Source organism: Musca autumnalis, unplaced genomic scaffold (genome assembly GCF_047663935.1).
Source record: "Musca autumnalis isolate F117 unplaced genomic scaffold, ASM4766393v1 scaffold_2, whole genome shotgun sequence".
Taxonomy (NCBI): Eukaryota; Metazoa; Arthropoda; class Insecta; order Diptera; family Muscidae; genus Musca; species Musca autumnalis.
The window spans coordinates 222,151,307-222,410,718 of NW_027411755.1; the positions used below are offsets into that span (position 1 = coordinate 222,151,307).

General features: G+C 35.5%; 1 protein-coding gene across 1 annotated transcript; it reads left to right on the plus strand.

The window, feature by feature from the left end:
• Positions 1 to 87,812: 87,812 nt before the first annotated feature.
• dpr3 (defective proboscis extension response 3) lies at positions 87,813 to 243,512 on the plus strand. The gene is made up of 8 exons (XM_073966326.1): positions 87,813 to 88,674; positions 121,833 to 123,386; positions 204,966 to 205,786; positions 208,003 to 208,080; positions 230,638 to 230,770; positions 231,257 to 231,659; positions 241,125 to 241,222; positions 243,242 to 243,512. Exons 2-8 carry the CDS (start codon positions 122,180 to 122,182, stop codon positions 243,295 to 243,297), a joined length of 2,796 nt encoding a protein of 931 aa, XP_073822427.1. The 5' UTR covers positions 87,813 to 88,674; positions 121,833 to 122,179; the 3' UTR covers positions 243,298 to 243,512.
• The last annotated feature ends 15,900 nt before the right edge of the window (positions 243,513 to 259,412 follow it).

Here is a 259,412-nt window from a genome sequence, read left to right on the forward strand (position 1 = left end):
TACTTCCCGATGTTCGGTACTTTGAGGATTTTACTTAAAATGTTTAACCGATCGTAGGTCCATGTTTTGGTATAGCCCCAAAACAAACCTCCCGATTTTATGTACCTTAGCTTTCTTGTTTGGACGAACTTTCTGTAATTTGAAATTTAAAAGCCAACAAAAATTGTTCATTTAAGTTCATATTTTCGTATAGCCCACATACCTCCGAACTAGCTGTTAATGACATTTGAAGTTCCCACGTTATCTACCGATTTTCGGTATTTGAGGATTCTAGCTACAATTTTTAACCGAATTAGGAGTTATTTGACATTAAAGGCTCCCATCAAAAACTGTCAACATAAGTCCATGTTTTATTATAACCCCTATATAACGGTACCTCCCAATTTCTAGCCCACCAAAAATTGTCAACATACATAGTTAGATATAAGCACCATAAAAAAGGGCCTACCAAATGAAACATTTTATGTACATTATCTGACATTTTCACGTACTCACTTAAAGTTGGGGATAGGAATGAAAACTAATTATTCCATTTTAGTTCAGAATATTTTATGGTGGAGGGTATGAAAAGTTCGGCCCGGCCGAACTTAACGCTTTTTTACTTGTGGTTTTTCATTTCTCCATTGAAATGAAAGTGGTTCGTTCAACATCAATGACCGTGAATTGAAGTGGAAACAATGATGATGCTGATGATGATGTGCCTACGTATGTATGTATATCGGCAGTAGTGGAAATTAAACTGAAAATGTGTTATGGACACATGTATACATTGTACATTGGGGAAAATAGTATTGTACGTGATTTACATTTTTTAATTTTTCAATTTACAATTCTATATGAAAATGTTTTTTGCTTGAAATCTCCATTATATGAAAATGATGCAAGCATGACACAGAATACATTTTTTTTAAATATTTTACAAAAATTAAAAAACAAACATAATTGCAGTAGAAAAGTGTTAAATGTTATAATTTCTTTCAGAAAAAAAATCTAAAAAAATATATCGCCACTTCAAGCCACTGTGTGTGACGAAGTAATCATGCGTTAAAAGAAAGCATTGCCATTGGCGGCATTCCGTACACACACGCACACAGCTTTCCAGATTAACCATCACCATAATGCCAATCAATTGCTGATGCTGATGAAGGTAATGTTCATGGTAATGTTACTGTAAACATTCCTTGTCATTAATGACTGACACAATGGTCGTCTATGGCCACTGACAGAACACTTCTAATCACTTAAAATGCTGGCCTTTTGCTTAAAAAATTAAATAGTCGGAATACATACTTCATTCAGTTGAACACTTGTTATGTTAAGTCGATTTTTTATTAATTAGCAATGGAAGGCAAAGTGATATACAGTGGCGTCCTTAGGGACATAAAAAAATCAAATGTAACTTTAATTGAAAACACTTTTTCCAAAAATTGTTAGTAGTGAATCTTACAAGCTAAATCTACAGGGGAGTTCATATTTTAACAGCAACACAATGTTTTTACTACTGGAAAAGACGCGAACATTTATTATCAGAACTGATTTCTTTTTCTACAGTATTCTCAAGCTTAATTTATTCACATTCACATGCGCTCAAAACAATTGTTGAAGCACTATTCCCTCTCTGATTGAGACATCTTCAAAGTAGTAGGAGACACCTTGTGTAGTGCGGGAATCAAATGAAGTCATTGGGTTTCAAGTCAGGGCTGTACGGCGGACGACCTATTAATTCCAAGTTTTGTCTTGTCAAAAAAGCGTTGATTTGAATCGATGTGTGAGAGCTAGCCGTGTCATGGTGCAAAATGATTCTTCTTTTCATGTTCGTTTTCGAATTCCTTCGAAGACTTTAGCCAAAAAAATTGTTGTGTACTACTCAGAATTGACCGTCCTATGTTGCTCAAGCCGTACAGTCGCCACACGGTCAGTTTTGCCGAAGAAACAGGCTACCATTTGCTTCAAGTACTTCTAACATGGATTTGTCTTATCTGCAATGGCCCTAGTGGGGGACCATTCAAAATAGACATTAAAATAGCAAAAATTCCCACAAAGCTGAATTTTGGTGGAGAGCTAGGGTTTGCCATTAGAAGCAATGTGCCAAAAATCCACATCACTCATATGTGTGCAAAAATAGTTATTCGGGATTAAAGGTCAAGATTTATGGATTTTTTAGAATTTCAGATGTTTTCTTAAAAAAAGGTAGGGCTAATCATAAAGTTACTAGAGCAAATATTGTAGACAGAAGAATTCTCTACAAGTTTCGTCTTTATATTTTTTTCTAGAATGAACCATTCTTGATATATTCCGGTTCTAATAACACATTATGTTTAAGCACTTATAAGGGAAATACGCACATATTCATGTGAAACGGCTAAAATAACCGAAGTAACCGAGTCTGTCCCCGCCCAAAAAATATATGTTTCTTGAAGAGAGAAATTATATCTGCCTAATAAAAAATTCCAACAAAATCGGAGAGTGTTTAGTAAAGTTATTCATGTTATTTTATGTTAGAGTCATTTTATGCAAAAATAGCCCATTTAACCCACATGTGTAATCGAAAGCCCAACGGGAACGACCCTAACAAAACTCTCCGATTTTTTTGAATTTTTGTCAGCAGATTACACTGTGCAACATTTTTAAGGCAATCTGGTGCAAATAATTTGAACTGAGGACTTTTTTTAAAGTACAGACCCAAACGACAAAAACCCCTAATTGGCTTTTGTTGTGTCAGATCCAGCTTCGATTTTATTGTCCCATCTATACATGGTTAAAAATTTACTTTTTAAGGCAATACGGGGCTATATCTCTGAAACCAATGCGAATCTTCTTCTGACCTTTGAAGCAAATTTGTAGGTAGGGGCAAGAATAACATTTTAGGAGAAAAACGAAATGAAAAACCGAACTACTTGTTACACTGTGCAACAAAATGGAGCTCAAAGTCTGGGGGGTGGAAAATTCCTATTGGAGATGAAAGCCCTTGGTGAGTATATACAGAACCCCGAAGGACAGATTCGCCGTGAGTCGAACTTTCGCGATATGGCGTGATGAAGTTTTTGCTAAAGACCCTGTAAGCCATCAGGAATTAGCGTTATATCTTTGTTCACTGTTGCTTTAGCTTATTTTTGAGATGACATGTATTCAGTTAAATCGAATGAGGATTTTTTTCGTAGAGCACTTCGACCTCCAAACTCGCTTCCTTCAATGTCCTTTTCGTCCTTTATTTTAAGAGCAGCTATAAAAGTACCACAAGATGACGTTTTTCAGCTTCGAAATGTTCTGCAAAGTGTCGGCCAGAAAATTTTAGGTACGGCTCTCATTGACAACAAATCGATTTTGTCGAGTTTTCGTGGTCGTTTTGTGCATTTACCCTGTTTTTGTTCAGAAAAAGAATATATATATATATATTCTTTTTCTGAACAAACTACCAGTAATTTGACGTTTGATTCTCAGTGGCCACAAATCATCACCACTAAACACTGTCAACATAGGTCCACGTTTTGTTACAGCACCCATATAACGGTACATCCCGATTTTCGGTATTTTGAGGATTTTAGCTATATTTTATGACCGCACTACCTGTAATTTGACGTTTGAAGTTCCCAGTGGTCATAAAGCTTCTCTACTAAAAAGTGTCAACATAGGTCCATGTTTTGGTATCGCCCCCCATATAACGGCACCTCCCGAATTTCGATATTTTGAGGATTTAAGTAACAATTTTTAACCAAAGTATTTGTAATTCGATATTTGGTCATACAATATCTCCACTAAAAACTGTCAACTACGGACCCTGTGTTGGTATAGCCCCCATATAACGGTACCCACCGTTTTTTTTTTTTTTGTTCAGGAGATAAGTTCAAACAGTTCAAGTTACTGTATCAACGCAACACATGGTGGTACGTCAAAAGAAACTGAGAACGTTTATGCTAAAAAATGTTAAACTTTCCAATGGAAGTGTAAAATGAGATCATAGACGGCATTGGCTACTCCAACGGCAAATACCATCAACATACCCAAGCGAAAGTGGACAAAAGAAACTCCTGCGTCCACGTTTACCACAACAACGATATCTGATTGTTCCGAAAAAACAAGAAGTAGCTTGGAGTTATCTGGAGAAGTTGAGTATGCACTTTGAGGGCAAACGCCTCGAGAGCCTCGAATTGATGGTAGTCAAGAATGAATCTATAGAAATTAGGTTGGATGCTCTCAAATTGAAAGATGTGAAAGCTTAACCAATCGTTGATCAATTGTGATGATTGTTGCAGAAAAGTCACCTCACACCCAAGTCCAGCATTATGTGCTGGATTGCGTTCTTCGCACTGTCACGGAAGATGAGGTACTTATGGTCAATCGAAATCAGCCTTCATCAATAGTAAAACTAATATTATGGCCAATGGCCCACTAAAATGGCGGTATTTAGTCTTCGTTTGGTGTATTACACTTTGCACTAGAAATTTTCCGGTATAGGCACACGTCTTCATATTGCCGAAAACTGTACGCCCGATTTTTGGAATTTTGGAAGTTATAGCGACATAATTCAACCAGAATAACTGAAATTTGGAATTTAGTTTTCGTTGGAGTTAAACAAATTTCCCACAGAAATTTCTCGGTACAGGTCCCCGTTGTACAGTCTTATTTTTATTTTGAACATTTTATCCACGTTATTTAACCAGAATAATTGAAATTTGGTATTTATTCTTCGCTAATGGTATAAAACAGTTTTACGGGTACAAAACATCCTTTATGAAAAAATCAGACAGTAGAGGTCCACTTTTTGGTGTACAACCCATAGCACCTATTAAAGATGTTTATCACATTTTTCTACCGAATTTGTTGTTAATTGGAAATTTGTTTTCCCAGAATATAGAAATCTGACACGCAAAATAACTATCCATGTATATCCAGGTTTGTGTCTAGCCGGTATTGCCCAATTTTTGTGTATTTCGAGGTTTTTGTTTTTTTATACCCTCTACCATAGTATGGAGGGTATATTAAGTTTGTCATTTTGTTTGTAACACATCGAACTAATAATTTGCGACCCTATAAAGTATATATATTCTTGATCAGGATAAAATTCTAAGACGATCTAGCCATGTCCGTCTGTTGTAATCACTCTAGCGTCCGCAATAATTGAGATAGAGTGCTGAAATTTTGCACGCGAGGGTATTTTTCCCATAGGCAGGTCAAGTTCGAAGATGGGCTATATCGGTCCACTCTTTGGTATAGCCCCCATGTAACGGTACCTCCGGATTTGAGGTATTTTGACGTTCTTCGCCACATTTGCAGACCGAATTAGCTATAATTTGGCACTTAGGGTTCCTAGTGATCAACAAACTTATATCCTAAAGGATATGGGCATAGGTCCATGTTTTTGTATAGTCCCCATATAACGGTACCTCCCGATTTTCGGTATTTTGAGAATTTTAGCCACAATTTTTAACCGAACTATATGTGGTCATGAAACATCTCCACGAAACATCGTCAACATAGGTCCATGTTTTGGTATATCCCCCATATATCGGTATCTCCCAATTTTCGGTATTTTGAGAATTATAGCTACCGTTTTTAACCGAAATAGCTGTAATTTGACAGTTGAAGTTCTCAGTGGTCATAAAACATCTCCAACGAAACATCGTCAACATATGTCTATGTTTTGGTATAGCCCCATATAACGGTATCTCCCGTTTTTCGGTATTTTGAGAATTTTAGCTGCAATTTTTAACCGAACTAGCTGTAATGATCGGTATTTTAAAATTTTAACTACAATTTTGTCTATTCAAAAAATAATCGTCAATATAGGTCCATGTTTTGGTATATCCCCCCATATATCCCCCCCATGTTTTGGTATAGTCGATTTTTTGAAAAGCTTGAATAGCTTGGGTTTTTGGCGTTATCAGCGTGAACTTACAGGCAACACACAATACTATAACAAAATGCAAAAAACACACACAAAAATATTCGAAAAAACCAGAGTTCTACGTCAATTTTTGCAATCATTTCTTGTGGAGTTTAAACGACCAGTGGCTTTATCTGGGTTAATCCGCCAAGAATGAATGCACAAAATTGAACGGCCCCGCAGAAAATATAACCTTGTTTAATTTTCTATTTAATAATTTCGTCTTCTTTTAACGAATTTTCGTTTTCATTTGAAGAAGTAACTTTATTCAGACAAAAAGAAAATCAATCAGCAAATCTGTTTTCAATCTTGAGATTTGTTTCTAATTTCGTATTCGCCTAAAGAGATTCATTTCAAATGAACTTTGTAAACAATATTATACTTTTTGTTTTTAATACTTCTTTCATGTTGTTTTTCGATTCAATTTTTCGACTTCTTCACCAGCAACTCGTTGTTGTTATTCTCGGCATGACACGTTCCCTTTGCGATTAAGTTTGTACTTATACTCGTAAATAGAATGGAAAAGGAATGTATAAACCTATTAGACACATATGTTCCTATATCATTGTCCGTGACGAGTATTGAATTGTATGGAATACGAGTTCTCAAATAATTGCCATACTCGTGCTTAGAACTGATGTTAGGGATTCTTATTAAGAGAAAGTAGAATAATTGATTTTATTATTTATTCTTTCTTTTTTTGGAAAACATTTCGCCTTAATAGGCAAAAAGTTGTATCTATTTGTTTATTGAAGATAAGTTCAATTAAACTTTTTTCTTAAGAAAAACAAACAAGCTCCTGCTCACGTATCGTTTTCAGGATATGTCTTTATAGAACAATATGCAACATAGAAAAACAATTAGACTTGATGGCAAGTGCTGTAGATTACATATCCGGAAATTGTAATAACATATAAAGAAAAAGAAAAAAAAAACATTTAAATGTTGGGAAGACTTGAAAATTAAATGTCACTGAAGTGTTAACCGTAATGACATAATGCGATAATAGGATGTGTTACTCACTGCACGTAATGATTTTCTTTATACAACTTTACTTCTTATGCTGATTTGGGATTGTCATGTCCATCTTAATTTATTACATCATTTTTTACGGAAGACAGAATTTGCAAAAACTTCAAAATTTTAATAATAAAAAGTATTAAGGAAATACATCAAAACCTATAATGACTTCATTGAAGAGGGTAAAATACCCTTTTTCCCATTTTTTTGGAGTACCTTATTTTCCACAACAGCAATAGGTATAATATTCCTGCTAAACAATTATAATTACAAAGTAAAACATTTACTTATACGTTAAAAGCATACAAATATTTATACTTATGTAAAACTTATTTCCGGATACCTTTCATCAATTTGATTGACATTTTAAAAAATATGTATTTAATTATTTGTATAACCCATATACATACACGGTTTAGTTCAGAGTAATAAAATCTTGTTTAGCAAATATTATCAAAATATGTATCACCTGCGTGATAACGTAGACCTTTTTACAGTGTTTTATTTAACTTTCTTTGGTGTCCGTTTAGTTCAAATTTAGTAACTCATTTTAACACAGATGCAGTTGAACAATCGAACTGAAATTTTGCACACTTTTCAGATTTGGATGACAATACATGAATATGAAACCAAAACCAATATGGGTCCAAGTTTTCCTATAGCCCATATATAGCGGTGCTTACTGATTAAACGTATTTTGGAAGGGGTTCCGTTAAAGTGGATATGGCATGTTGAGAGAGGGAAGTTCGGAGGAGGTAGTTCGGAGGTTCGAAGGAGGCTTTTCGGAAGTTCGGAGGAGGTTGTTCGAAAGTTCGGAGAATTTTGTTCGGAATAGTAAAATCTATTTACTAAAAAAATTAAAAATTAATCAATAATTGAAAAAAAAAAACAAGTAAAAAAGCGTTAAGTTCGGCCAGACTGAAACCTTCAAAATACCGAAAATTGGGAGGTACCGTTATAACGGAATCTCTCAATTTTTGTTATTTTGACATTTGACATTTAAGGTTCACTGCACTCAATAAACTTCTCCACCAAAAATTGTCATTATAGGTTCATGTTTTGGTATAGCCCTCATATAAGGCTACTTTCTGATTTTCGGTACTTAGAGGATTTTAGCTATAGTTTTCAACCGAACCAGCTTTATTTTGGAATTTCAGGTTCTAGCGGTAACAAACTTTCTACACTATAAATTGTCAATATAGGCGCATGTTTTTGTATAGCCACATATAAATGTACCTACCGATTGGGGAATTTTAGCTACAATTTTTAACCGAAGTAGCTGTAATTCGCCATATGCGAATCCGCGAATCCTGGCGATCACTTCATTTATCACTAAAAATTTTCTATATATGTAGGTCAGGGACGTAGCCAGGATTTAATTTCGGGGGGGCCCACCTGACCAAAATTTTGAAAGTTCATGTTAGCGAAAATGTCATATTTAGCAAAGATGCAAACCTTATTTTAGACTTATTCTACTGATGAAATAATTTTCAATACTATTTTTTAGTTCATATGGCGCAAGACTTCTTGGCCAATTTTATCTTTTAGAATTTTTTTGACAATATGTCACAGTTAATAATATATGGTCAAAACAATGAATATATTAATAATGCCATATATTTTTCGGTGGATCATTTATCAAATAATTCACAACTACAGTGAATGTTATGAAAGTCAGTGATATCACTTCGGTAAGGCCAAAAGAAAGCGAATACAATGGAAAACTTTAGAAATATCATAACATTTAATTTTCAAATATCTTAACATTACAATTTTCAAAAATATGTAAAATTCCTATGTACATATCGCAAAGAATTTCTGAAGGCCGAGAACTAATGCTGAGCAATAGTTAGTCTATCCATCAAGAAATTCTAGCACCTAATCGCGGTTATATAAATGACAAATGCTCTCGCCAAATCGAGCATCTGTCAATAGACTTATTTTGACGTCCAATCGTCGGACTTCACTTATAGAAATTCTGGTTTCCTATCCTGGATATTCTCATAAATTGATCAGGAACAAGGGAAACTCTGGTATCCAGTCTTAAATTCTTTTAAAATGAAATTATGTCGCTCAATCCAAGGTCTATACATGTATACATGTATACATTCTTTTAGCAAAAATCCATAAACACATTTTTTCCCAATCTACTTTTTTTATACCCTCCACCATAGTATGGAGGGTATATTAAGTTTGTTTTTCCGTTTGTAACGCATTGAAATACTTATTTGCGACCCTATAAAGTATATATATTCTTGATCAGGGTAAAATTCTAAGTCGATCTGAGCACGTCCGTCCGTCAGTCTGTGGTAATCACTCTAGCATCCACAAAAATGGAGATAGGACGCTGAAATTTTGGGAAAATGCGTCTTTTGTTTGCAGGCAGGTCAAGTTCGATGATGGGCTATATCGGTCCACGTTTTGGTATAGCCCCCATATAACGGTACCCCCCGATTTGCGGTATTTTGACGTTTTTAGCTACATTTTTAAACCGATTTAGCTATAATTTGACATTTAGGGTTCTTAAGTATCAATAAACTTATATAACAAAAGTTGTGGACATAGGTCCACGTTTTGGTATAGCCCCCATATAACGGTACCTCCCGATATACGGTATTTTGACGTTTTTAGCTACATTATCAGACCGATGTAGCTGTAATTTGACAGTTAGGGTTCTTAAATGTCAATAAACTTATATAACAAAAGTTGTGGACATAGGTCCACGTTTTGGTATAGCCCCCATATAACGGTACCCCCCGATTTACGGTATTTTGACGGTTTTAGCTACATTTTCAGACCGATTTAGCTATAATTTGACATTTGAGGTTCTTAAGTGTTGATAAACTTATATATTAGAAGTTGTGGACTTAGGTCCACGTTTTGGTATAGCCCCCATATAACGGTACCCCCCGATTTGCGGTATTTTGACGTTTTTATCTACATTTTTAGACCGATTTAGCTATAATTTGACATTTAGGGTTCTTAAGTATCAATATACATATATAACAAAAGTTGTGGACATAGATCCACGTTTTAGTATAGCCCCCATATAACGGTACACCCCGATTTGCGGTAATATGACGTTTTTAGCTACATTTTCAGACCGATGTAGCTATAATTTGACACTTAGGGTTCTTAAATGTCAATAAACTTATTTAGCTATAATTTGACATTTAGGGTTCTTAAGTATCAATATACATATATAACAAAAGTTGTGGACATAGGTCCACGTTTTGGTATAGCCCCCATATAACGGTACCCCCCGATATACGGTATTTTGACGTTTTTAGCTACATTATCAGACCGATGTAGCTATAATTTGACATTTAGGGTTCTTAAGCGTTAATAAACTTATATATTAGAAGTTGTGGACGTAGGTCCACGTTTTGGTATAGCCCCCATATAACGGTACCCCCCGATTTACGGTATTTTGACGGTTTTAGCTAAATTTTCAGACCGACTTAGCTATATTTTGACATTTAGGGTTCTTAAGTGTCAATAAACTTATTTAACAAAACTTGTGGACATAGGTCCACGGTTTGGTATAGCCCCCATATAACGGTACCCCCCGTTTTACGGTATTTTGACGTTTTTAGCGACATTTTCAGACCGATGTAGCTATAATTTGACATTTAGGGCTCCTAAGTGTCAATAAATTTATATCACGAAAGTTGTGGACATAGGTCCACGTTTTGGTTTAGCCCCCATATAACGGTACCCCCCGATTTACGATATTTTGACGGTTTTAGCTACATTTTCAGACCGATTTAGCTATAGTTTGACATTTAGGGTTTTAAGTATAAATAAACTTATATAACAAAAGTTGTGGACATAGGTCCACGTTTTGGTTTAGCCCCCATATAACGGTACCCCCCGATTTACGGTATTTTGACGGTTTTAGCTACATTTTCAGACCGATTTAGCTATAGTTTGACATTTAGGGTTTTAAGTATCAATAAACTTATATAACAAAAGTTGTGGACATAGGTCCACGTTTTGGTATAGCCCCCATATAACGGTACACCCCGATATACGGTATTTTGACATTTTTAGCTACATTATCAGACCGATGTAGCTATAATTTGACATTTAGGGTTCTTAAGCGTTAATAAACTTATATATTAGAAGTTGTGGACATAGATCCACGTTTTGGTATAGCCCCCATATAACGGTACACCCCGATTTGCGGTAATATGACGTTTTTTAGCTACATTTTCAGACCGATGTAGCTATAATTTGACACTTAGGGTTCTTAAATGTCAATAAACTTATATAACAAAAGTTGTGGACATAGGTCCACGTTTTGGTATAGCCCCCATATAACGGTACCCCCCGATTTACGGTATTTTGACGGTTTTAGCTACATTTTCAGACCGACTTAGCTATATTTTGACATTTAGGGTTCTTAAGTGTCAATAAACTTATTTAACAAAACTTGTGGACATAGGTCCACGGTTTGGTATAGCCCCCATATAACGGTACCCCCCGATTTACGGTATTTTGACGTTTTTAGCTACATTTTCAGACCGATGTAGCTATAATTTGACATTTAGGGCTCCTAAGTGTCAATAAATTTATATAACGAAAGTTGTGGACACAGGTCCACGTTTTGGTTTAGCCCCCATATAACGGTACCCCCCGATTTACGGTATTTTTACGGTTTTAGCTACATTTTCAGACCGATTTAGCTATAGTTTGACATTTAGGGTTTTAAGTATAAATAAACTTATATAAAAAAAGTTGTGGACATAGGTCCACGTTTTGGTATAGCCCCCATATAACGGTACCCCCCGATTTACGGTATTTTGACGTTTTTAGTTACATTTTCAGACCGATGAAGCTATAACTTGACATTTGAAGTTCTTAAATGTCAATAAACTTATGTGACAAAACTTGTGGACATAGGTCCACGTTTTGGTATAGCCCCCACATAACGGTACCCCCCGATTTACGGTATTTTGACGTTTTTAGCTACATTTTCAGACCGATATAGCTATAATTTGACATTTAGGGTTCTTAAGTGTAACTAAACTTATATAACAAAAGTTGGGGACCTAGGTCCACGTTTTGGTATAGCCCCCATATAACAGTACCTCCGATTTACGGTATTTTGACGTTTTTAGCTACATTTTCAGACCGATTTAGCTATCAATTGACATTTAGGGTTCTTAAATGTCAATAAACTTATATAACTAGTGGACATAGGTCCATGTTTTGGAATAGCCCCCATATAACGTTACCGCCCGATTTCAGGTATTTTGAGAATTTTACCAACAAGTTTTAACCGAATTATCTGTAATTTGAACATTTGACATTTGAAATTCTTAGTGGTCACCACACCTCTCCACCAAAAATTGTCAAGAAAGCCCCCATATAACGGTACCTTCCGATTTTCAGTAATTTGATGATTTTACCTACAATATACAACCGAACTAGCAGTAATTTGACATTTGAAGTTCTTAGTGGTCACAACACCTCTCCATCAAAAATTGTCAAAATAGGTCCATGTTCGGATATAGCTCCCATGTAACGGTACCTCCCAATTTTCAGTAATTTGGCAATTTTAGCTACAATTTTTAACCGAACTAACTGTAGTTTGACATTTGAAGGTTGTAGTGGTCACCACACATCTGCATCAACAATTTTCAACATAGCCCCAATATAACGATACTTCCCGATTTCGGTACTTTGAGGATTTTACTTAAAATGTTTAACCGAACGTAGGTCCATGTTTTTGTATAGCTCCAAAACAAACCTCCCGATTTTCCGTACCTTAGCTTTATATTTTGGGCGAACTTTCGGTAATTTGAAATTTAAAAGTCAGCAAAAATTCTGCAACAAAAATTGTTCATTTAAGTTCATATTTTCGTATAGCCCAGATACCTCCGAACTAGCTGTTAATGACATTTGAAGTTCCCACGTTATGTACCGATTTTCGATATTTCGATTCTAGCTAAATTTTTTAACCGAATTAGGAGTTATTTGACATTAAAGGCTCCCATCAAAAACTGTCAACATAGGTCCATGTTTTATTATAACCCCTATATAACAGTACCTCCCAATTTCTAGCCCACCAAAAATTGTCAACAGTTAGATATAGGCACCATAAAAAAGGGCCTCCCGAATGAAGCATTTTATGTACATTATCTGACATTTTAACGTACTCACTTAAAGTTGGGGAATATGAATATTTTATGGTGGAGGGTATGAAAAGTTCGGCCCGGCCGAACTTAATGCTTTTTTACTTGTTATACTCTCAGCCTTTAGCCATAATGTGCCTCATCGAAATAATGGCTTTAGGGCCAAAGTGTGTTTGGAAGAAATCTGTTTCAGAAAACTTGGAGTCGACTTAGCTATGTCCGTTCGTCTGGATAGCTGCCTGGGAATCACGATAATTCTCAAACAGATCGCCAGATTCGGTCAATAATTTGGCCTTTGTGATATTTTGATCTATTTACTCTTTCGGCAAACTTCCGCAGGATATTTCAAAAATTTTCAGTGAAGTGCAGTTTAAGACCTCTCTGGATAAGCGGTGTAAGCTTAAGACCTCAATGGTCATGGCTTGACTACCCTTATGCTAATAATTAGTTATAAGTAAATATAAAATAAATTAATAAATAAAAAACTCTCTGGAAACGCTTTGCTTTTGTGCAACAAGTGTTCTCGGGGCTCCTATTACTACCGTACAAGTTTTTCAGAGGCAAGTCTATACTTCCAGCGAAAATGACCGAAAAGCTGTAAAGAACACCTAAGGCAATCATGTGTAGTGGCTAGTGAACACGACAACTTTCGAACCGGATACTGCGTTAGTCCAAACTTTGTTTATCGCAATATTTCAGCGAGCCTTATATATACAAAATTCGAAGATGGTGCTTTTCGGTCTACTTCTTCTGATATTTCCCCCAACCCCCCCCCCCCCAAATTTCAAGAGTTTTAGCTTAAGTGGTATGCGCGAGTTTTCTTGAACGGAGCAACAGAATTGGTCCAAACATTGGATTTAGTAATATTTTTTCCAAACTTAGTTTTTGCTCGTAAATGGGCCATACTGGCGTACCTCCCTCACAAACCTTCGAAATAGTTGTTTAAGTGCAGTTTAGAGCGGTATTAAGTTTTTCGTGGGCAAGTCCATATTTCCTGACTAAGAGTCAAAAGTTGAAAATTATACTGTGGCGAACTAACATGACTGGTGGGCGCTATATCTTTTAAAAGGAATGACTCCCAAAATAAGATCTACTCCAAAAATGAACTATGTCGGTCCGGTCCATTTCTCCATACCTCCTCCGAAACACTTGTGATCAATGATACAAATCCCTATTTTGTTTGCAAGTTCATACGCCCGAAATGGCTACAAATTTCTGAAAAGCTCCTAATGCATAGTTTTTGGGTTTAAGGATTTTGGCTGTGTAGCGGCTATTCGATCTGTCTATAGATGAAAGTTTCAATTCACACAGGCTCAGGGTATATTCCTGTCCGCAAAGTCGAGTGGTACTTTTTGAGATTTTGACGAAGAAGAACCTGTTTCCGGTCAGTTTTTAGATTTCGTTTGTCGTCACAAGGCCCTTTACCGAAGCAGGAAAAATTAACATTTCTAGAAATGTGCATCCATTGAAAGTACTTCCCAAAATACAATTGCTGTGGGTTTCTATGACGTTTTCTTCTGGTTTTATTCAAAGAGTAAATCGGTCTAAAATGGTCTAGAATTGAAATCGGTTCAGATTTGGATATAGTGCCTATATATATTTTCGGCCGATTTCATGTATTTTATGCATTAAACACGCTATGTATGTCCAATTTCAATGAAATTTGGAATGTGTGACGGAACTGGGTCTAGAAATAAATTTTTCAAATTATATTGAAATCGGTTCAGATTTGGATATAGCTCCCATATATATTTTCCTCCGATTTCGTGTATTTGATGCACCAAACACGCTTTATATACCCGATTTTAATGAAAGTTGCAAAGAGTGACGAAAATTGGCCTACAAATAAATTTGCCAAAATATATTTTACCAGGGTCAGCTAATAAAATATAAACATTGACCTCAAGCTTAATAATCTTGATTTTATTAATATTCGAAAGGTCGAACAAAACATAAAAATTCGACAGAAAAATCCTTTTGTCCAATAGACATTTACGACACTGCGGTGGAACAGAAATTATATCATATTGCAAATTTCAAACATAATAAAGATCTTGTAATTGTTATGAATTTCAAAATAGTTCATTATAAAAACGTGTTAGAGAAAATATACAAACAATTAAAACCACAAATATTAAGAAACAGTTTTACATTTTATTGTTGAATTGCTCTTATAAAAACTTCAAAAACAAAATGTCGCAAAAAATTTGTTCTGGATGTTGCCAAGCCAAGGTATTGGACCTACAAGCAAACGTTCAATAAATACAAATAAACGTATTGTTCTGAACTCAGTAACACCGTCAGCCTAAAATTCCGATTAAACGCTTAAACAACACCTTAAAACTTAACAAGAACTATGCATAAAATTGCTCAAAAAGCCTAACTTGTTCATTACTTTTATATTTTCAAATATGTTGAACAATAAGTATACCAATGTAGTTAAATAATTCTATGTAATGCTTCCAACTACTTTACATATTTCTTGAACAATTTAAAACAGTTTAAAATTTTACTCAAAAATTAAAAAATGTGTAACATAAGCTAATATTCTATGGGAACTAAAATCGTGATGTAGGTCCATGTTTTGCTATAGGCCCCATATAACGGTACCTACCCATTAAAAAAAAACTCTCCATCAAAAATTTACAACATAGGTCCACACATCGATATGACCACCATATAAGTTACCGCCCGATTGAAGACATTTTTATGCCCTCCATGATAAAAAAATTTGTCATTCCGTTTGTAACACATCAAAATATTCGGCGGAGACCCTATTAGGTATATATATATACATTCTTGGTCAGCGTAAAATTCTAAGTCGATATAACCACGACCGTCTGTTGAAATCAAGATACAGTTCCCAATTTTTAAGATAGTTAGGCATTTTTAAGGTTATGGCCTCAATATCCCACTCAAATGCCTGAAATATGGTATTTAGTCTTCACTGAGGTATAAAATTTTCCACCTAAAATTGGTTGGTATAGGTCCACGCCTTCATATAGCTCCATAGAACAACACCTGCGTACTATCGTATTTTGTCTACGTTGAGGGTACAAAACTTTCCACCTGAATGTTTTTGGTATAGATACACGCCTTCATATAGCCTTCTAGTACCTCCCCATATTCGGCATTTTGGAGCTTTTAGCCTCCTTAACACACCGAAGTAGCTTAAATTTGGTATTTATTCTTCGTTGTGGATATAAAACATTCCACCCGCAATTTCTCGGTATAGGTCTACGCCTTCATATATTTGGTATTTAGTCTTCGTTGGGGTTATACAACTTTCCATCAGAAATTTGTCGGTAGGTTCTCATCTTCATATAGCCCCAACAGAACGGCTCCCCCCGATTTTCGGTATGTATTGTGATCTCAATATCCCACCGAAATGGCTGAAATTAGGTGCGAAGTCTTCGTTGTGGGTATATAAGTTTCTAAATTAAATGACTGACATATGGTATTTAGTCTTCGTTGCGGGTATAAAACTTTCCACCTTTATGTTGCTGGTATTGCTGTACGTCTTCATATAGCCCTCGTAGGACTCCCCTCCAAATTGTTCGTATTTAAATGATTTTGGATCCAATATCCAACCGAAAGTTTTAAATTTGGTATTTAGTCTTCGTTGGGGTATAAAACTTTCCATCAGAAATTTGTCGGTATAGGACCACGTCTTTATATAGCCCCCATAGAACGACACCCTCCGATTTTCGGTGTTTTGACAGTTTTAAACAAAATATTCAAACGGAATAACTGACATTTGGTATTTTGTCTTCGCTAAGGGTACAATACATCTATACTGGTACAAAAAATTCCTTGCAAAAAATCAGACGGTAGAGATTTACGTTTTTGTATAGCCACCATATAAACGCAGCCACCATTTAGGGATTTTTGAAAATTTAAGTCACATTTTTGTACCGAAATGGTCGCTAATTGGATTTTTGTGTTCCCAGAAGATAGAAGAAGAAGATTAAAACTTATTCCCATATATATACAGCTGTTTGTCTAGCTAGTATTGACCAACTTTATATATGTATGTACAACAGAGATTGCTGTAATTTAATATTGTGTGTTGCCGGGAGATGAAAAAACAATACGGAAAATTCTTAATATTAATCCATGTCTTGGAAAGAATTACAATGACGCCCCCAACACAAGCACTTTGAAGGGAGTATTATCAGTTCGGATGTACTACTCCTGCAATAAGAGAAAAAGCTTAGTACTTTTATAAACGAAAGGAAACTAATTATTTATTCACTTCAGTACAGTTCGTGGTGGAGGGTATTACAAATTCGGCCCGGTCGAATTTAACGCCGTTCTTACTTGTAATATACATCTTCGTACTTATTTAAGGCAGTTGGGGTATCCGCTTAGACTTGAGGACAGAAAAAAACTTATTATTTCACTTTAGATTAGAATATTTTATGGTGGGCCGAACTTAACTATTTTAACTTTTAATTTGTTGTCATTGACTACTTCAATCGGTCAAAAGTGCAAGGAACATGTGCTCACTATAAATGCTAGGTTCATGACGTTTTTGCAAACTTATTTTTGTCATATTTTGATTAGCTTGTATTTAAGATTATATAACATCTTAGATATAAAGTGAAATTTTTATATATGTACATATCTAACATTAAAAAAAATAATCAAACATGCAAGAAAGAAAGAATCTCTGTTTTGAATTTGAATTGTCCTTTTTGCAGCAAGAGATCTATACATAATTTGATTACACTCTCACATCAACACAGGTTGCTTCGGACAATGTTGATTGGTGATTAATCTTTTCTTCCAGTGGCTCTTGAAGCATTATAGAATATTTGGGTAGTCATTCAGAGCTACGGATAGTTCTTCAATGTCTTATATCGTCAATATTACGTATATGTGGAATGTTAGGTTTTTCGCTTTTTTACTCAACATTTAAAATCATCGTTTTGTATTTTTTTAAACACACAATTAATTAAATTCAATAACCACAATTTATTGCTTAAATTTGTGTAAATTTTTATTACAATCACCATATAAAACCTTCATTAAAATTCATTTACTCTAACTCAAAACCACAAAACATTTTCCCCCATTTCAGACATGTGTTTTAAAATTGAAGTAAGTAGTGCTGGTCTGAGCAACAATAACATCTGCATAAAGTGATTTACATATTTATACAGATATCTTATATTCATATGCACATTAAATATTACTCGTTTTTTGACAAAAGTCAGAAAGAGGTGGACAGAAGTCACCATATGAGGTGTTCCATTTATTTCCGGTCTAAGTGAATCCTTTTTTCAGTTAGTACTAATATAAGTAACCTACATAGTCAGCTCGTAATTAAATATTTGTTTTACAGGCCCAATTTATAAATGACCTAATCTTACTATGTTCCTCGAATGGTATATATAATATTAAAACAAGTCAATGAGCGTTATGTTCGGCAGGGCCGAACTTTTTATACCCCATACCATTAAACATTTTTAACTAAAATGTAATAATTATTGTCGTTTCCTGTACACAATTTTATTTGCAAACAAATTTCGTCCACGGGTAGCCCAAATGCTTATATTACTTAATCTAATCTAACAAATGTGTTCAATCAGGTGGTACCTTTATATGGGGACTATATAAAAGTGTGGACCTATGTTTACAATGGTAGGAAAGTTTTATGAATGCAGAAAACTTCAAATGTCAAATTTCGTGTAGTTCGGTCCACCCAAAATTAGGAGGAACCGTTATATGGGGGCTATACCAAAACATGGACCTATGTCGACGATTTTTGCTGGAGAACTGAGAACCTTAAATGGAGATACCGTTTTATGGGGCTGTATCAAAACATGTTGACAATTTTTGTGGAGGACATAAAATAATAAATTATAGGTAGATCGGTCGAAAAGTGTAGCTAAAAATCCGCAAAATACCAAAAATCGGAAGGTACCGTTATATTCGGTATTTTGAAGGTTGTTACCTTAATACCCCACCGAAATTGCTGAAATTTGGTACTTTGTCTTCTTTGTGGGTGAAAAACTGTCCACTACAAATTCGTCGGTATGCGTATACGTTTTCATATAGAACGGTACCTCCCATAGAACGGTACCTTCCGATTTTCGGTATTTTGAATGTTGTTGCCTCAATATTCCACCCAAATGTCTGAAATTTCGTACTTAGTCTTCCTTGGGGGTATAAAACTGTCCACATGAAATTTGTCGGTATAGGTCCACGTTTTCATCTATCTCCCATAGAACGGTACATCCCGATTTTCGGTATTTTGAAGGTTTGGCCGCAAAATCATACCGAAATTACTGAAATTTGGCATCTAGTTTTCATTGGGGGTATACAACTTTCCACCTGAAATTTGTCGGTATAGGTCCAGCCTTCATATGTATAGCCCTCATAGAACAGTACCTCCAGATTTTCGGTATTTTGAAGGTTGTTGCCTCAATACCGCACCGAAATGGCTGAAATTATCAGTTAAGACTTTCATTTCCAGCAAGGTATAGGAGGAAGAACTTATTACAAAGTTTCATCAATGAAAGGAAACTAATTGTTCCTTTACTTCAACACAGTTCGTGGTGAAGGGTATAAAAATTCGGTCTGACCGAACTAAACGCCGCACTTAAGCGTTTTTGTTTAAATAGTGGGTTAGTTAGTCGGTTTACATAGATTTATAGGATGTTCTTGGTTGGAAATCGATTATGATATCCAAATGTGTAAGTACGTGGTATAGATACAAAAAATTGCATACGAGCCCTAACCACTATTAATTCGTACACAGAGCCTATTTCAACAATGTGTTATTAGGGCGACCCAAAAATAAAAGGAAAATGTTTTTATTTTGGAGCTCCTACCCCCTAAACTTGTTTCCATTTGATCCAAAAACCTTATATATGAAATTTTGCGGGGATCGGTTACCGTAAACCCGTATTAACCGATCGATCTTTGTTCCTGCAGTAATTTGTATGGTGCCAAAATTGCATTTTCACGAAAATTCTCTAAAGGCCGTAATTATGGTCCAATAGATGAAAAAACTTTACCGAAATTTTGTGTGGGAGGAGGATTGGACCGATTGAGTCCATATAAGAACCTTATCTAAGCCTGATGGAAATTTCACGATGTGCAAAGTATGGATAAATCGGTTACTTCTTCAAGAGTTATCGTGCTCACAAATATTCCGAACATTTTCGAACTTTTGTGGGGGAGGTACCGGAAGGAGTGGACCGATATAGCCCATCTTCGAACTTAAACTTAGTTTGGGCAAAATATTACGAAAGACAAATTTTGGATCGAATCGGTTGATGCATTCGAGAGTTATCGTGCGCTCTAGCCAGAGAGACGGACGGACATTACTAAATCAACTCCAAATTGTCTGAAACGGATTTCGTCCAAACATACTTGTGATCTAAAACCATTATTTCGATGAGGCACATTTTGCCCGTATGAAAGTGTATATCACGAATATTGTCAATTATTTCATATTCCATTTCAGAAAAAAGTGATAAATTTTTTTCGCGCTACATCAACGATTTTTGATATGTAGGTTAAGAAAAAAATTCCCAGTACAAATCTGGTCGCGAGCCAATTTTTGGTTGTTGCGGACAAAAGTTATGCCGCTTTTGTTTCGCTTTTTAAGAAAGAAAATATTAGAAAAACTCTAATTATTTTAATGAGCACAATTGTTACAAAAAAGTTCACTCGAAGTGACTTCAGCGAGTAAATTGCAAAATACCTGCAAAATGTTACACAGAATTCGCGGAATGTACATAAAATTGATAAATTATTGAATATAAGTCAAATTTTGCAAAATTAAGGCCAATTTAATTGTCATAAAATTACATAAAAATTTGCTGTGGATCAAAACTTCACGGCGAATCATATGAGACTACAATCATACAGATTGGTGTTATAGATTCGATGTTACAGCCAAAATAAGCACATATTTTGGTCAAAAAAATAATTTTTTGCCTGAAAAATTTTTTTTTACATGCATTATGTAGTAGAAAATATTGTAAAAATCTGTAGGAATACTTCCTTCATTTTGCTTAAATCTCCCAATAAATAGACGGATTTTGCTATATTGACATTCATATTAAAGCTTTCCCATTAGGGAAGGTAATTGTGTTGATGAGGATATATCTCAAAGCTTCTGAAATGGAAATAGAGGTCAAATAACCCATTTTAATTTATATGCATTTTAAAATACGTGCAAATCGCGTAATTATGAAAATCATTTTGTCCGCATGTGATTTTCATTTACAGCAAGACCATATCTATTAAGTTGTATATATATTTCGAAATAGAATTTGGACTCTAAGATGTAGCATCGGCTGCATCTTAGCATTAAAAAATCTGTAAAATATCGCACATTTCACACACACATTTCTTTAGATTAGATTAGATTAGATAACACGGAGATGGAAGTCTGGGGCACGGAAAATTCCTCTTGGGGAAAAAATACCTTGGTGAGTATATTATGAACCCCGAAGGACAGATCCGCCGTGAGTCGAACTTCCGCGTTATGGCGTGATAAAATTTTTGTTAGAGACCCTGTGGGCCATCAGGAATTTGCGTTATATCTTTCTTCACTGTTGCTTAAGTGCTCTACAAAAACAACAAACAAAGATATAATGCTAATTCATGATGGCTTACAGGGTCTCTTGCAAAAACTTCATCACGCCATAAAGCGGAAGTTCGACTCACGGCGCATCTGTCCTTCGGGGTTTTTCTGTCACCAAGTGCTTTCATCTCAAAAGGAATTATCTCTGCCCCAACATTTGTGTTCACAGTGTAATTTAAGCAATAGTGGGAGGCAGTAGGATTCTATCCATTGTTGTAATGTTGTTCCACCTTAAATTGTGAAAGGACCCTAATTATTCCATTTTATTTAAGACTATTTTATGGTGGAGGGTAAAAAAGTTCGGCCCGGCCGAACTTAAAGACTTCTTACTTGTTCGAAATATAATTTGGACTCTAAGATGTAGCATCGGCTGCATCTTAGCATTAAAAAATCTGTAAAATATCGCAAATTTGCACAAAGTGCGTAAAATTTTTGTCCGCATCCGATTTCAGTGTCCACCATGAAAATCTACATCGATATATATCTATTTGAAGGCGATCAATCAAGAACCGTGGATGTAGCATCCCACACTATTTTTTGGGATAAAATGAATGTAGCTTCCTTATCAGTGAAGTTTTCAAATGTCTGTTTCCTCTAAAACGAAGATGCTTCACTAGTTTTTTCGTTACAGTGGAAACGATCCGCAAAAAAAGCGATAAACTACGCGATATTTTCAAAAACAATTTTAGGTGATTTTTCTACTTTGGAATTTCTTGTAACTCGCGTTTTAGTAGATCGATTTTCACGAGGAATGATTTATTGGATCCGGAACGTAAAAAACTAAAATGTGCAATGGTGTATGAGGTATTCTAGAGACAATTGCAAATATTAGACCCAAAAAATATGATTTTTAAAAAAATGTTCGCACCAAATTTCCGCATTTGGATGCAGATTTCTATGTAACTTTGCAGACTACATTCACAATATACGTATCAAATAACTCAAAATCGCAAGAACTACAATCATATATATGATTTTTTGAAAAACCTGTGTGCGGGATGAAATTAGAAGAAAATTTCAAAAAAACACTGTAAATTTGGCTTCAAAATGTCAGCAGCATTTAATGGTAGAAGCTGTTCAGATTAGTAATACATTAGTAAGATAATCCTTATTTAGTTTGCTTCTACTTTTACTTTGACAGGAAAATCGAGAGAAGTGTGGTTTACTCACAAATCGAGAGAAAACAAAAAAAGACATGGTGGCTTCAACCCATTTTTACCCATTTTTTAACATAAATATAGCTACAGCTTCCACGCAAATTATCTTTTAAAGCCAATATTTTTTGCCACGCCCAAAAACATTTCATTTTATCCAAAAATATTTAATTTGTATAATATACAATCACAAGTCGCGTGTTCTAAAAGGGTAAACCTTGGCTTCAGCTATGTTAAATTTTCAAAAATATTGGTGATATACCCTCGTTAGCATAAATGCTGAGGGTATAAAAATTGTTCCCTTCCAGCCATGGATGAAAACATCTTTATACCCTACACCACTATGTGGGGAGGGTATTATAAGTTGGTTTTGGCCAAAAAGTTTGTAACGCATCGAAATAATGGTCGTAGACCCATACTTATATATATCAAAATGAATGTCTCGACGAGCTGAGTCGATCTGGCTATGTGTGTCCGTCCGTCAGTCCGTCCGTCCGTCTGTCCGTCTGTCCATCTAAACCTTGTAATCACGCTACAGGCCGCAATTTTGATCGGATCGTCACGAAATTTTGGATGTTGATGGGGGTCCCGGAGGGGAAGAAGCCTATTGATTTTCGTGATGGTCGGACAATATTTAGGGGTCGAAAAGGGCAAAAAACCTAGGTGGATAAAAAGACAACGTTTTTTTTCCAAAGCCAATATCTCAGCTTCTGTATGGGGTATACCAAAAGCAAAACCTGACTGTGAAAGCAGAAAATATCACCTTTCTAATGATGTAAAGAAGGTGCTCGTAGGTGATCAAACAACGAAGATATCACAATAGTAGCAAATGAAACCCCAATTTTCATTTTTGCGATTTTAATTATACTGACAAATATCACAGCTTTGGTTGAAAATTTTCAAAAAGCAAAGCCTGACTATGAAAGAAGAAGATCCCGTCTTTACAATGATGCAAACTAAGTCGGCGTAGGTAACCAAATAACGGAGATATCGCAATAGTCGGTAATACATCCCATTTTTCAATTTTTTTGGAAATCACGCTACAGGTCGCAATATTGATCGGATGGTCATGAAAATTTCAGGGTTAATGGGGGTCTCACAGATGAAGAAGCATATTGATTTTGGTGATGGTCGGATAATATTTAGGGGTCGGAATGGGCAAACACTTATTTGGAGAAAAGTCAACATTTTATTTCAAAGCCAATATCTCTGTTTCTTTAAAAGGTATAGCAAAAGCAAAACCTGGAAAGGAAAGGAGAAAATATCACCTTTGCAACGGTGTAAAGCATGTTGTCGTAGGTGGTCAAATAGCAAAGATATGGCAATAGCCGATAATGCATCCCATTTTCTGATTTTTTTGTAATCACGCTACAGGTCGCAATTTTGATCGGATGGTCACGAAATTTTGGGGGTTAATGGGGGTCCCAAAAAGAAAGAAGCTTATTGATTTTGATGATGGTCGGATAATATTCAGGGGTCGGAATGGGCAAACACTTATTTGGAGAAAGGTCAACGTTTTATTTCAAAGCCAATATCTCTGTTTCTTTAAGAGGTATATCAAAAGCAAAATCTGGCAAGGAAAGTAGAAAATATCATCTTTACAACGATGTAAATTAGGTTGTCGTAGCTGCTCAAACAACAGAGATATCGCAATAGTCGGTAATGTATCACATTTTCCGATTTGTTTGTAATCACGCTACAGGTCGCAATTTTAATCGGATCGTCACGAATTTTTTGGGAGTTGATGCGGGTCCCACATAGGAAGGAGCCTATTGATTTTGGTGATAGCCGGATAATATTTAGGGGTCGGAATGGGGAAAAACTCATTTGGAGAAAAATTCAAAGTTTTATTCTTTGTGAATATATTGGCTTCAAGTAGAGGTATTCCAACGACAAAGCCTGTCAATGGAAGAAGAAAATTTTACCTTTACATTGGTGTAAAGCAGGTTGGCGAAGGTGGTCAAACAAGGGAGATACCACAATAGTCGGTAATGCATTCAATTCTTGAATTTTTTTGCAATCAAGCTACAGGTCGTTATTTTGATCGGATGGTCACGAAATTTTGGTTGCTTATGGGGGTCCCAGAGAGAAAGTGGCATATTATTTTTGGTGGTAACGGGTTAAATTCCCTAAAAGAAATGTTTACCAGTGAAAAGCTTATGCACAGGGGTAGTGGTGTAGGGTATCACATGGTCGTCCCCGTCCCGACTGTAGCCTTTGCTCACTTGTTTTCTAATAGTTTCTTGTGGTATACATTCGGTGTGATGCAATTAGGAGTTACTCTCATCACCATTAATGTCCTTAACTTCTAAATTACCTAAGAATGTAGTACACATTTTTAGAAGGCAAATAAATACTAAAATGTCTCATATTTCCTGCAACTAAAAGCGTTAAGCCTTTTTATCTCTAGTAAAAGTTGCCATGAATAATGTTTTATATTTGACAAAAAAATATTTAAAAAACATATCATTAACTTTTATGGTCACACATAGAGAGCAATTTTCTGCATTACAACATAGACATTGTTTAATTATCACAGTGGTAGTTTAAATGTCAACTTAATTGACCCCTTTTGGGGAGTTTAAATTGGGAAACTCAAATCCTCTAAAAAAATAAACCATTCGCAGTAACCAGGGGAAAGTTGCTGAGAAGCTTAGTAAAAAGGAGGTCAGGTCACATTTGAGCATTAACATTAACTGCTACATGCCACGCATAAAAACCCACATGACCACATATGCAACTACATGTTCCGCAATATTTAATCCCTTTTGAACTTGTTGATGTTTTACGAAATACAAAAGTACTTTGTTCGTTTTGTTTTTCTGGGGTTTCGTTTATTTCCTTCATGACCGTCCTTGCCTTCTACTTGTAGGCTAAATTGCTGCAATGTCACTGTCATGCCACACAGAATAAACTCATTAAAAACAATACTGTAGTACGCTGCGCTATACTACCCAAACCCAACCAAACTCATCTTGCAATATGTACAAAAGTCGTAATTTACAAAGCAGCCACTGAATACTTGTACTTGGCTATGAATGGATAGACACTTACAAAGTCAACCGGAGAAGAGTCGAAATGTAAGATGCAGCTGTGCCAAGCATGTCCCAATGCCACAGAAATACAAACAAATAAACTACAAAGCAATGTACAACTATTTTTACATCTGCAACAAACTTTTGTCCGCAGAATACTAATGAAATGTAAATCATTGTTGACAAAAGTTTTCCCCCTTTTTGTTTGGCCTTGTTTTGCCTTTTTTTCTTGCAAAAGGTTAATGAACTTTAAATATATTTTGAAGAAAAAGTAACAAATCCTAATGTTCTGCCGAGCCGAACTTTTTATACCCTCACCATAATATTTTCTTAACAAAAATGGAATAACTAAATTCTTTCCTGTCCACAATTTTAGGCGGAAATTTTTTTTGACCACGGATGCCCCTAAATTTGACCAAAATTAGGCCAGACAAGTAAGAAATTACCCTCAGCCTATGACCAAAATAAGAAGCAAACACAATATAGTTCCATCGGAACTATATGAAGACGTGGAACTATACCGACAAATTTCACGTGAAAATTTTTGTACCACCAGCGAAAACTAAAACCAAATTTCAGCCATTTCAGTGGGATATGGTGGACACAACCATCAAAATACCGAAAATCGGGAGGTACCGTTCTATGGGGGCTATATGAAGACGTGGACCTATACCGAAAAATTTTAGGTGGAACGTTTTGTACCAAATTTTTAGCCATTTCCGTGGAATATTGTGGTCACAGCCTTCAAAATACAGACCATCTGGAGGTACTGTTCTATGGGAACTACATGAAGGCGTGGAACTATACCGTCAATTTTACGTGGAAAGTTTTGTACCACCAGCGGAGACTAAAACCAAATTTCAGCCATTTCGGTGGGATATTGTGGACACGACCATCAAAATACCGAAAATCGGGAGGTACCGTTCTACGGGGACTATACCGTTTGTCGGTATTTTGATTGTTTTAGCTACATTTTTTGATGCGACTACCCGTATATTGACATTTGAGGTTCCCTGCAGTCACGAAACTTTTTCACCACAAATTTTTAACATAGGTCCATGTTTTGGTGAAGCCCCCTTAGAACTCCCGATTTTTTGAACTTTGAATATTTTTACGTTATTAGACCATCGAAATACCTACAATTTGGTATATTTAATCTTTTTTGGAGGTATATATACATTAGGGCGGCACAAAAATGACAAATTTGTTTTTTTGAAACGTTAACCCGTGCTACTCGAGCGATCTTTGTTTTCATGGAAAAAACATAGGGGGTAGGTGTCGCAAAAAAAAAATCCTTTAAATGCTGTTTTAGTTATTTTTTTTAATAAATATATATAATTTATTTATCAATTGTATTAAACCCTTCTTTTCTCTTTTTCCTCTTATTATACAAAGTATGTTAAGTACAAAACAATTTCTGGAATTTCATATAAACATCGCTACTTGACATTGGTAGTTAGATGTATATTTATCAATGCACTTATAATGTTTTTTTTTTGTGGCTTTTTTGCCCCAAGATTTACTCAAAAAAGTTATCATGGCTTTGTTTTTTATGAAAATAACTTCTCTAATTGGATAAGTTAAAACCCTTAATTAAAATTACATATTGTTTAAGAGTTTTAATTTTCCACATCTTTTGTTTTATTCTTCGATTGCTTAATTAATGCGAATGGAAAGCACTTTTAATAAATTATTATTTTTTTCTTTATATTCATTGGCAAAAATCATTTCATTATGCATTGCAAATTTTACTTTTCACTAGAATTTGAAGTAGAATATGAATTCTTATTTGAATGCAAATTAATCCACTGGCTTAGTGACGTATGTAATTAACTCAACACACAATAACTTTTTTTTTTCAAAAAATGAGAAAAAATTATTTTCGAAAAATTTGGAAAGTATGGAAGCTCTTGTCATCTCTGATATCTTAAAATGATGACATGAATTTTTTTATTTTTGTCGTTGGGCGCATCCACTGTGCGTTCGGGTAAGATATAGGGTTCTAATTTAGTCTCCTCGCATTGTTGGCAGTAATATTGCCAAAGACAATAAATGTCTTAAACGCAAGGGTTTCAAGGAATCCTAACTCAGATATTTCCAAAAATTTACAAATATTGGAAACTTCCCCGACGCATTTGGTGTACTTCCCGACGTAAACTTTCAAAACGCCGATACACGTGTCTTCTATTTTTCGGTACTCTTTCATAATCTGCCCGATTTTATCTCTTATTATTTTTTTTTTGTGTTGTACAGTGTAATTGGACTGGACTCACGATCATGCAAATAGTTTCAAAATAAAACTACTTTTTATACCCTCCACCATAGTATGGAGGGTATATTAAGTTTGTCATTCCGTTTGTAACACATCGAACTAATCATTTGCGACCCTATAAAGTATATATATTCTTGATCAGCATAAAATTCTAAGACGATCTAGCCATATCCGTCTGTCCGTCCGTCTGTCCGTCTGTTGTAATCACTCTAGCGTCCGCAATAATTGAGACATAGTGCTGAAATTTTGCACCCGATGGTCTTTTTTTCATAGGCAGGTCAAGTTCGAAGATGGGCTATATCGGTCCACTCTTTGGTATAGCCCCCATATAACGGTACCTCCGGATTTGAGGTATTTTGACGTTCTTCGCCACATTTGCAGACCGAATTAGCTATAATTTGGCACTTAGGGTTCCTAGTGATCAACAAACTTATATCCATGTTTTGGTATAGTCCCCATATAACGGTACCTCCCGATTTTCGGTATTTTGAGAATTTTAGCCACAAATTTTAACCGAACTAGCTGTAATTTGCCATTTGAGGTGCTCAGTGGTTATGAAATATCTCCACCGAGCATCGTCAACATAGGTCCATGTTTTGGTATAGCCCCCATATAACGGTACCTCCCGATTTTCGGTATTTTGAGCATTCTAGTTAAATTTTTAACCGAACTATCTGCAATTTGACATTTGAGGTTCTCAGTGGTCATAAAACATCTTCACGAAACATCGTCAATATAGGTCCATGTTTTGGTATAGCCCCCATATATCGGTACCTCCCGATTTTCGGTATTTTGAGAATTTTAGCTACAAATTTTAACCAAACTAGCTGTAATTTGCCATTTGAGGTTCTTAGTGGTCATGAAATATCTCCACCAAGCATCGTCAACATAGGTCCATGTTTTGGTACCTCCCGATTTTCGGTATTTTGAGAATTTTAGCTACAATTTTTAACCGAAATACCTGTAATTTGCCGCTTGAGGTTCTCAGTGGTCATAAAACATCTCCAACGAAACATCGTCAACATAGGTCCATGTTTTGGTATAACCCCCATATAACGGTATCTACTGATTTTCGGTATTTTGAGAATTTTAGCTGCAATTTTTAACCGAACTAGCTGTAATGATCGGTATTTTGAGAATTTTAGCAATTTTGTCTATCAAAAATAATCGTCAATATAGGTCCATGTTTTGGTATACCCCCCATATAACTGTACCTCCCGATTTTCGGGAATTCTCAGTGGTCACGAAATTTCTTCACTAAAATTCGTCAACATGGGTCCATTTTTGAGGGTCTACATTGTTTTGATGAAACTACCTTCAATTTGACTCTTGAAGTTCCCTGCAGCTATAAAACTTTTCCGCCAAAAAATTAAAGATAGGTTGACTCTTTGATATAGCGCCGTAGGTGGTACCTTTCACCTAGCTGAACACATTTTTTTAGATTAGATTAGATAACACTGTGCAACAAAATGGAGGTGAAAGTCTGGGGCACGGAAAATTCCTCTAGGGAAAGAAAGGCCTTGGTGAGTATATTATGAACCCCGAAGTACAGATCCGCCGTGAGTCGAACTTTCGCGTTATGGCGTGATGAAATTTTTTTAGCGACCCTGTGGGCCATCAGGAATTAGCGTTATAGTGAGAGGCAGTAGGAGTCTAACCATTGTCGAAAAGTTGTTCCACCTAAAATTGTGAAAGGACCCTAATTATTCCATTTTAATTAAGACTATTTTATGGTGGAGGGTATAAAAAGTTCGGCCCGGCCGAAATTATCGACTTTTTATACCCTCCACCATAGTATGGAGGGTATATTAAGTTTGTCATTCCGTTTGTAACACATCGAACTAATCATTTGCGACCCTATAAAGTATATATGGCGAATAACAAAATTCCTTTACAATTCCATTTGAAAAAAATTAAAAATTTTTTTTACGAGCACATCTACGATTTTTGGTACAGATGTAAAGGAAAAAAATCCCGGTTTCAAATCTGCTCGCGTTCACGAAATTGGCCAATGCGCGCAAAAGTTATAGCGGTTTTTATTCTCATATAAAGAAAAAATATTTAAAAATATCTTTTTTGTTGTTATGAGAAAATGTATGCATAAATCGTTAACAGCATTCCATATCTATTCGTAGATGTTTAAATAGTTATTAAGTTTATTATTATTTTCGCGGAAAGTCAACAAATAATAAAAAAATTTTGAAGTAAATTATCCTGTCCCAGAAATCCTGTCCAAATTATCCTGTCCCAGAATCCGTAAAAACCCTCAAAAAATAAATTAAAGAATATATGCGGAATCTAGACAATGCGTAGAAAAATATGATACCAAATTTATAGAGATTGGGTACGTAAATTGCATATTATAGCAACAACAAAAGAGAAAAACCTATTGTTGGAAAATATTGTTGCAAATATTTTTTTGGTTTGATTCTAAAAATTAGAAAAAAATATTTGGGAGTTCTCCAACTATTTTGCTAAAATCCCATAGAATAATGAATGTATACAGTTAAAACTTCATCAAAACATATGGTTTACTATCGCGAGAGTTTAACTGATTACTGTGATAACTTATAAGGGTAGGAAATTAAGAGTAATATTGAAATAACAATCATTCACTTAATATTATAATTAAAAAGCCTTTTATTCGCGAATTAGTTAAAGTCGGTTGATGCGCATCTGTTTTTGGATACAGCGAATCATCTCTGTCAAAATTTATGCATATTTCGATGTTTCACTCAGGGGCCATTGTGTGCCACCAGTTGCATCATACACTGCAAAAAACCTTAAAGTTGGTAAAAGTCGCGCAATGTGCATACGATTTTGATGCGCATCCGGTTTCGTCAGCGCCTATCAAAAATACGTCCAAAAATACCAATTTTAATTAGATTCTTCAAGAACCGCGGATGTGCCTCCACATTCTATTTTTGGTGAAAAACCCATATTACACGCGAATCTCTGTAATTTATGACACGCGTTTTCGCAAATATTATAATCGCGTATAAAGGATTCCATTTACGTAAAAAAATTTCAAGAAAATTGCGGTTTCGTACGCGGATTTGTCGAAATAATTTTTTGCTGCTTTTCCTATTTTCAGGGTATCTATATCCGCGGTTTTAGTGGATGGATTAGATCGCGGAAGGTCTCATTAAATCCGTCGCGTAAAAAAACTAAATTCACACGGGGTACAAAGGAAATTGAATGGCACTTGTAAATTTTAAGCGCAAAAAATAGTTTTTTTAAAAAAAATCACGCATCAAATATTGGCTTTAGACTCCAATTACTAGGATGCTGTAAGGAGCACACTCATGAGATATGCATTAAACGACGTAGAATCACGAGTTTTATAATCCTAATGTGAGTTTTGAATATTATCTTGTTGCGCGTCCGAATTATTAAAACAATTCAAAAAACCCCGAAATTCCGGCTTCAAAATGTCAGCATCAATTTTAGGTGGATGCAGTGGATATATCGAAAAATGATACACTAGTATCATATTGCCCATGAAGTATTCTTTGAGTCTTTCTTTGGGCATATGTTTATAAAATGTAAGGTTAAGCCTAAAATCGGAAGGGAGCATAAAAAAACTTTTTGGCTTCAACCCATTTTTACCTATTTTTCTACATTGATGCCAACACAGCTTCCACGTAAAATAATTTTAATGGTCGACCTTATGGGATTCCTCCTAAAACACTTCAGTTTAAAGAATGTATATCATACTATATAGAATATGTTAACAGTTCGCGAATTCTGAAAGGGTGAAACTCGGATTCATCGATTGTAAAAAATTTTTGTTTTTCGCCATATATTCTTGATCAGGATAAAATTCTAAGACGATCTAACCATGTCCGTCTGTCCCTCTGTTGTAATCACTCTAGCGTCCGCAATAATTGAGATAGAGTGCTGAAATTTTGCACCCGGGGGTCTTTTTCCATAGGCAGGTCAAGTTCGAAGATTGGCTATATCGGTCCACTCTTTGGTATAGCCCCCATATAACGGTACCTCCGGATTTGAGGTATTTTGACGTTATTCGCCACATTTGCAGACCGAACTAGCTATAATTTGGCACTTAGGGTTCCTAGTGATCAACAAACTTATATCCCAAAGGATATGGGCATAGGTCCATGTTTTGGTATAGTCCCCATATAACGGTACCTCCCGATTTTCGGTATTTTATGAATTTTAGCTACAATTTTTAACCGAGTAAGCTGTAATTTGCCATTTGAGGCCATTATAAACCCCGAAGGACAGATGCGCCGTGAGTCGAACTTCCGCGTTATGGCGTGATGAAATTTTTGTTAGAGACCCTGTTGCTTAAGTGCTCTACAAAAACAACAAACAAAGATATAATGCTAATTCATGATGGCTTACAGGGTCTCTTGCAAAAACTTCATCACGCCATATCGCGGAAGTTCGACTCACGACGCATCTGTCCTTCGGGGTTTTTATCTCTGCCCCAACATTTGTGTTCACAGTGTAATTTAAGCAATATTGGGAGGCAGTAGGAGTCTATCCATTGTCGAAAAGTTGTTCCACCTAAAATTGTGAAAGGACCCTAATTATTCCATTTTAATTAACACTATTTTATGGTGGAGGGTATAAAAAGTTCGGCCCGGCCGAACTTAACGACTTTTTACTTGTTACTTGTTACATTTTACATTCATTTTTCAATCTATTTTGATGCAAATTGGTATATTGAGTTTTCAGGGGATAGAAAACTTATGTACAAAATATTTTCAATATATGTAGGTTCGCGTTTTGGAATAGCCGCCACATGCCGGGTTACCACATATTGGGTATTTTAAAGGTTAAATCTTAAGATGTTAGCGAATAAAAAACCTCCTCACACAAAAGCTGTCAATAATAGGTCCACTTCTGGGTGAAGCCCCACAACACTACACATCTATTAAGGGGTAAAATGTCAAAAATTTTTATTTTCATTTGTATCTATAATGTTTATTGGTCCATTCAGCGCGTCTGCACCATTAATTTTGTTAATAATGTCTTTCAGATGAAGTTCAGGTCTGCACTGTATTAAAATTCTTAACGTATTTTGGTATTTGCACCGCAGCATCTAAAAATGTTGCACTATATGTAAATCACCAATATTTATAGGTCAAAGCTATGAAAAATTGCGAGAGGTTTCTTAATTTAACAGAAATTATCATTGTTAGAATGGAAAATGCAACTGAATGAAATTCCCGAAGTCTTTTTAGAAAATCTTGAATATCTCCAAAGACCGCGCGATACCGCACCAGTTTTATAGCTTTGCGAACAGAGGAGAATCCAATCTTTCAGATTATATATATCTTAACACGTGAATGTACGGAACTAACTTTTGAAATGTCCACGAAAAGTAAAAAATTATAATTTTGGAAACTTCAAAAAATCACTTCTTTCCGACTAAAATTGCACGAAAACAATAAGGTGATAATTGTTTTGTAAAATATTAAGAAAAATAAATCATGGCATACTGACTTACCACTTGTCCGCGCCGCTCCATTTTTACAGTGTTTTATTTAACTTGCTTTGGTGTGTGTTTAGTTCAAATCTGGTAACTCATTTTTAACACGGTTGCAGTTGACCATTCGAACTAAAACTTTGCACACTTTTCAGATTTGGATGACAATACACGAATATGAAATCAAAACCAATATTGGTCCATTTTTACACTGTTTTACAGTGTTTTATCTAATTTGCTTTTCAAATCTGCTAACTAATTTTTCACACAGTTGCAGTTGACCAATCGAACTTTAAATTTGCACACATTTCAGATTTGGATGACAATACAGGAATATGAAATCAAAACCAATATTGTTTCATTCTTACAGTGTTTTTACGGTGTCTAACTTAACCCCCTGGTAACTGATTTTTAAAACGGTTGCAGTTGACCAATCGAAGTAAAAGTTTGCACACTTTTCAGATTTAGATGACAATACGTGAATATGAAACCAAAAGCAATATGGGTCCATTTTTTCCTATAGCCCCCATATAACCGTACCACCCGATTTCCGGTATTTTGCTTTTCAAATCTGGTAACTCATTTTTTACACAGTTGCAGTTGACCAATCGAACTAAAACTTTGCAAACTTTTCAGATTTGGATGACAATACATGAATATGAAATCAAAACCAACATTGGTCCATTTTTACAGTGTTGTACAGTGTTCAATTTTACATGCTTTTCAAATCTGGTAACTAATTTTAACACAGTTGTAATTGACCAAGCGAACTAAAACTTTGCACACTTTTCAGATATGGATGACAATACATGAATATGAAATCAAAACCAATATTGGTCCATTTTTACAATGTTTTACAGTTTTTTATCTAATTTGCTTTTCAAATCTGGTAAATCATTTTTTACACAGTTGTAGTTGACCAATCGAACTAAAACTTTGTACACTTTTCAGATTTGGATGACAATACATGAATATGAAACCAAAACCAATATGGGTCCACGGGTCGCTGGATGGATTAAGAAAGTAAGCGTGACTACAAGAACGCTATAAACACTGGCCTCAATAAGTGGGAATGCGCGATCACCGCACATTTTGGTATACAGTACAACCCCGATAATATTAAATGTCGCTTGACCGAAGTTCCAAAAAATCGATTGAGAAATCAGGCAAAACCTAATTTTAAAGATGGTTAAATAACTAGAACGTCTACAAAATTAGCATTGGCTACTAAAATGAACTGCCTACAATGCGGTGTATCTATAATCTATCTAGATCTATGTCAAGTTTTTTAAGACTAGGGTTTTGGGTTTTCCCGGTTTTTATCATTCACGGGAAACGAGAATCAAAAAAATCGCCATTCCAGGGAATCCGGGATTTCCCGGGAAATTTTAAAATACGAGAGTGGATCAATATTTCCGTGATTTTTTAATTGTTGCCGTCAAGGTTTCTTGGAGCTTTTTAGACATTATCTCAGGAAGTATGAATTGCCCCCGACAAAATTTGTATCGTAGTAAAGGGGGCCGTAAAGACAAATTGCTGAAAAAAAATTTCAAATCGATCCGAGAGGAAATCTAAAGCTTCACTTTTTCCGAATTTTGTGTGGAACCCGTTCTATGCCTGGATGTAATATTACCAAATGCAAAATTATGACCGATTCGGTTATCGTGCGCACCATTTTGGCGATAATATTTGACCTTGTGTGGGAAAGGTACCGGAAGTAGTGGACCATCGATATGGTCCATCTTCGAACTTAAACTAAGTTTGAAAAAAATCTCGAATGCCAATTTTTTGACCTGATCGGTGGCTTCGTTCGAAAGTTATCGTGCGCACCAGCCAGCCCTCAGCCAAAATGGGACTTTAAAATATAAAATATTTTTTCGCACTTAAATAAAACAGAATAAAAATCCGTCGTTATAGACCATGTTTTTGGTGCTGCTCTTACAACTTTTTCCCTGAAGACAATTTTGTAGATTAAAGTTATTTCCAAATATTTTGTAATTTATTGATTCTGTAAAATCTAAAAAAGTGACGGACGTAGTTTTTTCATTAATTCAATATTAGTTGCGATAATTATAAAAAGATATTTTCCGGGAAATATGATTTTGTTTCTCGGGAAAATCCCATAACCAAAAAACCGTTAATTCCCGGTGCGGGATTTCCCTACTCAAAACCCTATTTAAGACTGACATGATATTGTAAATTAAACTTCCGAATCGGCTGGACCGAATTTGATGAAATTTTGTGTGTAGGTTCATAAGGTGGAAGAATACCGAAAAATACGTTTTAAAAAATCTAGAAATCTCAGAGATTATTAGACATGTTAGTATTCAATACATCAGCAATGGTGGCCTCTGTCATTAATGGGTGATTTAGAAGCAGAATTCCGCGATTACGTCCAATTTTTAACAACTTTATTCATACTGCAAACACGCCATGAACGTTGACTTGGATTAACTCGATCAAGATCACGTTTTTTATACAGCAAAGTCTAGATAAATTTAACTAGCATTTTGAATTCATTTTTCATGAATCACTGATGTTTTCATGTTTAGGAGCTTCAAATAATAACGAATTCAGTGAATCAGCACTTTGTTAACAAGCAGTAAAAACGGCGTTAAGTTCGACAGCGCCAAACTTTTTTCCATTCGCCACAATTTATATTGAAACCAGATTTTAGCCATTTCGGTTGGATAATGTGGCTGAAACCTCCAAGGGCGACTAAATACCAAATATGGCCATATTGGTTGAACAATGCGGCTAAAACCTTGATACTGAAAATTGGGAGGTACCGTTCTATGTAGTCTATATAAAAACCTAAACATGTACCGAATAGTCTATGTGGGAATGTCTTCTACCCACAACGAAGACTAAATACCAAATTGTAGCCATGACTGTGGGAAACCTCCAAACTGTTCTATGGTAGCTATATCAGAACGTGGACTTATACCGACAAGTCTCTGCAGGTATGTTTACGACCCCCGACGGAGACCAACAACAACCATTTCGGTGGGAAAATTAGGCAAAACCTCTTTACTATAGAAAATCATGAGGTACCGTTCTATGGGAGCTTTATCAAAAAGTGAACCTGTAGCGACAACAACGAACACCAACAAACCAAATAATAGCCATTTCAGTTTAATAATTTGGCTAAAATCTGGAAAATACCCAACATCTGGTGCTTTATCAGAAACTGGACACAGAATGGGAATGCTTATACCCCAAGGAAGAATAAATCCCATTTAACGGCGAATACCGAAAATCGGGTGGTACGGTTCCATGGGGATTATAACAAAACGTGGACCGGTAAAACCCATTTCCAATACCAAACATCCTTGGAGAAATTCATTACAAAGTTCAATGTTAAATATTGCGGGCTGTATCTTGATTTCAGCTGAAGAACATCGCTATATTAATAAATTTTTATTCTGATCAAAAAAAAAAAAAATTGAAGTGTTACAAACGGAAACAAAAAGTTAGTTAGTTATACCCTTCATCTTATGGTGAAGGGTATAATTAAACAATTTTCTATTTTAAATCTGGAGATACAATTACATGAGAGTTTTGCTAAAAATTTTATTTTATCAAATTTCAAGAAGAATGCATAATTACGTCAAATCGGTTCGAAAATCGCAACATTTCATTCGTAATTCGATTATTCTATGTGTAATTCAAATTATTTCATTTGTAATTCAAATTATTCCATTTATAAAAAGGAAAGGAACAAATGGAATAATTCGGATTACAAATAAAATAGTTCGAATTACAAATAAAATAAGTCGAATTACAAATGGAATAATTCGAATTACAAATATAATAATTCAAATTACAAACAGATAAATTCGAATTACAAATGGAATAATTCGAATTACAGTTGAAATGTTTCGAACTACAATGCATTTCTCGAATTACAAATAAAATATTACGAATTAAAAATGGAATTCTCGAATTACAACTAAAACGATTCGAATTGAATCTTAAAAAGTGTAGATATATAAATATGTAGATGGGTTATAAATGTTTACACGGAAAAGTAAAAACGGGCCAGCAACGCGGGCCGGGTCAGCTAGTAAATAATATCATTTATTTATCAATTGTATTAAACCCCTGTTTTCTCTTCTCCTCTTTTTATACAAAGTATGGTAAGTACAAAACAATTTCTGGAATTTCATATAAACATCGCTACTTGACATTGGTAGTTAGTTGTATATTTATCAATGCACTTATAATGTTTTTTTTTTGTGGCTTTTTTGCCCCAAGATTTACTCAAAAAAGTTATCATGGCTTTGTTTTTTATGAAAATAACTTCTCTAACTGGATGAGTTAAAACCCTTTATTAAAATTACATACAAAATTACACTAAAATTTTTCCACATGTTTTTTTGTTTATTCTTCGATTGCTTAATTAATGCGAATGGAAAGCACTTTTAATAAATTATTATTTTTTTTCTTTATATTCAATGGCAAAAATCATTTCATTATGCATTGCAAATTTTACATTTCACTAGAATTTGAAGTAGAATATGAATTCTTATTTGAATGCAAATTAATCCAATGGCTTAGTGACGTATGTAGTATGTAATTAACTCAACACACAATAACTTTTTTTTTCAAAAAATGAAAAAAATTATTTTCGAAAAAGTTAGAAAGTTTAGAAGTGCTTGTCATCTTTAAAATCTTAAAATGATGAGATGAATTTTTTTTATTTTTGTCGTTGGGCGCATCCACTGTGCGTTCGGGTAAGATATAGGGTTCTAATTTAGTCTTCTTGCATTGTTGGCAGTAACATTGCCAAAGACAATAAATGCCTTAAACGCAAGGGTTCCATGGATTCCTAACTCGAATATTTCCAAAAATTTACAAATATTGGAAACTTCCCCGGCGCATTTGGTGTACTTCCCGACGTAAACTTTCAAAACGCCGATACACGTGTCTTCTATTTGTCGGTACTCTCTCATAATCTGCCCGATTTTATCTCTTATTATTTTTTGTGTTGTACAGTGTAATTAGTTTCAAAATAAAACTACTTTTTTCATGTAAGCTTAGTATAAGATGATGTGAACTGAGGTATGAGCGTTGAAAGGGAAATTTTTTTTTGTATAGCTCGACAAACGAATGATTTTACTGGGCTTACTAAGCACGTAAAAATTTTGTCTTTGAACGAGGTTTTTTCTTTAATTTTATGACCAAAAATTTTCCTTTTTTGTTTTAATAGCAGTTTTAACTTTGAGAGTCCAATGATTTTTTTTAAATTGATATTTTATACCCAGAGACTTTTGCCCAAGAGGGGTATATGCACTTTGAATGCCAAATATTTTTGTACGAAAAAAACTTTCTAATAATTTGGAGTCGATTTAGCCCTATCCGTCCCTTTGTCTGTCTGGCTGGTATGCTAGATATTTGTTCCAAACTTACGAAAATTCAAAATTTTGTACCAGTATTGTGCGAATGATAACTTTCGAAGAGATTAACGCAATTTGCCGAAACGTTGCATATTTCTTCCTAAGTCCATTGCTTTAAAGGTACTTACGAATTGTCCAATTTGGCACATCAAGTTCCCAAATATGTATATATCAACGTGCACCTACCGGTACCTATTCACAAAAGTTAAAACAAGTGAATCTTAAGAGCAGTTCAAGGGTCACTTTGAATTTTATACTGATTCTGTTGAGGGCGATACAAAGCTTTTCGTTAGTAAATGTCTCAAAAGATGGGTAAATTTCTTTAAACACCAATCCTCAACAATTCAACGCCTTTGCGGGTTAATAAAGTTTAAGACCATAACTGGAATCGAATATTAGAAGCGGTTAGTCGTTGTAACCACGACTATACCATTAAAATTTTGTTTATGATAGGGGATGCCGAGACCTACTTACTTATGGGCCGAAATGTCCTATTATTTATGCAAACTTTTTCAGAAACTTCTTGCTCTATTGTTTTCGTAGTTTTTGTAGTCTTTGTCTTTTTATATCCTACACCCCAATGTGAAAAGGGTATTATAAGTTCGTTTTTCGAAAAATTCATGTAACCCCGCGAAATATTCGTCGTAGACCCCCATATGGATTACCAAAATGCATATCTCGACGAGATAAAGCGTCTGTCCGTCGATTAAAAATTGTACGCACGCTATAGGCCGCAATTATGGACCAATCTTCACCAAATTTTGTATGGAGGTCGGGTTCAGACCACAATAGACCCCGATGATCGTGGAATATTTAGGGGATGAAATGGACAAAAAGCAAAATGTTTATCCAATTTTGTAGCGGCTCTGTTGTTGTTGTAGCAGGTAGGCTGCAACCGTATGTTTTTCCCTGTAGATGGAATGTAAAATCTCAATTAGATATGATTGTGTGCTGGTGTGTTATGTGTGGAGTGGGTGTGTATTGGGATATTGGTTGTGTGGGTGAGGGATATGAGTGTGTGGATTGATGTGTGTGGATTGATGTGTGTGGATTGATGTGTGTGGATTGATGTGTGTGGATTGATGTGTGTGGATTTATGTGGTTGTGTAGGTTGTGTGATGGATATTGTGTATGTTGGATGGAAGTGTTATAAAATATATCTATTGTTGAACAAGATCATGTCATGGGCTATTGTTATTGTTGATCTGGAGGAACTGTGCCACTTCCACCGGTCTCACCCAGAGGTCCACAGGGCGCAAATCTGTGGGCCTCGCTGGGCAAGAAAACAAGTGCGACGTATTATGCGGGCTTTGGCGACAATTAGGGCACTGGTCTAGTGTGCCTGGAATAATTCTCGCTCGATAGCAGTTTAGGAATGTACTCCAACCAGATCTGAGCTGGGCTAGTGCTGTTCTGACGGATCTGGGGAGCTGCTGCTCGCTGTCTGAGATTGCTGGAGGGTGTTGATTTAGGACAACGTTAGGGCTGTACCCGTTGACGGCTTCATTAACCGCCCTGGTATGCAGCTGTTTCAGGCCTTGCGTTATTGACAATCGGTTGACGTCCGATGGAATGACGTCTTGGATGTCCGGACGAAAGCGCCTGATGTCCTTCCGGATGTGTCGTGGAGGTGGATCCTGCACCACGATGTGGTGGTTGGGATGACTGGGCAGATGGCAGGCCAGGAGGAACTGTCTCGCCAACAACACGTTATGTTGTCTAACTGACAGAATCCTCGTCTCCTCATGTAAATGATCCACTTTCGACATCTGAACACATCCGGTAGCAATCCGCAATGCACTGTTCTGAACCACTTGCAAGTTTTGCCACTGGGTGTCGCTGAGAAAGGAAGTCCACACTGGGGCAGCATAACTCAAGATTGAGCGACTGATGGCCTTATATGTCGCTGTGAGTGTTTCCTTGTCCTTGCCCCAGGAAGTACCTGTGAGTGCCTTCAGTACTTTATTCTTTGCTTGGACTTTTCCTTTAATGTACGTGACATGTTTTGTGAATTTCAGGAGGTTATCAAACACAACACCTAGGATCTTCGGGTGTTGGACGGTCGGTATTGTTCTCTCTTCGACCTTGATGTCCAGCTCTCTCCTTAGTTCACGTGTGTCCGAGGTAAAAAGGGTAGCTGTTGATTTGGACGGCGATATAACAAGTTTCCTTTCCTGCATAAATGTGGCGATGGTGGCTATATAGTCATTTATTTTAGCACTTACTTCTTCAATATTGACGCCAGATGCCATTATGGTGCAGTCATCTGCGTAAGAAACCATTTTGACGCCATCGGGTGGTGCAGGAAGCTTCGCAAGGTATAAGTTGAACAGGAGTGGTGACAAGACTCCCCCTTGCGGTACGCCCATTTTCAGTTTGCGATACTTCGACTTCTTGCCTCGGAATTCCACATATGCCTGTCTGCCATTGAGATAATTACCAAGCCAGCGCTTGGTAATATTGGGCAATGTGGACTCCATTATGTCACCCATCAGAATCGAGTGATCAACCGTGTCAAATGCTTTTGACAGGTCTAGGGCGGCGATCACAGTCCGCGCTGGCGGTCGATTCTGGTTGAGGCCGTTCGCAATATGTGTTGTTATATCATTCAGGGCCGTCGTGGTGCTATGCGCTTTTCGAAACCCATGTTGGTGATTCGCCAGATGTAGGTGGGCGGAACAAGTTGGTAACAGTAGCGCTTCCAAAACCTTCGCTATAGGTGACAGAAGGGAGATTGGGCGGTAGGACTCTCCTGAGTTAGCCGGTTTTTCAGGTTTGGGAAGAGGAATAACTCTCGCCACTTTCCATATCTCTGGAATAATCAGCTGATTAATGGAGAGACTGAGAAGTTTTGAAAGATATTCCAATGCTACTGGACCAAGGTGTTTGAGCATCACCATGGAGATGCCGTCTGGACCATGAGCCTTAGAAGGTTTAGCCCTGGAAATAGTGGCTTCGACTTCACTGGGAGTGAAGGAGCAGGGACTTGTCTCGCGCTGGAGTTTCCTAAATTTCCTAAGGGTGGCTCTTCTGGTCCTGTTCTGCTGGATGGGATGAGCAACGAATTGCTGGCAGAACTTGTTTGCGCACTTCTTGGCATCTGCATACTGGATATCGTTGAACGAGATAGCGATGTTACCCTGATTGCTGTTAGAGCCGGAAAGACGTTTGATGGTAGACCATAACTTGTGAGAGCCAGCTTCACAGTTATTTAGGTGATTGATCCATTTATTACGACGGTGCTGGTTTACAAGAGTATTTATCTCTTCCGTCAGTGATGCAATCCTTTGGTCATCAGGACATGCTTGACGCAGATGGTCGCGTTCATCAGCAAGTCGTGCTGCAGCTGTCGGATAACCTGGTCTACATTGTGGAATTCTTCCAGCAGGGATATGGCGCTTAGCCGCCCGGAGAATACTATTCCTCAGCGTATTCTCACCCTTTCTGGCACATGAGGGGGGCGGTTGTTGACTAAGGTCTTCTTCAACAGCATTCGTGAAGCCATGCCAGTTGGCTTTGTTGTAATTCACGAATGTACGCATATCTGGCTCCATAAAGTCGCTTGACTTCTCCACAGTGATCACGATCGGGATGTGATCGGAATTTAAGGCCACATGTGTTTGCCAAGATGTAATGGCTATGAGCGACGAACTGACGATTGTAATGTCAGGGGAGCTTGTGCAGTTGGCCGTTATTCTGGTGGGGAAGTTCTCATTTATTGCTGCAAATTCCGAGTTGTCTATTTCATCGGCTATGTTGAGCCCGCGCTGGTCTTGGGCGAGCTGTGAGTACCAGGTCTCATGATGCGCGTTAAAATCACCAATTACCATCCTATTGTCCCCTACCAGAAGGTGTTGGATAGAGGGGTGGTAGCTGGCCCCGATGCTGTTTACGGGTGGGATATATACGTTGACAATCTCAAGTGTGGTGCCTCCGGATCGGATTGAAATTGCCATGGCCTCCAGGAATTGGTCATGAGGCGGGGACGGCAGGTGGGCTAGCTGATAATTAATATTTCTATTAATTATGAACGCCAAACCTCCACCGTGATTGCGTTGCCTGTCCTGACGTATAATGATGTAGTTCGCGTGAGAAGAGAGCCTGATAGCGGCTCTGTAGGTCGCAATAGTAGTCTGATCGGCGCGAAATTTTATGTAAGGTTTGGGTTTCCAACAGAAAAGTAGCTTGCAGTTTAACTCGATGATAAGATAATATTTAGCGGGTTAAATTGTCCAGAACTTTGGTATGAAAATTGGTAAAGTTGTCCGTGAAATTACTATATCTTTATTTTTGGAAACTATGTTAAACCAATTTAGAAGAGGAAAGGTTGACATTTTCATTGATGCTAACTATGTTGATGTACGTGTTCAGATAACAGAGTTGCAGCCTAATATATGCAGGTATCCCTCAGTTTTAATTGTGGGTAGTGTAAATTTAATCACGCTAGAGATCTCAGTTATAGTTCAATAGTGGCAAATGGTTGCACGACGTAACAGTTAAGCACGCCAAGTTCCAAGATGAGCTATATCGGCCCAAATTGCCCCCAAATAGCGGTACCTCTTGATTGTCGGTATTTAGAGGATTTTAGTTACAATTGCACGGTGACACAAAATGGAACTCAAAGTCTGGGGCGAACTGAATTTTTTCTTGATGAACTTTAAAATAATTAAGTTTCCCACAAGTCAGAAGTTTGCCCTACGATATAACAGTATTCACGGTGTGCCTTAACCAAATTTAAATGGATGGTGCTTACACCTGGGAAGTTTTTGCAGATTCTGAAACTACAACGCTCATAGATGAGAAATATCAAGAAACAAAAAAATCGCCGGAGGGATTTTCAAATAAATCGCGATTTAACTTCACATTTTTAGGGGTTCTTTAGGTTTTCACGATTTTGCTTGGAATCCGCGAGTCCTATATAATAGCCCTCATATAAGGGTACCCCGATTTCGAGTATTTACCCAAATTTTGGGTAAAAACTCTTTAACTGCCAAACCACTGGACGTAGGCTGACAAAACTTGGCATAAATCCTTCTTATGTCAAAAGAACTTCTGGTACTGAACATGGGGTCTCTGGGTCCATGTTTTGATATAGCCCCCATATAGCCGTACCTCCCGATTTAAGGTTTTTTTCATCTATTAGCCACATTTTACAACAAAATTGGCTGTAATTTGACACAGTGAGTCCTCAATGAGTATAAAATATCCTTGCAAGCATTTGTCAACGTAGGTCCACGCTTTCTTATGGCCCCCATATATGGGTACCCCGATTTCGAGTATTTACCCAAACATTGGGTAAAAACACCTTATCTGCCGAACCACTTGACGTTGGCTGACAAAATTTAGCTCAAAACTTTCTTATATCAATAGTATTAATCATATTGAAAATGGAGTCCCTGGGTCCATGTTTTGGTATAGCCCCCATATAGCCGTACCTCCCGATTTAAGGTTTTTTCATCTATTAGCCACATTTTACAACAAAATTGGCTGTAATTTGACACAGTGAGTCCTCAATGAGTATAAAATATCCTTGCAAGCATTTGTCAACGTAGGTCCACGCTTTCTTATAGCCCCCATATATGGGTACCCCGATTTCGAGTATTTACCCAAAAGTGGGTAAAAACTCTTTAACTGTCGAACCACTTGACGTTGGCTGACAAAATTTGGCTCAAAACTTTCTTATATCAATAGTAATAAAGGTATTGGAAATGGAATCCCTGGGTCCATGTTTTGATATAGCCCCCATATTGCCGTACCTCCCGATTTAAGGTATTTTTAACTATTAGCCACATTTTACAATCATACTGACTGTAATTTGGTACAGTGAGTTCCAAATATGTATAAAATATCCTTCCAAAAATTTTTCGACGTAGGTCCACGTTTTCTTGTAGCCCCAATATGGGTTTCTGAAATCGGGAGGTACGGCTATATCAAAAAGTGGACCCAGGGACTCCATTTTAAATACCTTTAATACTGTTAATATAAGAAAGTTTTGAGCCAAATTTTGTCAGCCAACGTCAAGTGGTTCGACAGTTAATGAGTTTTTACCCACTTTTGGGTTAATACTCGAAATCGCGGTACCCTTATATGGGGGCTACAGGAAAACGTGGACCTACGTTGACAAATATGTGCAAGGATATATTATACTCCTTGAGGACTCACTGTGCCAAATTACAGCCAATTTGGTTATAAAATGTGGCTAATAGATGAAAAAAAACCTTAAATCAGGAGGTACGGCTATATGGGGGCTATATCAAAACATGGACCCATGGACTCCATTTTCAATACCTTTATTACTATTGATATGAGAAAGTTTTGAGCCAAATTTTGTCAGCCAACGTCAAGTGGTTCGATAGTTAATGAGTTTTTACCCACTTTTGGGTTAATACTCGAAATCGGGGTACCCTTATATGGGGGCTACAGGAAAACGTGGACCTACGATGACAAATATGTGCAAGGATATATTATACTCCTTGAGGACTCACTGTGCCAAATTACAGCCAATGTGGTTGTAAAATGTGGCAAATAGATGAAAAAAACCTTAAATCGGGAGGTACGGCTATATGGGGGCTATATCAAAACATGGACCCAGAGACCCCATGTTCAGTTCCAGAAGTTCTTTTGACATAAGAAAGATTTATGCCAAGTTTTGTCAGCCTACGTCAAGTGGTTCGGCAGTTAAAGAGTTTTTACCCAAAATTTGGGTAAATACTCGAAATCGGGGTACCCTTATATGGGGGCTATTAGAAAACGTGGACCTATATTGACAAATTTTTGCAAGGATATTTTCTACACATTGAGAACTCACTGTGCCAAGCTACAGCCAATATTATTGTAAAATGTGGCTAATAGACAAAAAATACCTAAAATCGGGAGGTACGGTTATATGGGGGCTATATCAAAACATGGACCCAGAGACCCCATGTTCAGTACCAGAAGTTCTGTTGACATAAGAACGATGTAAGCCAAATTTTGTCAGCCTACGTCAAGTGGTTCGGCAGTTAATGAGTTTTTACCCAACACTTGGGTAAATACCCGGGTATTTACCCAAGTATTTACCCACTTGGTTAAAGTATTGTAAAACTATCCATTTTGAAACGAATTTACAACCTAAACCCAGGAATAGGGTGTAAAATGTTGTATTTGCCATTCAATATAGTAAATACCCAAATAAATACCCACAAATGGGTATTTACCCGGTATTTACCCACCGTGTGGGTATTTACCGGGTAAATACCCGGTAAATACCATCTCTATTCTTTAGGCCCATTTACATAGGACTCGCGGTTTCCGAGCAAAATCGTGAAAACCTAAAGAACCCCTAAAAATGTGAACTTAAATCGCGATTTATTTGAAAATCCCTCCGGCGATTTTTTTTTTGTTTCTTGATATTTCTCATCTATGAGCATTGTAGTTTCAGAATGTGCAAAAACTTCCCGGGTGTAAGCACATTCCATTTAAAATTAGTTAAGGCGCACCGTGTATTATCTTCATTGACTTTCATCGCCTAAAAGAATTTTTCACTCCCCAATTTTCGAACTTCATAATTACGCTTTGTGGTATTTTCCCTTAAAAACGATTTAAGAAATCGGTTTTTGAGATTTTAATTAATTTAATTAATCGAGCTTTATGACCTAAGGAGATTATATTGAGAAATTGGTACCTAGTCCTACACATACATCAACCGATATGCGACGATCGTTTCGTTAGCTGGTTAGGCTAACATCCTCAGGCATATTAGATGTTGTTGTTGCTAGACAATTTTCGTCATTTGGAGTCCGTATTTATACATCCAAGATTGAAAATTTGCATTTGTGAATTTCAAAGTGAAGCTTTTTTATTTCCAAAGACGACTCATTTGTCCCCCTTCTATTCCGGTTTTTGTTCTAGCATCGGAACCGACAACGTTGTAATCAGTGAATTAAACGGTACTTCCAGATTTTCGATAGTTTGAAGGATTTTAGCCGCAATTTTAACACGAACTAATTGTAATCTGATAATTGAAGTTCTTTGTGGTTAGGAAACTTCTGCATCGAAAATTGTCCAAATTGGCCCATGTTTTGGTATAGTCCCCATATAACGACACCTTCCGATTTTGGTTATTTTGTGGATGTTAGATACACTATTTGATCTCTTAGTTGGCATTTGAGGTTTCCAGTGACCACAAAACTTCTCCACCAAAAGTTGTCAACTTCGGTCCTTGTTTTGGTACGGCGGTTAAGGTTCCCGGTGGTCATAAAAATTGTCAACATCGGTTCGTGTAAATGTGCCGCCCGATTAAGGGCATTTTTAGATATATTCGTGACCAAATTTAGACAAAAAAAAAGTGGACAGGAAAAGAAAACCAATTATAACATTTTAGTTCAGTTTATTTCATGTCTCTGCCGAACTTAACAATTTTGTCTTGTTTATATATATGTTAATAACCCTTTTCTAGTAAAAAAGTGTTTTAAACAGTTTTAATCACATTGTTTCAAAAAATGTCGCGTGGTTCAGCCCATCCACGTACATCCCTTGGTCCCCGCTTGTAATTAACTTTAAGTAAAACAGCAGAAATATTCTCATTAAGCAATATGACTTACTAAGTTTTTACCCTAATCATACATATTTTTAGATTCACTTTGGCAGTTTTGTTGAGATGTATGTTTTACTTACTATTTGTTGTAGTCAAGCTTAATCTCATATTTGTTGTTTTCAAATTTAAAAAACAACAAGTTTAAAACATACATCTCAACAAAACTGCCAAAGTGAATCTAAAAATAGACACAGAGCACCGTGGACGATTGGTTGTTGTTATTTTTCGACAACTATCAAAATAGTTATGTGCATTATCTGCAATGTGGAGACACATGACAGTGGGAGTAGTTAATTTGGTTTACATATGCGGCTACGAGAGTTTTTAGGTGTTTTCGGTTGAATTCGCATTGAAACGAATTCATCAGTCACACCTATTCTTGAGCTCGAGTCGTCATAAAATTGGGGAAGGGTTCTTTGTTTCAATACAAAGAACTAAGAGAACTGATGAGTCCAAGTGGCGTTGGACGAAACTAGTATTCTCTGCCATCCCCAAAAGTAATCAATTTTAACTACACCCCACTTTAAACTTGTTGTTTCTTAAATTTGAAAACAACAAATATGAGATTAAGCTTGACTACAACAAATAGTAACTAATCATACATATTTATCTGCAAATTATTGGGGACATTGTTTTTATCTTTTTGGAAAGATGGTTTCACATTATCAACGAATTTAATTAATCTAACAAAAAAACTTAAGAAATTCTACAATTTACTAATAAGTATATAATGAAAATTATTTGCTCCGCAAAAATTGTAATCTTTGGTTCGGAGAATTTCATAAAATTCAACGAAATTTAATATGAAATTCCTTCAACAGAATTGCGGTTGTTAAAACTTGTCCGTAGGTGTCTAGTACAAATAAGTCGCATGTAATGAAATATTTCCTGTGTAGAAACTTGGTAGGTGCATTTAAGTTGGCATAGTGATAATTCTGATACTAATGATTTGTTTGTAAATTGCTAAGGAAATCGAATAGCATGTTCAAGGTTGAATTTTCATTTCATGTTTAAAAATTATATCGTAATTGAAATTGTAGAAGCGGGATATTAAACCACATTAAAACTGCGTACAGGAATGAAGTAAATGAAATGCTCTTAGAGATTTGTTTGCCTTGGATGTGTTCGTAAATGAAAGAGATTGGTATGTATTTAATATAACAATTTCTTATACTCAAGACAGATAATATGTGACGTATGAAATTATGACTTGACACATTCATCATACGCCCTCATATCCACAAATAAAACAAAGGCAGTTTAGAAATAACAACTAGAAAAATTTTAGGTTCGGCTGGGCCGAACTTTTTATACCCTCCACCAAGAAAAATTGTGAACTAAAATGATATGATTAGAAAATTTTCTGACGGCTTGACATTCTAATTACCGCCGAAAAAGTAGATTAAAATCTCAAAATAAATGAAATCGGGCAGTGCGGTTAAATATGGGCAATATCCAGTGCCCACAATTTCAGGTGGAGACGTTTTTTTTTTTTTTTTTGACCACTAGAAACCCATAATATTTTGGTTGGGAAACTTCATAATACTTGAAATCAAGAGGATGATACTTGAATACAAAAACGTGATCCTATGTCCACAATTATCGTTAAAGAAGTTTTTTGGCCACTGGGAACCCCAATTGCAGCCAACAAAAAAGTAGTTGATAACTTAACAAAACGGCGTTAAGTTCGGCCGGCCGTGTATGAAAAAGACTTAATACTAAATTTCAGCAATTTCGGTAAAACAATGTGAGGCACCATTCTATGGGGGCTATTTCAAAACGTGGATCTATACCGACAAATTTCTGACGGAAAGTTTTTAGGCTCAAAGAAGACTAAATACCAAATTTCCTATATTTCGGTAAAAGAATGTGGTTAAAACTTAAAAAATACCGAAAATCATGAAGTACGCGTCTATGGGGATATAATAAAACGTGTACCTTCACTGATAATACTCTTCTGGAATATTTTATAGCTCTTGGAAAGACGAAATAATGAATTTCAGCCATTTCGGTTGGATATTGACGTCACAACTAAAATCGGGAGGTACCGTTCTATGGGGGCTATATGGAAACGTGGACCTATACTGACGAATTTTAGTCAGAAATGGGGCAATATGAAAGCCTGCACCTGTACAGACTTATTTCAGGCGAACAGTTTTATATCACATTGAAGACTAAATACCAAATTTCACCCATTTTGGTGGAATATTGAAGACACAACCTTCAAAATACGAAAAATCGGGAGGTACCTTTCCATGGGGGCTATATGAAGGCATGGACTGATACCGACAAAGTTCTGGGGGAAAGTTTTATACCATCAACGTAGACTAAGTTCCAAATTTCAGCCATTTCGGTGTGATAATGAAGCTAAAACCTTCAAAATACCGAAAATAGGGAGGTACTGTTCTATGGGGCCTATATGAAGGTGTGGACCGATACCGACAAAATTCTGGGGGAAAGTTTTATACCCTCAAAGAAGACTACGTACCAATTTTAAGCCAACTAAATACCAAATTTCACCCATTTTGGTGGAATATTGAAGACACAACCTTCAAAATACGAAAAATCGGGAGGTACCTTTCCATGGGGGCTATATGAAGGCATGGACTGATACCGACAAAGTTCTGGGGGAAAGTTTTATACCATCAACCTAGACTAAGTTCCAAATTTCAGCCATTTCGGTGTGATAATGAAGCTAAAACCTTCAAAATACCGAAAATAGGGAGGTACTGTTCTATGGGGCCTATATGAAGGTGTGGACCGATACCGAAAAAATTCTGGGGGAAAGTTTTATACCCTCAAAGAAGACTACGTACCAATTTTAAGCCATTTTGGTAGTATAATGAAGCTAATACCTTGAAAATACCGAAAATCGGGAGGTACCGTTCTATGGGAGCTATATGAAGTTGTTGCCCGATACCGACAAAATTCTGGAGGAAAGTTTTATTCCCCTAAAGAAGACTGCGTAGCAAATTTCAGCCATTTTGGTAGGATAATGAAGCTAAAACCTTCAAAATACCGAAAATCGGGTAATACCGTTCTATGGGGGCTATATGAAGGTGTGGACCGATACCAACAAAATTCAGGAGGAAAGTTTTATACCCCTAAAGAAGACTACGTAGCAAATTTCAGCCATTTTGGTAGGATAATGAAGCTAAAACTTCAAAATACCGAAAATCGGGTGATACCGTTCTATGGGGGCTATATGAAGGTGTGGACCGATACCAACAAAATTCTGGAGGAAAATTTTATACCCCTAAAGAAGACTACGTACCAAATTTCAGCCATTTTGGTAGGATATTGGTAGGATAATGAAGCTAAAACCTTCAAAATACCGAAAATCGGGAGGTACCGTTCTATGGGGGCTATATGAAGGTGTGGACCGATACCGACAAAATTCTCTAGGAAAGTTGTATACCCCTAAAGAAAACTACGTACTAAATTTCAGCCATTTTGGTAGGATAATGAAGCTAAAACCTTAAAAATACCGAAAATCGGGATGTACCGTTCTATGGGGGCTATATCAAAACGTGGACCGATATATCCCATTTTCAATACCAACCATCCTGCAAGTAATAAAAACTTTTGTACCAAATTTTGACTCTCTATTTTTAAAATTGCGAGCTGTATCCTGATTTCAACAGACAGACGGACTGACGGACATGGTCAAATCGACATAGAATTTTATGCTGATCAATAATATATATACTTTATAGGGGCTCCGACGAATATTTCGATGTGTTACAAACGGAATGACAAATTTAATTATACCCTCCATATGGTGGAGGGTATAAAAAAGTTGAGCGGTATCTTTATGCGGGGCCACTCCAAAATGCGGACCTATGTCCAATGAAAACCAGGAAACTCCAATGCCAAATTCCACCTAATTCGGTCTCAAAAATGTAGCTAAAAACTGTAAAATACCTGAAATCGCGTGGTATTAATATACATATGGGGGTTGTCCTAAAACGTAGGTCTATGCTTACAATCTTCGTGAGAGAAATGTTTTAACAATAAGAATCCGAGGTCTGCAAATTTAGATAAAATCCTCAAAATATCCAAAATCAGTGACACTTCTATATAGTGGTTACACCACTGGAAACCTCAAATGTTAAATAACAGGTTGTTCAGTCAAAATAGCGACAATCGTGAAGTACTATCATATGGCGGATATACCAAAGTAAGGTAAGTAACAGGTAGACTAGCCAACATACCTATAATCTTGAAGTACCGTTGTACTGGGGCTGTACCAAAACATAGACCTAATGGCTAATTCGTTCGATGATAACTGAGGATGATACTTGAATACAAAAACCTGATCCTATGTCAAAAATTAGCACTAAAGAAGTATTTCTGGCCACTGGGAGCCCTAATTGCAGGCAATAAAGAAGTAGTTAATAAATTAAAAAAAAAATCTGGTCCAACATTTATACGGGGCCACTCCAAAATGCGGACCACAAGAAACACCAAGAAACCCCAATGCCAAATTCCACCTAATTCGGTCTAAAAATTTAGTTAAAAGCTTTAAAATACCTGAAATCGGGTTCTTTGGCTCCATGTCCACAATCTTTGCCAGAGAAGTGTTTTAACTAATAACAATCCGAGGTCTGCACATATACTGCTATATAGGGGTTATACCAAAACAAGGACCTATGTTGAACATTTTTCGTATAGTAGTTTTGTGACCACTGGGAACCTCAAATGTGAAATAACAGGTAGTTCAGTCAAAATAGCTACATTCGTGAAGCAATATAATATGGCGATTAAAACATCGACCAATATTGACAATTTTCGATTGAGATGTGACCACTGGGAAATAAAATACCAAACATCGGTGGAGAAGTTTCGTGGCTACAGTGAATATCAAATGTCAAATTACAGGTACCTAAAATCGAGAGCTAACGTAATATAGAAGCTTTACGAAAACATGAACCTATTTAGATATTTTTTGTGGATAAGTGTAACGAATGCAGGGAACCTCAAATGTCAAATTAAAGGCAGTTCCATTAAAAACTTTAGCCAAAACCCTCAAAATGTCGAAAACCGGGATATTTTTTGTGGAACCTCAAATGTCAAAATGTTTAGCCAAAACCCTCAAAATGACGAAACCCGGGAGGTACCCTTATATGGAGGCTGTGCCAAAACATGGACCTATGTTGACAATTTCTTGTTGAGGAGTTTTGCGAAAACAGGGAACTTCAGGAGAAAAATTACGAGAAATACGGTCAAAAATTTAGCTTAACAAGTAAAAAAGTATCAGTCGGCTTCGCCAACAGAGGTATACCCTCATCCTGTGTATATTAAAACAATTTTTTTGATTAGGATTAAAGATCAGAAGTTTTGCGGAGGAGATACTAAAAGGAATGGATCGACATTGACCATTATGGAAGTAGATCTCCAGCCACTTCATAAGGTACCATAGGGGATTTTTACACCCTTAGGGCAGTTTGCTCAAGAAGTATGGACTTGCCCCTAAAAAAACTTTTGCCGTCGTAATTGAGGCAGCGAATGCAAGTTGTTTCAACAAAAATCAAAGTGATTCGATGTCAGGTCTTAAAGTGAACTTATCCGACATTTTTTGTGGGAGGTACAGGATGGAGTGGACAAATATAGTCCATATTTTAACCTGATCTATATCTGGTAGATATATTAGGATGTGTAAAGTACGGACCAATTCGGCCGCTCCCTTCAAGAGTTACCGTACGAACAATTTATCCGAACATTTTTGAACTTTTGTGGGGGAGGTACTTGAAGCAATAGACCGACATGGCTTATCTTCGAACTTAAACTATGTTTGGACAAAATATTACTAAGGCCAAATTTTGGACTGAATCGCCAGATCCGTTGCAGTGTTATCTTGCTCTCTAACCACCTCACACGGTGTCATAGGTTTTTTTTGCACCTTTCATGCTATGTTCTCAGAAAGCATGGACTTACCCCTGATGAAACTTGTACCGTCATATGGGGGGCAGTGAATACAAGTTGCTAAAACAAAAATCAAAGCGATTCGAGAGATGGCCCTAAACTGAACTTTTCGGAAATTTCGTGTGTGAAACCTTATCTAAGTCTGATACACATTTCACGATGGGCGAAGTTTGGACCAAATCGGTTACTCTCTTCAAGAGTTATCGTTCGCACAAATTTTCCGAAGATTTTCGAACTTTTGTGTGGGAGGTACCGGAAGGAGTGGACCGATATAGCCCATCTTCGAACTTAAACTAAGTTTGGGCAAAATATTACGAAAGCCAAAACGAAGAATTGATGGGAAATCCTCGACGATCTGACTTAACGCCCAAGGACATAAGTCCGGGTGAGGGCGGACATAACGCCCAAGATAAAATTGAGTGTTATGTCCGCCATAAATCCGGACATAAGGCCAAAACCAATCGGATACAATGCCAAAAAATGCCACTTACAACGCGGACATAACGCCCAAAATATTATTTTATGTTTCTTTTCCATATTTTAATGATTGAAAATTAATATTTGTAACCCAGCGCAAGTTTCAATTGCTGTGTTCCAAAGCGTACAATAGTCTATTATTTTTGAAATTTTTGTCAAATTTAAACAGAAAAAGATTTAAAAATGTTTTAAATGGTAGACTTTTTCATGTTAAGACTCTTTCAATGGTTAAGTCGATTTTGAAAATGATTTGATTAATCCCTAAAATAGTAAACATCATTCAGTTTATTTTAAGATATTTGGATGCATAAAGAAATCTCCCTCAGGAATTTATTAACACATTTCCAAATAACGAACAATGACAAAACGGATGGTCTGTTCCAGAACTGCAAGAATCTACTAATTTTTACTATTTTTTCCTATAACATAAAGGAAAAAATGTTATCGTAGTAAAAAATAGTAGTTTCTTGCAGGTTCTGGAACAGAGCAGGAATGTTTGACATCGTGTTGAGTGATTTATTTCTTCTTGTGAATTAAAAATTGAGTCATAGATGAAGCCTAAAGATGTTGAAAGTGATCGAGAAAAAGTCGAAAACGGTATATATACCTTTTGCTCCAGTCACAGCCACTCCATTGGACCAATGCGTGTAATTGGTCCAATGGAGTGAATGTAACGTGGTATTTCGGTAAACCTTGTTTAAAGCAAGCCATATTCTTCAGTTAGCGTGGTGGAAAAGCTCTATACTTTCATAAACTAAAGGAAACAAATTGTTCCATTTTACTTCAATACATATGGTGGTGGAGGGTATAAAATTTCGACCCACCGAACTTAACGCCGTTCCTAGCTGTTCCGTCTTACTTTTGTTTTCCTTAAATATTTTACTTCCTACTTTTTACTGTTTCAATTCTTTAGATTCCTAATGAATATTCTAAACTGTCCTTACATTTTGTGTCCTATTGTTAATGTAAAGCTGTATCCTTCTTTAAATCAATTTTGTCAATGGCTGCAACACTGACATTATCGATGGGCGTTGATATCAACCGTCACCTCCTCCATACTTGCCATGTAATCATCAATTTCATTACTAGCAGTTATTTGAAAAGAAACGACAACAACACCAACACTGAAAAATGCCATCATTAACGACAGTTTGTTTTTATTTGAAATTTTCAATGACAAGACAAGCTGAATAAGAATGGCAATGTAGGAAACAAAAAAAATAAAATGAAAAGAATGACATCTTCAAATCACTTAATTCATCCTTGAAATCATTGAATATAATGAGAGAGGGCATCGATGTCAAGAACAGATTACAAAAGTAATAAAATAGTATTACCAGTTAAAGGTCAAAAATGACTTACTTAATATATTGTTTAAATCAAGGCCATATTAGTGGACAGTAAAAATTTAATAATGAATTCCTTTTCTAAGAAAATCTCATCTGGAAAATTAAAAATGCCCTTGGCAATATTAAGGATGTCTTATGTATAGACAAGATAATATTAAGTACTGCAGTCAATTTTTTTCTCTAATAAAATCGAGTTACTAAAACAAAAGGACGAACATTACAAGGTTAGTTTTTGTTTCTTTTGGAAACAATTATGGGATAAGTTATGTGACCTATGATCTTCCATCACCTTTGAAATACACAGATAGAATAAGCTTATTTTCCTCAACATATTTAATCACTCGTAAAGCTACTGAAAAGAGGAATTTAATGCAATAATTTAATTTGAAATGCAATGAAAACTGAAGATACACGGAACATGCAAATATCCCATTATTTATATCTAATAACCCAAGCGACCAACATCAGCTAAAGATTAAATTAAATGATACTCACAAACTTTATAGCGACTATATAACAACTCCCTTATTACCTCGTAAACACCTTTCACCACATAAACCTAGAGACTGTCGCACCTATAAACAAGAGTTTTTATTCATTCGAAACGATTTTCCACTGATAAGGCAATGACATTACAATTGCCAAAAGGTAGAAGTTGTTCATTTTTCTCTTTACGACTTCATAAGACACATCAACTTAAATGGGCTATGGTCAACTCTATTAAGGTTGACATTTCAATGGCGTTTCATTGTCTGTGACACAATTTTAATAACATGTGTCATATAGCAGCGACGTGACATGTCGGACTGTATTATTCGCAGCGGCAAGTCCTTCTCATTCATTTCCTGCAGATGAATGGACAATATGATTCAATTTTATAACTTTTATGATTTTATTATTGCCAAGGACAGATGTGTCCAATATAATAACTGAATTACTAGATAACTATATTAGGTGTGTGCCCTATATTGGAGAAATGCAACATTTTTGAAGAATACCATACATACATAGATTTTTTGGAGATATTATTTTCTAAAACTTACATTTTCTAAAGAATACTTTTTTTAAGCAACATCAATTCACAAAACGTGAATTTTTTAAGGAATATTTTTTCAAGCAGCATCATACCACAAAACGTGGATTTTTTAAAGAATATTTGTTCAAGCAGCATCAGACCACAAAACGTGGATTTTTTAAAGAATATTTTTTCAAGCAGCATCAGACCACAAAACGTGGATTTTTTAAAGAATATTTTTTCAAGCAGCATCAGACCACAAAACGTGGATTTTTTAAAGAATATTTTTTCAAGCAGCATCAGACCACAAAACGTGAATTTTTTTAAGAATATTTTTTTTCAAGCAGCATCAGACCACAAAACGTGGATTTTTTAAAGAATATTTTTTCAAGCAGCATCAGACCACAAAACGTGGATTTTTTAAAGAATATTTTTTCAAGCAGCATCAGACCACAAAACGTGAATTTTTTAAAGAATATTTTTTTTCAAGCAGCATCAGACCACAAAACGTGGATTTTTTAAAGAATATTTTTTCAAGCAGCATCAGACCACAAAACGTGGATTTTTTAAAGAATATTTTTTCATGCAGCATCAGACCACAAAATATGGATTTTTTAAAGAATATTTTTTCAAGCAGCATCAGACCACAAAACGTGGATTTTTAAGGTATATTTTTTCAAGCAGCATAAGACCACAAAACGTGGATTTTTTAAAGAATATTTTTTCAAGCAGCATCCGACCACAAAACGTGGATTTTTAAAAAATATTTTTTCAAGCAGCATAAGACCACAAAACGTGGTTTTTTAAAGAAATTATTTTCAAGCAGCATCAGACCACAAAACGTGGATTTTTTAAACAATATTTTTTCAAGCAGCATCAGACCACAAAACGTGGATTTTTTAAAGAATATTTTTTCAAGCAGCATCAGACCACAACACGTGGATTTTTTAAAGAATATTTTTTCAAGCAGCATCAGACCACAAAAAGTGGATTTTTTAAAGAATATTTTTTCAAGCAGCATCAGACCACAAAACGTGGATTTTTTAAAGAATATTTTTTCAAGCAGCATCAGACCACAAAAAGTGGATTTTTTAAATAATATTTTTTCATCAGACCACAAAACATGGATTTTTTAAATAATATTTTTTCAAGCAGCATCAGACCACAACACTTGGGTTTTTTAAAGAATATTTTTTCAAGCAGCATCAGACCACAAAACGTGGATTTTTTAAATAATATTTTTTCAAGCAGCATCAGACCACAAAACGTGGATTTTTCAAAGAATATTTTTTCAAGCAGCATCAAACCACTAAACTTGGATTTTTTAAAGAATATTTTTTCAAGCAGCATCAGACCACAAAACGTGGATTTTTCAAAGAATATTTTTTCAAGCAGCATCAAACCACAAAACTTGGATTTTTCAAAGAATATTTTTTCAAGCAGCATCGGACCACAAAACTTGGGTTTTTTAAAGAATATTTTTTCAAGCAGCATCAGACCACAAAACGTGGATTGTTTAAAGAATATTTTTTCAAGCAGCATCAGATCACAAAACGTGGATTTTTTAAAGAATATTTTTTCAAGCAGCATCAGACCACAAAACGTGGATTTTTTAAAGAATATTTTTTCAAGCAGCATCAGACCACAAAACGTGGATTTTTTAAAGAATATTTTTTCAAGCAGCATCAGACCACAAAACGTGGATTTTTTAAAGAATATTTTTTCAAGCAGCATCAGACCACAAAACGTGGATTTTTTAAATAATATTTTTTCAAGCAGCATCAGACCACAAAACGTGGATTTTTCAAAGAATATTTTTTCAAGCAGCATCAAACCACAAAACTTGGATTTTTTAAAGAATATTTTTTCAAGCAGCATCAGACCACAAAACGTGGATTTTTCAAAGAATATTTTTTCAAGCAGCATCAAACCACAAAACTTGGATTTTTCAAAGAATATTTTTTCAAGCAGCATCGGACCACAAAACTTGGGTTTTTTAAAGAATATTTTTTCAAGCAGCATCAGACCACAAAACGTGGATTGTTTAAAGAATATTTTTTCAAGCAGCATCAGATCACAAAACGTGGATTTTTTAAAGAATATTTTTTCAAGCAGCATCAGACCACAAAACGTGGATTTTTTAAAGAATATTTTTTCAAGCAGCGTCAGACCACAAAACGTGGATTTTTTAAAGAATATTTTTTCAAGCAGCATCAGACCACAAAACGTGGATTTTTTAAAGAATATTTTTTCAAGCAGCATCAGACCACAAAACGTGGATTTTTTAAAGAATATTTTTTCAAGCAGCATCAGACCACAAAACGTGGATTTTTCAAAGAATATTTTTTCAAGCAGCATCAAACCACAAAACTTGGATTTTTTAAAGAATATTTTTTCAAGCAGCATCAGACCACAAAACGTGGATTTTTCAAAGAATATTTTTTCAAGCAGCATCAAACCACAAAACTTGGATTTTTCAAAGAATATTTTTTCAAGCAGCATCGGACCACAAAACTTGGGTTTTTTAAAGAATATTTTTTCAAGCAGCATCAGACCACAAAACGTGGATTGTTTAAAGAATATTTTTTCAAGCAGCATCAGATCACAAAACGTGGATTTTTTAAAGAATATTTTTTCAAGCAGCATCAGACCACAAAACGTGGATTTTTTAAAGAATATTTTTTCAAGCAGCATCAGACCACAAAACGTGGATTTTTTAAAGAATATTTTTTCAAGCAGCATCAGAGCACAAAACGTGGATTTTTTAAAGAATATTTTTTCAAGCAGCATCAGACCACAAAACGTGGATTTTTTAAATAATATTTTTTCAAGCAGCATCAGACCACAAAACGTGGATTTTTCAAAGAATATTTTTTCAAGCAGCATCAAACCACAAAACTTGGATTTTTTAAAGAATATTTTTTCATCAGTCCACAAAACTTGGGTTTTTTAAAGAATATTTTTTCAAGCAGCATCAGACCACAAAACGTGGATTTTTTAAATAATATTTTTTCAAGCAGCATCAGACCACAAAACGTGGATTTTTCAAAGAATATTTTTTCAAGCAGCATCAAACCACTAAACTTGGATTTTTTAAAGAATATTTTTTCAAGCAGCATCAGACCACAAAACGTGGATTTTTCAAAGAATATTTTTTCAAGCAGCATCAAACCACAAAACTTGGATTTTTCAAAGAATATTTTTTCAAGCAGCATCGGACCACAAAACTTGGGTTTTTTAAAGAATATTTTTTCAAGCAGCATCAGACCACAAAACGTGGATTGTTTAAAGAATATTTTTTCAAGCAGCATCAGATCACAAAACGTGGATTTTTTAAAGAATATTTTTTCAAGCAGCATCAGACCACAAAACGTGGATTTTTTAAAGAATATTTTTTCAAGCAGCATCAGACCACAAAACGTGGATTTTTTAAAGAATATTTTTTCAAGCAGCATCAGACCACAAAACGTGGATTTTTTAAACAATATTTTTTCAAGCAGCATCAGAGCACAAAACGTGGATTTTTTAAACAATATTTTTTCAAGCAGCATCAGACAACAAAACGTGGATTTTTTAAAGAATATTTTTTCAAGCATCATCAGACCACAAAACGTGGATTTTTTAAAGAATATTTTTTCAAGCATCATCAGACCACAAAACGTGGATTTTTTAAAGAATATTTTTTCAAGCATCATCAGACCACAAAACGTGGATTTTTTAAAGAATATTTTTTCAAGCATCATCAGACCACAAAACGTGGATTTTTTAAAGAATATTTTTTCAAGCATCATCAGACCACAAAACGTGGATTTTTTAAAGAATATTTTTTCAAGCATCATCAGACCACAAAACGTGGATTTTTTAAAGAATATTTTTTCAAGCATCATCAGACCACAAAACGTGGATTTTTTAAAGAATATTTTTTCAAGCATCATCAGACCACAAAACGTGGATTTTTTAAAGAATATTTTTTCAAGCATCATCAGACCACAAAACGTGGATTTTTTAAAGAATATTTTTTCAAGCAGCATCAGACCACAAAACGTGGATTTTTGAAAGAATATTTTTTCAAGCATCATCAGACCACAAAACGTGGATTTTTTAAAGAATAATTTTTCAAGCATTATCAGACCACAAAACTTGGATTTTTTAAAGAATATTTTTTCAAGCATCATCAGACCACAAAACGTGGATTTTTTAAAGAATATTTTTTCAAGCATCATCAGACCACAAAACGTGGATTTTTTAAAGAATATTTTTTCAAGCATCATCAGACCACAAAACGTGGATTTTTTAAAGAATATTTTTTTCAAGCATCATCAGACCACAAAACGTGAATTTTTTAAAGAATATTTTTTCAAGCAGCATCAGACCACAAAACGTGGATTTTTTAAAGAATATTTTTTCAAGCATCATCAGACCACAAAACGTGGATTTTTTAAAGAATATTTTTTCAAGCATCATCAGACCACAAAACGTGGATTTTTTAAAGAATATTTTTTCAAGCATCATCAGACCACAAAACGTGGATTTTTTAAAGAATATTTTTTCAAGCATCATCAGACCACAAAACGTGGATTTTTTAAATAATATTTTTTCAAGCATCATCAGACCACAAAACGTGGATTTTTTAAAGAATAATTTTTCAAGCATTATCAGACCACAAAACTTGGATTTTTTAAAGAATATTTTTTCAAGCATCATCAGACCACAAAACGTGGATTTTTAAAGAATATTTTTTCAAGCATCATCAGACCACAAAACGTGGATTTTTTAAAGAATATTTTTTCAAGCATCATCAGACCACAAAACGTGGATTTTTTAAAGAATATTTTTTCAAGCATCATCAGACCACAAAACGTGGATTTTTTAAAGAATATTTTTTCAAGCATCATCAGACCACAAAACGTGGATTTTTAAAGAATATTTTTTCAAGCATCATCAGACCACAAAACGTGGATTTTTGAAAGAATATTTTTTCAAGCATCATCAGACCACAAAACGTGGATTTTTTAAAGAATATTTTTTCAAGCATCATCAGACCACAAAACGTGGATTTTTTAAAGAATATTTTTCCAAGCATCATCAGACCACAAAACGTGGATTTTTTAAAGAATATTTTTTCAAGCATCATCAGACCACAAAACGTGGATTTTTTAAAGAATATTTTTTCAAGCATCATCAGACCACAAAACGTGGATTTTTTAAAGAATATTTTTTCAAGCATCATCAGACCACAAAACGTGGATTTTTTAAACAATATTTTTTCAAGCATCATCAGACCACAAAACGTGGATTTTTTAAAGAATATTTTTTCAAGCATCATCAGACCACAAAACGTGGATTTTTTAAAGAATATTTTTTCAAGCATCATCAGACCACAAAACGTGGATTTTTTAAAGAATATTTTTTCAAGCATCATCAGACCACAAAACGTGGATTTTTTAAAGAATATTTTTTCAAGCATCATCAGACCACAAAACGTGGATTTTTTAAAGAATATTTTTTCAAGCAGCATCAGACCACAAAACGTGGATTTTTTAAAGAATATTTTTTCAAGCATCATCAGACCACAAAACGTGGATTTTTTAAAGAATATTTTTTCAAGCATCATCAGACCACAAAACGTGGATTTTTTAAAGAATATTTTTTCAAGCATCATCAGACCACAAAACGTGGATTTTTGAAAGAATATTTTTTCAAGCATCATCAGACCACAAAACGTGGATTTTTTAAAGAATATTTTTTCAAGCATCATCAGACCACAAAACGTGGATTTTTTAAAGAATATTTTTTCAAGCATCATCAGACCACAAAACGTGGATTTTTTAAAGAATATTTTTTCAAGCAGCATCAGACCACAAAACGTGGATTTTTTAAAGAAAATTTTTTCAAGCAGCATCAGACCACAAAACGTGGATTTTTGAAAGAATATTTTTTCAAGCATCATCAGACCACAAAACGTGGATTTTTAAAGAATATTTTTTCAAGCATCATCAGACCACAAAACGTGGATTTTTAAAGAATATTTTTTCAAGCATCATCAGACCACAAAACGTGGATTTTTTAAAGAATATTTTTTCAAGCATCATCAGACCACAAAACGTGGATTTTTTAAAGAATATTTTTTCAAGCATCATCAGACCACAAAACGTGGATTTTTTAAAGAATATTTTTTCAAGCATCATCAGACCACAAAACGTGGATTTTTTAAAGAATATTTTTTCAAGCATCATCAGACCACAAAACGTGGATTTTTTAAAGAATATTTTTTCAAGCATTATCGGACCACAAAACGTGGATTTTTTAAAAAATGTTTTGTCAAGCAGCATCAGACCACAAAACGTGCATTTTTTAAGGAATATTTTTTCAAGCATCATCAGACCACAAAACGTGGATTTTTTAAAGAATATTTTTTCAAGCAGCATCAGACCACAAAACGTGGATTTTTTAAAGAAAATTTTTTCAAGCAGCATCAGACCACAAAACGTGGATTTTTGAAAGAATATTTTTTCAAGCATCATCAGACCACAAAACGTGGATTTTTTAAAGAATATTTTTTCAAGCATCATCAGACCACAAAACGTGGATTTTTGAAAGAATATTTTTTCAAGCAGCATCAGACCACAAAACGTGGATTTTTTAAAGAAAATTTTTTCAAGCATCATCAGACCACAAAACGTGGATTTTTTAAAGAATATTTTTTCAAGCATCATCAGACCACAAAACGTGGATTTTTTAAAGAATATTTTTTCAAGCAACATCAGACCACAAAACGTGGATTTTTTAAAGAATATTTTTTCAAGCATCATCAGACCACAAAACGTGGATTTTTGAAAGAATATTTTTTCAAGCAGCATCAGACCACAAAACGTGGATTTTTTAAAGAAAATTTTTTCAAGCATCATCAGACCACAAAACGTGGATTTTTTAAAGAATATTTTTTCAAGCATCATCAGACCACAAAACGTGGATTTTTTAAAGAATATTTTTTCAAGCATCATCAGACCACAAAACGTGGATTTTTTAAAGAATATTTTTTCAAGCATCATCAGACCACAAAACGTGGATTTTTTAAAGAATATTTTTTCAAGCATTATCGGACCACAAAACGTGGATTTTTTAAAAAATGTTTTGTCAAGCAGCATCAGACCACAAAACGTGCATTTTTTAAGGAATATTTTTTCAAGCATCATCAGACCACAAAACGTGGATTTTTTAAAGAATATTTTTTCAAGCAGCATCAGACCACAAAACGTGGATTTTTTAAAGAAAATTTTTTCAAGCAGCATCAGACCACAAAACGTGGATTTTTGAAAGAATATTTTTTCAAGCATCATCAGACCACAAAACGTGGATTTTTTAAAGAATATTTTTTCAAGCATCATCAGACCACAAAACGTGGATTTTTGAAAGAATATTTTTTCAAGCAGCATCAGACCACAAAACGTGGATTTTTTAAAGAAAATTTTTTCAAGCATCATCAGACCACAAAACGTGGATTTTTTAAAGAATATTTTTTCAAGCATCATCAGACCACAAAACGTGGATTTTTTAAAGAATATTTTTTCAAGCATCATCAGACCACAAAACGTGGATTTTTTAAAGAATATTTTTTCAAGCATCATCAGACCACAAAACGTGGATTTTTGAAAGAATATTTTTTCAAGCAGCATCAGACCACAAAACGTGGATTTTTTAAAGAAAATTTTTTCAAGCATCATCAGACCACAAAACGTGGATTTTTTAAAGAATATTTTTTCAAGCATCATCAGACCACAAAACGTGGATTTTTTAAAGAATATTTTTTCAAGCATCATCAGACCACAAAACGTGGATTTTTTAAAGAATATTTTTTCAAGCATCATCAGACCACAAAACGTGGATTTTTAAAGAATATTTTTTCAAGCATTATCGGACCACAAAACGTGGATTTTTTAAAAAATGTTTTGTCAAGCAGCATCAGACCACAAAACGTGCATTTTTTAAGGAATATTTTTTCAAGCATCATCAGACCACAAAACGTGGATTTTTTAAAGAATATTTTTTCAAGCAGCATCAGACCACAAAACGTGGATTTTTTAAAGAAAATTTTTTCAAGCAGCATCAGACCACAAAACGTGGATTTTTGAAAGAATATTTTTTCAAGCATCATCAGACCACAAAACGTGGATTTTTTAAAGAATATTTTTTCAAGCATCATCAGACCACAAAACGTGGATTTTTGAAAGAATATTTTTTCAAGCAGCATCAGACCACAAAACGTGGATTTTTTAAAGAAAATTTTTTCAAGCATCATCAGACCACAAAACGTGGATTTTTTAAAGAATATTTTTTCAAGCATCATCAGACCACAAAACGTGGATTTTTTAAAGAATATTTTTTCAAGCAGCATCAGACCACAAAACGTGAATTTTTTAAAGAATATTTTTTCAAGCAGCATCAGACCACAAAACGTGGATTTTTTAAAGAATATTTTTTCAAGCATCATCAGACCACAAAACGTGGATTTTTAAAGAATATTTTTTCAAGCATCATCAGACCACAAAACGTGGATTTTTGAAAGAATATTTTTTCAAGCATCATCAGACCACAAAACGTGGATTTTTTAAAGAATATTTTTTCAAGCATCATCAGACCACAAAACGTGGATTTTTTAAAGAATATTTTTTCAAGCATCATCAGACCACAAAACGTGGATTTTTGAAAGATTATTTTTTCAAGCATCATCAGACCACAAAACGTGGATTTTTTAAAGAATATTTTTTCAAGCATTATCGGACCACAAAACGTGGATTTTTTAAAAAATGTTTTGTCAAGCAGCATCAGACCACAAAACGTGCATTTTTTAAGGAATATTTTTTCAAGCATCATCAGACCACAAAACGTGGATTTTTTAAAGAATATTTTTTCAAGCAGCATCAGACCACAAAACGTGGATTTTTTAAAGAAAATTTTTTCAAGCAGCATCAGACCACAAAACGTGGATTTTTTAAAGAATATTTTTTCAAGCATCATCAGACCACAAAACGTGGATTTTTTAAACAATATTTTTTCAAGCAGCATCAGAGCACAAAACGTGGATTTTTTAAACAATATTTTTTCAAGCAGCATCAGACAACAAAACGTGGATTTTTTAAAGAATATTTTTTCAAGCATCATCAGACCACAAAACGTGGATTTTTTAAAGAATATTTTTTCAAGCATCATCAGACCACAAAACGTGGATTTTTTAAAGAATATTTTTTCAAGCAGCATCAGACCACAAAACGTGGATTTTTTAAAGAATATTTTTTCAAGCATCATCAGACCACAAAACGTGGATTTTTTAAAGAATATTTTTTCAAGCATCATCAGACCACAAAACGTGGATTTTTTAAAGAATATTTTTTCAAGCATCATCAGACCACAAAACGTGGATTTTTTAAAGAATATTTTTTCAAGCATCATCAGACCACAAAACGTGGATTTTTTAAAGAATATTTTTTCAAGCATCATCAGACCACAAAACGTGGATTTTTTAAAGAATAATTTTTCAAGCATTATCAGACCACAAAACTTGGATTTTTTAAAGAATATTTTTTCAAGCATCATCAGACCACAAAACGTGGATTTTTTAAAGAATATTTTTTCAAGCATCATCAGACCACAAAACGTGGATTTTTTAAAGAATATTTTTTCAAGCATCATCAGACCACAAAACGTGGATTTTTTAAAGAATATTTTTTCAAGCATCATCAGACCACAAAACGTGGATTTTTTAAAGAATATTTTTTCAAGCATCATCAGACCACAAAACGTGGATTTTTAAAGAATATTTTTTCAAGCATCATCAGACCACAAAACGTGGATTTTTTAAAGAATATTTTTTCAAGCATCATCAGACCACAAAACGTGGATTTTTTAAAGAATATTTTTTCAAGCATCATCAGACCACAAAACGTGGATTTTTTAAAGAATATTTTTTCAAGCATCATCAGACCACAAAACGTGGATTTTTAAAGAATATTTTTTCAAGCATCATCAGACCACAAAACGTGGATTTTTGAAAGAATATTTTTTCAAGCATCATCAGACCACAAAACGTGGATTTTTTAAAGAATATTTTTTCAAGCATCATCAGACCACAAAACGTGGATTTTTTAAAGAATATTTTTCCAAGCATCATCAGACCACAAAACGTGGATTTTTTAAAGAATATTTTTTCAAGCATCATCAGACCACAAAACGTGGATTTTTTAAAGAATATTTTTTCAAGCATCATCAGACCACAAAACGTGGATTTTTTAAAGAATATTTTTTCAAGCATCATCAGACCACAAAACGTGGATTTTTTAAACAATATTTTTTCAAGCATCATCAGACCACAAAACGTGGATTTTTTAAAGAATATTTTTTCAAGCATCATCAGACCACAAAACGTGGATTTTTTAAAGAATATTTTTTCAAGCATCATCAGACCACAAAACGTGGATTTTTTAAAGAATATTTTTTCAAGCATCATCAGACCACAAAACGTGGATTTTTTAAAGAATATTTTTTCAAGCATCATCAGACCACAAAACGTGGATTTTTTAAAGAATATTTTTTCAAGCAGCATCAGACCACAAAACGTGGATTTTTTAAAGAATATTTTTTCAAGCATCATCAGACCACAAAACGTGGATTTTTTAAAGAATATTTTTTCAAGCATCATCAGACCACAAAACGTGGATTTTTTAAAGAATATTTTTTCAAGCATCATCAGACCACAAAACGTGGATTTTTGAAAGAATATTTTTTCAAGCATCATCAGACCACAAAACGTGGATTTTTTAAAGAATATTTTTTCAAGCATCATCAGACCACAAAACGTGGATTTTTTAAAGAATATTTTTTCAAGCATCATCAGACCACAAAACGTGGATTTTTTAAAGAATATTTTTTCAAGCAGCATCAGACCACAAAACGTGGATTTTTTAAAGAAAATTTTTTCAAGCAGCATCAGACCACAAAACGTGGATTTTTGAAAGAATATTTTTTCAAGCATCATCAGACCACAAAACGTGGATTTTTAAAGAATATTTTTTCAAGCATCATCAGACCACAAAACGTGGATTTTTTAAAGAATATTTTTTCAAGCATCATCAGACCACAAAACGTGGATTTTTTAAAGAATATTTTTTCAAGCATCATCAGACCACAAAACGTGGATTTTTTAAAGAATATTTTTTCAAGCATCATCAGACCACAAAACGTGGATTTTTTAAAGAATATTTTTTCAAGCATCATCAGACCACAAAACGTGGATTTTTTAAAGAATATTTTTTCAAGCATTATCGGACCACAAAACGTGGATTTTTTAAAAAATGTTTTGTCAAGCAGCATCAGACCACAAAACGTGCATTTTTTAAGGAATATTTTTTCAAGCATCATCAGACCACAAAACGTGGATTTTTTAAAGAATATTTTTTCAAGCAGCATCAGACCACAAAACGTGGATTTTTTAAAGAAAATTTTTTCAAGCAGCATCAGACCACAAAACGTGGATTTTTGAAAGAATATTTTTTCAAGCAGCATCAGACCACAAAACGTGGATTTTTTAAAGAAAATTTTTTCAAGCATCATCAGACCACAAAACGTGGATTTTTTAAAGAATATTTTTTCAAGCATCATCAGACCACAAAACGTGGATTTTTTAAAGAATATTTTTTCAAGCATCATCAGACCACAAAACGTGGATTTTTTAAAGAATATTTTTTCAAGCATCATCAGACCACAAAACGTGGATTTTTGAAAGAATATTTTTTCAAGCAGCATCAGACCACAAAACGTGGATTTTTTAAAGAAAATTTTTTCAAGCATCATCAGACCACAAAACGTGGATTTTTTAAAGAATATTTTTTCAAGCATCATCAGACCACAAAACGTGGATTTTTTAAAGAATATTTTTTCAAGCATCATCAGACCACAAAACGTGGATTTTTTAAAGAATATTTTTTCAAGCATCATCAGACCACAAAACGTGGATTTTTTAAAGAATATTTTTTCAAGCATTATCGGACCACAAAACGTGGATTTTTTAAAAAATGTTTTGTCAAGCAGCATCAGACCACAAAACGTGCATTTTTTAAGGAATATTTTTTCAAGCATCATCAGACCACAAAACGTGGATTTTTTAAAGAATATTTTTTCAAGCAGCATCAGACCACAAAACGTGGATTTTTTAAAGAAAATTTTTTCAAGCAGCATCAGACCACAAAACGTGGATTTTTGAAAGAATATTTTTTCAAGCATCATCAGACCACAAAACGTGGATTTTTTAAAGAATATTTTTTCAAGCATCATCAGACCACAAAACGTGGATTTTTGAAAGAATATTTTTTCAAGCAGCATCAGACCACAAAACGTGGATTTTTTAAAGAAAATTTTTTCAAGCATCATCAGACCACAAAACGTGGATTTTTTAAAGAATATTTTTTCAAGCATCATCAGACCACAAAACGTGGATTTTTTAAAGAATATTTTTTCAAGCATCATCAGACCACAAAACGTGGATTTTTTAAAGAATATTTTTTCAAGCATCATCAGACCACAAAACGTGGATTTTTGAAAGAATATTTTTTCATGCAGCATCAGACCACAAAACGTGGATTTTTTAAAGAAAATTTTTTCAAGCATCATCAGACCACAAAACGTGGATTTTTTAAAGAATATTTTTTCAAGCATCATCAGACCACAAAACGTGGATTTTTTAAAGAATATTTTTTCAAGCATCATCAGACCACAAAACGTGGATTTTTTAAAGAATATTTTTTCAAGCATCATCAGACCACAAAACGTGGATTTTTAAAGAATATTTTTTCAAGCATTATCGGACCACAAAACGTGGATTTTTTAAAAAATGTTTTGTCAAGCAGCATCAGACCACAAAACGTGCATTTTTTAAGGAATATTTTTTCAAGCATCATCAGACCACAAAACGTGGATTTTTTAAAGAATATTTTTTCAAGCAGCATCAGACCACAAAACGTGGATTTTTTAAAGAAAATTTTTTCAAGCAGCATCAGACCACAAAACGTGGATTTTTGAAAGAATATTTTTTCAAGCATCATCAGACCACAAAACGTGGATTTTTTAAAGAATATTTTTTCAAGCATCATCAGACCACAAAACGTGGATTTTTGAAAGAATATTTTTTCAAGCAGCATCAGACCACAAAACGTGGATTTTTTAAAGAATATTTTTTCAAGCATCATCAGACCACAAAACGTGGATTTTTGAAAGAATATTTTTTCAAGCAGCATCAGACCACAAAACGTGGATTTTTTAAAGAAAATTTTTTCAAGCATCATCAGACCACAAAACGTGGATTTTTTAAAGAATATTTTTTCAAGCATCATCAGACCACAAAACGTGGATTTTTTAAAGAATATTTTTTCAAGCATCATCAGACCACAAAACGTGGATTTTTTAAAGAATATTTTTTCAAGCATCATCAGACCACAAAACGTGGATTTTTAAAGAATATTTTTTCAAGCATTATCGGACCACAAAACGTGGATTTTTTAAAAAATGTTTTGTCAAGCAGCATCAGACCACAAAACGTGCATTTTTTAAGGAATATTTTTTCAAGCATCATCAGACCACAAAACGTGGATTTTTTAAAGAATATTTTTTCAAGCAGCATCAGACCACAAAACGTGGATTTTTTAAAGAAAATTTTTTCAAGCAGCATCAGACCACAAAACGTGGATTTTTGAAAGAATATTTTTTCAAGCATCATCAGACCACAAAACGTGGATTTTTTAAAGAATATTTTTTCAAGCATCATCAGACCACAAAACGTGGATTTTTGAAAGAATATTTTTTCAAGCAGCATCAGACCACAAAACGTGGATTTTTTAAAGAAAATTTTTTCAAGCATCATCAGACCACAAAACGTGGATTTTTTAAAGAATATTTTTTCAAGCATCATCAGACCACAAAACGTGGATTTTTTAAAGAATATTTTTTCAAGCAGCATCAGACCACAAAACGTGAATTTTTTAAAGAATATTTTTTCAAGCAGCATCAGACCACAAAACGTGGATTTTTTAAAGAATATTTTTTCAAGCATCATCAGACCACAAAACGTGGATTTTTAAAGAATATTTTTTCAAGCATCATCAGACCACAAAACGTGGATTTTTGAAAGAATATTTTTTCAAGCATCATCAGACCACAAAACGTGGATTTTTTAAAGAATATTTTTTCAAGCATCATCAGACCACAAAACGTGGATTTTTTAAAGAATATTTTTTCAAGCATCATCAGACCACAAAACGTGGATTTTTGAAAGATTATTTTTTCAAGCATCATCAGACCACAAAACGTGGATTTTTTAAAGAATATTTTTTCAAGCATTATCGGACCACAAAACGTGGATTTTTTAAAAAATGTTTTGTCAAGCAGCATCAGACCACAAAACGTGCATTTTTTAAGGAATATTTTTTCAAGCATCATCAGACCACAAAACGTGGATTTTTTAAAGAATATTTTTTCAAGCAGCATCAGACCACAAAACGTGGATTTTTTAAAGAAAATTTTTTCAAGCAGCATCAGACCACAAAACGTGGATTTTTTAAAGAATATTTTTTCAAGCATCATCAGACCACAAAACGTGGATTTTTTAAACAATATTTTTTCAAGCAGCATCAGAGCACAAAACGTGGATTTTTTAAACAATATTTTTTCAAGCAGCATCAGACAACAAAACGTGGATTTTTTAAAGAATATTTTTTCAAGCATCATCAGACCACAAAACGTGGATTTTTTAAAGAATATTTTTTCAAGCATCATCAGACCACAAAACGTGGATTTTTTAAAGAATATTTTTTCAAGCAGCATCAGACCACAAAACGTGGATTTTTTAAAGAATATTTTTTCAAGCATCATCAGACCACAAAACGTGGATTTTTTAAAGAATATTTTTTCAAGCATCATCAGACCACAAAACGTGGATTTTTTAAAGAATATTTTTTCAAGCATCATCAGACCACAAAACGTGGATTTTTTAAAGAATATTTTTTCAAGCATCATCAGACCACAAAACGTGGATTTTTTAAAGAATATTTTTTCAAGCATCATCAGACCACAAAACGTGGATTTTTTAAAGAATAATTTTTCAAGCATTATCAGACCACAAAACTTGGATTTTTTAAAGAATATTTTTTCAAGCATCATCAGACCACAAAACGTGGATTTTTTAAAGAATATTTTTTCAAGCATCATCAGACCACAAAACGTGGATTTTTTAAAGAATATTTTTTCAAGCATCATCAGACCACAAAACGTGGATTTTTTAAAGAATATTTTTTCAAGCATCATCAGACCACAAAACGTGGATTTTTTAAAGAATATTTTTTCAAGCATCATCAGACCACAAAACGTGGATTTTTAAAGAATATTTTTTCAAGCATCATCAGACCACAAAACGTGGATTTTTTAAAGAATATTTTTTCAAGCATCATCAGACCACAAAACGTGGATTTTTTAAAGAATATTTTTTCAAGCATCATCAGACCACAAAACGTGGATTTTTTAAAGAATATTTTTTCAAGCATCATCAGACCACAAAACGTGGATTTTTAAAGAATATTTTTTCAAGCATCATCAGACCACAAAACGTGGATTTTTGAAAGAATATTTTTTCAAGCATCATCAGACCACAAAACGTGGATTTTTTAAAGAATATTTTTTCAAGCATCATCAGACCACAAAACGTGGATTTTTTAAAGAATATTTTTCCAAGCATCATCAGACCACAAAACGTGGATTTTTTAAAGAATATTTTTTCAAGCATCATCAGACCACAAAACGTGGATTTTTTAAAGAATATTTTTTCAAGCATCATCAGACCACAAAACGTGGATTTTTTAAAGAATATTTTTTCAAGCATCATCAGACCACAAAACGTGGATTTTTTAAACAATATTTTTTCAAGCATCATCAGACCACAAAACGTGGATTTTTTAAAGAATATTTTTTCAAGCATCATCAGACCACAAAACGTGGATTTTTTAAAGAATATTTTTTCAAGCATCATCAGACCACAAAACGTGGATTTTTTAAAGAATATTTTTTCAAGCAGCATCAGACCACAAAACGTGGATTTTTTAAAGAATATTTTTTCAAGCATCATCAGACCACAAAACGTGGATTTTTTAAAGAATATTTTTTCAAGCATCATCAGACCACAAAACGTGGATTTTTTAAAGAATATTTTTTCAAGCATCATCAGACCACAAAACGTGGATTTTTGAAAGAATATTTTTTCAAGCATCATCAGACCACAAAACGTGGATTTTTTAAAGAATATTTTTTCAAGCATCATCAGACCACAAAACGTGGATTTTTTAAAGAATATTTTTTCAAGCATCATCAGACCACAAAACGTGGATTTTTTAAAGAATATTTTTTCAAGCAGCATCAGACCACAAAACGTGGATTTTTTAAAGAAAATTTTTTCAAGCAGCATCAGACCACAAAACGTGGATTTTTGAAAGAATATTTTTTCAAGCATCATCAGACCACAAAACGTGGATTTTTAAAGAATATTTTTTCAAGCATCATCAGACCACAAAACGTGGATTTTTAAAGAATATTTTTTCAAGCATCATCAGACCACAAAACGTGGATTTTTTAAAGAATATTTTTTCAAGCATCATCAGACCACAAAACGTGGATTTTTTAAAGAATATTTTTTCAAGCATCATCAGACCACAAAACGTGGATTTTTTAAAGAATATTTTTTCAAGCATCATCAGACCACAAAACGTGGATTTTTTAAAGAATATTTTTTCAAGCATTATCGGACCACAAAACGTGGATTTTTTAAAAAATGTTTTGTCAAGCAGCATCAGACCACAAAACGTGCATTTTTTAAGGAATATTTTTTCAAGCATCATCAGACCACAAAACGTGGATTTTTTAAAGAATATTTTTTCAAGCAGCATCAGACCACAAAACGTGGATTTTTTAAAGAAAATTTTTTCAAGCAGCATCAGACCACAAAACGTGGATTTTTGAAAGAATATTTTTTCAAGCAGCATCAGACCACAAAACGTGGATTTTTTAAAGAAAATTTTTTCAAGCATCATCAGACCACAAAACGTGGATTTTTTAAAGAATATTTTTTCAAGCATCATCAGACCACAAAACGTGGATTTTTTAAAGAATATTTTTTCAAGCATCATCAGACCACAAAACGTGGATTTTTTAAAGAATATTTTTTCAAGCATCATCAGACCACAAAACGTGGATTTTTGAAAGAATATTTTTTCAAGCAGCATCAGACCACAAAACGTGGATTTTTTAAAGAAAATTTTTTCAAGCATCATCAGACCACAAAACGTGGATTTTTTAAAGAATATTTTTTCAAGCATCATCAGACCACAAAACGTGGATTTTTTAAAGAATATTTTTTCAAGCATCATCAGACCACAAAACGTGGATTTTTTAAAGAATATTTTTTCAAGCATCATCAGACCACAAAACGTGGATTTTTTAAAGAATATTTTTTCAAGCATTATCGGACCACAAAACGTGGATTTTTTAAAAAATGTTTTGTCAAGCAGCATCAGACCACAAAACGTGCATTTTTTAAGGAATATTTTTTCAAGCATCATCAGACCACAAAACGTGGATTTTTTAAAGAATATTTTTTCAAGCAGCATCAGACCACAAAACGTGGATTTTTTAAAGAATATTTTTTCAAGCATCATCAGACCACAAAACGTGGATTTTTTAAAGAATATTTTTTCAAGCATCATCAGACCACAAAACGTGGATTTTTTAAAGAATATTTTTTCAAGCATCATCAGACCACAAAACGTGGATTTTTGAAAGAATATTTTTTCAAGCATCATCAGACCACAAAACGTGGATTTTTTAAAGAATATTTTTTCAAGCAGCATCAGACCACAAAACGTGGATTTTTTAAAGAATATTTTTTCAAGCATCATCAGACCACAAAACGTGGATTTTTTAAAGAATATTTTTTCAAGCATCATCAGACCACAAAACGTGGATTTTTTAAAGAATATTTTTTCAAGCATCATCAGACCACAAAACGTGGATTTTTGAAAGAATATTTTTTCAAGCATCATCAGACCACAAAACGTGGATTTTTTAAAGAATATTTTTTCAAGCATCATCAGACCACAAAACGTGGATTTTTTAAAGAATATTTTTTCAAGCATCATCAGACCACAAAACGTGGATTTTTTAAAGAATATTTTTTCAAGCAGCATTAGACCACAAAACGTGGATTTTTTAAAGAAAATTTTTTCAAGCAGCATCAGACCACAAAACGTGGATTTTTGAAAGAATATTTTTTCAAGCATCATCAGACCACAAAACGTGGATTTTTAAAGAATATTTTTTCAAGCATCATCAGACCACAAAACGTGGATTTTTAAAGAATATTTTTTCAAGCATCATCAGACCACAAAACGTGGATTTTTTAAAGAATATTTTTTCAAGCATCATCAGACCACAAAACGTGGATTTTTTAAAGAATATTTTTTCAAGCATCATCAGACCACAAAACGTGGATTTTTTAAAGAATATTTTTTCAAGCATCATCAGACCACAAAACGTGGATTTTTTAAAGAATATTTTTTCAAGCATTATCGGACCACAAAACGTGGATTTTTTAAAAAATGTTTTGTCAAGCAGCATCAGACCACAAAACGTGCATTTTTTAAGGAATATTTTTTCAAGCATCATCAGACCACAAAACGTGGATTTTTTAAAGAATATTTTTTCAAGCAGCATCAGACCACAAAACGTGGATTTTTTAAAGAAAATTTTTTCAAGCAGCATCAGACCACAAAACGTGGATTTTTGAAAGAATATTTTTTCAAGCAGCATCAGACCACAAAACGTGGATTTTTTAAAGAAAATTTTTTCAAGCATCATCAGACCACAAAACGTGGATTTTTTAAAGAATATTTTTTCAAGCATCATCAGACCACAAAACGTGGATTTTTTAAAGAATATTTTTTCAAGCATCATCAGACCACAAAACGTGGATTTTTTAAAGAATATTTTTTCAAGCATCATCAGACCACAAAACGTGGATTTTTGAAAGAATATTTTTTCAAGCAGCATCAGACCACAAAACGTGGATTTTTTAAAGAAAATTTTTTCAAGCATCATCAGACCACAAAACGTGGATTTTTTAAAGAATATTTTTTCAAGCATCATCAGACCACAAAACGTGGATTTTTTAAAGAATATTTTTTCAAGCATCATCAGACCACAAAACGTGGATTTTTTAAAGAATATTTTTTCAAGCATCATCAGACCACAAAACGTGGATTTTTTAAAGAATATTTTTTCAAGCATTATCGGACCACAAAACGTGGATTTTTTAAAAAATGTTTTGTCAAGCAGCATCAGACCACAAAACGTGCATTTTTTAAGGAATATTTTTTCAAGCATCATCAGACCACAAAACGTGGATTTTTTAAAGAATATTTTTTCAAGCAGCATCAGACCACAAAACGTGGATTTTTTAAAGAAAATTTTTTCAAGCAGCATCAGACCACAAAACGTGGATTTTTGAAAGAATATTTTTTCAAGCATCATCAGACCACAAAACGTGGATTTTTTAAAGAATATTTTTTCAAGCATCATCAGACCACAAAACGTGGATTTTTGAAAGAATATTTTTTCAAGCAGCATCAGACCACAAAACGTGGATTTTTTAAAGAAAATTTTTTCAAGCATCATCAGACCACAAAACGTGGATTTTTTAAAGAATATTTTTTCAAGCATCATCAGACCACAAAACGTGGATTTTTTAAAGAATATTTTTTCAAGCATCATCAGACCACAAAACGTGGATTTTTTAAAGAATATTTTTTCAAGCATCATCAGACCACAAAACGTGGATTTTTGAAAGAATATTTTTTCATGCAGCATCAGACCACAAAACGTGGATTTTTTAAAGAAAATTTTTTCAAGCATCATCAGACCACAAAACGTGGATTTTTTAAAGAATATTTTTTCAAGCATCATCAGACCACAAAACGTGGATTTTTTAAAGAATATTTTTTCAAGCATCATCAGACCACAAAACGTGGATTTTTTAAAGAATATTTTTTCAAGCATCATCAGACCACAAAACGTGGATTTTTAAAGAATATTTTTTCAAGCATTATCGGACCACAAAACGTGGATTTTTTAAAAAATGTTTTGTCAAGCAGCATCAGACCACAAAACGTGCATTTTTTAAGGAATATTTTTTCAAGCATCATCAGACCACAAAACGTGGATTTTTTAAAGAATATTTTTTCAAGCAGCATCAGACCACAAAACGTGGATTTTTTAAAGAAAATTTTTTCAAGCAGCATCAGACCACAAAACGTGGATTTTTGAAAGAATATTTTTTCAAGCATCATCAGACCACAAAACGTGGATTTTTTAAAGAATATTTTTTCAAGCATCATCAGACCACAAAACGTGGATTTTTGAAAGAATATTTTTTCAAGCAGCATCAGACCACAAAACGTGGATTTTTTAAAGAAAATTTTTTCAAGCATCATCAGACCACAAAACGTGGATTTTTTAAAGAATATTTTTTCAAGCATCATCAGACCACAAAACGTGGATTTTTTAAAGAATATTTTTTCAAGCAGCATCAGACCACAAAACGTGAATTTTTTAAAGAATATTTTTTCAAGCAGCATCAGACCACAAAACGTGGATTTTTTAAAGAATATTTTTTCAAGCATCATCAGACCACAAAACGTGGATTTTTAAAGAATATTTTTTCAAGCATCATCAGACCACAAAACGTGGATTTTTGAAAGAATATTTTTTCAAGCATCATCAGACCACAAAACGTGGATTTTTTAAAGAATATTTTTTCAAGCATCATCAGACCACAAAACGTGGATTTTTTAAAGAATATTTTTTCAAGCATCATCAGACCACAAAACGTGGATTTTTGAAAGATTATTTTTTCAAGCATCATCAGACCACAAAACGTGGATTTTTTAAAGAATATTTTTTCAAGCATTATCGGACCACAAAACGTGGATTTTTTAAAAAATGTTTTGTCAAGCAGCATCAGACCACAAAACGTGCATTTTTTAAGGAATATTTTTTCAAGCATCATCAGACCACAAAACGTGGATTTTTTAAAGAATATTTTTTCAAGCAGCATCAGACCACAAAACGTGGATTTTTTAAAGAAAATTTTTTCAAGCAGCATCAGACCACAAAACGTGGATTTTTTAAAGAATATTTTTTCAAGCATCATCAGACCACAAAACGTGGATTTTTTAAAGAATATTTTTTCAATCATCATCAGACCACAAAACGTGGATGTTTTAAAGAATATTTTTTGAAGCATCATCGGACCACAAAACGTGGATGTTTTAAAGAATATTTTTTCAAGCACCATCGGACCACAAAACGTGGATGTTTTAAAGAATATTTTTTCAAGCATCATCGGACCACAAAACGTGGATGTTTTAAAGAATATTTTTCAAGCATCATCGGACCACAAAACGTGGATGTTTTAAAGAATATTTTTCAAGCATCATCAGACCACAAAACGTGGATGTTTTAAAGAATATTTTTTCAAGCATCATCGGACCACAAAACGTGGATGTTTTAAAGAATATTTTTCAAGCATCATCGGACCACAAAACGTGGATGTTTTAAAGAATATTTATTCGCACACTTTTCCCTATGTATAATATGTACTAACTACAACGTCCCACCTACTGTGTTTTTTGTTTTTATTTCATGAAAACAATGTTTGGCTTTCAACGTACCCGAAACCTTTGAAAGTTTGTGTAGTCAATTAATTAAAATATTTGAGTTTGTTTAGCTTCATATTTGATGTAGCTACTGACATGTTAGTGGAAACCTTCATTGTTTTAGCAAAGAATTGATGGACTAATTTATTATTTTGATGAAATGCTCATATGGTCTCAATTGCTGATGACGATGGCTGACAATGTCATTCACCACAGTCCACCCACAAATTTTCTACACCTCCCACCGTTATGATATGCTCTTGTTTGACTAATAAAAATTGAATGAACATTCATGCATTCCTTCATTTGCCAAAGTCATTGCCCAAGTTGGCAGTGATTGAAATGTTGATTGTGTTTTTGTCACTTCTAATAATAAAACACACACACAGCAAAAAAATATGAATATGTCATATATGTTTGCATGTTGGAGATTGATTTGATATTAACAACAACAACATGAACAGCAATAAAACTAACATGGCATGAAATGAACAATAACGTACATATTTTCTTAAAGAGAAATTGTTGATTATTTGAAACAAAATATTTTTTCATTCATAGTTCTGTCATAAAAATATAGCAATTAATTTGTATGTTATGGATTAAAACGTTTAGTTAATCCTTAAAAGTCAATAAAATAAATTGTAAAATATCAAATGATGTTTGCACCAGGAATATGCCCTTGGCTTAGGCAGTAAAAGTATTAAACCACTGAGAAGACACAAAACTGCCTAGGCGTTTGGAGCAGTAGGAAAATATACACCAAAGTTGAGACCCTAATGACCATCGTAACCCATCCCGCTAAAAAGCAACACACTATGTTAAAACAAGTAAACACCATAAAAGAGTTTCCTTTCATAATTTTAGGTAGACAATTTTTACGAACACTGAAACCCCAAATGCCTAAATTATCTTATCTAACCTAAACCAGTAAAAAAAGGATCAAGGTCGGTCGGGGCAGACTATATGATACCCTACACCACTATGAGTATGTAAAATATTATTACGGAATTAGGGTTTGACTTAATCCCGTGTAGACGTTGTTTTATTCCCCAGTACGATTTGTACCAAATAAAACAGGGTTCGTTTTGGATTACGATTCTACAATGCTTTATTGACGTTATTCACTTCAGATATTCACACAAGACTTCACTTTAGTTGGTTTCCACTTTACTTCTTTACTTACACTTACGGTTTAAATATCGCATTTTGATTATAACTAACTCGACAGGCAACTGCACCCGCGTATTTATATCCGCTCGCCGATGCATAGACGTTTCTAGCATCCCTCATGTAGAATGTTCCACTATGTTCCAACGAGATCCGGATGCATATACACACATACCCGTATACAAACAGACAAATTTAATGTAAACAGTAGGGCAGCGGCAATAAACACGCGAGAGCAGGAGTGCATAATTATGACGTCAGAATCTAATGACGTAAAACAAATAAACAGATAAAGAGAGTGAGATTACAAAAACAATTTAGGCAAGTAGAAGTGTAAATGAGGACTGAGTGATAATTTCATAATTGGAATAATAGTTGTTGTTGCAGAAATAAATACGAGAGGGAGAACTGAAAACGTAAGCGATAGTGATTGGAATTCTATAGCGTAATTGTTGTTGTAAACTTGATTTAAATGAACTAAATGCTTACTAAAAATTTACGTTACAATTCAAATTTTTAAATTAACAGAAATTCACCTAAAGTACTTAAATCTATCAGTTATTTTCATAACAATATATTTGAATGTGTAAAATATATATATCCAAATCATTTGGCACATTTATGGCCAGTTTCTCTAAGACGATTCGAATTCAAATTCGTTCGAATTACTATCAAACTCCTGCTGTTGTAGAAAATGTTTGATTGTAAACAAAAATGAATCAAAACAAAAATGAAACTATTAATATAATAGATAATAGTTTGATTTATGCGAATCGTCTTAGTGAAACAGATCACCGAATTTGCACCTAGGGTGTTCGCAGTTTTTATAGGGAAGGTGCAATCTACTCATTGGCAGATGTATTTGGAAAGTACATGACCGATATTACGGCCATAAAGGAAAAACGATAAATTGGGAAAGGCGTCACAACACCTAAAGTAACGCACTCTATTATAGCTGCCATGACATAAAGCATGAGTTATGTTGCGGATATGTAGTTGGTCGGATATAAACATCTGGCCTCCAGCTTCACTTCGGTGAGTGAAAGACTTGTTGCATTACTGATAAAAGCAAAATTTTTCAACATCAGCTGTATGCTCATGCTCCAACCGAAGACAAGGACGCACAGACCAAAGATATATTTTACGAGCACTTAGAAAAAACATGTGGCAATGTTAATGCCAAAATTGGCCCAACAGTCGGGAATTCAGTCGCCATAGTGAAACATCTGACAATGAAATGAGGATAATAGACTTCGTTCGCAGCGGCAAAAAAATATGCAGATCTAGCGTGCAGAAAATAAAAGCCGATGTTTTACTGTATGTTTATCCATAATTATGATAAAAAAGCTTTATATTAACAATTTCACTTCATTCAGTGATATATTTGGTCGATTTGTATTTTTTTATGTATATTTTGGTATAACTCCCATAAGGCGCTACCTCCCGATTTATGTAATTTTGATGATGTTAGCCGCATTATCCAACTGAAAAGGCTGAAATTTGGCATTAAGTCTTCGTTGGTGGTATAAAATGTTCTAACAGAGAATGTCGGTACAGGTCCAATTTTTGATATATCCCCCATAGGAAGGTACCGCCCGATTTTACATGCATTATCCAACAGAAATGGCTGAAATTTTGGCATTTAGTCTTCGTTGGGGATACAAAAGATTCGGACAGAGAATTGTCGGTACAGGTCCAGTTTTTGATATATCCCCATAGGAGAGTACCGCCCGATTTTGCTAATTTGGAAGATTTTACCCGCATTATCCAACAGAAATGGCTGAAATTTGGCATTTAGTCTTACATATATATTTACATATATTCTAAGTATTTGGTTACAGATTATTAATCTTAAAAAATAAATTATATATACTTTATACATTGTATTCATTTTTTCTTAAATACTAATCACTATCAGAATCGAAGTTCTGATCTGAATTGGTTGTTAGCATCGGATCCTGCAGTAGTTTAAGGACTTCTTTAGATAGCGGCTCCCTATATCGATGGTTGATAGAAGTACTGTGAGACGAACTAGATATTTTGGGATCGGAAGAAAATAGCAACCTGTTGAAAAGATCTCTCATTGTTTTACACGACTTATTTTTATGGTGTACAGTTTTTATACCCTACACCACTATGTGGGGAGGGTATTATAACTTGGTTTTGGCCAAAAAGTTTGTAACGCATCGAAATAATGGTCGCAGACCCATACTTATATATACCAAAATGAATGTATCGACGAGCTGAGTCGATCTAGCTATGTGTGTCCGTCCGTCAGTCCGTCCGTCCGTCCGTCTGTCCGTCTGTCCATCTAAACCTTGTAATCACGCTACAGGTCGCAATTTTGATCGGATCGTCACGAAATTTTGCATGTTGATAGGGGTCCCGGAGTGGAAGAAGCCTATTGATTTTGGTGATGGTCGGATAGTATTTAGGGGTCGGAAAGGGCAAAAAACTTAGGTGGATAAAATGACAACGTTTTTGTCCAAAGCGAATATCTCAGCTTCTATATGGGGTATACCAAAAGCAAAACCTGACAATGAAAGTAGAAAATATCACCTTTCTAATTATGTAAAGCAGGTGCTCGTAGGTGATCAAACAACGAAGATATCACAATAGAAGCAAATAAAACCCCAATTTTCATTTTTGCGATTTTAATTATATTGACGAATATCACAGCTTTGGTTGAAAACTTTCCAAAAGCAAAGTCTGACTCTGAAAGTAGAAGATCCCCTCTTTACAATGATGCAAACTAGGTCGGCGTTGGTAACCAAATAACGGAGATATCGCAATAGTCGGTAATACATCCCATTTTTCTATTTTTTTTGGAAATCACGCTACAGGTCGCCATTTTGATCGGATCGTCACGAAAATTTGAGGGTTAATGGGGGTCTCAAGGTGAAGAAGACTATTGATTTTGGTGATGGTCGGATAATAATTAGGGGTCGGACTGGGCAAACACTTATTTGGAGAAAAGTCAACATTTTATTTTAAAGCCAATATCTCTGTTTCTTTAAGAGGTATATCAAAAGCAAAACCTGGCAAGGAAAGTAGAAAATATCACCTTTACAACGATGTAAAGTAGGTTGTCGTAGGTGGTCAAATAGCAGAGATATGGCTATAGTCGATAATGCATCCCATTTTCCTATTTTTTTGTAATCACGCTACAGGTCGCAATTTTGATCGGATCGTCACGAAATTTTGGGGGTTAATGGGGGTCCCAAAGAGAAAGAAGCCTGTTGATTTTGATGATGGTCGGATAATATTCAGGGGTCGGAATGGGCAAACACTTATTTGGAGAAAGGTCAACGTTTTATTTCAAAGCCAATATCTCTGTTTCTTTAAGAGGTATATCTAAAGCAAAACCTGGCAAGGAAAGTAGAAAATATCACCTTTACAAGGATGTAAAGCAGGTTGTTGTAGGTGGTCAAACAACAGAGATATCGCAATAGTAGATAATGCATCCCATTTTCCGATTTTTTTGTAATCACGCTACAGGTCGCAATTTTGATTGGATCGTCACGAATTTTTTGGGAGTTGATGTGGGTCCCACAGAGGAAGAAGCCTATTTAGTTTGGTGATGGTCGAATAATATTCAGGAGTCGGACTAAGCGAAAAGCTTATGTGGAGAAAAGTCAACGTGTTTTTTTATGCGAATATCTCCGCTTCTGGATGGAGTATTCCAAAAGGAATACCCGTCAATGGAAGAAGAAAAGATCTCGTTTATATTGATGCAAAGTATGTTGGCGTAAGTGAGGAAACCGAGATATTGCAAAATTCAGTAATATACCCAATATTTCCATTTTTTGTAATCACGCTACAAGTTGGAATTTTGACTGGATAGTGACGAAATTTTTGGGGGTAGATGGGGGCCCCACAGAGGAAGAAGCCTATTGATTTTGGTGATAGTCGAATAATATTTAGGGAGCGGAATGGGGAAAAACTCATTTGGAGACAAATTCAAAGTTTTATTCTTTGTGAATATATCGGCTTCTAGTAGGGGTATTCCAACGGCAAAGCCTGTCAATGGAAGAAGAAAATATTACCTTTACATTGGTGTAAAGCAGGTTGGCGAAGGTGGTCAAACAAGGGAGATACCACAATAGTCGGTAATGCATCCAATTCTTCCATTTTTTGCAATCAAGCTACAGGTCGTAATTTTGATCGGATGGTCACGAAATTTTGGTTGCTTATGGGGGTCCCAGAGAGAAAGAGGCATATTATTGCTGGTGGTAGTCGGATTATATTCCCTAAAAGAAATGTTTACCAGTGAAAAGTTTATGCACAGGGGTAGTGGTGTAGGGTATCACATGGTCGGCCCCGTCCCGACTATAGCCTTTGCTCACTTGTTTAGAATTGTTTTTTTATTTCAGCCAAACTTCAAAAAGATCTTTACGCAAAATTGACATTTTGTATTCACAATTCACTTTTTCAAGAACTCAAACAAATCCCGTTCGTTAACACTTATTGAATGAACAAGAATCTATGAATAGGTGAATAGGTGAATTAGCAAAAAACTTCTATACCTGTATCACATATTTTGTGAGAAAGAATATATGAATAAACCTCCATAAAATATGAATTTTTCCATTCATATGTAACTGGTGAATGAGTATGTACATCTATACCTGTATCTGATCCTCATAAAGGCTGCCGAAATTAGCATGAAACTTATGTTATTGAAACCCTTTCATGACTTTCCACATAAAACCTTCAATATTTTTCATAAAATTGTAGCTGGTATAATAAAATGCAATAAACTCCACCTCCTTATATACAGGCGTAGTTGCATTTTTTTAACAAGGGCAGCACGTTTAGGTTAAACCCTTGATGCAATATGACTTTCATGATACATATTCAAGAAAGAAAATTATCTGTTACCTAGCTAAAAGTTACCTTGATATAAAGGTTACATCAATTAACTTTTTAGAATGTTTTTATTTTGTTCCTGTGTCTTTTCCTGAGGTAATTTTTCCAGCCGATTTTGTGGCAATTTTATGTATTGAGTTATAAATTCATAGATGTCATTTCACAAGCAATACATTCATAAATATATATTGGGTGTACGAGTTCAAAATGTGTCTATTCTGCACTTTTTATTAATAAAAACTTGAATTTAACAGTTTGGTTAGAGACGTGTCACTACTATCGGTTTCCTACGTCTACCCATTTCATAGCGACCGAAGGACGACCTTTTTCAATTTCTATTTTCTTATCTGCTATGCTGTGATCAATTCCAAGTGATATCAGATATGTTATAAAAATATGTTTCCCAGTATCGTCATTTTATTTGAACTAAACCTTTAAAATTTACTTTTTTCGAAATTCGCATTTTTCAATAAAAATGACAAAAATTCAAAAATCGCAAAAAGTCACAGGAAATAATTGGAGATGTTATTTTTGACAAGATATGCAAGAAATATAAAAATATCTCGATCCGATTCGATCCGATTTTATACTTTACCCCTTTTTTAATTGCAGAAATGGAATAAAATGGACGTTACATATAATTAGCCAATAACATCTAAATTTATATAACTTATGGCTTATAAAACAGATTAATTTAATTAAATACCTTTACGATAAGTCAAAAAAACAAAAGATTCGACAGTAATATGTTCACAGACTGCATACGTCCATCAAAATTTTTCGACTAAAAAACATCATCGTGAACACTTTAAAAAATATCTATATTAAATGTACCGTTATTCCGTTCCTACTAATTAATTCTAATTATTATATACGCCGTTAAGTACAGTCAACCCTCTAGTTTAATACTGTACTAAAGTTTCATAGTTTCCTTTAAGTCCATTTTTTGATTTTCTGCACGCTACTCGTAGATCGGTATTTTTTCCCACTGTGCGACGCGCTGATTAGGTGTATACATCTGCTAGTTACCACCATGTGGCAGAAAAAACGCATACCCGGCGATGGAAACATAAACATACTGTGCCCGTCCACAGGAAAGAATATAAGACTTTATGCTCCAATTAGAGGGGTATAAGTATTCTCCTTATTCCGTATAAAATAGTGTCAGGGATATTGTGCGAACGACTAAAGCCTACGAGGGCTGCAGTCAAGACCACGTGTTGCCAGGCGCCATTTGAAATTTTGTTTGGAAAATTTTACGGTTTTTAGCCTAAAAGTACTCATGACAGTTTGTCATACGACCATGACTTGTCTTGTTTACAGTGACTTAAAAATCACTTTGCAAAAAATGGAATGTCTTCGTCCGATCATTTTTCAGAACTTTCGACGTGAAGTGTGCATCGGCAAGAGTGCATGTCCATAAAGGGCCATTCTAGCACTATAAAAAAATTGGCTTAATGAATTCAACGGAAGCTGAAACTTTCCAAAAACCAATGTCGTGAGTGTGCCTAAAATCGGCCAATGTGCCAGAAAAAAATTATGCCGTGCCTGAACGGATAGCGCAAGGTCCCCATGTTACATACCGCGAAATAGAGGCATCCTTTGCCATTCCTTCCACCAACATATACAACACCTGGTCGCAAAAGAGGATTTTTCCCGTTAGATCAAAAAAAATTGGACCATCGCTCAAAAAAGGCTTTTGTGGATTGGCGCAAAGAAATTGTGAATAAAAACGATCCCGACGTTTATAAGATCGTCAAAGACGACGAAACAAACAGGAATCGATCGTATGGGTCTTCGAAAGCAAGCCAAATCCAACGAGAGTTATTCATGTAAGAATCACTTCAAAGTAAATGGCTGCCCGGCTTGAGAAATGAAGGACGGTTAATTCTGAGTGAAACACTACAATTAGTTTGCTTAAACTCTCCCGAGAAATTCGAAAAGAACGTATGAGAGAAGACGAATCATTCTGCATCATGACAATGCGAGCTCCCATACATCGATTCCAAATAGCGCCTGTTTGACCGGACAAAACGAGGAATTGATGGGTCATGCCCGCACAGCCCTTCTTGATTAGCATTTTACAGGTCTTTAATACACAAAATAGAATCAGAGATAATTGTCATAAAAGCAAAAACTCCAAAATATAAAAAATTGTGATAGCTTAGCGCCTTTTGCAATAATTCTGATATTTTACCAGCTTATTTAGTTTCATTACTAAGCTTTCTCCTTGGAATATGTCCAATAGAAGCAGAAATATCTGACATTGAAATAAAATTTCATAAATTGGAAATTCGGATATTCCAGTGTCTCTTTCAACAAAAAAAAAAAAAAAAAAACATTTCACCAAGTTTGGTATTGCCATCCGGAACATTTTAAAGCTCAGAGGGTCTTCACTGTTGAAACGCATCCAACCAAAGATACACATCTCTACAATTCAAATAAAATATGGGAAAGTGAGATGTGCGCCAACCTATTTTGCATGATAATAAAAGTGATATTTTCCTCATTCATTGACGGGCTTTCCATTTGGAATACGACTGAGATATTCGCATAAGATCAAAACTCTGAATTGTACTGATTAACAGGAGATACTTTGGTTTACGTAAGAAGTTTAAAAACAAAGCCACGTCTCGTCAAACAAAAATAACTCTAATGTATGGTTCCGAAGCCTGGGTACTTGCGCCAGCAGATAAGGCAGTATTTGGTGTGTTTGATAGAAAATTTCTTCGAAACATCCAATCTGCGTTGACAGTGGATATCGACGTTGTATGACCCACGTTCTTTATCTGTCATACAACTACATCGAGATACAAAGTTTGGGTAGCTAGATTATGTCATAAGAATGAAACCGCTAAAAAGGCGTACAAATATGGGCCGCAATGCTGGAAGGCCAAGGCTTCGATGGTGAAACAAGTGGAAAAGAGATTGAAAAACGCTGTATTCCAAATTGAAGAAGTAAAGCAACAAATAGAGAGGGATGGAAACCTTTTCGGCTTATAGGACAAATTTTTTGAAGAGGACTAACTAACTAAATTTTTTGCATTATGCTGAAGGGTGTAACAATTTTATTTGTGTTCTCTCTTGGTTCTAAACATTTTAAAAAAATGTATATTTTATATCCTATTTGTGTTTTTGAAAAATATAAAAGAGCGTTGCGTCCTCATTTTGTTTCTCCAACAATGATTATTTTCAACAAATAAAATTACATATATTGATGTTGTTATATACGCCCAAGAAACCTAACAAATTCACCTACTAAACGTCTTTAAAAATCCATGTTTTTATCATTTAAAGTTCTTCAAACTCCTATAATAATATTCTGTGCGTTCAGGTTTGTTGTTAAATGTGGTCTTAGACTTTTCACTGTTCGTTCATAATTTCCTCACACAAAACATGTTTTGTGGACAAAATTCGGTCTAATATTACAACATTCGAAGGTTTGATACAACATGTTGGCTCCTGTTTCATTCGTAAAACCAACGAAATTCTCTCCTTCCCTCACTCCACAATGTTAAATATCCAAAGGGAAATTACGGCAAAATGTTAAGTAACAGCAGCTAACAGTTGTAAAACTGTTCATGTTGCCTTGCAACCATTTTGCTCCGAAAAACAAAAGCATCATCAGCAAATCACAGCAAGCTTAAAATGTGGTAGCAGAAAAGAAATTCAGTTTCGTGCAAACCCTCAAACATAACGGTATTCGTTTCTAAAGAGATGTCCTAATGAAAACGGGTCGGTCGCTCGGTAGGTCGAAACACAGCCAATGAAAAAAGGGACAAGGCTTGCTTAGGTAATTAAAGTGACATAGCAGTTGACGTATATATGTATGGGTGTGTGAATCTGCTTGCGAGTGTGTGAATTTTGTGCTTTTGTAAAAACAAGTGAATGAAGTTCTTGGCCGGAAATGAGGCAATAGAAAAGCAACAATAAGGAGTAGCAAAGTGAAATGAAGTTAAAGTATGTGAAATATAGAAGCAGTGATTGTTCGATATTAACCAATGTTTGAGGAAAAGTCTTAAAATTTGGATATAATAAATACAGTGGATGTGTGAAAAGGAATTTTTTGGTTGACCTCAGACATTGTTTTGGGGTTATTATGTAAATTGAAAAATTGCAAGTGAAACCTTAAATAAAATGCAAATATTACAAAATTAAAGGAAAAAACAGTGAAATGAAAAAATATACAATAATTATGATAACGACAAAATAAATAAAAATATAACAGTATAGCTTAAAAAATTTATGAATAAAAAATAAAAGGAATATTTATTACTTTTCATAACCACAATTCCTACAACAACAAAAATTGTCAGTTATGTGTATGTAAAACACAAAGATCTGTATATTCGTGCTATATAATAATGAAATTGGTGATTAAAGAAAATAAAAATAAAATATTATTGGAAATTTCTATAACACTTGGATAATTTATTTACAATTCAACAACTACCAGTGACAAATAACTTCATCTAAGGAATATACATAAACTTCAATTGGATATATCGAGCTTTGAATTTTATTAAATGTGTAAGTTTCAAGGGAAAGGGCATTGAATGTCCTTTTTATGATTTGCTTTAGTTGTCTATTTGATCAAAATAGAAAATTATATTGTCGTGTTAGCTTTTTATACTCTACACCACCAAACAAAACTCTAAGTTTGTTTTTCCGAAAATTCATGTAACACCGCGAAATTTTCGTCGTAGACCACCCATGTGTTATGCCAAAATTCATATCTCGACAAGATAAAGCGATTTTGAAATATGTGTCCGTCCATTAAAATTTGTAATGAAACTGCAGGGCGCACTTTTGGACCAGTCGTCACGAAAGTTTTTATGCAGCTCTTGAACTGAACAGAATAGACACGATAAATTTTGGGTGATTAAATATTTAGAGGGTAAAATGGGCCTAAAACTTTTTTTGTCCGATTTTGAAGTGGCTCTATAGGTCGCAGTAATAGTCTGATTGCCTTGAAATTGTAGGTAAGGTCTGTGTTTAGGACAAATAAAAATCTAACATAATGATCAGATAATATTTAGCAGGTTAAATGGACCAAAACTTTTGTGTGAAAATTTCTAAAATTTTTAATGTAATGACTTTATCTCTATTACTGGAAGACATGTTCCTCCCGCATAAGTTATATTTCAAAGATGAACTCTCGATATTTCTACTGCTACAAATTATGTCCATGTACGTGGTTAGATAACAGAGTTCCAGACTATTTTATACAGGAATCCCACAGTTTCAAATGTAGATTTTTAGCTTATGTCGCAGTCATAGTTCATTAGTGACAATTCTTTGCATGGATGAAAGACTTTGATCAAGAAGAATGTCATTCATCGTGGATAATAACAGGAAAGTATTTAGCGGGTGAAATTGACCATAATTTTTGTAGGAAAAATATTCAAATATAGATTTTGTTCCATATTTGTAATTCTGGAGCTTATATTCCGACAAATTATGAACATGAAACTTGAAAACTAACTCTTGACCTCTCTCTTGCTGAATTTTAGCAATATATCGATTCCTTTATCGTTATGGTTAGCTTGCAAATAACTACATTTACCTCATGCTAGAAAATGCCGCAATCATTATAGAAGAGTTTTTAATCCAAGATAGAGAAATTCCAAGTTTTTAAATTGATGCAAATTACGTGATGTACGTGGTCTGATGTTTGTGTACTTCCTTTGGTAAAAATCAATACAATACCTTAAAATATTATTTTTTATACCTCGGGAGTTTACACTTTGATACGACCAAATATGTGTCTAGTCGAAATAATGGTTTTGAACTCCAAGTATTTTTGGCGGAAATTCGTTTCAGAAAATTTGGAGTCGATTGTGTCCTGTCTCTTCGTCTGTCTGGCTGGTGCAATCAAATTTTGAAGTTCGTAATATTCTTCCCGAAACTAGTTTAAGTTCGAAAATGTCCCATATCGACCCACTCCTTCTTCCCACACAAAAGTTCATATATTTTCTGTAAAACGGTGCGAACTCTTCTCGACATACGTAGGGTTCGAAGATGGACTAAATTGGCCCACCACTTCGAGTACCTTTCGCACAAAATTCGGAGAAAATGAAGTTTAAGAGCTCCTCTCGGATTGTTTTGATTCTTTTCAACAGGTTGTCCTTGCTTCCTTCTTTATGGCAGTACAAGTTAAGGCCATGTTTTCTGAGAGAATGGCCTAAAAGCATCAAGAAACCTTGACGACACCAACTAAAATGACAAATCCGAAAAATATCTCTCGCAGGGAGTTTCTGATTTGTGAAAACTTTGCACATTATATTATTTCACCCTGTTGTGCATCAGGTTGGAATATTGACTATATCGGTCCCGACCAGCGGGTACCTCTCACACAAAATTTCGGAAAAGTGTAGTGTGAGGACTCGTCTCGGATCTATTAAAATTGTTTTTGCAGATGGTTGTTTTCACGGTCGCTATTACTCTGATACAATTTTTTCCGAAGTAAATTGATAGTTCCTGAAATAGCAGAAAGCTCCAAAATACCCTGCCGGTACATACATACTAAAAGCCAGATATGAAAAATAATTCTCTAACTTTTTAAAAAACTGCATTCAAGCTTAGTTTAACCAAGATAACAATTACTTCATGTTCGAAGAAAAAATATACCACCAAGTATTTGGAATGCCCATGGGCAACCCATTATCGCCGACAATAGCTGACATAGTATTAGATAGACTACTTGACGAAACGTTAGCTGAGCTAAAAACTAAGGACATCAATATCAAATACATAGCCAAATATGTAGATGATATTTTGGCAATTATAAAAAAGGACGAGGCGGATGAAATCTTGCAAACACTAAATAAATACCACAACAAAATTCAATTTACCATTGAAATGGAAAAAGATTATTCAATACCGTATTTAGATGCAAGAATAATACGAAATAAAGAGGACATAGAATTTGACTGGTACACGAATTTGTTGTCAATGAGAGCCGTACCTAAAATTTTCTGAGCGACATTTTTGCAGAACATTTCGACGCTGAAAAACGTCATCTTTTGGTGCTTTTATAGCGGCTCTTAAAATAAAGGAAGAAAAGGACATTGAAGGAAGCGAGATATAAGGTCGACGTGCTCTACGAAAATAATCCTCATTTGATTTGGCTGAAGAATTGTGATCTCAAAAATAAGCTAAAACAACAGCGGACAAATATATAACGCTAATATCTGAGCGTTTATAGGGTCTCCAGCAAAATATTCATCACGCCATATCTCAAAAGTTCGACTCACGGCGGATCTGTCCTTCTGGGTTCTGTATATACTCACCAAGAGCTTTCATCCCCAAAAGGAATTTTTCAACCCCCAAAATTTCGGTTCACAGTGTTATTTGACAATCAACAACTACGTCAAATAATAAACAACAACAACATAAACTTTGCCTTTAAACCAAGCTCAACTATACAAAACATTTTCACAAACACAAAAACACCTATTGACAAGCACCAACAAAATAACGTTGTTTATGAAATTCAGTGTAAAGGCAAAGACAATGAAAGCTGTGAAAAAATCTACATCGGGACAACAAAACGATCGTTAAGCCCAAGGATGGGTGAACACAAGGCAGACATAGCAAAACATAAAGAGACAACGGCGCTATCACAACATGCCCTTCACACTGGTCATTCACCAGATTTTGATAGCATAAAAATATTAGACAAAGAAAAAGTGGAGAAGAAAAGTCTAATGATTGAGAGCCTACGAATACAACAAAATATTGACAAAACGATGAATTTAAAGGAGGACACCGACAACATAAGCTTGTGCTATGGAGTTGCCATAACGTGAAACTGCCTGTGATATTAATTTTTAAGTCGTATAGTTTATTATATGTTCTACCATTAGTTCAATGTAAACTCTTCTTAAAAATAATATTGTAAGTTTACTTTGTTTGTGATTTGTGCAAAAAATTAATTGTTCTTTCTGATTTTAAATAGACGAATTCCCCAGAAGATGTCGCCAAAAAAGCGACGAAACGTCGGGAGCAATATGCAATAAAAAAAAATTAATAACATAAAAAATTGGCCAAAGAACAAAACAAAGTTTAAGGTAATTCAATATTAAGAGTTTCCTATGAATTAAAAGTTTGCTTACTAAAAATGTTTGGTACATGTCTGTAATTTGGTATAGCCCAACATTACAGCACCTACAGATTTCACGAACTTTGAAACAAACTTGTGATACAAAATCAATATACTCGTATTTTATATATGTGTATCGCTTCTTTGGTGTTTTTTTTCAGTGGCTGAGTGTACACTAGCGGTCATCTGAATAGGTTTGAATTTTTTTCTTTTTATATGTTAAGGTATCTTCTGATGTGTTCGTATTGCAGATACATACTATTTAGTTTTTGAGAGTCCTATACTATGCCAACATTCCCAAGAAAAAACTTGACGGTGTTGCCATATTTTCGGAAAATATGCCAATTATAATAAAAATGTACAAAAAAGTGCCCAATTTTTGCGATCATCAGAATAGGTTTGAATCAAAAAAATTGAAAAATTGTACTACCCAAGCAAATATTGCTCAGTTTTTTGGTTTAGTTTAGTAAAATGGAACATTCTGATAAATCCTACAACAAATTTGACCCGCTTTATTTGGAACGTGGGTTCAATTCTCAACATGGAAAAGTTACCAAGAACTTTCAGATAAAATCAAGAATTATTCAAACAAAACGTCTTATAAACTTGCTTTAAATGACTTTTTGATTTCGTTAGATATCTTCTGAGCTTCGAAAATTGTCTGAAAGCAAATACCAAGTGTAGCCATATTATTAGGATCGATAATTTAGAAAGGTCATTGAAAATAGTTGGTATTTGAGTTTAAGTTTCATTTTTTAACTAACCTTGCAGTACAAATTTATGCATTATCATGCTCACAAATCCACCATAGTTGACCACACGTATCATAAATGTTCGAAAATTGGTCTGGAACAATGTTTCTTCGACGACAATAAAGTAGAAAATTGTAATTCAAATTTAACTCAAAGGGGCATGATATCGCCGAGCTATATTTGTAATTGGACAAGGAAGAAGCTAAAATGTTGAATGATCGGATAATATTAGGTGGTCCCAAAAATTCGTACCAAATTTTTTTTTTTGATGGTTCATAGATTAAGAAAGAAATTGTCATTCCAGATCTGTTTTTGTAAATAACTTTGATCGTTGCGCGCAAATGATATGGCCGTTTTAATTTTAATAATTTGAAAAAAATCCAAAAAGTCGCGGCTTAATATTATAAGCTATCATATCCTATTACCGTTTAGAGAATTTGTCTCAATGGATTCGCAAAATACCGAATTTCTTAAAAAATTACGTATTTACAAAAGTATATTTTAAAATAATAGCTTTTATATTTACAAAAAATACATAAAAAAAAAATACTATAGCCTTTAGACACTGTGATGAAGAAAATGAGACCTAGGACGTGATGGTTAGATCTATAATAATATAATAATTGTTCCATAAACATACCAGGAGGTATCAATAAGTGCACCCCGATTCATATTAGCTCAATGATATGGAACCTACTGTTTTTCGCCGAATCCGAACGGTGTGTATAAGACACCACCTGTAAAGACATTTTACATGCCTGAAATACTCAGGAAATTTCGCCAACATTACTGAGGGGTATTTTGCCACCTTTGAAAAATGTTTCATCTTGCCTGGCCGGGAAATCGAACCCACGACATTCAGCGTGCAAGGCGGGTGTGCATACCACGGTGGCACCCATAATAATCATGACACTTGCAAAGGAAATATGAAGAAAAGTAAAAATCATATATTTATTATTTCATTTTTTAAGTTTTTTGCCCTTTTGTAAAAATTTCGCGCAATACTGACGTTTTTCTATTATCCAATATTTTTAAATCATTGTATTATAATCAGTTCAAATTGGGACTTAATTAAATAAAGTTATACTGAATATTTCAGTCTTAAAACGAATATTTATTATTTACTTATTTCATATTTATACTTATAACTAAATTACAAGTATAAAGGAAGTGAAGCCATGACTGCAGAGCTCTTAGGCTTAAAAAACGAATATAAACTGCGTAATAGTGGAAATGACATGACATGAGTGGGCATACGAGCCAAATAATCTACCAAATATTAAAGTGATAGTTTCTTTAGAATATGATTATTTACATACGAAAGATGATTTGCAACGCTTAAAACTGCCGCGGGCACAAAAAAAAAATAAAAATTAATACCCACTAAAGTTGGCACACTAACTGCTAAACCATTCTTGAAATCGCAAAATGAAGAATTTTTTTAAATGTTTAAGATAAATTCATAAATAGAACAATAAAACAAACGTTAATGAATGCAACGTATTACTTTTTGGTAAGAACAAAATAGTAATTATTCGAATCCCACTACTAAATAGGTTTTAAATTAGTCCTATTTAGTTTAATACAAAAAACCTAAAGTGCAAGGATTCTAAGGAATCTGATGTCGAATATTTCAAAACCTGTAGTAATGGGCGGAAATTGCCACGCCTATTTAGGTTACTTCCCGACGTAAACTTTCAAAACGCCGATACATGTATTTTCTTTTTTTCGTTCCTCTTTCATAATCTGGCCGAATTATCTTGTAATTTTTTTTTTGTGTTTACAGTGTTATTAAAATGGATAGTGTGCAGGATATCTTTCAACATTTTCGAAAATTTCTTTTAAACTTAGTTTAGCGTAATTTAATATTTCGTGTTTTCTCTGAATCAGAAGTTTGCCACTAAAATTGTTGGTAAATGTCAATGATTTCGTATAGCACCACATTACCATACCTACAATACGTTCGGTCACATGCTGAGGGTATATTTCCGTCAGCACAGTTGACTGATACTTTTATACTTGTTTTAGGAATCATTTATTTCGTATAATTTAAATCTTTGGACCCTCATATTAGGAAGCATGGACTCGCCACGAAAAACATAGCAGTTCCTTCTGAAAAAATTGGTTGCTCTGCTGGAGTCCTATTTAAGGCAATAATTTTAAAATTGAAAACGACGAGGCACATTTTTTATCGGCATATTTTTTATCGTACCAAGGTGTATATTTTTGAAAATTTAACAAAGTTGAAGCCAGTATTCAACCTTTTATAACTCGCAATTTATGATAAAATGTTTTTGGGCTTGGGAAAAAATATTGGACTTAGCAAATACGTAAAAATTGGTTGAAGCCACCATGTCCTCTCGATTTGTGATTCAACCACTTTTTCACGATTTTCCTGCCAAAGTAAAAGTAGAAGCAAACTAAATAAAGATCATCTCACCAATGTATAACCTTTAAAAATTTGATCTACATCTATCATTAATTGATGCCAACATTTTCAAACCAGATTTTAACCGTTTTTTTCTAGTCGCGATCCGCACACACTGTTATTTATAATTAATAGAATTGTAGTACTCGCGATACTGAGTTACACTTCACAGAAATCTGCATTCAAAAGCAGAAATTTTTTGTTAATCTTTTTTTCTAAAAATCATTTTTTTGGACCAAATTTTTAACATTTGTTATTCGTACTCTATTGTCAATTTTAGTTTTTTACGTTCCGAGTCTAAAAAAATCATTGCCATTGAAAATAAATCAACTAAAACGCGAGTTACGAGAAATTCCAATGTGGGAAAATCACCTAAAATTGTTTTTGAAAATATTGCGTATTTAATCGCGGTTTCTACGGGTTATTTCCATGGCAATGAAATAACTGGTACTGCATTTTCGTTTTAGCGAAAACAGAAATCTGAAAACTTCACTGCTAAGGGATATAGACAATAGAGTTTTTTACATTGTATACTCGGTAATCCGGACATCTCATATTTTTCGTACCTCGATAATCCGGACATCAATATTGTTTTCCTACCTTGAGCATTAGATTTTAATTTATTTTTGTTGTTAGTAATAGCAATTGGTGCATAAATAAGAAATATTAAGATTTTCAAAGTTTTCGGCCCATACTTCGTCTTTCTGGGTAGCCGCTGTTGACTCAGTTATACAGTCAATATGGAATTGACAATTGACTATAGTGCTGGGTAGCCTAGTTCGATGTTGGGTGTTCCTTTCCTCCAATTAGTGAGAAAGTCCCTTAGAACTGTGTAATGAGTTCCACTAATATATTTCCAAAAAATACCGAAATAAAAATATTACACAGTGGTCCCACTTGTATGGAAAGGAGTTCCAAATATAGTTATAATTTTAATTTTAAACATAGCTTTATAACAAGGTACAAAGATAGGAAAAATTTAGTGGATGTAGGTGCACATTTAGGTATAGCCCCCATACAAAGGTACCGCCCGATTTTTGGTATTTTAACAAATTTAGACATATTTTCCAAGCGCTTTAATTGTAATTTTGCGTTTTGAATTTAGAGTGAACATAGCAGCTTCATGCAAAAAATGCATGTAGTCATGTTCAATATAGGTCTACCTTTAGGTATAGCCCCATAAAAACGTATCTCCCGATTTTCGGAATTTGCACGATCTTACAGGCTTGTTATAAGGGAAATAACTAACCGGACGGCAGGTGGGGGGCAGCTGGATTTTGTTTTATCGTAAACTAGCGACTTTCCCCTGTATTTTAACAAAAATATGGAGTATCCCAAATACTCCCAGCATTAGTAAAAATCAACATAAATTTATAGTACTGGTATTAAAGAACTAAAAAAGTCATTTACAGAAAATGTATTTTTAACGAAGTTAGAAAACGATTTATGAATATGTTTTTTCTAAAAAAAATACCAATGCCATCAATTATAAGTTCCATTCTGGAAATTGTACTTTTACCTTTTTATACCCTACACCACACAGTGGTAAGGGGTATTATGTCTTTGTGCATTTGTATGTAACATTAAAAAAGGAAAAGAAATAGACCCACAGTTCCTTTTGGGGATATACATATAATCACTTTCTGAGTCGATTTATGCGTGTCCGTCCGTCTGTCTGTCTGTCTGTCCGTCTGTCCATGTATTTTTGTTCGCAACATACTGGTCGCATTTTTTGTCCGATTCATCTGAAAATTGGGGACTACAAATTTTTTAGCCATAGAAAGAACGCTATTGCTTTTGGTGAAAATCGGTTCAGATTTGGATATATCTCCCATATATATTTTCGCCCGATTTCAGGTATTTGCTGCACCAAACACGCTATATACGTCCAATTTTGATGAAACTTTGAATGTGTGACTAAATTTTGTCCACAAATAAGTGTGCAAAATTATATTGAAATCGGTCAGAATTTGGATATAGCTCCCTATATATTTTCGGCCGATTTCACGTATTTCCTGTAGCACACACGCTATATATGTCCGATTTCAATGAAATTTGGAATGTGTGACTGAATTCAGTCTAGAAATAAATGAGCCAAATTATATCGAAGTCGGTTCAGATTTGGATATAGCTCCCATATATGTATATGTTCGCCCGATTTCACGTATTTGCTGCACCAAACACGCTATATACGTCCGATTTTGATGAAATTTGGAATGTTTGACTGAATTCGGTCTAGAAATACGTGTGCCAAATTATATCGAAATCGGTTCAGATTTGGATATAGCACCCATATATATTTTGGGCCGATTTCGTGTATTTTCTGCTCCAAACACGATATATAAGTCCGATTTCAATGATATTTGGAATGTGTGACTGAATTCGGTCTGGAAATAAATGTGCCAAATTATATCAAAATCGGTTAAGATCTGGATATAGCTCCGATTTATATTTTACATATTCACAGTGGTGTGGGGTATCATATATTCGGCCCCGCCCGACTTTGATCCTTTCCTTACTGGTTAATTTTGAATAAGATCAGTCATAAGCTGCCAATGCTTTGCGGATGCATTTTACGTTTTTAAGCCACAACTTACAAATTTAAACTTTTTCGACTTAATTTGACATATTACCGCTGTAAATTGGCAAAATTGTACTGGATATTAAAAATATGAAATGTTTACAGAATATTTATTTCAATCGCAATCAAACTTGTTGCCATACATTTTTCGATTTTTGTCCAATGGCGAAACCACAGTGTATTGCCATAGGCAGGTAAAGTTCTCAAATGGGCTGTATCGGAAAGTGGACATTGGCCTAGGTTGTGATATAACCCCCAATACCACTACGATACCGACAGTTTTTTAGCTGACCGAATTACCTAAAACTAGGTATTTAAGGTTTTTAAGTGCTCACAAAAAATCTCCACATAAAGTTGTGAAAATAATTATTATTAATGTTTTAAATTAAGCACTATTCACTTGTCTTGTATTCTCCAATACGAACTACAAAAAGCCCCATACATTAAATAAATTTTCAATGAAAATATGTTTTCAGAACTGAATCTTCTCCGTGTATTAAATAATTTATATATGTATGAAAATCCCAAATAATCGAATGTTTCTCTCCGAAAGCCAAAAGTTATAAAATATGGCTACCATTGAAATGCAAACAATCACATGTCTTCGGATTTATTATGTATGTATATTCACAAATACATATAAATTTTTCAACAACCATTCCAGAAAAGATAAACTGAGACATCTTCACAAGCGAATGTATGTATTTTTCTTTGGTTGATTTCAAATAATAAATATTTCCATTTAGCGGTTAAACTTCTGCGGATTATTCCCAAGTGGCGCATAAAATGACAAAATATCGTTGGAGAAACCATTTATGTTTGTCAAAAAGCCAAATAAATGATTTCTTTATACATCCTTTTTCGCATTTGATTTTATTGTTCTATTTTTCTTTGGATTTCGAAAATCCATCACTTGTCTTATGTTAAGCTGTGTACACAGATAAATACATACGTATATAAGAAGTATTATGGCGAAACATATTTACACTTTTCTATTGAACCAGAAGTACCTCCTTTTGCCAATAAATCGAAAAGACAAATAAACAACATGACTTTTATTTATTCAATTCCTTAAGAACATTATGAAATGAACAACAATAAGAAAGTGTACATGGCAAATGTGGCATAACTTATATTTCTTGGAAGAGAATACTTTGATTTACTCTTGATCGACATAATCCCTAAAAATAACCTTGAAGCATTACTCTGGCATTTGTTTGAGTTGTCACTGAACAGCTTTGTTGCCTTACTTTTGTTCAAATTTAAGACATTTTTCGTACACAGGGCAATAAGTAGGGACATAATAGTGTGGTATTTTTTTTTAAAAAATGAGGAAATTACATGTTCCTCAGATTTGTTAAATTCTACTGTCCAAAAGCTTGAAAATAAAATTCAAAAAATATTTTTTTTCTTTAATTTGCCCTGATGCTATGACGTTTCTCCTACACAGTTCTACTATGTTAAAAACTGTAATAGCATTTTTTATTTCATATTGACATAAAATACGCATTGGATGCTAAGCCCACTTGGTGTTTGTCATTCACAAACATTCAAATTTGTATGTACAAATATACATATTTATGTATATATACATAGCTTTGCATAAATTTTTGTTTTATTCCTTAAATTTTTGCTAGGATTATCATACTCTACTTTCTTCATTTCGTTCTTACTTTCCCTCAATATTAGGTCACAAGGAAGTGTGTTGTTTTCTTCTTTCTGTACCATAAGAATGTGTATAAGAACAAATGTACGTATATATACTTGAAGATTTTTACTGGTTTCTGGAGCACTCGACATGCTTTCGATTTAATACTGAAGATTAAAGAAAGTTTTTTTACTACTGAAGCATTGTTGCAAAGTAGTAGTAAAATATAGTTTCATGTAATAGTTTACATTTGTCAACAGGGATGTTTCTACATTTGTAAAATATGAATATTATTTTCTTAAATGAAATAGAAAACATAATTCAATTAGAACTAATGCAATAAAGCGTTTAATGAAATCTCTGTGGTTTTCTTAGAAAACAGATTTTATTATCATGTGCCAAACTGTCCCACTCCAACCAGTTTTTATAATGCATACACGTAATTCACATTTCAAACTTCATTACTAATTTATTCAAGTGTGTTATATGCGGTTTTAATAATTACAAAACGTTACTAAATTATGCGGTTGTTATAAATAATAACATTATTTTTGAATTATATAAAGAAGATTAATAAGAAAACCACAATCTTGTTATTGTGTGGTAAACAATATGTTTTGCCACATGAGTGTTTATAATTATGCATAATAAACATTAAAAATAAAATATAAAAAAAATATAAAATGTAAAATATAAAATGTACAAGTAAGAAAGTATCAGTCAATTGTACTGACGGAGATATACCCTCAGCCACTGATAAAAAAAAAACAAGTAAAAAGTCGTTAAGTTCGGCCGGGCCGAACTTTTTATACCCTCCACTTTTCGACAATGGATAGACTCCTGCTGCCTCCCACTATTGCTTAAATTACACTGCGAACACAAATGTTGGGGCAGAGATAATTCCTTTTGAAGATGAAAGCCCTTGGTGTGTGTATATTAAAAACCCCGAAGGACAGATGCGCCGTGAGTCGAACTTCCGCATTATGGCGTGATGAAGTTTTTGCAAGAGCCATCAGGAATTAGCATTATATCTTTATTTGTTGTTTTTGTAGAACACTTAAGCAACAGTGAACAAAGATATAACGCTAATTCCTGATGGCCTAAAGGGTCTCTAACAAAAATTTCATCACGCCATAACGCGGAAGTTCGACTCACGGCGGATCTGTCCTTCGGGGTTCATAATATACTCACCAAGGCCTTTCTTCCCCAAGAGGAATTTTCCGTGCCCCAGACTTTCACCTCCATTTTGTTGCACAGTGTTATCTAATCTAATCTAAAAAAATGTGTTCAGCTAGGTGAAAGGTACCACCTACGGGGCTATATTAAAGAGTCAACCTATCTTTAAATTTTTTGGCGGAAAAGTTTTATAGCTGCAGGGAACTTCATGAGTCAAATTGAGGGTAGTTTCATCAAAACAATGTAGACCCTCAAAAATGGACCCATGTTGACGAATTTTAGTGAAAAAATTTAGTGACCACTGAAAATTCCCGAAAATCGGGAGGTACAGTTATATGGGGGGATATACCAAAACATGGACCTATATTGACGATTATTTTTGAATAGATAAAATTGTAGCTAAAGTTCTCAAAATACCGTTCATTACAGCTAGTTCGGTTAAAAATTGCAGCTAAATTCTCAAAATACCGAAAATAGGGATATACCGTTGTATGGGGCTATACCAAAACATGGACCTATGTTGACGATGTTTCGTTGGAGATGTTTCATGACCACTGAGAACTTCAAATGTCAAATTACAGCTATTTCGGTTAAAAAGTATAGCTAAAATTCTCAAAATACTGAAATTTGGGAGGCACCGTTATAAGGGGGCCATATCAAAACATGGACCTATGTTGACGATGTTTGGTGGAGATGTTTCATGACCACTGAGAACCTCAAATGCCAAATTACAGCTAGTTCGGTTAAAATTGTAAGTAAAATGCTCAAAATACCGAAAATCGGGAGGTACGGTTATAAGGGGACCATACCAAAACATGGACCTATGTTGACGATGTTTGGTGGAGATGTTTCATGACCACTGAGAACCTCAAATGGCAAATTACAGCTATTTCGGTTAAAAATTGTAGCTAAAATTCTCAAAATACCGAAAATCGGGAGGTACGGATATATGGGGGCTATATCAAAACATGGACCTATGTTGACGATGTTTCGTGACCACTGAGAACCTCAAATGTCAAATTGCAGATAGTTGGGTAAAAAATTGTGGCTAAAATTCTCAAAATACCGAAAATCGGGAGGTACCGTTATATGGGGACTATACCATATATAACTAATTCGGTCTGCAAATGTGGCGAAGAACGTCAAAATACCTCAAATCCGGAGGTGCCGTTATATGGGGGCTATACCAAAGAGTGGACCGATATAGCTCATCTTCGAACTTGACCTGCCTATGGCAAAACGACTCTCGGGTGCAAAATTTCAGCACTCTATCTAAGTTATTGCGGACGCTAGAGTGATTACAACAGACGGACAGACGGACGGACGGACAGACGGACATGGCTAGATCGTCTTAGAAGTTTTTCCTGATCAAGAATATATATATTTTATAGGGTCGCAAGTGATTAGTTCGATGTGTTACAAACGGAATGACAAACTTAATATACCCTCCATACTATGGTGGAGGGTGTAAAAAGCAAACCAAACACAATAATTATGCCGTATATAAAATATTTTAATTTTGTATCACGGGTGGGGATATAAGAAATCATTGACATATACCAAACATTTAGTAACCAAACTTCTTCATAAAGGACTCGAAATATTAAATTACGTTAAACTAAATTTGGAAGAAATGTTTGAAAAAGTTTTAGAATTATCTTGCACAATAGCCCGGCAGGGTTTTAGAGCTTTTTGGGCCCTTATCTCAGGAAGTATTGACTTACTCCGAAAAAACTTTTACCGTTTTAAATGAGCCCGCAAGAACAACATATTGAAAAAAGAATCAAAACGATGCGAGAGGAGCTCTTAAACTTCACTTTTTCCAAATTTTGTATGGGAGGTACCCGAAGCAGTGGACCGATATAGTCCATATTCCAACCTGATACATGACTTCATGAAATAATACGATGTGCAAAGTCTGCACCAATCAGAAACTCCCTGCGAGAATTATCTTGCGGATTTACCATTTTAGTTGGCGTTCTCAGGGTTTCTTGGAGCTTTTCGGCCAATATCTGAGGAAGTATGGACTTGCGCAAGAAAAAACTTATATCGTCGTCAAGGGAGGTGCTCTAAAACGTCACTTTACCCGAATTTTGTGTGGGAGGTACCCATAGAAGTGGACCAATATAATGCATGTTCGAACTCGATATATATATCTGAACCAAATATATATTTTACAGAAAATTTTTGAACTTTGTGGGGAGGGTACCCGTAGGAGTGCACCGATATGGTACATCTTCGAACTTAAACTAAGTTTGGAAAAAATTTGGTCCGAATCGGTTGATGCGTTCGAGAGTTATCGTGCGCACCAACCAACCAGGCAGACGGGCAGACAGACGTACGGACATGGCTAAATCGACTCCAAACTGTCTGAAACAAAAGTTATCGCCGTTTTTCTTCTGTTTTTAAGAACAAATTTTTATTAAACCGCTATTTATTTTAATGATCGCAATTGTCACTTAAAATTTATCGACGTCAGTGAGAAGATTGCATAATCTTTGTAAAATGTTACTCAGTATCAGGGTTTCGGAGTTGGAATCTACGAGTCGCAGTCGAGCAATTTTGCTGGAGTCAGAGTCAAAAACAAAATAACTCGACTCCGACTCCTGGCAATTTTTTCTACAATTAGAAATATAACATTAAATTCGAAACACCATTTTTTTCAAAAATCATTATTTATTTTAAAAAGGAGCTAGAAGAAAACATTTTAGGAAATGGTATACTATACAAATTTAAAGGACGAATCACAGGATATTTACTGTCCTTTGAAATCTATTCTTTTCATATCTAATTTGATTACAAAATTTATGTCCAGAATATTCAATTCAAATTCAAATCGATTGGCGAATCTTTTGTATAAAATTTTATTCTTCTAACTCAATGCCTTGCATGTCTTTTTCGTCCTTTATTTCTTGAAACGTAGTGTAAGTACTACAAGATTAGGTTTTTCAGGATCCAAATATTCACCAAAAATGTTGCTCAGAAGATTTTAGGTACGGTTATATTTGAAAACTAATCGATTTCTTCCTGTTTTCATTGTCCTTTGTGACATTTAATCCATAAAAGAAATGTTTTCGAGTGAAAAGATTATTCACATAGGTAGTGGTGTAGGGTATCACATAGTCGGCCCCGTACCGACTATAGCCTTTTCTGACTTGTTTTCTTATCGACATACATAACATTTTTCAACAAAAAATTCAGAAAGCCGATTAAGTTAGTAAGTCTTTCAGATGAAGGAAAGAAGTTATTTTTCGTGTGTTTCTTCGAAAAAGTCATGAAAATGGATTTTTATTTGGCATTTTTTTAGCCTGGGTGTCTTCGAAAAAAATCATGAAAAATGGTTTTTATTTGGCTTTTTTTGCTTCGGTGTCACCTCTTGAGGCTCTCGAAGAACTCTAAACTGTTGGCTTATATCCATTTTAAAACCTGGTCATGAATTGCTTATAATTTTTACTGCCTTTTTGATTTGTATTGCTCCTTCATTTTCACATATTTTCTGACGGATAAAAGTTCCGTCCAGAATATTCTCATTCGAAAAACTGATAAAACCGACAAATTTTACTTCATATTTATGTTCTGTAGTTGAGTATTGCATTCGAACGGATGCTATTTCTAAATACTATGTTAGGAAAAATCAACAGATTAGACTATATGGGCCCAAATATATGAAAAACTTAAAAATTTGTGCACATTTTATTAATTGTAGCGGTAAAGGAATTTACCCTCCGAGTCGACCCGGAGTCGGAGTTGTGAAAAAAATCGAGCCAAAAATACACCGACTCCGAAACCCTGCTCAGTATTCGCGGTATTTGCAAACAATTGACAAAATTTTAAATGTAATACGACTTTTTAAAAAAATATAGGTCCGTCAAAAATTACAAAAAAATACATTTTCAAATAAAAACTTTACGGGGAATCAAATGAGGCAAAAATTATATTGATATTGTTATAGACAAAATAAGCCCATATTTGGGTAACAAAAAATAAATTTTGGTTTGAAAAAAAAAAATAGTTTTCGCATGTATTCTAGAGTTGAAAATATTGGAAAAATCTATAGAAGTACTTCTTTTAGTTTTCTTCAAACTCCCAAGAAAATGAGCGAATTTTGCTTTATCTACATTTGCATAGAAGGCTTCCCATTAAGGAAAATTATCGGCTTGATGAGATAAATCATTAGGCTTCTTAAACGGAAATAGAGCTCAAACAAAACGCTGCTTTTGCTTTTTAAAAATATGTGTTAATCGCGTAATTATCAAATCATCTTGTCAGCATGTGATTTTCATGTACAGCAAGACCATATCTTTTAATTTGTACATATTTTTTTAAATATAATTGGGACGCTAAGATGTAGCATCGGCTGCATCTTAGCATTAAAAAACCTATAAAACATCGCTAGTTTGTGCGAAGTGCATACATTTTTGTCCCGCATGCGGTTTCAATGTCACCATGAAAATCCACATCGATATATAACTATTTCAAGGTGATCAATCAAGAACCGTGGATGTAGCATCATTCACTATTTTTTGGGATAAAATGAATGTAACTCCCTTATCAGTGAAGTTCTTAAATCTCTGTTTCAGCAAAAACGAAGATGTTGTACTAGTTTCTTCATTGCATTGGAAACGACCCGCAGAAAACGCGATCAAATGCGCCATATTTTAAAAAACAATTTTATGTGATTTCCCAACCTTGGAATTTCACGCGTTTTAGTAGATGGATTTTCAGGAGTAATGATTTATTAGATCCGCAAAGTAAAAATCTAAATTTGCAATCAAGTACGGCTAAATCGAATGACAATTATAAAAATTAGGCTAGAATAATATGATTTTTAGAAAATTCCCCCACAACAGTCCGAAAATGTTCAGAAATATTGTGTGAACGATAACTTTTAAAGGTAGTAACCAATTTGGTCCATACTTTACGCATCGTGAAATTTCTACCAGACATAGATGAGGTTCCAATATGGACACTCCTTCGGGCACCTCCCGCACAAAATTTCGGAAAAATTTAGTTTAGGACCTGCTCTCGAATCGCTTTGATTTTTGTTTTACCTACTAGTATTCTCTGTCTCCATTAAGACGTTACAAGTTTTTTCAGGCTCAAATCCACACTTCCTGAGAAAATAGCCCAAAAATAGTAAATGCTATATCTGTTGAAGGGAGCAACCGATTTGGTCAAAACTTTGAATCTATTTGGAGTTTATCATATGGGACATATGGGACGGTTTACTCCTTAGGGTACCTCTCCCACAATGGTCCTGTATAGAGCGATATTATGTTTTTCGTTGGCAAATCAATGCTTCCTGACATGGTGAACAACTGAAGTAGAGGAAAGTTTCAATTCATATAGCCCGTGGGTATATCTCCGTCGGCAACATCGACTGATACTTTTTTATACCCTCCACCATAGTATGGAGGGTATATTAAGTTTGTCATTCCGTTTGTAACACATCGAACTAATCATTTGCGACCCTATAAAGTATATATATTCTTGATCAGGATAAAATTCTAAGACGATCGCCATGTCCGTCGGTTATAATCACTCTAGCGTCCGCAATAATTGAGATAGAGGGCTGAAATTTTGCACCCGATGATCTTTTTTCATAGGCAAGTTAAGTTCGAAGATGGGCCATATCGGTCTACTCTTTGGTATAGCCCCCATATAACGGTACCTCCAGATTTGAGGTATTTTGACGTTCTTCGCAACATTTGCAGACCGAATTAGCTATAATTTGGCACTTAGGGTTCCTAGTGATCAACAAACTTATATCCCAAAAGAAAAGGGGCATAGGTCCATGTTTTGGTATAGTCCCCATATAACGTTACCTCCCGATTTTCGGTATTTTGAGAATTTTAGCCACAATTTTCAACCAAACTACCTGCAATTTGACATTTGAGGTTCTCAGTGGTCATGAAACATCTCCACCAAACATCGTCAATATAGGTCCATGTTTTGGTATGGCCCCCTTATAACCGTACCTCCCGATTTTCGGTATTTTGAGCATTTTAGTTACAATTTTTAACCGAACTAGCTGTAATTTGACATTTAAGGTTTTTAGCGGTCATGACACATCTCCACGAAACATCGTCAATATAGGTCCATGTTTTGGTATAGCCCCCATATATCATTACCTCCCAAATTTCGGCATTTTGAGCTACAATTTTTAACCGAACTAGCTGTAATTTGCCATTTGAGATTCTCAGTGGTCATAAAACATCTCCAACGATACATCGTCAACATATGTCCATGTTTTGGTATATCCCCCATATATCGGTACCTCCCGATTTTCGGTATTTTGAGAATTTTAACTAAAAGTTTTAACCAAACTAGCTGTAATTTGCTATTTGAGGTTCTCAGTGGTCATGAAATATCTCCACCAAACATCGTCAACATAGGTCCATGTTTTGGTATATCCCCCTTATAACGGTACCTCCCAATTTTCGGTATTTTGAGAATTTTAGCCACAATTTGTAACCGAACTATCTGCAATTTACATTTGAGGTTCTCAGTGGTCATGACACATCTCCACGAAACATCGTCAATATAGGTCCATGTTTTGGTATAGCCCCCATATATCGGTACCTCCCAAATTTCGGTATTTTGAGAATTTTAGCTAAAATTTTTAACCGAACTAGCTGTAATTTGACATTTAAGTTTCTCTGTGGACATAAAACATCTCCAACGAAACATCGTCAACATAGGTCCATGTTTTGGTATAGCCCCCATATAACGGTATCTCCCAATTTTCGGTATTTTCAGAATTTTAGCTGCAATTTTTAACCGAACTATCTGTAATGATCGGTATTTTGAGAATTTTAGCTACAATTTTGTCTATTCAAAAATAATCGTCAATATAGGTACATGTTTTGGTATATCCCCCCAAATAACTTTACCTCCCGATTTTCGGGAATTTTCTGTGGTCACGAAATTTCTTCACTAAAATTCGTCAACATGGGTCCATTTTTGAGGGTCTACATTGTTTTGATATAACAACCCTCAATTTGACTCTTGAAGTTTCCTGCAGCTATAAAACTTTTCTTTGATATAGCCCCGAAGGTGGTAACTTTCACCTAGCTGAACACATTTTTTAGATTAGATAACACTGTGCAACAAAATGGAGGTGAAAGTCTGGGGCACGAAAAATTCCTCTTGGGGAAGAAAGGCCTTGATGAGTATATTTTGAACCCCGAAGGACAGGTCCGCCGTGAGTCGAACTTCCGCGTTTTGGCGTGATGAAATTTTTGTTAGAGATCCTGTGGGCCATCAGGAATTAGCGTTATATATTTGTTCACTGTTGCTTAAGTGTTCTACAAAAACAACAAACAAAGATATAATGCTAATTAATGATGGCTTACAGGGTCTTTTGCAAAAACTTACTCACGCCATAACGCGGAAGTTCGACTCACGGTGGATCTGTCCTTCGGGGTTTTTAATATACTCACCATTGTCGAAAAGTTGTTACACGTAAAATTGTGAAAGGACCCTAATTATTCAATTTTAATTAAGACTTTTTTATGGTGGAGGGTATAAAAAGTTCTGCCCGGCCGAACTTAACGACTTTCTACTTGTTACTTGTTTTTTTTTAATCATAGTATATCGGGTGCCACCGTGGTGAAATTTTATGCACACCCGCCTTGCACGTTGAAGATCGTGGGTTCGACTCTTGAAGTTTCCTGCAGCTATAAAACTTTTCTTTGATATAGCCCCGAAGGTGGTAACTTTCACCTAGCTGAACACATTTTTTAGATTAGATAACACTGTGCAACAAAATGGAGGTGAAAGTCTGGGGCACGAAAAATTCCTCTTGGGGAAGAAAGGCCTTGATGAGTATATTTTGAACCCCGAAGGACAGGTCCGCCGTGAGTCGAACTTCCGCGTTTTGGCGTGATGAAATTTTTGTTAGAGATCCTGTGGGCCATCAGGAATTAGCGTTATATATTTGTTCACTGTTGCTTAAGTGTTCTACAAAAACAACAAACAAAGATATAATGCTAATTAATGATGGCTTACAGGGTCTTTTGCAAAAACTTACTCACGCCATAACGCGGAAGTTCGACTCACGGTGGATCTGTCCTTCGGGGTTTTTAATATACTCACCATTGTCGAAAAGTTGTTACACGTAAAATTGTGAAAGGACCCTAATTATTCAATTTTAATTAAGACTTTTTTATGGTGGAGGGTATAAAAAGTTCTGCCCGGCCGAACTTAACGACTTTCTACTTGTTACTTGTTTTTTTTTAATCATAGTATATCGGGTGCCACCGTGGTGAAATTTTATGCACACCCGCCTTGCACGTTGAAGATCGTGGGTTCGATTCAACCGGCCGAGCAACATCAAAATTTGTAAAACTTCTCTATAAAGTGGTGTCGTAAGACACGCCGTTCGGACTCGGCGCTAAACAGTAGATTCCATATCATTGATATGAAAGAAGTCTCCCTCGTCCGTTCTGGGATGTTCGTGGATTAATTATATTATATAGTATATAACAAAAAGTGTAATATTACCACATCCCATAACTATCTAAATCATTACTTGTCAAAACTTCTTTGTTTTATTTAAAAACAATTGTTTTGATTTTCTTTGTATTTTCTCATAAAATGCAAATTCAAAGAACAGATTAATGCTGTTATTGTTTCATGGTCAAATGTAAATGGGCAAAAGAAAGCGCTGCCTTTGACAGCGGAAACATTATTTGCATATTTTTAGTACATATTTTCGCGTTTGACAACAATAGCGGATTCCAAAAGGAAATGCTATTGTTTTATTTGACAATAGAGAGAAATTGAAAGTTGAAATAGTTCGGATATAAGTTGTTATTTGTGAAAAATGTAGGTCAAGGGCAATAAATATGTTTACTGGTTTTACACTGTTTTCTTTCCTAATAAACAAGTAAACAACACATATTTTATAAATTGACACATTTTGTTTTGGGTGACATTTATTGATTTACTCGTATAATATCAGTTCGTGGAAAGTGCCAATGTTGTGACTTAGATAAAACCTGTCACCACGTTTGCCGTTGGTATTTTATTTAACTCTCTCCATTATGGCTTGGTTAAACGCCATGTATGTTGATCACTTTGTAGGAAAATCTTTTGTTCATGATGCCTATGTTGTGAATACAAAACAAATAAATTATATGCACATTAATACTGTATTTAAAGGCTATTTAAATAATTTTTTGTTATGCACAAAATTCAGTTTTGAAAAATTGCAGTGAGCAAACCAAATCTTATTATATTAAAAGCACTTCTGGAAGAGAAGTGGAGATCGGAAAACATACCATTTATGTCAATAAAATTTTTGTTGAAATTTTAAAATCAATTATAATAAACATATACCTTTTTATTTAAATGCGTTTTGTTTAATTTCTATTATCCACAACATACAAATAAAATGTCTGATATAATTATAGAATTTTATTGTAACCAATGAATATTTAGCTTTAATTTTTATGTGTAGATAATCAAGCAATGTGTAGATAACCAAGCAAACATTTTTATAATAGTATAACTAAAACATTAAAAAAAAACGTTACAGTGAAGATCGCTGTGTGCCTTTGCTGTCTTTGCAAATTACTCCTCCTTTGAAAAAGTAAAAAAACTAGCAATCGGATTTGTGGACAGAGATATAACCTCGTGAATTGAAACGTTCATCTATTGACAATATCGGATCGAATACCGGCTACGTAACCAAAATCCTTTCCTCCAATAATTATTTATTAGGCAGTTTTCAGATTTTATGGCCTTTTTGGACGTATGAACTTGCCGAAAAAATACATATTTGGATTAGAACTCAAGACTATTGCGGAGGAGAACCTGAAGGAATGGATCGACATAGTCCATTTTGGAAGTGAGACTGAACATTTTCGAAATTTTGTGTGGGAGGTACCCGAAGGAGTGGCTCATCTTTAAATTTGAACTATTTTTAGATAACATATTAAGAAGGCCATGTTTTGTGCGGTTGATCCGTTCGTGCGCTTCAGCCAGCCAGCCATACAGACGGACGGACATTGATATATCGACTCTAAATTGTCTAAACCGGATTTCTTCCAAACATACTTGGGGTCTAAAACCGCAACTTAGATGAGAAACATTTTGCCGGTATGAAAGTGTATATGGTAAAAACGAAATTTCTTTTGCAATTCCATTTGAAAAGCGCAGAAGCGCACAATAGTTATAGCGGCTTTTATTCTCATATAAATTATTTAAAAATGTCTTATTTATTTTTATAAGAAAACTGGCTGACTCAGTCCGCGTTGCTGGTCCGTTGTTTGGATTCTCCGTGTAAACCTTAATAATCTATCTGTTTAACTATCTGGTATTGATCCCGCCACAATTAGGCATTAATCTAGAAACTTCATAATATAAATCGATGTTTTAACATAATCCTCATGTAATGGTATCTCCAAATTTAAGATAAATCGACATTTTAATTAACTTTGAAGAAGTCTCCCCTGTCCCTTATGGGATGTTTGTGGAACAATTATTATTATTATTAACTTTGGGACCCACATAGAATGGTTGGTAAACGACCAGGGTGTTATGTAGCCACTATAAAATGGTGCCTCCCGATTTTCGGTATTTTAGCCATATTATTCAACCAAAAACGCTAAAGTTTTAAAAGTTTAATGTTTTCAAAAAAGGGACGTGAGTTAATTTAAGAAAAGAAACAGGTTTGAAAACCTTAAGTTTGAGGATAGTGTTAATTTCTTTTATATGTACATTTTTTCCAGGTCATATACAACTTAACATATTGTAATATCTTAAGTTACTCTTAGGATAACTCCCACTTTTATTTATAATTTTTACTCAAATAATGATTCAGATATATCATAAAAAAATCTTCTGAAGAAGTCTCTCAAATATATGATATTTAATAGCTGTAGACGTGGTCGGTTCCTTCCCAACTATATGTACTTCTGTATATATTGATGACTACTACTGATTTCTGAGTTTCTTCAAAATTTCATTGAAATTGGACATACATATCAAAAACATGAAATCGACCGAAAATATATATGAGAGCCATATTCCGATATGAACCGATCTCGATATAATTTGGCACATTTTCTTTTAGACCAAATCCAGTCTCACATTTCAAATTTCATTGAAATTTTACATACATATATAGCGTGTTTTGTGCATAAAATAAAGGAAATCGTCCGAAAATATTTATGAAGGCTATATTCAAATCTTAACCGATTTCGATATCATTTGGCACATTTATTTCTGAAACAAATTCATTAACATATTCCAAATTTCAACGAAATTAGTCATATATAGCGTGTTTGGTGCATCAAATACCTCAAATCGGTCGAAAATATATATGGAATCTACATTCAAATCTGAACCGATTTCGATATAATTTGACACATTTATGTCTAGACCAAATTCCGTCACACAATTCAAATTTCATTGAAATTGGACATACATAGCGTGTTTGGTGCATGAAATAAAGAAGTCCGCCGAAAATATATGTAAATGGGAGCTATATCAAAATCTGAACCGATTTGAAAATCAGTTGGTAAATTTATTTCTACATCAAATTCCTTTACATATACCACATTTGGAGATTGTATCTGTAACAGTTTTAAAGATATTTGCATACAAAATCTAAATGTTTTGGAGGTACCTCCGGTTTTGATACTGTATCTCCAGATCAACGAGGAATTTAAAAAAATTAAATGGCCTATTTTCATTCCAGGCGATGTAGCAATATACCCTAAAAATTTCAGGAAGATCGGTTCAGCGGTTTTTGAGTCTGTAAGGCACAAACAAATTTCTTTTTTGTTTTGCCTTATTAAGGCGAAGGTCATTTTTAGAGTGATATTTGAATAAATTCTCTTTCGAGTTGAGCTATTTTGACCTAAGAGGTACATTGAAAAATTAGGAATCCACCGAAGCCCCACACATTCAACCACTATGCTACGTTTCACGGGTGGTTAGACCGATCATCAGGCATATTGAATGGTGTTTTTAGTGGGTGGACGAAGGCTAAGCTTGGAAACTAGCATTTATATCACAAATCATTCAAAATTTTTATATTCGAATTATTTATTTTATTTTAGTGTTAGTCATTTAATTCCAAACCTTTCCTATAGTCCGACTTGGCTGGTAACCCTATTTTTCAATGCTTTTTTACAAATACTAAGGCAGCTTTTTTCACCTTTATTTTATTTGTACTTCTGTATCAGAAGATTTTGATCATCACTATTTGTCAACCGAATCTTTGACAAGTTAATGGAGGCTTAGAACGCTAAGACGCCTGCAACCGTGTCACTTGGATGTTAGAGTCCCAGGTCACTTTTGAGTGATATTTGAATTAATTCTCTTTCGAGTTGAGGTACATTAATGATCGGTCTAACCACCCGTGAAACGTAGCACAGTGGTTGAATGTGTGAGGCTTCAGTTAATTCCTATTTTTTCAATGTACCTCTTAGGTCAAAACAGCTCAATTCGAAAGAGAATAAATTCAAATATCGCTCTAAAAATTGACCTTCTCCTTAAAAAGGCAAAACAAAAAATGATTTCAGCATGAGCCAGTCTGGGATTCGAACCTGGGACTCTTACAACCAAGTGACACGGTTGCAGGCGTCTTAGCATTTTAAGCCACCATCAACTTGTCAAAGATTCCGATGACAACCATTGATTATCAAAATCTTTTGATACAGAAGGACAAATAAAATAAAGGTGGAAAAAAGCTGCCTTAGTATTTGTAAGACTATAGGAAAGGTTTGGAACTATATAACTAACATTAAAATAAACAAATAATTCGAATATACAATTTTCGAATTATTTGCGGTATAAATGCTAGTTTCCAAGCTTAAACTTCGTCCACCCACTAAACTAACATTCTAATATGCCTGATGATCGGTCTAACCACCCGTGAAACGTAGCATAATGATTGAATGTGTGGGGATTCGGTGGATTCCTTATTTTCCAATGTACCTCTTAGGCCATAACAGCTCAACTCGAAAGAGAATTAATTCAAATATCACTCTAAAAATTGACATTCGCCTTAATAAGGCAAAACAAAAAAAGCAAATTTATAGAGATTGGGTATAAAAATTGCATATTATGGCAACAACAAAAAAGAAAAAAACATCTTGTTGGAATATATTTTTTGGTATGATAAGAAAAACTAGAAAAGAATTTGATAGTTCTTCAACTATTTCGGTAAAATTCTATACAATAATTAATGTATTCCATTTGATTGCTTGAGTTGGAGTATTCCCCCAATGGCTCAACTTCATTTATTACCCTCTATTACAGAGAGTAATGTTTTTCAAAACGAACTGACAGTGTTGCAAATTTTACTGATCGCTACCAATATCATGATTTCATCCCGTCGAAGGGAATTATCAATTGGCTTCTCATTTTTTGAAATGATGCCTTTTTAGCGAAAAGCCGAACTCTTTAAGTGTCTAGTATTCCCATATGAATGAGAATCACACTCACTTTTCCGGCTTTGCATGGTTAAAATCAGTTGATGCTTTTGGATACAGCGAATCAATCTCTTTCAATATCTATGCATATTTCGATGCTTCACTCAGCGACCATTGTGTGCCGTCAGTTGCATCGCACAATGCCAATGTGGGTAAAAGTCGTGCAATGTGCATACGATGTTGATGCGCATCTGATTTCAGTAGCATCTATCAAAAATGAGTCAATATACACCTATTTCAAATAGATTCTTCAAGAAACGCGGAAGGCACGTACCGCCAACGCAAGACAAATTTGGAAGAAGATTTCATCATATTGCCACTGATACCAATTATGTTAATGTACGTGGTAGGATAACAGAGTTATACGCTAATATATCCATAGAAATCCTATACTAGGGCAGCTTTAGTCAGCGGCCCACCATTTATAGTCTGGCAGCTGATTTTAATACTGAATAATCTTAAACCGATGAACTACTTTGGAAAATTATTCCAGAGGTGGGCACTGGCGGGCGTCATGTCTAAAACCTTAGGTTACAATTTAAGTATATGATTGGCATTACAAAATACACAAAAAAATATGCAGCTAACTAGGATTCCACAACATGCTAAAACACTATTTTTTAATGAAAATTAAGCTATTACCTCCTCCTTCAAAATCCACTATAATATTTTGCTAAACGTATTACTTTCGCGATATTTTGGATATGTTTACTTGCGCTTAAAATAAAGGTTGTTCATGTCATAGCTGTCAGAGATGCCAGATGTTGTACCAAAATTTTGACATTAATTTTTTTAGTTTTGGCCAATGGGTGGATCCACTGTGCGTTAGCATAAATGCTGAGGGTATACAAACTGTTTACATTCAAAATAAAGTGCACAAAAAATTATTAAGTAATAATTTTAAATCAACTGAAAAATTCAAATTATTTTTCACTTATATTGCTTAATTAGCACGACACGGAGATTAGTACGTGCTATTTCACAAAAACCTATTTAAATTTGTGGACAGGACCACTGTTTACAGCATCATATAATTTATTCTAGTCAATGACATTAAATGAAATGCCAAAAATGCAACGAACACAATTGAGTATTTAATTTATCAAATAATATTTTAATGTTATTTTCTGCATCAGTGATATCTATAGATATATGAATTTGTATGTTTGGGATTGAAGCAAAAAGGCAGATAATCAAATAAATTAGGTTATTCTAATAAAAACGAAAACTGGCCAGTGACAGAAAATCTCATAAACTCATAAAATCTCATAAAAATCCACTCATAACAAAACCTAAAAATATTAATAAATAATTGAATAAAGCCACAGAGATTGTATTGATTACAATTTTCTCTATCGTATTGATTTAATTAAATATATTGAATTAAATATAGAAATGTGGACTTTTTGTCAAAATACAATAGTAATTTGAAACTGTAAATATTTACATTGTTTTGATTGGCATTAAAGTATTGAAAATACTTATGGGTGTTGCGGCTTTAGATCGGTGGTGTAATGATTTTTTATTTGTATGTTTTAAACATAACTAAATAAGAATTATTATACTGAACTCGGGCAGAATTGGGGACATAACTTAAACGTGGGTCTATTATTAGTTTCATAAGAATTCCTATGCAACACACAACATGTCTATTTAAAACTAATTAAGTTGCAAAGTGCAGCTCAAACATTCCAAATATCTTATATCGGGTACTGTTATATGGGGCCATATAAATATATGAACCTACATTCACAATTTATGTATATGTGTAAATATTTGCCTTGAGTCTATCGCCCCAAGTGTCCTCAGTTGCTCAAAAGTCTTCATCTTTAAAATTTCAATAAATTATAACAAGGAAAATCCATTTCATTATAGCGTGCATACTTAGGTACATATATTTATGTATATTTACATATATACAATTACAATTCCATGGTTTAAAGCCTTTTTATGTTACCATGCCATTAACATAGAACAATGCACAAGAGATCGTCTACAATGTACACACATATGTTTTCCTCTCGTTCGTTAAATTTCAACATTACTACAACACAACTCAAGTCGGTATTTCCGCAACATTTTATTATTTTTACTGCAGTGGTCATAACAGCAACCGACAAACGAATTTTCTGGTTGTATTTACAATTCGACGACATACGTAAGTATGCATATTAGGGTATGACATTTCTACAACATCGTAGTCTTGTATCATACCAACCAACGGTTACAGAGATATGGCATCTTGAAAAAGTCATATTATTCGACTAAAAGAAAAGAAAAGAAAAGAAAAAAAGCAAAGAAAAATTGGAGTTGAAATACAAGTGCGTATGATTGTTATCAAGTAGAATAATTATTACAATAATCATACGCACTAGGGTTCCAAAAATTATCTATGCTTATTTAAAATGCCAGTTGTGAGTATTTCTGCGGAATAAAAAGCTGGATATACTGCTGTGGTTTGGATAGGAAAATATTTCTTGGAATTCGCAATATTTTCGTCTAGTTTGCAGTTTTGGCATGAGTGGAAGAAAAATAAACGGGCGTGAAAGTGGTTTGGAAAGAACAGTAGTGGTTCTTTATTTAGTTATTCAAATTTGGAGATTTGAATAAATCGCTTACCGAATTGACAACAATAGTGGTTGGTATTCTGGTAACAAGTGAGTTTATTATAAAGGAAATTACAAAGGCAATAAGAAATTGCAAAGAGATAAAGAGAGCGTACATTTAGTTAGAAAATTCAGGGAGAGATCATACAAGAGACAACTCTGAGCAGAATTAGGGATGTCGAATGCAAATATAGAAAAATAGAATTAAGGTTGCCAGTTGGGGAAATCCGGCGTGAACATTTATAAAAGAGTTCAGTAATGATGAGGGACTCACTGAGTGATAATCAACGCCCAGGCTTAATGGATAAAGGTAGAATCTTGAAATTATGGGTGAGGGTTACCCTTGGTCCGAAGGTGCCAGATAAGGCTTCGTTTCTGATACGAAAATTACTAAAAGGTACTAAATATGGTACAATTCGTATTTGGCGAACCGGTAGGGCTAGAATACTGAAATTTGGAGTGAGGGTCACTGATGAAGTGTAGGATAGATGTACCAAAGTTTGGATATTCGAAATATAAGTGTACGAAACGTACCAAAATGTACTAAATTTCTTACCAATTCATATTTTGTGAAAGGATGAAGCTAATAGGCTGAAATTTGGAATTAAAAAATCAAGGTTTAAAAGTATGGTTGATATAAGAAGGTGCTTTTGGAATAGTATACGCATGTGTACGAAATGTACAAAATGGTACTAAATTTGGTACAATTTGGATTAGGGTGAACGGATTGAGCTGGAATCCTGAAATTTGGAATTAAGATTGCTGTTGGAGTGTAGGAATGATATATGGAGGTAATTTTGGAAATTCCTATTTATGTGTACGAAAATTACTAAATTTTGTACATGTTGACTTTGGATAACGGATAACGATGGAATCTTGAAATTAAGATTACCGTTTTAATTTGGTATTAATGCAAGTGTAGGGTTGAGATATGTGGTTGTCGAAATACGTACCGTGAATATAAGAAAATTACTAAATGGTACTGAATTTGTTGTTGGGCGTAGGGACAGAGCTGGAATTTGTATTTTTTTGGAGTTAGGGTGAATATTGGTGTGTAACGTCGGTATATGGATGGGTTTTAAGAAATACCTACCATAAACTTACGAAAAGTACTAAAGCGGTATAAATGTTGTATCGGGTGTAGGGACAGAGCTGGACTTCTAAAATTTGTTCGTAGTGTCATTGTTGGAATGTGGTTTTAAGATATGGAGATGGTTTTGGAAATGCATACTATGAAAAGTTCTAAATGGTACAAAATTTGGTATAATTTGTTATTCGTGTAAAGGAGATAGCAGGTATTTTTGAAATTTTAGGAGGAAGTTTCGGAAATTCGTTCTTTTGTACTTACTTACTTAGCTGGCCCATTACAGAACATTTGTTCCATAGACCGAACTAAGAAAATATCTCCAATTCTCTCTGTTTAGTGCTTCTTCTTTTTATTTCCCAACTGATGTCATTTGTTGTCTTTACGACGGTGCCGAGGTATACGAAGTCTTTTACTACCTCAAAATTATAGGAACCAACTCCAACAGTTGGTCCGAGCTCAATTCATGCATTGCGCGTCGACACCATCAACCTGATCTTCTCGCCGTTTACCGCCAGACCCACTTTAGCAGATTCTCTTTGGACCTTCATAAAGGTATCGGTTACTTCTTTAATGATCGTCCCATGATGTCTATATCATCAGCATAAGCAAGTAGCATGTGGCTATTGGTGTAGATTGTGCCACTTCTTTTGACGTTTGCCTTTCGTATAACCTTTTCTAGCAGGATGTTGAAAAGGTCACACGAAAGGCTGTCTCCTTGCCTGAAACCTCTTTTGGTACAAAACTCTTCGGAGAGGTTCTTTTCTATTTTAACAAACATGGCTTGGGATACCTTTGAACGCAGCGGGCTGTCGAAGGCTGCCTTATAATCGACAAAAAGGTGGTTGGTGTCGACCTGCATCTTGGGTCTTCTCCAGGATTTGCCGCAGGGTGAATATCTGGTTGATGGTAAGCTTGCCAGGTCTAAAGCCGCATTGGTAAGGTCCAATTATTTCGTTGACCATGGGCTTTAGTCGTTCGCACAATATCCCTTACACTATCTTGTAGGCGATAGGGAGAAGACTTATGCCCCTGCAGTTGAAGCATAAAGTCTTATCTCCTTTCTTATGGACGGGCGTTCTTCAGATAGAGCGAACTAGCTGATGCATACACCTTATCAGCGTGTCTCCTCCGGTTTTAAACAGCTCGGCTGGTAGGTCATCGGCTCTTGGTGCCTTATTATTCTTCAGCCGGTTTATTGCTGACTTTACCTCATCTTGTCCGGGTGGTATACATTCAATACCATCTTCTGGGATAGGATTTGTGGTATCTTCGTGGGAAAAATGCTATTTCCATATCCTTAGCACACTATCTGTATCAGTTACCAAGTTATCTTGCTGGTCTCTACAGGAGGATGTGCCAGTGCCAAAGCCATTAGTTTGATGTTTCACTCTTTGGTAGAATTTCCGGACTTCATGCTGTCATGCTGTCTCCTGTACATCTCGATTTGTTCACATTCCCGCTTTTCCATCTCTCTCTTTTTCCTGCGGAAAAGACGTTTCTCCTCTCTCCTTTCTCCAGATACCTCTCTCGTGCTATACGCGTTGCTACTGATTGCAGTATTTTTCTCTTTGGTAGCAGCACGACACTCCTGGTCATACCACGGATTTCTTGGTGGAGGTCACTGGTATCCAAGTACTGATTTTACGGCTTTTGCATGGAGTGGGCAATGTTTTGCCATTGTCCTGATATGTTATCAAGACGAGGAGTGCTTTGATTAAGCAATTGGGCCAGTTGAGTGGAATATGCTGTGGCTATCTGTTGTGATTGCTTACCGATGCCCAACTTCCGTGTTGTGTTTGTTCGCAATTTGTTTGCTACGTTTAATCTGGTACATACCTTTGCTGCAACAAGGTAGTGGTCCGAGACGTGCATCCAACACGCTCGATGCATTTCTTCCATCTATCATAACGTGATCAATTTGATTTCTTGTTTTTCGATCTGGCGACAGCCAGGTACTCTTATGAACATCGAGATGCTTAAATCTGGTTCTGTTAACCATCATGTTTTTTGCAGCTGCAAAGTCTATCAGCCTCATACCATTGTCAGATGTTTCGCTGTGGAGACTGAATTTCCCGACTGTTGGGCCAAAGATATTCTCCTTTCCAATTTTGGCATTAAAATCGCCTAGTATAATTTTAATGTCATGGGCAGGACAATGGCCATATGTTTCTTCTAAGCGCTCATAAAATATATCTTTGGTCTATTCGTCCTTGTCTTCAGTGGGAGAATGAGCGCAAAAAAAGCTGATGTTGAAGAAATTAGCTTTTATTCGAATTGTAGCAAGTCTTTCATTGACGGGTGTGAAGCTGGAGACCAGGAGTTTTAACCTCCGACCAACTAAAAATCCACAACCAAACTCATGCTTTGTGTCAGGGCAGCTATAATACAGTGCGTCACCTTTAGGTGTTGTTGTGACGCCTTTCCCGTTCCATCGTATTTCCTGTATGGCAGTAATGTCGGCCTTGTACTTTTCAAGTACATCTGCCAATGCGTAAACTGCACCTTCTCATTAAAGAGTGCGCACATTCCGGGTGCAGATTCGCAGATCATGGTCCTTAAAACGTTTGCGGGGTCGTCAACTTTAGAGGGATTTGTTTTTCTTTTCTTTCGTTTTTCATAGTCAGGACCGTTCCTTGATATCTTTCATCCCCTACGTTCTTATGTATTTATATGAAAGGTACTATAATTGGGTTTGAGGGAACTGACAGAGCTGGAAATGAGAATCACCGTTGTTATAAATGGTTGATTTACGATGGTAATTTTTTTTAAGTTATACAAAGATTTACGAAATTTACTAAATTTGGTACCATTTTCTTATAGCAAGAACAATAATATAACGAGTTTTTTTTTTCAAATGAGTAAAAATTCTGGAATTTGTTATGAGGTTCCCTTATGGCTGAAATGGTATTGGAAATACCTTTTTTAATGCTACGAAAATTACCGAAATTGGTTTATTGCTTTACAAGAATGTTTTAATTTCCTAGGACATAAAGCCCTTAATCGAAACGGCTCAAAAATGTGACGTGCTGTTGTTGGGTAAGGGTGAGATATTTCTTTGAAAATCGAACTGAAGTGGTACGAACAGTACTTAAATAAAAATAAATATTTATCGAAATTGGTATTAGTACAACACAATTTTCAGTGTTCGCCATTTCCATATTAGATATTGTTAATTTGTTTTTTATATCTTTCCGCGTACGAAGTAGTGGGCACTTTGCTAGTATATTATAAATAAGAAAAAGTAAAAGAAGGTTTGAACTTAATAAAGTACCATGTCCACATGATACTTTATTAATAAAATTTTATTTCAAATAAATATTCAAATGTATGAAATAAAACAAACTTAATATTTTTATAAAAATTTCGTTGTGTCTGCCACGGTATGAAGACCCTGTCTACATTGGGGTATTTGGAGGGTTTAGCCTTATTTTTCAACCAAAATTACTTTGAATGTTTTGGCAATTTTTTAACCGAACAAAAATTCGACCAGGCTCCACAAACTACCATGTTTATTTCGAATTTTCCTAACACAAGATTTGGGTTCCTGGACTTTCATAAAATTGGGGAAGGGTTATTTGTTTCAATACAAAGAACTAAGAGAACTGATGAGTCCAAGTCGCGTAGGACGAAACTACTCTTCTCTGCCATCCCCTAAAGTAATCAATTTTAACTACATCCTTGTTGTTTTTAAATTTGAAAACAACAAATATGAGACTAAGATTGACTTACATACAAATAGTAAGTAAAACACACATCTCAACAAAACTGCCAACGTGAATCTAATAATTTAATTTAGATAAAATCCGATTAAAGATATATAATATTTCATATAATTTTTATTTCTTCTGTCAATTACAGGAAATATTTTATCAATATGTATTAAAGAATTCCAACATTCAATCTATGTGGAAAGACAATTAAATTAACAAACATAAAGGAAATTGGAGCTTAACAAAAAGAAAATAATTTTTATCAAATAAATGAAAATTGAAAAATTTTCTTAAAACAACACACATACAAAAGACATCGATAATTGAATTATGAAAGCAAACTCAATTTTAATGTGGATAACAAATGTAATTACACACAATGCATTTCAAATGAAATCTTCAAATATGCTCTTTGAGAGAAAATAAAAACAAAGAAAAATATTTTCCTTAGAAAAATAATTACCTCCAATACTCTGTCGAAAAATTCACAACAATATGAAATTATGTTTACGAATGTTGAAAAAACTTCAAAGCAGAGCAAGAAAACCAGTGATTGAATTAAATAAAGTTTTGCCATTACATAATAAGGGAAGGAAAACCTCAAGACGTAAGAAGAAACGTAGACGTTGTGAAAACAGAAATGGCTTAACAAATAACACAAACAGTAATGAGAGGTTGATGATGACGAGGATAACAACTACACCAAATGTGTCAACGCCAAGCACAAATAGCACAATGACGACAAACAGTGTAAATTCTATAAAATCTTTCAATTATACGGCTGTTTCATATTCTGCAGCAACTCCTACTGCTGCTTCAATAACACGATATTGTAAAATTAATGTAAATAAAAAGGAAAAGAAACAACATGTGGAACAAATTTTTGTAAATAATTTAAAGAGTAACGGTGGCAATAAGAAAAATCCCACGCCCTGCACGAACAACAAGAGTAGAAATTGTAACAGCACGACAAATATTAATAACAAATCTTCCATAAACAATAAGGGGGAATGCTGCCAAAACCATGGAAGCAACTGTACAATGGCAACAAGGTTTTCATTATTATCATCATCATCATCAAGCCTCCCACCAGCATCATCGTTGCCGCCCTTAAAAACATCAGCCCAAACACCAGAAGCAACAACTGTTGCCCAACCAGCAATGCCAGAGTTTGGTTTACCCACAGGAGAAACGACAACTTATATTAGCGGAAAAGGAAACTGCAAAACAGTTCAATTAAATTCGAAACAAAGCAAACAATGCCAGCAAGCTGCACCAGCTACTGTGTGCTGCTGCAGTCTAGCAACACCATGGGAGTGTAAAGATATATTAGCCTCCCATGAACAGCTAGGTACAGAACGAGAACCAGAACATGTAATACGCGGACTAATGAAAACAAAAACCGAGTTGATGCTGCCACCAACCACCTGCTCATATTCAAATGTTGTCTTCGGAGCCCCACCACCAGCTTCTACTTCTTCTAGTTCATGCACCACAAATAAGATTAATAGCGTTGATGGTGCAAAGCATAGCTTTAGTTTGCAACTATGGCCCTTTTCAATTTTTCGCCAAAGCCTGCAATACGCCTCTACAACGTCAACATCAACAGCAGTATCCTGTAATGCAGGCCCAACCCTAGGGAGTAAAATGTTTCGTGGAATACTTATGACATTGTTGGTTCTCAGCGTATGCCACAATAATGGTAAGTTTGTTGTTGTTGTTTTATATTTTAACATTTTCGTATATATAAAATAAAAGTAAACTAAATTGTTTACATAAATTGTTGGTATATTGTGACACTGGAAAGAATCCCCTTACTCACCCACAAAAAATGCGGACAACATTTTTAATCCAAATTATTATTTTGGTTTTATGTTAGAAATTAACCAAGGGGAATAAATCTTATTAATAAAACTGTAACAGAAGAACATAGAGGAAAAAATTCTATGCGAAACAAGGGCCGAACTTGTATACCCTCCACCATAAAATATGCTAAATTTAAACGGATAATAACCCAGCAAAACGTTCGATGCCAAAGATGCCATTCAATCATGGGTGCAAGTGAGCTGGCATATATGAGCGTGGACCCCAAAAGATGCTGTTCATTTGTCGAACCAAAGCATGTCATTTACACCAATGCTTTAGCATGTCATTTCCATCAATGCTTTGTCATGTCATTTTCACCAACCCTTTGCAATGACATTATCATTATCGAAAGTTTTAACAACGTTTGTTGTGATTTCGAGTCTCCGACAATATCAAGCCTATCGTAAATATTTAAACTTATATATTTAGCAAAAATTTTATAAATAAAACCACAAAATTCATCTTTATTGGATCGGTGGAATGGGTTCAAATCCTGATAAAAAGATCGGATCTTTCACGACTTCTTTTGCATGGGTTCAAAAGCTGATGAAACGATGGGACCTTTCACGACTTCCTTTGCATTGTTTCATATGATAATGAAATGCTCGGATCTTTCACGACTTCGTTTGAACCAATTCAAAACATGCCATGAAATCACGTCATCGCATGGAACCCCTTCCTTCAAATTTTGCTGGGAAGTTTCTTGTCCACAATTTCAGTCTTTTTTTGTATTTTTTGCTGTTTTATCAGCTAATTAATAAAAATAGAAAAAAGTTGCACAGTGGGCTTGGATGCAATCGCGATTTAATATTTAAAATCAATTTTTAACAATGACTGTACTCTTCGATTTTCTTGATTTTTTTTGTTGTATTAAACTACGATCAACTATCGATATCGAGTTGTTTCGAACCGAGTACTCGAATTTGGTATGATAACATTCGATATCGAGCAAAATTATCGATTTATCGGTAAAATATTTGCGAGACTTTACTCGTAGCTAAATTACCTACGAGACAAACAAAAGGAACAAGAAAAAAGAAGTGAAATGTGCAAATTGGTCGTTGCTTTCGTTTTATAGAACAAAAGATAAATTGGCAAATAAATGTGAAAGAAAAAAAATTAAATGAAAGGAATTATGTCATGTTCACACCGGCATTTGGATTACGTTGTTCGCTCACACAATTACGTACACGAACTAACCCGTTCATACTACACGATACATAATACATAGTAACAAAGTTAATTATACCCTACACCACTATGTGGGGAGGGTATTATAAGTTGGTTTTGGCCAAAAAGTTTGTAACGCATCGAAATAATGGTCGTAGACCCATACTTATATGTACCAAAATGAATGTCTCGACGAGCTGAGTCGATCTGGCTATGTGTGTCCGTCCGTCAGTCCGTCCGTCTGTCCATCTAAACCTTGTAATCACGCTACAGGTCGCAATTTTGATCGGATCGTCATTTTGGATGTTGATGGGGGTCCCGGAGGGGAAGAAGCCTTTTGGTGATGGTCGGATAATATTTAGAGGTCGGAATGGGCAAAAAACGTATGTGGATAAAAAGACAACGTTTTTTTCAAAGCGAATATCTCAGCTTCTATACGGGGTATACCAAAAGCAAAACCTGACAATAAAAGTAGAAAATATCACCTTTCTAATAATGTAAAGTAGGTTGTCGTAGATGATCAAACAACGAATATATCGCAATAGCCGCTAATAGAACCCAACTTTTTATTTTTGCGATTTTAATAATAATGACGAATATCACAGCTTCGGTTGGGGATCTTCCAAAAGCAAAGCCTGGCTATGAAAGTAGAATATCCCATCTTTACAATGATCTAAACTAGGTCGGCGCAGGTGACCAAATAACGGAGATATCGCAATAGTCGGTAATACATCCCATTTTTCCACTTTTTTGGAAATCACGCTACAGGTCGCAACTTTGATCGGATCGAAATTTTGGGGGCTAATGGGGATCCTACAGAGAAAGAAGCCTATTGATTTTGGTGATGGCCGGATAATATTTAGGGGTCGTAATGGGCAAAAAACTTATTTGGAGAAAAAGACAACGTTTTTTTCCTAAGCGAATATCTCTGCTTTAATATGGGGTATACCAAAAGCAGAACCTTGCCATGAAAGTAGAAAATATCGGCTTTCTAATGATGTAAAGTAGGCTCTTGTAGGTGATCAAACAACGAATATATTGCAATAGCCGCTAAGTACAGTTGTATTTTTGCGATTTTAATAATAACGACGATTATCACAGCTTTGGTTCGGGACCTTCCAAAAGCAAAGTCTGACAATGAAAGTAAAAAATCCCATCATTACAATGATGTAAAGCAGGTTGGCGTAGGTTTCCAAATAACGGAGATATCGCAATAGTCGGTAATACATCCCATTTTTCCACTTTTTGGAAATCACGCTACAGGTCGCAATATTATTTGGATCGTCACGAAATTTTGGGTGTTATTGGGGGTCCCACAGAGGAAAAAACCTTTTGATTTTTGATAATGGTCGGATATTAGTCAGGGGTCGGAATGTGAAAAAAAAAATATTTGGAAAAAAGACCAACGTTTTATTTCAAAGTTAATATATCGAAAGCAAAACCTGGCAAGGAAAGTAGAAAATATCACCTTTACAACGATGTGAAGTAGCTTGTCATAGGTTGTCAAACAACAGAGATATCGCAATAGTCGGTAATGCATCCCTTTTTCCATTTTTGTGCAATCACACTACGAAATTTTATTCGGATCCTCACGAAAGTTTGGGGGTTGACGGGGGTCTAACAGAGAAAGAAGCCTATTGATGGTTGGCATACATCCCACTTTTCCATTTTTTATTTGGGTTGTACTGTCGATGCACTTAAATGCGTTTTAAAAAAATTGACCTGTGTTAATGAAGACATTCAGAGCAAAGGCGCTAAGCTATCCCAATTTTAATATTTTGAATTTTATTAGTCAAAAGCTTATGAACAGGGGTAGTGGTGTAGGGTATCACATAGTCGGCCCCGACCCGACTATAGCCTTGGCTCACTTGTTTTTTATTATTGTTGTTAACTGTTTTAAATGGAAATTTAACACAAAAACAACGTAATATGATTTGAAATCAACAGGAAAAAGAATTATCTTTCCTCCAAATATGTATTCTGTATGAAGCTGCACAACTTTCATTCATGTTTTCTATGTTTTTCTTCCAATTGTTGGTATAAAATAACTCCTTGCAAGCACTCGATTGTTCCGGAGAAAAGTGGATATGTTGTGGGCATAGCTTTTGCTCCATTTGATTCACAACAGGCTTCACAATTTTTGACGTTGTACTCTGGCTCAAACCTAAGAGGAAATCATTGCATACGGTGTGCTGGAAACCGCCACTTCCCCTCTTTTGGGAGGGGAGCGTTGCTGCCAGCTGCAATGTTGGTGGGACAGATGATGAAATTGTTCCCTGAAATTGCGAACACGAAAAGACATAATTGAAAGCCTCCTTCGTCAGCCTGAATCTCTGTCGAAATCTGCAAATAAATATTTTTATACAATTTAAATGAATACATTTTTCGATTTCATGCTTCAAATTTGTTGTTACGGATTCGTTTTCTAATTAAATTAACATTTGTTTCATCTTCTTCATCAGAAGATGATATGTAATAAAAAAGCACTGAGTGTTCCATTTTATTATACCCTCAGCATTTATGCTAACGAGGGTATATACACTTTCATACTCGCAAAATGTGCCTCATCGAAATAATGGTTTTAGACTCCAAGTATGTTTGGACGAAATGTGTTTCAGACAATTTGGAGTCGATTGAGCAATGTCCGTCCGTCTGTCTGGCCTTAGTAATATTTTGTCCAAACATAGTTTAAGTTCGAAGATAAGCCATATCGGTCCACTGCTTTAGGTACCTCCCCCACAAAAGTTCAAAAATGTTCGGAAAAATTGTTGGTACGGTAACTCTTGAAGGGAGTGGCCGAATTGGTCCATACTTTACACATCCTAATATATCTACCAGGTATAGATCAGGTTCAAATATGGATTATTTTTGTCCACTCCATCGTGCCAACTCCATATTTGTCCACTCCATCCCACACAAAATTTCGGATAAGTTCACATAAAGACCTGATATCGAATCACTTTGATTTTTGTTGAAGCAACTTTCATTCGCTGCCTCAGTTACGATGGTAAATGTTTTTTTCAGGGGCAAGTCCATACTTCTTGAGCAAACAGCCCGAAGGGTGTAAAAACCCCATATGCAGATCCACTTCCATAATGGTCAATGTCGATCCATTCCTTTTAGTATCTCCTCCGCAAAACTTTTGATCTTTAATCCTAACCAACATTTATGTCGGTTCAAGCGCCCAAAATTTTTGAAACCACCTAAATACATAAGCTTTTAAGAAAAAAATTGTTTCAATATACACAGGCTGAGGGTATATCTCTGTCGGCAAAGCCGACTGATACTTTTTTACTTGTTTTTTCTTAAAATATCGCGCCAACCATCAATTGTTTTTTAATATTTCTATTTGACACAAACCACCGTACATTTATTAAGGTAGATGCATCAGCAATCAGTTATAACAATGTCAAAAAGATTTTGCAATAATAAATAATTTCGAACTTTTTTGTAGCACGACTTCATTCCGAAATTATTGTTCAATGTATTATTCAAACAATTCAACAGATATTCAATACTTTTCATTCATAATTTTGTTTTTTTTTTTTAATTTTCGTTTTAAGCTAAATATTTATTTTTGGGGTCTACCTTCATGAATGTTAATGATATCATATAGTCGATTACCGTTTATTTTTCGAATTTACCGATAACAATTTTTTTTTTCTCGACCGAGTCCCATCATACCAAAATTTTTCCGTGTCGACATTTTATTCGCGAGTAAATTCTCGATCGAATCGAATCTCATAATTAGGCCCCTGGTTGGTAGTGGGATTAGAATGAGTACTATTTTTATACCCTCAGCATTTATGCTAACGAAGGTATATACACATTCATACGGGCAAAATGTGTCTCATCGATATAATGGTTTTAGACCCCAAGTATGAAAATGTTCGGAAAATTTGTGCGCACGATAACTCTTGAAGGTATTAACCGATTTGATTCATACTTTGCACATCGTGAAATTTCTACCAGACTTAGATGAAGTTCCAATATGAACGCAATCGTCCACTCCTTCGGGTACTTCCCACGCAAAATTTCGGAAAAGTTCAGGTTAGGACCTGCTCCAATCGCTTTGATTTTTCTTGTATCAACTTGTTTTCACTGTCCCCCATGCGACGGTATATGTTTCATCAAAGACAAGTCCATATTTCCTGATAAAATAGCCTGAAAGGTACAAAAAAACCCTATGACACCGAGTGTTGTGGTTGGAGCGCAAGATAACTCTCGAAGGATTTGCCGATTGGGTCCAAGTTTATGTTCGAAGATAAGCCATATCGGTCCACTACTTCAGTCACCTCCCCACAAAAGTGAAAAAAAAATATTCGGAAAATTGTGCGCCCGATAACTCTTGCTGGGAGTGACCGATTTGGACCATACTTGACTCATCCTAATATATCTACCAGATATAGATCAGGTTCGAATATGGACTATATTTATCCCCTGCTTAGGGTAGAAGGTATTCTACACAAAATTTCGGATAAGTTCACTTTAAGACCTGTTCTGGAATCACTTTGCTTTCTGTTGAAACAACTTGCATTCGCTGCCTCAATTACGACGGTAAAAGTTTTTTCAGGGGCAAGTACATACTTCTTGAGAAAACAGCCCGAAAGTTGTAAAAACACCTATGGCACCATATGTAGTTGGAGAGCTCGAACCGAATACTGCGTTCGTCCACAATTTGGATATAGTAATATTTCTTCGAATATTAAATGAAATTCGAAGTTGGTGCTTATAGGTCCACTCCTTCCGGTTCCTCTCCCACAAAAGTTTGAAAATATTTGCAACCGATTTGGTCTAAAATTTCGATCTCGAAATAGTTTGTCCAAGCTTAGTTTATGTTTAAATTTGGACTCTATTGGACCAATCCTTGGGGTACCACCCATACAACTGTTCAACATATTTGTGTAGTTAAGAGTCTTTTAAGGATTCTTTGGACATTTTTACCGAAGGTTTTCCTAGTGGCCCGATATTATGCTTTTCGTAGGCTAGTATGGTACAAAAGCCCTATCTATCGACATCCCCCGCAAATGTTTGAGCTTTAATCCAATCCATATTTCTGTAGCTTCATACGCCCATACATTTTTTTGGAAAAAAGTATTTCAATCCACACAGACTGAGGGTATATCTCGGTCGGTTAAGCCGAATGATACTTTTTTACTTGTTCTTTCTAACGCTCATATTTCAGCCAAATTTTTTTCCGGACGATTGATATTTTCTATTCTACTTGTACTTTTAAACTTATAAATTCCAAAAAATCTCAAACTAAAAGAACAAACTTTTTTAAATATAACCATATCCTATATTCAGGTAATATATCTGCTGAAGAATGAATTCAATATCTTTATTATGTTTTTAAGTCTTGTATACGTACGGTACATACATAGATATGAAGAATGAAAAAGTCCAGAAATTGAATTGACTTTATTTACTAAATAAAAAACGTATTTATACGCAAAAGTCGAAATACATAATATAAGTTCACCTTTTTTATTAATATCGTTTATAACGGCTATCACTGTTAGCGTCCGAATTTGGTCGGTCCCTTGACAGACGTTTTAAGCGATTTCGACTGTATTTAAAATCAGATTTTAACAATGATTTCTTTCTCTTGATCAGGGGAAAATTCTGAGTCGATCTATGCATGTCCTTCCACTTGTGTGTGGACGCTAAAATTTTGGAAAGATGTGTCTTTTGTTTGCAGGCAGGTCAAATTCGATGATGGGCCACATAATTTCTCCACAAATAATCGTCAATATAGGTCCATGGTTTGGAATAGCCACCATATAACGGTACCCCCCGATTTTCGGTATATTGAGAATTTTAGCTACAACTTTTTAACCGAACTAGCTGTAATTTGGCATCAGTGGCCTAGAAACTACTCCGCCAAAAATCGTCAATACAGGTGCCAGCGTTGATATGGCCCCCCATAAAACGATACCTCCCCATTTTTGCCATTTTCAGAATTTTAGCTACAATTTTTAACCGAACTAGCTGTAACGTAGCAACCAGGGCTAAATGGCAACCTCCCGATTTTTCGTATTTTGAGGATTTTATCTACAATTTTTGACCGAACTATCTGTAATTCCACATTTGAAGTTCCCAGTCGTCACAAAACTTCTCCACCAAAACTTTGCATCATAGGTCCACACTATCGCTCCATATAAAGGTACCGACCGATTGAAGACATTTTTGTATGCATTTTTTAACTTATTTAGGCATGAGTGGTCACAAAATATCTCCGCCTAAAATTGTGGACAAGAAAAAAATTTTTTTTTCCGTTTTAGTTCAGAATATTTTATGGTTGAGGGTACAAAAAGTTTGTTAGGCCGAACTTCACGACTTTTTACTTGTTATTTACTAACACCAGAGTTGGGCAATCTCGTTCAATTGAACGATACGGATCACTATCTCGTTCAATGAACACCGGTAATTTCTTTGGCAAAACTGCGTATACATAATTTCACACTTTGTTTTTTTATGATGTTACTAATTCGTCCTTGAACGATTACAGTGATTCGGATCATTCAATTTAACCAGATTGCATAACTCTACTAAACACATGTCTTCTAACGTTCTTATGGTTAAACGTAATAAAGCATATAAATATAGACTCGTTTCGCCAACCAAAGAAAAATAGGCACTCGGGCATTTACTACTACCTGCACAATTGCTGATGTATCTCTTATTGAGCTGATTATCTACACAGAATCGACTGTCGTTTCTTGTTGTACAAAAATAAGGGAACTGATGCGGATAAATGACTGTCTTCGCCCAAAGTAATCAAATATTTTGCAGTTCTTTAAATATTTGAAGCAACTGAATATGGACTTTAGCTGGAATAAATATATAAAATGAATACTCCGCAGTAAAAGAATCCCTTTCAGAAATTTTCTTAATCCACTCTTTATGTCTCTAAAAATATATCTCCATAAAAATATTTTAGCTCTGATAGTTCTTAAAAATGTGAATTTTCGTATTTCCTTATCTGTTTTTTCTTAAACATTTCCTTGCCTAATGAAAAAAAAAACAACAAACGAATGGAAGCTTTAAATAACAAGAAGAGTAAAAAACACATTTTATGACCTTCTCCAAACTTTGAACATATATTTTCATTAGTAGTTGAAAAGTTCTGTTCAGTTGTACTTTTAGTTGTTTCTAGTTGTTACGGTTCAGGCCAATCGTATAGGAAGACAGCAGGAGAAGAGAATGACAAGGTCTAAACTAAATTTCATAAACTTTTGGCAAATAATTTTATTTTATACGCAAATACAAACTGAAAACTAAAACCTGCCTAAAACATTCTGTTCCATTTCCATATTAAATGCAATTTTCCTATTGTTTAATCTTTTTCGAAATAACTTTTTTCACAAGAAATATAAAATTTTAAATGACAATTCTCAAGGTTGATTATAACGAAAAGTATTTCACATACACAAGCATACACATACACATCCATACGTAAATAAATTAATTGTGAAACACTTTTCATGATTAAAATAGTTATACTGGGGATTTGCCATGTCATGATATGACAGGCAGTAAAAAGTAATCCAATTTCATGGAGAAATTTATGTGAATATCTTTGCATTAAACTCGACACAAAGGTTGAGAATTTCTTGCAAAAAGTTGTTGTTTGTTTTGTGGAGAATGTGGACATTTGAGCGTACATAGTAGCAACATTGCCTCAGAGGAATTGCTGAGTGTCCATTTGAAGATGGTCGGTTTTATAATTAAAATCAGTAATGCCGGAATGTGTTTACATTACAATACGGCACAGTAATGACACAATGATACGAAGGGCAGCATGGTTTAGCCTCTATAATGAGATCAAAAAATTTAGTGAATTCTTAACCATATCCTTGAAAAAGAATAACTTAGTAAAATTAAAATATTAAGAGGCACAAATACCTAGAACGAATTCGCTGGCCTCACGTAAATATTAATAGGGAAACTGTTGTAGGCAGTTATGAACTCTCGTGCGGATCAACAGATTTGGTCCAAACATTAGACAACGTAATATTTCGTACAAGCATAGGGCAAGTTCGAAAATAGGCCATATCGGAACACTGCTTCGGGTATCTCCCACATACATGTTCCACACTTTAAATTGATAAGCACAATATCACACGAAACATCGATATTTCCATGCCATGGAAATATCACTTCCAAACATAGAATAAGTCCAAATATGGATGTAATTGTTCCAGTCATGCGGGAGCCTTCCGTACAAAAATTTGATATTTTTTCAAAAGTGGTGTTTAAGGACATGTCACGTCGTCTTAATTTTGTATACCCTCCACCATAGTATGGAGGGTATATTAAGTTTGTTCATCCGTTTGTAACACATTGAAATAATCATTTGCGATTCCATAAAGTATATATATTCTTGATCAAAGTAAAACTCTGAGTCGATCTATGCATCTCCGTTCGTCCGTCTGTGGTAAGCTCTCTACCTCCACAATATAGAACGCTAACATTTTGGGAAATTGCGTCTTTTGTTCTGACATTTTGATGCATTTCAAACCGAATTAATCACATTTTTAAACGGTATTAGCTATAGTTTGACATTTAGGGTTCCTTGGGATTAAAAAAACTTATATTCAAAAAAAAAAAAAAAAAAATATGGGCATAGATCCATTTTTGGTATAGTCCCTATATAATGGTACCACCCGATTTTATAATGGTACCTCTCGATATTTAGATGTTTTGGCATAGGCCCCGTATAACAGTACCTCCTAATTTTCGGTATTTTGTGGATTGTAACTAACCGAACTAGCTGTAATTTGACATTTGAAGTTCTCTGTGGTCATAAAACATCTCCAACGAAACATCGTCAATATAGGACCATGTTTTGGTATAGCCCCCATATAACGGTATCTCCCGATTTTCGGTATTTTGAGAATTTTGGCTGCAATTTTTAACCGAACTAGCTGTAATGATCGGTAGTTTGAGAATTTTAGCTACAATTTTGTCTATTCAAATTAATCGTCAATACACATAGGTCCATGTTTTGGTATATCCCCCCATATAACTGTACCTCCCGATTTTCGGGAATTTTCAGTGGTCACGAAATTTCTTCACTAAAATTCGTCAACATGGGTCCATTTTTGAGGGTCTACATTGTTTTGATGAAACTACCCTCAATTTGACTCTGGAAGTTCCCTGCAGCTATAAAACTTTCTCGCCAAACAATTTAAAGATAGGTTGACTCTTTGATATAGCCCCGTAGGTGGTACCTTTCACCTTGCTGAACCCATTTTTTGGATAAGATTAGATAACACTGTGCAATAAAATTGAGGTGAAAGTCTGGAGCACGGAAAATTCCTCTTGGGGAAGAAAGGCCTTGGTGAGTATATTATAAACCCCCAAGGACAGATGCGAATTTCCGCGTTATGGCGTGATGAGATTTTTGTTAGAGACCCTGTGGGCCATCAGGAATTAGCGTTATATCGTTTTTCACTGTTGCTTAAGATGTACTGCTAATTCATGATGGCTTAGAGGGACTCTTGTAAAAACTTCATCACGCCATAACACGGAAGTTCGACTCACGGCGCATCTGTCCTTCGGGGTTTTTATCTCTGCCCCAACATTTGTGTTCACAGTGTAATTTAAGCAATTTTGGGAGGCAGTAGGAGTCTATCCATTGTCGAAAAGTTGTTTTAATTAAGAGGGTATTACTTGTTTGTATTAGATTATCATTTGGGGTATACATGGTGGACAATTTTTCCCACCTACAATTTTAAAAGATACATAATTATTTCTTTTTAATTAAGACTACTTTATATTGGAGGGTAAAAAAGTGCGGCCCTGCCTAACTTAAGAACTTTCTTTCTTAATTTTTTTCCTAATGTAATACGCAAAATCTCAAAACTAACTAAATAAAGCTTCTAATAAGTACGTTAACTTTCAAATTGAATACGAGCAACTGAAACAGTTGGACTATATTTTCAACATTTTCGGGCTATTGATTCCAACGAAAAAATGGTTTTCGTCGGCAGGTCCAGTTTTTCTGTCATAATGACCCAAAAGTTTGAAAAACCCTACGGTGCACACTGATTCAGGATCGTTTTTTCAAAATTCAAAATTCTGTACGAGAAGGGAGTAACCGATTTTGTCCATACTTTGCACACCGTAAAATTTCTACCAAACTTAGATGAAGTTCCAATATGGACTCAATCGGTCCACGTCTTCGGGTACCTACATACCACACAAAATTTCAGAAAATTCAGTTTAGGACCTGCTTTCGAATCGTTCTGATTTTAGTTGCAGCAACTTGTATTCACGGCCCCCCACATGGCTGTACAAGTTTCATCAGGGGCAAAACCACACTTCCTGAGAAAACAGCCTGAAAGGTTCAAAAAGCCCCATGACACCGTGTGAAGTGGTTGGAGCGCAAGATAACTCTCGAAAGAAGATTCCGATTCGGAAAAATTGTGCGCACGATACCTCTTGAAGGGAAGGACCGATTTGATCCAGATATATTTCAGGTTTGAATATTCACTATATTTGCCCATTCCATCGGGTCCCTTCCACACAAAATTTCGTATACGTTCACTTTAAGACCTGCTCTTGACTGACTTTGATTTCTGTTGAAGTAACTTGCAATCGCTGTCTCAATTACAACGGTAAAAGTTTTTTCAGTGACAAGTCCATACTTCTTTTGAAAACAGCCCGAAAGTTGTAAAAACCACTATGGCACCATATGTAGTAGCTGGAGAGCACAATAAGGGTTTGTTCGGAGATCCTTTGCAAATTTATACCGATGATGTACAGCCATATTCTGTTTTCCGTGGACAAGTCCATGCTTCCTGGCATACTGGTCCAACAGGTGTACGATAACCCACTGAAATGACTAGTGGGCGCGATATCTATCGAAAAGGTATGACTCTCAAAATAAGATCCACTTCCGTAATGCACTAAGTCGGTCCATTCCCTCCTCCGCAAAACTTTTGAAATTTAATCCTTATCCACATTTTTGTCGGCAAGTTCAAATATCCAAAAAGTGCAACAAAATTCTGAAAAGACCCTAAATACATTCTATCTGTCCGTAGATGAAAGTTCAGATAGGCTGAGGGTATATCTCTGTCGGCAAAGCCGACCGATACTTTTTACTTGTTTTCCTAGGTTTTGCCAATTTTGAGATATATAAGTTTAGGTTGGGAAATTGCAGTCATGACCTTGCTTTATAAGGAGACGATAGAGTCAGTAAATTGACAAAATTTGAACTTCTATGTCTCAAAAATTATGCCTTTATAATTAAGATTACTTTATGGTGAGGGGTATAAAATTAGTTCGGTAGGGCCGAACTTAACGTCTTTTTATTTGTTGTTTTTTGACAACAGGGCACGATATCTGTCGAAGGGAGTGACAGTCATTGGTTCAAACTTTGAACTCATAATGTTTCTCTTAAATTTATATTGGACTATATTTTCAACATTTTCGACTATTGACTCCAACGAAAAAAAATGCTTTTCGTCGGCAGGACCAGTGTTCCTGTCATAATGACCCAAAAGTTTAAAAAAACCCTACGGCGCACACTGATTCAGGATCGTTTTTTCTTGGTCCAAATTCTGTAACTTTTGAACAGAGATATATTTTCGTAAGTCTTTTTTTCGGCAGATAACACAATCAGATTTCCGGTTGGGTGCCACCGTGGTGAAATGGTATGCACACCCGCCTTGCACACATAAGGTCGTGGTTTCGATTCCTCGGCCAGGCAACATCCAAATACTTTTCAACGGTTGCAAAATACACCTCAGTAATGTTGGCGACATTTCCTGAGTATTTCAGCCATGTAAAACTTCTCTACAAAAGTGGTGTCTTAGACACGCCGTTCGAACTTGGCGATAAACTGTAGGTCCCATACAGGGACGTAGCCAGGATTTCATTTCGGGGGGGGCCCACCTGACCAAAATTTTGAAAATTCATGTTAGCGAAAATATCTTATTTAGCAAAGGTGTAAACCTTATTTTAGACTTATTTTACTGATGAAATAATTTTCATTACTATTTTTTAATTTAAATGGCGTAAGACTTCTTGGCCAATTTTATCTTGTTTTTAGAACTTTTTTGACAATATGTCACATTTAATATATGGTCAAAACAATGAATATATTAATAATCCCATATATTTTTTCGCGTATCATTTATCAAATAATTCACAACTACAGTGAATGTTATGGAATTCAGTGGTATCACTTCGGTAAGACCAAAAGAAAGCGAATATAATCGGAAAACCTCAGAAATATCATAATATTTAATTTTCAAATATCTTAAAATTATAATTTTCAAAAATATGCAAAAATCCGATGTCTACTTATCATAATGAATTTCTGAAGGCCGATAACTAATGCTGAACAATAGTCTATCCATCAAGAAATTCTAGCACCTAAGCGCGGTTATGTAAATGACAATTCTGTCTCCAAATCCTGCATCTGTCAATAGACTTATTTTGGCGTCCAATCGTCGGACTTCATTTATAGAAATTCTGGTTTCCTATCCTGTATCTTCTCATAAATTGATCAGGAACAACGGAAACTCTGGAATCCAGTCTTAAATTATTTTAAAATGATATTATGTCGCCCAATCCATGGTCTATACATGTATACATTCTTTTAACAAAAATCCCAATCTACATTTTTTATACTCTCAGCCTTTAGCCAAAATGTGCCTCATCGAAATAATGGCTTTAGGGCCAAAGTGTGTTTGGAAGAAACCTGTTTCAGAAATTTTGCAGTCGACTTAGCTACGACGATAATTCTCAAACAGATCAACCGATTCGGTCCAAAATTTGGCCTTCGTGATATTTTGATCAACTTCGAAGATGGGCCATATCGATCTACTCTTTCGGCAAACTACCGCAGAGTATTTCAAAAATTTTCAGCGATGTGCAGTTTAAGACCTCTCTGGATAAACTATGTAAGCTTAAGACTTCAATGGTCATGGCTTCACTTCCTTTATGCTAATAATTTAGTTATTAAAAATACGATATAAATATATTTAATAAAAATCACTCTCTGGAAACGCTTTGCTTCTTTGCCACAAGTGTTCTCGGGCCCCTATAACTACAGGACACGTTTTTCAGAGACAAGTCTATACTTCCAGAGAGAATGGTCCGAAAGCTATAAAGAACACCTAAGGCAATCATGTGTAGTGGCTAGTGCGAACGACAACTTTCGAACCGGATACTGCGTTGGTCCAAACTATGTTTATCGCAATATTTCATTGAGCCTTATATATACAAAATTCGAAGATGGTGCTTTTCGGTATACTTCTTCTGGTATTTTCCCCCCAAATTACAAGAATTTTAGCTAAAGTGGTATGCGCGAGTTTTCTTGAACGGACCAACAGATTTGGTCCAAACTTTGGATTTAGTAATATTTTTTCCAAACTTAGTTTTTGCTCGAACATGGGCCATACTGGGGTACCTCCCTCACAAACGTTCAAAATAGTTGTTTAAATGCAGTTTAAGGTCTATTTGAGGATCTTTAGACATTTTTACTGAAGGTATTCCTAATGTTTAGAGCGGTATTATGTTTTTCGTGGACAAGTCGATATTTCCTTACATAAGGGTCAGAAGGTGAAAATTATACTGTGGCGAACTGAAATGACTTGTGGGCGCAATATCTTTTAAAAGGAATGACTCCCAAAATAAGATCTATTCCCAAAATGAACTATGTCGGTCCGGTCCATTGCTACATACCTCCATACCTCCTCCGCAACACTTGTGATCAATGATACAAATTCATATTTTGTTTGCAAGTTCATACGTCCGAAAATGGCTACAATTGTAATTTTGAAATATTGGAAATAATATGTAATAAATCAATATATATAAAGTAGAAAAATGTTTGTACGTTTGTTTGAAGTTTATGAACTTAAAAACCGCAGAACCGATCTTGGCCATTTCTGAAATTCAGCGTTGATGCGGAGATATAGCATCAACATCGGAGGTACCTCCAAAAAATTTAGATTTTTTATGCAAATATCTATAGAATGGTAACAGATAATGTCTCCAAATTTTGGATGTGTACAGGAATTTAGTCTAGAAATAAATTTTCCAAAATATATTGAAATCGGTTCAGATTTGGATATAGCTCCCATATATATTTTCTTCCGATTTCATGTATTTGATGCACCAAACACTCTTTATATACCCGATTTTAATGAAAGTTGGAATGAGTGACGAAAATTGACCTACAAATAAATTTGTCAAAATATATTTTACCTTATTCGGGGTAGCGAAGCGCACCGGGTTCAGCTAGTAAAATATAAACATTGACCTCAAGCTCAATAATCTTGATTTTATTAAAATTTGAAAGGTCGAACAAAACATAAAAATTTGACAGAAAAATCCTTTTGTCCAATAGACATTTACGATACTGCGGTGGAACAGAAATTATATCATAAAAAATGGTTGATATACATAGTTTTTTTATTGCAAATTTCAAACATAATAAAGAATTTGTAATTGTTATGAATTTCAAAATAGTTCATTATAAAAACGTGTTAGAGAAAATATATAAACACTTAAAACCACAAAGATTAAGCAACGGTTTTAGATTTTATTGTTGAATTGCTCTTATAAAAAATTTCAAAAACAAAATATCGCAAAAATGTTTTTCCTGGATGTTGTATATAAGCCAGAGTATTGGACGTAATATGTTACAAACGTTCAATAAAAACAAATAAACGTATTGTTCTGAACTCAGTAACACACTAAAATTCCGATTAAACGCTTAAACAACACCTTAAAACTTAACAACAACTATGCATAAAATTGCTCAAAAAGCCTAACTTGTTCATTATTTTTATATTTTCAAATGTCGTTAAATAATTCTCTGTAATACTTCCAACTACTTTACATATTTCTTGAACAATTTAAAACAGTTTAAAATTGTACTCAAAAATTAAAAAAATGTGTAATATAAGTTAATATCCTATGGGAACTAAAATCATTTCGGGGGGGGGCCCGGGCCCCCCGGGCCCCCCCTGGCTACGTCGGTGGTCCCATATCATTGAGCTAAATATGAATCGGAGAGCTCTCATTGATATGAGAGAAGTCTCCCTTGTCCCTTATGGGATGTTTGTAGAACAATTATAAGAACGCTGAAAATCGGTTTGGTAGGTGCAAAGGATTTCAAGATCTAAGTTAAACTTTTGAGTTTTTTTTAATATTTTTCGTCCAAATATTAGTGTATTGTGTTTATATACCCTACACCACTATGTGGAAAGGTTTGTTTTCGTAAAAATTCCTGTAACACCGCGAAATATTCGTCGGAGACCCCCAATGTGGTATACCAGTCTTCATATCTCGGCGAGATAAAGCGATTTTGAGATGTGCGTTCGTCCGTCCGTCCGTGTGTCCGTCTGTCCACTATAAATTGTAATCAAACTCCAGGCCGCAATTATTGACCGATCGTCACGAAATTTGCTATGGATGTCGGTTTCACATCAGAATAGATCGCTGTTTTAATTGGTGATGATCGTGAAATATTTAGCGGGTGAAATGGACCAAAAACATAATTTTTATCCTATTTTGTAGCTGCTCTGTAGGTCGCAATAATAGTCCGTTCGCCTCGAAATTTTAAATAAGGTTAGAGTATATGACTAAGAAGAAGCTTGCAATTTAAGATGGCGATCAGTTAATATTTAGAGGGTTAAGTAATCCACTACTTTTGTGTGAAAATTTTATTATATGTTATATCTTTATTCCTGGAAGAGACCTTTCTATCGACGTCAATTGTGTTGGTGTACATGATAAGATAATAGAGTTACATCCTAATTTACCCTGTTATTTGTTTTTAGTATAATTATAAACACGCTAGAGGCTGCAATTAGAGTTCAATAATCAAGACATTTTGCACGAGGAAAGAGTTTAGGTAGAAGAAGATGCTTACAATTTTGGATGATGATCTGATATTATTTAGCGGGTGAAATGGACCATTTCTTTTGTATGAAAAATACAAAAGAAATTGGTCCCTATTTTATTTCCTGGAGGGCATATATCGGCAAATTAGCCTACATATGGAAAAAGAACTACTGACCTTTCCCCCTGATAATGGGTTTTGTGTAGAAAACCACATTTTCTCATCCCCAGTTTTTGCATTATTGCAATTTACATGGTGCCCTTGCGTTTTAATTGTTCAATTGAATTTTTTTACATACATTGCAGCATGAGTCTCTTTGCCACCGTTTTTCTAAACGATTTCCGAGCCAGGCAAAAATGAAATTTTCAACGGCGGCAAAATATCCTTCAGTAAGGTTTGTGACATTTTCTGAGTGTTTCAGCCATGTAAAACTTCTCTACAAGTGATGTCTTAGGACTCGCCGTTCGGACTCGGAGATAAGCTGTGGGTCCCATATGATTGTGCGAATATGAATCGGGGTACACTCACTCATTGATATGAGAGAAGTCACCCTTCCATAGGACTTGCGGTTTTCAAAATCGTTAAAACTTAAAAAATTCCCTAAGAGTGTGAACTTTGACCGCGATTTATTTAAAAAGTCCTCCGGCGATTTTTTTACTTTTTTGATTTTTCTCATCTATGAACATTGCAGTTTCAGAATCCGCAAAAACTTCCCGGGTGTAAGCTCATTAAATTTAAAGTTGCTTCAAGAGCGCCGTGTACAAGTAAAACATTTGGACACTTGCGCGAAAAAATTGCGCCGACGTAAACGTAAAGTTGTTGTCCGCACCATTTTAGCCAAATTTGTTAAACTTTTGTGATGTTGGTAGGTCTATCTTCGAACTTAAGCTAAGTTTGTATTAAATATTGCGATACCCTAAATGTGAATACTACACTTTGTGCCATAGCACAGTGGATCCACACATTGGCCAAAAATAAAAAAGTGAATGTCAAAATTTTGGTACAACATCTGGCAACTCTGACAGCTATGACATGGACCTTTTTAAAAATATATTAGTTTTTGTTTCATTCGAACGCGATCTTCTTAAGAATAGCTTCAAAAGTCGGAACATTTGACTAATATTTTTTGTTGTGAGTACAACATATATTTTAAGTGCAAGTAAATATATTCAAAATATCGCAAAACTAATACGTATAGCAAAAAATTATAGTGGATTTTGAAGAAGGAGATAGTAGCTTAATTTTCACTAAAAAATAGTGTTTTAGCGTGTTGTGGAATTCTAGTTTGCTGCATATTTTCTTAGTGTATTTTGTAATGCCAATTCGATCATATACTTAAATTTGACCTAAGGTTGTAGTCGTGATGCCCACCAGTGCCCACCTCGGGAATAACTTTCCAAAGTAGGTCATGGGTTAAAATTATTCAGTATTAAAATCAGCTGCCATCTAATGCCAGACTATAAATGGTGGGTCGCTGACTAAGCTGCCCTAGAATAGGGTTTCTATTAATATATTAGCGTACAACTCTGTTATCTGACCACGTACATTAACATAATTGGCATCGGTGGCAAGGTGAAGAAATCTTCTTCCAAATTTGTCTTACGTTGGCGGTACGTGTCTTCCAGGAAGAACGCTATAAGATCTATATTAAAAATTATACAAATTTTCAGAAAAAAAATTTGATTTTTTTTAACCCTCTAAATTGCTTGGATTTTATGATGTTTTGGAGATTGTTTTGTTCCCCAAGCCTATTTTTCCATCATAAGATAATCTGGACCTTTGTTCATGTAATTTAGTATTAACAACATAAAACAATTCTTACCGTATACCCCGTCCAGAGGGGAAAGGGGGGAGGATGTTACGCTCGCGGTTTCTTAAAACACTCTTCGCAGCAGCACAAAGCTATAACCTGGGCATTGGCTTGATTTTTATACTCTAAATATTTTTTGGTCACTTTTTCCATACAAGTGGATCCACTGTGCATAGGGGGTTTTACGCCATTCGGGCTATTTTCTCAGGAAGAATGGACTTGCAACAGAAAAATGAATCAAATGAATTCGGGTGCAGCTCTTAAACCGCGGTTTTCAGAAATTTTGTGTGGGGGATGCCCGAAGGAGTGGACCAATATATGGACTATATTCGAACCTAATCTATGTCTCGCATAGATATTACGATGTGCAAAGTATGGACCAGATTAGTTCCTGTCTTCAAGATTTATCGTGCACATCTTTTTAGGGAAATTTTTTGAACTTTTATGGGGGAGGTATTTGAAAAAGTTGCCCGATATGACCTATCTTCTAGCTTAAAGTATGTTTTACAAAATATTACGATATAAAAATGTTAACTTAACCGGTTGATTTGCTCGGGAGTTATCGTGCTCACCAGCTAGAAAGACAGATGGACGAACATTTCTAAATCAACTCCATATTGTCTGAAACGGATTTCGCCCAAACATACTTGGGGTCTTAAACCATTATTTCGATGAGACACAATTTTGGTCTTATCAAGGTGCATATACCCTCTTTAGGCTAATGGCTGAGGGTATAAAAATGGTAACTCTCATATACGTGGGTGGTCGTTCCATGGCATGACAATGCATTTTAATAATTTATTTATTTTCATTTCTATACTTTCTTTTATTAAATGTTTCTTGACTATCAAAGAAAATCTTGGAAATATGATTTAAAAACTTTGCAAATGAAACACAAAATGGGGAAACAATAAAAGAACGAATAAAACACTACTGTGAATAAAACTGTGTTGGCAAACATCTGTCGGCAGTTCTACTCAAATTGCCACCGTTAAGACGGATAAAGATAAAATTTTCAATTTATGAATTTGCATACTAACGTCTCAGAGATTTTTTTCCATTAAAGAGTTTCTCCTCGTTCTTCTCCAAGTACTTCAAATTTATTTTGCTTTTCAAAGATTTGTTATCACCTTCTGGCATCTTTCGTATATTCTTTCTTGTGATTTACTTCTACTTTTGCTTTATTTATTACTGTTAAAAGCAGTCAGCCATAAATTTTTAAAACTGACGAAAAGAAAAATAATTTTCTGACCTTCAACTTAAATATATTTACATTCTTGTTCTGCTTGTGTCAGGGTCTTTTTTCCTACATGTTGAGAAGAAACGCTTTCGTCGCTCATCGTTAGTTGTCTAAAACTTTCAGTTTATTTACATTTCTTCTGTGAGCTGTTTCTTTTGTTGCTATGCAGTAAAAAGGAACAAGGAGTAAAGATATACAGCACCTCAAGTCCCTTGCAAAGTAAAAGTTTTTGCTTCTCACTTGAGTTTTTTCTTTCATTAGGATTTTCCTAAAACAATAGTATAAAAGTAATGATATGTAAATAGACATCAAAAATGTGTGTGCGTATGTGTGAAAACTAGAAAAAGTAAGTTTTTGTGGGACGTGATCATCTTTACTGGTCCACATCATGTACCCCACCAAAATTACAATCGTGTCCCTGGGGAAATTTTAAGTTGTTTAATGTTTAGACAACCAACACAGGTCATAAAAGATGTGAAGTTGTGTCATTTTCATTTGACTCCATCTAAAACTGTGAAACCAAATCATTATAAGGCTGAGTGGCAAGTGACTTTATAAACACACGGCCATGTTTTATACGTCATATAACATGGTTGGTATAAAATCAACAGGCACGTTTGCAGCTTTTTACAACTGCAAACGTGTAATTTAAAGAGAAAATACATACATACCATATTCATTACATAGACCGAGGAAGCACAAAGGAAATTACACGTGAAACCAACATCTTTTCTTTAAAATCGCATCAAACACCTAGAGAATATTTTTAATGAAGCTTCAGACCATAAAAATGATGGCACGTGTACCCATAAACACTAGGGTGCTATGCTGTGTATGTCGTTTTCTTTTGGCATGACCAAGAAAATTACATAAATAAGGAAATTACATTAAAAGGCAAATTAATAGAGCTACGCCAGTCATTGCGTAGGAGAGAATGTTCTTTTGATGAATGTGCCAGTCACATGTGGAAATTAACATATATTTATAAACAGCATTAAATTGGGCAGAGTCGAATTTCTTATACCCTTTACCATAAAAAAATAAAACTACATACATATGTTCCCACACCATCCCCGAAGGGACCAGGTAGACTTCTCTCATATCAATGAGTGCACGACGATACATATTGGCTCATGATATGGGGCCTACATGTTATCGCTGTGTCCGAACGGCGACTATTACGGCACCACAGAGAAGTTTTTCATGGACGAAATACTCGTACTCAGGAAATGTAAGCCAGCAATATACTGAGGGCATTTGCTACCGCCGAAAATGTTGATTTTCTGGTTAGGAATTGAACCGCAGACCTTCTGAGTGTAAGGCGGACCATTCCTCATGTCTATAGCTAAATTTGGTGACCAAACTATCAGAAATTTAAGATAAGAGGTTCACAGTGGTCAAAAAAGCTTCTACACTAAAAATGTTCAACATAGGTACACGTTTTGGTAAAGCCCCCATATAACGAAAACTTCCGATTTCACTGTGCAGCAGCGTTTTTGGGGGATGGAAAATTCCTTTTGGAGATGAAAGCCCTTGGTGATTTTATTAAGAACCCAGAAGGAAATTGTCGCCGTGGGTCAAGTTTCTGAGATATAGTGTTATGATTTTTTTTTTATTTTCCCCCTATAATGTCGTAGGGGATGGAAGATACCAAGGAACGGCCCTGACCGGTCTTAACATGGCAAAGCCAAGGATTTATCTTGGTACTTCTTTCATCTCAAGTGGACACTGACCTCCCCGTGGTGTCACCTGGGGAACTGCCTTAACACCCGTTAAAGGTAGTGAGCTAAAAAGTGCCGCGCGTTCACCCATAAGAACGTTAAAAACTTGGGTTTGGGCGTCGGGTTAGTAACCCTCCCCTAGAAAAAACAGCCTACTATGAAAAAACGAAAGAAAAGAAAAACGAACCCCTCTAAAGTTGACGAACCCCGCAAACGTTTTAAGGACCATGATCTGCGAATCTGCACCTGGAATGTTCGCACTCTTTTCAGAGAAGGTGCAGTCTTCGCATTGGCAGACGTACTTGAAAAGTACAAGGCCGATATTGCTGCCATACAGGAAATACAATGGATTGGGAAAGGCGTCACAACAACACCTAAAGGTGACGCACTGTATTATAGCTGCCATGACGTAAAGCATGAGTTTGGTTGTGGATTCGTCGGAGACTAAAACATCTGGTATCCAGCTTCACCCCAGTGAATGAAAGACTTGCTGCAATTCGAATAAAAGCTAAATTCTTCAACATCAGCTTTATTTGCGGTCATGCTCCCACTGAAGAAAATGACAAACAGACCAAAGGTATATTTTACGAGAGCTTAGAAGAAACATATGACCGTTGCCCTGCCCATGACATTAAAATTATTCTAGGCGATTTTAATGCCAAAATTGGAAAGGAGAATATCTTTGGTCCAACAGTCGGGACTTTCAGTCTCCACAGTGAAACATCTGAAATAATGGTATGAGGCTTATAGTCTTTGCAGCAGCAAGAAACATGGTAGTTAGCAGTACCAGATTTATTCATCTCGATATTCATAAGGGCACCTGGCTATCGCCAGATCAAAGAACAAGAAATCAAATTGATCACGTTGTGATAGATGGAAGACATGGATCAAGCGTGTTGGATGTACGATCGTTCCGAGGTGCAAACATAGACTGGGACCACTACCTTGTTTCAGCAAAGGTACTTACGTACCAGATTAAACGTAGCGAACAAAGTGCGAACAGACAGAACACGAGAGTTGGACATCGGTATGCTGCAATCACAACAGAAAGCCACAGCATTCCACTCAACTGGCCAAACGGCTTAATCAAAGCACTCTTCGTCCCGATAACATATCAGGACAATGGTATGACCAGGAGTGTCGTGCTGCTACCGAAGAGAAAAATGCGACCTATAAGGCTACTTTACAATCAGTAGCAACGCGTAGCGCACGAGAGAGGTATATGGAGAAAATGAGAGAGGAGAAACGTCTTTTCCGCAGGAAAAAGAAAGATGGAAAAGCGGGAGTGTAAACAAATCGAGATGTACAGGAGACAGAATGAAGTCCGAAAATTCTACCAAAGAGTGAAACATCAAACTGATGGCTTTGGAACTGGCACTTCCTCCTGTAGAGACCAGCAAGGTAATCTGGTAACTGATACAGATAGTGTGCTAAGGATATAGAAAGAACATTTTTCCAAACTGTTGGTATCCAATAGTAGCGAAGTCGACGAAGATACCACAGATCCAATCCCAGAAGATGGTATTGAATGTATACCACCCGGCCAATATGAGGTAAAGACATCAATAAACCGGCTGAAGAATAATAAGGCAGCAGGAGCTGATGGCTTACCAGGCGAGCTGTTTGAAACCGGAGGCGACACGCTTATAAGGTGTATGCATCAGCTAGTTAGCTCCATCTGGCAGGAAGAACGCGTACCGGACGATTGGACCCTGAGCATCCTGTGTCCCGTCATAAGTCTTCTCCCTATCGCCTTCAAGATAGTGTAAGGGATATTGTGCGAACGACTAAAGTCCATGGTCAACGATATAACCAATGCGGTTTTAGACCTGGCAAGTCCACCATTGCCCAGATATTTACCCTGCGGCAAATCCTGGAGAAGACCCAAGAGATGCAGATCGACACCTACCACCTCTTTGACGATTATAAAGCAGCCTTCGACAGCCCACTACGCTCAAAGGTATTCCAAGCAATGTCTGAATTTGGTACCCCCGCAAAGCTCATTCGGCTTTGCAAAATGACTCTAACTGACACAAGATCTTCAATTAAAATAGGAAAAAACCTCTCCGAAGAGTTTTGTACCAAAAGAGGTTTCAGGCAAGGAGACAGCCTTTCGTGTGGCCTTTTCAACATCCTGCTAGAAAAGGTTATACGAGAGGCAAACGTCAAAAGAATGGGCACAATCTACACCAATAGCCAGATGTTACTTGCTTATGCTGATGATATAGACATCATGGGACGATCAGTAAAAGAAGTAACCGATACCTTTATGAAGGTCGAAGGAGAATCTCCTAAAGTGGGTCTGGCGGTAAACGGCGAGAAGACCAAGGTGATGGTGTCGACGCGCAATGCATCCATTGAGACCGGACCAACTGTTGAAGTTGGTTCCTATAACTTTGAGGTAGTAAAAGACTTCGTATACCTCGGCACCGCCTTAAACACAACAAGCGACATCAGTTGTGAAATAAAAAGAAGAATTGTATTGACCAACAGATGCTACTTTGGATTAAAACAAAAAAAAAAACAAAACATTGTTACACAACATCACATACGCGACAAGGGAGACTTCTCTCATATCAATGAGTGCACCCCGATTCATATTTAACTCAATAATATGGGACCTACTGTTTATCGCCGAGTCCGAACGGCGTGTATTAAGACACCACTTGTGGAGAAGTGTTTCAAGTCTGAAATACTCAGGCAATGTCGCCAACATTACTGGGGGTATTTTGCCACCGTTGAAAAATGTTTGATGTTGCCTGGCCGGGGAATCGAACCCCCGACCTTCTGCGTGCAAGGCGGACGTGCATACCATTGCACCACGGTGGCACCCACTTTGGATTAAGTATGCACTTTAAAAACAAAGCCACAACTCGTCAAACAAAAATAACGCTTTACAAAACACTGATACTACCCGTGCTGATGTATTGTTCCGAAGCCTGGGTACTTGCGCAAGCAGATGAGGCAGTGATTGACGTGTTTGAGAGAAAAATTCTTCGAAAGATCTACGGACCAATCTGCGTTGACGGTGAATATCGACGTCGCATGAACCACGAGCTGTATCTGCTATACAACGACATCAATATAGTTAAACGTATTGAGATGCAGCGATTGCGTTGGCTTGGCCATATAATAAGAATGAGCGATGAATGACCCGCTTAAAAAGCATATAAACTCGGGCCGCATGGCGGTGCACGCAGAATTGGCAGGCCAAAGAATAGATGGCGCAAACAAGAGGACGAAAGGATGAAAAGGCGCGGTATTCCACAAAGCGAAGCAATAAACAGAGAGAATTGGAGATCTTTTGTTAGTTCGGTCTATGGAACAAATGTTCTGTAATGGGCCAACTAAGTCAGTAAGTAAAGTGTGGATTTGAGTCCTTGGCTTTCCTTTTTCACTTGCAAAAAAATGTTGATCATCAAGCTTAACTCTAAATGAGAACATTAATAAAAAAATGTTAAAATTGGTTAACATTTTGGTATGGCCTCATAGTTTTTATCTACATTTTCGGGTAAGATTGGATGTTCTTTGGCATTTATGGTTCTCAGTGGTTAAGAACATCTGTATCAAAATTTTGGCCTACGTTGTGGTAGAGCCCCGATATACCGGGGCCATATCGTTTGCATAAAGTGACTAAAAACTTCAAAAATTCCAAATAGCAGGCGGTGCCGTTCCTTTTCGGATTGATAATGCGGTTTAATATTTAATAAAGACGATATTCCAGTAGTATATCAAAACGCGGAAATGCGCCGATAATTTTCTGCTGTAATATTTAAATTTTTTTCAATTTCAATTTATTTCCATTTTATAATGCCCAGTCTTTCAACCTTAGGACTGTATACTGCATTTGAATTTAAAATAACAAATTGCATGACTTAATATAGTAGCTTAAAATTAGTAAGGAAATGGTGTTAAACGACTGCAATCAAAACAAAATACTATCATAATAAAGGGTAAAAACATATAAATTTGCATTTCCTTACAGAAAACTTTTGATTTAAAATGCATGAATTGAAACTACTCCAGGAAGTAGTGGGAGGGAAGTTCAACTAATCCAAACAAAACTTACAAAGTTTATGAATTAATTGTAACAAAATAGTAAAAAAATAACTTATATAAAAAATCTTATTTAAAAAAAAAAAAATTCGATTGGGTTGTGACTACTCCAGAACAATATTCAATAACAATAACAAATTGCATGACTTAATATAGTAGTTTCAAATTAATAAGGAAAGGGTGTTAAACTACTCCAATCAAAACAAACTACTATCATAATAAAGGGTAAAAAATATATAAATTTGTATCTCCTTACAGAAAACTTTTGATTTAAAATGCATGAATTAAAACTACTCCAGGAAGGAGTGGCAGGGATGTTCAAGTACTCCAAACAAAACTTACAAAGTTTAAGAATTAATTGTAGTAAAATAGTCAAATAGATAAGTTATATAAAAAAAACTTTTTGATTGAGTTGATACAAATTTATTTAAATATGAAATCGCGAAAATTGTATCGAAGGCCACTGTGCAAATATGTTTTCTATTTTATTATTAGATAGCTGATAAAAAAAAATTAAAAATAAAAAAATAAGTTTTCTATTGGACAAATACACTGTGCAACACAAAAATTATTAACCATATTCTGACCCCACAGTGTGATAGAACACCAAAAATGAGGACACGTGTCTGGCCGTTTTTCCCTATCTCATCAACTTTCGATGTAAAAAGGGTCATTTAGTCAGGACTATATCTTCCAAACCGTCAGGATATTTGAACTTATCTCAGAGGCGAAGTTGTAGCTCTTGTCTAAAAGAACAAAAATTGTGAACACATATAACCCATCAAACTTCATCTGCAGGAAAAAATCGCCATGGTCAAATTTCTTTTAAAATTTTCTCAAGTTTTGTTATACAGCTATCAAACCGATCAAATTTGAAGCAAACAGCCAACTACAAAAATGTACCTCAGATCTCAATAAACGTCCTTCTAGAATATACGAATCCTGAAGGAACAGGTCTTAATGGTCAAAATAGCAAAACATTTGCGAGTTTTATCCACTTTTCTCGGCTTCTGCTCCATAGATATTAAACCGTTCAAAATTCAAGAAAACAATCAACCACAATAATGTGGCAAAGGCTTTAATAAACAACTTTCTGGAATATGCGAAATGTCTATGAAAAGTTCTTAATGGTAAAAATAGCAAAACATTTTGAAGATATTCAATTTTTATACTTTTTTCTCCGACTCTGGTCAAAGATACGAAACCGGCCACGAATTAAGGATACCGTCAACCACAAAAATGTACCTAAGATTTCAATAAACAACTTTTAGAACATACGAAGATTCTAGGAATTTTTGGTGTTCTATCACACTGTGGAGTCAGAATATGGTTAATAAAACATGACTCAAAAAATTACAAACAGTGTAATTCCATGTTCCCATAGAACGGTACATCCCGATTTTCGGTATTTTGAGAACTTTAGCTACAGTTTTTACTGAAATAGCGGTAATTTGGCATTTGGACCAAAAATTGTGAAGATAGGTACACGGTTTGGTATAGCCTTAATATAACAGTACCTCCAGATTTTACACATTTTTTTAATATTTTTGTTACATATTTGACCGAAAATTGAGTTTCCGAGTGGTTACAAAACTTCTATAACAAAAATTGTTAAGATTGGTTAACATTTTGGTATGGCCTCAAAGTTTTTATCTACATTTTCGGACAAGATTGGATGTCCCTTTGCATTTATGGTTCTCAGTGGTTAAGAACTTCCCTATCAAAATTTTTGGACATTGGCCTACGTAGCGGTAAAGCCCCGATATACCGGTACCTACGTTTTTAGCCGATTGAATTAACTAAAATTAGGTATTTGTGCTTCTTAGTTCAGAATAGAGGTACAAAAAAGCCATTTACTTATTTTTTCTTAGTCAGCTGATTTTAAAGGTATATATTACTAACACGACACCCAGTACCCGTCTTTACTCGTATCGTAATTATGGATTTATGGGATACATATATTACATCATTACTTTTAACAGGTTGTCAAGGCAGTTCCCCAGGTGACGCCACGGTAAGGTCAGTGCCCACTTGAGTTAAAAGGGGGGCCAATATCAATTCCTCTGTTTTTGCCATGTTAGAGCCCTTCAGGACCGTTCCTTTTGCAAAAAGTGAAAACGCCGTTAAGTTCGAACCATAAATTATAGCTGTGTTCCTTTACTTACCTGAGATTACCATTTGTTACCATTTTTAACCTGCAAAGCGTTCCTTAACCCCGAAAAGTGGCAAAACTGGAAGTAATTTTAAGACAGTGAGAGAGGAGAGAGCGAAAATGGCTTTCTCTTCTACCACATGCTACCAGACAAATTTTGCAGGTAAAAAATGGCAGAACTGATTTATCGACTTTTGTTTGACGATTATTTCACAATGAAGAAGAAAATGGACGAAAAACAGAAGAAAAAGACGAAAAGACGAAAATTGATTTGTTTATGTTTCTTTTTGACATTGCTGCCAGATCTACCATTTTTCCATTCCTTTACTTTTCTGATAAAAATGTTCATGAGAGAGCAATTTTGAGCAATTTTAACACATTTCTATTTTACCACTCTTACCATTAAAAAGGTAAAGGAACAAAGCTTATATTGAAAACAGACTAAAACTTAAGAAGTACTAAATATCAAGCGGTGCCGACCTTTAGGGGCTATATCAAAACGTGGACCTATTCCGACAATTCTGTGCAAAAATATTTTATGTTTGGAATGTTTTAATATCTCAACGAAGAATTAATTTTAATTTTCCTCTATGTATTTAGTTGTATAATGGGGCTTCAACTTTAGAAATTCCTAAAACCTGAAGGTACTCTGTAGAATTTGTTAACCACGACGAAGACTAAGCATTAAATTTCATCTTTTAATAATGGAATTAATAATGCAATTTAATATTTAAATATGACGATAATTAAGTAGTACTGTTCTAGGGGGCCTGTATCAAACGCGGAAATGCACTGATCATTTTCTGATGTATTGTTTTAACGTTTTAATGACGATTAACTTGACAAAAACAGTCTCAGCGGGAATATATTATTTCCCCAATGAAGACTAAGCAACAAATTTCAAAATTAAATATCAAAACCGTAAAAATTGAATATCAAAACGTTGATCTGAACCTACAAATTTCTGAAGAACTGTTTGCAGGCCAACGAAGACCAATTACCAAATTTCAAACATTTCGATGAGCTAAGGTAAGAATATAAGACCTGCACCGTCCAATTTCTGGAAGAGAGTTTTGAAGCCCTCATAAAGATTAAATACCAAATTCCGCCCATTTCGGTGGGATAGGCAAGCCATTATTCATTTAATTCTCATTGATGTAGCGCGCAGAATAAGTATCGCAAATGTATATTTCTCATAAAATGATCCACATAACATTGTGAATTCAAATGCACTTCAACAAAAACTGCGAAAATAATGTTTTGTTTAATTAAAAAAGCATAGCAATATTTTGTTTGTTGGCAGTAAAAACATTTTTTACGAAGGAAATTTATGGCCGTTAAAGTACCATGAATATCACACCGGAGGTACATAAATACTTCATGTTAATATTTTTGCGCAATAAAAAAGTAACTTTATTCTGTTCGAGTGAAAAATAAAATTTGAAAATTTCAACAAAGTGCTTATGTATTTAGTATTGGGCATGAGAAAATGAAAATAAAGTCTCACTGCTTATGATTTTCTGAATTGCCAATAAAGTACAAACAATTTTGTGCTATGGGTGTGAAATTAAGCTAGGGGTGAGTTCAGTAGTGCGATTCTCTAACACAGTTTTTGAGTTACCGACGACAATCGGTTAAATTAAAACGCAAAATTATGAATGAAAAGTTAAAATAAAAGTTGACAACACTCTTGCCATCGGTAGAACTTTACGACTGATTTTTATTCGTCGCAAACTTACCGAAAAAATTACCATCTTAATTACCGAAATTATAAGCATTTTAATTCTACCGACAATTGTCGGTAACTCAAAAAATAAGTTAAAGAATCGCACTACATGAGCGTTTGGTTGATTGGTCATTGAAAAAATATTCTATAAAATACCACTATTTATGGATTTCCGGTCCACAATTTGAATAATTCTTCAATCAAGTAAGAACGGCTCGGTCTTGCCGAAATTTTTATAGCCTCCACCACGAACTGATCTAAAGTGAATAGTAATAGTAATAAGTAATTATTAAATTACTAAGCTCTTTCTCTTGTTCCTTGCAAGATTAGAATATTTGAACCGATAATGTTTCTTGTATGCGGCATCACCATTGTTCTTTCTAAAAACGGACCAATATTTAGATTTTTGCGAATCTCCGTTTGAAAATTTGACAAAAAATTCTGATTAATATCTAAAATTGGGCAATACCGACTACAGTTTTTTCGATGTTGTAAATCTACAAAATTTCAGTTATTCCGGTTGAATAATGTGGCTAAAGCTTTCAAAATAAATAAAATCGGGAGTATCGTTCTATGGAGAATGAAACTATGGTTGAACTGTATCGATAATTTTCTGGAGTAAAGTTGTGTAACTCCAAATTTCAGTTATTCCAGTTGAATAATGTGGCCAAAACTTTCAAAATGACAAAATCGTGACGTTCGTTGAGAGATATATTTTAGTTGTGTACCCATAAGGAAGACTAAATATCAAATGTCAGCCATTTCGGTGGGATATTGAGACCACACCCGTCAACACACCAAAAATCGGGAGGTACGCTTCTATTGGAGCTTGGTGAAGAAGTTCACCCGTAACGAAAAAATACAATTGTAAAGTTTTATACCTCCAATGTAGACTTAATACCAAATGTTGGTGGAAAATTTAGGCCACAATCTTTACAATACCGAATTTCGGAAGGTAACGTTCTATGGGGGATATATAAAGGCGTGGACCTATACCGACAAATTGCAGGTGGAAAGTTTTATACCCCCAAAAATGTCTAAATACAACTTTCAAAATAGCGAAAATCGGGTAGGGGTATAAAACCCCCCAACGATAATTGGATACCAAATTTCAGACGTTTCTGGGTATATTGTGGCCACAATCAAACTACCGAAAATCGAAAGGTATCGTTCTATGGGGTTTATATGAAGGCGTGGACCTATACAGACAAATTTCAAGTGGAAGGTTGTACACTCTTAACAAAGACTAAAAACAAAATTGCAGCTATTTTGATGTGATAATGAGACTAAAATTATCAGAATGCCGAAAATTGGTAGGCACGGTCCTGTGGTGGCTATATCAAAACGTGGACCGATATAGGAACTTTTATACCAAATTACAAAGCTCTATCATAAATATTGCAAGTTGTATCCTGATTTCAACGGACAGACGGATACGGTTATATCGAATTAGTATTGTTGGTAGGGTTCTATTGGGGATATATGAAGTCGCGGACATATACCGATAAATTTAAGTTGGACATTTCTATACCTCCAACGAAGTCTTAATACCAAATTTCAAATGCTTCGATGGGATATTGAAAACACAACCTTCAAAATACCGAAAATCGAGAGGTACCGTTCTATGGGGGCTATATGAAGGCGTGTACCTACTCCGACAAATTTTAGGTACTTACTTACTTAGCTGGCCCAATACAGAACATTTGTTCCATAGACCGAACTAAGAAAAGATCTCCAGTTCTCTCTGTTTCGTGCTTCGCTTTTTCGCGCGCCTTGTCATCTCTTCATCCACTTGTTTGCGCCATCTATTCTTTGGCCTGCCAATTCTGCGTGCACCGCCATGTGGCTCGAATTTATACGCCTTTTTAGCGGGTTCATCATCGCTCATTCTTATTATATGGCCTAGCCAACTCAATCGCTGCATCACGATACGTTTAACTATATTGATGTCGTTGTATAGTTGATACAGCTCGTGGTTCATACGACGTCGATATTCACCGTCAACTCAGATCGGTCCGTAGATGTTTCGAAGAATTTTTCTCTCAAACACGCAAAGCACTACCTTATCTGCTTGCGCAAGTACCCAGACTTCAACAGTTGGTCCGATCTCAATGGACGCATTGCACGTCGACACCATCAGCTTGGTCTTCTCGCCGTTTACCGCCAGACCCACTTTAGCAGATTCTCCTTCGACCTTCATAAAGGTATCGGTTACTTCTTTTACTGATCGTCCCATGATGTCTATATCATTAGCATAAGCAAGTAATTTTACAAAGCCGAATGAGCTTTGCGGGGATACCAAATTCAGACATTGCTTGGAATTCCTTTGAACGTAGTGGGCTGTCGAAATCTGCTTTATAATCGTCAAAGAGGTGGTAGGTGTCGATCTGCATCTCTTGGGTCTTCTCCAGGATCTGCCGCAGGGTAAATATCTGGTCAATGGTGGACTTGCCAGGCCTAAAGCCGCATTGGTATGGTCCAATTATCTCGTTAGTCGTTCGCACAATATCCCTGACACGATCTTGTAGGCAATAGGGAGTAGACTTATGTCCCTATATTTAGAGCATACAGTCTTATCTCCCTTCTTGTGGACGGGGCACAGGATACTCAGGTTCCAATCGTTGGGTACTCGTTCTTCCTGCCAGATGGTGCTAACTAGCTGATGAATACGCCTTATCAGCGTGTCGCCTCCGGTTTTGAACAGCTCGGCTGGTAAGCCATCGACCCCTTCTGCCTTATTATTCTTCAGCCGATTTATTGCTGTCCTTACCTCATCTTGGCTGGGCGGTATACATTCAATACCAAGTTCTGGGATTGGGACTGTGGTATCTTCGTCGTCTTCGCTGCTATTGGATACCAACAGATTTGAAAAATGTTTTTTCCATATCCTGAGTACACTATCTGTATCAGTTACCAAATTACCTTGCTGGTCTCTACAGGAGGATGTGCCTGTACCAAAGCCATCAGTTTGATGCTTGACTCTTTGGTCGAATTTTCGGACTTCATTCTGGCTCCTGTACATCTCGATTTTTTCACACTCCCGCTTTTCCGTATCTCTCTTTTTCCTGCGGAAAAGACGTTTCTCCTCTCTCCTTTTCTCGCGATACCGCTATCGTGCGCTACGCGTTGCTACTGATTGTAAAGTAGCCTTATATGCCGCATTTTTTTCTTCGGTAGCAGCACGACACTCCTGATCATACCATGGATTCCTTGGTGGAGGCCTCTGGTATCCAAGCATGGATTTTGCGGCTGTTTGCATGGAGTGGGCAATGCTTTGCCATTGCGCTGATATGTTATCGGGATGAGGAGTGCTTTGATTAAGCAATTGGGCTAGTTGAGTGGAATATTCTTTGGCTATCTGTTGTGATTGCAGCTTACCGATGTCTAATTTTCGTGTTGTGTCTGTTCGTGCTTTATTTGCAACGTTTAGACGGGTACGTACCTTTGCTGCAACAAGGTAGTGGTCCGAGTCTATGTTTGCACCTCGGAACGATCGTACATCCAACACGCTTGATGCATGTCTTACATATATCACAACGTGATCAATTTGATTTGTTGTTCTTTGATCTGGCGATAGCCAGGTACCCTTATGAATACCGAGATGCTTAAATCCGGTACTGCTAACCACCATGTTTCTTGCAGCTGCAAAGTCTATCAGCCTCATACCATTGTCAGATGTTTCACTATGGAGACTGAATTTCCCGACTGTTGGGCCAAAGATATTCTCCTTTCCAAATCGCCTAGTATAATTTAAATGTCATGGTCAGGGCAACGGTCATAAGTTTCTTCTAAGCGCTCGTAAAATATATCTTTGGTCTGGTTGTCCTTGTATTCAGTGGGAGCATAAGCCCAAATAAAGCTGATGTTGAAGAATTTTTCGAATTTCGAATTGCAGCGAGTCTTTCATTCACTGGGTGAAGTTGGAGACCAGATGTTTTAACCTCCGACCAACTACAAATCCGCAACCAAACTCATGCTTTGTGTCATGGCAGCTATAATACAGTGCGTCACCTTTAGGTGTTGTTGTGACGCCTTTCCCAATCCATCGTATTTCCTGTATGGCAGTAATATCGGCCTTGTACTTCTCAAGTACATCTGCCGATGCGTAAACTGCACCTTCTCTATAGAGAGTGCGAACATTCCAGGTGCAGATTCGCAGATCATGGTCCTTAAAACGTTTGCGGGGGTGGTCAACTTTTGAGGGATTTGTTTTTCTTTTCTTTCGTTTTTTTTATAGTAGGCTGTTTTTTCTAGGGGAGGGTTACTAACCCGACGCCCAAAGCCAAGTTTTTAACATTCTTATGGGTGAACGCGCGGCATATGTTAGCTCACTACCTTTAACTTGTGTTAAAGGCAGTTCCCCAGGTGACACCACGGGGAGGTCAGTGTCCACTTGAGATGAAAGAGGGACCAAGATAAATCTTGGACTTTGCCATTTTAAAGGCGGTCAGGACCGTTCCTTGGTATCTTCCATCCCTTACGTCACCCTTAGCAAACACTAAACACCAAATGTAAGCTATTTTGGTGTGATAGTGAGACTAAAATCTTCAAAATACCGAAATTGGGGAGGTACCGTTCTATGGGGACTATATAAAAGCGTGGACCTATACCGAAAATTTTCAGATGAAAAGTAGTATACCCCCTAGCGAAGTCTATATACGAAATGTCATCTTTTTCATCCAAATGTCGGTGGTAAATTATGGCCACAATCTACAAAATACCGTAATTTGGGAGGTACCGTTCTACGGGGAATATATGAACACCTAGACCTATACTAACAAATTTCAGGTGAAAAGTTTTTATTTGGGTTATTGTGTCCACAATCTTCAAAATACCGAAAATCGGGAGGTGCTATTCCAAGGAGGCTATATAAAGGGGTGGACCTATACTGATAAATTTCAGGTGGAGGGTTGTATACTAGGGTGGGGCGATGTGAACACCACCACGGGCGCCTAGATTTTCTGATTATTGGGATTGTACTGAGCAAAAAAGTCCACTAGACCATATGTCTACGGTGAAAATCGAGCCCCTGGATTTTTACTTGAAATTTCAGCTAATTCTTCAAAATACCGAAAATCGGGAGGTACCGTTCTATGGGGGGGCTTTATCAAAACGTGGATCGTTTTGCTAGCTGTATCTTGATTTCAACAGACAGACGGACGGACATGGTTACACCGACTTAGAATTTTAGACTTATCAAGAATATATATACTGTGTAGGGTCTCCGAGGAATATTTCGATGTGTTACAAACATAATGACAAATTTAATTATACCCTCCATACTATAGTGGAGGATATAAAGAGATTACCTGTCATAACGTACAAGGGTCGAGACCGTCGTCAAAAGGGGAAAAATTAATTGCGAGTGTTATGCCCTCACTAAACGTTTAGTAAAAAAATCTCTCCTATTCTTAGGTGTAAACAGGAAATATGTACTCCAAGACCTTGCTTTGCGTCGTTTCACTTTCCGTCGTTTTTTAGTTAATACCAATTTTAACTATGTGTCGTTCCAATTTGGATGTTGTGTTGTTTGAAGTTTGAGTGTCTAATTTTTGTATACCCTACACCATAGTATGGAGTTTATATAAGGTGCGTTTTTCCGTTTTTAACAATTTCAAAAAAATAATTTGCGACCCTCTAAACGTTCTTTATTCGTGATTAGAGTAAAATTCTAAGTGGATTTACCCATGTCCGTCCGTCACGCTGTCTTCCAATTGTAGCTTTTTATACCCTACACCAATTTTTAGTATAGCCCCCATATAACGATACCGCCCGATTTCAGGTATTTTGACCTACATTTTCAGGCTGATTTAGCAATAATTTAACATTTAGTGTCACATATCTATGAATTTCCAAACAATTATTATTACTAGTTTATATCTTTTATATCCAACGAATTCTGTAAATAATTTATACAATATGCAAATTTGGTATTAATCATAAGCACACAACATTTTAACATACGAAATAACAACATATATGCATACGAATTCATATTCATATTCATAAATCCTAAATCCCTATGTATGGCCGCAATACAATTTGAAAATTAAATGTTGTAGAATTTATTGGGATTAGAGTCAGTTTTGGCCTTCGGACTAGAGAAATATAAAATCTACTATGAATAAAAATCAGATACACATGTAATGTGTATGTGCGTGTGTGTCAGCAGCCAACAAAGCTACAACAAAATCTATTACTACCGAGTTATTGTAATACCAATGTTAACAATAATTTACAAAAATTCATTCAACACCAACTGCCTTCTTTTGCATTTGAAATAGGTATTAACTGGTAATTAAAGTGTAATCCATGTTACAACAGTGTCGAAAAATATCAACATTTTGTACAATAGAAAGCTTAGCACGAGATATCCAAAACAATGTAATGAAACATTGTTTTGAAGGGGGGCAAAAATATTAGTTTCCTTTGTGTGCAGAGATTTTCTCATTTTGTTGGGTGTAAAGCAGGAAAATGGTATAATGTTAGATCAAAACTAGAGAGGGTAGAGCATTTATTGTGTGTTTACTTGTTAAGGGATTTGTAATATATATTTAGAATATTCGAAAATATGAGAGGATACACCGGCCGGATGACATGGGGGATGAAAGACGCCAAGCAACCTTCCTGACCGGCTTTAATATGCCTAAGTCCAGCACTTATATTGGTAACTCTTTCATCTCAAGTGGACACTGATCAACCGTGGTGGCAACTGGGGAACTGCAGTCAACACCCGTTAAAAGTAGTGAGCTGACATGTGCCGAGCGTTCACCCATAAAAACGATAACAATTTGGTTTTGGGCATAGGGTTAGTAACCTTCCCCTAGAAAGAAGCATCCTACTATGAAAAAACAAAGGAAAAGAAACACAAACCCCTCTAAAGTTGAAGACCCCCGCAAACATCTTAAGGACTATGATTCGCGAATCTGCACCTGGAATGTTCGCACCATTTTATACTGAGTATGAAATAGTGTCAGCTATATTGTGCGAACGACTATGTAAATTGGGTCATACCTCTCCTGAAAAATTTCAGAAGGAAAGTTTTATACCCCCAACAAGGACTTAATACCAAGTTTCAGACATTTCGGTGGAATACTGAGGCCACAACCTTCAAAATACCGAAAAACGGGAAGTACCGTTCTATGGGAGCTATATGAAGGAGTAGACCGATATAGCCTATTGTTAATACCAAACATCCTAGGAGTAATAGAAACTTCTGTACCAAATTATAAAGCCCTATCTTAAAAATTGCGAGCTGTATATTGATTGCAACAGACGGACGGACAGGCCGACATGATTAAATCGACATAGAATTATATGCTAATCAAAAATATATACTTTATAGAGTGTCCGACGAATATTTCGATCTGTTACACACGGAATGACAAATTTAATTTGCATATCATCCATATTATGGTATATAAATAAGGGGGCAGGAGTTCTAAAAAATAAACTTCTTTTTGAATCACTCTATTGTACATGTCTTCTATTTTTGGTATACTAACCATGTTTTTCATCAAAGTTTTTATTATACCGACTGCACCAAGGTTTACCTTCGAGTGGAATCTAATAGCAAGATAAATGATATTTATGCGGTTAATGACGTTCTTTATGCAAGATACAATTGCCTATTTGTATGTGTGTGCACATCTTCTTCAACAGATTTATGGTTTGCTATCGATAGCATCGTACTGTGAAAATTACATAACATCATTAATGACACTGACAATATCCACATTGAGTACAGACCAAAATGTAAGAACATAAATCGAAACGATGATAACGAATTTTAATTGGCACAAATCCAAATGTAGCTGGACAGCAGCCGCATTTGGTCATTTGAACAATAAGGGAAAAATTGTGAAAATTTTGTAACATTTATAAGAGTTGTATTGTAGCTTTTTACAAGTTTGTAAAACAAAAGGCAGAATTATATGGGCAACAATAGACATTGTGGATGTAAAGTTGCTCGTTTGCTTTTGATGACATTTTAATTTTAATTAGGAGTAATGTAGATACTCATATTGAAAGGAGAAATGATCAAATAAATTAATATTGGAATCAGCAATTATGGCGAAGGAATTGTGACGGTTATACAATTTTCCTCTCAAAATTGTTGGTATAGATCTACGTCTTCATATAGCCCCCATAGAAAGTAGAGTTGTGCCAAAGGAACTATATGGAACTATCTAGTTCACTTCGCAGTTCCAACGGCCCACATTTTTTCTTTGAACAAACTGCGTATACTTAACATCACACGTTATATTTCATGATGGTACTCATACGTCTTGGAACTAGTACAAGGAACTAGGAACTAGATTACCCAACTCTAATAGAAAGGTACCTTCAGATTCTCGGTATTTTGAAGTTTGTGTCCTCAATATCCAACCGAAATGACTGAAATTTGGTAGTTAGTCTTCGATGGGGGTATAAAACTTTCCAACTGAAATTTGTTAGTATAGGTCCACGTCTGCATATTGCCCCCATTGGAAGGTACCTCCCGATTTCGGGGTTTTGAATGTTGTGGCCCATTATCCCACCGAAATGGCTGAAATTTGGTATTTAGTCTTCATTGAGGGTATACAACTTTCCACTTGAAATTTTTTGGTATAGGTCTACGCCTTCATATAGCCCCTATAGAACGGTTTCTGCCGTTTTTTGGTATTTTGATGGTTGTGACCTCAATATCCCACCGAAATGGCTAAAATTTTGTATTAAGTTTTCTGTGGGGGTATTACACTTTCCTCCTGAAAATTACCGGTGTAGGTCCATGCCTTCATATGACCGCCATAAAACAGTACAGAATTTCGGACCAAATCTCAGCCATTTCGGCTTTATTGTCCCACCGAAAGTTGGTATTTAGTCTTCGTTGGGGGTATACAAGTTTCCAAATGAAATTTTCGGTATTGCCCGTGTAGATCTCTTCTACAAATTTTCGGTATTTTGAAGATTTTGGCTCCAATATCCCACCGAAATGCTTTTAATTTTTTAGTTAGTATCCGTTGGGGGTATACAACTTTCCACAAGAAATTTGTCGGTATTGGCCCCCATAGAACGGGACCCTCCGATTTCGGTGTTTTGAAAGTTTTACCCACATTATTCAAACGGAATATCTAAAATTTGGTATTTAGTATTCGCTAAAGGTACGAAACATCCCTTGTTTTGGCATAGCCCCCATATAAGCGTAGCCAACATGTTTTTTTTTGAATATTTTAGTCGCATTTTTTCTACCGAATTGGTCGTTAATTGGATTTTTGTGTTCTGTAATGAACACGAGTAAGTCGTGTGAATGCATATTTTTGTAGCATCGAAGCATTCTGGTAGTTGGGATGAGGAAGAACGGGGAGGAGCCTTTATTCCCTAGCTTCAGCCGGATTTGGGGGGTTCTTGTTCCTCTCAGCCCAACCCATGTTCACATTACATTAATTATTAAAGACTCCTTAGTGTATTTAGAGATTAAAATAAAATGGACCAATATATTACTCTATGTAAAAAAAATCCCCAAAAAAAAACCAAGATTTTACTAGGAAATTGCTGATATTAGTCGATGCCTGTCATGTTGGTATACCCTCTGGTGACATTGAGAGTATATGCCTCAGAACCCTCACCTTCCGTAATCCTACTGGCTGTAAATATTATATGTAGAATCCCTAACGACATGACTACAAATCAATTAACCCATTTTAACAAGAAAACGTCGTATTTTTTCTTTTAGCAATTCATGATGAACTCATAGATAGGTTTATTTCAAGACATTATATTCGACTTAAGTTTTGAGGATAATTCAATACAATTTTTTTGGGAAGAAAGTATAGGTAACTTATTCTACATACTTTGCTTTATAAGAAATCGTAAAATATCAAAGAAATTAATGAAAATGTTTCTCCCAAAATGGGATAAAAAATAAGGAGGATTTGTTTCATCACATTTAGAATTTGGAATGCTTTACGAAAATGCTATGACTCTCAAAGGGTTAATATTTATCATTATGAATGAACGTTTTGAACAAAAAAAATAATAAGCAGTGGAAAAATGCTATGACAAAAAGTAATGAAACAGAATTATTTGTGAGAAATCATAATGTTTGTAGCAATCACACTCAATATTAACAGCAGAGAATATTACAAATGCAAAAGAGGTAATATAAAATTACAAATAACTACTCTTCTCTTCTGTTTTGTGATTGATTTACATTAGGAAATCTCACCCACAATGTTCGACGTATCAAAACAAAATCAATAAGTAAGTTTGTAAAGAGTTTTTTTTGTGGTTTCTGGCTTACCCCTTTCCTCCGGTCTGCTGAAGGCCTCCGCTGGACTGCAGAAATTAAAGAGCTAGATGAGAATTTAAATTATTGATTTTGTTTTCTTTTTTAAATGGTTTTATTTAGCTCACCCCGTTTGTTTTATTTATTATTTATTCTTGGGTCAAATTTAGTAATTCAAATTTCACCCTCTTCCTGTCAACCGATTAATCTGAAATTTTGTATACACTTTGGATTTTGGTGACAATACAATTATGTTTTTTCATTATCATTATAAATTCAAGATGGCCGCCGCTACAAAATGGCGGATAACGTAGGTTTTATCAATCCCATCAATATGGGTATCAAATGAAAGGTCTCAACAAGCAGAATACAATATACTATAAAAAATTGAAATCCAAGATGGCGGCCGCTACAAAATGGTGAATAACGTAGGTTTTCTCAATCCCATCAATATGAGTATACAATGAAAGGGCTCAACAAGCTGAATACAATATACTATAAAAAATTTAAATCCAAGATGGCGGCCGCTACAAAATGGCGGATAATGTAGGTTTTATCAATCCCATCAGTATGGGTAACAAATGAAAGGGCTCAACAAGCAGAATACAATATACTATAAAAAATTTAAATCCAAGACGGCGGCCGCTACAAAATGGCGGATAACGTAGGTTTTATTAATCCCATCAATATGAGTATCAAATGAAAGGACTCAACAAGCAGAATACAATATACTATAAACAATTGAAATCCAAGATGGCGGCCGCTTCAAAATGGCGGATAACGTAGGTTTTATCAATCCCATCAATATGGGTATCAAATGAAAGTGTTCAACCAGTAGAATACAATGTACTATATAAAATTAAAATCCAAGATGGCGGCCTCTACAAAATGGCGGATAACTTGGGTTTTATCAATCCCATCAACATGGGTATCAAATGAAAGGTCTCAACAAGTAGAATACAATTTACTAGGCAAAATTTAAATCTAAGATGGCCGCCGCTACCAAATGGCTGATAACAATTTTTTATCAATCCCACCAATATGGGTATCAAATAAAAGGGCTTGACAAGAAGAATACAGTGCACTATACAACCTCAATATTTAAGATGGGCCCAGCCACTAAATGGCGTATAATTAAGATTTAAATTTAGAAATTGAATCTGTAATTTAAGTATTTGATTAATCCAGCCTGAATCCACCACCCAAGTCAAGATTTTTTATCGTGTTGAGGACTGTGTGGCGTTAGGGTGGCTAAAAATGATACGTCGTTAGCGGTACACCACCCAAGTTAAGGTGAAAAGTTAAGACGCGCCGAGAACTGTATGGCATTAGGGTGGATAAAAATGATATGTTGTTAGCGTTTTCCCCTCAAGACTCAGGCGCATCTTGTTGTACATAGCCTTGCCCCTTTATTGGACCTCTGGGGGGTCGACCGTTTCAATGTCCATTACTCGTGGGAATAAAATGGTAAAAAATATAAAAAATACAAACACAAATAAAACAGAAACTGCAACACAACGTAAACGAAGGCTTCAAAAAGCGAAAGAAAAGTATAAAGCAAAACGAGCAAAAGAAAGTGAAGATGATAGAAATAGTCGATTACAGAAACGACGGGAACAGTTAGCGTCAAAAACACCTGAGCAATATGAGGCCAGGTTAAAAAAGCAACGTCAGCGATATACACAAATGACGGCGTCAGAAACGCCTGAAGAATATGAAGCCAGGTTAACAAAGCAACGTGAGCGATACACACAGATGATAGCGTCAGAAACGCCTGATGAATATGAAGCCAGGTTAACAAAACAACGGGAGCGATACACACAGATGTGTGTTGCCTTTAATACTATCATGATCTTCTACAATACATAAAATGCAGGGCAGCACTGTGGATCACGCAGTCGTATACTTAGGTGCGAAACTGTTTGAAGAAGGTCAAGCCTACGTGGCTCTTAGTAGAGTAAGATCTTTGCAGGGACTACGTATAGAGGAGTTGGACTGCAATAAACTAACGGGCAAGAAACCTTGCAATAATAAAGCACTAAATGAATTAAACAGAATGCGAAATAAAAACTAAAAACTAGAAAATAAAAATAGGTAAAAAAACTTTTCAAGTTAAACGGTTTTATGTTAAACATACATTGCAATGTTTAAGATAAATGTACTAAAAACCAAAAAATAATAAAATAGATACAATCGTGGGAATTATAAACATATGCATAGACTAGACTAAAATAAAACCGTGGGGCACGTCAATTGTCTACAAATTATCGACTTAATGTGCCATAGAAGAATCGTTTAATTCGTCGTTAGGCAGTTGGCCCGCAGACAGTGAGGAAATTACTTACTATTTTCTTGCTCATGGAAATTCCAATAGTTATACACTCCATAAAAGAGATGTTTCAACTAGTTTATCGTTGGACATTCACACTGCTGGCTGGCGAGGAATCGTTTCACTGCTCGTAGTTTGTCTATAACCGACAAAGTACTACTCGCTCACCACTATGAAACCCTAAAACTCGCTTATAATCGAGCTTGCTAGCTTGTTTCCACATTCTAGCCCTACTTATCACACGTCCATCGTTGTCGGTTGAACAACTGCCTAATTATAGTGTAACATTACAAAACAAACATTTTAATCAACGATTGTAGACAATTGACGTGCCCCACGGTTTTATTTTAGTCTAGTCTATGCATATGTTTATAATTCCCACGATTGTATCTATTTTATTATTTTTTGGTTTTTAGTACATTTATCTTAAACATTGCAATGTATGTTTAACATAAAACCGTTTAACTTAAAAAGTTTTTTTACCTATTTTTATTTAGTTTTAGCCACATTCTCTTACCGAAATATAGGAAATTTGGTATTTAGTTTTCTTTGAGCCTAAAAACTTTCCGTCAGAAATTTGTCGGTATAGATCGACGTTTTGAAATAGCCCCCATGGAATGGTGCCTCACGTTGTTTTAGCGAAATTGCTGAAATTTAGTATTAAGTCTTCTTCATACACGACAGGAAACTAATTATTCCACTTTACTTCAATACAACTTGTGGTGGAGGGTATAACGCCGTTCTTACTTGTTAATAATTCTTTTTTGCGGCGACAACAAATTCAAAATTCTTGCCAAGCAGTATTGTGTGAAGAGGTGTATACAGAATATGCTGCTGCACCAAAATAATATTATTTAATCAAAAATAATTATTTAATTAATTATAAAAATATAGACATAAGAGATCATTATGTATCCCAAGTATCCGGACGATTATTTATCGCAATGTGACACGAAAATTATTAACCATATTCTGATCAAAAACCCAAAAAAAAAAGTTGAAAGAAATTTCACCTTGGTGACTTTGGCCTTGAAGATTAAGTTTTTTGTTCTTTATGAGAAGAGCTACAACTATGCCTCTGATATTAAGTCAAATTTGTTAACGGTTTGGAAGATATAATCCTCACAAAATGATCCCTTTTGGCATCAACGTCTCAAACCTTTGGAGGCGAAAGTTGATCAGATAAAGAAAAACGGCGAGACACGCGTCTTCTCTTTTTTGGTCTTGTATCATGCTGTGGTGTCAGAATACTATGGTTAATAAAATATGACTCAAAAAAATACACACAGTGTTTTCATAAAAATGAATTTAGAAGTAAGCCAATACTTTAATTTTTGTAACGAATGAAATGAATTACAATAAATGACAATTTTAAAAGTAAAATTAAAGTAAGTCTCTAAGAGTCTTCATTGTACAACGCGTGTACCTATAGTCGAAAGGTAATTAACCCAGGCAACAATTAGAACACCAACTAATACTCAGGCATGTTGTTTCATATGTGTATGTATTTTTAAATCCTACCTTACATTCTTTTAAAATATATACCGATAGGCCGTTATCATCAGCCTAATCATAATGAAGATGAAACGAAACAAAAAATAATAAAAACACAACAAAATGGCTATTTGAAATAAATGTACCCATTTGTCTTTCTTCGGTATACATTTTATTTTGGCATTAGAAAACATTCATGTACTCATTGTATTTTATGCTATGCTGGCATTTTGACATATTTTTTCCTAAAGAGAACAAAAGAATGAAGGAGAACTCTCATCCAGTCCAAGTCGTTTTGGTATCACTTCAAATAAGATAAAGTGATTTATTATTTGAAATATATCTAAATAAATAGTCGTCTACTTGGTTTTTATGCTTTCGCTTTGTTGTCCATTACACTTTTCTATAAATATTTGTTGTTGTTATTTTTGTCATGCGACTTTCATTCCATTCGTTTTTTCGTAGTTTAGTAAGGATTGCAAAATATTGTTGTCGTTTTGTTTTATATTTTCTTTGTCACGTTCTTAGACTCTTTGGCACATGCAATGTTTTATGGTCAATTAAAGAGTGGGGGAAATGGACAAAGAATAAAATATCATTGCTATCCTCATAGCTTTGTTTAAAGAAAAATCGTTAAATAAAAATATTGGCAAAGAATATTGGATTTGGATTTTGGCCAGTTTTTTTACAGAAACTCATTGAAATGTTTTTAATGGTGATTGATTACATTTTCGTTGGAAAATAATGAGAAAATATTTTTGTTTAAATACTCAAATTTTCACAGACGTTAACAATTTTAAAGGTAGAAATTGTTTTAAATGTATTGAATTGTTCCATAAGAAGATTAATAAAATGTATTTAAAAACCCGCTAACATTTTATTATGCACGTTATTTTTCACGTTCTCAGAGACATTTTCCAGGAATTTAATTTAATTTTAATCTACAAAACACGTAGAATTTTTGTCGATTTAGAAAATATTTTATATTGAGATGGGTGCGTCCAATTTTATTTTGCAATTCAATTTGACAAAAATGAATGATGCACACACACACATGTCAGACCCATTATTGTGTATGTATATGTGTATGTATATGTGTTTCTGAACATTGCAAAATATTGTGATATGTCATCAAATATCTCTCTTGCTGTTTTTTGCATTTCTTTTTTTTGTACATATTTATGTTTGGTTATTTGCAAAACATCAATACACGTCACTTAGACACGTTTTCTGACACAAACTCAATATGTCATCCATCTATGGCGATGCAATTTATTTCATTGCATTTCAACAAAAAAAGCGATTGAATAAAAAATGCATCAGCAAAAACACTGCTGCGGAAGCTTACATCAATAATGGTAACGTTATTGGTTATGACAGCACCGTAATCAATAACCTTAAAAGTTGTAGTTAAATTAGAGCACAAAAAATAAATAAAATAAAATATAATTGCATATAAAGCTGCAAAAACATGTTACCAATTAAGGCACGATTGTATTTATAGAACTTTGATGTACACAGCGGGGTTTTTCTGTTGTATGGTATCTCTGAGTAGCTTCGAATATCTGATGTAGTGAATATGTAAAATATCGCAGGGAATTAATTTAATCTGTAAACAAAGTGGGTATATACAATTTCATAAGAAAGCGTTAAATTTTTTAAAATGGCAGGAAAATATTGGTAGCACTTACTTACTTAGCTGGCTTTTTACAGAATATTTGTTCCATAAGCCGAACGCAGGAAATATCACCAATCTTTTCTGTTTGCTGTTGTATTTTCCACTTCACTCGTTCGCTCTAATGGAGCCTTGGCCTTCCAGTTCTGCGTGTACCGTAATGCGGCCGTATTTATACGCTTGTTAGTGGGTTCATTACGACTCATTCTTATGACATGGCATAGCCAACGCAATCGTTGTATCGCGATTCGCTCAACTATACTGATGTCGTTGGAGAGTTGATACAGCTCGTTGTTCATACGACGTCGATATTCACCGTCAACGCAGATTGGCCTGTAGATCTTTCGAAGAATTTTTCTCTCCCACACACCAAGCACTGCCTTAAATGCTGGCGTAAATACCCATGCTTCGGGTAGTATCAATGTTTATGTAAATCGTTATTTTTATTTGACAAGATGTGGATTTATTTTTAAACTGCTTACTTAAGCCAAAGTAGCATCTGTTGGCCAACACAATTCTTCTTCTTATTTCACAACCGATGTTGATTGTTGTGTTTATGGAGGTGCCGAAGTCTTTTACTACCTCAAAATTATAGGTCTTCTCGCCGTTTACTGTAATACCAACTTTTGAAGATTCTCTTTCGACCTTCTTAAAGGTATCGGTAACTTCTTTTACTGATCAGCCCATGATGTCTATATTCTCAGCGTGGGCAAGTAACATGTGGTTATTGGTGTAAATTGTGTCATTTCTTTTGACGTATGCATCTCCAATAGCCTTCTCCAGCCGGATGTTGAAGAGCTCACACGAAAGGCTGTCTCCATATCTGAAACCTATTTTGGTACTAAACTGTTCGGGGAGGTTTTTTCCTTTTTTAACTTAGAATCGAGTGTTAGTTAATGTCATCTTACAAAGCCGAGTGAGCTTTGCGGGGATACCAAAATCAGACATGGATTGGAATACCTTCGAAAGTATAGGGCTGTCGACGGCTGCTTTATAATCGACATAACGATGTTAGATATCGATCTGCATTTCTTGGGCCTTCTCCAAGATTTGTCTCAAGGTAAATATCTGATCAATGGTGGATTTGCCCGGTCTAAAGCCACACTGATAGAATCCAATTATTTCATTTACCATAGGCTTTAGTCGCCCACAAAATATGCCTATTTTATATACAATAGGGAATAGACTTATGTCGCTGTAATTGGAGCAAACAGCCTTATCTCCCTTTATGCGGACTTGACATACATATGCTCACGTTGCAATCGTCGGGTACCTCCTGCCAGATGGTGCATCAACTTATCAGAGTGTCGTCTCCGGTTTTGAACGGCTTAGCTGGTACGACATCGGCTCCTGCTGCCTTATTACTCTTTAGCCGGTTTATTGCTGCCTCTCTACTTTTCTCCCGATACCTCTCTCGTGCGCTACGCATTGCTATTGATTGTAGAGTAGCCCTATATAATGCATTATTCTATTCGGTAGCAGCGCAACATTTTTATTCATACCAGTGAGTGAGTGAGTGGGCATTACTTTGCCATTGTGCTGATATGTTAGCGGGACGAGGAGTGCTTTTATTAGCAATTGGGGCAGTTGAGTGGAATATAATGTGGCAATCTGTTGTGATTGCAGCTTACCGATGTTAAAATTTCGTGTTGTGTATGCTCGTACTTTATTTGCTACGTTTAACCACGTAACTTTGCTGCAATAAGGTGATTGTCGAGTCTATGTCTGCTCCTCGCAACGAACGTATGTATATTCAATACCCTCGGTGAATGTCTTCCATCTATCACAGCGAGATCAATTTGCTTTTTTGTTTTCCTACTCGGAAACTGTCAGGTGGCCTTATGAATATCGAGATGCTTAAATCTGGTACTGCTAACTACCATGTTTTTTGCCGCTGCAAAGTCTATCAGCCTCATACCATTGTCAGATGTTTCACTGTGGACTTTTCCAATCATGGCACAATAATACAGGTACAGCGGAAAAAACAGCTGGTTATCACAGTAGTTGTCAAAATTCATTATTGTGAAAAAAAAAACACATACAAAATGTAAACAAGCAATTAACAATAATACATTATTGTGACTAAATTTGCCGTTTGATATGATTTGATGTAACACCTTTTTATTCCACCATGTTCCCAATCCATCGAATTTCCTGTGTGGCAGTAATGTCGGCCTTTTACTTTTTAGGTACATCGGCCAATGCGGGGGTCGTCAACTTTAGAGGGGCTTGCTTTTATTTTCTTTCGTCTTTTTCATAGTAGGCTGCTTTTTTTGTAGGAGGGTTACTAACCCCACGCCCAACCCAAGATTTTAACGTTCTTATGGGTGAACGTGCGGCACATGTTTGCTCACTACCTTTAATGGGTGTTAGAGGCAGCTCCCCAGGTGACAGCACTGTGATGGCCAGTGTCCACTTGAGTTGAACATCAGGTCTGTGGGAATAATTTCATAATAGAATTGTGCAGTGGAGTCCGAATAGGGTTTTTTACGACACCACTTGTAGAGAAGTTATACATAGTTGAAATACTCAGGAAATGTCGCCAGCACTACAATGCATTAACTAATTTTTTGATTAACGACAATAATCAGTAAAATTAAAAAGCAAAATTGTGAATATAAATTATCAATAAACACTGATAACACTGTTCCAATGGGTGGGACTTAGCGACGCCTTTATTTTGGTTGTTAACTTACTGAACCTCAATTTTTAATATTTTACCGATTTTTGTCGGTAGCCAAAAACAAATTACAGAATGCCACTACTGTATTACTAACCATCACGGTGCTCTTGAAACAATTTTAAATGGAAGGTGCTTACACCTTGGAAGCTTTGCGAATTCTGAAACTACAATGTTTATAGATGAGAAAAATCAAAAAATAAAAAAAAAAAATCGCCGGAGCGCTTTTTAAATAAATCGCGATTTAAGTTGACATTTTTAGGGGTTGTTTAGGGTTTCACGATTTTGCTTAGAAACCGCAAGTCCTATCAAAATAAAACTAAAGAAAATGTTGTAGCTATGAAAATTCTCTACAAGATAGACCTTTATGGTATTTTCGTAGTTTTTACCATTTTTGAGATATAGGAGTTCAAATTGGGACAATGCACTGACTGTATCGCCCCTTTATAAAACAATGTCATGAAGGGTCCGCCTTAACTAACTTTTGATGAAAACCGCTTACACAGAGACATTTTTTGTGAAGTCGGAAACAGCAGTGTTAATAGATGAGAAAAATCCAAAAACAAGAAAAAATCGCTGTAGGGATTTTTAAATAAATCGCGGTCAAAATCCTCATTTTTAGGTGTTTTTTAGGTTTTCACGAGTTTGCTTGGAAACCGCAAATCAAATCGAAATGGAGCTAAGAAAATGTTGTAGCTGTGAAAATTCTCTACAGGATTGACGTTTAAGATTTGTTCTCAGGCTGTACCATTCTTGGGATAAAGAAGCTCAGTTTACATTTTTAGGTTTTTTTGTTAGGGTTTTGCGATTTTGCTTGAATACGGTAAGACTTATCGATATGGGACCTGAGAAAATATTAAAGCTGTGAAAATTCTCTAAAAGACTGGCTTGAGTAACTTATCCTAAGTTGTAACATTTTTTTAAATATATAAGTTTAAGTTGGGAATTCGCAGTCATGACATTGTTTTATAAGGGGGCGATACAGAATTGAATTGAATTTGAATTGTCCCAATTTGAACATCTATATCTCAAAAACGGTAAAACCGATGAGAATACCATAAAAGCCAGTCTTGTAGAGAATTTTTAAAGCTACAACATTCTCTTTAGTTCCATTTTGATAAGGCGTGCGGTTTCTAAGCAAAATTGTGAAAACCTAAACAACCCCTAAAAATTTCAACTTAAATCGCGATTTATTTAAAAAGCTCTCCGGCGATTTTTTTTTGTTTTTTGGTTTTTCTCATCTATAAACATTGTAGTTTCAGAATCCGCAAAAACTTCCGACGTGTAAGCACCTTTCATTTAAAATTGTTTCAAAAGCACCGTGCCATGTATGCAACACTAAAGACTTCGTGGTTCCAAATCAATTCAATCAATGACCAGGAGGTCAAAAGTCTGTATCTTTTGAAAGGATAGGGATATTTTCATATTTATACCCTATACCACAATGTGGAAAAGGGTATTATAAGTTTGGTAAAAATTCAAGTAACACCGCGAAATATTCGTCGGAGACCCCAATGTGGTATACCAATCTTCATATCTCGACGAAATAAAGCGATTTTGAGATGTGTGTGCGTCCGTCCGTCTGTCCATTATTAATTGTAAACACGCTCCAGGCCGCAATTATGGCCCGATCGTCTCGAAATTTAGTATGGAGGTCGGGTTCAGATCAGAATAGATCCCTATTCTTATTGGTGATGATCGTGAAATATTTAGCGGGTGAAATGGATCAAAAACATAATATTTATCAAATTTTCTAGCGGCCCTGTAGGTCTCAATAATAGTCCGATCAACGCGTAATTTTAAATAAGGTAAGAGTATATCACAAAGGAAAAGCTTGCAATTTGAGATGGCGATCGGATAATATTAAGAGGGTTAAATGGACAAAAACTTTTGTGTGAAAATTGTGAAAATTTTTAATATACAGCTTATATCTTAATTCCAGGAAGTGACATTCCGGACAGGTGAGATATACTTGAAAGTGGAACGCTTGACCTTTCAATTGATGCCAATTATGTTGGTGTGCATGATCAGATAACAGAGTTACAGCCTAATATATTCCGTTTTTTGCTTGTAGTGTAATAATAAACTCGCTTGAAGTCGCAATTGTACATCAATAGTCGAAGAAGATGTCTACAATTTTGAATGATGATCTGATATTCTTTAGCGGGTGATGTGGACCATTACTTTTGTAAATATAAAAATTTTATTTTTGGTCGATATTTTAATTAATTCAAAGTAGCCTACATATGGAAAAAAAACTATTGACCTTTCCTCTGATGTAAATTGCAATGAAGTGTTTGCTAGATAACGGGCCTACTGCCTAATATATACCCAGCAAAATTTTATGGAAGTGGTTCCATGAGATGCCATGATTTCACTGGATCTTTTGCATTGGTTCAAATGAAGTCGTGAAAGATCCGATCTTTTCATCAGCATTTGAACCCATTCAAAGGAAGTCGTGAAAGATCCGATCGTTTCATCAGCATTTTAACCAATTCAAAGGAAGTCGTAATAGATCCGATCTTTTCCTTAGCATTTGAACCCATTCCATCGATCCAATAGATATGAATTTTGTGTTTTTATTTTTACACATGTAACATTTCAGAAAAAAAGGATAAATTTTTTTCGCGCTACATCAACGATTTTTGATATGTAGGTTAAGAAAAAAATTCCCAGTACGAATCTGGTCGCGAGCCAAATTTTGGTTGTTGCGGACAAAAGTTATGGCGGTTTTATTTCGCTTTTTAAGATAGAAAATATTATAAAAACGCTAATTATTTTAATAAGCACAATTGTTACAAAAAAGTTCTTTTGAAGTGACTTCAGCGAGTAGATTGCATAATGCCTGCAAAATGTTACACAGAATTCGCGGAATGTACATAAAATTGATAAATTATTGAAATAAGTCTACTTTTTTCAAAATTAAGGCCCATTTAGAAGTCATAAAATTACATAAAAAATTGTTGTGGATCCAAACTTCACGGCAAATCAAATGAGACTACAATCATACAGATTGGTGTTATAGTTTGGATGTTACAGCCAAAATTTGGTCAAAAAAAAAATAATTTTTTGTTTAAAAAAATTTTTTTCACATGCATTTTGTAGTAGAAAATATTGTAAAAATTTATAGGAATACTTCCTTCATTTTGCTTAAATCTCCCAACAAAATAGACGGATTTTGCTTTATTGACATTCATATTAAAGCTTTTCAATTAGGGAAGCTAATTGGGTTGATGGGGATATATGTCAAAGCTTCTGAAATGGAAATAGAGGTCAAATAACCCATTTTTATTTATTTGCATTTTAAAATATGTGTAAATGGCGTAATTATCAAAATCAGTTTGTCCGCATGTGATTTTCATGTACAGCAATAACGTATCTTATAATTTGAATATAGTTTTCGAAATTTAATTTGGTGGCTAAGATGTAGCATCAGCTGCATTTTAGCATTAAAATACCTATAAAATATCGCTAATTTGCGCAAAGTCCATACAATTTTTGTCCGCATCCGATTTCAATGTCCACCATGAAAATCTACATCGATATATGTATATCTATTTCAAGGCGATCAATTAAGAACCGTGGATGTAGCATCACACACTATTTTTTGGGATAAAATGAATTTAGCTCCCTTAACAGTGAAGTTTTCAAATCTCTGTTTCCGCTAAAACGAAGATGCTGTATTAGTTGTTTTATTGCAGTGGAAACGAACAGCAGAAAACGCGATAAAATACGCGATATTTCCAAAAACAATTTTAGGTGATTTTTCTACTTTAGACTTTCTTGTAACTCGCGTTTTAGTAGATGGATTTTTACGGGGAATGATTTATTAGATCTGGAACGTAAAAAACTAAAATGTGCAATCAATAACGAGGAAATCGAATGACAATTGTAAAAATTAGGCCCGAAAAATATGTTTTTTACAAAAATGTTCGCACAAAATTTCCGCATTTGGATGTAGATTTCTATGAAGCTGTGCAGACTACATTCACATTAGTCGTATCAAATAACTCAGAATCGCAAGTACTACAAACCTATATATAATTTTTTGAAAAACCTGTTTGCGGAATGATATTAGAAGAAACTTTCAAAAAACACTGTAAATCTGGCTTCAAAATGTCAGCATCATTTAATGGTAGAAACAGTTCAAATTTTGAAAAGTAATACATTGGTGAGATGATCCTTATTTAGTTTGCTTCTACTTTTACTTTGACAGGAAAATCGAGAGAAGTGTGGTTTACTCACAAATCGAGAGAAAACAAAACAAGTAAAAAAGCATTAAGTTCGGCCGGGCCGAACTTTTCATACCCTCCACCATAAAATATTCATTCCTGTCCCCAACTTTAAGTGAGTACGTTAAAATGTCAGATAATGTACATAAAATGATTCATTCAGGAGGCCCTTTTTTATGATGCCTATATCTAACTGTTGACAATTTTTGGTGGGCTAGAAATTGGGAGGTACTCTTATATAGGGGTTATAATAAAACATGGGCCTATGTTGACAGTATTTGATGGGAGCCTTTAATGTCAAATAACTCCTAATTCGGTTAAAACATTTAGCTAGAATCATCAAAATATCGAAAATCGGTACATAACGTGGGAACTTCAAATGTCATTAACAGCTAGTTCGGAGGTATCTGGGCTATACGAAAATATGAACTTAAATGAACAATTTTTGTTGCAGAATTTTTGTTGACTTTTAAATTTCAAATTACAGACGAACCAAAAAATAAAGCTAAGGTACGGAAAATCGGGAGGTTTGTTTTGGGACTATACAAAAACATTTTAAGTAAAATCCTCAAAGTACCGAAAATAGGGAAGTATCGTTATATTGGGGCTATGTTGAAAATTGTTGATGCAGATGTGTGGTGACCACTACAACCTTCAAATGTCAAATTACAGTTAGTTCTGTTAAAAATTGTAGCTAAAATTGCCAAATTACTGAAAATTGGGAGGTAACGTTACATGGGAGCTATATCCGAACATGGACCTATGTTGACAATTTTTGATGGAGAGGTGTTGTGACCACTAAGAACTTCAAATGTCAAATTACTGCTTGTTCGGTTTAATATTGTAGCTAAAATCATCAAATTACTGAAAATCGGGAGGTACCGTTATAAGGGGTCTTTCTTGACAATTTTTGGTGGAAATGTCAAATGTTCAAATTACAGCTGATTCGGTTAAAACTTGATGGTAAAATTCTCAAAATACCTGAAATTGGGCGGTAACGTTATATGGGGGCTATTCCAAAACATGGACCTATGTCCACTAGTTATATAAGTTTATTGACATTTAAGAACCCTAAATGTCAATTGATAGCTAAATCGGTCTGAAAATGTAGATAAAAACGTCAAAATACCGTAAATCGGGGGGTACCGTTATATGGGGGCTATACCAAAACGTGGACCTATGTCCACAAGTTTTGTCACATAAGTTTATTGACATTTAAGAACTTCAAATGTCAAATTATAGCTAAATCGGTCTGAAAATGTAGCTAAAACCGTCAAAATACCGTAAATCGGGGGGTACCGTTATATGGGGGCTATACCAATACATGTCCACAACTTTTGTTATATAAGTTAATTGACTTTTAAGAACCCTAAATGTCAAATTATAGCTAAATCGGTCTGAAAATGTAGCTAAACCCGTCAAAATACCGTAAATCGGGGGTACCGTTATATGGGGGCTATACCAATACGTGGACCTATGTCCACAACTTTTGTTATATAAGTTTACTGACTTTTAAGAACCCCAAATGTCAAATTATAGCTACATCGGTCTGAAAATGTAGCTAAAAACGTCAAAATACCGCAAATCGGGGGGTACCGTTATATGGGGGCTATACCAAAACGTGGACCTATGTCCACAACTTCTAATTTATAAGTTTATTAACACTTAAGAACCCTAAATGTCAAATTATAGCTACATCGGTCTGATAATGTAGCTAAAAACGTCAAAATACCATATATCGGGGGGTACCGTTATATGGGGGCTATACTAAACCGTGGACCTATGTCCACAACTTTTGTTATATAAGTTTATTGATACTTAAGAACCCTAAATTTCAAATTATAGCTAAATCGGTCTAAAAATGTAGCTAAAAACGTCAAAATACCGCACATCGGGGGGTACCGTTATACGGGGGCTATACCAAAACGTGGACCTATGTCCACAAGTTTTGTTATATATGTTTGTTGACACTTAAGAACCCTAAATGTCAAATTATAGCCAAATCGGTCTGAAAATGTAGCTAAAAACGTCAAAATACCGTAAATCGGGGGGTACCGTTATATGGGGGCTATACCAAAACGTGGACCGATATAGCCCATCATCGAACTTGACCTGCCTGCAAACAAAGGACGCATTTTCCCAAAATTTCAGCGTCCTATCTCTATTTTTGTGGATGCTAGAGTGATTACCACAGACGGACGTGCTCAGATCGACTTAGAATTTTACCCTGATCAAGAATATATATACTTTATAGGGTCGCAAATGAGTATTTCAATGCGTTACAAACGGAAAAACAAACTTAATATACCCTCCATACTATGGTGGAGGGTATAAAAAAGACATGGTGGCTTCAACCCATTTTTACCCATTTTTTAACATAAATATATCCACAGCTTCCACGCAAATTATCTTTTAAGGCCAATATTTTTTGCCACGTCCAAAAACATTTCATTTTATCTAAAAATATTTAATTTGTATAATATAGAATCACGCGTATTCTAAAAGGGTAAACCTAGGCTTCAGCTATGTTAAATTTTCAAAAATATTGGTGATATATTCTTTTATTTATCTAAATAGGTATGTACGTTTAAAGCAATGTAAGATTTATTATGCTAGGAAGTCCCAATCATTGAGCTAAAAGTAGAGTCGGACTGCACTCTTTGGTATTAGTCGTGTTCCTTTACGTGCCTGAGGTTACCAGCTTTTACCCGCAAAGTGTTTCCTTACTTTTAAAAGCATACAATTTATATGAGAGCAGTTCACCACTTGTACCATTTTTAAAAGTAAAGGAACAGACCAATTATAAAAGTTTCCTTGCCTGCTCTAGAGAACCCTGTTCAACAAGTCGATTTGTAGATCCCTACAAAACAACAAACATTTCCAAAATGTTGTAAAATAAAATTCACGAAATAGTAATCTGCAGTTGGAGCAAATGTCGAAATCTGCACTGCACTGATAGGAAGTAAAATCCTTTTGTAAGATGAATCAAAACCTGTTGCGGAGGAAGTAAACTCTGTTGCGTGCAGCGACTGTGTTTAGACTGCAACAGCTGGGACGGCCGGAAGTCAAGTTTCTCACTTAAATTTACAACCTGTCGCTTGCCAAACACATCGTTCCCGAAGTCTCCAAAATAGGCCAGCTACTGAAGCCCGAAAAGGATGCCAGCAAAGGTGAATCTTATAAACCGATTTCGCTTTTGTCGCCCGTAGTAAGGACCCTTGTGGATATAGTTCTTCCAGCATCATAACTTTCCAGTTGCCGATCAATAGCGTAGGATCCGTAAGCAGCACAACAACTGCGCTGAAGGCCATCTCCATATTAGCAGATGACTCACTCAGAGCAAGCCGTGCCCATATTCTAGAAAGAGAAGTCTAACGTTACAAGAGAGAACCTCTAGATCAACAAGCCTTTCAACCAGCTTTAAGTAGCATTCACACGAATGCAGTCGCAGATGCAGTAAACAGTTATCATGTGAATGCGGTCCTTGGAGAACATCCACCATCTATCGCAGCTGAGAAGCGCCAGCTGTCAGGACAAACCAAAGTAGTTTTGGGTCAATACGCTCGCGATGGTGCGTGCAGCCGTCAAAATTCCTATAGGGCAAGTACTGATGACACCGTGGAAAACATCTGCCCAGCATACAGCACAGGCCCCCACGACACACTGCTCTTTACCCTACCCTACCAATCCTGCTAAGAAACTTAAGTTTGCAGCTTTGTGGTTACAAACCATATAAATAGCGAAATAGCCACATTCTGAATGATAGACCCAGAGTCAGATTAAGCAGAAAAATGAGAATACAAACATATTAACTACCGTTACAACAACGTGAACAAACTGCAATTATAGATGTAAACTTTATGATGATAAATAAATTATAGTTATTTCATTAATTCCTTTGAAATAATAAAATAAAAAAAATTAAAATCATTTTTCAATACAGCATTTTCCATTTTCCGGACAAGACGTGAAAATTACATGCCAAAGATTAGTGAAAATGCTATTCTTGGGAATTGGTTAAGATGGCATGCCAAAGGATTGGTATAGATGCCATGTCAAAGAATTGTTGAAGATGCCATTCCATCGAGTTAGTAAAGATGACATTCTTAGGATCTGAAAATTAATTGCATCTTTTGGGGGTCACGCTCTTGTAAAAGGAATGAGTGAAGATGCTGAAAAAATTACATTCCATTTCACTTGCACCCATTCTTGAATAGTATCTTTGGCATCGAACATTTTGCTGGGTAATGGATTCTGTGTAGAGAACCACATTTTTATGCCATGCTACATATTGTCTCTCCAAAAGTTTATGTAACACCACGAAATATTCGTCCTAGACCCCTTATTTGGTATGCCAAAATTCATACATCGACGAGATAAAGCGATGTGTGTCCGTTCATTAGAAATTGTAAACAAGATTAAGGGCGCAATTAGGGACCGATTGTAACGAATTTTTAAGGAGGTTGGGTTCGGGCCAGAATAGAAATGATTAATTTTTGGTGATGATCGTGAAATGTTAAGGGGATTAAAAACAAAATTTTAACCAATTCTGTGGGTCAAAATAATAACCGGCAAAATTTTAAACAAAGTTTGAGTTTATGATGAAGAAGAAGCGTACAAACCAACGTGAAGATCAGATAATACTTAGCGGGTTAAATGGACTGAAACTTTTTTGTGAAATTGGTAAAAATTTCAATAACGTAGCGGTTAAACAATGAAAGTAGTAGTACTACATAAGTGGGTTTTATTACATTTTACGTGAACTAAATTTTCCTTTCCTGCTACAAAAATGTCTTTGTCATGCTAGATAACTTTTTTATTTTGGTCATAAGTATTATCCATTACATCTCTGATATTTGATAATTAAATTTTCACAATCATTGAAAAGAAGTTCCGTGGAGAGCGATTGTCCAGGGATAGTGGTATAGGGTATCCCATGGTCGGCTCCGTCCGACTATAGACTTTTCTTACTTGTTTTAGTTACAATTTTCAACCGAACTAGCTGTAATTTGACACTTGAAGTTTTCAGCGGTCACGAAACTTCTTCACCTAAAATCGTCCACACAGATCCATTTGTTGGTATATCCCATTTATAAAGGTACGATCAGATTGATGAAATTTCTAGATACATTTTTTGACCAAATATATATGCATTTGGTCAAACAATTCTTGCTCCTAACGGAAACTAATTATTCCATTTTAGTTCAGAATATTTCATGGTGGAGGGTTCTTCTTAAAGTTTTTTACTTGTTGTTTTTGTTCTTTTTCTTTTGTATTCACTCTACTTCATTGCCAAAATTTACAATTCAAATTGCAACTACCGTCCTTAATAACAAATTGAGAACTACATTGTCACTATTATAGCCTCAATTACTTGCTTTGGGCTGTTTGCATTTTGTGTGGTTATAAATCCATAAAACAAGCACTACAACAAGGTCGTCAACAAAAATGCAACAAAACAAAGGGAACAATTTGTGTTATTTTTAAAACAATACTTACAAAACAACAGGAAAGAACAATGCTTTCTTGTTACATAGGCAAAATAAATAAACAGAACTATGAGAAAGGAAAAACAATCTGGCATAAATAAAATGCTAGTAGAAAAGGAAATAGGACGCTCTACAAAACAGTAACGAAGGCAATGGCATAAAATGGGAACTTTAATGAAAATTTATGAATTAAATACAAGGATAAAGGGTGCAACCATGGAATAATTGTAAGAATGCCATCATTGCGCAAATGAAATTGATATTTAGGTTTTTTTTCGGATTGTAACCCGACAATCAACCAATATGAAAATGTTTATACACACCGTGCGATCTTTTGATGCTTCTCTGACGTATTATTCTTTCCATTGTACTTCCTTTACGGAGTTTTTGTATTAGTCGTGCCTTATAAAACTATGTAAACTTTAACGGCTGTAGATACAGCTCAAAGAAAGCCAAAGACTTCGTATTTTCCATGTTATTGCCAATAAGTTTGGTGGTTTGTTATTCATCATCGCCCACGTTACTCTCGCCGGTCTTTACGTTTGAAGTCTACTTATATCACGCTTTAGGAAATACTCTTTTACCACATTGTGATGTCTTAAAGAAAAGCCATTGTAATTTGTAACAAAATATTCTCCAACCTCCCATAACCATGCATACGAGGACATTCTATTCCAACATAATTATGAATTAAGAAAAATGATATGACAATGAAATATTCATATTCTTCAATTTACTTTCTTTTTCATCTCCTTCACACGACAATCTTTGGTTGACAAAAAAATGCTTCTCACATTCCCTTGAAAGACAAAAAATCGCCTCATTATGGCAACGACTTGTCGTCAGTCAGCTTTCTTCTTTGTCTATGCCTCATTAATATTCATCATTATCTTTGTTTCCGCCAATTGTCCTTGTGTCAGTATAATGTGGTTCTTAAAGCAGATATTTATTTTTTGATGAGAGTTTCATAATTTAAAATTAAAAGGCTTTTTATTTTGAAAAATGAATGGGATTTTTTTGTTTTGTCTTGTCTTATGCGAGAAGAAATATTATTTAAATTTACATTTTAAATTTTAGAATGGGCTTATATGACAAAGTGGAGTGATTCATTACATTACATATTATAGAGTGAACATTTAATTTATAAGCCGAGTATAGGAAGTGTTTACAAATACGTTTTTGTTGTTGTTGCAGTATATTATATGGAGGGAGTAATTAGTATGCTGTTATGTTGAAATTTATTTTTTTATACCCTCCACCACCCTATAAAGTATATATATTCTTGATCAGGATAAAATTCTAAGACGATCTAGCCATGTCCGTCCGTCTGTCCGTCCGTCTGTTGTAATCACTCTACCGTCCGCAATAATTGAGATAGAGTGCTGAAAATTTGCACGCGAGGGTCTTTTTTCCATAGGCAGGTCAAGTTCGAAGATGGGCTATATCGGTCCACTCTTTGGTATAGCCCCCATATAGCGGTACCTCCGGATTTGAGGTATTTTGACGTTCTGCGCCACATTTGTTGACCGAATTAGCTATAATTTGGCACTTAGGGTTCCTAGTGACCAACAAACTTATACTCAAAGGATGTGGGCGTAGGTCCATGTTTTGGTATAGTCCCCATATAACGGTACCTGCCGATTTTCGGTATTTTGAGAATTTTTGCTACTATTTTTAACCGAACGAGCTGTAATTTGCCATTTGAGGTTCTCAGTGCTCATGAAATATCTCCACCAAACATCGTCAACATAGGTCCATGTTTTGGTATAGCCCCCATATAACGGTACCTCCCGATTTTCGGTATTTTGAGCATTTTAGTTAAAATTTTTAACCGAACTCGCTGTAATTTGCTATTTGAGGTTCTCAGTGGTCATGAAACATCCCCACCAAACATCGTCAACATAGGTCCATGTTTTGGTATAGCCCCCATATAACGGTACCTTCCAATTTTCGGTATTTTGATAATTTTAGCTAGAGGTTTTAACCGAAATAGCTGTAATTTGACATTTGAAGTTCTCAGTGGTCATAAAACATCTCCAACGAAACATCGTCAACATAGGTCCATGTTTTGGTATAGCCCCCATATAACGGTATCTCCCGATTTTCGGTATTTTGAGAATTTTAGCTGCAATTTTTAACCGAACTAGCTGTAATGATCGGTATTTTGAGAATTTTAGCTACAATTTTGTCTATCCAAAAATTCGTCAATACAGGTCCATGTTTTGGTATATCCCCCCATATAACTGTACCTCTCGATTTTCGGGAATTTTCAGTGTTCACGAAATTTCTTCACTAAAATTCGTCAACATGGGTCCATTTTTGAGGGTCTACATTGTTTTGATGAAACTACCCTCAATTTGACTCTTGAAGTTCGCTGCAGCTATAAAACTTTTCCGCCAAAAAATTTAAAGATAGGTTGACTCTTTGATATAGCCCCGTAGGTGGTACCTTTCACCTAGCTGAACACTTTTTCTTAAGATTAGATTAGATAAAACTGTGCAACAAAATGGAGGTGAAGGTCTGGTGCATGGAAAATTCCTCTTGGGGAAGAAAGGCCTTTGTGAGTATATTATGGACCCCGAAGGACAGATCCGCCTTGAGTCGAACTTCCGCGTTATGGCGTGATGAAATTTTTGTTAGAGACCCTGTGGGCCATCAGGAATTAGCTTTATATCTTTGTTCACTGTTGCTTAAGTGCTCTACAAAAACAACAAACAAAGATATAATGCTACTTCATGATGGCTTACAGGGTCTCTCGCAAAAACTTCATCACGCTATAACGCGGAAGTTCGACTCACGGCGCATCTGTCCTTCGGGGTTTTTAATATAGTTTTTAATATACACACACCAAGGGCTTTCATCTCCAAAAGGAATTATCTCTGCCCCAACATTTGTGTTCACAGTGTAATTTAAGCAATAGTGGGAGGCATTGTCGAAAAGTTGTTCCACCTAAAATTGTAAAAGGCCCCTAATTATTCCATTTTAATTAACACTAATTTATGGTGGAGGGTATAAAAAATTCGGCACGGCCGAACTTAATGACTTTTTACTTGTTTAAATTTACGGCATAAATTCTGATTAAAATGCAAGGTGATCTTGAATCAAATTTAAATGGAAGGTGCTTACACCTGGGAAGTTTTTGCGGATTCTGAAACTACGAGTACAATGTTCATAGACGAGAAAAATTAAAAAACAAAAAAAAAAAAAATCGCCGGAGCGCTTTTTAAATAAATCGCGATTCATGTTGACATTTTTAGGGATTGTTTAGGTTTTCACGATTTTGCTTAAAAACCGCAAGTCCTATCGAAATGATACTGAAAAAAATGTTGTAGCTATGAAAATTCTCTACAAGATTGACCTTTACGGTATTTTCATAGGTTTTACAACTTTTGAGATATAGAAGTTGAAATTGGGACAATTCAAATTCAATTCATTTCTGTCTCGTCTCCTTAAAAGACACTGTTATGACTGCAATTTCCTAACTTAAACTTATATATCTAAAAAATGGTACAACCTAGGAAAATACACATAAGCCAATCTTGTACAAAATTTTTCACAGCTATAAGATTTTCTCAGGTCGCATGCCGATAAGACCTGCTGCATTCAAGCAAAATCGCGAAACCCTAACAAAAAAACCTAAAAATGTAAACTGAGCTTCTTTATCTCAAAAATGGCACAGCCTGAGAACAAATCATAAACGTCAGTACTGTAGAGAATTTTCACAGCTACAACATTTTCTTTAGCTCCACTTCGATTGGCCTTGCGGTTTCCAAGCAAAATCGTGAAAACCTAAAAAACACCTAAAAATGTGAATTTTGACTGGGATTTATTTAAAAATCCCTACAGCGATTTTTTTTTTTGTTTTTGGATTTTTCTCATCTGTGAACATTGCTGTTTCAGAATTCAGAAAAACGTCCCTTGTGTAAGCGTTTTTCATTAAAAGTTAGTTAAGGCGCACCCTTCATGACATTGTTTTATAAGGGGGCGATACAGTCAGTGAATTGTCCCAATTTGAACTTCAATATCTCAAAAATGGTAAAACCTACGAAAATACCGTAAAGGTCAATCTTGTAGAGAATTTTTATAGCTACTACATTTTCTTCTGTTTTATTTCGATAGGACTTGCGGTTTCTAAGCAAAATCGTGAAAACCTAAACAACCGCTAAAAATGTCAACTTGAATCGCGATTTATTTAAAAAGTGCTCCGGCGATTTTTTTTTTTGTTTTTTAATTTTTCTCGTCTATGAACATTGTACTCGTAGTTTCAGAATCCGCAAAAACTTACCAGGTGTATGCACCTTCCATTTAAATTTGATTCAAGAGCACTGTGAATGTAAACACTATCTCAATTTAAATTTTGCCAACAATATCTCGTTTTTTATTACTTCGCAGCGTTCCCCGCTACAGAAACTTTTGACATTTATAAAGACTAAGGCCTGAATTTGCCTCCTGGTTAACTGTCTTTATTTCGAATCACTTTTATATATGATTTAAGATACAAACTCGGAATAGGCAAGCTGAGAGTGTGAGAAACAAACTCAGTTGAACATTACGTGTAGCATACACTCTCTGCCACCTGACAATTTCGTCAACCAAAACCTGAAACTTTTGTAAGATCCTAACAAATGTGAGATTGGAAGAACATGAATAGTTGAAATTTACAGAGAGTTGTTGTAATGACCTGAATATTTTGTTAATATCAAAACCTGAATGTTTAGTATGATACTCAAACATTTTGAGTGTGATATGGACATTATTAAGAGCGAATGTTGTCACATTAATAACTTGTTAAAAGCAAACCCTGAAACTCTTGTGCGTACAAATTTGTATACCCTACACCACAATGTGGTTTTCCGAAGAGGTGGTTAAAGAGTTTTTATCAAACGTAAACTTTAAAGTTGATGTTACAGACGCGATAAATACTAGGGAAAGAGTGTGGGTTCTAAAGCTCGGTAGATCCACTGACTTACACAAATTTTATAAATTAAAGAAAATCATCCACAATGACACTCATTAGTGTCTTTGGCAAGAAGACACTATTTAAACCTTTTTTTAAAGGATCACAAACCACAACCACAAACCCATAAACTAACTGAAAGACACAACTTTTGTATTGGGGGTTACACAATACATAAGTAATGCAGAGACAGTGGCAGAGCCTCGGGGGGTACTGCAGTTTTAGTTAAAAATGTATACAAAACAGAACAGATGTTTTTAGATACGGAAAATATAGAGTCATGTTGTGTAAAGGAATATAGGCGAGAGGCATCTCCGAATATATTCATAGCACAATATCATCTTCAGCGTTGCTCTTTTACCCCTTTTGATCTTGATAGTATTGTTCATTTGAGCACAACGAATGAAATCATCATTGGATGCGACATAAATGCAAAACATCGGGACTGGGTAATTTAAACAACAGAAGTAGATATTGAATCACATCAATACCTTCTTAATTGTCCGAATCTCATACTGTGTCCTACAGTAGATGCCACAAAACCGTATATAGTTGAAGACTCTTTTATAGATTACTTCATCAAAACACATGGTATACCATTAGTAGATGAAGGATTGTTACCAACACATGCCTTTGAATTAGATCATAGAGCTGTGGAAATACAGTTATTTGTTGATGACATCCAGCATGAAGCAAAAAAGTGTTTTATAATTTTGATAAAATAAAAATCCTTGAAAAACACATGGAAAAAAGTGTTGTCACGGCGTGTTAGTGTTCAGAACCAAACTCATAACTTTCAAAGGCTACGCTAAGCGTTTGTCATGAAAGCCATACAAAGATTTGAACAAAAAATTCAACTTTGTAAAAAAACAACTTGCATTTGAAAGAGGAAATACGTTAGAGGATAGCAAAGCCGCCCCACAGTCGATGTGTCTGAGGAGCCTTCCTAAACCAAAGGCGAAACATGCATGTCACACAGTGGTGATTGTGTGGGTTCGTATCGTCGGCTTTCCTTTTTCAAAAAGCATCTTGGTCAGTAAGCTCGTCTCTAACGAGAAATTAATTAAAAAAATTAATAAAAAATTACCTTCGCCTAATAGGCAAAATTTTCAAATAAAAATCAGCTTGAGCCAGGCTGGGGTTTGAACCCACGTCCTTGAAAAACACATGGAAAAAAAGTGTTGTCACGGCGTGTTAGTGTTCAGAACCAAACTCATAACTTTCAAAGGCTACGCTAAGCGTTTGTCATGAAAACCATACAAAGGATTTGAACAAAAAAATCAACTTTGTAAAAAAACAACTTGCATTTGAAAGAGGAAATAAGTTAGAGGATAGCGAAGCCGCCCCACAGTCGATGTGTCTGAGGAGCCTTCCTAAACCAAAGGCGAAACATGCATGTCACACAGTGGTGATTGTGTGGGTTCGTATCGTCGGCTTTCCTTTTTCAAAAAGCATCTTGGTCAGTAAGCTCGTCTCTAACGAGAAATTAATAAAAAATGACCTTCGCCTAATAGACAAAATTTTCAAATAAAAATATAAATTAGACAATTTAGAAGAAATATTGAGCAAAACATACACCAATATTCTATTCCATGCGATAGAAATGTATTTATTAATGAGATTGATGATTGTGTGGCGGGCTTGAGCTCTACCTTTAGAGATGCAATAGAGACAAGTGTACCCAAAATCAAGTGTAGAAGGGCATTATTAGGGGAACTACCACCCCATATAATACGCTTCATAAACAAAAGAAAGAGGATGAAGCTGACACTCAGAAACACTAATAGATGATTCATTGGGACAGCTCACCGACGATGTTTAAAAAGCTGAACTTATTGCTGGTCATATGTAAGAAGTGTGGCAGGAACGAGAGGACGTGGGTGACAGCACTTTTCGTGGGCTCATTCATGAGGCGGTGGAAGGTGTTGCCAACCACTATACTCTTGTTAGCTTCACGGGATTTCACGGCGGATGGTTGCATCGTTAGGAATCTTCCCCGCTGGAATGAACATGGTTTTGTTAAACAAAAATTGATTGAAGAAATCGTCTCAAGTAGACCTTTCCGTAAGTCATCGGGTATAGACAGGGTTCCCGATGTTGCCCTTAAAAAAAGTGGGTGATATTATTTCGATATTTTTGGCTATGATAATAAATCTAGGATATATTCCCTTGGAATGGAAAGAGGCGATAGTAGTCCCCATTCCGAAGCCGGGGGCAGACCTTAAGAGATATAAAGGATATAGACCTATATCTTTGCTATCCCCATTTGAAAAAATTTTTGAAACTGTTATTCTCCATAGAATTTACCATAACTTGACATAACCATCGAATTGCTACTGATCTTCGCCGATGACATCCTCTTAGCCATGCAGGAAACGAGGCTGAACAGATATATGAATAAAATGAATGATTATTTCATTAAGTGGGGTCTAAAACTTTGTCTTTACGGGTAATTCCCGAAGAGATTCTTGTCCCAATATGAGGAGACTCATCCCAGAAATTAGGGTGGATAAAATAACAATCGAAGTTTCGGACAGAATTAAGTACGTAAGTGTAGTTTTCCATAGCAAATTTAATTTGGCACCCAAGTGGACTTCATTCTGGGATTCTTTGCGATGAGTGTTGGGCTTACAAAAGAAGTAAAATTGCTTATATATCAGCAAATTAGAAGACCAATAGTGACATTCTCCTTCATTGCGTGAGCTGATATTTCATCTTCCCGAATGGAAAGAGTTAGTATATGGGAGAGAACGATTCTAACGTCAGCACTGGGGTTAAATGGCATTGTAGGACATGATGGTATCGCTAGAAGGACACACAATAGAAGCATATACGATTCTATAAAATTTGATAGAATCGATGTGTTTATGATGAAAGGGGCTCTCAAATTCTTGGAATCATCACAACACATAGATAATAGAATGATAAAAGATATCCTTGATCTCGACGAGGAAATAACAATCCTTCTAGCCAGGAAGCACATGCCTCCAGCAGCTTAGGAATCGCTTTTTGAAAATGACAGCCTCATGTATTATCGTAGGAGGTACCAAAGGTTTAATTGGGATGCTGATCCAGTTTATAATACTGGGGTTTCCGAAAAGTGAGGTTTGGGTTTATGACAAAGAAGAAACCTGTTAAATTTAATATGATGGTCAGATAATATTTGGCGGGTGAAATGGACCAACAGTTTTAAGACTTGGTAACATTTTTAATATAATGACTATGTCTGTAATCCTGGAAGATAATTTATATTTAGAAGGGGTACTCTTGACCTTTCCATTGCTGCCAATTATGCTGATGTACGTGAGCAGTTAACAGAGTTACAGCCTAGAAAAAACATTGATTCCACAGTTTTACTTGTGTGTAATGTTAAAATAATCAGTTCAATGCTGAGAAAATTTTGCACGAAAATGCCAATATTTTCGGATAATGATCGGGAATATTTAGAGGCCGAGATTGACAATAATTTTTGTGGGAAAAAAATTTGTGCCCACGATAACTCTTGAAGAGATAAACCGATTTGGTTCATACTAAGCACATCGTTAAATTTCTACCAAACTTAGACGAGGTTCCAATATGGACTCAATCGGTCCATGCCTTCGGGTACCTCCCACACAAAATTTCGGAAAAGTTCAGTTTAGGACCTGCTCTCGAATCGTTTTATTTTTGTTGTAATAACTTGTATTCAAGGCCCCCATACGGGGGTACGGAGGCAAAACCATACTTCCTGAGAAAATAGCCTGAAAGGTTTAAAAACCTCTATGACACCGTGTGTAGTGGTTGGAGCACAAGATAACTCTCGAACGGATCTGCCGATTCGATCCAAAATTTGGCCTTCATAATATTTTGTCCAAACTTAGTTTAAGTTCGAAGATAAGCCATATCGGTTCACTCCTTCAGGTACATCCCCCACCAAAGTTCAAATATGTTCGGAAAAATTGTGCGCACTATAACTCTTGAAAGGAAGGACCGATTTGGTCCATACTTTACGCATCCTAATACATCTACCAGATATAGAATAGGTTTGAATATGGCCTATATTTACCCATTCCTTCGGGTACCTTCCATACAAAATTTCGTATATGTTCACTTTAAAACCTGCTCTTGACTAACTTTGATTTCTGTCTCAATTAAAACGGTCAACATTTTTTTAGTGTCAAGTCCATACTTCTTGGAAAAACAGTCCGAAAGTTGTAAAAAACCCTATGGCACCATATGTAGTAGCTGGAGAGCACAATAACTCTCGAACTGATTAACCGATTTGGCCCAAAATTTGGCCCTCGTCATTTTTATACCCTACACCACTATGTGGAAAGGGTATTATAAGTTTGTTTTGGGAAAAATTCATGTAACACCGCGAAATATTCGTCGGAGACCCCCAATGTGGTATTCCAATCTTCATATCTTGGCGAGATAAAGCGATTTTGAGATGTGTGTCCGTCCGTCCGTCCGTGTGTCCGTCTGTCCATTATAAATTGTAATCAAACTCCAGGCAGCAATTATGGGCCGATCGTCACGAAATTTGGTATGGAGGTCGGTTACACATCAGAATAGATCGCTATTTTAATTGGTGATGATAGTGAAATATTTAGCGGGTGAAATGGACCAAAAAGATAATTTTTATCCGATTTTGTAGCTGCTCTGTAGGTCGCAATAATAGTCCGATCGCCTCGAAATTTTAAATAAGGTAAGAGTATATGACAAAGAAGAAGTTTGCAATTTGAGATGGCGATCGGATAATATTTAGAGGGTTAAATGGACCACAACTTTTGTGTGAAAATTGTGAACATTTTTAATAAACAGCTTATATCTTTGTTCCTGAAAGACACCTTCCCCACTCGCGAGCTATATCTGGAAGAAGATCTCTTGACCTTTCAATTGATGTGAATTATGTTGATGTACGTGATCAGATAACAGAGTTACAGCCTAATATATCCAGTTTTTTGTTTGTAGTGTAATCATAATACCGCTAGAGGTCGCAATTATAGCTCAATAGTCACGAAATTTTGCACGAGGTAAGAGTTTAGGTTGAAGAAAATTCATATTATTTAGCATGATGATCTGATATTATTTAGCGGTTGACATACACCATTACTTTTGTATGAAAAATATACAAATTTTATTTTTGGTTCATATTTTGATTTCTGGAGGGCATATACCGGCAAAGTAGCCTACATATGGAATAATAACTATTGACCTTTCCCCTGATGCAAATTGCAATAATGTGTCTGCTAGATAACGCACCTACTGCCTGATATATAATGTGTTTTGTGCAGAGAACCACAATTGTCTATCATGACAGTTCAGTTGTCAAATTGGATTTTTATACAAATATTGCAACATGGGGTCGCCTCGCCTACTATTTTATACCTCAGGATTTAGGGTAAAGGGGATACAAACAAAATACGACCAAATATGTGTCTCATCGAAATATTGGTTTTAGTCCCCAAGTATTATCTACCCAAGTATCATATCTACCGATTAGAACCAAATTTTATATAATGTAATATTTTGCCCAAACTTTGTTTAAGTTCGAATGTAGGCTATGTCGGTCCACACCTCCCCCAAATAAGTTCAAAATTTTTTTCGAAAAATTGTGTGAACGATAACTGGCGAAGTGAGCAATCGATTTGCTCTAAACTTCCATATATTATTAATCCTTCCAGATGTAGATCGGATAAGACTAGATCAGTCCACACCTTAGGGTACCTCCCTATTCTGGTCCCTTTCCCGGGGTAAGTCATACTTCCTGAGATTATAGCCCAGAAGTTCCAAAATCCCTTGCCGGCTCCAACTAAAATTACAAATCTGAACAAATAATTCTCAAACTTTTCCAAAACTCAGAAGTTAGTTTACTAAAATTGATTTGGTATAGCCCCATATTACGATACCTATAGATTCCACGTAAACTCGTGTTACAAACTAAATATATTTTTAGAGGCTGAAGGTATATCACCGTTAGCGCAGCTGACTTATACTACCTTCTTTACTGTATAATTGAACATGAATAATTTAGGGATTTATACATTTGTTTGCATGCATGTTTTTGAATTTCTATTCATTTTTACCGGTATAAAATATATTTTTGATATCACAATATACATATGACCACAATGAACTATTTTCTATGTGAGACGATAGATCTTTAATAAACTCGCAATTTTCCCAATTATCAAATATACCAAATTTCATGGTATATATATTTATTTATTTTAGGTGTATTCCAAAAAGGAACCTGATATTCAAAGACAATTTGAAGATGTAGCAGGAGGGGCTAATCAATTTGAATTTTCCAATTTTCGAATATTTTTTAAAAATGTAAAATTTATATATTTTTCCACAAACATCCCAGTAAAGACAAGGGAGGCTTCTCTTATATCAATGGATTCATATTAAGTTATTGATATGTGACCTACTTTTTATCGCCGAGTCCGAACGGCGTGTCCTAAGTTGTCACTTGTAGAGACGTTTTTCATGGCTGAAATACTCAGGAAATATCGCCAACATTACTAAGGGGTATTTTGTCACCGTAGACAATTTGATGGGAATCGAACCCGGACATTCAGCGTGCAAGGCGGTTGCACATAGCTAATTCCTATAGGTTGTGGTGTAAACAAACACAAAAGATTTGTGTCCAAATGCAGTTTAGGCTCTATTCGGAGATCCTTTGGAAATTTATACCGATGATGTTCTTTGTTGTCCTGTTTACAGCCATATTATGTTTACCGTAGACAAGTCCATGGTTCCTGGCATACTGGTCCAACAGGTGTACGACAACCCACAGAAATGACTAGTGGGCGCGATATCAATAGAAAAGATATGACTCTCAAAAAAAGACCCACTTCCGTAATACACTAAGTCGGTCCATTCTCTCCCCAGCAAAACTTTTGAACTTTAATCCTAATCCACATTTTTGTCGGCAAGTTCAAATGTCTAACAAGTGCCACAAAATTCTGAAAACACCCTAAATACATTCGACCTGTCCGTAGATGAAAGTTCCAATTCACATAGGCTGAGGGTAGATCCCGACAGTCGACAGATACTTTTTAACTTGTTTTAGTTAAAATCGAAATGTTGACTTTGACAGCTTAATTAATTCCGTTTCGCTTGAATACAAGATTTTTAGGTTTTTAATGATCCCACAAAAATATATGCTGATCGGTTTATTCCTTTTCGAGATATAGTGTGCACCGCAAACTGCTTTAGTAAAAACAGTGTTTCATATGCAGTCATTTGTCAGAACAAAGTGCCATATTTTTCAAAAAAAAAAAAAAAAAAAAAAAAAAAAAATCCGAAAGTATATTAAGGTATGATCAGTCAGATGAAAACAAAATCTTCTAAAACAAGTAAGAACGGCGTTAAATTCGGCCGGGCCGAACTTGTTATACCCTCCACCACAAGTTGTATTGAAGTAAAATGGAATAATTAGTTTCCTTTCGTGTATGAAGAAGAATTAATACTAAATTTCAGCAATTTCGGTAAAACAATGTGAGGCACCATTTTATGGGGGCTATTTCAAAACGTCGATCTATACCGACAAATTTCTGACGGAAAGTTTTTAGGCTCAAAGAAGACTAAATACCAAATTTCCTGTATTTCGGTAAGAGAATGTGGCTAAAACTAAAAATACCGAAAATCAAGAAGTAAGCTTCTATGGGGATATAGGAAGACGTGGACCTATACTGATAATACTCTTCTGGAATATTTTATAACTCTTGGAAGACGAAATAACGAATTTCAGCCATTTCGGTTGGATATTGACGTCACAATCTTCAGTATTACGAAAATCCGTTCTATGGGGGCTATATCGAAACGTGGGCCTGTACCGACGAATTTTAGTCAGACATGGGGCAATATGAAAGTGTGGACCTGTACAGACATATTTCTGACGAACAGTTTTATATCACATTGAAGACTAAATACCAAATTTCACCCATTTTGGTGGAATATTGAAACAAAACCTTCAAAATACGAAAAAGCTGGAGGTACATTTCCATGGGGGCTATATGAAGGCGTGGATCTATACCGGCAAATTTAAAGGGGAATTTTGGTATTTAGACTTCGTTGGGGGTACTCAAACCCCCAACGAAGTCTAAATACCAAATTTCAGCCATTTCGGTGGAATATTGAGACCACAACGTTCAAAATACCGAAAATCGGGAGGTATCGTTCTATGGGGGCTATATGGACCGATACCGACAAAGTTCTGCGGAAAAATTTATACCACCAACGTAGACTAAGAACCAAATTTCAGCCATTTTGGTAGGATAATGAAGCTAAAACCTTCAAAATACCGAAAATCGGGAGGTACCGTTATATGGGGGCTATATGAAGATGTCGACCGATACCGACAAAATTCTGGAGAAAAGTTTTGTACCCCCAAAGAAGACTACGTACCAAATTTCAGCCATTTTGGTAGGATAATGAAGCTAAAACCTTAAAAATACCGAAAATCGGGAGGTACCGTTCTATGGGGGCTATATCAAAACGTGGACCGATATATCCCATTTTTAATACCAACCATCCTGCAAGTAATAAAAATTTCTGTACCAAATATTGACTCTCTATCTTTATAATTGCGAGCTGTATCTTGATTTCAACAGACAGACGGACGGACATGGTTAAATCGACATAGAATTTTATGCTGATCAATAATATATATACTTTATAGGTCCCCGACGAATATTTCGACGTGTTACAAACGGAATAACAAATTTAATTATACCCTCCATATGGTGGAGGATATAAAAATTATGAAAAATGTAATTTTTCGTGCTCAATAAGTGAGCATAAATGGTGGGCATAGGGTATAGCCGACATATAACCACCCTGCCGCTTTTAGGTATTTCAATTGACGTTTTCGGCCCGAAATTGCTGTAATTGGTAATAAGTATTCCAAGCGGTCAAAAAACATTTTATTTATTTCATTTTAGTTCATAAAATTTCATGGTGGAGGGCTTAAAATGTTCGTCCCGGCCGAACTAAACATTTTTCTACTTGTTAACCCTTTTCTAGTTATTTCCATTACCATAAAACGCAAACTGTTTATTCTTCCATATTGCCGCTTTTTGTTTCTATCAGAGAATGTAACTGCATTAAACCATCAGTTATATCTTTAAATTTTTATACAATTTAGGCTTTCATTTTGATTCCATTATATGTGGATTAATACTGTAAAATACTGTTGTAAAATTGCCGTAAACGAAATTAGAGGGCTCGTTAATTGTTTATATTGATAATAAAATTAATTTATTTACTTCCCATTTTTTTCCTTTTTTAACTTTATGAGCCATAAACCTTTCATTGCTTATGCACTGCATAAGTCCTTTCAAATTTCCCTTTTTGCAACTTTTGTAATTAAAATAACTTTTTAATTTAATCGGATAAAAACCGATATAAACATTTTCAAAACTCATTCACTTTTAATAGATTTTATATTTGACGTATATCAGCAAAACATTGTTTTTTCTTTCTAATAGTAAAAATATATAATTTTTGCCAACTCATCTTAAAACTATTACTTCTCTCTAACCAACAGATGTTTAATTAAAAGCACGCAGTAAGGTCGAATCAAGAAACTTTTCAAACATTTTTCTGTACAAAATGGCAAAACAATCAATTTTACTTCTACTTCGAAATAGAGGATCAATAACAACAATAGAGAGAAGGAAGAAAAACAAACAAAAACGACAATCATGACAAGCCATTTGAAAATTTGTTGTGATGAAAGAAATATGTAGTAAAGGAACAACAAAAAAGCGTTCTACAATATGTCTTCAAATGACAGCTGTGCATGTGTGAAACTATTTTCTTTTTGTCGCTTGTTTGATTTTTGTTTTGGCAACAAAGCAAGTTCTAAAGAATAGAATCTTAAAACTCTGAATTCTTAAGGTTTTTGCTTCGATTTTTTGTTCTGATGATTGAATTCCTTTCTTCTAGGTTCTTTTGCTTAAAAACAATTTCTCACATACTCTTTTATTGAAGAAATCCTCTTTCATTTTGGTTTCATTTGCAATTTCCTTTTCCTTGTAGTTACATTTGTACTGTAATTGAATGTTAATTAAGCTGTTCATTCAGGATTTTTTCCTTTTCCTGGCATTTTAATTTCCTAAATCTAAGAAAGAAAAAATCTCAAGAATTGAAGTATCAAAATCGATGAAGAAGTGGTTGAAAACGTTGAAGGTATATTTTCGCAGAACACGCTCACGTTATTTTAAGGAAAGCTCAAGTGGTGTATCTAAAAACAAGAACAAATTTTGTATTACATGAGTATTAGGAATAAATAAAACGATTTATGTTTTTCCATAGAAATCAGTACGATACAAGTTTCAGTGACAATTATTTTCGGTTTACAGCATTTGTACTTAGAAGTAAATCTAGCAAAAATATTTTAAGCAATCGATTACCTATTCCTATGACAAACAAATTCCTCTTACCCAACATTCAGAAGAAATCCGAAAAAGAACAAAAATAATTTGCAGAGGAGGCAATAAAAAAATCTACAGCAAAATTGCAAAAGTCTATAAAAGGAGAAACTTTAGTAATGCCAACATATTTGTCTACTATGCTGAAAAAATTCTAAAAAAATACAATTACATTTATCATCTATTCCAAAGTACAGCATATTTTTCAATTTCATTGTGCCAAACATTCTCTCATTCTATGAATTCATCAACATTACCAACATTGAATGTTGAATTTAAATTTTTTTTCGAGCACACTTACCGTTAACTGATTGTAAATGTACACTTCAATGAATGTTAATTAAGAATTTTTTCTACGTTTCACCATTTCGATTAACACATTGATTTCCGTTTTTTTGTCTTTGACAAACCAAATGTCCGGTATTGCAGGAAGAGGAATGTTGGGATTACAAATAATTTTCGATAAATCTAGTAGCAGGTTTAGCAAGTTTTTACAGTGTTTTATTTTATTTAACTTGCGGTGTCCGTTTAGTTCAAAACTTGTAACTCATTTTTAACATAGTTGCAGTTGACCAATCGAACTGAAACTTTGCACACTTTTCAGATTTAGATGAAAATACATGAATATGGAGTCAAAACCAATATTGGTCCATTTTTATAGTGTTTTATTTAAATTGCATTTCAAATTAGAGTTGTACTTTTTAGCTCTTTTAGTTCAATAGTTCGTCGAAAATCTCTGTCAATCAGATGTCTTTTCGTTCTATCGTGCACCGGCTCTGACTCGTTCGCTTGCAAGTTCGTTCATTTGTATACAAAAACATGTTAGTTTTGGTCTGATTAAACAGTAAATTTGGAATTTTTAAAACTTTCAATTTGTAATTTAAGTTTAAAAATTAATGAAAATACTAAAATTACGATGAATACAGTTGTGTGTTCATATGTGTGTAAAATACAAAATGTAAACAAAACTGTTACCTTTACAAAGTCATCAGTTAACTCAGACGAGGGCGTCACGTCTGATATATGAACGACGTGCTGAATCGTTTGTTCTTTAATCGTTCCCTATTTGGTCGTTTTTTTATTTTTCGGTCGGTGCTCAGTGAACTACTGAACTATAATGAACTATATCGACTGATCTAGTTCGTGCGCTCTTTACAATGAATCGTTCAAATGAACTAGTTCGTTCGTGAACTATACAACTCTATTTTAAATCTGGTAACTCATTTTTGACACAGTTACAGTTGACCAATCGAACTAAAACTTTGCACACTTTTCAGATTTGGATGACAATACGTGAATATGAAACCAAATCCAATATGGGCCCAATTTTTCCAACAGTCCCATATAGCGTACCACCCGATTTAAGGTATTTTAAGGATTTTATCTTCATTTTGCCCGAACTAGCTGTCAATTGGCATTCGGGATTTCCAATGATACAGAAATTTCCCCACCAAAAATTGTGAACACAGGTTTCGATATAGACCCCTTATATCAGTACCACGCGATTTCAAGTATTATGAGGATTTTTTCTTCATTTTTAAGCCGTATTAGCTGTAACTTGGCAATGGGACCCGCCATTGGTACAGAAACTTCCTCACTAAAAATGATGGACATAGGTACAGGTTTTGGTATAGCCCCCATATAGCGGTACCACCTGATTTCAAGTGTTCCCAATGGTACTGAAACTTCTCCACCAAAAATTGTGGACATAGGTCCAGGTTTTGGTATAGCCCCCATATAGCGGTACGTCCCGATTTCAAGTGTTTTAAGGAATTTATCTTAATTTTTAGGTCGAATTAGCTGTATATTGGCATTTGGAGTTCCCAATGGTACAGAAACTTTCACACTAAAAATGATTGACATCAGTCCAGGTTTTGGTATAGTCTTTATATAACGGCTCTACACGATTTCAGGCATTTTAAAGTTTTTATCTAACTATTCGGCCTAAATTGACTATAATTTTGTTCTCAGTGGTCAAAAGAATGTATTTACTAAAAAGTTAAAAACAAAAAATAATTTAAAAAAAATTAATTTTCAGTGTTTTATTTAGAAATGCACTTAAAAATAAAAAAATACTTTCTCATGATACATGATAAATGTTTATTTGAGAGATTCCATCATGAAAAGAATATATTTATTGAGGCTATATGAATCTTTGAAATTCCAGGTTGATCTGGAGATATATCATCGAAGGTATCTCCAAAAAATGTAAAAGTAGTATGCGAATATCTATAGAACGGTAACAGATATAGTCTCCAAAATTTGGATGAGCGACGGAAAATGATTTGGAAATAAGTATGCCAAATTTTATTGAAATCGGTTCCGATTTGGAAATAGCTCCCATATATATTTACTAGAGTTGGGTAATCTAGTTCCTAGTTCCTTGTACTAGTTCCAAAACGTATGAGTAACATCATGAAATATAACGTGTGATAGTAAGTATACGCAGTTTGGTCAAAGAAAAAATGTGGGCCATTGGAACTGCGAAGTGAACTATATAGTTCCATATAGTTCCTTTGGCACAACTCTAATATTTACGGTCGATTTCATGTATTTGTTGCACCAAACACGCTATGCATATCCAATTTCATTGAAATTCGGAAAGTGTGCCGGAATTTGATGTGGAAATAACTATGCCAAATTATAATGAAATCGATTTAGATTTGTTTATTGCTCCTGAACATATTTCGGCCGATTTCATGTTGCACCAAACACGCTATGAACGTCGGAATGTCGGAAGGAATTTGGTGTAGAAATAAGTTTGCCAAATTATGTTGAAGTCGGTTTAGCTCCCACATATATTGTCGGACGATTTCATGTATTTGTTGCACCAAACACACTATGCATATCCAATTTCATTGAAATTTGTAATGTGTGGCGGAATTTGATATGGAAATAACTATTCCAATTTAATTTGGAAATCGATTCAGATTTAGATACAGCTTCCATGTATATATATATATATATATATATATATATATATATATATATATATATATATATATATATATATATATATACATTAAACAAGCTATGTATGTCCAATTTCATTGAAATTTGAAATGTAAGATGGAATGTTGCCTAATATTTGTATTTTCCAAATTATATTGAAATTGCTTCAGATTTCGATATAGCTCGGTTGATTTCATGTATTTGATGCACCGAACACACTACGTATGTCCAATTCCAATGAATTTGGTTACAGCTCCCGAAAATATTTTCGGCCGATTTCTTGTGATTGAAAAATTACATTAAAATCTGTTAAGATTTTTCAAATGTGTGCAGAATTGTTGTGAATCGGTTCAGATTTCAGGTTGTCCTTTTTGTTAAAAAATATCACGCGTGTCTACATAAATGATAACACTATGCAACACTGAAAATGAAAACAACTTCTAGTATGCATTTTTAGAAATAACATATTGGGGCTACAAAAACCCTAGCAGGGTTTTGTCCTGTCAGATCCAGTTGGGATTTTATGACCTCATCTAAACCGGGCTAAAACTACAGTTTTTTTCATTTATCGAACCTGTATCTCAGAAACGATTAGGAATTTGGCCTTGCTATCTTTGCTTATCCAAATAAAGATCTCAGCAATTCTTCAGAACATACTGAAACTCTAAAATGCTTACTTCATGTTGTTTCAGCGGTATTTTGCATCATATATTTTACAACACGTATTTCAAACACAGTTCACACCAACAGTTTACGAGTATTCTAGCATTTCGGATTTCTATTATTTCTATTATTTATTAAATATACTGAAAACAATGTGATAGAGGCACTTTACAACAATGGCATGTTCTGAAGAGTTGTGTACTACATTCCAGCGAATATTTTTCCAAAAGAAAACATAGGAACAAATTAACGGTTTTGGAGATATGTTGCGAAATGTACACAAATTACGGAAAATTTCGATATTTAATACAATTTGAGGCAATAAATGTTGTTTTTTGAGTTCACTTTATCTCCAAATATTTTGTTCGTTCCCTTATCTACAAATTTGCTTCAGAGGTCAGAAGAAGATTCGCATTAGTTTTAGAGATATAGCCCCGAAAGGCTTTAAAAAGTCAATATTTAAGCATGTTTAGGTGGGACCATAAAATCCAAGCTGGATCTGACACAACAAAAACCAACTAGGGTTTTTGTACTTTCCAAAAATCCTCAGTTCAAATTGTTTGCACAAGATTAGCCTAACAATTTTGCACAGTGCAATAATAAAATATTGAATTTCTGATTCGTTATTTAAGGGAGCGATTTTGATGTCAGTAAAAGTCAGCATTATAGTTCGCGTGTAATTATAGTCAGCAAGGAATAGGAATATTTGAGCACTGAACGGGTAGAAAAGCATTTATAGTTAATTATTGGCATTGCTTTAAAATGTACCTTATTCGGGGTAGCGAAGCGCACCGGGTGCAGCTAGTCTATTCTATAAAATTGAAATGACGTTCGAACCTTAATCAAAAACTCGACCAATCTACAACATATATGTTCGCGTTTGTCCTAAAATGTTTATATTTATCCGAGGAAGGATCTGACATATTTTATTTTTTAAATATCGCGAAAAATAGGTATAAGGGTGACCAAGAATACACACTGGACAGTGTTAAATTTGCGGTGTTTCGTGCTTTAACACATGGATCTTGACCAATTTTTTTCTGTAAGAAATGTTATTAAGACCAAATATCAATATTTGTTCATGCTGAACATTAAAAAGACCGTTATAACGTGGAAATTTGTTGAGCATTTTCGGCAAGAAATGGTTGTACCTCGACCGAAGAATAAGATCAAAATTACATACGATGTTGCTAAAACCAACAAATGATTGGAAATATGGCAACATAGTGGTATGGTATTGTTCAATAACAAAAGTATTTAATCTCCTTCTTTATCTTCCAATCCGTATTCAGATGATCCCGATAGTGCAATTTAGTGTTACTAAACTTAACTGAACTAATTGTTAAAACTATTACACAATTAAATGACATTTTTATTAAATTATGGAAAAGCTTCGGTTTCTGGCGGCTTTCAAAAAGTTCTTCTGCTGACCCGTCCAAAGTTTTACAAGGTATATTATTTTTATACCCATAGAATGGGGGGCATATTAGTTTGTCGTTCCGTTTGTAACTACTCGAAATAATCATTGTAGACCACACATATAGTTTGTATATTCTTGATAAGCGTGCAATTCTACATCGGTATAGCCATTTCCGCCCGTCTGTCCGTCTGTGGATATCACTCTAGCTTCCGAACGGATGAAAGTAGGTAGATGACATTTTGGTAAAATCTATTATATGTATGTAGGACTTATGGTATTGAAAGCGGGCTATGTAGGTCCATGTTTTCGGATAGCCTCCATCCAAAGTGACGCGTGACGCGTCGTCGTTTTAAGAAAATTTTAGGACATTTGTCCCATTTGACCACCGAATTGGTTGAAATTTGGTATTTTGTGTCTCCAGAGGCTAAAAATATTTTTACCAAAATTTCTTTATATACGTCCACGTTTTGGTATAGCCCCCGTATAAGGCCCCATATATATTGTACGCGTCATTTTAAGATATTTTGAATGTATTAGTCCCATTCCACCATTTGGTTGCCACCGTGGTGCAATGGTATGCACACCCGCCTTGCACGCAGAAGGTCGTGGTTTCGATTCCCCGGCCAGGCAACATCAAAACATTTTCAACGGTGGCAAAATACCCCTCAGTAATGTTGGCGCCATTTCTGAGTATTTCAGTCATGTAAATCCTCTCTACAAGTGGTGTCTTAAGACACGCCGTTCGGACTCAGCGATAAACAGTAGGTCCCATATCATTGAGCAAATATGAATCGGGGTGCACTCATTGATATTAGAGTAGTCTCCCTTGTCCCTTCTGGGATGTTTGTAGAACAATTATATTACAATTATATATATAGTCCCATTTGACCACAGAATCGGTTGTAACTTTGCATTTTGCGTTTCAAGAGACTAAGAAATATATCTACCATGAAATGTTTACATAGGTCCACGTTTTGCTATAGCCCCCATATAACGGCCCGTATATAGTACGCGTCATTTAAAGATATTGTGAATGTATTAGTCCCATTTGAGCACCGAATTGGTGGTTATTTGGTATTTTGTGTCTCTAGAGACTAAAAAACATTTCTACCAAAGTCTGTTTATATAGGTCCACGTTTTGGTAGAGCCCCCATATAACGCCCCATATATAGTACGCGCCACTTTAAGATATTTTGAATGTATTAGTCCCATTTGACCACAGAATCGGTTGTAAGTTTTTATTTTGTGTTTCCACAGGCTACAAAATATTTCTACCATAAAATGTTTATATAGGTCAAGGTTTTGATATAGACACCATAGGACGATATCTCCCGATTTACGGTATTTTGAAGGTTGTGACCTTAATATTCCACCGAAATGACAGAAATTTGGTGGTTAGTCTTCACTTGGGGTATAAAACATTCCATATGAAATTTGTCGGTATAGGTCACACGCCCTCATATAGTCCCCATAGGACGATATCTCCCAATTTTCGTTATTTTTGAAGGTTTTAGCTATACTATATTACCCGCTTTGAAGGGCTTAGCCTTATTATAACACCGAATGGCTGAAATTTGATACATATTCTTCGTTGTGTGTATTAAACTTTCCACATAAAATTAGTCGGTATAGGTCAACGTCTTCATATAGCTTCCATAGAACGGCACCACTCGATTTTCGGTATTTTGAAGGTTTTAGCCTCATTATTCCACCGAAGTGACTGAAATTTGGTATTTAGTTTTTTTTCCGGGCTATAAAAATTTCCCTCGGTATACGTGCATGTTTTGATGGGTACCCCCATAGAACGGTATATCCTAATTTTCGGTATATTGAAGGTTTTAGCCTCATTATAACAAGGAAATGGCTGCAAGATGGTACTTAGTCTTCGTTGAGGGTATAAAACTTTCCTCCTGAAGTTTGTCGGTATAGGTCCATGTCTTCATATAGCCCCCATAGAACGGTACCTCTCGATTTTCTACATATAGCTCGTTCTCCACCAAAATAGCTGATATTTGGTATTAAGTTTTTGATAGAGGTATGAAGCATTCCAGCCGAATGTTCAATATCTACCATTCCACACAAGTAAATTTTTTACTTTGTAACAAAACGCGTTTATTATACCCTCAGCATTTATGCTAACGAGTGTATATACACTTTCATACGGGCAAAATAATGGTTTTAGACCCCAAGTATGTTTGGACGAAATGTGTTTAAGACAACTTGGAGTCGATTGAGCAATGTCCGTCCGTCTGTCTGTCTGGCTGGCTGGAGCGCACGTCGTCATTTCAAATGCCAAAATCCCTATATACATACGTTTTTTGGGAAAAAGATGTTTCAATATATACAGGCTAATATATCTTCACAAGAAAAATTCTCCTTATCTTATATCTATCATGACAGAGTGTTCGAACAAAAAAATCTTTTCCGAAATGGATTAGATGAATTTGATGACATTTTGCATGTTAAGTCCGTAGATCTGAGGTCTGTCATTAGTGTTGTTTCTCCTCTTTTTGAAAATGTTATGATTGCACATATGATATCTGAATTTAGAAGTGGGACTGCAAAAACGCCAGGACAATGATTTCAATACTTGGAATGACTCATATATCACATTTTTGAACATACTACAATTCCAATTATTACTTAAAAGTATTGTTTATGAATCAATTAATGAATTACGAATTTACAATGCGAATGAATTATGAATTTTGAATTATGAAGACTTCCTATCTAAAATCTGGAAATACCATTGCACGAGAGTTATGACAATACGTAAATTCATAGTCTGAAGTTTCAAGAAGAACGCATAATTGTGGTCAATTAAGTTTGAAAATTCTACTGAAAAATTAAACAATTAGATAAAGTATACCAGAACAACACAAACAACGGGCCAGCAACGCGGATCCTGGTCAGCTGCTATAATATAAAATATAAAATAACAAAATAATGATGTAGAATATAACATTTTTATAACATTTGGTTTAATCCTTTCCTTTGTAACCAACAAAAACGCATAAAAATGTTCCACTAAAAAATATATAACCTAAACAAAATTAATTATTATCTATCTTAAATTTTTTATCTTTTCAGTTCTCCAAACATCAGCAGCCACAATAAACGTTTTAAATGAATCAATTTCCTCTATAACCCAACAAACAAAGCCATTGATGACATCGCCATCGTTATCTGCCGCAAACCTAACAACAATGCGAACAAATACGACTAATACCTCTACATTTGTTACAAGTGCAGACCAACAAGAACAACAAGCACGACTGAACCAAACAAATTTAACCCAACTTCAGGAACAGCAGCTGCCATTAACAACATTACAACAACAAACTTTAGAAAATCCCTTACAAATCCTGGAAAATAACAACAGCAACCCACCTTTAAGCAGCAGTGAAAGGAATAAAGTTGTAAAACCTACTACCACGATTGGCATCACAACTGGCAATCAACCAGCAACCGAGGCTAAAGATCAAATACTTCTTATGGCTCCAAAACAGAAGCGACAACAACGGGGTCATCAGTTGCCACAATACTTAACATCGACTCAAGGAACCTCATTTGTTGTGAATGCAACAACCGCATTCGATGGCACACACAAAAACGCCTTCCAGGCCACATCTATGGTAGGTGGACGCTTAATTGTGCCCATGGATGATACACAAACACAGCCAGCATACCAACAACCACCGCCATTGCTGCCTTTTAATCGCTCGAATGGTGGCAGTGGTGCTGCCAGTGGTGGTAGTATATCCGAGGATTTCAATGAGCTGATGCCATTTTCTTCCAAGCGAAATACAATGCCAGTTTTTGATTATGGTATGCCACAGAATATTACAGCGCGAACGGGTCACATGGAGGCAGTGCTTAAATGCCGTGTTGACAGAATTGGTGATAAATCGGTAAGTAAATTGAATTGGATTTGGGGGGAGGGGTCGTTTGTGCAGGATTTTGCTTTTTGTACAACAAAGTATTGTTGTGGGCTTAAAGTTGTTGGCTTGTTTTCTTTTACAAATGAATTGGAAAAACTGGGAAGGCAGAATAGGGGGTTATACAATAAGCGAACTTTTGTTCTTGCAGGCGAACTCAGACTTCACAGAAGCCGCTTTAGTATTTTATTCTACGCGGTGCACTCTCTATCGTGATATTTATTTGAAACTATGTTTCATCAACTCCACAACGAGGCCAACCATTTCCCTGGTTCATTCGATATATATTAGGTTATGACTTTCTGATATTTTTCTCAACAACGATTTCCTGTATCAAGAATTAATGAACTTTTGACTATTAATGCCAAACATAACGTTCATTCAATGAAATTATTAAAAAGGTCACGCACAAATCACTTAGCATTTTTTTTTTTTTTTTTTTTTTTTTTTTGAGAATATACTATGGAATAAAAAAAATCTCTCAAAAAATTATTTCCTGTTGCATGAATGAATGGCATTTTGCCTATTACTAACCCAGCAAAATGTTTGCCTCCAAAGATGCAGTTAAATTATATGTACAAGTAATGTGGAAGTGCATCCAATTATGCATTTTCACTCATGATTTTTACAAGAGCGTGACTACTGAAAGATGCACCCCATAGCACTGCATTTGAACTAACCCTTTGGCACTGCATTTTAACTAACCCTTGGCACTGTATTTTAAATGCAAATGGATGTGATTCTTTCGATTGCATCCAAAAGCGGTTAAAATGTGAGGAATGGAGTGCCTTTTTCATGACTCCGTTTGAACTGTATCAAAACATGCCGTGATAGAAGTAGTCTATATTGCACTGCTTCCAATTTATTTTGCTGGAAACTAAAATAACTTTTATTTCATTTAAATATTAAAAAAAGTCACGCACAAACCATTTTTAATTTATATGATATATGGAATAAAGTTATATATGTATGATATAAATGTATATATATTTAATGATAAAAAAACATTGTTCCACAACATCCCATACGGGACAAGAAGACTTCTCTCATATCAATGAGTGCACCCCGATTCATATTAGCTCAATGATATGGGACCTACTGTTTATCGCCGAGTCCGAACGGCGTGTCTAAAGACACCACTTGTAGAGAAGTTTTACAAGGCTGAAATACTCAGGAAATGTCGCCAACATTACTGAGGGGTATTTTGCCACCGTTGAAAAATGTTTGATGTTGCCTGGCCGGGGAATCTAACCACCGACCTTCTGCGTGCAAGGCGGGCGTGCATACCATTGCACCACGGTGGCACGGCGATAAAATTTGTGAGAAAAAAAGCTTATGTCATTTTGGATATGTCGTGTGACTTTAAAGCTAGTTTTGAGTTATATATGCGCTTAAAATGATTCCAAAATTTTTTCAAAAACTCTAAACTTGTCTCGATAATGATCCGAAAGTTCAAAAAACACCATATATGTATTTAAGCGGTTTACTCCAAATCTTCAATTAAAATTGTTTAATCCAGAGCTAGGCGTTGTAAGTCACTTTTGTAAGAGTATGTGTGAAAATGTCTCACAAATACAATTAAAAAAGAATACATTTGTTTTTCAAATTATAATTTTCAATATACATACCCACTATACAATTGCTATCGAAAACAATATCATTTTCGAATGTTTCTCGATAGTTTTGCGGATATTTTATTCGAGAACGACACACGAGAATGAATAGAAAACGATTCATTCCTCGCTCAGTTTGTGGCAGGAAAACCTTCGATTTTGAACATCGGCAATAATACCATTAGCGACTGAATGACGATAGTTTCTACGATAGTTGAGAAAAACATTTTTTTGTGTAGTTTCTTGATGTTTCTGTTATGTTACTTTTTTCCGTTTTCATTTCTTTGTTATGTTTGCTATACTGTTGATAAACATCGTTGTGTTGTGTTTGGCATCCTTCCCATATGTTGTCTTTATCAACATTTATTGTTTATATTATACGTAGCATTTGTATCGAAATTATTTAAAAAAAAAAAAAACAAATGGGAATTTTATACAAACGACATAAAATTATTTTTTGAGTTAAAGTTAAAGGTCACTTCACATATTTTCGCAGTCGCATCGTCAAATTAATTTATTATCTGGAAAAAAAATTATTTTATCTTCTTGTATTTACATTTTAATTTTTATTTTCAGGTATCGTGGATTCGTAAGCGAGACTTACACATATTAACAGTGGGAAAAACAACATACACATCCGATAATCGATTCCTGGTGAGTATCTAGGTTTTTGTTATTTATTAAATAGTAGGTCCTTTAAAGCGGTAAGTGTTTCTGCATACAAATTTAAATCCGCTGAAATTTAATATCCAGGTCATTCCTTGAATAGTGTGAACATAACCAAGAAAAGCCATCCTCTTTTTGTCGAACTTACTATGGAAGAGATAATACTGCATAGTTCAAACTTTGCACATCTTGATACATTTAATACATATGTACGAGGGTCACTAAAAATCTCTTGGCCTAGGTAACACGCAGTGTCGCCAGGCGTTATTTGATATTTTTTGGAAAGTTTTACAGTTTTTAGCCTAAGGGTACTCAGGACAGTTTGACATACAACCCTGTGTTGGGTTGTTTACAGCGGCTTGATAGAGACACCTCCAATACATTGTTTTTGAACGTTTGTACGGCATCATTTGGCGATTGCTGCTACTTTTCGGGTTCATATGCATAATTCCCAGATTCGTCAACAGGATCTATCTTATAAACGCATTTTCCGAAATTTCATGTACCGATCGACAGGGGATCCAACTATAAAAACCCCATTTTTGCCGCCAAGTGTTCATGCAATATCAAATGTTGGTTGGTGGAATAAATGCCCAATGATGCCCCTATATGCGTTCTTGCATTATCCGTCCACACACGGCTTAATTTTTTCTGACACCACGGCCGTTTTTGGACGACCCTCAAGAATTTCGTTTTTTAGCGAGTGTCGGACACAATTTAATTCATTAAACCAGTTTTTCATAGTGCTATAGGATGGTCGTTTATCGACATACAAAAGTTTAATTTGATCGATCCACTCTTGCCATGATTATTCACGTCGGAAGTTGTGAAAAATTCTCGGACGATTATGTTTACAATTGTCCTAAGTACGCTTAGGATAACAACTTTCAAACTTTCCAAGAAATGTCAAATTACGCCTAGCGACACTGTCTTTATGATTCTACGCATTTAGTAAGTTATTTTTTTGGGAAAAGTACAGTTTATAGACATGTCTCGGATTTTTATGAAATGTGGTGCCTACTACTACTTCATGCGATAATAGAGCAAATGCTCATTATACTAAATTGAGTACCCGACATAGTACAAGACAAACGCACATCCGACAAAATCTGCGGATACCTCCATCGCCAATTTTATGCATCTTTATTTATGTGTAGTTTAAAGGCTGCTTTACTTTTCAATTTTTTGCAGAAGGTGCTCCTTGTGTCGAAAGGAATGTCTCTCAATCTATTCAGCAAAAGTTCAAGACTATTGTGATTTAATCCAAATCAAATTTAATAGCCAAATGTAAACCGATATTCGGAATATTCAATAGTTAGGATAAATACCCCAAAAGTTTCGTTATTTTTGTCGGCAAGTTCATACGTCCAAATTCTGAAAATTCCAAAAAACACAATTTTTATCCCACTACTTTTCGGCTATGCCAAACACATCATTGCACCACAGTGGTAGCCTCATAGTTTGAACCGTTTTAATTTATCGTTTCAACATATACTTTGTATCCTGGGTGACGTATTGCTTATATGTGTATACGAAAATACGCCACCTTGTCTTTAAATTTAACAAAGATTCGATGATCCGTTAAGTTAATGCCAGACATCTTAAGACTTATTGCCGTTAAGAGTAGCGTTGAAAATTAAGATAATTGTATGCGATTGATGCCCGTAATTTCTACGCGTAGTTATCTATGAGTTCATAGATATCTCCCGTGTAAGCAAAACTTTATAATTTCAACTCATAGTTAACGTTACCGGGCAAAAAACTTACACCATGGATTTTACCTGGTTGATCGTTGCCAACCTGTTAAAAGTTGTGAAACATTTCTATGTGACAATGGTTTTGCGAAATCATGAATGAAAATCACCAATGTTACTACATGATTTAAAAAAATACACGCCTCGGTAGAAATTGCCAAACGCGTAGGCAAAGATAACTAATGGGTAGCTACCTACCCATTTACCTAGGCGTTGAAATTACGGGCATGAGAGAAGATTAGTAACTCTGTAGTTGACCATAATATGGAGGGTATAATTAAATTTGTCATTCTGTTTGTAACACACCGGAATATTCGTCGGAGACCCTATAAAGTATGTATTTGATCAGCATAAAATTCCATAAACATTTCATAAAATTGCAAGACCATATAACCATTACCATGTCCATGGGTGCCGCCGTGGTGCAATGGTATGTACACCCGCCTTGCTCGCTGAATGTCGTGGGTTCAATTCCCCGGCCAGGCAACATCGAATATTTTCAACGGTAGCAAATTACCCCATAGTAATATTGGCGACATTTCCTGAGTATCTCAGCCATGTACAACTTTCCTACAATTGATATCTTAAGACACGCCGTTCGGACTCGTCGATAAACAGTAGGTTCCATATCATTGAGCTTATGTGAATCGGGGTGCAGCCATTAATATGAGAGAAGTCTGTCTTGTCCAATCTCGGATGTTTATGGAACAATTATTATATAACCATGTCCGTCCGTCCGTCCATCCGTCCGTCCGTCTGTTGAAATCAAGATACAGCTCGCAATTTTAATGATAGATCTTTATAATTTGGTATAGAATTTTCTATTACTCCTAGGACGTTTGTTATTGAAAATGGACTATATCAGTCCACGTTTTGATATAGCCCCCATAGAACGGTACCACCCGATTTTCAGCATTTTGAAGGCTTTAGCCTAATTATCACACCGAAACGGCTGAAAATTTGTTATCTAGTCTTTGTTGGGGTTGTGGTCTCAATACCCCACGGAAATTTGGTATTTAGTCTTTGTTGGGGTTATAAAACTTTCCACCTAAAATTTGTCGGTACAGGTCTACGTCTTCATATAGCCCCCATAGAACGGTACCTCCCGATTTTCGGTATTTCGAAGATTGGGTCCTCAATATCCTACCGAAATGACTGCACTTTGGTATTTAGTTTTCGTTGGGTGTATACAACATTCCACCCGAAATTAGTCGGTATATGCCCACGCATTCATATAGCCCCATAGAACGGTAGAAATTTGGAATTTAGTCTTCACTGTGAATATAAAACTTTTCCTGAAGGTTCAAGTCTAGCCGGTGTTGCCCAATTTTATGAGTATCGAACGTTTTTTTTTTCAATTCAAGCCTCTGCACACATATACATTGTTTCTCGGCATACCATTTTTGTAATTTTCTATTCTACTTCTACACGCTTTAGCCTACAGTCTTTTGTCATGGAGAGAATTTGAACGATGAACGATGGTATAAACTAGGGTTATGACACGTTGCAGTTTTTCTCATAAACGATTTCCTGTAGCAGGAATGAATGAAATAAAAAAGTGGCTTTTGACTATTAATGAATAAAATAATTTTTTGTGCACATATATATAGAAGCATAGACGAAAGCTCAGTTGACGTTTACATTAGAAACACAATAGTCGCTCTTCTTCCATAAATTCAGGTAAAATGAGAATAACTTGTGTTACATTTATATATTTTATAAGTTGTAATTATAAATTTATGTTTTTAAAACAGATCCCTGAGGACGATTGTCGAAGACAATCGAAATATTGGAAATAAAACTTAAAACAACCAAATAAAAAATTTTAATGACCTTCAGCCAAACTATTACCAAACAAAATTATAATTCAACAGGTCAACAATAACAAAAAACAACATTTTTTGTTTTTCCAAAATAGTCTGGTTGTTGTTGTTTCATTATATTAAAACAACTAATTTATTAGTGGAAAAAGTTTGGCATTGTTCGCCAAGGGTTAAGGCAGGGAAGACTAGTTTCGATCCACGCCACTGAATCTCATCAGTTCCCTTGTTTCTTGTTTCTGTATATTCTCCACCGAAATTATTATACCCTCCACCATAGTATGGAGGGTATATTAAGTTTGTTTTTCCGTTTGTAACGCATTGAAATACTCATTTGCGACCCTATAAAGTATATATATTCTTGATCAGGGTAAAATTCTAAGTCGATCTGAGCACGTCCGTCCGTCCGTCCGTCCGTCTGTGGTAATCACTCTAGCATCCACAAAAATGGAGATAGGACGCTGAAATTTTGGGAAAATGTGTCTTTTGTTTGCAGGCAGGTCAAGTTCGATGATGGGCTATATCGGTTCACGTTTTGGTATAGCCCCCATATAACGGTACCCCCCGATTTACGGTATTTTGACGTTTTTAGCTACATTTTCAGACCGATTTGGCTATAATTTGACATTTAGGGTTCTTAAGTGTCAATAAACATATATAACAAAACTTGTGGACATAGGTCCACGTTTTGGTATAGCCCCCATATAACGGTACCCCCCGATTTGCGGTATTTTGACGTTTTTAGCTACATTTTTGACCGATTTAGCTATAATTTGACATTTAGGGTTCCTAAGTGTCAATAAACATATGTAACAAAAGTTGTGGACATAGGTCCACGTTTTGGTATAGCCCCCATATAACGGTACCCCCCGATTTACGGTATTTTGACGGTTTTAGCTACATTTTCAGACCGATTTGGCTATAATTTGACATTTAGGGCTCTTAAGTGTCAATAAACATGTATAACAAAACTTGTTGACATAGGTCTACTTTTTGGTATAGCCCCCATATAACGGTACCCCCCGATTTGCGGTATTTTGACGTTTTTAGCTACATTTTTAGACCGATTTAGCTATAATTTGACATTTAGGGATCTTAAGTATCAAGTATTAAGTATTAAGTATCAATAAACATATGTAACAAAAGTTGTGGACATAGGTCCACGTTTTGGTATAGCCCCCATATAACGGTACCCCCCGATTTGCGGTATTTTGACGTTTTTAGCTACATTATCAGACCGATTTAGCTATAACTTGACATTTAGGGTTCTTAAGTGTTAATAAACTTATATATTAGAAGTTGTGGACGTAGGTCCACGTTTTGGTATAGCCTCCATATAACGGTACCCCCGATTTACGGTATTTTGACGGTTTTAGCTACATTTTCAGACCGACTTAGCTATATTTTGACATTTAGGGTTTTAAGTGTCATTCAACTTATTTAACAAAACTTGTGGACATAGATCCACGTTTTGGTATAGCCCCCATATAACGGTACCCCCCGATTTGCGGTATTTTGACGTTTGTAGCTACATTTTCAGACCGATTTAGCTATAATTTGACATTTAGGGTTTTTAAATGTCAATAAACTTATATAACATAAGTTGTGGACATAGGTCCACGTTTTGGTATAGCCCCCATATAACGGTACCCCCGATTTACGGTATTTTGACGTTTTTAGCTACATTTTCAGACCGATGAAGCTATAATTTGACATTTGAAGTTCTTAAATGTCAATAAACTTATGTGACAAAACTTGTGGACATAGGTCCACGTTTTGGTATAGCCCCCATATAACGGTACCCCACGATTTACGGTATTTTGACGTTTTTAGCTAAATTTTCAGACCGATATAGCTATAATTTGGCATTTAGGGTTCTTAAGTCAACTAAACTTATATAACAAAAGTTGTGGACCTAGGTGCACGTTTTGGTATAGCCCCCATATAACGGTACCCCCGATTTACGGCATTTTGACGTTTTTATCTACATTTTCAGACCGATTTAGCTATCAATTGACATTTAGGGTTCTTAAATGTCAATAAACTTATATAACTAGTGGACATAGGTCCATGTTTTGGAATAGCCCCCATATAACGTTACCGCCCGATTTCAGGTATTTTGAGAATTTTACCAACAAGTTTTAACCGAATTATCTGTAATTTGAACATTTGACATTTGAAATTCTTAGTGGTCACCACACCTCTCCACTAAAAATTGTCAAGTAAGTAAAGTAAAGTAATTTGATGATTTTAGCTACAATATTAAACAGAACTAGCTGTAATTTGACATTTGAAGGTTGTAGTGGTCACCACACATCTGCATCAACAATTTTCAACATAGCCCCAATATAACGATACTTCCCCATTTTCGGTACTTTGAGGATTTTACTTAAAATGTTTAACCGAACGTAGATCCATGTTTTTGTATAGCCCCAAAACAAACCTCCCGATTTTCCGTACCTTAGCTTTATTTTTTGGACGAACTTTCTGTAATTTGAAATTTAAAAGTCAACAAAAATTCTGCAACAAAAATTGTTCATTTAAGTTCATATTTTCGTATAGCCCAGATACCTCCGAACTAGCTGTTAATGACATTTGAAGTTCCCACGTTATGTACCGATTTTCGATATTTTGAGGATTCTAGCTAAATTTTTTAACCGAATTAGGAGTTATTTGACATTTAAGGCTCCCATCAAAAACTGTCAACATAGGCCCATGTTTTATTATAACCCCTATATAACAGTATGAATATTTTATGGTGGAGGGTATGAAAAGTTCGGCCCGGCCGAACTTTACGCTTTTTTACTTGTTTTTCAATAACTTCTTTAACAAAAAACTTTTTTTATCCAAATACCAATCGTCAGCTCGAAGTATAAAGGTGAACAAAGGAAAAACTTCAATGAAAAGTTTTTCTTTGGCATCCTCACACAACTCCGACGAAAGTGTTTGCGAAACTAACCAAACGTTTTCCACTGTTATGTGTCGTTGATTTTCAACGAAGGCATCAGAACAAAATGATGTTGGTACATACAAACCGTGCCAGTGTTTCTCAAATCAAAATTGTATGATGATATACTTACTTACTTAGCTGGCCTTTTACAGAACATTTGTTCCATAAGCCGAATTAAGAAAAAATCTCCAATCCACTCTGTTTGCTGCTGTAGTTTCCCAATCTGGGATATGTAGCTTACTGATATCTCGTTTCACTTGTTCGCTCCAAAGAAGCTTTGGCCTTCCAGATCTGCGAGAACCTCCATGCGGCCCGTATTTATACGCCTTTTTAGCGGGTTCATCATCACTCATTCTTATAACATGGCCTAGCCATCGCAATCGTTGTATCTCGATTTGTTCAACTACATTGATGTCATTGTATAGTTGGTACAGCTCGTTGTTCATACGACGCCGATATTCGCCGTCAACACAGATTGGCCCGTAGATCTTTCGAAGAATTTTTCTCTCGAACACACCAAGCACTGCCTTATCTGCTTGAGCAAGTACCCATGCTTCGGAACCATACATTAGCACGGGTAGTATCAGTGTTTTGTTTGACGAGAGGTGGCTTTATTCCTAAACTGCTTACTCAGCCCAAAGTAGCATCTGTTAGCCAACAGTATTCTTCTTCGTGTTTCACAACTGATGTTATTTGTTGTGTTTATGGCGGTGCCGAGGTAGACGAAGTCCTTTACTACCTCAAAATTGTAGGTACCAACATTCACAAATGGTGCGGGGTTTGTGGTAATATTACGCGTCGATACCACCAACTTGGTTTTTTCGCCGTTTACTGCCAGACCAACTTTAGCAGATTCTCCTTCGACTTTTGTAAAGGTGTCAGTTACTTCCTTTACCGATCGACCCATGATGTCAATGTCGTCGGCATAAGCCAGTCACATATGGCTGTTCGTGTATATCGTTCCATTTCTTTTGAACTTCGCGTCTCGTATGACCTTTTCCAGCAGGATGTTGAATAGATCACACGACAGGCCGTCTCCTTGTCTGAAACCTCTTTTGGTAATAAACTCTTCAGAGAGGTTCTTTCCTATTTTAACTGAGGATCTCGTTTCAGTTAATGTCATTCTACAAAGCCGAATGAGCTTTGCAGGTATACCAAAATCAGAAATGGCTTGGAACACCTTTGAACGTATAGGGCTGTCGAATGCTGCTTTATAATCAACGAAAAGATGGAAGGTGTCGATCTGCATTTCTTGGGTCTTTTCCAGGATTTGTCTCAAGGTAAATATCTGGTCAATGGTGGATTTGCCAGGTCTAAAGCCGCACTGATAGGGTCCAATAATTTCATTGACCATAGGCTTTTGTCTCTCACACAATATGCCAGATACTATCTTATATGCAATAGGGAGCAGATTTATGCCCCTGTAATTGGAGCACACAGTCTTATCACCCTTCTTGTGGACTGGGCATAGGATGCTCACGTTCCAATCGTCGGGTACGCGTTCTTCCTGCCAGATGGTGCTAACTAGCTGATGCATACACCTTATCAGCGTGTCGCCTCCGGTTTTGAACAGCTCGGCTGGTAGGCCATCTGCTCCTGCCGCCTTATTATTCTTTAGCCGGTTTATTGCTGTCCTTACCTCATCTTGGCTGGGCGGTATACATACAATACCATCTTCTGTGATTGGATCTGTGGTATCTTCGCCGTCTTCACTGCTATCGGATACCAACAGTTTGGAAAAATGTTCTTTCCATATCCTGAGCACACTATCTGTATCAGTTACCAAATTACTTTGCTGGTCTCTACAGGAGGATGTGCCTGTACCAAAGCCATCAGTTTGATGCTTCACTCTTTGGTAGAATTTTCGGACTTCGTTCTGTCTCCTGTACATCTCTATTTGTTCACACTCCCTCTTTTCCATCTCTCTCTTTTTCCTGCGGAAAAGACATTTCTCCTCTCTCTCCTTTTCTCCCGATACCTCTCTCGTGCGCTACGCGTTGCTACTGATTGTAAAGTAGCCATATATGCCGTATTTTTTTCTTCGGTAGCAGCACGGCACTCCTGGTCATACCATGGATTCTTTGGTGGAGGTCTCTGGTATCCAAGTACTGATTTTGCGGCAGTTTGCACGGAGTGGGCAATATTTTGCCATTGTGCTGATACGTTATCGGGACGAGAAGCGCTTTCATTAAGCAATTGGGTCAGCTGAGTGGAATATGCTGTGGCTATCTGTTGTGTTTGCAGCTTAGCGATGTCCAACTTTCGTGTTGTGTCTGTCCGTGCTTTATTTGCAACGTTAAGACGGGTACGTACCTTTGCTGCAACGAGGTAATGGTCCGAATCTATGTTTGCTCCTCGGAACGATCGTACATCCAACACGCTCGATGAATGTCTCCCATCTATCACAACGTGATCAATTTGATTTATTGTTCTTTGGTCTGGAGACAGCCAAGTGCCCTTATGAATATCGAGATGCTTAAATCTGGTACTGCTAACTACCATGTTTTTTGCCGCTGCGAAGTCTATCAGCCTCATTCCATTGTCTGATGTTTCACTATGTAGACTGAATTTCCCGACTGTTTGTCCAAAGATATTCTCCTTTCCAATTTTGGCATTAAAATCGCCTAGAACAATTTTAATGTCATGGGCAGGACAACGGTCATATGTTTCTTTTAAACGCTCGTAGAATATATCTTTGGTCTGTTCGTCCTTGTCTTCGGTTGGAGCATGAGCGCAGATAAAGCTGATGTTGAAGAATTTTGCTTTTAATCGAATTGTAGCAAGTCTTTCATTCACTGGGGTGAAGCTGGAGACCAGATGTTTTAACCTCTGGCCAACTACAAAACCGCAACCAAACTCATGCTTTGTGTCATGGCAGCTATAATACAGTGCGACCCTTTAGGTGTTGTTGTGACATCTTTCCCAGTCCATCGTATTTCCTGTATGGCAGTAATGTCGGCCTTGTACTTTTCAAGTACATCTGCCAGCGCGTAAACTGCACCTTCTCTATAAAGAGTGCGAACATTCCAGGTGCAGATTCGCAGATCATGGTCCTTAAAACGATTGCGGGGGTCGTCAACTTTAGAGGGGTTTGTTTTTCTTTTCTTTCGTTTTTTCATAGTAGGTTGCTTTTTTTCTAGGGGGGTTACTAGCCCGACGCCCCAACCCAAGTTTTTAAAGTTCTTATGGGTGAACGCGCGGCACATGTTAGCTCACTACCTTTAACGGGTGTTAAAGGCAGTTCCCCAGGTGACACCACGGGGAGGTCAGTGTCCACCTGGGATGAAAGAGGGACCAAGATAAATCCTGGGCTTTGCCATGTTAAAACCGGTCAGGACCGTTGCTTGGTATCTTCCATCCCCTACGTCACCGCTATGATGATATATGAAATAAAATTTATATTTGATATAAATCTTGTAATGATATGATGATGATGACAAAATAAGCGAGAACCAAAGGTAATATCTTTTATTATAATGTCATTTATTATATATGTACTTACAGTGGCTTCAAAATTTGTCCAAAGTGCTGATAAATAAAACATTCAAACTAATTTTTAAGATTTTATCAAGATATGATACAGGGATGTGAAGTTGTGAAAAAGTGTTGGATCTCCATATTTTATAAAATTTCATAAATGCTGATCGCGCCTTATTGATGCGATCATTTACGTCTTTCGCTGAACCGCCATCTCTAGATATAGTATATCCTAGATAAATAAATGAAGACACATCTTCACTAGCTGTACCATTGATCGCCATTGAGAGTTTGCATTCTGAGTATATACGCATTAGTTTGGTCTTGGTTAAATTTATTCGTAATCCGACCTTATTCGCGATTTCGGATAAATTCGTAAGATTTGATTCAATAACGGAGTATTGTGAGTCTTCAGACAGATGTCGTCAGCGTAGTCAATATCACCAAGAAAACTGTTTCAATTTCATCTTATATCCTCAGGAACATGTGAATTTGTTTCGTCCAAGTAGTATAAGGAACAGTGTGAGGGATAATACACATCGTTGTCTCACTCCAGCTGAGGTACTAAAATGGTTGCTCTCCTTACCATTAATACGTACTTTATATTTTTTCTGGTATATGGGAAACGGTGTCGAATGCACGTTCAAAATCAATAAAGAGCAGATAAAGGGGGGAGTTGTACTATATTGATTATAATACGCAAGGTGTTAACATGATCTACACACGATCGCCCCTTCCTAAACCCTGCTTACTCTTCACGCAACGTCTCATCAATTACAGGTTAGATTCTTTGTAGAATAAGTTGGATTCCTTGCCGATCGAGTCAGCAATGTTATACCGTTTCAGTTTTTGCAGAGTGTTAAATCACCTTTTTTTGGGAATAGTAATAACAGTGCCCTCTTTCCAGTCATTTGGAATGTCGTTGACCCATGCATTGCGAATAAGCGGAGTTAGGCATTCCGCTATTGTATTGGACCCATACTTCAAAAGCTTTGCCGCAATGTTATCTGGGCCTGCCGACTTACAATTTTTAATACTATCCAATATAGCTATAATTTCCGTTGTTGTTGGGGGATCCGATGAAGTAGCTCTTCTCGGGTTGCGTCTGTTAACTAGTATATCAGTTTCAGCTACGATCCTATTAGTTGTCTGAGATTGTTATGTGAAATAATCACACCACCGGACAAATTGTTCTTCAGTAGACTAATTGTTCTTAGATCGGAACCATTATTGGCCTTCAAGATTGCAGTACCTCTGATATTATTACCGCACAGCTTTTTGATTGCACTGTACACGCCTCTTAGGTTGCCGGTAATCGATGCTTGTTCAGCTTCCTTTGCCATTTCGTTTAAATATCTCTCACGGTCAATACGGATCATGTACGTTACTTTGCGTGCAGATTCACGGTATGCAGTTCGCGCTTGAGTTTTGGTAGTTGGGAATTTAGAACGACAATGGCGTTGTGAGCTTTTTGCGGTTTTGTATTCCATTCCACGTTTCTGGCCCAATCAAGGCTTTTATATTGTTTGGTTTAGTACCGAGAACAGTTTTTGCTGATGTTTTACATGCTTGTTGACGTGTTGCCAACTGTTCTGGGAGTTTGCATTAAGGCGTAGATATAGGTTTTGGTTGTATGATTTCGTTATTGCTGGATCCTTGAACCGAGCTATATTATAACTCTAATTATTTTTGTTGAGTTATTTATTGCCGCAGGTCTCAATTGTAAAGTTGCTACTACGAGTTTGTGATCACTGTTAATATCGGCCCCTCGCCTGGACCTGACATCTATTAAGGAACTCAAAAAAATTTTGTTCACCAAGAAGTGGTCGATGTTCCGACGATTCCCACGTATTTTTATGGATATTTTTGTGCGGGAACTTAGTCCCGCCGATAAAGAGCTGATGACGTGCGCAAAAGTCGACTTGTCTTTCTTCATTATTATTAACGTCTCCAAGGCCATTTTCTCCATCTCTTTTCGGACTTGCTCGAGTCTTACTGGTTCGAAGAGAGTTCTTACGTTTCAGGTGTCAATCGTAAACCGTTTCTTAAAGCCAAAATTCGTCATCAAAGGCTTGTTTTTGTTTGATTTTGTTAATGTTTCTGTAATCTGGTTAATTTAAGACGCGCGACTGATTGGGCTAGTGTTGGGGCTGCCAACGAACCCTCTAGGCTGGGTCGCCTTCTCACTCTAGCTATCAACAAATGGTTGTCTGTTCGATATTACCAGGGAATACTTGATATAAAATCGCTAGTAGTGAACTGCTTGGAAAATTCGACAAATGAATCATCTCTGAACACTCCGAAGTGCGTGACGATCAGAGACTTTCCGTACCGAAGTACACAGCAGAGAATTTCAGTCTTATTACAGTTACCGATAAATATGAAACAAAAAGATGTAGTTTGGAACAAAAAATGCCCAATTTTGTCAAGTTACAATATGGCGTATGGAACAAATTGTTTAAAAGGACTGATATTAAAAAAAACTGAAGAATAGTAGTTTTTAAAAGTAAATTATTTTGAATACTGCATTGTTATATGAAAACGACAATTTATTTTCGTTTTTAAGTTTAACGCCTCCTACTTAATACCCCAGACCAAAAAATCAATTAAACAAAAACATTCCTTCGTTTAAAGACAAGATTTTGATGTAAGACCACAAAAATATACACATATGTATACTTTCATTCGTATTGAAGCTAGTGTGAACACCTACTACAGGAATGACATTTTCAAACGTTTCAAGTTTTTATGTTACATTAAAAAAAAAACAAAACATTGTTCCACAACATCCCATACGGGACAAGGGAGACTTCTCTCATATCAATGAGTGCACCCCGATTCATATTTAGCTCAATGATATGGGACCTACTGTTTATCGCCGAGTCCGAACGGCGTGTCTTAAGACACCATTTATGGAGAAGTTTTTCAAGGCTGAAATACTCAGGAAATGTCGCCAACATTACTGAGGGGTAGTTTGCCACCGTTGAAAAATGTTTGATGTTGCTTGGCCGGGGAATCGAACCCCCGACCTTCTGCGTGCAAGGCGGGCGTGCATACCATTGCATTAGAAATACAAAAAATCAGTCCGTTTTTATATATTTCAAAATAAGCAAACAAATATTTTTCGAGATGGATAAGTGGAGGCAATCTATTAAATAAATGTTACGGAAACCTATATATTATTTTCTCATATAAATCTTTCTTTTAAAACCGTGAATTTTCAACTCCACAGTAGCACTTCACATAAGAGAGGTGGAACACAATTGATAACAAGTGGTTTTGTTGAAATGTGACAAAACGTGTTCCGTTTTGACAAAACGATGTCTGACTAAAATAAAATTTCGATATATTTTTATACCTTCCACCATATGTAGGTAATAATTAAATTTGTCATTACGTTTGTAACACATCGAAATATTCGTCGTAGACCCTATAAAGTATATATAATTGATCAGCATAAAATCCGTCTGTCCGTCCGTCTGTCTATCTGTCTATTGAAATCAAGATACAGCTCGCAATTTTAAAGATAGAGGGTCAATAGAACAGTACCTCGCGATTTTCGGTATTTTGAACGTTGTGATCTCAATATTCCACCAAAATGGCTGAAATTTGGTATGTAGACTTCGTTGGGGGTACTCAAACTTCCCCTTTAAATTTTTTGGTATAGGTCCTCGCCTTCATATAGCCCCCATGGAAAGGCACCTTCCCAATTTTCCGTATTTTGAAGGTTGTGGCTCCAATATTCCACCAAAATGGCTAAAATTTGGTATTTATTCCAAAATGTGATATAAAACTGTTCGCCAGAAATTTGTCTGTACATGTCCACGATTTCATACTGCCCCATATTCGACTAAAGTTCGTCGGTATAGGTCCACGTTTCGATATAGCCCCCTTAGAACGGTATCTCCCGATTTTCGTAATACTGAAGATTGTGACTTCAATATCCCACCGAAATGACTGAAATTCGTTATTTAGTCTTCCAAGAGTTATAAAATATACCAGAAGAGTATTATCAGTATAGGTCCACGTCTTCCTATATCCCCATAGAAGCGTACTTCTTGATTTTCGGTATTTTTTAAGTCTTAGCCATATTCTCTTACCGAAATATTTGGTATTTAGTATTCTTTGAGTCTAAAAACTTTCCGTCAGAAATTTGTCAGTATAGATCGACGTTTTGAAATAGTCCCCATAGAACGGTGCCTCACATTGTTTTACCGAAATTGCTGAAATTTAGTATTAAGTCTTCTTCATACACGAAAGGAAACTAATTATTCCATTTTACTTCAATACAACTTGTGGTGGATGGTATAACAAATTCGACCCGGCCGAACTTAATGCCGTTCTTACTTGTTTGAGTTTAGTTAAGTAGAACTGATTTCTTAAAGTATTGGATGTTTGTTCCACTCTGTATGTTTTTCTCGAATCGGGCAAATGGCGTAGAAACACTTAAGCATGACGCCGAGGATATGTTGAGATAATTTCGATTATTGAAACGTCTTTCTTGATCTCATTTATTTTTCCTTCTTTGTGACCGTATATATTATGCGTTTAATAGTAAGTCCGTCGTTTAAAAAAAAAAAACTATTGCTCGTATCTATCTCCCTTTTCTCATTTACACATACATTAATTCCATTCCCTAAGGAACACTTGCCGGTTTATCTCCACAACGCAATGGTGTTAATTGAATGTAATACCCATAATAAATTCTAAAGCGAATTATTTGTTGAGACACGAAGTCTGTTGTTAATTGAATACTAATTGACAAAATATATGTACATGAATTAATTCTTATAATATTAATAATAAAAATAAATATTAAACATATTGACTGAAACGCTAAGTTGCTAAATAAACAATTCTGTATTTGTCCAAAGAAAAAAAACATAGCACATTAATTCAAATTACAAATAAGACAATTGCAAATTTAATTGTCCTGTGGCATTTTGAAATTTATTTCTACATTTAATTGTTAATGAAATTCTGTGGCATTGAACCATATCATTTACATTAAAAAAATAGACCTGAGGTCAGCATTAATAAATTCATATCTGACAATGTCGGTCGCTAAACCATAAACCAAAAAATTGTTTATCTAATTTTCCCCACAGAGGACAAAACCATAAATAATTTAATTAATGTCACACAATGTTAAATTTGTGATGATGATGAAGTAGATTCACATTAAAATTCAATTTGACAGAGAAATACAATATTCACATTTTATTTTGTTTTCATTTAACTTTTCAGCCCTGCTTTTCCTTCCTTCGACTTTTTCCAAATAGTATGTATTGAGATAAATCATAAATTATTGTTGACGGAATTCCCACAATTATGGAGACAAAGACTGTTTTTCTTTATTAAACAAATTAAACCACAAAAATGTTAAATGTCATTGAACAAAGTGAAATTAAGATAAATCGCCTGTGAAATAAATGAGAAAACAAGTAAGGACGACGTTAATTTCGGCCGGGCTGAACTTTTAATACCATACACCACCACTGTATTGAAGTCACTATGAACAATTAGTAATTGCTAACTAAAAATATCTTAACTGATGATCATGGGCTGATCAGTAAAAGAAGTATTTGATACCTTTAAGAAGATCGAAGGAGAATTTGCTAAAGTGGGTCTGGCGGCGAGAAGGCCAAGTTGATGGTGTCGACGAGCAATGCGTCCATAGAGTTCGGACCAACAATGGAAGTTGGTTCCTATAATGTTGGGGTAGTAAAAGACTTCGCCTGACTCTGCAACACCATAAACACAACAAACAACATCAGTTGTGAAATAAAAAAAATAGTTGTATTAGCCACCAAATGCTACTTTGGCTTAAGTAAGCAGTATAAAAACAAAGCCATATCTCGTCGAACAAAAACAAAGCTTTACAAAAAACTATACTACCCATGCTAATGTATGGTTCCGAAGCCTGGGTACTTCCGCAAGCCGACAAGGGAGTGCTTGTTGGGTTTGAGAGAATAATTCCTCGAAAGATCTACGGACCAGTCTGCGTTGACGGTGAATATCGACGTCGTATGAGCACGAACTGTATCTATTATACAACGACATCTGTATAGTTAAACGTATCGAGATACAACGATTGCGTTGGCTAGGTCATAAGAATGAGCGATGATGAACCAGCTAAAAAGGCGTATAAAAATGGGTCACATGGCGGTACGAAAGTTAGCAGGTCAAGGCTTCTATTGAGCAAACAAGTGGAAGACGACATCGAAAAACGCTGTATTACACAAAACAAAGCAACAAACAGAGAGAAATGGAAATCTTTTCTTAGTTCGGCTTATAGAGCAAATATTCTGTAAAAGGCAACTAAGTAAATAAGTAAGCTGTAATTGAACTTTTAAAGTTCTTAGGATACCTCCCGATTTAAAGATACATCCTGATTTTAGGTATTTTAAGGGTTTTAACTACATTTTTAGACTTAACTACCCGTAATTTTACATTTGATATTCCTTATAGTCACGAAACTTCTGCACCAACAATTGTCAATATATGTCCGTGTTTAGGTATAGCCCTCATATAACGGTACCTCCCGATATTCGGCATTTGGAGGGATTTAACTAAAATGTTTGACGGAACTACATGTTATTTGACATTTGAGAATCACAGTAGTCACAAAACGTTCCCACTAATATTGTTCAATATACATAGTTCCACGTTTTGGTATTGGCCTCATTTAAGCGTACCTCCCTATTTTCGGGTTTTTATACCCTCCACCATAGTATGGAGGGTATATTAAGCTTGTTTTTCCGTTTGTAACGCATTGAAATACTCATTTGCGATCCTATAAAGTATATATATTCTTGATCAGGGTAAAATTCTAAGTCGATCTGAGCACGTCCGTCCGTCCGTCTGTGGTAAGCACTCTAGCATCTACAAAAATAGAGATAGGACGCTGAAATTTTGGGAAAATGCGTATTTTGGTTGCAGGCAGGTCAAGTTCGATGATGGGCGATATCGGTCCACGTTTTGGTATAGCCCCCATATAACGGTACCCCCCGATTTACGGTATTTTGACTTTTTTAGTTACATTTTCAGACCGATTTGGCTAAAATTTGACATTTAGGGTTCTTAAGTGTCAACAAACATATATAACTAAACTTGTGGACATAGGTCCACGTTTTGGTATAGCCCCCATATAACGGTACCCCCGATTTGCGGTATTTTGACGTTTTTAGCTACATTTTTAGACCGATGTAGCTATAATTTGACATTTAGGGTTCTTAAGTGTTAATAAAGTCATAAATTAGAAGTTGTGGACATAGGTCCACGTTTTGGTATAGCCCCCATATAACGGTACCCCCCGATTTACGGTATTTTGACGGGTTTAGCTACATTTTCAGACCGATTTAGCTATAATTTGACATTTAGGGTTCTTCAAAGTCAATAAACTTATATAACAAAACTTGTGGACATAGGTCCACGTATTGGTATAGCCCCCATATAACGGTACCCCCCGATTTACGGTATTTTGACGGGTTTAGCTACATTTTCAGACTGATTTAGCTATTATTTGACATTTGAAGTTCTTAAATGTCAATAAACTTATGTGACAAAACTTGTGGACATAGGTCCACGTTTTGGTATAGCCCCCATATAACGGTACCCCCCGATTTACGGTATTTTGACGGGTTTAGCTACATTTTCAGACCGATTTAGCTATAATTTGACATTTAGGGTTCTTCAAAGTCAATAAACTTATATAACAAAAGTTGTGGACATAGGTCCACGTATTGGTATAGCCCCCATATAACGGTACCCCCCGATTTACGGTATTTTGACGGGTTTAGCTACATTTTCAGACCGATTTAGCTATAATTTGACATTTGAAGTTCTTAAATGTCAATAAACTTATGTAACAAAACTTGTGGACATAGGTCCACGTTTTGGTATAGCTCCCATATAACGGTATCCCCCGATTTACGGTATTTTGACGTTTTTAGGTACATTTTCAGACCGATATAGCTATAATTTGACATTTAGGGTTCTTAAGTGTAACTAAACTTATATAACAAAAGTGGTGGACCTAGGTCCAAGTTTTGGTATAGCCCCCATATAACGGTACCCCCGCTTTACGGCATTTTGACGTTTTTATCTACATTTTCAGACCGATTTAGCTATCAATTGACATTTAGGGTTCTTAAATGTCAATAAACTTATATAACTAGTGGACATAGGTCCATGTTTTGGAATAGCCCCCATATAACGTTACCGCCCGATTTCAGGTATTTTGAGAATTTTACCAACAAGTTTTAACCGAATTATCTGTAATTTGAACATTTGACATTTGAAATTCTTAGTGGTCACCACACCTCTCCACCAAAAATTGTCAAGAAAGCCCCCATATAACGGTACCTCCCGATTTTCAGTAATTTGATGATTTTAGCTACAATATTAAACCGAACAAGCAGTAATTTGACATTTGAAGTTCTTAGAGGTCACAACACCTCTCCATCAAAAATTGTCAACATAGGTCCATGTTCGGTTATAGCTCCCATGTAACGGTACCTCCCAATTTTCAGTAATTTGGCAATTTTAGCTACAATTTTTAACAGAACTAACTGTAATTTGACATTTGAATGTTGTAGTGGTCACCACACATCTGCATCAACAATTTTCAACATAGCCCCAATATAACGATACTTCCCAATTTTCGGTACTTTGAGGATTTTACTTAAAATGTTTAACCGAACGTAGGTCCATGTTTTTGTATAGCCCCAAAACAAACCTCCCGATTTTCCGTACCTTAGCTTTATTTTTTGGACGAACTTTCTGTAATTTGAAATTTAAAATCCAACAAAAATTCTGCAACAAAAATTGTTCATTTAAGTTCATATTTTCGTATAGCCCAGATACCTCCGAACTAGCTGTTAATGGCATTTGAAGTTCCCACGTTATGTACCGATTTTCGATATTTTGAGGATTCTAGCTAAATTTTTTTAACCGAATTAAGAGTTGTTTGACATTAAAGGCTCCCATCAAAAACTGTCAACATAGGCCCATGTTTTATTATAACCCCTATATAACAGTACCTCTCAATTTCTAGCCCACCAAAAGTTGTCAACAGTTAGATATAGGCACCATAAAAAAGGGCCTCCCGAATGAAGCATTTTATGTACATTATCTGACATTTTAACGTACTCACTTAAAGTTGGGGACAAGAATGAATATTTTATGGTGGAGGGTATGAAAAGTTCGGCCCGGCCGAACTTAATGCTTTTTTACTTGTTGAGAATTCTAGGCTTATTTCAGGACCGAACTTGCTGTAATTTGATAAGAGAAGCATCTATTGCGCACAACACGTCTCCAGCAAACGTTGTCAATATAGGTCCATGTTTTGGTATAAGTCCCATATAATGGTACCGCACCCGAGAACTTACAACGCATATTAAAATGCAAAAGAGAGCATACCTAGGACACATTATGAGGAATCCCAAATATAAACAACTCCAATTAATTCTCCTAGCAAATATAGAAGGCAGAAATTCCAGAGGTAGAAAAGAAACAACCTGGCTGAAGAACATACAGCAATGGACCGGATATCATAACGCAGACCACCTTATCAACACATCACGAAATAGAGAACTCTTTAGTCAAATCATAAATAACAATTAATGAAAATAGAAAGTATGTAATTGTATGATAGCTAATATTCGAAAATCGAATAAGCAAATAAAGAAGAAGAATGGTACCTCCCGGTTTTCGGTATTTTCTGGGTTTTGGCAACACTTTTTGACGGAACTACCCGAAATTTGACATTTGAAGTTCTCTGCAGTCACAAAACTTCCAAATTTAAATGGAAGGTGCTTACACCACGGAAGTTGTTGCGGATTCTGAAACTAGATGAGAAAAATCAAAAAACAAAAAATCGCCGGAGTGTTTTTTAAATAAATCGCGATTCACATTGACATTTTTAGGGTTTTTTTAGGTTTTCACTATTTTGCTTGTAAACCGCAAGTCCTATCGAAATGGGACTAAAAAGAATGTTATAGCTATGAAAATTGTCTACAAGATTAATATCTTCGTAGTTCTTACCGTTATTGAGATATAGAAGTTCAAATTAGGACAATAGATTGACTGTATCGCATCCTTATATTAGAATGTTATGCACCGCGCACCTTCACTAACTTTAAATGAAAACCGCCTACAGCAGGGAAGTTTTTGCGGATTCTGAAACAGCAATGTTTATAGATGAGAAAAAATCCAAAAACAAGAAAAAATCGCTGAATTGATTTTTAAATAAATTGAAAACTGCAAATACTTTCGAAATGGGACTAAAGAAAATGTTGTAGCTGTGAAAATGAAAACGAGATAGACCCATAGTTCCTTTTGGGGATATACATACTCGTATGTAGAATCACTTTCTGCCGATTTATGCATGTCCGCCTGTCCATGTATTTTTGTTCGCAACGTACAGTTGGCATTTATAATCCGATTCAGCTGAAAATTGGGGAGCACAATTTTTTTGTCATAGTAAGAACGCTATTGCTTTTGGTGAAAATCGGATTTGGATATGGCTCCCATATATATATTCATCCGATTTCTTATTTGCTGCACCAACCACGCTGTATCTGTCCGATTTCGATGAAATTTGGATAGTGTTACTGAATTCGGTCTAGAAACAAATGTGCCAAATTTATCGAAATCGGTTTAGATTTGGATATAGCTTCCATATATATTCTCGGCCGATTTCACGTATTTCCTGCACCAACCACGCTGCATATGTCTGATTTCGTTGAAGTTTGGAATGTATTATTGAATTCAGTCTAGAAATATATGTGCTAAATTTAATCGAAATCGGTTCAGATATCGATTTAGCTCCCATATATATTCTTGGCCGATTTGAGGTATTTGCTGCACCAAATGCGCTATATATGTCCGATTTCGATGAAATTTGGAATGTTTTACTGAATTCAGTCAGAAATAGATGTGCCAAATTTAATCGAAATCGCTTCAGATTTGGATATAGCTCCCAGATTTTGATATAGTTCCCATACATATGTCATATTTCAATAATATTTGGGATGTGTGACGGTAGTTGGCCTAGAAATAAGTGTGGCAAATTATATCGGAATCGGTTCAGATTTGGATATAGCTCCCATATATATTTGATGCACGAAACATGCTATGTGGTCCAGTTGTGATTAAATTTACAATGTGTTACCGAATTTGGTCTAGAAATAAATGTGCCAAATTATATCGAATCGGTCAATATTTGAATATTACTCCTAAAATAATTTAATTTATGCACATTGGAGTAATAATATAATAATTGTTCCACAAACATCCCATAAGGGACGAGGGAGACTTCTCTCATATCAATGAGTGCACCCCGATTCATATTAGCTCAATGATATGGGACCTACAGCTTATCGCCGAGTCCGAACGGCGTGTCTAAGACACCACTTTTGTAGAGAAGTTGTACATGGCTGAAATACCTCAGGAAATGTCGCCAACATTACTGAGGGGTATTTTGCCACCGTTGAAAAGTGTTTTGATGTTGCTTGACCGGGGAATCGAACCCACGACCTTATGTGTGCAAGGCGGGTGTGCATAACATTGCACCACGGTAGCACCCACATTCACATTGGAGTAGGGTATCATCGACTTTGATCATTTTTTTCCTGGTTTTAACTTATCTTTAGGCATTTGTTAATTTACGCCTTTTTTGTTATCCGTGGTCGAACAATTTTTGGACCTAAAATTGTAGACAGGGAAGGAAACTAAATATTCAATTTTCGATAAGAATATTTAATGGTGGAGGGTATAAAAAGTTAGGCCCGGCCTACTTTTTACTTGTCTATGTTCTTATTAATTTTATTGTAACCCATTTCTTCTTTTAATCACAAACATAAAATAAAACACGGTTTTACAATAACCCTTCAAAATTTATTAGTGCAGGACTTATCTGGATTCACATGGCACTTCCATAACTCTTTAAAGTTTTAAACTTAAATTATTGTCATTAAAAGCATATGCGTAACCAAGCAAACAGTCAACATAAATATACACAGACAAACTTACATACAGCAGTGGAATAAGTTTGATATTTCCAACATTATTGGCAATTACCATGGCACAAATGCAGCTACTATTAAAACAACGAGAAGTGGCGTTATTGATATTGCCACTGATGATGCCGGTGATGATGACAATTATTGCGGAGTGCCAATGCTATGGATATGCTTCAACAACTGTCAATCTGTGTGTTTACTCACTGGGCTGTACGCACAAATTAACAACAAAGTCAGAAGAAATGAATTTTTATTGCAAAAAATAAAAATCATGTTCCATGCTCCAAAAGGGCCTACTTTAACTCTGATTCTGATTGTTCCTCTTTTTCTTTTTCTCTTTTTAAAGCCATAAACTTTTATGATTTTTTTATGATTGTAAAAAATATATAAATATACACACATTTACATAGCAACGTTGATGCTTTAGTTTTGTTTTACTTTAAGTCACAATCAATGCGTGTGGGTATGTGTGTCTCTTGGTAGTGTATAACTAACGTTGATTTTTATCTTTATTATAGGTGACAGAATCCAAGGATTCCCGTGAATGGACATTACATGTAAAATCTCCACAAGTACGTGATAGTGGCATTTATGAATGCCAAGTGAATACCGAACCGAAAATGTCAATGGCATTTCAGTTGAATATTATTGGTAAGTGAAAGAAATGAGACTATCTGTCATTTTGTTTTTGTTGTCGTATCCAATTTACATACAGAAGTCATCAAACTAAGGGCACTATAAAAAAATGTGTGTATTTTTTTATTTTATTTTTTGAGTACTCCACAATAAAATCCACATCGGTACACAAAATCGAAATAAAATAGCTATGCCTGCAGTAAAATAAATAACGGCAGATGATATTGAAAGTGTGGCATTTACACACACATAAAACAAACACAAATTTTGGTGAAATACAAATTGATTCCTTGTTAAAAATGTGGATAAAGAAATACACACAATACTCAGCTTCATCCATGAAAAATCTCCCCTATCGTATCAACTTAATTTTTTTCTTCGCAAATACTCCTTAACATCAGACATACCGAAATATTATTCACGCTTACAATATTACCTTTAAAGTTTCATCAAAATCTCTTTAATTTCCTCACACATTTCCCGTTCTTTCCTTCTTTTCAGAAATTTCATCTGATGCCCAAACCATCATAACTGGTCCAAGTGATTTATATGTTAAAGTTGGCAGTGTCATTACGCTCACCTGCCTCGTAAGCCAACCATCGATTAAGGATATTGGTCCCATTCATTGGTATCGTGGCGAACATTTACTTATGCCGTTTGCGGCTACAGATGAAACAGCACCACAAAGGAATTACTTTGTCACACCTGCTGCTTTGACAAGTAAATCCGCATCCTTCGATCATTCCTCTGGCGCTAGCAATGTCGATGTCGATATGTATGACAATAACGTCGATGATGATGACGATGACGAACACATGTCACAAAACGCAAACAATGAAATAACATTGGATTTCAGGCAACGCGTTGCCATGGAGCAAAAATTGTGCGACACAATAAAATCAAAGTAAGTATATGGCTGTGGGATAAAAAATCAAGAAGATAAACGAAAGAGAAAATACTTAAATAAAATTAAAATGTTGTGCATTTTAATAAGGTATTAAGAGTTTCGTGAGAACGACATAAAAGGGGTTAATGTAATAAAAAGTGCACATAAAAAGTTTACCTTCTCAACGCCATTTTAACGATTCGTCGGTCTTATTTTTCGCGTATGCTCTTTCTGCATATTTGGTCGGCTTTTTCCTATCTGCTCTTCCGAGATATCCACTTTTCGAATCGAAAGCTTAAGTTCATTTCAGGTATGAAATTAATATTTTATCAACCTTCGAATTTAAAAATACATTCCAAAAATCTGAACTTTAACTTTAGAAGGTTTGAATTTATTGAGGTATAGATGGGAATTTATTTGTCACCTTGTTCCATGTGATTTACAATATTTTGCATTGGTGTCATAAATGTTGATATGGAACAATTCGGCAAAAATTATATTTTTAAGAAATTCTCTATAACTATTTTATCCCAAAAGATATTTTTCTAGCTTTTGGTTAAGATGTTTTATATACTATCTATATATATAAAAAAGGATGATGTTAGTTACTACGCTTATAACTCAAGAATGGCTGAACAGATTTTGACAATTCGCACCAATTCGGAATGGTCTCATGGCAGAAAAGGATAAAACCTAAAAAAATCGCGAAAATTTGCGAAAAATTTGCAAAAATATTTTTTTCAATAAAGTCAATTTTTCCACAAATTTCTATCGAGCTTCGCGTTTGCAGTAAATCTTGGCACTTATTTGGACAGTTTTTGGCGAAAATTGTATTTGCACCTACTGTGAGGGTCCATTGTACTCCTCAGTTTTGTCAATTTTTGAAAGTTGTATAGAAATTTTTATTCACAATCAAATCAATTTTCATTTATTTTCAAGCGTCTTTTTAGGAAATTAACAGCGAAAATAGGTTAAAAGGGCTTAGTTTAGAGTTTGTAAAGATTAGTGGTGGTTTCGGTCAGATACCGATTGAAAAGACTAAGATGATAATGCCAAAAGTGGTTTCCAGAGTTTTGAGGAAGACGTACAAATCCACAAAATTGGTGGGTTAATTGAAACATCAAGAGCTCCGAGGTAATTTCATTGAAGATGTGGCATATATGTATACTTTTAAACCGTAGGTAAAAACATCTTTGAAAGATAAACTTCCGATGTATGCGGTATAATATTTAAGCTGTACCAGATATATTTTGATACTGTTTAGATTCTGTCATGATACAAAAAAAAATATTCCCCCACTGTAAAAGGAGTATGAATTCAATCAATTTAGTTCCCGCAGAGCTGGAAGGCAATTACAAACGGCGAAATTAAATATAGGGTGACCAAGTAATCGACAACAGTCACGTGTTAGTGTGACAAGACTTCAAGCATCCAAAACACACAAAGAACGCAACTAATAGAAAAGCTCTGTCCATGTTAACAGAGCCATTGCATCTAATACCGAATTTGCAGTGCAAATAGAATTCGGGAGATCACATTATATAGAGAAGTCAGAAAAAATAAGTAAAAAGCGTTAAATAGAGAAGTTAGAAAAAACAAGTAAAAAAGCGTTAAGTTCGGCCGGGCCGAACTTTTTATACCCTCACCATAAAATATTCTGAACTAAAACGGAATAATAATATTCTTTCCTGTCCACAATTTTAGATGAAGATATTTTGTGACCTCTGATACCTAAATAAGGTAAAAAACATAAAAAATGTATTCAATCGGTAAGGAACCTTATATGGGGATATATCAAAGTGAAAATCGGGAGGTACTGTTATAATGGGGGCTATACCTAAACATGGACCTATGTTGACAGTTTTTGGTGGAGATATTTTGTGATTACTAGAAACCTAAACGGTATAATTACAGGTAGTTCGATCAAAAATTGTAGCTAAGATACTCAAAATACCAAAAATCGGGAGGTACCGTTATATGGGGCTATACCAAAACATGGACCTATGTTGACGGTTTTGGTGGAGATGTTTTGTGACCACTGGGAACCCCAAACGTGAAATTACAGGTAGTTCGGTCAAAAAATGTAGTTAAAATCCCCAAAATACCGAAAAAGTCGGTATTTTGGGGAACTTGACCTGCCTATGGAAAAAAGACGCTCGGGTGCAAAAATATAGCACTCTAGCTGAATTATTGCGAACGCTAGAGTGATTACAAGAGATGGACAGACAGACGGTCATGGCAAGATCGTCTTAGAATTTTATCCTGATCAAGAATATATGTGCAAATGATTAGTTCGATGTGTTACAAACAGAAAAACAAACTAAATATACCCTCCATACTACGGTGGAGGGTATAAAAACAGACGAAGGAGGTTACCTGATAACGATCGGATCAAAATGGGTAAATAGGTTAAAATGGGTTAATCGATTAAAACGCTAATTTAAATAAGCACTATATTCAGCATTGAATTCAAATTCATATTCAATTGCTTGAGTGAAATATCGTGTTCAGTGGTGGAAACAAGAATTGCAGAAAACCATCGATTACAAAATAACCAGATATTTCGCGCGACATGCCCTTGTTAAAATAATGGGTGGGAAAGGAGGTTTGTAATGAGGATTTTTGCTGAGTATGGTTTTTCCTGGAGACTATGTTAAATCAATGTAAGTTATATTTAGAAGAGAGACCCTTGACCTTTCCATTGATGCTACTTATGTTGATAAACGTGTTCAGATAGCGGAGTTACAGCGTAGTATATGCAGGGATCCTTCACTTTTAATTGTGGATAGTGTAACCTTGATCACGCTAGAGATCGCAGTTATAGTTCAATACTGACAAATGTTTGCACGAGGTATTAGTTTTGGTCAAGAATAGTGCCAATAAAATTGATAATTATCGGATATTATTTAGCTTGTAAAATTTACCAATTAATTTTTGTGGGAAAATATCCAAATTTAACTTTTAATCAGTATTGTTTTTTCAAAATAGTCTGGCTTAATCCCATTGTTGTTGCTTTAATATTTTAAAACAACTATTTTATTAGTGGAAAAGATTTGGCATTGTTCGCCAAGGGGTAAGGCAGGGAATACTATAGTTTCGATCCACGCCACTGGATCTCATCAGTTCCCTTGTTTCTTGTTTGTGGATATTCTCCACCGAAGTTATTTTTCAATAACTTCTTCAACAAGAAACGTTTTATACCCAAACATCAATCGTCAGCTCGAAGTATAAAGGTAAGCAAAGAAAGAAGTTCAATGAGAAGTTTTTCCTTGGCAACCTCATACAACTCCGACGAAAGTGTCTGCTAAACAATTCAAACCTCTTCCACTTGTGTGTGTTGTCGAATTTCGACAAGTGCACACACCAAAATTTGGTTGGTCTGCTTTACAGCAAAAACAACACACGTCGTGCCAGTGTCTTCAATTTGAAGCATTGTGGCGTTTTTTTTTTTTTTATTTTCCACTAATAAAATAGTTGTTTTAAAATATTAAAACAACAACAATGGGATTAAGCCAGACTATTTTGAAAAAACAAAATTGCAAACGCTATCCCAATAAAAAAAACGCCACAATGCTTTTAATCAGTAATTTAAATTGTGGGTGCAAATTCGGACAAAATACGAAAACTAAACTTGAAAACCAAGTATTGACCTTACACTTGATGCAAATTATATCAATTTAGCAGTTAGATAAAGGAATTACGGTCTAACATCACGGTGTGCCTGTACCAACTTTATATAGGAGGTGCCTACACCTGGGAAGTTTTTGCAGATTACGCATCTTCAATGTTCGTAGATGAGAAAAATCAAAAAAACCAAAAAAAAAAAAACAAGTAAAAAAAGCGTTAATGCCGGGCCGAACTTTTCATACCCTCCACCATAAAATATTCTGAACTAAAATGGAATAATTAGTTTTTATTCCTGTCCCCAACTTTAAGTGGGTACGTTAAAATATCAAATTACTGCTAGTTCGGTTTAATATTGTAGCTAAAATCATCAAATTACTGAAAATCGGGAGGTACCGTTATATGGGGGCTTTATCAATACATCGACCACTAGGAATTTCAAATGTCAAATGTTCAAATTACAGATAATTCGGTTAAAACTTGTAGGTAAAATTCTCAAAATACCGAAAATCGGGAGGTACCGTTATATGGGGCTACACCAAAACATGAACCTATGTCCACAACTTTTGTTATAAAAGTTTATTAACACTTAAGAACCCTAAATGTCATTTTATAGCTAAACCGGTCTAGAAATGTGACTTAAAACGTCAAAATACCTGAAATCAGGTGGTAACGTTATATGGGGGCTATACCAAAACATGGACCTATGTCCACTAGTTTTATAAGTTTATTGACATTTAAGAACCCTAAATGTCAATTTATAGCTAAATCTGTCGGAAAATGAAGCTAAAATCGTCAAAATGCCGTAAATCGGGGGTACCGTTATATGGGGGCTATACCAAAACGTGGACCTATGTCCACAACTTTTGTTATAAAAGTTTATTTACACTTAAGAACCCTAAATGTCATTTTATAGCTAAATCGGTCTGAAAATGTAGCTAATAACGTCAAAATACCGTAAATCGAGGGGCACCGTTATATGGGGGCTATACCAAAACGTGGACCTATGTCAACAAGTTTTGTAATATAGGTTTACTGACATTCAAGAAGCCTAAATGTCAAATTATATCCACTTCGGTCTGAAAATGTAGCTAAAAACATCAAAATACCGTAAATCGGTGGGTACCGTTATATGGGGGCTATACCAAAACGTGGACCGATATAGCCCATCATCGAACTTGACCTGCCTATGTTCATAATTTTTTCGAATATAAGTTTTTTGGTCACTAAAAACCCTAAGTATCAAATTATAGCTAATTCGGTCTAGAAATGTGACTTAAAAAGTCAAAATACCTGAAATCGGGTGGTAACGTTATATGGGGGCTATTCCAAAACATGGACCTATGTCCACTAGTTTTGTTTTATAAGTTTATTGATACTTAAGAACCCTAAATGTCAATTTATAGCTAAATCGGTCTGAAAATGTAGCTAAAAACGTCAAAATACCGTAAATCGGGGGTACCGTTATATGGGGGCTATACCAAAACGTGGACTTATGTCCACAAGTCTTCTTATATAAGTTTATTGGCACTTAAGAACTCTTAATGTCAAATTATAGCTAAATCGGTCTGAAAATTTAGCTAAAAACGTCAAAATACCGTAAATCGGGGGGTACCGTTATATGGGGGCTATACCAAAACGTGGACCTATGTCCACAAGTTTTTGACACTTAAGAACCCTAAATATCAAATTATAGCTAAATCGGTCTGAAAATGTAGCTAAAAACTTCAAAATGCCGTAAATCGGGGGGTACCGTTATATGGGGGCTATACCAAAACGTGGACCGATATAGCCCATCATCATTGACCTGCCTGCAAACAAAAGACGCATTTTCCCAAAATTTCAGCGTCCTATCTCCATTTTTGTGGATGCTAGAGTGATTACCACAGACGGACGGACGGACGTGCACAGATCGACTCAGAATTTTACCAAGATCAAGAACTTTATAGGGTCGCAAATGAGTATTTCGATGTGTTACAAACAGAAAAACAAACTAAATATACCCTCCATACTACGGTGGAGGGTATAAAAACAGACGAAGGAGGTTACCTGATAACGATCGGATCAAAATGGGTAAATAGGTTAAAATGGGTTAATCGATTAAAACGCAAATTTAAATAAGCACTATATTCAGCATTGAATTCAAATTCATATTCAATTGCTTGAGTGAAATATCGTGTTCAGTGGTGGAAACAAGAATTGCAGAAAACCATCGATTATGAAACGAGTAGGGCGTTATGATATTTTTTTGCTTCAACTGCGCTACCAAATATTTTTATTTACATCGCAAAACGTGTTATTTGCTTAAAAAATATATCTTCGTCCCGATTTAGAGATACCTAATTTTTTTCGCGGCTATTGTCAGTTTGCAGAAGAGAGAGTCGAGGAAAATAGAAACACTTCGCCTCTCAGTACCTTCTCTCTTCGTCAAACTGACAATTGTCGAAAGTACAATTGTCTAATGTGCATCTGCTTCAAAGATCGTCCTAAACAGTTCAAAACAAAGAAATATTTGCTATTGAACAATGTGATAGCAATAATAGTATTATAGGTTTGAACCAAAGCCATAAAGTTCTGTACCTAACAAACTGCGAGACGAAGTTCGCCGGGTCCCCTAGTAACTAATAAATCTTGTCAAAAATATAAATATTTTCTTCAGTCAGCTCCAAGCAGTTGGGACGCAAACATTAAAATGCGATTATCTCAAAACGGGAAAATGGTGTATGGAACACTTAAGCATGATAGCGACGAATTGTTTCTTTGCAATGTGGCACAGTGTGGCCAAATTCAATATTTTGTGCCAAAAATGCTAAAATATTTTTTTTCAAAAATTCCCAAAAATTTGACATGAAGTGATAGAAAGAAAACAAGCTAGTTAAAATTGAAACATGAAAATTTCGTTGACGAAAAAAGGTCATGTTATAGGTGCCGTTACTTCAAATATAACGGTGCAACAAACGAAATTTTCATGTATTTAGGTTACAGTTCTGTAGAATAAACGGATTTGTGTTGGAACCGTTTTTACGCCAATATATTTTATAAGTTCTTTTTCAATAGGATATTACTAAATTAAAATGCTAATGGTACAGAAATTTAGAGGACCTCTCGAAATATCAATTTCTCTATACATTAACTGCGACGCCGGGGAATAGACCCCCCAGCTTTCACCAGATGAGAGTTTCCCCTATGGCTAGAGAGTTTGCAACAATGCAGATAGGTAAATACACTGCTAGTTTTGAATGACAACTTTGCTTAAATATCGCCTGATAGATTAATTAACCGTCCTTGTCTTTTGGTCATTACTGACTTCTTAAAGAGCGCAGAAAGCTGGACTCCTACATTTTTCACAACGAGATGGGCTATGTTCAACTGATATAATTAGAATGTGAGGCAAAAAATCTTAAACTACCTGTATTCTAGATATGTACCTACCCAGCAAAATTAATTGGAAGTAGAGCAATATAGACTAGTTCATTCACGGCATGCTTTGATGTAGTTTTAACGGAGTCTTGAAAAAGGCACACCATTCCCCACATTTTATGCGCATTCGGATGCGATACAACGAATGACATCCATTTCTCATATTTTAATAGCATCCGGATGCAAGCGAAGTCGTGAAAAAAGCATTCCGTTCGTTACATTTTATTAGCAGTTGCTAGAGGTCCCTACAAGTACATAAGTCAGTTTGGACATCCCTACCGGCATCAATTTTTCCAAAAACAGAAAAGCGTGTTAAAATTTTCTAAATTTTTTTATAAAATAAAATAATTTGCGAACATTTTTGCTGTAATTTATGAGAAGAACATTTTTAATGGATATAAAAACGCCTTTATCATACGAAGCAAGAACATAACAGCTTGGATTAAATGGAGAGCGGAGGAAACAAACTCTGTTGCGATATGTAACATGACTCCAGTGGGCCTTCTACATGAGGTGGCAAATATTCTTCCAGTACAGCGGCACACGTTAGAGTACCTGCTCGGTGAGAGCCATCGCAATCACCATATGGTGGATAGACCTCGCTCATTCAGCAGAATCTTCATGATCTAGTAGAAGAGCTTCAGTGTTACATGAGAGAACCTCTAGGTCCGATATGAACAAGAAGAGAGAGCGCCTTTAATTTAAATTACGATTCTGTATACAAATACACTCTCCGTGTTCACCTCTGCTCTAGATCAACAAACATATCAAGCTCGTTTGAACAACATTCATACGGCAGCAGTTGCAGATGCCAAAAGCAGTTAAAGTTTGAATGCGGTGGTCGGAGCACATCCCCCATCTATCGCAGCTGAGGAGCGTCAGCTGCCACGACAAACCAGAGTAGTTTTAAATAAACTACGCTCGCATGCGGCACAGAAAAAAATTTCATAATTTGTGTTAATGTAATTAAGTTCGTAATATTTTTGTTTTAAATTCTTTTTATTTAATCTGGGATATTTTGGAATGGCTTGCATTTTTATTGCATCTTTGAATTGCATAAAAACACATTCCGAAGAGTGCCTTTAAACCAGAGACGCGCTGTCTTTGCAAAGAAGTATAGTGAGGGCGCCCACTGAGTTGTTTTTGCATTTGCTTCTCTCTCTCACGTACAGTGTACGTGTAAATAAACAAACGATGAATATCATGTGGTTGTTGTTTTTTTCACCAATGCATACACATATGCTCTAGTATTGATGGAAATATTATGGGCGACGCTGCTTTAAACTCATCCCAAAGCACTGCACCAAAACACGTTCATTGAATGCAAATTGGCTGGAAATTGCTAAGAACATTAAAAAAGCTCATAATATCGAGTTTGCAACGTTGTTTTCTTCAAATTCTTTCGCTAAATTTTGGTTAAAATATAGTTAACCTGATTTATTTCATGCCATTTTGGCTAACGTCGATCTAGTCCTGTCCGTTTGACATTCTCCCTGCCTCTTGTAATCACTATCTTTTTGAAACCATGTGTCTTTGTCATAGTTCAAGTTGGAGGATGGGATATAACAGCACATGCTTTGGTATAGGTCCCATCTAAGGATACCTCCCGATCTTGAGTATTTTGACGGGTTTTCTACATATGAATGAACTACTCGTAATTCGACATTTGACGACCATATAACGGTACCTTCCTATTTTCGTTAATTTGAGAATTTTAGCTACAATTTTTAACCGAACTAGCCGTACTTTGACATTTGAGGTTCTTAGGGATCACAACACTTGTTCACCAAAAATTACTAACATGAGCCCATGGTTAGGTATAGCCCCCATATAACGGTCCTCCCAATTTTCGGTATTTTGAGAGTTTTAGCGATTGAACTACCCGTAATTTGATATTTCATGTTCCCTGTAGCAATAAAACTTCTTCCCCGAAAATTGTCAACAAGGAACATGTTTAGGTATAATCCCCATATAGTATATAGTATATATAGGTATAGCCCCCATATTTTAAGGGTTTTAGTTAAATTTTTTTTACTGAACTTCCCGTTGTTTGTCATTTGAGGTTCACTGCAGTCACGAAACTTTTCCACCAAAAGTTGTCGACTTGGGTACATGTACGATACCTATTTTCGGCTTTATGAGGGTTTGCCTTAATTGAATATTTGATGTTCCGCGCAGTCTCAAAACTTTTTCTGTATAGCGTAAAATAATGGAACCTACCGATTTTATATATTTCGAGGGTTTTAGCTACACTTTTAACCGAACTAGTTGTATTTTGACATTAGAAGTTCTTTGGGTCCATGTTTAGGACCACGACATATTTATTTTCGGCCAATTTCATGTATTTGATGTACCAAACACACCTTTCACATTTTGTTAGTAATTATGCTGTTTGTTTTTTGAGCTTTATTCAAAAAGTTTATGTTTCTATTTTTTCAGGTTACGGATCTCAAATGCTCAAATATCTGATTCTGGAAATTACACGTGTCAGCCAACAACCTCGAGCAGTGCTAGTGTGACGGTCCATGTTATTAATGGTAAGTAATAGAAATTACCCTGGTACAATAACGTCGACCAAAAAACTGGATAACATAAAGTACATCGTTCACTTCAACTTCTTGCAACCATTCTACTCATTGAATGTCAAGGTTTCGATACCCTTTAAGTAGATGGTACGTGATATTATTGTCAAACTAAGGATAGCTTAACAGACCCATTGGAATAACTATGGTGACTAGTCAATTCTCACAACACCACCAAGACAGCATATCCTCTGTAATTTGTATACCCTCCACCATAATATGGGGGTATAATTAAATTTGTCATTCCGTTTGTAACAGATCGGAGTCCCTTGATCAGGGTAAACTTCTAATTCGATGTAACCATGTACATACGTCTGTCTGTTTGTCCGTCTGTTGAAATCAATATACAGCTCGTAATTTTTAAAATAGAGAAGTTTCTATTACTCCTAGGATGTTTGGGGCTATATTGGTCCACGTTTTTATATAGCCCCCATAGAACGGTACCACCCGATTTTCGGTATTTTGAAGGTTTCAGCCTCATTATCTCACCGAAATGGCTGAAAATTTGTACTTAGTCTTCATTGAGGCTTAAGACTACCCCCAGAAATTTTTCGGTATAGGTCCACACCTTCATATAGCTCCCAGAGTATGATGGTACCTCCATATTTCCGGTATTTTGAAGGTTGTGGCCTCAATATTCTACCGAATTGGCTGAAATTTGGTATTTGGTCTTCATTTGAGGTTTAAGCGTTCCATATGAAATTTGTTGGTATAGGTCCACCATTAGACTGGTTTAAACTCAAACGGAAAAAAATCTATGTCGGATTTTTTTATGCGGCACCCGCCTAAAAGGTTTAGTTTTGTTAAAAATTAAGATTGGCAAAGTTTGAGCTCAATCGGAATATGTTAACACGTGCCACTGTGTTTGAGCTCAATCGGAATATGTTAACACGTGCCACATTATATAGCTAATAATAAAATTATATAGCTAATATTAAAATGTGACCCGATTTTCAAAATTTTTTTGTAGGATTACTTGTTTAGCCACCACATCGATTGGACAATAATTGAGAGCTTTTAAGAAGTACTACGTCATCATTGTTCTCACATAATGGTAATTTTGAATCTCACGTATTTTGAAGAAATTACCAACATTTTCAATCCGTATTTGCATTTCAACCGAATTACCGCAAAAATGAACTGGCAACACTTTTTTTCGATTGGATAGTAATTGTGGTCTGTAGAACGATTTTGTGAAAATTCTCCCTTGGCCCCCATACAAATTAATATTGAAATAAAGATCGCTCAGAGCGCCCTGATTAAAGTTATGCGGTCGCCATAAACTTTCATTTTAAGGGGTTTGAATCAAATAGAAAACAAATTTGGAGGATGAACATTACAATAAAAAACATATTATTTTTTTGAATCAGCCTAATTACATCAAAGGGAAAAATCAATGACGGGTTTTTTAGCGGCACCCTCATTAAGTGTTTAGTTTTGTTAGATTTTAAGATTGCCAAGGATTGAAAACAATCGGAATATGTTAACACGTGCCACTGGGCGAATTTTCACGAAATCGCTCTACATACGATATTTATTGCCCAATCGATGAACAAATTTTACCTGTTCATTTTTGTGACTAAACAAGTAATTCTACAAAAAATTTGAAAATTGGGTCAGATTTTAATATTAGTTATATATAGGTCCCATGGAAACTTTGAGGCCCCAGTGGCACTTGTTAACATATCCCGATAGTACTCAAACGTTGGCAATCCGAAAATCTAACAAAACTAAACAATTTATGGGGGTGCAGCATAAAAAAATCCGACATCTATTTTTTAAAACCACCCTAGTGTGCATATATGTACATATGTGTACGTTCAAAATTTTTTTGTTATTCCAAAGAATTTCTACGATTTCATTCGAACAATAATACCACCCTTCATTATGAAATATTTCCATGTCACTATAACATTCCAATAATTGTGTTATGTTATTGATTTTTTTTCTCTTCTTTCTTCTCCTTCTTTACAGATGAAAATCCAGCTGCTATGCAAAAGGGAGGAACAGCCGGCGGGAGGAGCTTATGAGCTGCTGGTGTTGTTGTATACTTTATTCTGGGTAGTTGTCACTTTTTAGTGCAACTTGGTAAATATTATCGCCATCATCTGTAGCAGTGACTTTATGTCACTGGCAGCAATTGATGCTCAGGATAGTGTACAACAACATCAGCAGCAGCAGCAAAAACAAACACACAAACATATATAGTATAGTTTAAGAACTACAATAAACAACAAAAAGAAAATTCTACAACCACTTAAATATCAGATTTCATAAGAAAACATTGCAACAATTCGAATACAAACCGATAAAGAAGAAAATTGAACAAATAAGAATTTCTGCATTTAAAATGAAATCCAGATTGTATTGTTCCAGTATCATGTGTAAATATAAATACTATATAGCCATATATATATAATTTAGAATACAACAATAACAAATTTATTATCTAACTGTAATAACTAATTAGTTTTATCTATTTAAAATGAAAATGAAAAAAAAAAACAGAAATATAATAAGAACGTCCCCGCATAAAAACGTAGACAAAAACGAGAGATACATTTTATTGTTATTATTATTGTTAGTAAGAAAATGTGCGAGTGTATAACTAAAATAAATGTGTGTGTATGTATGTGAAAAGCAAACAAGGTGTGGTGGGAAATAAAAAAAAGTGTTATCGTTTTGATTTAATTTGCACTTCGAGATATTACAGTACAAACATTATATTCCATACTTCCAAATATTTATTGTAACTTAACAATGTATATTTTCGATATAATTCAGGACAGAATTTTTAAAATTGCTATAGCTACCCAGCAAAATAAATTGGAAGTAGGGCAATGTAGACTAGTTCTTTCACGGCATGTTTTTATGCAGTTCAAACGGAGTCGTGAAAAAGGCACTCCATTCCTCACATTTTAACCGCATTTGGATGCAATCCAAAGAATCACATCCATTTGTCACATTTTAACAACATCCGGAGGCAGTTCAACGGAGTCGTGAAAAAGGCACTCCAATTCCTCACAATTTAACAGCATCCTGATGCAGTGCAAACGGAGTCGTGAAAAAGGCACTCCGTTCACTACATTTTATTAGCAGTTGTTAGAGATCCCTACATGTACATAAATCAGTTTTTACATCTCTACAGGCAGCGGAATAAATTTCCAAAAAGAGATAATCGTGTTAACATTTCCAAACATTTGTTAATACAAACAAAATAATATTTAATTTGTGAACATTTTTCCGGTAACTCACGAGAAGAAAATTTCCCAATGGAGTGCTGTTGGAGTACATGTCGAAATCTTAACTGGTGGTGGGAAGACAATATCAAACCCATTTAGCAGATGAAGCAAAAGCACTTAAACTTGGATTAAATGAAGAGCGGAGGAAACACACATGTTTGCGATTGAATTCAATAGAGAATTTTCATAATTTATGTTAATTTAATAAAGTTATTAATATTTTTGTTTTACACAAATAATAAATGTATTTTATTTTGTTATTCAAAACATGTGCTCTGGACTGCCTCCTATTCTACCCCAAAGGGTCAGTTAAAATGCAATGCCAGAGGGTCAGTTAAAAGGCAGTGCCAAAGGTTCAGTTAAAATGCAATGCCAAAGGGTCAGTTAAAATGCGGTGCAATGGAGTGCCTCTTTCCGGGGTCACTCCCTTGTAAAAATCATGAGTGAAAATGCATAATTTGATGCACTTCCAAATCACTTGTACATATCATTTAACTGCCTCTTTGGAGGCAAACTTTTCCCTGGGTATCTGACCACATACAATAGAAAGGAATTGATGGCTCAACCGCCATACAGCCTTGACTGGGGATCCAATGACTTCATTTGATTCCAACACATCAAGAAAAAAGGCGTTCAAAAACCATGTTTTGGAGGTGTCTCATTCGGAGTGGAGCAAGTACTTCGCCAATAGGTTTGAGCGCAAGAAAAAGTAAATAAATTATGCTAGAGACTACTTAAGAAAACAATAAAACCGTTTTTGATGGTAAATCTTCGCGTTTTTATTGTTAGGCCAGATAGTTATAGTTCAGCCCTCGTATTAGCCTAGACGCCATTTCAGTAACATTTCGCTCCACTTAATCAGGTTCCAGTGCGCAACAACTGTCAGGCGAGTGCATCAATAACTGGACGCCCAGTGCGTGATAAATTGGGTACGATCAGCGATGAAGAAGAGTCTTACTTACTTACTTACTTACTTAGCTGGCCCATCACAGACCGTTTGTTCTATAGGCCGAACTAAGAAGGGATCTCCATTCCTCTCTATTTGTTGCTTCGCACTCTGGAATACCGCGTCTTTTCATCCCATCATCCACTTGTTTGCGCCATATATTCCTTGGCCTGCCAATTCTGCGTGCACCACCAAGCGGTCCGTAATTATACGCCTTTTTAGCGGGTTCATCATCGCTCATTCTTATGATATGACTTAGCCAACGAATTCGCTGCATCTCGATACGTTTAACAATATTGATGTCGTTGTATAGCAGATACAGCTCGTGGTTCATGTGACGTCGATATTCACCGTCAACGCAGATTGGTCCGTACATCTTTCGAAGAATTTTTCTCTTACATCTTTCAAGCACTGCCATGTCTGCTTGCGCAAGTGCCCAGGCTTCGGAGCTATACATCAGAACGGGTAGTATCAGTGTTTTGTAGAGCGTTATTTTTGTTTGACGAGATATGGCTTTGTTTTTAAACTGCTTACTTAAACCAAAGTAGCATCTGTTGACCAATACAATTCTTCTTTTTATTTCACAACTGATGTCGTTTGTTGTGTTTACGGAGGTGCCGAGGTAGACGAAGTCTTTTACTGCCTCAATATTATAGGAACCAAATCTCACAGTCGGTCCGAGCTCAATGGACGCATTGCGCGTCGACACCATCAACTTGGTCTTCTCACCGTTTACCGCCAGACCCACTTTAGCAAATTCTCCTTCGACCTTTATAAAGGTATCAGTTACTTCTTTTACTGATCTGCCCATGATGTCTATATCATCAGCATAAACTAGTAACATGTGACTATTAGTGTAGATTGTGCCACTTCTTTTGACGTTTGCCTCTCGTATAACCTTTTCTAGCAGGATGTTGAAGAGGTCACACGAAAGGCTGTCTCCTTGTCTGAAACGTCTTTTGGTACCAAACTCTTCGGAGAGGTTCTTTCCTATTTTAACTGAGGACCTCGTAACAGTTAAAGTCATTTTACAAAGCCGGATGAGCTTTGCGGGGATACCAAATTCAGACATGGCTTGGAATACCTTTGAACGCAGCGGGCTGTCGAAGGCTGCTTTATAATCGACAAAAAGGTGGTAGGTGTTGATCTGCATCTCTTGGGTCTTCTCCAGGATTTGCCGCAGGGTAAATATCTGGTTAATGGTGGACTTGCCAGGTCTAAAGCCGCATTGGTATGGTCCAATTATCTCGTTGACCATAGGCTTTAGTCGTTCGTAGCTTGTAGGCAATAGGGAGTAGACTTATGCCCCTATAGTTAGAGCATACAGTCTTATCTCCCATCTTGTGGACGGGGCACAGGATACTCATTTTGCAATCGTCGGGTACTCGTTCTTCCTGCCAGATGAATACACTTCTTCCTAGCTGATGAATACACTTTATCAGCGTGTCGCCTCCGGTTTTGAACAGCTCGGCTGGTCCCTGCCGGCCCCTGCTGCCTTATTATTCTTCAACCGATTTAATGCTGTATTTACCTCATCTTGGCTGGGCAGTATACATTCAATACCATCTTCTGGGATTGGGACTGTGGTATCTTCGTCGTCTTCGCTGCTATTGGATACCAACAGATTTGAAAAAATGTTCTTTCCATATCCTGAGTACACTATCTGTATCAGTTACCAAATTACCTTGCTGGTCTCTACAGGAGGATGTGCCTGCACCAAAGCCATCAGTTTGATGCTTGACTCTTTGGTAGAATTTTCGGACTTCATTCTGGCTCCTGTACATCTCGATTTTTTCACACTCCCGCTTTTCCATCTCTCTCTTTTTCCTGCGGAAAAGACGTTTCTCCTCTCTCCTTTTCTCCCTGTATCTCTCTCGTGCGCTACGGATTGTAAAGTAGCCCTATATGCCGCATTTTTCTCTTCGGTGGCAGCACGACACTCCTGATCATACCATGGATTCCTTGGTGGAGGTCTCTGGTATCTAAGTATGGATTTTGCGGCTGTTTGCATGGAGTGGGCAATGCTTTGCCTTGCGCTGATATGCTATCGGGATGAGGAGTGCTTTGATTAAGCAATTGGGCTAGTTGAGTGGAATATGCTGTGGCTATCTGTTGTGATTGCAGCTTACCGATGTCTAACTTTCGTGTTGTGTCTTTTCGTACTTTGTTTGCTACGTTTAAGCGGGTGCGTACCTTTGCTGCAACAAGGTAGTGGTCCGAATCAATGTTTGCGCCTCGGAACGATCGTACATCCAACACGCTCGATGAATGTCTTCCATCTATCACAACATGATCAATTTGGTTTCTTGTTTTCTGATCTGGAGACAGCCAGGTGCCCTTATGAATATCGAGATGATTAAATCTGGTACTGCTAACTACCATGTTTTTTGCAGCTGCAAAGTCTATCAGCCTCATACCATTGTCAGATGTTTCACTGTGGAGACTGAATTTCCCGACTGTTGGGCCAAAGATATTCTCCTTTCCAATTTTGGCATTAAAATCGCCTAGAATGATTTTAATGTCATGGGCAGGGCAACGGTCATACGTTTCTTCTAAGCGCTCGTAAAATATATCTTTGGTCTGTTCGTCCTTTTCTTCAGTGGGAGCATGAGCGCAAATAAAGCTAATGTTGAAGAATTTAGCTTTTATTCGAATTGCAGCAAGTCTTTCATTTACTGGGGAATGAAGCTGGATACAAGATGTTTTAGTCTCCGACTAACTACGAATCCACAACCAAACTCATGCTTTACGTCATGGCAGCTATAATACAGTGCGTCACCTTTAGGAGTTGTTGTGAGCCTTTCCCAATCCATCGTATTTCCTGTATCGTATTTCCTGCACCTTCTCTATAAAGAGTGCGAACATTCCAGGTGCAGATTCGCAGATCATGGTCCTTAAAACGTTTGCGGGGCTCGTCAACTTTAGAGGGGTTTGTTTTTCTTTTCTTTAGTTTTTTCATAGTAGGCTGTTTTTTCTAGGGGAGGGCTACTAACCAAAACCCAAGTTTTTAACGTTCTTATGGGTGAACGCGCGGCACATGTTAGCTCAATGCCTTTAACGGGTGTTAAAGGCAGTTCCCCAGGTGACACCACGGGGAGGTCAGTGTCCACTTGGGATGAAAGAGGGCTTTGCCATGTTAAGACCGGTCAGGACCGTTGCTTGGTATCTTCCATCCCCTACTTCACCCAAGAAGAACCAGAAGAAGAGTCTAATCACTAAAATTACATGGCAGTAGCTTCCGCACTTCTGGGAGCGAGCCTATTCTCTCTTCCGTTCTGGAGCTAACTAACGGCAACTTACTTCTAGTTGCGTAGGGACTCTCTTCAAGCTGTATTCGTTGACGGCGTCGTTCAACCTCCGAAATTGCAGCTGATTTAGACCTGCAGCTATTGACAATCTGTTGACGTCAGTTGGTGATACAACGTGTATATCCGGAGAGAAGTGTCTGATGTCCTTCCGGATATGTAGTGTAGGTAGATCCTGTACGAATAGGGTATGGTGAGAATGACTAAGCTGATTGGCCTGCAATGGAATGGAGGAACTGTCTGGCTTTGTTTCTTTATCTTTGCCACAAGAGGATCCCAAACACAATACCACGGCCCTTGGGGTGTTGGGCTGTTAGTATAGCTTTACCTTTGATGTAATACCTTCAGCATGTAAATGGGCGAGTGCTAGACTCAGACGGTGATAAAGACAGTTTTTTTCCTAGACATTGATAGGTGGCCATGGTGCCATGTATTGTTTCATTTTGGCCGATATTTCCTCTACGTTAACGACGGATACCATGATAGTGCTGTCATCATCATAGAAATTGGAACCGCATTGCTTGCTGAATGTTCTGGTTAAGTCCGTTCTCAATGTTTGTGACGATCGCGTTTAAAGTCGATGTTGCTCTACATGACTTTCGAAACCCATGTTGATGCTCAGCAATATGTAGGTTTCCAGCGAGGTTTGGGCAACACTACCTTAGCTATGAAGATAAATTATTCTCCTTTACTAACTGGTTTTCGGGTTTGGGAAGCGCAATGTGACGTCAAACATTACAGACCTCAGGAATCATATGTTGATGAATCGAGAGGGTGAGAAGTTGTCGTTCTTTGAACTATTGGTAGTGGCAATATAATTCTATTTTAATTCATTTTTTGACATTTTAATTATCTTACATGTATTTTATTAAGCGGGAGGCGTTAAATTTAAGCAAAAACATTTTAAAATGTCTGGATTTAAACGCTATTCTTCTTCAGTTTTTAAACCTAGTCCTTTAAAGAAATTTGTTCCATACGCCACGTTGTTCGTAACTTGACAAAATTGGGCAATTTTTTGTTCCAAACGACATCTTTTTTTGAGAGGGACAATTCGTTTTTGTCTTTTTTTGTCCCATACGCCAAACTGTATGGATATGGAAAAAAAGCTCAAAGTTCTTTTGTTCCATACACCAGACTTTATGGATATGGAACAAAAAAACAGATTGTTTTTGCCTCCAAAGTGGATATGGAACATATTGACATAGAGGAAAACCGACTAGAAATTCAGAAAGAGCAGGTTTTAGCCTCATTATCACACCGAAATGTATGTAATTTGGTATTTAGTCTCCGTTGGATGTATGAAACTATCCACCTGAAATTTTTCAGTTTAGGTTCACTCCTTCATATAGCCCCCATAGAACGGTGCCTCCTGATTTTCGGTATTTTGATGGTTGTGGCCTCAATATCGCACCGAAAAGGTTGAAATTTGGTATATTGTCTTTGTTGGGGGTACTAAAATTTCCACCTGAAATTTATTGCTTCTGATTTCGATATTTTGAAGGTTGTGGCCTCAATATCTCACAAAAATGGCTCAAATTTCGTATTAAGTGCTTGTTAGGGATTTTAAACTTTCCGCCAGAAATTTGTCGGTATAGGTCCACGCCTTCATATTGGCCCCATAGAAAAGTACCTCCCGACTTTCGGGATTTCTGTTGAAATCAAGATACAGCTAACAATTTTTAAGATAGAGCTCTATAATTTGGTATGAAAGTTTATATTACTCCTAGGATGTTTGGTATTTTAAATGGGCTATATCGCCTTCACATAGCTCACATAGAACGGTACCTCCCGTTTTTTGTATTTTTGGAGGTTTTACCCTCATTATCACACCGAAATGTATGCAATTTGGTATTTAGTTTTCGTTTGGGGGTATGAAACTTTCCACTTGAAATTTGTCGGTTTATGTCCACTCCTTCATATAGCCCCCATAGAACGGTGCCTCCCGATTTGCGGTATTTTAAAGGTTGTGGCCTCAGTATCGCACCGAAAAGGTTATAATTTGGTATAAAATCTTCGTTGGGGGTACTAAAATTTCCATCTGACATTTGTTGGTATAGGTTCACGCCCTCATATAGTCCCCATAGAGCGGTACCTCCTCAATGTCTCACCGAAATTGCTGAAAAATTGGGAAGCTATGCCACTTTACTTGGGTGCCACCGTGGTGCAATGGTATGCACGCCCGCCTTGCACGCTGAAGGTCAGTGGTTCGATTCCCCGGCCAGGCAACATCAAACATTTTTCAACGGTGGCAAAATACCCCTCAGTAATGTTGGCGACATTTCCTGAGTATTTCAGCCTTGAAAAAACTTCTCTACAAGTGGTGTCTTAAGACACGCCGTTCGGACCCGGCGATAAACAGTAGGTCCCATATCAATGAGTTAATATGAATCGGGGTGCACTCATTGATATGAGAGAAGTCTCCCTTGTCCCGTATGGGATGTTGTGGAACAATGTTTTTTTTTTTTTGTTGTATGCCACTTTACTTTTTATAATTCACCAATGTAGGATTACCCGGCTCCACGAATTCGCAAGACTTCAGCACCTTTGCAGTAAATCTAGGATGTAAAGTTAGGACCATTTATGTTTGCCAAGATGTTGAGCAGTTCGTCCTATAGAACGACACCTCCCGATTTTCAGTGGTTTGAAGGTTGTGGCCTCAATCTCTCACCGAAATGGCTGACGTTTGGTATTAAGTCTTCGTTAGGGGTACAAAACATTCCACCTGAAATTTGTTTGTATAGGTCCATTGCCTTATATAGCCTCCATAAAACGGTAGATTTTTGCAAAAGGTTACTTGGTTCAACTCCCAATAGTTTGGACGATACTGACCAGAATTTCAGCAATTATATAAAATGTTCTATATTTTATCGATTTGGATGCTGTAGAAGGCGTTTTCTTATTTAGTCTGCTTAAAAGATAAGTTCTACTAGTTTAGGGCTAAAATATTGCCAAAGACATCAAGGCCTAATTCCTAATCGTTTCTGAGATAAAGGGCCGATAAATGCAAAAAACTGTACTTTTAGCCCGGTATAGATGAGGCCATAAAATCCGAAATGGATCTGACAGAACAAAACCCTACTAGGGTTTTTGTAGTCTCAATATATATTTTCAAAAAAATTCATACTAGAAGCTGTTTCCATTTTCAGTGTTGCACAGTGTAATTCTTCTTCTTCTAGGAATAAGCCTTGACGTGTCTTCCCTTTGCTATACCAGTACAGATGAAAATAAACAGAACTTATGGTGTTGTAGTCACGTTAACGTATTTGGGTGATCTTGACTGGTTTACTTGTTTATGGAGAGCCAACGACTCTATCCGTCGTTGCAGCGATCAAAGGCAGTGAGTTATTTATTTCGACTTTTTCCCCAGATTCGCTGAACTTTTTCTAATATAAATAATAAATATTCTACTAGGATGGGTCTGAATGTTGACAGGGACATTGATGTTAAATTAAAGATCTTTAATATTGAAATTAATCCTTTAAATTTTCGTAGAATTGAATTTCTACTTTCAATTACAAATGTCTTAAAAGGCTCTTCAACCAAATAGCATAACAGATCTAAGAAGCTTAACTGTTCATATCCTTAATTCCACCTGGCTTGAATTAACATGCATACACACACATTGAACTATATAACACATATTTATACATACAAATATATGCATAAAATCAGAGAGAAACCAACTAATTAAATAAATAAAAACCCGCAAATAAATGTAGAGTGCAGTTAGCAAAGCATGCTAAAACATACAAATGTAGGCTTATAAGTTTCATTTGAAATTTTCCACTACAAATGCTGAAATTTGCTTCAAAACTTTGTTATTACAAAAAAATCTCATATTGTTAAATTAGACAAATTATATTATGTTACAATTATATTTAAAGAACAACAGTTATTATAATATATATTAAATTATTTGTTATAAATTGAAATAATTATTAGTTAATGAATATATTATTAATTCCATGAAATTTGAAAATTATTTCTATGGGAATTTTAAAAATTGACTACATTGAAAATGCTTTAACATTCTGCCTAATTGCAATGGAATTAAAAATAAGTTTTTCAGAAATGCAAACAATGGCTTAAATAATATGTCACACATGTACATTTCAATGTATAAAATTTATTCATCCACAATTTAGTATTAAATTAGATTCTATTTAATTTGACATTTAGTAGCTTTTGACAAATTAAATTCCCATTTCAAACATACACAACTATACCACCATATGCTAATAATAATAATTTTCAATCATCATTCAAATCATGACATCATCACATGAATACAAAGTATGTATGTAAATTGCAAATGAACTCATCCATAGACACATACATTACATACATACCAACAAACAATTAACCATTTATTTATACCTAACATGGCTTCTTTTATTTCCATGAAATAGTTAATTAAATTCTGGTCACAATCTTTGCAGAAACACCACCCGCAAATTACATACAAAGCAAACAAACTCTCACACATAAACACCCATAAATATATATTATAGTTTTGTAAATACAATAACAACAAGAAAAATCTCTTCGAACCACAACAGAAAAAATAACAACCATTCAAGAGTGTGATATACAGAAAAAAAAATGAAATCAATAAATATTTGCAAAAATAATTAAAATTTAAACAATTTGTGTTTTATTATTATAAGGTGGATTGGTGGAATTTGCAGTCATCATGGTGCAGTTGTTACCATATCCATCTAGCTCGCAAAAGGTGGTTGGTTTTGTCCCCAAAGAGAACATGGCGATCTGTTATGGTTTCCCTGGACAAAACATAAAGTTTGCATAAGTCCTGGCAACATGTTGGTGTGAACTTGTGTTTACCAGTGGCTACTGTGGCTGTAAGACCTAATGACCTAAATATACCCCATATTCCTTAGCGACAGTTATTCAGCATGGAAGTTTTTCCATCCATTTAAAACACAATTACTACACAATTCCTTTTTGCATCTCATGTGATATTTTCCAGGATAATAATAGATATTTTCAACCTCACTTTTCAGTCCATTGTCAAACCGAGGAGGATTTTAAATTTACCAACAGATTTTGTTTGTAACCTTTCTTTTCTGTTACGGACTGTCGGATTTTTTCGCCAATTGATGCTGCTTAGGATTTATTATCGTCCTTGTCCCCTTTCTTTATCCTAATGCGATCAAATAATAAAAGTTAAAAAAATGGTTAAGTCGAATTCTCCCGCTTATTGAGACTTATATGTTTAGTTTTTCATGGCTGAAAGACCGTTGAACCTCACAATTTAAGGAAATTTGGAAATATATCGTTTTTCTTAATCGTATTGAAAATAGCGGGCGCTGTCATCAGTTTTCAAGATATAACATATTTAAAAGTGGGCGTGGTCCGGTATTTTGGCTCCAAATTGTCTGTCAAAATGTATGCTGAAACCGATATAATGATAAGTTTGGCTTATACATATGGCGTTTAAAAGAATGGCGTGTGGAAGGTACCCCACCTCTACTGAAATTCATAAAATACACATAACCACGGCAAACATTGAGCTTTTGCTGCGAATTTGTTGGAAATCGGTACTACATTGTAGATTATTCCGTAAATTTTTAAACCGATACATGCGAAATTTTTGCAAATATAGCGAATAAATATAGCATAGGGGAGGTACCCCGCACCCAATGGAATTCAATAAAATATGTAGCCTGTTTTTTGAGGCCATCCCTGTACAATGTTAAGAAAATCCGTTCAGTAGTTTTTGCAGAAAAACTTTAAATTTAAAATTTAAATTCAAATGAAAATTGAAAAAAGTGGGCGCTGTAAAATTTTCTTTCCTAAGTTGGGTTATGACGGCATTTGATTTTTATTCATAAAGATATGGCGTTTCATCCCTGTATATTTCCTGAAAATTTCGGGAAAATCGGTTCAGTAGTTTTGTAGATGTAACATGTTATAAAAAGTGGGAGTGGTCAAGACTTGGGTCCTAAAAAAGTAGGTAATGTCGGAGACACAACCACAATTGTCAGGCAAATTAATTTCCAACCCGATACATTCGTAATTATTTTAAATATAGAATTTTTTAAAAAAAATAGGGTATAGGTGAAGTATCCCGCCCCTTCTGAATCTAAATTTGTAGCCTATTTTACCCGGGGGCCATCCCTGTACATTCCATGACAATTTAAGAAAAATCGGTTGAGTAGTGTTTGTAGAAAATATAAACATTGAAAATTGAAAAAATTGGGCGTAAAACTGGGCGTTGTCAAATTTTCTTTGCATAAAAACCTAAGTCGGGTTATGGCGAATATTTCACAAAAAGAATTATACAAATCTGTCCAGCCGTTCTCAACTGATGCCATTACCAAGGAACGACATTTGATTTTTATTTATAAAGATTTAATTTTTAAAAAATTTATTTTTGAAAAAAAAAATGCAAAAATTGTTTTTATTTTTATGGTTTGTTTAATAATGTTTGAAAATTTTTATTAGATTTTTTAACATTTGAATAACTCAGAAACACTCATATTTTGATGCAAAATATGAAAAAAAAGTAAAAGAGGGCTATATTCGGAAAGGGCCGACCATGTGAAAACTCTACACCACTTCCCCTGGGCACTAGTTTTCCGCGGAAATTATTTTTATTATTGCGAAGATTACCATGTTACTTCGGGGATGAACCATTTTGGCTACATATACATACATATTTCTTCAAAAAATTAAAAATTTGTATTAAGAAATAGCTTTTGGTGACTTTATCCGATTCGCTAAATGAAGGAGATCAATATTTCGAGTTTTTACATTAGTTGTAATCATCATATGTAGCATAAAAACTTAAAAACCATGTTCAGATCGTAATTTGAATCAATAAAAAAAAACAAGTAAAAAAGTATCAGTCGGCTTTGCCGACAGAGATATACCCTCAGCCTGTGTGGATTGAAATACTTTTTTCCCAAAAAAATATTTATGTATTTAGGTGGTTTTTTAAAATGTTGGGCGTATGAACCGGCAAAAGTATGGATAGGATTAAAGCTCAAAAATTTACGGGGATATCGATAGATAGGGCTTTTTTTATCACACTAGCCTAGGTTCGAGCTCTCCAGCCATTACATATGGTGCCATAGGGGTTCTTTTACAACTTTCGTGCTGTTTTTTCAAGAAGAATGGACTTGCCCCTAAAAAATCTTTTACTGCCGTAATTGAGGCAGCGAATGCAAGTTGCTTCAACAAAAATCAAAGTGATTCGAGAGCAGGTCTTAAAGTGAATTTATCCAAAAATGTGTGTGGGAGGTACCCGACGGAGTGGGCAAATATAGTCCATATTCAAACCTGACCTATACCTGGTAGATTTATTCGGATGTGTAAAGTATTGACCAAATCTGTCACTCCCATCAAGAGTTATAGTACGCACAATTTGTCCGAACATTTTTGAACTTTTGTGGGGGAGGTACCTTAAGGAGTGTACCGATATGCCCTATCTTCGAACTTAAACTAAGTTTACACAAAATATTACGAAGGCCACATTTTGCACCGAAACGGCAGATCCGTTCGAGAGTTATCTTACGCTCCAACCACTACACACAGTGTCATAGGGGTTTTTTGCACATATGAGGCTATTTTCTCGTATGGGGCCAGTGAATATAAGTTGCTACAACAAAAATCAAAGCGATTCGAGAGCAGGCCCTAAACTGAACTTTTCCGAAATTTTGTGTGGGAGGTACCCGAAGCAGTGGACCGATTGAGTCCTTATTGAAACTTTATCTAAGTCTGGTACACATTTTACGATGTACAAAGTATGGACCAAATCGGTTACTCCCTTCAAGAGTTATCGTGCGCACAAATTTTCCGAAAAATTTCGAACCTTTGTGGGGGAGGTACCCGAAGGAGTAGGCCGATATGGCCCATCTTCGAACTTAACCTAAGTTTGGACAAAATATTACGATAGCCAAATTTTGGACCAAATCGGCTCATCCGTTTGAGAGTCATCATGCGCACCAGCCAGACAGACAGACAGACAGACGGACGGACATTGCTAAATCGACTCCAAATTGTCTGAAAAACATTTTGTCCAAACATACTTGGGGTCTAAAACCATTATTTCGATGAGGCCCAAAACCTAGAAAAAGGCCGTAAAGGTCAATCTTGTAGAGAATTTTCACAGCTACAACATTTGCTTTAACCCTATTTCAATAAGGCTTGCGGTTTCCAAGCAAAATCGTGGAAATCTAAAAAATCGTATAAGTGTGAAATTTGTTTGTTGTTTTTTTTCATTTTTTTCTCATCTATGAACATTGTCGTTTCAAAATCCACAAATATTTCTTAGGTGTAAGCATCTTCCATTTAAAGTTGGTTCAGGCGCACCATGACATACAAGTGTGTTTTCCTGTAAAGTTTTGACTTGTTTAGAAATAACAACGTTTACCTTCAATTCTACAAAATTTCGCAACCATGATAAAAAGGTACAGTGTAGTCTCGATAATCCGGACACCACATGTTTCGGCGATGTCCGGATTATCGAATTGTCCGGATTACCGAGTAGTCACAAAAACACATAATTTGTAAGTTAAAGTCATTAATATCGGACGTTTACCAGATACAAACTTGACATCTTAAGTAAAGGAATTCATATTAAGCAAATACAACGGGTTGCGACCATTTTAAGCAGCTTTCCTGGCTACCAAATTTACTTCTTAATTGTACTCCTCCAGCGTAATTTAGGTGACATTTGCAATACACAGGTAGTCTAAAACGTCTCTATAATTGGTGTATATTTCTTCATAGTTTTTTTTTTCAAGGATATAAACTTTATAGCCCATGTATACATAATGATTTTCAGGGTCCTCTTACGACTTGAGATATAATTTCAAAATTCAAATGAACTCATCTCATTATTGTGAATATATGTTAGCCATTTCTATGAAGATCAGCAACTGACTTCATCTCGTCGTTTTTTCATAAAGCGAGTAAAATGAAGCGTTAGGTATTGAACATATCGGCTACTACATACTCTACATGCCCACAAAAATATAATTTACAATTCCTCTCCTATCGTCAGATATAACGGTATTTGAAGGCAAATATTGGTTGTTTCTATTCTGATGAACCGGAGTGTATGTTGCAGCCTTCGAATAAGACAATGGAATTTAAATCTACTTTCTTACTAATCTGAGGCCTAATAAACTAATTCTTTTGGAGGAGAGGAACACCCAACATCGATTTTTAAGGGAACTAGGCTACTCAACACTAGTTTTAAAATACTGTTGCTTACCGTCATCCATCGATGGTTGAAGGGTATAAAATTATTCGACAGATTCAAATAGTTAATTCAATATTGACGGGCCGAAAAATTTTAAAAACTTAATTTTTCTTATTTATACACCAATTGATATTGCTAAGAACGAAAAGGTCAATGAAATAAATAAAAATCTCATGCTCAAGATAGGAAAAATATTGATGTCCGGATTATCGAGGTACGAAAAATATGAGATGTCCGGATTACCGAGTCTACAATGTAAAAAATTCTAGTGTCCGGATTACCGCGTTGTCCGGATTAACGAGTGTCCAGATTATCGAGACTATACTGTATTTAAATCATGATAGAGGAAGTTTTTTAGTATATTGCATCAAGTTTTTTTTAATTGATTCAATATACTATGCTGTATGGGATTTTCAAGTTTTTTATGCTAGCTTTGATTAGAAGTAATGTAAAGCCTTGAAATATTGATCTCTTTCATTGATCGAATCGGACACAGTCACCAAAAGCTATTTCTAAATAAGTTTGGTATTTGTTCTTTCTTAATACAAATTTTTAATTTTTTGAAGAAATATGTATGTATATGTAACCAAAATTGTCCATCTGTCCATTACGAAAAAATAAAAAAATATTCCCGGAGGAACAAGGGAGACTTCGCAGTCATGTAAATAAATTCCACGGAAAACTAGTGCCCAGGGGAAGTGGTGTAGGGTATAACATGGTCGGCCCTTTTACTTATTAATTTCTATGTTGAATACAAAACACAATAATTTTTTCCTTTCAAAGGCTCAGGCAATATTGCTCCGATCGACTTGAAAATTCCAACCACATATTCTATGCTACTTCTACTTTAAAATAAGCCAAAACAAAAGTGTTCGATTTTCTGTCACAGGATAATAATAACTATGTCTTTTGACGGAAAAAGTTTCATTGTTAATTTTCCATATGTTAAATATTTGCATCATCGATATAATAAAATGTTTTCTTAAAACGAACAACTGTACTTCGTTTTGATACGGACAAAGGCGCTGTATTTATGAGCCGTTACTCGCACACAACGAAACAGCATTAACCCATCACTACTTTGTGGTGCTATTGTTGAGATGGTTTTGGCGTCAAAAGTTCCCCTTCCTCAACTGAAAATACACGTGGTGGCGAACATTGTTGGAATCGAGACATTTATTGTAAAAGCAAGAAATGGTAAGTGGCTAATTTAATTAATAAACCTTGAACATACTGCAGTAGAGAAGTGTCTAAGTCCTGAATCCTTAACAAAACTTTATAGTAATAGCACCCCTGCTGTAATCATACTGGTTGCTTTAAAGATCCCGCCGAGGTCTCTTGCAGCCGTAGCCTTATACATTTATCCTTGTAGATCCTTGTTCTTATTACTGTTTTTGCAGTAGTAGTCCTGTCTATCTTGGTA

What these genes read in the sequence shown, in the direction of transcription:
- dpr3 (XM_073966326.1), top strand. Translation starts at nt 122,180, where the DNA reads ATGAAATTATGTTTACGAATGTTGAAAAAACTTCAAAGCAGAGCAAGA. An exon ending in ACAGAATTGGTGATAAATCG is followed by an intron (nt 205,787 to 208,002) that starts GTAAGTAAATTG and finishes TTTTATTTTCAG; the next exon opens with GTATCGTGGATTCGTAAGCG. An exon ending in GACGGTCCATGTTATTAATG is followed by an intron (nt 241,223 to 243,241) that starts GTAAGTAATAGA and finishes CCTTCTTTACAG; the next exon opens with ATGAAAATCCAGCTGCTATG.